Genomic DNA, 288,358 nt, shown 5'->3' with positions numbered 1-288,358 from the left:
CTAAGCGGACCAGGACTGAATGTTTTTTTTTTTTTTTTTTTTTTTGTCCGGACCAAATGAACCGAACTACAAGTGTGAACACACCCTGAGTGTTGCTGGGCCACTGAAACAGGTTCTCGTCAAGTTTTTGCCTGCATTTACCCAACCCATGTTGCTTTTGATGGTTGCTTTTTGATGCCTCCTGGTAAAAATCAAAGCCAGACCACTGGCAAAGAAGCCAAATGCCTTCCTTCTATCCAGATCGGGCTGCTATCTCACAGTGGCCAATTCTGTGAAGTGTTGAAAAGATTGTTGATGTCCCATTTAGACAGTCAAAGAGGTCTGTGAAGATCCATGAGCAGCTCCTTGGTCTTCATAACAGCTGATCTGATCTGCGGTTTGCATGTAAAATGTCACAGAGTCAGTAATATGACTTACTAGTGATATTGTGCAATCAAAAATTATATTGTATATTTTTAAATATGCATTCAAATGTATTTTACAACACAACTAGAATGAGAATCAATCAATGCAGAGTGATTAAATGAATTTTAGTTCACTAATGTTACAGAATATATTCAGATGCAGATGTAGGCCTATGTTAGATGCACAGAAAAATTATTTGAGAATACAGCATTTCAGTCTTTTTAATTTATATATACACACACAAAATAAAGATTTGAATTAAAGAAAGCATTCACGGAAAACATATTTCACTTCAGCTAAATCAAATTGAATTGCGATTAGCTTGTCACGTCCACCTGCAATCCTTTACGCACCGCTGGCCTTTAACATTCTCCATTTCACACACACAGTGACACCCAGGCACTGGCCCATATGTATCTCACACCAGGCGAAACAAGCCCTCACCAGGGTTTTGGGCGTGCGAGCTGGTCGTGAGTCTTCCGAGAAGCGCAATCCCCAGGAAGACTGGGACATTGCGACAGACGGTGGGCCGCGGTTTTTCCCACTATTTGTTCCAAGTGCGTGGAGCCATCTGTCAGTAAAAACAGGAAGGCCTACGTCCCCCTTCTCCCAGGAGCTCTCTTCAGCTTGCTTGGCTATTTTCAGGAACTTCACTGCTCCCTGTGTGGTTGGCGGGGCCGGGCGCGGGGCCCTAGCGGGAGCGTCTTGAAGTGGCAGTGAGGCCGAGGCTGTTGTGCCCATCTGCTGTGGGCCCAAGTGGCCGCTACATTATTAATGGGGCCACGAGCGCTGGTGACTTCTCAGATATGCAGGCCTGGCCTGAGGAAGTGCTCACCACCGACTCCTTCTGAGGAGTCAAAATAACAAAAAACACTCCTTTTGCACCCCCCCACCACCACACACACACACACACACATTTTCTTCTCGTCCGATTCTCTCAGTGAGTTATTTCCGCCTAACCTTTCCCTTGTTTCTTTATCTGTTCAATTCTTGTCTCCAATGAACCTGCTTTTTTAATTCGGTATCGTCTTCCTTCTGTCATCTTACTCATTGCACATCTCGTCTGCGTTCTACATCTGTGTGTGTGTGTTAAAGAGAAGCGGAGAGATGCAGAAAGAGTTGGGCTGCCGGGCTCACCCATGCATGCTCAGTAAATTAGTGTGAACACGGGCGCCAATCAGCTGGCGATGCCAAACACCCGCATCCTCCATGACCCCGGGCCATCTAATTTTCTGCTTAATTTTGCGGCAGTCAGTTTGCATTTTTGGATGATTATGTGGTAGGAAATTAACAATAAATAACAAATGTGGTCTGAAAGCCTGTTCGTTTCGAGGCTCCCCACCCCATCCTCGGCCTTGTAGTCCACCAAACATATTCTCTTAGTTCACCCCGTCTGTCAGAGCGGTAATGAAAATGTCTGTAGTTCTTTGTAATGTAATGTGGAAGACAGTGGTGTGTGCGGCTGGAACGGGGCTGTTCTTGCCAGGGTGATGGAGATACACAAAGAAAGGCCATTCTCCTTTAATCACCAACCACTTCTCTTATACAGGGTTATTTTTGAGGCAGCGAGCACTGATGATACACTTTCTCTCTTACTTTTGCTCCTGTTAGAATACCTGCACAGGATGGAGACTGAGGAGGCACAGGAAATGTCCCAGATAACAGGTAAGAGCCTCTCATATGTTCAAAGCCACAGTGAGGTCTGGACGATCAAAACAATCAAGCAAAGATAACCGTATTTTGACTGTTCAACAACAGGCCATGTGTGAAGGTCTGTCACATCAGATATGTGTTAAGGCCTCAGCTCACAAAAATGTCTGACTAACTCTTAAAAATATGTCATATGATCACTCTGAACTCTTACCAGTTTAAACAAACAAAATAAAAGTTTATAACTTATTAGGGTTAGTTCCCCTCAAAATTTAAATTCTGTCATCATACTCAGCCTTGTGTCATTCCAAACATATGACTTTGTCTTCTGTGGAACAAAAAAGAAGATGAAAAATGTCTCAGTGGTCTTTTTTTTTTCTTTTTTTTGTCCGTACAATGAAAGTCAATGGGGTCCAAAATTTGTATGGACAAAAATATCTTCATTCTGTTGAAGAAAAAAAAGTCGTACAGGTTTGGAATGATGTGAACGATAACCGTCACTCATCTGAAAGCTCTGTTTTCCAGTGAAATACCAAATCAAGTACATCCAAATGGCCCTATTACTGATATACATCTATACTGACAAACAGATTCAATTTTAAATTGTACATTCAGAAAGATTTAAACTTGTGAGCTCTCGCACTTGATGGTGCGAGCCTCTGGCACATAGTTAATGCAAACACTTTTCCAGGAAAACAGATAAATGGAAAAAGGGAACACACTCTGAATGCAGTAACCGGGTCAGAATTTGTGCTCTGTCGACATTTTCATATCTAAATAAAGTAATGAAACTTACACAAGACTCATTATAGTGAGCTCCAAACTTACTGCATTAGTGAGAACATATTTTCACGAGTTTGTTTGCCCATATAATTTTTAAGCTATTGAGGTTTGGCTTGCTATTTGGCTTGCTGTCTGCAGTGGAGGGGCTCGAGGAAGCAGCTTCAACTCGAGCTTAGATATACCCCCCTCCAGGACTACTAAATTATGTTGGTGGAGTTGGGGAGGTGGAGGGAAGCCGAAACAGCTGATGCCGGAGCAAGGTGAGCTGCTGCTTATATGCTCCAGCAATTGAAACATTAGATGGGTTCACTCCTCCCAAAATAACATTTAGGAACTTCACTAATGCTTCTGAGTGTCAACAATGGGGTACCATGCAACCTTGAGCAACCACAATACAAACCTTTTTCTTTAAGGGGAAGTGTTTAAATTCTATCTACACTATAGTGTCACCAAACGGATTTCCAAAAATAATAGTTGTGTTCAACTTCGGCTGGATTTAACGGATCGGAGAGATTTGCTGCTTGTTCCTGAAGTGACGATCGTAGTTTTTGCATATATTGGAAATGGATTATCTGCAATATTTGTCAATACACATGTTTTCGTGTAGCATCAAAAACACTCGGTGAACATTCGGTGAATCTGGCCAATCGTGAAACAGCTGTTTCATCATTAGAAGCTATGCAGAATGAGCCAGCCTGCTCTCAAATTGCTGTTGTACTTTTAAGCATACGTCAAAGTAACGTGGAATCAGCACCATCTCTAGTTGGACAAAATTTCCAACGAGCACTGTTTTAAGTCAGACACTGCTCGATCTGCTCAGCGCCTCATGAAGTCGAACACACCTAATGACTGTTTTTCAAACAGGTTTCCTGAACACTCAAACCACTTGTCATTGGTCAGACAAACAGATACCCCTTCCCCCAACACCAATGCCACTGGTTGAGCCACTGGTGGGGAATCAGCCTACAAATGGCTTACTTATCCCTTATTAACCTGAAAAATGACATGCATCAATTTTAAATGAATCTCCACTAAGATAAAGTAAGCAAAAGGGATGGGCCTGAGTCTATATTGGTAACTTCTCTACTCTCTGCTCAGGAAGGGACAGCCCGACTGCTATCGAGGGGGGAGAGGACCAAGATGAGGCCATGCCTGTTCCTGAGGACTTGTCAGCCAGCACTGGCCTCCAACACAACAACCGCACAGACAAACCACTGGGTGAGTCAGACCAGCCTAAGCTGGGACACAACCACAAAACTACCTCATTTACACATGCAATGCTCAGTCTGATATAGCTCCCACTGCAGCCCACTTTTAAGGTCAACCCAAGAGAGAAAACTTTAAAAGGCAACATGAAAACGCATGAAACTAATTGTTCACATAACGGCTCTCGTTCTTCCTGCAAGATCACAAAGCGAGTGCACCAGATTGTTCGAGGGTACGCAGGGTCCGAAGCTTTCAATTTAGCTCATGATGCGCATCTTCAGCTTTTGTAATGAGATCTCTTTCTTTTTTTTCTATTGCCACACATAGAAAAGAAAAAATAAACATCAAACTGAAAAGGAAAATCTGTGTGAACTTTAAGTAACAAATGGATTATTTTCCTCATGTCATAGTTACTGGTTCCTGAAACCGTGGGACATTTAAACAGCAGATTGCTAATTTAATACACTGAAACAGTTTACTCACTGAGCCTACACATGACATGCTCAGTTGTGCCATGAACTCTTAAACCCACACTTATTAGGAAATTTGTCTCTACTGTTTTTACACTTCTGTTCTTTCTTTTGTACTTCTCTGGTTTTATTCTTGAAATTCTGTATTACGTTTCTTGTTTTTTCCTCATTTTTAAGTCCTTTTGGATAAAAGCATCTGATAAAGTGATTGAATGATTAAATGTAAATTCAAATTTTATTGACAAAACTATTAAAACAATTAGTTTTCTAAGGACAAAAACTAAAAGGTAAGTTTGGCGTCAGTAAGATTTTTTATTTTTTACGAAAAAAGTTCGAAAGTTTTTTGTAAACAGTAATTTTATGAAATATTTATATATACAATATATACAATTTAAAATAGTTGTTCTCTATTTTATTATATTTTAAAATATACTTTATTCCTGTAATGGCAAAGTTATTTCAGTTTCACATGATCCTTCAAATATGTTGATCCATTCAAATATGCTGATTTGGTGCTGATTTTTATTTATTTTATTTTTTTATTGTTGAAAAAAGTTAGAAATCTTTTGTAATAATTCAAAAGTTTTTTGTCACTTTGATCAATTTATTCTGTCCATCTTTTGTAATAATTCAAAAGTTTTTTGTTACTTTGATCAATTTATTCTGTCCTTGCTGAATAAAAATATTAATTCCTTTTTAAAAAATGGTAGCATATAAATGAAATATAAATTAAATTGTCATGTTTGAAGGATAGGTGGTCACAGAAACTGTAAGTTAGTCATTATATCAATAAATATAGTGTTGGCGGTGTAAACAGAAAGTGGGTTAACTAGAAAGAGGCGAAAATGGGTGGGAATGAATTTGGCTAACCAGAAGTTAACAGATGGCCTGTTTAATATCTTAATGTATTTTAGTTTGGAATTTTCCCCTCCAAAAGTTCCAGATTAACTTGGACTTAATGTGTGACACGCTCACTTTGAAGCTACTGAAAGTGAAAAACAGAGTGAGAGAGAGAGAGAGAGAGAGAAAGAAAAAAAAAAGATGTGAGAGGAAACTGAAATAGGATGTGCAAGAGTTTCCTAAGAAGAACTTGCCAGAACTCAGTTTCAACACTCACTCAGGGAGATAAAATGTTCAGGAGCAACACCAGATATATAGGCGCAGTATCGCAACAAATGTGAGTGTACGCTCTCTTACACACAACTCTGCACCTGCACTTTTGCCATGCTTTCACTTCAACTGCCACGAAATTCACACACTTCCACACACCCACCCGCATTCAAATGCAAGTCCAAAAGCGATGTTTTACTCTCAGCAAAATAGCACTTTCATATCTCCCTCATGTGTTACATAAATAAAAAGCACAGTCAAAGTCATATCTATAAAGTAATAAGAGACAATAGATGATGACGGAGGCTGTAGCGTGTTCTTAAATGTTGAAGACACACAACCCCTTGTTAGTCATCTGTTTGAATAGTTAGGATGACATTATGACCACTAATAAGAGTATTAAATGACATTTAACTCAACAAGATCACAAAATCCCACTTGCTTTACCACACACTATTCTCAACTTTATATTATAGAAATGTTCTTATTGAGATGTGAGTGTATTTAAAGAATGCAAAGGAAGAATAAGGCATTTAGGACAAATAGCAAAAAAATTCATGGATTGTTTGAGAGAAACAGGGAACTAAACTTCAAACGCTCTGAACTCTTGCATCAGCAAAGGTTTGCGTGAATGTATGTGTGCATGTGCGTGCATCTGTCTCTCTGCATGTTGTCCCTGAAGATATAATCAGCCAGTGAGTGAGAGGATGTGAAGACAGTATCTTCACTGTGCATCATTGCTTTTCTGATTAAGTGAGTATATGTGCAGACTGTGCAGTATACGCTGCTCAATCAGATGAGTGACTACAAGCGTCATATCAGGAAATCAAAACATATAGAGATGAATCTCATGGAGCGCTGTGTCTTTGCTTTCTACCACACTGACAGACCTACAAACTCCTCTACAGTTATGAAAACATTTGCGTATTGAAATTTAAAATCTGCGAGCAGCAAATTGAGCCAAACAACATTTTCCTCTACTAACGGAAAGTTTAGTTCAGTAGGAATATGAGAGAAGTCTCCCTTGGAAAATAGGAGTAATTGTACTGAATGTGCACTTGTGTACTTCAAATCGTAAAAGTACTCGCAGATACAATTATTTGGTTTCATTTTATTTTGATGGTCCACTTTAGACATTCAACAAACTATAAGTAAATTTGCAACCACATGTCAACTAACATTAGAGTATGAGTATCCTGTTAGGTTAGGGTTAGGTGTTATGGTTCAGGTAAGTAGAATAAGTTGACATGTAATTACATATAGTTAGTAGAATGTTTAAAGTGGACCATCAAAATAAAGTGTTACCTTTACTTTTAATAAAATAAAAGATCACTTGAGTATACTTAAAGAGAGTACACTTTTATGATTATGTTTACACATTTAAGTACACTTTTAAAAAGTGCACTTTGTAATTTGTAAAAAGTTTACTTTAAAGTGCATTTTAAATTATTATGTTTAATGTATGTTAGTCAACACATCAAAATATTATTTAAACATAATGATTTTTAAACATAATGATTTAAAATGCACTTTAAAGTAAACTTTATATATTCAAAACATGGCAAACCATTTTCAATAGAAATTATATGAAAGTATATTTTTGTATACCATAATTGCTTGTGGGTACGTGCGGCAGTGCAACTTAACCATTATTTAAAATGCAATAAAAAGATTACGTATAAAGATGTACTTAAGTGTTAATTAAGGGGGTCAAAAAGCACTTTAAAGTTTAGCTAATTGCATTTGATATCAATTTAAATTATATTAAATTTTCATTTAATTGTAGTTAAGTTTCAGAAAACATTACATCCAGTTTGCCCTTAAGTATATAAGTTCTGTAATAAATTCTTTCTTTCTTTTTTTGCAAGGGGAATTGCTGTTCACAACCTATTTTACCCCTGTAATGTGACGTATTTCCAAGTGGAACGAGATATTCAATGAGACAAATGGGCAGGAATTTGGACTGTCAAGTGTAGTTTGCTAAAACAATGCATAGCTATTTAGCTTTTAGTTAACCTTCTCAAATAGCTAGATTTCAACAGAAAAGGAAGTCGTTTTAGACAATAAATTTTTGGGGGGGATTAAAGGTGCAGTAAGCGATTTCTGAGAAACACTGTTAATATTTGAAATCAACCCAAACAAACACACTCCTCCCTTCATTGCCCCGCCCCTAAATTGCACGAACACGCAATGCAAGAGTGGATGTCTCTTTATCATAGCTGCAGCGAAGAAAAATAACGCTTCGCAAAAAATAAAGTGAACATGACGAACGAACGACAAGGAAGAACCAAAAAGAACGGACAGTAGGCCTACGCAAGAGGTTCTAAAAGCAAGAATTGGTTGTTAGTCGCCAGCAGCAAAGCAGCTCCAGACAAACAATGACACTTAAAACTGTCCTGTTACTATAGCTAACAATACAACAACAGCATATCTTGGTTCTGTGAAACAGCAAAACCAATGTTAGATAAGTATGGAGCAGAAACAACGAAACCCCGGCGTCCATTTCATGCCTTCCCGCTGAGATCTCTGCAGCGCTGGAAAGCTTCTCAAATATTATCACGGATCCTAAAGCTCTTGCCTGATCATAACCCTTCTTTGTCCAGTGATATTCCTCTGACCTTTTCTCTTTTGTATTGTCTCTCAGCCATCTCTCTTTCTACAGTCTTTCCTCTTGCTCACTCTCTCTCCTCCCCCATCATGAGTGGACACGCCCACAACTGCTGATTGGCTACAAGTGAGTTGTGGTGCTCGGTCCGATTCACTTTCAACAGCGCTTCTCAGAAATCTGCACCTTTAAAAATTACAAACTATTTAATTCCATTAAATCATGTGCACCAATAAATCATTAACTAGACCCAGAACAATCATTAAGAAAAAAACAATCCATTTTGATTTCATGTTGACTTTAAGTTATGTCTTTTTGATAGCATATGTGCTGTTTGGCTTGACTATTTAGTATTTATTAGCACTGCATGGCAAATTCCAGTGAAGTGCAGTAAGGCCTTCATGGTGCAGGGCCGATTTTATCATGTAATTCCTCTTTTTAAATGTATGAAGGTGATGGCCTGGCCTTAAACCTGCTGCCATATCAGAGGCAAACATTTCACTAGCAAGTTCCTAAAAATGTAAACGAAAGCAGGTTTTTTTTGCATGCACAAACATACTCTCACCCACCCATATGTGGAGCCGTGGTTAACGTACATGTATAGCGCTGCTGCACCGCATAAGATACATGGTTATTTTCAGCGCCTCGACTGGAGCATAAACGGAAAATTAATTGTACTAACCCATGCAGCGCTACATTCATTTATAGTTCCCTAGATGAATACATCCCTTTGCTTAAGTGCAATGTTGTGATGATTTTGTAATCGATGCTGTAGAGGCTCACAAGTTCAAACCCCAAAAATGACACTCCCTTATCACTAACATGATCCTCAAGGCACTGAACCCCAGACCACTGCACCGAGACTGAGTTTCTCTGGAAATTTAATTTAATCCCATTTAAAATTAGCCATTGATGTTTGTGAGGTTGTTCTGTTCTATGTAGAGCTCTTTTGTTTGTCCTTGTCTGTGGCTTTTGACACTTGCTTCCCAAAATGGGTAAATTAGGATGTGTGACAAACGTTATACAAAGTAAAAGCTCCTCTTCCCATCCCCAGTTTAGTCACAACTTCCCCAAAAAGATCCATGAGAGACTGTATCATGACAACAGGCCTAGTTCCCTCTGCCAAACTCAGGTCACATCACACTGGTTAAATCATCATATCATATAAGCAGAAAAGCTGTCAGTGGATCTGCGTGTGTTAGAGGAAGAAATACATCCTTTTATGGGTGCTAATGGGAGATTGCTTTCCTGTATTGACTATGTTATTAACTGCTGTAATTCATTCACACATTGACACTGAAATACATATAAACCATCCTTAAAGTAAACATCAAATGCGGTTCACAACCTGTTTTTACTTAATAGGGCATACTTCATTAGAGTAAAACAGAATATTCAAAAGGAAAAAATGTAGGGAGGGAATTGATTGGATCGTGAAAATATGAATGCAGTCTTGACTAATTAAAAAGTATGAGGGATTCATAATGTAGTCTTAGAGTTTTGATCAAAGTTTACGAAGAAAAACATGTTTTATGTGAAGTATCGTCCACCAATGAATAGTGCATATTAAGAACAGGAATGTGCAATAAAAAGGAAAACTGTTTGCTTGACTGACATCATTATGTGAAGTTATTCATTCAGGACCTTCTCTGAAATTATAGATGCATTATGATGCAGTTCTTTTGGTTTCAATTAAAGTTATCTGTCCTATTTCCACCTACAATATATTGAACAGTTTGGTATTTTGAATTCTTGACGATTATACTGGAAACTGAATCGCTTGCTGTAAAACTCAAAGCAAGTTATTTTTTTAATTGTGTTTGTGTGAACCGACAGAGAGTAACCTAAACACAGTCGGTCGTTCTGTCCGTCGGTACTCTCCAGTTCAATCATGTGCTTCAGTTGCTGATCCCTGTAGTCTGAACACACAAAAAAAAGAAAAACTGTTTCACTTGTTGTGCTTAACAATTCCCTGTCTGTGCTTCCCTTTCTGTCACTTCTCCATAACTCTTGTCCTTTTTTTCGGTTGGGCCGGCTCGGGTGCTGAAGCTTCCCCTTTTCCTTCGGATTCCCATATTTCATTATTTCTGCTTGTTCCTCTTGAGTCTGTGCAAACAGAGGCTGAGGCATGGGGAAATCAGCCTGGCACCACAGCATGTTAACCACAGGGCATTTACTCTGAACTCAAACTGCCTGAAAACCCTTGAAATGTTTACTTCATTAGGCTGAACGGGCATCTGAACAATCGTCTAGTTTAGGACTGGACATTCCATGGATAGAATATTCTGAATATTTAACAAACAGTTTTATCCTTATTTGATTGTGTGCTCTTCTTTTGCATGCTTCTGTAAGCTTGTATGTGTGTATGTGTTTACCACGGTTTGCTGGTCTGGTTTACACCGCTGAGAGTCCTCAGTTTCACAGTGCTTCCTGTGTCTCTGTTTCCTGTTTATCAGTCATTTGTTTCAAAGAAGTGTGATGGTGAATGAGATGGTGAGATGGTTTTTGAGAAGGCAGCCTGATAGAAGAACCCTCGTTTATTCATAAAGAGAAATATTATTCTTCAAATACTCGTTTTTTTTTCTTCTTTCCTTTAGGACTCAAGGAAGTTGGGAGCTTTCACCCATTATGTAAACATATGTCTTATGAACATTATCAGTTTATTTGTGATATACTGTATCATCAATTTCGAATGTTATAGGGAAGCTACTTTGAAATTGCAAAAGCTTCAAGTTACTCATAATTTCAAGGACTAAAGCTATTGTTTAGTTACAAGCTACTAACAATACAGTTCGAAAGTTTGGGGTCAGTAAGAAAAAAAATTATATGACAGATTAAATTGATCTAAACTGAGAGTAAAAACATTTGTAATGTTACAAAATATTTCTATTTGAAATAAATGCTGTTCTTTTGAACTTTATGTTCATCAGAGATCAGGGTTTTCTCAAATATATTACTGTTTTCAACAATGATAATCAGAAATGTTTCTTGAGCAGCAAATCAGCATATTAGAATGATTTCTGAAGGATCATGTGACACTGGAGACTGGAGTAATGATCATCTTTATCATCACAGGAATATATTACATTTTCAATTGTATTCAAATAGAAAACAGCTATTTTAAATTGTAATGATATTTCACAATATAACTGATTATACTGTATTTTTGATCAAATAAATCAGCCGTGGTGAGCATATATATATATATATTTCTTAAATCTTACAGATCCCAAACTTTTAATAAAAAGTAGTGTACATTAAAGCTATTTAAAGAGGACAGTTCCTGTTAATTTATTTTTTTAAGTAATTATATGACTCATCATTAGAACAATCAGACTTCATAAAGCTTCACATGAAAGAAAAAAACACATTTGCAAAAGCATGTTGGATTGTTGTCTGTTTGCTCAACTGCAAAGCTGCGTGTGCTTTTCTTTTAAGCAGCAATGTAGCAGCTGAAGATGTAAAGTTAGTAACTAGATAAGATAGTCACTACTTTTAGTTAGTTACCTCCCAATTCTGGTAATATCTACAGAAGAAAATATTCAATAAATGCAGTTAATGTTCTCCAATGTCAAGTGGATATTTCAGAAAAGTGTTTAATGCAATAAAAGTTGATGTTTTTGCACGTACACACACAAAAGCTGATAATCAGAAAATAGATAAGAAACTAGTTGCTTTGCAGGTGCACTTTTTGTTGTAGAACTTGGTAAAAGATGGCGGTGTTAGTTACCGAGTCAGAGAAAATAACCACCCAGCCTGCCACTTTACTTAACAGGCCCACTACCCTCTTTTCCAGCCTGTAATATAAAAGTTGAGGCTCGGAGTGACGAGGAAAACGGGCTGACCTGTGAGATGAATGGAGAGGCGGAGGAATGTGCAGCCGAGGACTTGCGCGTGCTCGATGGCTCGGGGGCCAAACTGAACGGCTCCCACGCAGGCCCTGACAGCAAACCGGCCGCCTACCCCACGGCCGGGGGCATCCGCCTCCCCAACGGGAAGCTGAAGTGCGATATCTGTGGGATAGTTTGCATTGGGCCCAATGTGTTGATGGTGCACAAGCGAAGTCACACTGGTAAGCACAACTGCCATCTACTCTTCCCTCCTTATACTATCACTCACAGCTGACAGGGTGCAGGGCTGGGTAGGTTGAGAGCAGGATAGAGACAGACGCTGGATGTGTTTTAAATGCAACCATCCTTTTGTTTATCAGAAGCCAGAGCAAAGCAAACTAGCTGTGTTTTAGATTTGTACTGCTTGACTTGAATGGATGCAAGTTGATGTAAATGACTAATAAAGATGGAATACTTCAATATGCTGTTTGCGATGTGTTTTTAGAACATTAGGACAGCATTTTTTGGCTAATGTCTGCATTGAAGGGATAGTTTATGCAAAGAAGAAAATTCTGTCATCATTTACTCACCCTCATGTTGTTCCAAACCTGTATGACTTTCTTTCGGACGCACTTTATATCAATTGACTTTAACTATGTCTAATTAATCATTAGATACATTGGACTTATTTAGTGCTGTCAAATCGATTAATCTTGATTAATCGCATCTAACATAACAGTTTTTGTTTATATAATATATGTGTATATGAAGAGTTCAGATGCAAAAGCCTCTAAGTGCCATCTGAAATTTTCTTCTAGAATGATCATTTTTATCAAGCTCATATATTTAAGGTCAGTAATTTCACTTAAATGCCAATGAAAATGACCTATTAATTGTCATTTAAGTGAAATTACTGAACTTAAATATACGAGCTTGATAAAAATGATCATAGAAGAAAATTTCAGATGGCACTTAGAGGCTTTTGCATTTGAACTCTTATATATATCCATTACAAACTCATATATTATATAAACAAAAACCTTTATGTTAAAGTTATGTCGATTTGACAGCAATTGTACACACATGTTTTTTTTCCATTGGGTCTATACTTAATTACATCTGTGATTAATTTCTGCAGTTACATTTATAATTATACCATTAACCCATTATTAAACCTAACCATACCACTAAACCTGTCCCTAAATTTAACCAACCTCAACTGCAGAAAAAGTGTTTTGCAATACAACACAATTACATAGTCCACAAATGCATAGTAGACAACTGATATAAAGTGGTCCTTTCTTTCTTCTGCGGGACACCAGTTTTTGGTTGCCATTGACTTATGGAAAAAATAAAATGAGACATTTCTCAAAATATCTTCTTTTATGTTCTGCAGAAGAAAGAAAGTCAGATTTGGAACGACATAAGGGTGAGTAAATGATGACAGAATTTTCATTTTCCTTTTAAAGACTCACCTGTAACCTAATTAATATGATGATGATCAATGATGAGATGTGTGTGTATGTACTCATAACAAAAATGTGACATTTTGTTCAGTTTTCTTTATGACAATCCAAGAACTAACCAAGAAGAAGCCTCTCTCAAATGACAATTATTTCAGCATTAGTTCTTTTCTCCCTTTCTCAAATTGATATTCCACTGCAATGCAGCCAAACCAGTGGGTGAGAACATTTTTCAAAAAGGCACTTAACTTCCTCACTTGACAAACTAATGAAACTCAAAATGGAAGAAAGGAACAGTTGGCTAATGTAAATTCAGAAAAGAACGTATAATAAAAGATATAATGAAGTGCTTCCTATTTAAATCAAAATATTCGCAGGAGGCACCGGGCTCCTGAAATGCCTTTTTAATGAGTTTCTTTTTCCGTCTTTTTGCTGCTTCACTGGTGACTCTTATTTTATAGGGCTTTTGAAGAGAGCGCAGTATTAATAGCGTTCTCGGAGAATGCCACAACATTCGGAGGAGCTGGATATTGGTTTATTCCAGGGGCGCTGATCAGGAAGACTGGCTCTCAAACACAAAGTGTTTCCTTCACTTTATTCAAATGAGCTCTGCATTTGCATTGTGATGGGCCGCTCTTATTTTAGAGCTGAAGAAGAGGAAAAAATGAGATTTTCAGATCAAATTGACCCAGGCAGTGGAGCATTACGAAACTGGCAGGCAGCGTCTGAAAGCCTCTTGTTCGATCAGGGCGCGAGCCAGGCAGCGCGCGCGGAGCGGAGAGCGGCGCTCACGTGCGAGATTCCGCTGGCGTGTTTGATTGAGCTTTGGCGCGAGGCGTTGCGTTGTTGAAGATGTAACAGCGCGCTGGAGCCGTGTAGGACAGTGACCCCGCATTCACTGAGTAATAGCGCTACAGCAGCGGAGCTTTGCTTTCAGAGGGACGATATAGCATCTCAGACACTCACCATTTACATGGCCATTTGTCGCTGGCATTCTATGTTTAAATCAAATACAGTTTGATAGAACTATACACGCGTTTATGTAACTGCTATACACGTTAAAGCATGTCTAAAACACGTCTTATTTTCATTTACTTTATCACACAAATAAAGAGGCCACGAAACGTTTTGTTGTTGCGATAATGCCTACTTTTAAACAACGGATTATAATTTTTTGTGGATGTATGAAGTCAAGTCACATTTCAAGTCAATTCATCTATATATCTATATAATCTACTACTAAACTATATAGGCTAGGGTATACCGCTTTATACAATACAGATTCTGTCAAAGCAGCTTCACAGTAATAAACAGGAAAATAACAGTGTTAATGTTGCAGATTTCATTATGAAACAAATTTTATTTCAGCTAGGCCTAACAAGACAGTAGTGTCATTATTCAACTCAAGTCAGTTCAGTGTTGATTCAGTTCAGTTCAATAACAGTTCCGATGCTACAAAGTTAGTGCCATTATTATAGGTTTAATTGTCTTTTAAGAGTTTCAGAGAGGTGTCCCATTAATGTTTAAAAAACAAAAATAAATTAACGTTTTATCTTCATTTCCAAAAGTACATCTGTTTTATAATTTACTACCTTGCTTGAAAAGTGTCCTTCTAGTTTAATATATTGATACTCATCGCAATGACACATACAGGAGAATATGCTGAATAAAATGTCGTTCCTTTATAGGGTTAGTTCAACCAAAAATGAAAATTATGTCACCATTTCGTTTCAAACCCGTAAGTCTTTAGTTCATGTTCTGAACACAAATGAAGATAGTTTTGATGAAATTTTAGAGCTTTCTAGCCCTCCATCGGCAGCTACGCAACTGCAACTTTGACGCTTCAAAAAGTTCATAAAGAGTTCGTAAAACGAATCCATATGAATTGAGCAGTTTACACATTTTCTGAAGAGACACGATCACTTTATTAACAGATTGAATTTAGGCTTTTATCCTCATATAAACATTCATCAACTCACATCACTTGTGGTAAATAGAAGCTCAAGCATGTTCGCTTGACATGTGAGAACCAATGAGGTTCATTCTCATGTTACGCAGCACGTTTGAGCTTCAGCAAGAACCAATGAGGTTCATTCTCATGTTACGCAGCACGATTGAGCTTCAGCAAGAACCAATGAGGTTCATTCTCATGTTACGCAGCACGTTTGAGCTTCCTCAAGAACCAATGAGGTTTGTTCTCGTGCATCAAGCACGTTCAATTAAGCTTCTGTTTATGTTCGCTGATCAATGTTTATTTGTGAATAAAAGCCTAAATTCAATCTGTTCATCATATAAAGCGATCATGTCTCTTCAGAAAATGTTGGACTAAACCGCTAAATTCATATGGATTAGTTTTACAATCTCTTTATGAACTTTTTGAAGCGTCAAAGTGGTAGTTGTGTAGCCGTCAACGGAGGGACAGAAAACTCTAATTTCATCAAAAAGATCTTCATTTGTGTTTCCGAAGATGAACGAAAGTCTTACAGGTTTGGAACGACATGAGGGGTAATTTTTGGGTGAACTATTCCTTAAATCAGCATGCAGTAGGCCTTATGTAGTAATTTTACTTATTTAGTTTTACTTAATTCCAAGAGCACATGAGTTATGCATTATCTTTCTTTCTCCTAGGGGAGAGGCCATTCCAGTGCAACCAGTGTGGTGCTTCTTTCACTCAGAAGGGTAACCTGCTCCGACACATCAAACTGCACTCTGGCGAGAAACCTTTCAAATGTCACCTGTGCAACTATGCTTGCCGCCGCAGAGACGCCCTCACCGGACACCTGCGCACGCACTCGGGTAACTCATGCTTTAGTCTGACGTGATGTAAAGAGACAGACGTGTCTTCTTCATTAACCTACAACTTTAGGCAATTCAGATGTTATTGTGTGATCCTATATTTCAGTTAAAACCACAATGACTAAATTGTATAGTGAGATTGAGCAGATTTCATGGTTTTTTTTTTTTTTACTGACAGTTGGAAAACCTCATAAGTGTGCATACTGCGGGCGCAGTTACAAGCAGCGGAGCTCGCTGGAGGAACATAAGGAGAGATGTCACAACTACCTGCAGTGCATGGGCCTTCAGAATAGCATTTATACAGGTATGTGAATGGCAGCATTCCAGCTCTCTCTCTCTCTCTCTCTCTCTAAGTGTTTTCTATTCTTAAATAGATGGAAATGTGGCTGACCCATGACAATCGCTTAAATGTGGTTTATTGTCACCATAATGAAAAGTACAACCCATGATTGCTCTAAAAGTAGAGTTTTTGAGGACGTAAACCTCTGGTTGTTCTTTATGGTGACACTGGCCAAATACTGCCATTCAGATGTTTGGAGCCATAATTGAACAATTGTATGAAATGATTCGCAGATACATATATGCCCGTAAAGTCTCAAGGCGTAAGAAAAAGTGTCACAAGAAAAAACAAACAAACATAAAAAATCATGATGTGTGCCTCAGAGATACTGGTAAATGCTTGATTCTTTATTATAGTTAGCACCATGTCAGAGGATGAGCTCAGGTTAGATACGGGCATTTGAATCTTATGCGTGGTTTCTTTGTCTTGCTTCCCATAGTGAAGGAAGAGAACAGCCAGAATGAGCAGAGGGAGGACATGCCTGCATCTGAGAGAGCCTTGGTGCTAGACAGGATAGCTAACAATGTAGCTAAGCGTAAGAGCTCTATGCCCCAGAGGTTTGTGGGTAAGAGTTGAAGTTTGCTTTCATTGTACAGTATATATCGCAGAAGTTGTTAGATCATCGTAAAAAATGCATTTATGTCTCTGACTAAAAGAAATTGCAGAGACGTACAATGATGGGCAACTCCCTCATTTCATTCTCTTTGATGAGCTGACTTTTAAAAAGCAGGAAAAAAGAAACACTATAATAGTATGCAACATGAATTTGACTGTTGCTGGGGTTTTTTAAGCTTCGATTTCATTTGCTGTTATAGCAATAGCTCATGAAGCACTATTAGAATAATGCGGTTTGTTACTAATTATTTGTAAAAATAATAATAATAAAAATACAATTTTTTAAATATATATTTTTATATATATATATCTGAGGCAGAACACTGGAAGAACACTCTGGAGAACTTCTAGGTAACCTGATGAAGGTGCCTTAAAAAATAAATAACTTTACTGGCATCTATAGTTCCATAAACAGCCTTTAACATCCATGGCACTTAATAGTGGAAAAATGTTCTTTAGATACATTTTTTTAAAAATTGGGTAACACTTTAGTTTAGGGTCCAATTCTCACTATTAACTAGTTGCTTAGCATGCATATTACTAGGAGATTGGCTGTTTATTAGTACTTATAAAGCACATATTAAAGCCTAATTCTGAATGACCATATTCTGCATCCCTTAATCTTACCCAATACCTACATTTAACAACTACTTACTAACTATTAATAAGCAGTAATTAGAAGTTTATTGAGGCAAAAGTCATAGTTAATAGTTAGTTAATAGTGAGAACTGGACTCTAATCTGAAGTGTGACCATAAAAGGTTCTTCACACTAAGGCCCTGTTTACACCTGGGATTAAGATGCGTTTTGGTTGATGGGATCACAAGTGGACGACGCTAAATACAGGTGTAAACGGGGTCTAAAACGTTTTGAGCTTGTCCACTTTCAACCACTTCCAGAGGTAGTTCAAAACGCATTTGACCGGATTGCTTTCATAGTGTAAACGCTCATGTGGTCGAATGTGTTCAAACAGCCACAAAAGACTGTCCACTCTCCACCTTCTGACCTAATGTGTAGACATTATAGGAAGCGTGCTAGTCAGACGGGATTTAAAACGTTTAAAAATGGTTCTTTTAAGAACTATTCACTAAAAGGTTCTTTCAGGAACCCAAAATGGGTCTTCTAAGGCATTGTTGCAGAAACCCCCTTTCGGAAATTGTATTTTTTAAGAGAACACTGCTAAATATATTTTTAAGTACATGCACCCTTAAAAATAAAGGTTCATTATTGGCATCAATGATTTCATTAAAAACCTTTAACATCCATGAAATCTTTCCATTGCAGGTTCTTGTTGTGAAAAATGTTCTTCAGATTATTAAAATGTTGTTTGCACTTAGAAACTCAAAGTTATTTGAGGAACCTAAAATGGATCTTCAATGGCATTGTTGCGGAAATCTCTTTTTGGAGCCTTTAATTTTAAGACTGTGTCTCAAATAGTTTATGAACCATTATGATGGGGTTTTTTTTAGCTCCATTTGGTTCCTCTGAGCACTGTTCATTTTGAAAGGTACCTAGAAGTTCTCCAAAGTGTCTTTCATTTCCACAGTAATAATAGTTAATAGTGTAAAGACAAGTAAAATGTCAGAATTTGTGCCTACCAATAATGGTGCAAAAAGACCGGTCCGTTGATGCAAATAAATAAATCAGCTTTTATATTCCATTGCTCAGAACAGAGTTAAAACCTTTACTCGTTTGTCTTTCTCCAACAGGAGAGAATCGTTTGTCGGAGCTGTCGTTCGAGGGCGGCTCGGGTGAGCTCATGCAGCCTCATGTGATCGATCAAGCCATCAACAGTGCGATTAGTTATCTGGGAGCGGAGTCCTTGCGGCCTCTGGTTCAGACCTCCCCTGGCTCCTCTGACATGGTGGTCAGCCCTATTTACAACCTCCACAAGACACAATCAGCTGAAGGCAACGGCGTGTCTGCTAAAGACAGCGCCGCGGAGCACCTCCTTCTGCTGTCCAAGTCCAAATCAGCCTCGGTCGAGAAGGACGGCTCCCCCAGCCCCAGCGGCCAGGACTCCACTGACACCGAGAGCAACGAGGAGCGGGCGGCCGGGGGAGGCGGGGGAGCGGCCGCAGGGGGTCTCATCTACCTGACCAATCACATGGCTCCAAGTATGCGTAACGGAGGTCTGCCCGTGGTGAAAGAAGAGCAGCAGAGGCATTTCGAGGCCTTGCGGGCAGCAGGTATGGAGCTGAGTATGGCGACTTCGGAGGGGTTTAAGGTTCTGAGTGGAGAGGGAGAAGAATTGAGGGCATATCGCTGCATCCATTGCAGAGTTTTGTTCCTGGACCACGTCATGTACACCATCCACATGGGTTGCCATGGCTTCCGAGACCCCTTCGAGTGCAACCTGTGTGGTTACCGCAGTCAGGACCGCTACGAGTTCTCATCGCACATCACGCGCGGAGAGCACCGCTTCTGAGTTAACACACAAGAGACGTTCCACATACACTTGACTACACGTTCACATGAGCATACTACCTACACACACACCTACACACACACACACACCTACACACACACACACACACACACACACCTACACACAAAAAAAAAATTCTACATTTCAGAATTTTTTAGACACTGTCCAAACACTGGATTTTAAAAAAAAAGTTTCATGTAACATTGATTTGGACATATGTACATACAGTTAGCCTATATATTTCACTGTCTTGTCTATTTTTCTACAATGGTGTGATTTGTATGTAAACCTGTGAGTACAAAAAATAGAAAGAACTGTAACTGAAAATAGAAATTAAGTGTTAAAAAAAAGAGCATTTATAAATCATCCCAAATAAAATTTACGTTTTTAACTGCCCTAAAGTTACTTAGACAAAGAATAATACTACTAATAAAATAATGCATACAATTGTGATACATTTAAAATATTATTTGCAATAGAAGTGATGTACATTCACCTTCTGTATCTCTCACTTCCCTGTGTTCCAACTGTTATGAAAACACTGCATTTTTTTCATTTAATTTTAAATATATTCTATTTTTTATATTAAGCAGTCTGAACAAGTTCATATCATTTTATAATTTATTACAATGAAACTGTTTCACAATTTTTTCATTTTATGTAAGATGACCCCCCTATTGAAATGTTCCCCTGTATATTGAACCAAATGGCAGTATGTATTGAACTTGTTTTATTTCACAGCTGATTTCTGCTTGTTTTATATTCTATTTAAAACTTTGGCAGTATTTTACTCATACATATTTACATCGACATACTAGAATATATATGCTTGCAAAAAAATTAATAAAAATATTTTACATTTGTTTGTCCTCTGATAATGTGTCATGTTTTGTAAAGCAAATTTTGTTTAAAGGGATAGTTCACCCAAAAATGAAAATTCTGTCATCATTTACTTATCAACAACTCAAGTTGTTTGAAACCTGTTTCTTTCTTCTGCGGAACACAAAAGAAGATATTTTGAAGAATGTTGGTAATTGTTGGACCCCATTGACTTCCACAGTATGGGAAAAAAATACTATTGAAGTCCATGGGTCCATCAACTGTTTGGTTACCGACATTCTTCAAAATATCTTCTTTTGTGTTCAGCAGAAGAAAGAAATTCATGCAGGTTTGGGACAACTTGAGGGTGAGTAAATGATGACAGAATTTTCCTTTTTGGATGAACTGTCCCTTTATCATTATAATTAATTTGCTAATGCAGCTAATGCTATTTTTTTTTTATACTTCATAGAAATGTTAAAATAATTAGACAGAACTTAATTACAATGGATGTGGCATCCAAGCATCACACTTCTAGATAATCACTTTTTATCTAAATAATTAAGCTAAATGAACATCAAACCAAAGATGTCTGTCACCTTTCAGATAAATTGCTTGGAAGAAATTTACACTAGAATTTGAGTATAAAACCGAATACTTATATTGAATACTAACAAATAATATATTCTGAGAACAAAATGTAGGCTAACGGGTCTTTTCTAAATTGGGATTCTTTTCCTCTTTCTATACATTAAGTATAATAGATCATTTAATGTGTATTGCATTTTCAGAACTCTGGAATTAGAAAAGGAATCACTATTTCTCAGGTGTTAACAATTGAAATGATCTTTCTGAGCTAATTTGTACTCAGGCTATAATTTGTAAGAGTGCACAATGGCCAAAGGGAGATGGAGTAAACCGAACAAGAGCAGATCTGTCAAGAGAGCATGAGTGACCCCGACCCAAGAACTCACCAGCTCTTCGTAACGACATGCGTGTCCAGATGGCTGCTGTGTGATTGGGTAGAAACGAGAAGCAGCTGTGGCCAACACAGAGCCCCCCACGCTTCACTGGGACCTAACCGTGGAGAGAGTACATTTGCATGAGAGGGATAATCTGGCCAGCTCCCCCCTCACACACACACACCACCCCATCCCCAACAGCCTCTATCCCAAATCTCACTTCTCTTTTCCGCTTCAACTCAAGATAATACAGCACAAATAGACCCCACCCATTCAGAGAAACATGAAAGTTGTCCGTCAAATGAGAGACCAATATATCAGGCCGATTAACAGGAAAGTTATCTGCCCCCACCCCCCAAACCCCCCAATTTTTTTATTCAATATTTTTAGGGGATTTTATGGTACCAAATTATGTTTATGCAGTAATTATAATCCATTTATTCACTTTTTGAAAATGGAATGGAAATTGAACCTGAAAATGAAATTTCCAACTTAAACAGTCATAAATCTTTAATGCTTTGGAGCACCGACCTAGGTTAGGTCTGTTTTTAAAGATGACACTTGGCAGAAAATTGCTGAAGTGAAAAAAAGTATTTAAAAAAAGTGAACTTGAAAAATGTAATACAATTTTACATTTATTGAAAAATGCACAAAAATAAAATGTTACATTTTTATATGAAATGTATTTTTTCCAAAACACGTTTTCCTCTAAAACTGTGAGAAAATCAAAGCCATGAATCTAGACAAGCTGTGCTCCAAATTTGAAGCTGATATCTCAAAAAAAAATCTGCTTTCAGTAAGAATTTGTTAGTGCGCAGTTCCAAACGTTTCCAATAGATGCAATGCGTCTCCCATCCATTTCCAATTCGGTCATTTTTTTTTACGCAAACAAAACAAGTGTGACTATTTTTCTCAGGACCATTTAACCTTTTCGAATCATATCCATGATTTTTGGGGAGTGTTTACACAACAAGCAGCAAAAACCTTTACCAAGTTTAATACCATTCTGATGAAATAAAAATAAAAATCACAAATGACCAAACAGCACCAGAGGGTTAATAAAGTCAACTTTTAAAAAGTTAATAAAAAAAAATCCTATTTTCTCAAATGTTCCTGTGATAAAAACTCTTTCTGCTGACATCGCACTAAATACATTCCACCACTATGAAGTATTAAAACTGATTGTATAAATAAACTATGTAGTCAGCTTAAGACAAACTAGAAAAAAATAATAATACAAACGTTAATGTGTAGTAGATACTGTGCTGAGAAAGGTTGTGGAGGAATTCGGTGTGCCTGTCCTCCTATAGTCCAGCTGTGGGCTACCCCTGTGGTTCTGACAGCCTTCCACCGCTCCTCAGGGATGGACTCACTACTTGCACTGCTGGCTAATTTTACAAAGTTTCAACACTCCGGCCAAACACACAACCCTAAAATATTCATTAACCCGCTTGACAAAAAGATGAAAAATAAATGACACCCTTTTTTCATGGGCTTCCAGTTTTTCTAAGATTGTTTCATGAAAATTACATGACTGATTCATTTCATGTGAGCACAATCTATAATCGGATGCAGATGAAGACAAGCCAAGAGTAAGAGTTTAGAATTGAATTAGACTGTTAAATCCCACTCGTCTTCTGAGGTGTATTAACAGTTCAGCCTGACTTCCTGTGAGAATGGTTTTGCAGTTGCAAGAAAGACGCAACCAAATCAATCAGCCATCTATATTCAATTTTTCCAGACTGCAGTCATCAGGTTTCACGTAACACAGACCTCGTTTCACTTCAACACGAATCAGTTGTATCTTGCCAATGAGAACGTAATGCTAATGCAGAGGCATAAAAACACCAAACAAAAAGAACATTTCAGGGAAGCTAGTCTCAATCAAATAAAGTGACAGAATTCAAAAAGTACAACTAAAAATCCAAAAACAAATCAATTCAAAGCTGCATCCTTCTGAGCTTTGCAAAAAAAATGATTTATATTTTGTAACCTGACCCAAACCATTCATTCATTGCTTTGTAATTTGGCCTGGGTGAGTTTCCTCACCACTGCACCAGCAACTTTTATTCCTCATGCCATCTGTGGCCACTCAATTAGAGCTCCACAATGCTCCTCTCCATCCATCAACAGTAAATGCATCAAGCCACAGTTGTTATCTGCTTATTCTCTATAATGCATAATTTTTTGTGAGGTGCATGGCTGGTGACCGGGCTGGAACTGATTTATGAAATATTGACAGACAGATAGATAAACTGAAAACAGATCAGATGAACACCGTCCTCTACAGACATGATGTTTAACTAGGGGCGAAAAAAACAAACCCAACAAACTTTCCTCCAGGAGGAGGATGAAGAGTCCACCTTTAAAACCCCTTCCAAGGCACAAAGCCATTCCTCTGGTTTACCAGATGTGGTCCGAGACCGCACTGGCTTAGCAACAGGAAGAGCACTGCAAGAGTTGATCTGTGGGTACTTCTTATCATGAGACCAGAATGCCTGCAGTGTTGCCCAACTTCCCCTCCAAATCCATTCACCAAGACCGAACACAATGGGAGAGTTGGCCCTAAGGTGTCTAACACTCTGTCTCTACAGAAGCGAGAGCAGGTAAACACGGAGAGCCGTTGAATTCATTCTGTACACACTGAAGGAAGGGCTGGCTGAACATTGTACTAGCTGACAGTTCCCCTTTGGATAAGTGCATGCATTCAGAGGGAAACGCATTCAAGACCCCATGTTCCTTTTTAGTGCAAACTTGGCACATTTCCTCTATATTACAGGGAAAACAGCTCCACTAAATGATGAAACTATTTTCAGGAAGACACAACTGCGGTATGCTAATTTTGAGGCAATGAATACAGTAAAAAGTTCAGTTTTATCTAATCATGAGTGCTGTTTTGAGTCATATTCATTCTGAAACTGCAACAAAACTGACATTTCTGCAGTCACAATAACAGCGCTCTGAAAAGAGCATGTTCATGAAAAAGATGAAAAAGACCCAAGACAAATCAACCATTTATTTCAAATGAACCCAACACCATAGTCATACTAACATAAAACTCAGTTAGTATAATCACAACACATGCGCTCAGCGACCACAGCCAAAAGTCTTGTTCCAATCTTCATATAGCTCCAGATCTTTAGAAGAGACACTGGGCCGCACTGTTTTGAGAGCCTCCTGGAAGTCGCTGTAGATTATTGGCCGAACCTGTTCTGCCGTGATGGTAGCAATGTCACTAAGGCAAATGCCACGGATGGGGCCAAGGGCTGCTTCGCGACATAGCTGCGTCATATCCGCCCCCGAATACCCCTCTGTTCCCTGCACCACTTTCTCCAACTCATCTGCCATTAGCTGACTTTTCTCATGGGACATGAGGTTGGCCACTATCTGCCGTCGAGCCTCAGCCTCTGGGAGAGGGATGTAGAGTCGCTTAGCCAGGCGACGACGGGCTGCTTCGTCAATCTCTTGAGGCCGGTTGGTGGCACCAACCACAAGGATTCGATCTTCTGCTGAGGTGGCAGCTCCATCCAACTGGACGAGAAACTCCGTTTTAATTCGACGGGATGAGTCGTGCTCTCCGTCTGTGCGCTGAGAAAGAAGGGAATCAATCTCATCGATGAAAATGACTGCAGGTTGGTGGCACCGAGCGATGGCAAAGAGCACCCGTACCATCTTCTCGCCCTCCCCGACCCACTTTGAAGTGAGCGACGAGGCGCTGATGCTGAAGAAAGTGGCTCCGGATTGGCACGCTATACACTTCCCGATGAGTGTTTTACCGGTGCCTGGAGGACCAAAGAGAAGGATACCTTTAGGTGGACCTCTAAGACCGGTGAAGATATCAGGCCTCAACATTGGCCACACTACAATCTCTTTGATTGTGGCTTTAGCAAACGCCAAGCCGGCAATATCATCCCAAGCTACCGGGGGACCGTGGTCCATGATCTCACTCATGATAAGTTCAATGATCTTGGGCTCAAAGTTCTTTAAACGCTCATCAACAGGTTCCGTGTCTTGTGGTTTGTTGTCCTTCGAGTAAGTCTCTTCTTCTTGCCTTGGCATGGGAGAGATGAATTTGGAGGATGCCCCACGAGGCCGTTGTGCCCCAAGGCATTTCTTGGAGATTGAAGCAACGTTGGCCCCAGAGCCTCGCTGGCCCTGATGGGAATGTTTTTTTTGCTGGTCAACGATGAACTGCTCTCGTGCTGATCTAAAATTAGTGCTGACACCCTCTTCTCCTCTCCGTCCACTCCCTCCTTGTGACGGGAATGAACTTCTGTTGCTTTCACTTCCTGAGCTGTAGAAGTTCTTCCTCTTGGATGGGTTTGTGGAAGAAAAGAACACTGGCTGATTATGCACATTGGACCCACTTGTGCAACCCACACTAGATTGAGACACACTAGAATTGCCTGTGGAACTGAAATAGTTATGGCCAAACATAGGCGATCCCATTGGAGCTTTTGGAGCATTTGGTGCCAGGGTCAAATGCGGAAGGGATCCTTCAAGTCCTCTGGCACACTCCGCAGCACCGCTAAGTGGGTTAATGATCCCCCTTCCCATCTCAGCTCTGGGTGGAGGCGCAGAGGGCCAGTGAGCCAAAGGCTCTCGTCTAAATCCAAGAGGACCAGAGAGAGCACTGCCTTTCTCCCCACCCCCACCGACCTCACCACCAACAGTAATGTTAACATCTGCTGGATCTACAGAGAGAGCGCCTTCTTTTGACCCAGCCTGCATCATCCTTTGCACGCACGGCAGATTGAACACATTCTCGGACGTTAGGGATGACTCCCATTTGTCGCTATAGTTCTTTTGATTGCGGGCCAAGTGCAGGGCACTCTCTGCATAGTTGTTTAGCCCGGTGCGTGGGTCGTCTGAGTCCAGGGCTGAGGCGTACCGCTCTGAGTAGGTCCTGAGCAGACTGGCAGCTCCAGCCGGAGAGAGCTCAGCACTCGCCCATGCATACTGAATGGACAGGATGTGTGCCCGATAAGCATCCGCCGTCTGTTCAGGTGTACAAGAGCCAGACGAAATGTCAAAGGACCTCCTCTGCCACTCGTCCAGGTGTGCTCTGCTCATGCCTGGCCTGCTCCAGCCTGCGTAAGAAGTGGGCACAGGATCAATTAATAATGTATAAAAGTAGAGAAGTACCACACAACAATAGGGCTATTGAAGGGTGATGATGATAATGCAGGTGAAATAATGATTTTGCAGGCAATATAAAAAGTTAAGCAACATTGTGAATTTCAATATAACTTGAATCCACTTTTTTTTATGTGCCAATTAGGTTTCCTAAAGCTGGACTTTCCAGTATGAAAGATTTAAGACAAAAGCATTTTAATAGTCTCTAATTTAAACTCCAGTTACAAAAACAGTGTTACAATCAGTTTGCTTCCTTTAATTAACTTCTGAGATCCAATCAAATTGTGTGTTTCAGTGAATCGAGTCAAAACTCCCTGTCACAGTTTTTATGTATTAAAAAAACTACATAGTAAATGCCCATGTTTATGATTAGGTATAATTGCACTGGTGCATATAATTAAAAATAGCACTCTTCCCTGTGTTCATTTAAGAAATGAACAGTGTGGGAAACAAGCCTTGATCAATTTAAACAGTATTATATGTTTAATCCCTTTCAGATAAAATACATAAATATTGCAATCAGATATTGTCAAAAGGCAGAAAAGTATTGAGATTTTTTTTTTTGTGCTGTATTTCTCAGGCCTACTGTCTTGGTGAATGAGACGATCATTTATAAAATATAAATTACGAGAGTAACCAATAAATTGCACAAAATTGAATATAACGGCCCTGAATGAAAAAAAATTATATACATATATAGCCTCTTTTATTGCCTTAAATCCAAGATAAAGTTACATATTTAATTCCAGTGTAAGCTTTTTTGTTCCTCTCGTTTTCGTGCATTCAATTTGTAGAGAGAGACCGCATAAGAGAGAGTACAAAGTGCAGTAACGTTACTAGTCAAACATGTGAACATACTTGACTGAATGTTTCTGATGATCTGAGAAAATTTCCAATAAAAAAAAGTTTCTGTGTCTTAAATGTTTGAAAATAGTTTTGTAGACAACTGAAATACCCATGTATAAAAGTCTGCAAATGGTTGTAATTCTTTCCAAACAATTTTTTTTGGGATGAGTTAGACCAGATAATGAAGAAAGTCTTCAATTAGTCAAGAGTAGAGCATAGATGTGAACAACTTCATTTGTGTATAAAACCTCATGAAGTTGGTTAAGAGAATGAAGTGAGCAGAGCTCAAATATAAGCTAGATTTTATATGTTGATCTGTAACGTTACACAATCCCTATCGCCTACTTTTGAGTTATTTCATTGTTTTGACGACTTATTATTTTAAAACGTGAATTGTGTTAAGAACAAAGAATGAGATGTGTGACCAAACTTCTGAAAGTTACTTTTACTATTTCACTTTAAGCAAACCTATAACAATGTTACAGTATGTAACGTGTTACGTACAGTTACGTGATAGTCGAAATCCACATTATCCATATAATGATCGTAAATAACGATCTTACGAATAATGTCTCAAGGGGTATCAACACATATATGGAATATGTGTAGGACGTTCAGATAGAGAGGACAATGTAGCTTAATCTAAAAACAGAACGTGAGCTGACAAGCTGGAACACAAATCACAAATACAGCTTCAAACACTCACGTGTTGCATTTATTTTGGGTGAGGAAAGTTGTAACCTACCTCTGGGTTAAACGTTTTTCTTGTGTGAATGCTGTAAGGTTTAGCAACACCTGAAAGTCTAAACAACGATACGGAACAAAACAACAACCATAACTTTGACTACACCTCGCGCCTCCTATATTTTTCTGAGCTGATGTGCGGCGCGCGCTCCAGCAACTTCCGGCTGCTCAGTAATAAGATCGCGCGCGCCATCGCCTGGAGAAAGACACGCATTGCGTTTATTTAAGGGCCTGTACTAAAGGTTCGCGTTTTTCTTTGTATTATATTTTAGTCGTTATATTGAACACAGTGTTGAGCCCAACACTGAACAAAAGACAGGTAATGTAAAAAAATTATGTTTCTTGCTCACACAGACTTAATATAAAACTAAACATTTCAACTGAACCCATGCCATGGTCGTTGTAAAAGTATGCACAAACAAACCCTTAGAGAACCAAATCTTAATGAACAGTTTCATGATTGTGTCATTAGTGAGGGTTTAACCACAGCTGACCACGTGCAATACCTTTTTATTGGCAAATATATTTTTAAATGAAATTCAGATATAGCCATATGAGTATGTTGACATCAGATCTTCCCAGGAAAAGGATCCACAGGAAATTATAAATATATAGGCCTATTTACATTAACTGACGAGTATGGCAGAAGCAATTGAACATTTATCCATTTACTTCATTTTAATAGGCTAGTTACATTTAGGCCTATCAGTCAGTGCCTGAAGTGTGCATTCACTTTGAGAATTTGAAATATTGTTCTAGCCTTTATCAGGCAGTATTTTATATAATGTATTCTTATATTGCAGCATGTTTTTTTTTAAAAAAGGGAAAAAAAGTGCTGTAGTAACTGAGCCATTCCACAGAATGGGTGACATTTCTGTCCCCAGGACATTATATTGTATAAAAATGCATGAAAATTAACTCTAAAATCCATTTGATTATTAAGCAAAGTGTCCCGCACATTAAGCTAAATGCAAATTTTAAATGTTTAATTAAAAACATGAATAAAAACATGGCTTCTTGGCTGTGACAAACAAGCACATTCCTTCATAAATCTCTATCACACACACACACACAACCTATACACACACAAGCTATACACACACACAAGCTACACACACACAAGCACGCACACACACACACACACACACACACACACACACACACACACACACACACACACACACACACCGGAATGTCCGGATACATTCCTGTTACGTTCATTCCTGTTACGTTCATTCCTGTTATGCAATTTTCATTCCTGTTATTAAATAGTTTTTCTCTAAAAAATAAAATTAAACCACTGATTTTCTCAATTGTGTTATGTTTATCATTTATCCAACAGTTTAATTAATTACATGATAAAAACATTTATAAATTTAAGGTTTGGGTCTCCTTTAAAATGAAAAAATGGCTTTGCATTTTTTTTTTATACACCTTGTGTGCATATATTGTGATTTTTAGTGACAAATGTCAATTATTTAAACATGCAACCTACCATTTCTTAAAAATCAACACTTTTGTGAAAGTAAAACAAAGAAATTAGTTGCCTTTTTAAAAACATACTTTTTAAAAGACACCTGATTTTTGGTAACAGGACTGAGAAAAATGCTTCCATCTCCCACTTTGAAACCTTGTAAAAAATGAAATAAAGTTACCTGAGATTGACCAATATACATTTTGAATAGTGGAATGTGTGTGTTATTAGATTCAGTGTTGAAAAAAAGATAATAAATTAGTTTAATTTAAAAAAATTACAACAGGCAAATGTCACCCTTTCGGTGGAATGGCTCAACTGACATTTCAACATAACTGGTAACAAGTTTGCTTATTTTTTTATGGAAGGCCATTTCTGCCATAAAAAGAAAAAAAAAATCACGTTTTGGTCAATCATAATTCTAACATTAAAGTCATAATGGAAATCGAAATTATGTAATAGAAAATCAGAATCATGACAATGAATAAAAAATATATATCATTATTTCGACTTTTAAGCTTATAACTATGCCTTAGTAACTCATCATTTCGACTTTTGATGTCATAGTTGACTTTTTTTTTGTGATAAAACCTTTTTTTTTCCTTACGTGGTCGAAATGGCCTTCCATTTTTTATCTGAAAATCATGAAAATTGTTTGAACGAAAGCCAAAACAGGATAAATGTAGTATGTTGCTAATTATTTGTTGCTAACACAGACTATATGCTGTCTTTATCAGCCGTAATATCAATCGTGCAGTTGAAAATCAGCTCAGCTGTGACGTTATTCCCAAATGTAACATAAAACTACAATACCCACAAATCTGTGCGGCCGGCGTGCGTGCGTTCACTCCACTCCCAGCGGTACGTCACATCATGAATGTGTTGGGATAAAAGGCTTCAACTGGGGATTTAAACTGATGTCTACAGTCTAGACGAGTTCACAGAAAGCGAGGAATTAAAATGCATAGCTATAGTCGACCGCTATTCTTGGACTCTGTAATTGTAGCGTATTGCTGGATTTTGTTTTTTAATATTTTCTGTTCATAGACAATCATGAAGCTAGCGTAGACTGTTAGCTGCGAGAATTCAGAAGCCAAATCCTACAAGAGTCACACCCTAATATTCAATATCCTCGCGCCGGCCACGCGACTGCGGGTACAGATGCCCGACCCTGCTTTTCGTTCGGGAGTATAGCTAGATCATTTCTTATAAAGATATTGATTTTATTTGTGCCAAACAACTCAGAAGGGAGGTCATGTATGTCCGGTTTCAGGCTACTTTGTTGGGAGACAGATAACGTTAGTCGGCTAGCTAGTGTGTGTTCGTCAGCAGAAGACAGGAATATGAGTTCACCAATGTACACGTTTGTTTTGAGAGATGACAACAGTACTGTGTATGCTGAGGTCGCCAGGATCCTCAGCTCTACTGGAAAATGGAAACGACTGAAGAAGGACAATCCTCGGTTTAATTTAATGCTGGGAGAGAGAAATCGGCTGCCTTTTGGACGACTGGGTAAATGATTTAAAGAGCTGCGTATTTGACATGCGTTTCCAACTCAAAATGCAATAATTATATGATTGTTTTATAATCCCATGCTGTTTACATATTTCTAGTTAAGTCAAGAGTTTTAGCAAGTTAATTAATCTCATCTAACCCGTGCTAATTTTCAGCTTTTTGGAGACTATGGACAGCACAAGCTGTTACATTTATGATAATGCATGATAAAACAATGCACTGCTGTGTCCAGCAGCAATAACCACACAGATTCAGCTTTATAATGCATCCCAGTGGATCTGTATCACTGTAACTGTGTAGTAATAACATGTAATAACACTGACATTAACTTTTTTCAACATGTTTTAATATAAGTATTTGATAAATATGTCTAAATTAATTAATAAGTGTATATATATATATATATATATATAAGATCATTACTAATATTAGTATTAATAATTTTATTCTGCAAGTATGCATTTGATCAAAGGTAACAGTAAAGACATTTATAAAATTTCTGTTTCAAATGAATGTTGTTCTTTTGAACTTTCTATTTATTTCTACAAAAATATTAAGCTGCAAAAAATAAATAAATAATGTTTTCAACATTGATAATAATAAGATCCATTTATAATAATTAAGCACCAATAATAATTTAGCGCCAAATCAGCATATTAGAATGATTTCTGAAGGATCATGTGACACTGAAGACTGGAGTAATGATGCAGAAAATTCAGCTTTGTCATCACAGGAATAAATCACATTTTAAAACATATTAAAATAAAATAAAAACAGTTAACTGTAACTGTAACAGTTAGGCTAAGTAACATAATGGTTTTACTATTTTTGAGCAAATAAATGGTGAGCATAAGAGACATTTTTTCAAAAAAAAAAAAAAATCCAAACATTTAGGGGTAGTGTGTACATAACTGTTGGTGGTGAACTACAAAAATGTTGATTAAAGTATTTTTAGCTGCAGGACAGTGCCGTCACCGCTCAATATTTCGACATTTCAGTGTCCGATACCCTGCTGTGTCCTCTACAGGTCATGAACCAGGACTGATGCAGCTGGTGAATTATTTCAGAGGAGCCGATAAACTCTGTCGCAAAGCATCACTGGTCAAGTAGGCTGTTTATTTATTCATACCAGATGAATTAAGTTCCCTTCCTCCATTCAAATGTATAACAGTAATTGATGTTAATGAGAGCTTTGAAGTGATGTTAGGAATGATACTGTTAAGCTAATGCTTACTTAAGTAATGTCTTCAAAGCACACTTTCCTTTTTTCATCCATGCTATTGATTTATAAACTCTGCAGATCTTCAGTTGTGAATTTTATTTATAAAAGCATGTCTGTTGTTTAGGATTATCAAGACCAGTCCAGAGTTAAAGGACTCCTGTAACTGGTTCCCTGAGTCTTACATCATATACCCAACCAACCTCAACACCCCAGTGGCCCCGGCCACCAATGGCATCGGCCACATGAAGAGCAACCCAAAGACAGATGAGCGAGAGGTCTTTTTAGCTTCATATAACTCCAGAAAAGAAAGCGGAGAGGGAACGGTGTGGATCGCCAAATCATCGGCAGGTGCAAAAGGTACGAATTTCTATCGGTCCAAAATGGGAAGTTGAAAGAGAGATGCCAGAATGCAATCTTAGTACATGATTTGATAGTGTGATAATGTCCCTATCTTTGTTCAGGTGCAGGTATATTGATATCTCATGATGCAAACCAGTTGCTTGAGTTCATCGATAATCAAGGCCAAGTGCATGTCATTCAGAAGTATCTGGAAAAACCACTGCTGCTGGAGCCAGGACATCGCAAATTTGATATAAGGTAAGATGAGCTATTTAAACCTTTGTGCTGAATGTTTTGATGCGATTATGATCCATCCTAATTAAGTCAAAGTACTTTTAAAGTCGATGGATATTCTCTCGTCTGTAGGAGTTGGGTGCTTGTAGACCATCAGTACAATATCTACTTGTACCGTGAGGGTGTGTTGAGGACATCTTCTGAGCCCTATAACAGCTCAGATCTCCAGGATATGACCAGTCACCTGACGAATCACTGCATCCAGAAAGAGCATTCGCAGAACTACGGCCGCTATGAGGAGGGCAACGAGATGTTCTTTGATGAGTTCAGACAGTACCTGTTGACCACACACAATCTCGCCATGGAAACATCTATTTTACCTCAGATCAAGCATATTATCAGGTGCTCCTATACTGAAAATGTTCAGTCAAATTCACCTATAATGATTGCATGTTATCTGTGCCTGCAAATGAGTTGTATAAGAACTTATTTCTCAAAGATAATCAATTGATTCTTGTCAGAGATGTTCAGTGGGGGTCCAAAAGTTTGAGTCTACTAATACAAATATTTATATTCTGATACAATACAAATATTTCCCCATACAAATCAGTGTTATTTTAGTAGTATTCTATACTACAATAGTATTTACTATCATTTTGAGTTATATTTTCTGTTTTAATTCAAAAATTTTTTTTTAGGTTTTAGTAATTGTTTCGTCATTTTATTATAATTTTTTGTGTCAATTTTAGTTATAGTCATTTTAGTACTTCAACTTATCATTTAGTACTATCACTTATCAACTTATTATTTTCAGTTATTTGCTAAAGAAGTTTTCAATGTAAATTGATATAGTATTTCAGCTTTATTTCAATTAATAAGTTATTTTTAATCATTTTAGTTTTAGTTAACACTGTTGCAATTGTTGTATTACAACTTAACAAATAAGTGAAGTTTTGAAAAATAATAAAAAAAAACAATTAGATGCATTTTGGCAGCACTCAAGCTGATGTGGAATTCACAAGTTTGTCAAAAAATTTGATCTTTCATAGAAAAAGATAATGATCTACAATCTTAATTATTTCTTTCAAATTTTACGTAATATTTCTTTGTTTTAAACTTTTTAAAAGTAATGCTGTCAAATCGATTAATCGCATCTAAAGTTTTAAAATATATATAATATATATATATAAATGTTTGTGTATATATGTGTGTGTATATATATTTACAAACTTTTATGTTAGATGTGATTGATCGATTAAACAGCACTTTTAAAAACTCTTTCAATATTTTCAAATGATTTTTTAATGCAAAAAATAAAATAAAAATTAACTCGGATGTTTGCACCCCAATATATGTGCATTAGTGTATGTCTAACTAACTGTAGCTTTCCTCTGAAATCCTGTGGCTTGTCTCAACAGGAGCTGTCTCACATGCATCGAGCCAGCCATCAGCACAAAGCATCTGTCCTACCAGAGCTTCCAGCTCTTTGGCTTTGACTTCATGCTGGACGAGAGCTTTAAAGTCTGGCTAATTGAGATAAATGGGGCGCCTGCCTGTGCACAGTGAGTACACACTTCTCTTTTGTTATGTCCACAATGTTTTGTTTTAGTATCTTCCAACTGTCTGAAATATTTGAAAAGCAATCATGATTTTGTCTCTCATTTTCACATTTGTTGTGTTAATGCATAAAGTATCCCATGTATAGTATGTCACCACAAGGAGTTTTGGGAGAAAAAAAAACTTTAAGCATCCTAGCTAAATGTATAATGGTGAATTTTACACTGAGGTAAAAGTTGTTAGAAGAAGTGTGAGTTGCAACATGATGACATCTACCATCTATTAAACATTTAGGGTCAGACTGTTGGTCTAACAAATCATTTTAAACCATGTAATGTAGCGGTTCCCCATCTGGCAAGTAACTCAGTTTTATTTTATTTCCCAAGTAACATTTTTATTTGTTTCCGTCTGTGTGTCTGTACTGTTTGTTTGTGTGTTCGTATGAAAGCGAGAGCAAGAGAAAGAGAGCTGGCCATAGCTAATATAGTGTAATTTCATGGGGGAAAACATGGAAATAGTTTATTATTTTTATCCTGTTGTTTGTTATTTTTATTTGCTTGCTCCTTTGTAGTTTTTGCGCATGATTGCACACCTTAGAACGTTCCTCAACCAATCAAAATCAAGCATTTAACAAAATGTGTGTGCTTTGTGCATATTTTGCATGCTTGATGTTTTGTATATGCATTATATAAGTCACTCCATTAAATGGACCATGGTTGCACTCGCTAAAACTTTTTGTTGTTATGAAGTTGAAATGTTTAAAATTGATATTAAAGTTTCTCTCTCTTGTAGGAAACTCTATGCTGAGCTATGTCAAGGCATCGTGGATGTGGCCATCTCCACAGTGTTCTCTCTAAACGCAGATGCTCTCTCATCCTCGCCTCCGTTCTCCACTTCTCCATCTCTTTCCTCCAACTCCTGCTCCTCACCCAAGATCAGAGCGCCCCATCAGTTCGGCCCATTCATCAAACTATAAATTGCTGTTGCAGGATGCTGTCGTTGCCATGCAAACCCCGTCCCTATAGTCCTACCCGAAAACATCATCAACCAATCTGAGAGGCGTAAGGGTCTACACCTGATCTTAGGGTTGAACATACAAGGGTTTCTGAAGGATCTCTGTCTGAAGAGGACAGAAGGTACATGGGGTCACCTCTGTAACTCTTCCCGTTTCCATCCATCATTTCTAAAGCAAACACAGAAGAGTCCACAGAAATACAGAGAGCATGAGTTTCCAAAGTAAAGACTGGAAGGTGAGTAGAATCCTGCACATGCCAGTGTAGCATTACCCAGAAAAGAGTGATTTGTTTCTAAAGCCAAGCATGTACACTTATAATCAAGACTTTGTTTGTCCAGGAGTTTAACACTTGTACGTCACTTAAAGACTTGATTTTGCGAGCACACTTTTGAAGGAGGAGTGGCAACCAAAGAGAAGGGTTCAGCTCCTCTATGGCTGCATCCGAAATCACATACTTCCCTACTATATAGTGGGCAAAAAACAGTATGTGAAAAAAGAAGTATGTCCGAATTCACAGTATTCATAAAAGAGTAGACAAAAAGTACCCAGATGACCTACTACTTTACGGCGAGATTCTGAAGTGTGCATACGATGGACACTTTACTATCCCAATGAGGCCACGGGAGAGGATTTGTGAATGGCAGTGAAGCGACGTAACTGACGCTAGTAGGTCACATGAAAATAAAAAAACAACAACACATTCACACTATATAAAACATATTTTTTTAGCGGCCGTGAAGTAATTACTTATTCAAAATAAGTACCTACTCAAGAGAGTATGCGATTTCGGAAGCAGCCAATGCCCCAGATCTGTTGCGTCAACGAGACTCCTCAGGACTTTCCCAGGCACCTTGATGTAATGGAGGATGGATTTGAGACTTTAGTGCCTTACATATTCACATTCTCTCAACACCCACTTCCACAAGCTAATATGGCCTTTTCTACATCTGTATGTGTCCCATCAACTGTATTATCTATAAGACTCTTGTGTGCGTTTTGTGCTGTTCGCTTCAGTGTACTAAGTGGTTTTTAAACCACGAAAGAATCTTTTTCAGATTCAGATATTTATGATTTGCAGTGTAGTGTACATGGTTGTGATGTTATGACAGTATTTGGTAGAAGTAGCAGAAGATAATCTGTTTGCATACTTATTGTCATGTTACTGTTCTGTCTAGTGAGACCAGATTTAGTCTTCCCACTGATTCTGTTATTGTTTGTAGAGACACATGTTAGGTTCATAATTACTTCGTGACAGGCAATCAAGAACATCTGGGAATTGGGAAGCACTGCCTTCTGCTTGTTTTGTCATGAGCATTCACGACTCAGTAGATAAATGATAATAGTTATTCGCAATAGTTATTTCTTTCATTCCAAACTCTGTCAAGAGTTGCATTTTCTGAATGAAAAAAAAAAGATGTTGCATGTCAAAGCATGTTAAAAGCAAGGCTCTTTATACATACATAGAGAAAAATAGTTGAGTTTTTACTTTTTACATAAAAAACATGTCCTAGATATGGATATATGACTTCCTGTATGATGTATATGATTTGCTAAGCCGAAGAAAAATGAAAGCTTTGGAAGATTTTTCTCCATCTAATGCAAGTGAATGGTGCTCAGCTTAGACCATTTTTGACTGTCCAAAATCCATATTTAGGCCGCTTCAAAGGCCTCCACATGCGTTCGAAAGTATATATTTTTTTATTTTTCTCTGAGAATGACATCATTTTGCTAGAGAAGACCCTTATTCGTCGTCTGGGGTTGTGTGGAGGCCTTTGAACCTGCCTAAATATGATTTTTTGGAACGTCAAAAATGGTCTGCGTTGAGCACCGTTCACTTGCATTAGATGAAGAAAAATCCTGTAATGTTGTCTTCCAAAACTATAATTTCTCTTCAGCTGAGGAAAGAAAGTCATATACATCTTGGATGGCCTTGGGGTGAGTAAATAATAAGGAAATGTTCATTTTTGGTTGAACCATTCCTTTAAGATGAATGCATAATTTCTACTCTTGTTTTATATTTCTGTACACTGCTGAAATGGTTTATGCGTAGCAGAGCACAAAGTTTTCTTTGGATTTTTTTTTTTTATCACACAATACGGGCCGCTTGGCGATCGGGTTGTGTGCAGCGATAGTCATTTAATGTATTTTCTTAAACCTAATCTGCACAGGTTTATGACCTCTTTCATCTTACTGTGCATGCAGATATGACTGAGTGTTCCTGTGATCGGTGTGGTTCATTAACAGCAGGCTCTGAGGGATTGATCTGTACACTGTCGTGATGTAGATGACACAGGCAAGTTGATGAAGAAGAAAGCAGCAATTTAGGGTTTGAATGTGTGATATTCTGATATCAGTATTTATGTTGTTTGGCAGAAGAGGAAGGACTTGAAAAGGAGTTTAAACAGTATTGCATCTCTTTGAATTTAAAAGGAAAAGTATTGAAGGAAAGCCATTTTTTTTAAACATTGTAGTCATCAATCCTATTACTAAGAGCAGTTATCTAAGTTTTATTATGCATCTTTGCGTTGCTTGTCTTTTTTGTAGTGTCTAATTTTTACATAAAGACTTTGCTGTACCATCTTTTATTTTTTTAAGAAACCTGAAGGCAGTTGTATGTAGCCTGAATGAGGGAAAACATCATCTAGCCAAAGATCAGTGTGATGAAATATCTTCACAGCTGTTCAGAATATGAACATTACTGGTTTGATTTAAGTTGTGAAATGTGGGAATGCTGTTGTAATTGTTTTCCTCCTGTACCTGAGGAAAGATCAATGCAATGTATGTTATTAGTCTAGTTTGCTGTATTTGTTACTGTTGTTTAGACCGATTGAAAATAAGAAAATATACTTTTACTATGTTGGATTAGTAAAAGCCTGAAAAGTATTTAAGTTGTTCAAATAAAAGCATCCATCCTGTGCAATAAATTTGTTTCCTATATATTCTAAATTAGCATTTAGTCTTTAAAAGAAAGTACATATTGTGAACTTTACTAATGCTATATTTATCTATTATCCTCGTATTTTCATAAAGCCTGTTTATTCCTTACTATTATACTCTACAGCTCTAAAGTAGTTTCCCATCCAGGTACCTGTAGCTGTGTGTCACGTGCGATATGTTAATAGTACATTATTTAATAAAATTATTTTCTCTTCTCTGTTGTGTTCCAGGTAAGATGGTCCCACTTTATATTAAGTGTCTTTAACTACTATGTACTAACATTTGAATTGATATTTTGATACAAAGCACTTGTGTACATGCTTTTACATTGTACTTGCATTAAAAAATACCTGCAAGTAATTAAGTTTTGCAAAACAGTGAACACAGTAAGTACATTGTACCTACCATTTTTTTATGCAAGTACATAGTAGTTAAAGACACCTAAAAATGTGCCTTGTAAGATTATAAAGATGTATATGTATATCTATATCAATGTACAGTACAGGCCAAAAGTTTAATGTTTTTGAAAGAAGTTTCTTCTGCTCATCAAGCCTGCATTTATTTGATCAAAAATACAGATTTTTTTATTTTTTTATATTTTGATATATTATTACAATTTAAAATAATTGGTTTTCAATTTATTATACTTTAAATTATCATTTATTTCTGTGATGCAAAGCTGAATTTTCAGGATCATTACTCCAGTCTATCACATGATCCTTTAGAAATCATTTTAATATGATGATTCATTATCAAAGTTGGAAACAGTTCTGCTGCTTAATATTTTTTCATAACCTGTGATACTTTTTTAGGATACTTTGATGAATAAAAAGTAAAAAAAAAAAAAAAAAAAAAAAAAAAAGCAGCAAATGTTTTAAAAATAGAAATCTTTTGTAACAACAATATACACTACTGGTCAGTAATTTTTTTTCTTTCTTTTTTTGAAATAAATCAATACTTTTATTCAGCAAGGATGTGTTAAATTGATAAAGTGATAGTAAAAGATTTATTATATTATTATTTTTTTTAATAAATGCAGTTCTTTTTAACCTTTTATTCATCAAATATATTAGGCAGCAGAACTGTTTCCGACACTCATAATAAATCAGAATATTAGAATGATTTCTAAAGGATCATGTGATAGACTGGATGTCACATGTGACACTGAAGACTGGAGTAATGATCCTGAAAATTCAGCTTTGCATCACAGAAATAAATGATCATTTAAAGTATAATAAATTGAAAACCAATTATTTTAAATTGTAATAATATATCACAATATTTAAAACAAATTCTGTATTTTTGATCAAATAAATGCAGGCTTGATGAGCAGAAGAAACTTCTTTCAAAAACATTAAAAATAGTAATGTCCCCAAACTTTTGGCCTGTACTGTATATCTATTACAATGTATATCTATATCAGCCACACTAATCCCCATAAAGAAGGTAATACATAGACTGACAGGGAAAAGGCACCATTATAGAAACCACTCGACTCTCCAACAGGGGGAACTAAAACCCACACAATCTTCCAGTAGTAGAGTACATATGTTGTCTTTATTCAAGTATATGTACACCATACAATACGATATTATAAGTAACACCACAAACACGGCAGTAAATGCAGTTTAGCCAGCACAGCGGCAGCCTGAGAAAGTGGAAGATACACGAGTCCAGTGCGAAATTCAGGATACACACAGAAACATACACGTACAACAAAATACAAAACATGAATGAACACAAGTGGTAGAAGACAGAGACGGACAGTAGAAATGCAACAAAAATAACCACAAAAATAAATATGTCAGGGTTATACAGGTCACAGCAGTCCCTGCTACTACACACAGGGTTTGTCCTAAATTTGATAATATTTTTTATGCTATATTGCCTTTAGTTAAATTCAACTGGAACCTTTGAGTCCTATCGTATCATCAAATTGTAAAGACTATGCAATTGAATATGGATTTTAGCATAAAAACCTCGGACTTCAGGGAGTGAGAAACCCTCTCAAAAAATTGAACATAAACTGATCAACAGTCAAAAAACGCATATAAATCACACATAAACAGTCTGAAAATGAAATTCAAACATGTGAAGGGCACATTTAGTCCCACAAGTGTGTAGCAAAGCTCAAATTAGTGACATAACACAACTGGATACTCTATGTATAAAAATACAAATGATATATTTATTAATTTAGAGTAAAGACAACTAAAACACACAAGCCGAGTGGATATTCCAGCTTTTGTCAGTAAAACATTGGATGTGAGATCAAATCCACCCAACACACAGCAGCTACCCTATTGCACATTGTCACAATGCAGAGAATTAACATGCGTTTTACAGACAAAACACACTTATCCACACACACATGATGAATTAATTACCGCATCAGGCAGTAATATCATATATTACACCAATAGAAAGGTTATAATGAAAGAGTTACATGAATACAGAGAACAAAAAAAGTAGAAACAAAGTCAAGAAGGCCATTTGAGCAGTGCACTATATTAACACAAATCCTTGACATGATACACTGATATATATATATATATATTGGGCTTTTATTTGACCACAGTATTAAAAAGTATGTATTTAGTAAAATCTTGACTGACATTTGACCTTAAAGAGTTATGTTCTGTCGTCATACACAAAATCAATAACTTCCACATTCATTAGTACCTGCCCGAGGCACTCACAAGGCACGCACGCTTTCAAACAGGTACTGTAGTAAAACATCTGGGGACAGAATTCATATTCCAGTGCATTTTTATCTGGAGTAGCAGTACTTGTAACTCCATGCGAGATAACATACTGTTGATTTTACCTCACAAATAACAGAAAGACAAAGGCTTCCTGCTGTTATTGTTCATGAAAACCTTCAATATTCAGCTTACAGACCTCATTAGCAAATATTATGGTGGTGTAAGAACTGAAGTAAAACCAGTCGAAACATTTAAACCAACCGAAAGCATCTATAAACCAAATGCGATAGATAAAACAGAGGTAAACAACTCAATTTAGTTTCGTAACATTTAATGGCTTGATAAGTGTAACATTATCCTATGAGATCAGTCAAAGTGCAGTGTTACTTTGCATACTGAATCTGTTCTTTCAGTCCTGAGATTTAATCCACATTCTTATGTAACCATGGCAGCGTAAACCATCTAAAATCTTTTTCTTTTTACTATGAGGGAGGATTTTTCCTTTTCCTTGTGTTAAAAAACCCAATAGAAAAATAAGGCCTGTCCCTCCAACTTCTTAAAAGCAATAAAAAAATGTGCATCATTGAACCATCACTCATGTAAACATAGACCTTCATTAACACGGTGCAGTTCTCACTTTATCAAGGGAATAAGTTTGATTGTATCAGTTCTATACAGAAGCATCATGGTCCTCTGGTGTAACTCAAGGTATAAACAACATTAATCTCATCAATGGCAGAATATTAAGTTGCAAAGAGGGAAAATGGGACAATTTTGTCTATAAACAGTCAAATATGCACACCTATGTTACTCAAGTCACTATAATCATCAATAAAAACTGTGTATCAACGTGCATCTCGAAATAAAACAAAGAAAAATCCAATGAAAGCAGCAAAAAAAAAAAAAAGAAGTCATTAGAGTGTCTAGTCTCAACCCGAGTCCCAATAGCATTATCTATTTTTTCTTAGATTTTTTTTTTTCCCCACAAATTTTCATCTTTGCAGAACAATCTCAAATTTGTTGTGCACTTTGGTTCTGGTTGAGCTTTTTAACATAATTTCCACAGCTAACTTGCCAGAAATTAAATACATATACAAAGACTCGAGAGCAAATGTAACCTCCGGAGAAGGTAGTCCTGTCTAAACACAGCCCACGTCAGCCCGATGATGAGACCTCTTAGTACCTGGGACATCCAACTGCAGACCGTCAATGCGCCAGGTCAGTGTGGCTGGAACTCAGGTCCCGCGTCATCCTTAGACGATTATTTCGTTCCTGTAAGATACAATAAACTGAGCTCAGGAGATCCTGAAGGAAGTGATCGAAAGGCCGCTCAGGATGAGTCTATTTTACATTATATATGATTTAATCTCATTATCAATTCACACATTAAAATTTTATTAGTTGACATTTTGCCAGGACACATTAATGGGGGCAAAAAAGGCCCACAGTCATGTTAAAAAAGAAAAGAAAGAGCTGTTTTAACTGTTTAGCTAATACAAGTGTAACATCTTGCAGTCTGGGTGAAAGATGATTTATTGTCTATGTAAATTTAGTTATGTAAAACGGCCAGCTTGTAAAATGTTCAAACAAACAAAACAATTTTTATTATTAAAAATCACTGGACAAAAATAGCTGAATTCAGTGTAATTGTGAAGGAACGATTGTCTAAATGAACAAACATCATTATTGCATCTCCCCATGGGTCAGTTGAATGGCATGGTTCTCTCATGACAGTAAATGATGACATACTGTCACGAGAGAAACATGCCATTCTGAATGTAGAATGTCTGGATTCCATTCACAATATATACCAGCTATAAAGTTTATTCCTCATCAAATGTACTTACTTAGACAGTGTACAATATCTGACACACCTGAGGTTTAGTTGACAACTCTGTAAACAATGATTTGCTACTTGCTAATGCTAGCTGGTGACAGGTGGTATTAGGGGGAGGGTCATTCACATTCTAGAAAGCATTTGATTAGACAAAAAGCTGGACACGCCTATGAATACAAATTGAGACATTAGTTTACTGATGCATTTTAAAATATCTTACAAAATGTAATAAAACGTTTAAGAGTATGTTAGCATATAGATAGCTGAAAAGCTAACTTAGACTAAAAAAAATCAAAATAATTTTTTTTATTTCTCTTTCTTTACAGTCCTTAAAGACTGTATAGATTCAGACCAAAGAACTGGAAAAAAAAGATAATGTGAAATACTACCGTTAAGGCGTCTATATGAATCTCTTTAGATATTATAAATAACAATGCATTAGCCGAACGTCAGGATTGTTTCCTAACAAAAAAGTGTTTATTTATTTTATAACCCAAGACCATCAGTGGTTATTGGAGATTTTAGCAAACACAATCAGATGTGTTAGTCTGTGAACACCGAGATCTCACACATACAGTTAATTAATGTGTGTTAATATGGTAATGAAAAAGCTGTGGCTGTGTTGATAATAGATTCTCCCAAAAAAACAGTGTCCAAGAGTATGAGACTGAAAGACAGTAAAGTGCAAGACAGATGGGCCAGAAAATAAATAAATAAATAAATAAAGAGAGCAGAAGGAATTGAGAGAAACTGAGGACAAAGATGTCAGGAGAGAGAAAGAGCAGAAAAGAAAGATGTCATCTTACTTTGAGTTCTCCCACAGGAATATCCGGCTGGTTGAGAACTCCAAGAGAGCTGGCCCTCTTCATGCTGCATCCGAGAGAGCCACATGCAAGCACGTCAGTTAGGTCAAAGGGCAGGTGTGAGGGGTCACGGAGGGATGGGTATGTGTGGGTTAAAACATGTAAAAGCAATCACTCAATGATGTTACTTTATTACTATGTGGACTAAGATAAAAACACCACAGTGGAAAGACATGCAATGACATACTGGCCATGTACACGCTGCAGCTAAATTCAGTTTTCTGTTTTGTACACACGGTGTTCAGTAATTTACAGGAGTGACAACCGCATTCTATAACCTAATTAACGAATTAATAATGAATCTGGTCTATAGTACAGGTCAGAGCTCTTTAAGTTGTTTAAGTTAATTATTATTGTAATATTATTTGCTTTGAGACATGTAGTTTAACGTGTCTCGTCTCGTGACGCTTAATGTGTTTTGAAGGTGGCGTGGCTTTGGAAAGGCTCTAAAGGGAGGGTGGGATCTCATGCCTTTAAAGCTAACTTGCTATTGCTAGCTGCTCTGTAAATTGCCTACCCTACCTTTAATCAAAAATAGTGTATACCAAACACTCGAGACGCCAGAATGTTGCGGTGGTTATCACGTGTCAATCATCACAATTTCGGGAGCGAGTCTGTTCCATACACACACAAAATGATCATTTTGGGAATTCGCTCCAGTATTTAATTGTCACTCCTATAACTTTACAGTGTGTACATGGCCACTGTGTTACGTTAGTCATCTGTTTTTTGACACTTCTCTCATTACACACTGAAAAATATATTTTTTAAATGTAATATTAGGCTACTGCTTGAGTTATTTCAGTTGAGTTATTATTATAAGTCTGTATTTTCTCACCCTCATGTTTTTTTCAAGCCTGTACGCTTCTGTTTTTTATATTCAAATTTATAAATGGTGAATAAAAGCTTTACACAAAGTTTGACATTAATGCCGACACGCAATTGGTTTTCGCATATATTGTAACTGAATACGACATACCTGTTTGAATTTGAAGGACAGAAAATTATATTTTTGAGCGTTGCAAAAATGAGAAAGACTTGTAAAATTTCTGTACATTTTTCACACAAAACTGGTGTATGAATTTAAAATACTTGCAACGAGTCATTTGGACCACTTTTGGATTTAATCAGTCAGGTTTGGAAAGATATGAGGGTGAGTATATGATGACAAAATGTTCATTCCAGGGTAAATTCTTTTTTTAAGACCGAAAAGGGTGATTTCTATAACAAACATTGCACAAAATGATATACACTAAACAAACAGACACCAAAAAGGAGCTGCAATGGACCCTTTTCACACTTCTGGATTTCTCAGAAGCGGAAGTCGAACTTCTATAGTAATGAATGGAAATACAAGAAAATTATAGCATTCAAATTTGCGGTCACTCCCTCAGCCTCACACAGCACTATTTACTAGTTTTCTGTAATGTAATGCTAAAAGTATAGTGTTATAAATGTATATTACATTTTAAAAAATTTAAATATATATTTAAAAAAAACTTGATTTACAATGTTAACTGTGTAAACGCATCATCACAGTCTGTGAAAAGGGTCCATTGTACAACAGTAAAAAGAAGTAGTTTGCCAAGGAGTTGGTAGACAGAGAGGAGATGATGAAGAAAGGTTAAAAAAAATTGGATAACACAGCAAGTGGGACCAAAAGACAGAAAATGGAGGAAACAGGCATGCAGCAGACAGCAAATTTGCATGGAAATGTTTATTCAATTAAACAAATGTACAACACAGCACAGAGTAATAAAAGTCCTCAAATAAAAAAAATTAAAAAAAGATCCAAGCAGACACAAAAAGGCATCAAGAAAATCACCAGGCAAAAAGATGAACAAAGTAATCATAACACACGCAAGAAAATAGTTAAAATGCAAAGAATAAATAAAAACAAATGGCATTTTACAGGGTAAGGAGAGAAAGTTAGTCACATCTGGCAAATCAGATGCTACAGGAACCCCAGTGAGCCGTCCTGAACACACTGCATCAATGTCATCCGTCCGTCACGTTAGATGTCAATATGTCATTCAGGGTTAAGCAGGTTTATTCATGTGCAAAAAATACAGCCCAGTTAATAAAGCAAGCAAATCCCTTCATCCACTTAAAACTGGGCAGTGAAAGAGAAAGACTTGCATACCGGCAGAGGACTTGCCTTCATTATAACGTTATCACAGTGTGCAAAGTCACCTGCCTTCCTCACATTAAAGAGAATTCTATAAAACCAGTCCATAAACCCTCTTAAAGGGAAAAGCAATTTCCTTTTTGGTGTCATCCAGTGTTTAGAGTAATTCAGATTGGGACATTCACTTCATGCTCTCCATATTTACAGTCTATGACTCCCAATGACATTTAAATTATCTTTAGAATGTCTAGTGGCATCATTTCAGACAGAGATATAGAAAGTAAATCTGTCCCAGTGGGATCCTAAACTGCTCAATCCTGCTCCTCAAGATCTACTTCACTGCAGAGTTTAGTTGAAACTCTATTTGAATCATTTTAACAATGTCTTCCCAAAAGTGTGATTGAGCATTCTCCTGTCCCAGTTTTCAAACCATATAGCCATTCAAGTTGCTATTCCAGTGCATGGTCATGATGTCATGTTCGCCTACCCATTGCTGAGTCCGTAGTGGGAAGGTTTTGGATTTTGGAAAGGGGAGGTTTGGTCTGAAAATAGGGATGGAAGTGGTGATAGTTACCCAGGATTTTTGGGTTCGTTTTCTCGTAAGCCTCCTCCTTTGAGCTTGCGGACCAGTTTCTCACTGCTGCGTCGGATAGAGGCGCGTAGTTTACTAAAGGAACCGCTGCGCTTCAACGAGCCCGAGCCGTCCTGCCAACAGAGACGCTGCAGCGTTAAAACCACAGATGTATTTACATACTGCACATTAGTGAAAGAGGGCACTGACACAAGCTCATCCTCAAACACACTCAAGCACAATGATCACTTACCTGGATCTGGAAATATGGTCCTCAGTTATGTTGGTTTAAAAGGGATAGTTCAGCCGAAAAAGAAAAATTCGGTTATAAATTACTCACCCTCATGCCATTCCAAGTCATTTAGTTATATGACAAACAATATAAAGCAATCATGTCCATTCATATGGATTACCGTTATGTCTTCATGAACTTTTAAAGCTTTGAGCGTTCAATGGATGGACAAAAATTATGAGAATATTAAAAACATCCTCATTTATGTCCTAAAGACGAACAAATGTCTTTTTCAGTTTGGACTGACATAAGGGTGAGCAAATTTCATGACAATTCTCATTTTTGGGTGAACTAACCTTATAAAGTTACTTACAAAATTGAATTATATAACCTCATATTTGAATTATATAACCTTTCATTACAAATGAGATAATATTTGCTGGTCAGGACAAATTCCAAAGCCAACCACATTTAACATGTCGTTCCAAACCCATAAGACTTTAATTTGTCTTCAAAACAAATGTATATATATTAACAGATTTCTCTCCCTCCATTAACAGCAAAGCAACTACCACTTTGACGCTTCAAAAAGTTCATAAAAAGATCGTAAAACGAAACCATATAAATTGAGCGGTTTAGTCCTAATTTTCTGAAGAGACTCGATCGCTTTATAAAATGAACAGATTTGTTTTAGGCATTTATCCACATATAAACATTAATCAACTCACACATCAGTTGTGGTAAACAAGCTCAAGCATGTTCGCTTGACGTACAAGAACCAATGAGGTTCATTCTCGTTACGCAGCACGTTTGAGCTTCCTCAAGAACCAATGAGGTTCATTCTCGTTACGCAGCACATTTGAGCTTCCTCAAGAACCAATGAGGTTCATTCTCGTTACGCAGCACGTTTGAGCTTCCCGCAAGAACCAATGAGGTTCATTCTCGTTACGCAGCACGTTTGAGCTTCCCGCAAGAACCAATGAGGTTCATTCTCGTTACGCAGCACGTTTGAGCTTCCTCAAGAACCAATGAGGTTCATTCTTGTTACGCAGCACGTTTGAGCTTCCGCAAGAACCAATGAGGTTCATTCTTGTTACGCAGCACGTTTGAGCTTCCGCAAGAACCAATGAGGTTTGTTCTCGCGCATCAAGCAGGTTCAATTAAGCTTCTGTTTATGTTCACTGATCAATGTTTAAGTGTGGATAAAAGCCTAAATTCAATCTGTTCATCATGTAAAGCAATCGAGTCTCTTCAGAAAATTTGGACTAAACCGCTCAATACATATGGATTAGTTTTATGATCTCCTCCCGTCCTTCGGATGAGACGTAAAACCGAGGTCCTGACTCTCTGTGGTCATTAAAAATCCCAGGATGTCTTTCGAAAGAGTAGGGGTGTAACCCCGGCATCCTGGCCAAATTTGCCCAGTGGCCTCTGTCCATCATGGCCTCCTAATCATCCTCATATACCGATTGGCTTCATCACTGTCTCCTCTCCACCAGTAAGCTGGTGTGTGGTGGGCGTTCTGCCGCAATATGGCTGCCGTTGCATCATCCAAGTGGATGCTGCACATTGGTGGTTGAGGAGATTCCCCCCCTTCTATGTAAAGCGCTTTGAGTGCCGAGAAAAGCGCTATATAAATGTAATGAATTATTATTTATTATTATCTCTTTATGAACCTTTTGAAGCATTAAAGTGGTAGTTACGTATTAAAAAGATCTTCAATTGTGTTCTGAAAATGAAAGTCTTACGGGTTTGGAACAACGAGGTCATTTTGGGTGAACTAACCCTTTAAACTAAAACTTCCATTTCTAAATCTCTTAATAATGGCTTAAACATGACCACAGTTAATTTTTGTTATTTTCATCTTTAGAAAGAAAAGAGTATTGTATAAATAATTATCACGCTCCTACTCCCCAAAAATATTTACTATTTCTTAATGACTCTCCATTACTTTTTCCAGTTATTCATGAGTGGTAGATAAGAATGATTAAACATTATGAAATTATTATTTTCAAATAATTATATAACTGTATACAGACTGCACTCACAAAACAGCAATTTCTAGCTAATGAAACATTGCTGAGCATTACTAGTAAGATCACTATAGAAATTAAGTTCCCAGGTTTGAAATCTTCCCATGATTTTATAAACCCTGTAATATTCTGTAGGTCCTGATACAGTTCGTCCTCCGATCTTTACCACAGTCTGCTCTGCTGCAGTCTCTTCTGCTGCGACCCCTCACCTTTGACCCCCTGAACCTGCTATTCATCCAGGGGCTTGGAAAAGCGACGAGGGGGTGATGGAGGTGGAAGGGGGAGGAGGAGAGGTTTGAAGAAGATGCAACACTGAGCCAGAAAAATCATGACCATCATCTCCATTTAAAAGACAAGCAGTTACAGCAATCAGCCACGACACATCCAACTCACACGCACACCAACATCAGGTTTAAACATTTCACCGGAAACACACACAAATGCTTTCAAAAACAGATAAAGAGAAGGAGAACACAAGCAGAGGCTGTGGTCAGCAAAGTCAGTTTTATTTAGTTATGAAAGACACAAGATGCAGCAACACACCAGAGAACATGTTAGTAGAAGAAAGAAAACAAGAGCATCAGATTCTACAGACATGCTTCTATTCGTCCCATCTAATCCTTCTCATCTACCCATCTCCCTTTTCTAGTGTTCTACTATATACAATGGTCTTTGAATAATGAACAATATGAAATGGTTTGAAAAAGTGTGTGGAAAACAAGATTTGCTGGTCTATACAAATGCTGAACAACACAACCATGCCACATTAATGCACTGTACAGGAAGTGTGAGAGACAGAGAGAGATAGCATTACAGGGCTCACTTTCGGACAGAGCAGATCAAAGTTCAAATGGCTCCCAGCACTACAAGACATTGAGGGGAACCAATGAGAAACAAGAGAACTGAGTGTCACAGGCCTTGCAGCTTAAATCAATGTTAGCGTCAATATGAGAGAAGCTCCATTTACAGCATTTCTGGCATAATGGTGATTAGAACGTACAATTTTGACTCATCCCTCTGTTTATTCATTTATTTTAATATATTATTTTGTTATATCATTTTAAGGAAATAAGAGGGGTCTTTAAGATTTCATTTTGCTTTTTTAATTTCGCACTGCCCTGAATAAGCTATACCACATAAGAAATGTTTCCATATACTTCTCAAGACAAAATGATAGCTAAATAAAGTTATTTTTAAAAATAAATATTATAAATTATATATAAATATGGTTTCAAAAGTATGACCACATGTCCAAAGTTCTACACAATTATACTGAATCAAACTGAATTTATTTTAAACTTTCAGGAAGCTTGACAAATTACTGTTATTCTAAGTATAATTTTTACTTTTTTTTTTAATTAAAATTTGAGGAATGAGATTAAGTTTTTTAATATTAACATTATGCCAAAAATGCTTTTGAGTATAACTTATTAATGAACACAGAATATTGTTTTTATGGAGGATGTATGTCAAATGTACAGCATAGACATTAATTAGAGTTGGTTTTAATTAGTCAAATTGATTAATCTAACAAAAGTTTGTTTATATATGCACATATTATATAAACAAACTTGTATGTAATAGGCCAGCCCTATATTAAATATGATTTCTACTCTAAGGTCTCTTTACACAGCTCTTTTATATAAGAGTGCAAGTCATGGACTATTTTTGACAGATATGGTCACTATGAACAAAAATTCCCTTTGTGTTCAATGGAGAAAATAACAGCAAATAGATTCAGAGGGTGAGTAAATAATGACAGAATTTTCCTTCTCGAGTGAACTACTGCTTAAACACCAAAGCAGTTGTATTAAGACGAAAATTCCAATCAGTGTTAAAAAGGGAAAGAAAAATGGAGGAGAGTCCCTCTGAGTATTTGAGCAGGAAAACAGAGTCTTTACTAAAAGAGAGATTTATACAGCGGGAGACTCTGAGATGGAGTTTTAAAGGAAGTTAATTAGAGACACAGACATAATGGCAGCTTACATTCCAGATGAACAGACAAACAGTTAAAGAGACTGACGGACAAGAGGAGACCTCTCTACTGACATATTACAGACTGACAGATTATTATAGTGCTGCAAGATAGAAGAGAGACTTAGTTCAGCTTTGACAAGAAGGAAAGGCCAAGGAACTTGGCCAGGTCGGGTCTGCTTTAGCCCACTTATGCCCACAGGAGGAGGAGGAGGAGAAGGAAAGGTGCCGTTCGGAGAGAGGAGACGGAAAACATCAAAGCTGGAGAGGGGGGGTGAGGAGGGCATCCATCATGCAGAAGGTAAGTTCAACAACCACAACAAGGCACCTGGAGTTACACCTGCCAACCACACGAGAAAGAAAGAGAGAGAGAGAGCAATGCAAGAGGAGGAAGAATAAGTACACAAGGAGAAGAGAGAGGTTATAGAGAAAGAGGAACAGAGACAAAATGTTATATTATTAGGGAGACTGAAATTGAAAGTGCAGACAATGAAAAGAGACAGATGAAAAAGCAAGAGATATAGAAACACAAAATGTTAAATGGCAGTAAGGCCTGAAACATACTGTACACAAGCAAATGCTCAAATTGTGCCAGTGTAACCCCTCCGGTTCTACTCGTCCCAGTTCTACTCGCTGGCCTCAGTTACACTGACCCCCCCTAAACCACACTCCCATTCGGGTCACGGCACCAATGTAACCCCTCTGGTCCTACTTGCACCGCTCCGAGCAGGATTCGAAATGGCATTTCCTGCATGGTAGGCAGGAGCGCTAACAAGGACGCTAAAGACCGCAGCATCTAGCGTCAGTTGCTAGTGCGTCTCTTGAGGCCAGGGGAGTGAGGTTAACTCGCAGGCCTCCGTTACGCCAGTACACACTTCTCTTCTCTCTGCATTCTCAGAGATGCCACAAGGGGCGCTATAGCATTAGAGAAAACTTTTTCTTCTATAGTCAGTTCACTCGAAAAACGACAAGTAATGTCCAAAATTCAGCAGTTCGAACAGAGTTCTGCAGGAATTAGTCTTAAAGGTGTCCTGTTGTGATCATATACAGGTTCATAATTTGTTTATGGGGTCTTCTAGAAACACGTTTACATCATAGTCAAAAAACACCTTTGCAAGCACGACTTGAGCTGGAATGAAAAAAACAGCGTCTCTTGGACATGACGACAACACACTACTAATGCAACTCAACCAGGCCTCTGCCTTTTTTTATTTTTTATGCCTTGGGTGGGAATTATGTAAATGAGGAATATTGTGATATATATGTATATATATATATATATATATATATATATATATATATATATATATATATATATATATATATATATATATGTTCCCGTAGGAAAATTCAAGGCTACAATCAAGGGCATTTCAGGGAGTTCAGAAACAGTGCACACTGATAACTCCCTTTGGAGTGGACTTTGTGCTTTGTAAATTTGCATACATTTTTCATGATCAAACAGCAACATTACACACGAAAAAAATTTGAAAATGTAAAAAAATTACATTGGGACTCATTTAAATCCCAGAAACGAGTTAAGTTCAAAAGTCAATGGGTTTTTTTAATGGGTTTTTGGTTAAATGTCTGAAATAATGTTTAACACGAGATATGTTCGCGTTTTATTCTATGACATAAAATCTGCTTTTACAGCCTCGTTGTGTTTATGCATTTCGTTTTCAAAAATCATAAAAGTTTTGTTCATTTATGAAGATTGTCTTGATGGACAATGTGTAAGAATCATAAAACTTTGGTCTTTGCTTTGTCGAGGGAACAAGGGTGATGCTAATTTCTGATTCTAACAAAGTTTACAAGGTACCAGGTTGATGAATACGCTTTTGGTTTTTGGCATTGGCCTATATTCAAATGTCATTACTATCACAAAAACATGACCGTGCATTTGCAATTTTCAAGTCAAGAGGGAACATGTAAATGGATTGTGGTAATAATATACTCTTCAGAAGAACAACAGCAACTCACAGGGGCATAAACAAAAGCAACTGAAATCTGGAACAAAACAAAGAATACAAATATTGTGCCTCTGTGATCACACATGGGATCATGTGTTTGTTTCGTGTAAAATGGCTTACCGAATTAAATTCAGCATAGTAGTCTTGTTTAGAGGCCAAAGCCACAGGCACTTTTCCATGACTCTATTCCTACAACCATGAGCAAGGTCTAAAAATGGCACACTATCAACCCTGAGGTCCTATTGATTTGTGCAAGCTTATACATTATGGACCTCAGATTTGACTGGGAGAGGGATATGAATAGATGAGGACAATAACACAAAATGGACTGGCAAGAGGTAGAAAGCAAGAGGATACTTTAAGTGTGCAAACAAACACACATTCACAAATAGGATTAGAGCATGCATTCAATGAGACAAATCAGAAAAACACACCAGGAGTACAGAACACACAGCCCACGCCAACATGTACGTGAATGTAAGACCTTGCTGATTTTATGCTATGTGAGTGCCTGCATGTGTAAGAAAAACAAATGCATGTTTGAGGAAGATTAACAATATAACAGTACAGTATATAGTGAAGTACTGAGCCGTGTGCGCGAGAGAAAGAGACAAGGACATATAAGCAAGAAAGACAGGGAAGGGAAATTCAGGTGAATGAGATCACAGCCAAACCAGCTCGATGAATCTGATAGGAGCCTCCCACAATCTGAATTGGGGGGTGGGTTCTCGCCATGGGGGATGCTGATTGGTTGTCTTGGAGCTATGGTTACTGTTGCTACGGCAGCATTAAAGTTGTGACTCAGAATTGCAGAGAGACTACAGCAGAGGTGTGATGATCAAAACAGCAGCTACGAAACATCTGCCTTACAGAAGAGAAGCATTCATATTCATCTAATGCTAAGCTACAGAGAGGAAGTTAATGAATGAATGAGTTCTGTTTAGATTAATGATGATTTGGATCATTCATTAAACTTGTGGACAATTTTTAAACAATTCATTGTGTCTGGCACGTAAGAAATTCTGTTAATTTAAGGATTGAGTGTGTTTAAAAGACAAGATGTGCTTTAAACTGCAAATGCATGAGATTTATTTCAATAATGCAACCCACCTGCTTAGCAATTTATTTTAGAAACCGCAGGTATATCAATAATTAAAGTTTTTACTCTTGTTTAAAGACATATTTTTCTTTTAGATACATATATTTTATAAAATACAATAAAAGACGAAAATGATTAACTTACATAAATGAAACGGTATCAAACATTAATACTCTTGAATATATCAAATGTGTATGAATACAGTACCACTTAAATGTCTGGACAACTCTTATAAAAATAATAATTATATAATTATAATGGTTATTATTAATATTAATACTAGAATATATTACATTTAATACTATTATTAAAATAATTGTGTAAAATTGAATCATAATCATTATAATTGCTATTATATATATATATATATATATATATATATATATATATATATATATATATATATATATATATATATATATATATAAATAAGTAACATTATTATAAATTAACATCTAAATGCATCTACAACTTCAAGCATTTCAGTATAAGACTCCAAATCAAAAAATATTTATTTTTAATCATACAGAAATTCAGTCAAGTGAGTCCAAACATTTGACTGGTAGTGTATTATGTATAAAGAATGTGTACTAAATATAAACTATGTAAAAAAACAAACAATCTCTGCAGTCAATGAATATCATTTGAGTTAATTCATGGTTGAAAGGGTTAATAGGGTTTCAAGTCAGGCCACTATAAAGCACTACAGGCAAATAACTTTGACACTCAATCAGCATGAGGAATATGACTACAACGATGTATGGAGTCAGAAAGTATAAAGAGTAACTCCAATCCAACACTATTTGAGCCCCAGAACAGGCCTGCAAATTCCACACGCCGCTCTTTGAGAGCAGTAATGCTGAACTGACTGAGGTTACTTTCATACTTTTGATTCTAAACTCAATACAAGCCACTGTAATAATATAATTAGCTTTATCTGATTTCAGTGATTCATGTTCCTGTCTAAAATAGAGTTTGATCAATGCACTGGCACACATCCAAATGCATTTTTCTTCATGTGATTAATTCTGGATGTGAGGTGGGGTGGATGTATGCGGGAATTATTGTGTCTTGTCAGGTCAGAATTACATGCCGCCCTACATCACTATCCTCTCACTGAATATTTATGCCTGCCAGGACTCAGAGACCCGTGAGATATTGTAGTGTGTGTGTGTGGGCCTGGGCGGTGTGTACTGTACTTACCCCGTTCCACTCCACGCTCATACTCACTTCCTCTCCTCCGTCAGGGCCGCTTTCGTACTTCACCGTGTCAGAGGTCAGGCTCTCACGGCTCCGCTGCTTCTCTCGTACTTCAGGGTCTCCCAGCACCTCCGCCACACGCTGCTTATGTGCCGTGTCCAGACCCTGCAGGAAGACAGACAACACAAAATTAACAAATATGGTCTGATCAAAACAATCATATTTTTTATCAACTTTGACCTACAACTTATCAGCCCATTTATAGAAATTTATAGTGACTTTGTATTCTAGAAAAACTTATATGGTTGTTTTTGGAGGTTGTCATTGTCAATATAAATCAATGAAGTTTGAATATTCTTAATTATAATTATCTTATATATTTCACACATTTTGTTTTTATTTACTTATTTAGATATTTTATAATAAATAATGAAAAAATATAAATATATATTTAATATATTTATTTATATTTTTTCATAATTTATTTATTATGTATTATAATAAATTATAATAATTATATATAAAAAAAACACACATCATTTTTAAATATAACATTATATTTTAAAGGTGGGGTATGTGATTTGCAAAACAGCCAGCAGATTTTGAAAATACACAACTCAAATGGTCCTACCTTCTTTCCTTTGACTCCACCCATTCGAAGAACATGAGGGGGATGGGGGAGGGGGGTATGGTACGACCGTTTGATTGACGCACTTACTATCCAATGATTCTAGGTGGTCTTGGAAATGATTGGCTGGAGTTTTTCGAGTCCTGCCCGTTCCACAGATGATTAAATTGCTTCATTTTCATTTCAGTGCTTCTAATGGCGCTTTTCCACTGCATGGTACGGTACGGCTCGGTTCGGTTCGGCACGGCACGCTTTGACGCTTTTCCACTGCATGGTACGGTACGGCTCGCTTCGGCTCGCTTTAAATGGTACCACCTCTGTTGAGGTTCCAAGCGTACCGTACCGATACTAAAATGTGACGTGAAAACACTGCAGATCACTGATTGGTCAGACAGAATCATCAATACCAGCGTCATTGTATTTACGACACGAGACACTAAACCCGCTAGATTTAAATAGCAAGTAGACAACAGCCAACGCTGTAGCGCCTGTTTTAAAAGTATTTGCTTAAAAAAAAAAAAAAAAAAAAAAAAAAAAAAAAAAAAAAAAAAAAAAAAGAGTATAAACTTCAAAAAAAAAAGAAAGAAAAGCTGAATCGTGGTCAGTGGACGAGGTGCAGACGTTCCTCTCGTTGGTTGCCGAGGAGTGGATGGGGAAACACGGAATGGAAAATTCGCATTTAATATGATGATGTAATGGCAGTAGAGACGGTAACTATAACGATCAGTCCCACCCACTTTGAAGCTACTAACTGCAGTGGAAAAGCAACCGAGCTAAAGCGAACCATACCGTGCCGTACCGAGCCGAGTCGTACCACGCAGTGGAAAAGCGAAGCGAGCCGAACCGTTTCGCGCCGAGTCGAACCGTACCGATCCGTACCATGCAGTGGAAAAGCGCCATAACTCAGTGGCTGTAAGTGGGTTAGGAATAGGATTTCAAGTGATTTTGAAAAAAATTGCCAAAAAAGAGAATTACATACCCCACCTTTAAATAATATCAAACTAAATACTTCATATACCCACACACAATATATTATATATTAATATAACAAATTTTATACGCACTTGCACTGTGATTCATCTCAAATCTGATGACACATACACATTTATAATATGGTTTGTTGAAAATACGCGTAAAACAGACAGGCAGGGTTAGGTTCATGTATGTTTCAGTCGATGGATACGCATTCTGGCTTCTCACAAACTTTGTTCAATGCGAGTGCCGTATGCTCTAATATGAGCAAGCTAAACCTTTATAAGACCTTAATAAAAACCTATTGAACCCTAAGTGACAGCTGGCCCGTTTGTATTTCACCAAGAGACCACACACACACACCTGTTTTCTGGAGCGCAAAGCCGCCTCCTCCAGGGTCTCTGCAGCCTCAAACTTGCCCTGTCTCTTGTAGAGAGCGCCAAGATTCTTCAGTGTGGTCGTCACAGTGGGGCTGCAGGCGGCAGAAGTCAGACAGGAAAACATTTCATTGTGATGCTGCAGAAGTAAAATCTTGAGGCTAAGCAAATTGTGTATACTGTATCAATGCATGCAGCAGATGAGTGAATATCTGACCTGTCTACTTTACAGGCCTTGTACCAGCCACCATACTCTCCAAACGGAGAGCCATCCTTCTGCTTGCCCTGAAACACAGAGAGCGTTTAGAAACAAGCTCTCAAAAACACTGAAAGTACCATCTGGACAGTGCTAATTTTCAACATTAAAACATATTGTAGTATAAACATTACTCTCGTCCTGTGAACCTTGACCTGTTCTCACCTTGCTCTGTTCTTCTCTCTCCTCTGCATGCATCCAGATGGGTTTATTTTCATCTGCAGGGGGAAACAAAGGACATAAAAACAACATCACTTTAAGCCCAAACACACAGACACACACACATGCCTAGCTATTAAGTTCAATATGATGAGTGATGGTGTTTCTAGTGCCTGAGGTGACTAGTGTGCTCACTGACAGAAACAGTGGGAGCTTTTAGCTTACAAATGAGCTCTTGGTTAGAGCTTCACAATTAATCAACATGTCTTCCTGCCAGTGTGTGTGTGTGTGTGTGTGTGTGTGTGTGTGTGTGTGTGTGTGTGAGCATGTAAGAGAAGGAAAGAAGATGCATAAACCACCAAGACTAGTCTTACAAGTTAGTCGTCACATTTTTTTCTTTAAGACTGCTTATAACTTTTTTAAGTCAGTTATATAATGTAGATTGGCCTAATTTGATACCGAAAAGTAAGTAAGATACACTAACTGTCTTAATAACATAACGGCTATGTTTATGCAAGTGGCCCCAGAACTAGAGTAACAAAAAGGAGTTTGAAAGTGTGTGTGCGCATAAGTGACTCCAAACGTGTGCAACCATAAGGACTGGATGATATAAATATTATCTTGATATATTTAAGACACTGACATTAATCAATACATCTCACAGCAACATTTACCAAAATTTACATGAATTTCTAATTAAAATATTTTAATACATACTACTGTTCATAAGTTTGAGGTCAGTAAGAAAGGATGCATTAAATTTATCAAAAGTTACAGTAAAAACATTTATAATCTAACAAAATATGGCAAATAAATCTGCCAATTATTGCCATTTTCACAAAGAGGATTCATTTTATATCGCCAGCAAAATCATAACAAATATATAATGAATAAATAACATATCCTTCAGCCCTAAGGAGCATGTTAAGCTTCACTTTGAATTCTGCAAAACTCCAGTGTGGTAAGCTGTGTCGCTGCTGCTGACTGTATAAAGCATGCTTAGAAAGTTTGTGAGGTTTATTTTTAAGTAGAATAGTGTCGAGCACATTTTAATATTCCATAGAGAACAATGCAAAAAGATATTCAAAAAAAATGCTTGGGTCAGGGAAAAGCACACATACCATCTACAGAGCCAAATTCTCTCTCATGGGCTCTGGTCAGGATCTCCTTATATAGAGTCTCGGCCTGCTTAAACTTCCCCTGTTTCAGGTAGCATGAAGCCTGAGAAAGAGAGAGAAATGGGTCAGTAACAGGGATGTATTTATTTGTATCAATTTTCTAGATTACATTTGACCAAGTATATTTATTGACTGTATTATATGCATGAAAAAAGTTAGACCAATAATTGTCTAATAAATATCAATGGCTCATATACAGTACATCTTATCATAGCTGCCATAAACCCTAAACAACGTCTGCTGAATATGGAGCCCCTAAAGGGACATGGTGATGGAAAAAATATATTTCAATCCTTTTGCGCTAACTCGCTAAAGTTTTGCAATCCCCTGAGAAACTTTGCATTAATTCGCAAAACTTTCGCATTCCCAAGAGAAACTTTGTGTTCCCTCTCAAAACTAGGGCTACCCCCTAATAGTCAACTAAACGCTACGACCAACATTTATATTAATTGGTTAGTCGCAAGAAAAGAAAAAAACTCCACAGGAAGTGGCAAAGTAATGGCAAAGAAAACGCAAAAGCACTGACATAATTTTTCCTCCCATCTCATATTTTTTTCCTTCACCATGTCCCTTTGGGGGCTCCGTAGCTTAAAGATGTTTCAGTCCGAGCACGACTATTTACTGTAAAAGCTTCTTCCATTACACTGAAAGCAGAATGAGCCATATCTCATGTGTATAATTTGCTGAGGCGACAGAAATCCTGCAGTATAAACACTGCAGACACCACACCATATGGATACATTTCTTAATGGTAATTAAAAAGAATGACCAGACAGAAGATCATTTCAAAATGAATTAGTGTTATTCTAATGGGATATTCGATTGCAAAGTTAATCCATTATTTATTTATGACAAATGTATACTGAAGGTTTTACATGCTCAGAAATGCATAACTCCACAAATGGAGGTCTGTTTGCTAGTTCAATGAATGGGGAGTGTGAAGTGGGAGTGTAAATTGTGAGTGTGTTTGTACCAGGTTGTTTTTGGTCTTGGCCACGTTGGGGTCGTCAGGGCCCAGTTTGGTCTGGTAGATCTCCAGGGCTCTCTGGTAGTAGTACTCCACCTCTTCATACTTGCCTTGGTTCTGACACAGCAAGGCCAGATTATTCAGCTGCTTAGCAACATCAGGGTGGTCCTTCCCCAGCACCTGACACACAAACACAGCTCATGTTATTCAGCTGCCTTATCGGTGTTACTCTGATTGTAGTATACAACCACCTACAGAGAGGGGATGACCTGGTTATTCATCCTAATGCTTACTATGGTGGCTGTGGGAACGGTCCCAATTACCAGTTAAAATCTTAAGCCCCTCTTAAGAGCCGTTTACACAGAACACATTAGGGGCTTTCACACCGGGTAGTTCTAGGAACTTAAGTTCTAGGAACTAGCCACCAGGGTGGTTCCCCAAAAACGAATAGTTCCCTTATGAGCGTTTTCCTGGTTGCATTCGCACCGCCAGTAGGAACTCTGAAGTGACCTAAGCCTTGGTTGTTGTTGTGGCTTTTATTTTGACGGCGCTGAGAACACCAGCCAGAGCCTGAGCATATAGTGCTCGCATTCTCCGTGTTCATTAGTTTATGATCGGTCTAACAGTCCTGTCTAATACGTTATTAGATAGACAGTACATGAAAAGGTATTAGCGTATGCCATGTGGTTGATGTCTAGTGTTGCTAGCTGAACAGAAATACAATAATGTTTCTCTTGGTCACCTCAAAGTTGCGTTAGATTTTCTCCTTAGCGTAAAGGTTAAGAGGCCCATCTATCACTGTTTTCCATGTTCGTAGAGTTAGTTTCTGGAGTAAATATATAGGCTATAATCTGTGTGTTTACCTAGCTTTTTTAAAAATGGAGGGTGCTGGTGTTTCACGTGCGTTCAGCCAATCAGCGTAACTAACGTTACTGATAATTCCTATAGTACTGATTTAGACCCTACTCTGAAGTAGGAGCTAAATTAGTTCCTCCAAAAGGAGTTCCTAGAACTAAAATCGTTCTCAGTTCTGCAAACACGCCAAAATCTGGGTACTTCCGCCAATAGCTCTAGGAACTATGAAAAGGTTCCTCCGGTGCGAAAGCCCCTATTTTTGCAGTCCACTGCGCTGCTTCTCCATTAGTTTTCTATATAAACATGGAAGTGTTTGACACTTATTCACACTTTTTGCAATGTCTTGCACATGACATGGGGTTCTAAAAATGGTTCGGTCAAGTAAAAAGAGGTTCAACTTTTAAACGTATCTGGGGCCATCCACACAGAATGTGTTTTAGTGGTTAAAATAGGTCAGTGTAACAAAAAAATTGCAAGTTCTAGAAATGCATTTTTTAAAGTTTAACTTAAGACACGAGCGCAATGGTCAAACACATTTACAAAGAAAAACAATGGAAATGCAGGGCAGTGAAATGCAAAAACACATTCTGTGTGAACAGACCCTTTTTAAAGCTTGCAAATTTTTTCCACTTCCACTTTTTCCCCAATGCCCTGTGTCTCACGTTTTTGCATTCCACTGTGCTCCTTTTACATTGTTATTCTATGTGAGCATGATGGATGTGTTTGAACGTCGGCACGACAACAGATTTTCGACCGCAAACTAATGCCTCGCTCTATTTCTGATGTGCTTCAAGCACTCACGCAACTTTTGACACAAAGGACAAATGAGTTTGCAGCGTTTGCTTTGTCACCTCTAGACAGCCCTCAGATTCACCAGTACAATTGTGGGTAATTAAGAGAAACCACAGTGTGTCAAAATATTAACTTCAGACAGTATGGAGCTGAACAAGTTAAGACGCCACTAAGAGACTTCACATCATGAAGACAAAGAGAAGCCAGTTAGAGTTGAGAAGTTGTAGTACTGTGTTAATTATAATGTTTCAAATAAATACAAGCAAGGTCATGTCTGAGAGTGTCTTAATATGGGGGCTTGAAAATATTTTTCTCTACAAAAAAAGGGGGCCCAGCAGAAAAAGGTTAGGAATCAGAGATTTACATATTGCATTCAAATGACCTGAACCAGTCTGAAAAACAAAGATTTTTTTTGTGTGTGTGTGTGTGATTTGAGCAAAAGCAGCATTTATGATACTAATGTCATTAGATTTTACTGCTGATTTGGGGCTTATTGGGGCAGTTGTGACCTAAGAATCGGACTTGTTACCCAAAGGTCGCGGGCTCGATACTCAATACCATCAGGAAACGACTGAGGTGACATTGAGCAAGGTACCTAACCCCCAATTGCTCACCAGGCACCACAGCAAATAAGAAAGCCCACTGCTATGGGTGTGTGTGTCCACATTTTGCAGTGTGTGTGTGTGTTTTCACTACTCACTGCTCCTAATGTGTGTTCACTAACTTGGATGGGTTAAATGCAGAGGACAAATTCCAAATATGGGTTACCACCATACTTGGCCTTCACTTCACCTTCACCTGATTTGAAATATGTTTGAAATTATATTATTCCTGATTTAATTCTAAGCTGTCTCCATCTCGGTTTATAAAACACAGGCCTTAAGGAGGATTTTATAGATTAATTACAATGAGCATTTTTGCTTATCTCTCTACCTCTCTGTTGTTGTTCGGCTCGTGTTGAGAGATATTGACTGTTCACAGTGAAGGCCTCTGTGACCAATGTGATTCAATGTTTTTTGAAGTTGAAAGAAAACCTTTGCCAACTGGTTCACTGCATGTTCCCTCGAGATTTTCCTATGGGGTTTTATAATGGGGTTTTTCAATTTATGAGTAAAATAAAGACTGTGGTAAACATAACTCAACGATACTTTGAAGTTTTGTTCTACAACGTACACTGCACACACTCACATCACATCCCAATCTGTCTCATCTAGCTACTTATGTAAGTTTTCAAAAATGAACATAACTGATTCAAAATTCACGCTTTCGCTATGGGTTTGTGTAATTTTGGGTTTGTTGTAGACCAAAACGACAAAGTATTGTCAAGTTATGTTTACAACAGGCTTTATTTTACACATAAATCGAAACCCCCATAGGAAAATCTAAAAGAAACTAGCGGCGAATTAATCTTGCGAGTTCTGATGTATTCTATAGATACCATGAGCTTCAGTTATTCTACCATGGTGATGAAAACCCCCTAAAAGGCTTTTATAAAACAGCGGCAACAGCAATACTATAAAAGAAAAATTATCAATAACATCTAATAAAACAAACTGATCTAATATATGAACTTAAATGAATATATAAACAATAGATAAACTACATTGTGAAATACCATTATATGTACACTACCATTAAAAACTTTGCTGTCTGCAAAACATTTTTTATTTTATTTTTTTTAAACCCTCTGATGTTCACCAAGGCTGCATTAATTTGATCAAAAATACAGTAAAAACAGTAATATTGTGAAATGTTATAACAAATATTTTGCAAATGAATTTGCAGCATCATTACTCCAGTCTTCAGTGTCACATGATCCTTCAGGAATCATTCTAATATGCTGATTTGCTGCTCAAGAAACATTTCTTATTATCATCAGTGTTGAAAACAGTTGCACTGCTTTTTTTGTGGAAACCATGACACATTTTTTTCAGGATTCTTTGATGAATAGAAAGTTCAAAAGAAAAGCATTTATAAGGAATATAATTATTTTATAATACTATAAATGTTTACCATTACTTTTGATCAATTGAATGCATTCTTGCTGATTAAAAGCATTTATTTCTTTGAACGGCAGTGTAAGATTTTGGTCATGCCGCAATAGAAAGTTAAATATGAAATGTCTGCAGAAGTTAAGCGATGAGATTTTGAATTCAGCAGATTGTCTAAGCTATTTCTCTCAGCTCTGCATGTGTGAGACGCAGCACTCTGAGTAAGACTCTCAAGACTTGCAGTAAGAGCTTTATCACACAGGCTTAGAAGAACTCTCTCCATAAAGAGATCAAAATAAATCTGTGACGCAGCGGGAGGGAATGGGAATAGAGTGTCTAAGAAGCACAACATTTTCATCTGTACGGAAGGTGTGCGGCTGCTGCAGGTGTTATTTTTGGATAAGGGGAAAAGAAAAAAGTGTGCACAGAGAACTATGGAAAAACAACAACACAATAAAACTCGTAGAAAATATTAAGTCCTAAATGGTCAACTGAAATCACAAATTCTTTTTAATAGGCAAGAAAAAACGTATTAATGTCCTGATGTATTGTAAGATCTCTAAAAAAAGAGGCATGAGTGTGAAATTACTTGAAAAGTTTTAGCCTCTAAAAAAAAGGAGGAATGTTGAAGTAGCAGTAGAATAGAATTAAACCCCATGAAAAGAAATAGGGATTCAGAAGATGTCTCAAAATGTTTCAAGAGTCTTTTCACATCTCTCCCGAGAGCTTCCAAGAATGGATGCTTTATTTTTAAGTCTTTGAAACACACAGTGTCGGAGAGAGAGAGAGAGAGAGAGAAAGGTGAATGTGAGTTATGTTTTGAGATGCAAAACCGGTAGGGAAAGATTGAAGATTACATTCATTACGAAGTCATACACATGATTCATTCATTTGACCTCTGACCCACCTTCTCTCTGATCTCCAGTGCTCTTTTACACAGAGGTTCTGCTTCCTTGTACTTCCCTCGTTTTCCATAAAGAACGGCCAGGTTGTTGAGAGTGGCAGCCACCTGCATACACAGGAAAACATACACATATATTTACATACACAGATACATTTCGAAATCGTTCAACGATTCAACCAATCAATGATTCTGAATTGGTGCAGTCATTTATATACAATTAGTCATGTCATCTTACGAAAAATGATTACTTGCTTGAAATCCGATCAAGGTCAAATTTTCCAAGTGTGGGTAGACTAACACGCATACACCCTGTGCATTGTGACAGATGAGTTCTGATCAACCTTTGATTAAGATACTTCAGTGCATGTGAGACATATACGTGTGTGACAGACGGCAAGAGTGACAAGAAAAAGAAAAAGGGAAAGGGCAAATTTATATTTTTGGCCTTGTGACGATATTAGATATTTGTATTATATTCAAATCTCTAGATTTACATATTAATTGTGAAATTGTGTTTAAAAATTGTTGCTTTTTCTATCAGAGGAACCCTTACTTAATAAAATAGCCATTGTAACCAAATACTAGATTCAAACTGTTTAATAAAAGCACTAAAACAAAGTAAAAAATTTATTAAATATCCAGGGCATGTTTTTTCCACATTGTTTTCCACTAAATTAACACCATGAATAACAACATTTAATCAATGTTTACACAACTTATATTTTATATAATCAAAATATTGCATATGATATATATATATATATATGCAGACATTTTTGAGTGATGATGCAAACAAATAATAAATCCAGGTGTTTTATCTTTTATTTAATTTAATTTTTTTTATCTTTCTTAACTGAAATTAATTCACAGAAATGAATTCTAATAGCAAGTTTAAAATCATAGATGGCAAATATTTAAGTAATAAAATATCATTCTTAACACACTTGCAAGTTGTGAGACGAGGAAGGATTGTGAAACCAGTCGGAAAAGTGCATTAAAATCATTATGATATTCACAATGTTGTTTAATTTCATATCGCCCAGAAAATCATCACAAATATATTGCGAATATTCAGTATAGCATCCAGTTTTAGGAAACAGCCAGGTAGAAGATAAAGAATGAAACAGAAGACAGATCTATAAGAGGTGTTAAAGCATCTAACCTCTGCAGAGAATTGTGGGACGCTGGTCCTGATGAGAGGGCAAGACGTGAGCTTCACATGACAAACTCAAACTTCAGCAGTCTATGCCGCTTATTTCAATACACACACACACACACAATATAGTGGCACACAGCACAGACAGACTGTAATGTGGAGAGCAGACAGATGAGGGCAGGACCGGTTCTTACCGCAGGGTGGTCTTTGCCCAGGGTCTTCTCTCTGATGGCCAATGCATCGTTAAGGAGGTTTGCTGCCTCTTTGTATTTATTCTGGTCCCTGGAGAGCAGAAAACACTTTCACATCAACCTATTGCGACTCGTTGTGCAACAAAGGGCTGTTGCAAAGGTCTTTCTCACAAAAAGCTGTTTCCATGGCAACAGGGTGATGGCACAATGGCCTAATATCCCAACGGCTTGCGAGCCGGATATTACCATCGTTTACAACAAAAGCTATGGAGGAGGAGGTTCTCAGCCCGTTTGTTTAAAGCACTTGTTGATACCATACTGCAGTTTAAGATTAACATTAAAATTAGAGATTCACTAGGCAATTTTTCCACTTAAAGCACTGCTGCAAGTATTTTAACATGAAACAAAACATGAATCACTTCTGAATGACACTTAAAGTCGCATCTCTTCAGCCAGGCATTCATATAATCCTACAGTTCAAACTACAATCCGGCCTCTAGCTCATAAATGCCAGAGGAGAACTGGCCCCCGACTGAGCCTGGGTTCTCCCAAGGTTTTTTTTCTCCATTAGGTCACCTGATGGAGTTTTAGGACACCATTAGGTCACTTGATGGAGTTTTTCGGTTCCTTGCCACTGTTGCCTTTGGCTTGCTCAGTTGGGGATATTTTGGGGATATTTAATTTAATTTTATCAATCAATAAATTCCTCTTGAAACAAACTTTGTTGTATTATTTAAATTTAATACTGTGAAGCTGCTTTGATACAATCTGTATTGTGAAAAGCGCTATACAAATAAACTTGACTTGACTTACACTAATGTTCAAAGGTGGAGTTTTTTTACGTCTTATACTCACCAAAGCTGAATTTATTTGATTGAAAACACAGTAAAAACAGTAATATTGTGAAATGTTATTACAATTTAAAATATTTTCTATTTTAAAATGTAATTTATTCGTGTGATGCAAATAAACTGCTCAAGGAACATTTCTTATTATTAACAATGTTGAAAACAGTTGTGCTGCTTAATATTTTTGTGGAAACCATGATGTATTTTTTCATGATTCTTTGATTAATACAAAATTCAAAAACAGCAATTATTTGAAATAGATTAAATTAATTCATCCTTCCTGAATAAAAGTATGAATTTCTCAAAAAGAAAATACTGAGCCCAAACTTTGGAAAGGTAGTGTACACATAAATGAGCAGGACTTATGACCAACATGCTTAAAATTGTACATTAAAGTCTCTTGAGCAGACAGTAAACCAATACATATTTCAGAGCTAAAGTTCTTTGCTGACCTGTAAACGAGGGCGAGAATGTTCAGCATGGTGGCTACATCGGGATGATCGTGTCCAGATGTTTTCTCTAGATCCTCCAGAGCCTGTTTGCAGAGGGGAACGGCCACCTCGTACCTGCCCTGTGAGGCGTACTGGATCACCAGGTTGTGGAGGGTTCGGAGACGAGCGGGGATCTCGTAACCGCCCTGCTGCGCTGCTGCCACTGCACTGCTGTGAGGAGGCTGGACTGGGGAAAACAAAATCTTTATAAATATCTGCTGTCTATAGATATGTTTCAATACTTAGTGAGCTGCCTACCTAGAAAGCATTTGTAAGCATAACAGACCCAAAACTAATGGTGTGCCTCACAGTAGGTGGTAATATTAAAATGCTCACTGCCATTCACAAATCCTCTCCTGTGGCCTCATGGGATATTAAAGTGTCTATCAAATGCGCACTCGAGAATGTTGGCAGAAGAAGTAGGTCATCCAGGGACTTTTCGCCTACTGTTTTATTCGGACATACTACTCTTTTGCCGTACTGTTTTTCAAATACTATATAGTAGGGAAGTATTCGATTTCAGATGCAGTGATTGCATTATGGTATTTCCTTATGCACAAAGACCAAAACACAGTGACAAGCTCAGTGAAAATGTAATGCGGTAACACTATTTTACAGTGTCCTTGTTAAATATGTACTTACTGTATTAATAATGATAAATCATGCATAATTACATGCAACTAACCCTAAACCAAACCCAAATCCTAAAACGAACCCTATAGTAAGTACATATTGTTAATTGATTTTACTCTGTACTTAAATGTATGATAACACTGCAACAAGTACACCTTCAAATAAAGTGTAACCAAAATAGGTATGATTAAAATCTCACAAAAAAATAAAGGTCGCACTTAATATTAGGTGTCTTTAACTACAATGTACTTACATCAAAAACAAATAATTCTTAGGTACAATATACTTATTGTCTTCATGTTGTATTGCAAAACACTTCTGCTGCTATTGAGGTGAGATACGGGTAAGATTAGAGAGAGGTTCATGGGTATGGTTATATTGAATTTGAATATTTGAAAGGATCCGCCAGTATTTCTGCTGTAGTTATGACAAAGCAGCTTGTTTTCAAACTATTTTATTCACATAAACTGGGAGTGCTGATATTAAAATTAACCTTGATTCAGTTTCAAAAAACTGTTTATTGTACAATACAAGCAATAGTTACTGAGCGGGAAAAAAGAAATGTGAATTCAGTTTAAATCTTGATTTTGTATATTTTTTGCATTTTAGAGTTAGATCATTGTAATACGTTAATAAATAATACAATGAAATGAATCATTTATTTAAATACTTTTAAGTCATCTTGAGCCTCACCTTAAATTTGCTAGATTATTGGAATCAGCATTGGATCTCATGAGTGGTCATTAACCGATCAGTCACTTTTATGATTTAATTTCAGAAGCTGCCAATGTAAATGGAAGCAGACAGTTCACTAGGTTTTTCCTGGAACAAAGCCTATATGTTTGAGTTAAGATGGTCAATTATCAGAAGTCAACATGTAGCTTTCCCCTAAAAAGTAGAAAAACATGAACCGAGACCCCAGAAAGCACTTCTTCCTAAGACTGTCACATTTAGGCACAAGATCTAAGAGAGCATATTTTCTGATTAGAAACATGCCTCAGACTTAAAAGACCAAAACAAACTTTAAATTATCCAACTCAAATAAACTAAGAATTAATCAAAAACATGGCAGAGCAAAATGACAATGAAAGGATTACATCCCTACTACTTCAGGAATGAGGAGAAGAGATTAATGCGATCTTTCTTAGAGCAGATTAATGTCTGTCTCTTTGAAAAACCCTGCTGGAGATCACTTGCTGTAGGGATGCATCACTGACGGTCAAACAGCCGTTTGGCATTCATGTGTCAGAAGTAGGGCTAATCTGAGCACGGCAGTGTCAGCCTGCGACATATGAGGCTTTAAACTCCCGTGAGCTGTTGCGCTCTCTGACACATGTCCCGGGCTGCCCTTTGATCCTCTTCCACAGTCAATGAGGCAATTATCAGGCAGGACAACAGAGAAAGTGGAAGGGTGGAAAGAAAATGCAAGACTGGAAACCGTTCAGCAGAAAATACGGGAAGGAAGAACTGTGGTTCTCTTCTCTTCCCCCAATACACTGCTCCTTTTAAGTCTTTCAGAATTGACACTTTTTACATTTTTATTTAGCTAAAAAATACATCAGTGGTAAAATAGTTTGATTCAGAAAGAGTACGCAGAGCATGATTTTAATATTTTTGAGCTTGTAAGCAAATTATATGACATTTTTGTATCTTTATTTTCATATTCCGGTTGTACCGTGGTACAGTGATGGTATCAGATGGTAATACCACCCTACGGTAAAGTACATTGGGGTACAAAATACTGAGACCACAATGAAAATCTTGGAATTTAAACCTGGGAATAAATTGAAAATGTGTTTATACAAATATAAAAGATAAAGATATATTCAGTATATATTACCGTTCAAATGTTTGAGGTCAGTAAAAAAAAACTTTTTGAAGGTTCATGTGACATGAGACTAGAGTAATAAAAATTTAGCTTTGCCATCACAGGAACAAACTATATTTTAAAATAAATTAAAATAGCAAAGAGTTATTTAAAACTGTAATAATATTTCATAATATTATGTTGTTGTTTTTTACTGTAAAAAAAAAAAAAAAGTCTTACCAACCCCAAGCTTTTGAACGGTAGTGTAAATATTTATTTAAATGTATTTGAAATATATTGATTATATTTACTTATAAACATATTTATAATTATAATTTCTAGATCACAATAAAATGTTATCAAATCTGTGACATAAAAAAAATTGTCCAAATTAGAAGTATTTCTACTAATGGCTTCTGACTTTTAGACCACAACTGTACACAATAAGCCTGAATGGTTCACCCATTCCTATATCATGGTGTTTCTTCTCTGTGCCCTGTGTTTCTAAGAGGTCCTAAGCTGAGTGCTACTGGGGTACTTACTGCCAGGACCCGGTTCATCCTGCTCATCTGGGAAAAGATCATCCAGTGTCTCCCTACTGGAATCCGAGTCCTTATCATCCTGATGAGAGTGAGATGTAAAGAGGTGGAGAGAAGTACAGAATGAGACCAAAGAAAGAATGACACCGAGATAAAGGCTCTATGGTAAATAAGACCAAGTCTCACAGATGGGCTGAGGTCCTGGTCGTATTTCTTGAGTTGGTTCATGAACTCCAGATGTTTCTTCTCCTCCTCCAGCTGGGCCACGCTCTGCTCGCTCTTCTGCAGCCGCTGCTGGGTCCCTGCTAGCTCATCCCTCAGCCACTGGTTCTCCTGACACAGCCTCCGCACCTGGAGAACAGGGAAAAAATATGCTTTAGGGCATTTTCACACTACAGCTTTTAAACTAATTTGTTAGAGCGAATAGCACCATTGACAGCAGCCCAGTTTCAGGGAGTATTTTCTCCTTTATTTTCCCCATAGCCATTGAACATTTTATTTAGAACTTAGTAATTGTGTGTAATTTATTTATTAACCAATTCAACAATTAAACAATTGTTCAAAAATTTGATTAAAATCACATTGGCTTGTTGATGTTTGCTTCATGAAACTGACTCCACTGATTCATTCTTTAGATATACACAAGTGCCATTATGTGTGTGGGGCAAAACCATGAGTCAGAATGTAAAGTGAACCATGCTTCCGATTTTAAATCCTAAAATGAAGTGGTAAACTGTTGCTAGTTTTCACGCTGATGAAATAAACAAACTACAATTTGGAGCAAAATAATACAATGTAAAATATATCAAATGGGAGTAGGGGGATGGAATTAAATTTAAGATTGGACTTTGCAATCAAATCAAGTCTGTATACCTATCCGCCAATGAACCTGAGAGCAGAGTTAAATTTTTGATGTGGTGTATGTACCTGTGCTCGAAGCTTCTGTTTCTCAGCCTCCACTGCACTCAGGTGCCCTGACAGAGCCATCATCACCTGCGCCGATCGATAAAAGAAAGACAGAGAGTAGCCATGGTGTTACAATGATTACAAGCAAATTCATTTTCTCACCATTTTATCCCACTTTGGAAGCATTTCCACACTGCACCTGTGCCTCGCTAAGGCCCAGCTCCAGCATTTCCATGGAGCGTTGAATCATGGCTGTCTTCTCCTCAACAGCACGACCCTCCTGGCTCTGTTTGAGGCAGCGCAAGGTCCCCATCAGCCCCTCCAGGATGGCCTGATGTTCTGCACGGAGCGCCTCCAGCCCCTGCATGACCTCTCGTGTCCGACATAGCAGCTCGTCCTGGGAGAGCTTCTCGTCGGGGTCCCCCTGCCCCTCCGTCTCCTTCACACACACCACGCTCGACATGTCCTCACGCATCCTACACAGAGATACACAATACAATATGAGAACAGAAGCCTGGAAACATTTCCTGTTAAGGGCAGGGACGAGAGGCTGGGATATTTTACGTTGCTGTCAGGGCTGGACAATAAGGACTGCCTGATGGCCCGGGGTCACCGCAAACGTCGCTCGGGACAGTTGACGGTATTGTCACTTGCCAGATCGGGCCAGTGCTGCATCATGAAAGTTTATAATTTGCACGTGTTTTTAAGCCTTGCCAGTTTAAATATTCAAGCGCAAGAAGACTCGAAAGAGAACTCAATTCAACAGCGCACACAAAACTTCTCACACTATTGAACTGCGCTCTCTTTAACATCTTCTTGCGCTTGAATGGACATATTCACAAAAATAACGTTAAAAAAATGCCGGTCTCGGCGAGTATCCTACATAAACAGTTGAGAAATAAAACGCATTTGTGACAGTATATTGGATCCCTGCAGCTCTTCAAGTGACAGCAGCCAAATATTCCTTCTGCGGTCTTTGTTTTAATGCTAATCAAACAACAACAAACAATGGGAAAAAAAGAGAAAAAAAAAGAAGAAAAAATAAATCAATCACACCGCTCTTTTAACTTTAACTTTCTTTTGACTTTAACTTTAAAGGACAAGTTCGGTATTTTACACTTAAAGCCCTGTTTACAGATCGTTTCTGATGAAATAGAACGGTTAAGATAAAAATTTGGACACATGCTGCTGTCCCGAGAATTTTAGGTTTCTTTCGCTTCCCCCCACCCCCAGAATGGCTGCATATGGGCACTGGAACAATCCTTCCTAAAAACACATTAAACTTTCGTTTACAAAGACGTGAAACTCACCGAGTGGTGAGGGGTGTTCACTGATATGCTCACACAAAAATCGCTGCAAAAGATGCTTTCCAACAGGTGTTTTACCGTTCGTTGAGAGCTTGAATAATAGACACTCCAGCCCAGTTGGTGGCGTAGTAATAGCGTACCTCACAGCACATCCAATACAAGTCAATGGACATCCAATACAAGTCAATGGAGTTGGACAAAAACTACGATAAAACCTGTTGGAAAGCATCTTTTGCAGCGATTTTTGTGTGAGCATATCAGTGAACACCCCTGACCACTCGGTGAGTTTCACGTCTTTGTAAACGAAAGTTTAATGCGTTTTTAGGAAGGATTGTTCCAGTGCCCATATGCAGCCATTCTGGAGGTGGGGGGGAAAACGAAAGAAACCTAAAATTCTCGGGACAGCAACATGTGTCCAAATTTTAATCTTAACCGTTCTATTTCATCAGAAACGATCTGTAAACAGGGCTTTAAGTGTAAAATACCGAACTTGTCCTTTAATATGGATTAATTCTACATTTAATTTATACAGTGAAGACTATTCAGTGCTATTTTACATTTGATTACTCATTTTCTCTACCTGAAAATTATTGTTAAACTTACCTGAACACACAAAAGCAGTGTTTATTTTATTTGTATGTTTGTTCTATTGTATTCTATTGTAAGTCTTTCAGAATTGACACTTTTTACATTTTTATTTTTGTATTATCTGTTAAACTTACCTGAAAACACAAAAGCAGTGTTTATTTTATTTGTATGTTTGTTCTATTGTATTGGTGCTATTGCTTGTAATTTGATTATTTCTCACTTTATTACTGATATTAGTCTTTAACAATATTTGAAATTTATACAATTTAAGCTAGTAGTTTTTGGTGTCACAAGTTTTGGGGGTGGGGCCAGTGAAATTTTTGGCAGGGCAAGAAACATTTTTAACCACCGGCTCAGTCGGGCCACTAGAAAAAATCCTTAGCGTTGAGTCTGATTATGCTTATTTGCCACAGTCGGCCGCTGGTGGAGAAAATGCTGTATTAAGGCCTATTTATACTTCTGCGTCGGACCTACGCCGGAGCCTCTACGCTGTAGGCAACGCGTTGGTTTTAATTTATACTTCTGCGTCGTTGTCCGCGTTGACGCGCAATTACTCATGCAGAGGGACCATGTGAAACCCGAGGGAGGGGTTCTAGCAGACCAATCACAGCGCTTGCGTCCGCGCAGAATTGACGCGTTGTTACATTTTTGGAGAGGTGCGCGTCAGGGTACGCGCGCTAAACACAGCCTACGACGTAGCTACGGCGTAAGTTCGACGCAGAAGTATAAATAGGCCTTTACTGTTACTACATATAAAGCTCTTTATGATTATGTGATGTTAGCCACTTGACAAAATAGCATTGTCTCTGAGGCATGGTACAACCATGTTATTTGTGGTAAGAAAATTACAGATTCAAACAATAAGACTAACCGTGTTGAGCTATATAACAATGATTAGTTTTCTGTTGATAAAGGTATCCAAACAGATGTTTAATGAAACATAATATAAAGCGCCTTAGGTGTTTCCATGGTTACTATGGAAGTAAAAAGGATAATCAAGGGTAGGTTTTAATCTAAAAATATTACATATTGTGCTTTTAAGATGAGTGTGTAAAATTGTAATGAAAAGACACCGAAGGCAATTAAATGAGAGTCGTCTCTTTCTTGTTCTTGTGTCTTGAAACCCTAAACAAATAATTCAAGTCACTGTAAATTTGAAGTGGTGAAAATATTCCACAAATGTTACAACATCTCTAGGCAGAAGAATGAATTCCCTACAAACTCCCATAAAACACCATGGGAACTGGCTTTTAATCTAGATTCACTGAGGCAAACTTCCATGTTGTCTTCAACAACTTATGTAACAGGACTAGGAACCTATAGAATGGCTTGCGTGTAGTAAATCAGCTTAGACCATTGCAAAGCTTTAAACAATGACTGTTTCACTTAACAGTTTTCAAGTTGAGGCAATGGACATCAGCGAGAGCAAGATGTTAGCTCAGATTTAACCAAATTAGTTGAGATGGACTACATAGATAACTTGGCAAAACACGCTGCCACAATGTTATGGTGCTCTAGATGGTTAACAGGGCATTACTATGCAGTTTCTATGGTATTCTAAGACATTTTTAGCATATTGCTGAGTGGCGACTAAACTGTTTTACTGACCCAACCCATGTCTCTATGATATTCTCTAGATATGTCTCAGATCCTTTCTTCAACGTAATATTCTTTTATGGGATTTTTTTCTCATTTTAAAGCATACAGTATTCTTCCCTTAAACCCTTATCTGCATTAACCCCAAAGTATATAGGCTACTTCAGCTTTGATGTGAACGCTTAGCATATGTGTGCAGCCTTTAAAAGTGTCTTAGATTTGATGCTCAAACACAGGCTCAACACATGCGCAATAGAAAATTTGGACCTTGCTCAGTATCTGCGCTATTTCTTTCCAGAAGTTATGACCATAAAATGGCCATTGCAGACATGTGCAAGTGATTTGAGCATAAAAAAGAAAAAAAGCTCCACTAGTGTGCACATGGTCGAATGCATTCATGGTCAATAGAGTATACTTTGAAAGGCTTGCGCTGTGTGGAAAGTGGAAAATCAAGTTTACCCTGGACACATCAAGCCAATGGTCTGCCGTTGGCCCATGTCAGGCCATCATTGACCACACTTTTGGTGTCTGCCTAGTTTGTTGCGTTCGTGACCATTGGCACTAATCGGACAAAACGTTGGCAGCTTTTCAGCTGATTTCGCATTTTGAGACCGCCGATGAGAGATATCAGATTGGCTGCACAGCTTAGCGAAAAAGTGAACGAAAAGAAATACGGAAGTGACGAAAACAAATAAAATCAGTCAATAGGGCACACACAGTTGCTTTGTTTACGGTTTGTATATTCGCAGTCTTAACTCTTTCTGTTTCCCTTTTTGAATTACAAATACAGACTACTGCCACCTGTTGGTATGGAGAGTTCTTTGATGGGTTTGTTCAAAACACTAATCTTAAGTATGAGCCTTAGCAAACACTACTAACACGAAATTCTAGAATAAAATTCAAGACACAAAGTAAGTTCACTCAGAGGTGCAATGACAACGCAAAGCTTCTCCAAGAATTTGAGAGGCTCCTCACTCTTCCCAGCCTGCCACAGGGACACAAAGCAGCTGTCTTTGCTGTTGCCAAGACACAACTCACCTGGTAAGGCAGATCACAGTTGCTAAGAGAGTAGGTGAGGCACGATAGCGTAAGAGCACTTGGAGTTGTGAAAACCAAAAGAGCAAGAAGAGAGAACCTGAGATTGTTGCCCTTTTAAACGTAATACGTCCAGACTACAGTGAAGATGTTGGGAAAACCCATTCATTAAAAATAAACACGTCTCCGCAGATTTCTTTTCTCTCATGAAAACAACAGTACAGTCTCCTCCCTGAAATGCTGATGTAAAGAGGAGGAGGGTCTACGTGCTGATTCTGAGCTTCGGGCCTGTGCTGTGTTCCTGTGGGAGGGGAATTAGGAAGTGAGACAGCAGAGATTCATGTGACCCATAACGTAGCTCGTCGTCTGGCATATGACAACCATTGGGCAGGAAAAACCAGTGCATGGTGGGAATCAAGTACTGATGAATCTGATGCACAGACTCACAGTTCTTTTCCAATGGGGACCAACCACAAGACTCTCATCCAACCTAAAAGCAGCTGATATAACAATATTAGATATTAAATATTTCATTACTAATATTGACAAACATAATTACATTTGGGTATTACGAATATATCATCGAGTGCAAGGCATTTTATTTAGTAGCATAGGAATGCAGCGATATTCATATTCTGTCTGTTACCAATAAACCGGGTTTTGGATTATAATAAATTGCAGATATAAAAATGTTAAACTATTTTCTCTGAATAAATTAAGAATAAAACACTAAAAACTAAGATCTATTATTTTAAACTCTACAAGTGTACTGTATTTATATGTATGAACAAATGACATTTATATGGAGACTTTCTAAATTTCAGGATGTTAATTAAGTTATTAGTAAAAATTGCAATTGTTATTATGCAAATGTAATCTAAATATAAAAATTAGGGAAATGAGACTTTGCAGTATCAACAGATGCTGATAAAAAAAATAAAAAAAAGTATCCAATACTGGCAGATAACTGATATAGTACCAAATGGTATGCATCCCAACTTTAAAAACGTTCAACTAATTTTAACTAACTTTTGCCTATGTACAATATACGTTAGAGCAGTTTAATTTAAAGGGATAGTTCACCCAAAAAAAATGTTTGGGTCATTTACTCACCCTCAAGTCTATATGAGTTTCTTTCTTCTGTTGAACACAAAAGAAGATATTTTGAAGAATTTTGTTAACCAGACAGTTTTTCATTTTTGGGTGAACTATCCCTTTAACTTAACATGTAGACTGAATCCTTATATTACTGTTTAGGGTTTACATGCAAAGAAACCTAGACACTCCTTGTTTTCATCCTATTCTCCATGATCAGCATGATTTGTGTTTTCAGATGCATTAAAGAACCAAAGGTAGCAGAAAGACAGAGGAAAGGCAAAGGAAAAGTAATGAAATACACGACAGGGACGGAGATGCAAATTTCATGCTGCTGTTTGAAGTGCAAATGTGTGTTTCGGTGCTTTGTGCTGCATGGGGTTCTGCAATCCCTGTTCTGCAAAGCACACAAAATACACCAAATAGCCTACACATAAATCATAAGGTAACAGATAATCTAATCAGCTTTCAGTAATACTAACGGCACATAAAGGACACAAAGAAGATCGGGAAAGCTGATAAGAGAAGAAAGGATGCACAGATTCATAAAGTTCCTCTTTTATATCCAAAAACCCAAGGGAAGTACAAAAACATCTGCAGCTACTCTGACTATAGGGAAAGGGTTTTTATTTAAATTATTACAGCACCAGGACAAGATGTCATAATAGACACAAGCAGAGGGAGAATTTCCAGGTTTCCAAATACAAAAGTGCAGTGAGAACAAATCCTAACAGTATGAGGAGGACAGATAAATGAAAAATGCTGCAGGCCAGCACACCTCCTACTCAATTACAAAAGATAACGATCAGTCAGTCCCTTATTACTCAATGTGGAGATTGAGACAGAGAACGCTAAAGATGGCGTAATAAAAGAGGAAGCTGAGGTTTGAACGCAGAGAGCTGGAGAGATTGAGCAGGTTGGGCGAGAGGCTCATTACTCAGAGCTGTTAAGCCGATAGAAACGACTATAGAATGACTCACAACCCTGTCCATCGGGCCAAAACTCTCCTGTGACCTGGAGGAGGGGGAGGGGGGCTGAACCTAACGCCTGAAACTATAACAACATCCATGCTGTCGAGTCACAGGAAGAGATATTGCTGACATTACAGGAAGGCCACACACCGAGGGAGAAAAAAACAGGACAGAGATTAAAGGAATAGCTAGTTCACCCCAAAATTATTTACTCATTCAAAATCCCCTCTTTGCCGTTTCTTCTTTCGTAAAACACAAAACAGCAATTATACTGTATATAGAAAGTAGCAATCATAATTATTCTTAAAATTATAAGGAATATCCTAGTCATTACATCACTATAATTGACCCATAAAACGCATACCTCGGGTCTTTAGAGACTCGGGACATCATTCACTACACTCCTCCTCATTCATTTTTTAAAGTTAGACATCAACCTTTTTAGTATTCCTCAATTAATTCATTATGAACAATATATAAAAAAATATAAAAAAAATAATTATTTTAAAAAAATTCTGTTTTCCCATTATTTTTTTCGTCAAAATTGTATAGGGTCGCTAACAACCCAAGGTGTGTAACAGTGCAAGTATATTTTTCTGCACAACAATAATTTAATCTTTGATAACTGAATTAAGTGCAACTCGCCTTTATTCCACAAGGTGGCAATGTCTTATACGCAACGATGAAGTGACGTTCCACTCATAGTTACCGCAGGCAGAAAACAAAAGCAAAACTTGAAATGTCTCAGCGATTTACTGCAGAGAAAGTATTGAAAGCAATCAAATCTTAATGTCACTGTCACTTGATGGTGTATCTAGCGAAGAAGCTGTCAGAGATCAAAATATTGATTTTGAAGATGTTGAAAATGATAGTTTAGAGAATATGTTTGAGATTGCTAATATGAGCAAGATGCTGAATGTACTTGAAAATGAGCTCTGACGAGGACAATGATAAAACAGCTGCTCAAACTGAACCAAATTATGCTTTATTTTGTTCTTCTGTAATTGTTACTCTAAAATCAGGGGAGTTTTATATTATCACAACAGCTAGAGATACATCCATGTTAGATATAAATTTGTGTTGCTGAAGACCCAAATATGTAATAATGACTGCCAAAACATTTATGCATTTAAAATAAATGAGAACTGCATGGGGCTGTCAAAAAATTATAATAATAAATAAAATGGTAACACTTAACAATAAGGTCCCATTTGTTAACATTAGTTAACTATATTAGCTACCAATTAACTAACAATTCTAAAGCATTAATTTATCTTAATGTTAATGTTATGACCAAGTCTCAATCTACAGATGACATTGTTTGCGAGAGGTAACATCAACACTGAGGCTGGTGTGTGGTGTGTGTGTCCTTGCTCGCCTTGGGCTAGAGACTCAGACCACCATGAGAAACTGCAGTGTGGTGCTTCATTTTAATGAACTCTGCAAAAGAGTGTGATTGCCCTGACACTTCAGTCCAACCCACTCAGCTTCAGACGGCACTACCTCTGAATTCTCCAACGCTATATGTGAAGGTTAGAGCACCATCTTACACTAAAGCTTTGCCTTTTCTCTGTGATATTTTGGGGAATCATCCTGATGTCTGTTTCTTTCTGTTTTAAGTATCAGCTGTGCATGAATAAAGAAGAAGAGAAACAGAGTTAGTAGAGACAATGAATCAAGAAACCCTTGTTGTGACGTTAGTTTTATTAGAAAACCTACTATATCAGGTCTGATATGCGTCCAAAACCTATCCCTTATAGCAAACCACTGACACATTTCCATCACACAAGTCACATCCCAGTTCAATTCAGATGAACGCGCTCAGTATAATCAAACGGAGGCACTTTGCTGCAGCACAAGTGTATGAGTGGCCATAAATTGTGCTTGTGTTCCTGTGCGGAGCCAAATTTATAACTGTCCCATTGATTCCCCAGAGGAGAACCAGCCACCTTCTCATTGAGAAGCCACTGCAGTGGAGCCCGAGCTCACAGCTGGCCACACATTCAAACCGCTCAGAGACTGCATCTCCTTCACTAAAATACAAAAGCTTTCACTGAGCAAAGACGGACTGTATGTCAACCGAGCAGAGCAAGCCATCGGCATACCAACTAAAAAAGAGCCACGTCACGCAGCAAGATCAAGCACCTTGTGCTCAGTTGATTCCAAGCTAGTAATCGTCATGAAATTGGTTCTTTTTTGCAAATATTTGGGTTACACGTCAACATATCAAGTAGTGAGACAGGGATTGTGTGTTCAATTAAATTAAATGCAAATAAACAATTAAAACTAATTTCTTGCAACATACAAGTACTAGTCATCACTCAACTGGTCTTACAAGCTCCTATATAAAGTCTCCATCTGAGACCAGCAGAACCAGTTCAATAATACATTTATTAGAGAATTAGGCCGTTCTTAAATGGATAGTTATTGATAGATAATTATTTAATTCATTGCTCACCCTCATGTCGTTCCAAACCCATAAGACTTTCGTTCATCTTCGGAACACAAATGAAGATATTTCTGATGAAATCTGAGAGCTTCCTGTCTATTTGTTGACAGCTACGCAACTGCCACTTCGACGATTCAAAAAGTTCATAAAGAGATCGTAAAACTAATCCATATTAATTGAGCGCTTTAGTCCAAATTTTCTGAAGAGACTCGATCGATTTAGGCTATGAACAGATTGAATTTAGCCTTTATATGTGAATAGAGAAGAACTAGAGAGGCGAGTCATGATCAACAAAATAAATTCGAATGGTCACATCTATTGGAGAGCATATCATGCGTAGCTGATATATATAGTGTCACATGATCCTTCAGAAATCATTCTAATATGCTGGTTTTGAGCTAAATTATTATGAATTATTATTGGTGCTCAATTGTTAATAACGGTCGGTTATTATCAAGTTGATCTGTCAACAGTTGTGCTGCTTAATATTTTTGTGTAAACTATGATGCATTTTTTTAACGATTCTTTAAATAGAAAGTTAAAACAAAATGTATTTTCTGCCAATTTTGATCAATTTAATGCATTTTTGCTGAATAAAAATATTACTTCCTTTTAAAAAAAAAAACGTACCAACTCTAAACTGTTGAATACACCGAGTAGTGTATCACAGCAAAAACAACATTTTCAACAATGATAATAAAAATAAATGTTTCTTAAGTCGCAAATCAGCATATTAGAATGATTTCTGAAGGATCATTTGACACTGAAGACTGGAGTAATGATGCTGAAAATTCAGCACCATCACAGGAATAATTTACATTTTACAATAAATTAAAATAGAAAACAGTTCTTTTAAATTGCAATATTTCTCAATATAGTGTTTTTTTATGCAGCCTTGGTGAAGAACTTTGGAGAAACTTCTTTAAAAAACATTAAAAATCTATATATAACCTATTACTGTAGAAATGCGTTAGCACAGGCTGTGAAACAATCTATAGTCTTCTTAGTGGTGCAGTGATTATTAACTCATTTAACACAATCTTCTTTATGGATTAGGGCAGTGGTCCTCAATCCTGAAAGACACCCAGCACTGAAACTTATGATATTAATCAGCTTTATTCAATAAGGGAGATTTCCAAAATGTGGAGTGCAGGATTGAGTCCCACTGCCACGCAGAGATGTTACCCCTACTGAACAGATATCAGGGGCAGTTCTCTGGAGCAGTGACTAACATTGAATGAACACTGATCTATTGCTGGTTTGATACTGATCTAACACTGATCTTCTGGATGGTTTAGGGCTGTATCATAGACAGTTAACGTTATCTGGTGCAGTGACTAACACTCTCTGCTGCATATCATGGCCTGGCTGGGCTTACACACTCTGTGACTTAATATCACACATCTGACTTTAAATATCATACCTCTGAGCATCCATCCAGCCGATTTTCCAGGTCTAATAAAAGTGATAACGATCTCGAAGTCGTTTAAAGGCGATGTAAACACTCATTTGACAGGTAGACTGACACTCCCAGCCAGCCTCGGACGCGAGATGAGCGCGTGAGTTAACGTTAGCTCGTTAGCATAATAAACATCTTACCGTTCAGCGGAACATCCAGATCACACACAACTGTAACAGGGTTTGTTCCTCTGTGTCCCACCACAAAACTCAAGTCAATATAACACTCCGCAGACTGAATGAGAGGGTTTGGGGGTTGGAATAGGGCAGTCGGACCAGTTGTGTGTGTCCTCTCCAGTCTTCCGGAGCTCGATGGGGGAAGTTCCTGCCACTAGCAGTCCGATTCCTCCAGCACGAGCTCAAATCACAGAGTGGCGCAGAAACTATAGATTATTAATCACACAGTCATAATGTGTGACGCGGTGTTTGCGAAAACAGTCGGATCTCAGCTCAGACGCATCTGTCTGGAGCTGCACTGGCTGAAAATGGCGTTGTGTTTCTCCCGGCAGGTTTACTCCTCCTCGTTATGATGTCATCCGAAGATAAAAAGGAATTTGGGATTATCGAAAATGTTGATATCAGCTTTTAATTTTACTTTTAATTTCGTTTATTTTTATTAGTAGTCCTATTTGTCTACTACTATTATGTTTCCGTATATATTATACCAAAGTTCGTCTAGGTTATTTAAGCAATATTAGTAATAAGAATCGTCAGATAAACAATTTATTATTAGCTATGTGGCTAATGATATACATTTAGTTGCCTAGTGCGAAATTTAGTCGCAAATACGAGTGATTTATTACTCGCAATGTAGTGAGTTGAGAGAGAGTGATATCGCTAACTGCTACTACTACTACTACAAAAAATAAAAAAAAATAATAAAAAAAAAATAATAATTTCAGAATAAGCCAATTAAGCAAGCTTTGCGCGTAAATAAGCAAAGTACAGAAAGAAAACTGGTCTGGAATGCCACATATGAGTGGAGCGGAGTGAGATTAATTTCTTCGCCAATGCTCAAAGCATTTGATATCACTCTGCTTCTCCTTCCACTCCTGGTTTTACATTTCAATACACATGATCACCCCGAGAAATTATTTTCATTTATTATCTTCTGAATTATTAGCCTAAACCTTAAATTGCATTTTATGTAAGCCTACCTCGATATGACAATTCATGATTGGAATTTTATGGTTCGTGTCATATATTTATTATTTGACTGTGATTCATTCGAAATAATTTATTTTACAGGTACAAAGTGGCAAATTTAGCTTCAATTTAATGCAATATGTTAATGCAACATTTTCCAAAGCCACGTTTGATACCAAAGACAGGCCTTTAACCTATCAGTGTTTTAGCTTAAAAAAATAAATGTCTTTTAGGTGTAAAAGGTCAAATTTATAATTAAGGGATAGTTCACCCATAATTGAAAATTCACCCTCCAGTTGTTCCAAATTTGCATTTCACAGAATATCTTCTCTGATGTTCCACAGAAAGAAAGAAAGTCATACAGTTTTGGAATGACATAAGGGTGAGTAAGAATTTTCACATTAGATAAGGCTGCTGTAGATTTGCATTTCTCCTCTCAACATATAACTATTAGCATAATAATATTTAGGTTTTGAACTTGGCGAGAAGACTAATTATAAAAACAGTTCCAGGTTTTGGTGCAATGTTTGGTCTAAGCTTTCACTTCCACATAGAGACAACACCATAGAGAGCAGTGATTAATTTACAGTCTTTATTTATATTTCATGAAGTTTTTCCTTTCCCTTGTCCAGTCAGTGTCCTCCATGTGTTGTGTAGAGCCACTCTTGCCATCAGAAGTGTAATGGTGAAGTTCCGTCTGTACCATTCCCTGAAACACAAAAGATTTGGAATTAATCCTGTTGTAATAGTCAGAATAATTTTTTTTTAATGGAACAGTTTTAAACAAAACACCAAAAAGGGTCTTTTTAGTTGTTGTTGATTATCATATTTGATACATTAGGCTTTTATGGCTCATATAGTATAATATAGGAGAATATGGAGCTCACACTTGAGGAGAAAGAAAACAACACCTCCGTTTTATTCAGAGGCCCAAATAATTTGCAATTTGGTGCAGTTGCTGATATTTATATGGCCAAAAAATAAGATGAAATTCTGATAGCTTATAAATATAATTTGTCACTCTATTTCTCCCAATAATGTGTTAAGAAGTCGATATTTAAATGCAATGAAATAATGCTGAAGTATGCAGCTTCATTCCAAAAGACATTCCAAAGTCATTATGAAATTAAAATTTCACGACAAATAAAAGGTACATTTTATAACAGTTACTATTCTGAAATATGACATCCTTTATGACGTATGCGGCCGACAAATGTGAGTTTAGCGTCAACCCTAATTAAACACCTGATCCAGCCAATCAAGTCCTTCAGGCTTATTTGAATTCTCAGTACTCATACATTTTTAGAAAATGTAAGCCTTTTCCTTGCTTAAAAAGATGAGAGAATGCATGTAGAGGATTGTGTAGCGCAGTTTTTAAAATGTATAAAAGTATTTGAATCTCACCTGTTATAACTGGAATGCCTTGTAATGTTTTTGTCCAAGAAGTGTTTGTAGAATACTGCCATCTCCTCACTGCCTAAAGTCCTTTTCCTTCCTGGAACAGGGATAAAAGACACAGTATACACAAGCACATTTCAGTTAGCAAGGCATGTCTCCTACGTTCAGACTGTGAGTCCAAATCTGATCTCTGCATATCCGACTGGAATCCAATCAGATTTAGCAAGTGTGAATGGCAAAGAAAGAAAAGAAAGAAAAAAAAAAAAAATCACATGAAATGCGAAAATCTGTTTCAAGCTACAGCCATATGTGGTTTGAAATCCTATTCAAATCACATTTCTGGAAATCTGTTTCAGTCTGACTGCTCTGATCGGACTTTGTATGGTTTATGTGACTTTCTTATGCCATGTAAACCATAAATGTCAGATGTTGTTATAGGAAACATGCTGAAAGTCGCTGCAGAAATAAGGTTGTGTTGTTGCAAAGTGCCGGATGAGCAAAAAATGACAATATAATTGACGGAGACATGTTTCGGAACCAGCGGAGATGACAGCGTGGCACAAAGCCGCTCACACCAGTCTCCTACGTTTCTGCCACTGGCTCAGAAGATGTAGTAGTCCAGCGCGATGCTACACGTTGTCATGTTGTAAATAAGACATCATCTGTATTGCAAATTACTCCATGCTGTGGTTGCTGTTTTTGGCGTATGCCTACAAACACAATGTCATTGTCATAGAAACCAATGAAGATGTTTCAGAAAACTAATGGATCTGAACAGTTGTGATACACAAAGTGGACGTCAATAATTTTAGATCAGATTCCAATAGTATATACAAATAATCAGATTTGGACTGACAGTGTGAATTAAATTAAGTACATTGAATGTCAGGGGTGCAAACCTCAGTTCCTGGAGGGTCACAGCCCTGCAGAAGCTGTCTCATTTCGAAGGCTGTGTCCTCCAGAGGTCGCATTTGTGACGCTGCATACGTCATTGAGGCTGCTTCATTTCAGTAAACTGACCACTACATTCCAAAGTCATTATGAAATTAAAATTTCATGATAAATAAAAGGTACATTTTATAACAGTTACTATTCTGAAATGAGACATCCTTTACGACGTATGCGGCCGACAAATGTGAGTTTAGCTTCAACCCTAATTAAACACCTGATCCAGCCAATCAAGTCCTTCAGGCTTATTTGAATTCTCAGTACTCATAAAAGAGTAGGCAAAAAGCCTCCGGATGACCTACTACTTCCAGTGAGATTCTGAAGTGTGCATACGAGACCCTTTACTATCCCATGAGGCCACGGGAGTGGATTTGTGAATGGCAGTGAAGGTCACGTGATAATGACAACATGTCAAATGTAGTATGTCCGGATAACATTCATACTACACACACTCATACTATACAGAACATTCTCTTTTAGCGGTCGTAAAGTAGTAACTTATTCAAAATAAGTACCTACTCAAGAGAGTATGTGATTTTAGACGCAGCCTAGGGCAGCATACGAAATATCATACTTCCCAACTATAAAGTAGACCAAAAACAGTATGTGAAGTAAAAAGTGAAGGCCGAGTATGACAACTCATTCCCGGATTTTGTCCTTTTTAACCTGTCAGAGTTAGTGCACACACACTGGAAGCAGTGAGTAGTGAACACATACATACACTGCAAACTGTGGACACACACCGAAGCAGTGGTCAGCCATTCACTGTGGCGCCTGTGGAGCGATTGGGGGTTAGGTGCCTCGCTCAAGGGCACCTCAGTCATTTCCTGCCGGTATTGAGAATCGAACCCGCAACCATCAGATTACAAGACTCTCTAACCATTAGGCCACAACTGCCCACAACTAGACATACTACTACTACTACAAGAGTAGTATATCCAAATTCATAATACTCATAAAAGAGTAGACATGAAATTACCCAGATGACTTGCTACAGATTCTGAAGTGCATATATGATGGACACTTTACTATCCCATAAGGCCACAGGAGAGGGTTTGTGAACGGCAGTGAAGTGATGCAACCAGAGAAGTCTTATCATTGGGAGATATGAGGGTCAAAGGCTCTACCATTGGATTGGCGTAATGCCTAACTTGGATCACGTGTGCCTTGACTTCATTGAATTTCGACAGTCAACCACTGTTTGCGGATACCATAGAAATAAATGAGAAGTGCGTTAACTGAATCATAGCTGTCACACAATTGTCTGTGACTTCTCTTATAAAACAGCATTTTTTTGTGTGTAAACTAAAAATAGATCCATCTAAAAATTGGCAAACATGTTGAAGATTAGTCGATTCATTAAATGATAAGCTATTTGCTCACAAAAGCAGTTTATTCAGCGTTGTGAAGCCTCTCCTCCATTGACATCCATTCAAAAAGAAACAAATGGCCTCTTGTCTTCCCTGATCACTGCAGCATTAGCAGCAGGCGTTACGCCTTTTTCAGCTATAAGGTTGCAGGCTTGCCTTCAAGTGGCTTTGAAGGAACTGACGCTGGTAGGTCTCATGATAATGGCAGCATGGCGAATGCAGTATGTCCAGATTACATTCATACAATATAGAAACACACTTTTTTTTAGAGGTCATGTATGTGTGTTGGAGTAGGGTTGGAACTAAACTCTGCAAGGCTGTGGTCCTCCAGGAACTGAGTTTTGCACCCCTGCTGTAGGTAGTGTCTGTATTTAGACAGCTCACCATTATCATCTCTTTCTGACAACCCTTTTGCCGTCAATTGTAATTGAACGTATTCTTCTTTTTCCTGTTGTAAAAAATAAAAAATGGGTCAATATGAAGTAGTCAAAAAAGTCACCTCTAGTTTCTATGATATTCTATAACAATATAAATAGTAAAGATATACTGCAAGAATCTTTTGGAACACAAAACTGCCCCCTAATGGTAAAGGGAGAACTTCATGGAGGATCTCAATAGTTGCAGTAACTACTCCACAAACATATTACATGTGTTGCCTTCTGCAAACTGAGGGGTTTTAAAGCTTGAATCATACATCTGTGGTTCACACCTTGCTAAATGAGAAGTTCTGGTTGGTCCAGAACTCGTGGTTCCAGTCCTCGGTCTCCTGTCTCAGATGCCTCAACTTCCTTTCCAGTGGCGTCTCATTCTCTGGAATGTGATATATGATCGGCCTCAGGTTCGACAGTCTATCTGGTGGACCGATCCAGTCATATTTTGATGATGCTGTTGGACTGAATCCAGACCTCTACATAAAAAAAAAAAAACAGTCATCTAGATAAGAACAAGGCAGCATGATAGGAAACTTCCAAAAACAAAAAAAGAAACAAAAATTAATCTAATCAGTCTAATTAATCTGGGTAAAACTAGGCAACATCCGACAACTAAATCCACAGTTATAACTAAACTTTTTTTCACTTTCACATCAGGTAAAAAAGAAAAAGAAAAAAGAGAGTATTGAAATAACTTAAATGTTACAAAATGGTATGTACAAAAATTTGCATTTGAAAGTTATTTGAAAACTAAAAGCAAAAGTATAGACAATTATATGCAAGTCCAGTTGAAATTCAAAATTCTAATTTAATTGTATGAAATTATATTAATCTAATATAATTTGTAGATACGTGCAACGAGAGCATTTAAATGTTAGATGTGCAGATGAACTGTTGCATTGCTGTTAATTTGACATAAAGGTAGTAAACGACAAACCTCTGGTCGTTTGGCATGTTTTGGTGGTTGGCTTGTGCTTTGTCGATGACCTCGACAGGGACTCCTTAATGACACAGGAGCATGTGTGTAACACAGACGCAGAGACCTAGATATTATACAATTAAATGTTTTTACATTCATCTTTGATTAAATTAATGAATCGACCTTGACAAATAAAAATCATAATAAGTGCGATTTCTCCGCTGGCTTCCGTAACAGCACGCATCTATCAGTACATTTTAACATGGTGGATGATTTTAAAATAAAAGTCCTTTACATTACTCATGCTTCAGCGCTTCGTACAAGAGAAGATATATTCTGTTTTCCGAGGTAAAATGACAACCGGTGCATATCACATTCTGGAGAGAGTGCACTGTGTTTTATTTGAATTATATTTTCAACAAAAATCAAGTATTTTGGAAAGCTCTGGCGCACTCTACTTCCGCTAGTTCTGATTTTATCAAACTGGACGACCAAAACATCCCATGAGTTACGACACAACAACATATGGGCCTGGTTTCACAAACAGGGCTTTAGATTAACCCAGGATTAGGCTTTAGTTAAATTAGGACATTTAAGTAGCTTTTATAAATGTTCCTTGAAGAAAAAACAACCATTACTGGTGTGCATCTTGAGACAAAACAATGACATTGACAATGACAATGTTTTAAGATATGTCAGTGCAAGTTGCTTTCAGTTAAAACAGTGCAAACATGCATTTTAGTCTGGGAATAGGTTTACTGTAAGCCTAGTCTGTGAAACCGGGGATAATGTCAATGTTTGACTAAAAATTAAATAAAAACAAGTTAGCACTTTAAATTAGTTTAAGGTCTTAATTGTTATTCCTAAAGTGGGTCAGTATATGTTGTATACCGGTTAATTTGTACAATTAACTATTCAGTTAATTTTATAAATTAATACTGCAAATTTTGGGATTCAATTCATTGGGATTGTCATTTCAATTGTGTTGAATTGAAAAAAGTCATTTAAAATCATTGAAAGTGTTTAAAAATATAGACAACATGCGCTTTTTGTGATGTCGCTAATGAATCTGCATCACAAAGTTTTTGTGACAAAAAATAAATTAAATAATACTTCAAATTCAGCAAGGATGCATTAAACTAATCAACATTGACTTTCACAGTCACTATATGCTGTTCTTTTTCACTTTATCTATTCATCACAGAATCTTGAGAAAAATGTATCACTGTTTCCACAAAAATATTAACTTTATATATTAAATATTAACTAGGCACAACTTTTTTCTATATTGATAATACATATTAAAATACATTCAAATAGAAAACAATTCGTTTAAATTGTAATAATATTTCACAATATTACTATTTTAGCCATGGTGAGCATAAAATAGTTCTTTAATAAGCATTTAAAAACTTTTGGACGGTAGTGTATAATAATCGTATTATATAATATTCCCCATTAAAACAATTTTAACCCTTTCACGCATAGTGGTCACTACAGTGGACAGCTATTAAAAAAGCATTTTCTTGAATTTGCACGGGTTTTTATGGCAAAGTTGCACATCAGCCTCTTCATTGGACCCTGGTGCATCATCCTATAAATTGCAACCAAGTGGCAAGCCTTTGTGTTTCGATTTTTTCCCCCTCCAAGCCAAGATGGCCAAGGGTCAGTCAGACATGCCAAGTTGCTCCGGAATATCCACCCATTCCTTCTATCCTAGGAGACTCTTGTAGGTAAAAAAAAATATTGCAGCATCAAGCAATATCTAATGAGTCATATCACAGTAAAATTTTCCAAGTTTTGATTTTAGATTGAGAGAAAACTCTGATTAATCACATGTCCACTGTAGTGGACGTCATGCATCAATTGCTATATTTCAGCTACAATTCATAATTATGTTGTGAATATTGTTTTTGAAATTTAAAACTTAAAAACTTAATCTGCAGTGACTTTTTTTACTGTAAATAAATGTACTTGTATTATTAGAATGTAATTTTCATTGACATCGAAAAAAGTCATGTGATTACATAATGTATGACACTTGTAATGCATTACTTTACTTGTTAGATCAAAAAGTCATCTGATTTCGTAATGCATGTTATTGTAATGCGTTTTTTTACCCATAACATCAAAAAGTAATCTGATTACGTAATGCATGTTACTTGTAATGCGTTTCTTTACTCATAACATCAAAAAGTAATCTGATTACGTAATGCATGTTACTTGTAATGCGTTTCCTTACTCATAACATCAAAAAGTAATCTGATTATGTAATGTGCGTTATTGTAATGCATTTCTTTACTCATAACATCAAAAAGTAATCTGATAACGTAATGCATGTTACTTGTAATGCGTTTCTTTACTCGTTACATCAAAAAGTAATCTGATTAGGTAATGCACATTACTTGTAGTTAATTACTTGCTAGATCAAAAAGTAATCTGATTAGGTAATGCACATTACTTGTAGTTAATTACTTGCTAGATCAAAAAGTAATCTGATTAGGTAATGCATGTTACTTGTAACACATTACTTTACTTGTAACATCAAAAAAGTAATCTGAATGCGTTATGCATGTTACTTGTAATGCATTACCCCCAACACTGATCATTTCAGATGAGATTGAAAAAAAACGTATCGCTATGTTTTCTCAGAGGAGGGCTATGATAGAAATGTGCATGTCCATCTTGAACATAATCAGAATTATCAGCTAATAAGGGTAAATCTCCATACTCTGGTGCACTGGAGGGAGCATCTGAGTGGTTTCCACAGTTGTACCTTGACAGACTGTAGAAAATTCTGATGGAATCACATCCTCATGTTCTGATATCAAAGATACGCGAAGTGCAACTTGTATGAAGTTGCATGAAGCCTTTGCAATATTTTGCATTTATATTTTTTGTATATATTTTATAGTTTTCACATGATTTGATATAATTGTATTGATTAGTTTGTTAAATTCACATACTTTATCTGTTTGATTATTGTCTTATATTTAATATAGTATATCTTAAGTTTAAACCATAACCGCATGCTGTCCACTCAAGTGGACATCTGAAGATCTCTTTGAAAAATTTGTAAAAAAAATTAAATAAAAATCAATTCTTGTTTTTCATGCCCTAAGAGCAATAAAAACACATAGGAAAAAAATCCTGACTGAGGTTATCATAATTCATGCATGAAAGGGTTAAATGCACGTTAAGCACTTCACATTTCTCCCATATCAATCACACCCACTTCAGCTCTTGCGGTCTCTACTAATTAGCTGATGAGATGAATCAGGAGTTTTAGATGAGGGAGACATACAAAATGTGCAGTGCTGGGGTTGCTTCATGCCAGGTTCACGCCGGGCCAAAGATTCCAAACATTTATATTAGTTTTGGGCACGTTTAATGAATTTAAACTCCTCGTAACTCTCGCTTGGCCAGCTGGTTTGTGTCATTAGACATGTATGCCCGGTGGTTGTAAATGAAAAGTGCGTCGTTTTATCTGTAAACACAGGCACACCAATGGCTGTCAGATGGTTATGCAGGTAGGATGGACAGCCCGTTGAACATCATGTTTAATAAGACATGTATTCATATAACTGTCTTTTTATTTTTTACACATCTCACCTCCACTGCCGTGAGCTCTTAATGAGAGGTGAGCAGTGTCTTTGTGTGCTTTAAATGGACGTAATAGCAGCCAGCTAAACGGGCGGATTATTTCAAGTGGTTTATGCCGTTTTAAATAGTTTTACGCAGCACAGCTATTACGTTTACAGCAGATTCCTTGACGTTATTGTGCATGAAAGATGAAACCACTTTGTGTTTCGGAAGGGAGTTCACATTTGACTTCCAGGCTTAAATGGTTTTATCAAAAATACAAAGGGGGGTGAGTCCGTACATTCCGCGCTGTATTAATATGACATGCTTCAGTTATTGGCAAGATGGTTTTATTTACTGATCGGGGTAAAGTGGTTAATTTGAAGATATCGCAGTAGGGATCCCTCCTAATGCGAGAAATGGTCTCCCCAGTATGGTGTTCGTGAGTGAACGAATCTGAATTTTTTTGAACGAATCTTTTAAGTGAACGAATCATTCTCGTTACCAGCAGCTGCCACAGACGAAAGGGTATTTTTCTCCCTTTCGAAGCGCTTGGCTGCTGCTCTCCTGCCTTGAGATAGTGGCTGCATCCGAAATCACATACCCTACTCGCCTATAATAGAAAGTGATAAACATAGTATGTGACAAAAGTAGAGTGCAAATTCACAGTATATGGATGACCTACTATTTCTGTGAGATTCTGAAGTGCACATAAGATGAACACTTTACTATCCCATGAGGCCAGGCGAGAGGATTTGACAATCGATTGAAAGCATAATCACTCTCGCGTTACTTTGATGTCATTCACCAGTCAGTCGGTATGCGCAGCGCGGCTTCAAGTCGAACACGCCTATGCTGAGTCCGAAATATTTCCCTACTATATAGCATGCGAAAAACAGCACGCCAACAGACTCAGAGCAGTATGTCCGAATACGTATTATTCGAAAAACAGTAGGCGAAAAGTCCCCTAATTCTGAAGTGTGCATTTGATAGACACTTTAATATCCCATGAGGCCATGGGAGGGGATTTAGGAATGGAGGTGAAGTGATGCAACTGACGCTGGTAGGTCACATGATAATGACATGTCAGATGTAGTAGGCAACATCCGGATAACATTCATACTATTTAGAACATACTTTTTTTTTTTTTAATGGACATGAAGTAAGTGCAAATGTAGTACCTACTCATGCAGTATGCGATTTCGGATGCACCGCTAGGCTGCTTTTAACTCCTTTGTTAGACATAGGGCCTACACTTGCTAGTTAAAGGGATAGTTCACTTTTGAAATTAAATCACGTCCAAGTGATCTGAGAGTGCGGGCGGGTATAGATATATACACTAGAGGTCGCATTGGCTACGGTTTCGTTCCAATGAACTGCCGTAGCCAAGGCGACTTCTATTGTATATATCTATACCCGCCCGCGCTCTCAGATCACTTGGACATGGCTGTGTACAAGAGGTAAAAACGATATAAATACTGTTCGTTTTCTCACACAAACCGCTCGTTTCGTGTCTTAGGCCATCAATGTGTACTTACGATGGGGAATTGTTTAATTTGGACGACAGGGAATTGTTTTAATATGGACTCTGTGCATGCTGTTTGAGACAGTGACCATAGACCTGCATTATAGGACTGACAGACAAGAACGGTTTGACCTAAAAATATAAAAATTGAAACTACTGCGGAAAAAGACACCTACATCTTGGATGCCCTTGAGGTAAGCTAAAACATACCAAAATTAAATTTCAAAGTGAACTATCCCTTTAAGCACACCAAAGTGGATGAGGAAAGTTTATTTTGGACAGACCCTCGACCCCTCATTTTTATTTTTTATAGGTACCGAGTATTCTCAACATGTACACTTCAGGCTATTCATATTCACACTATATATATTCATAATTAATATAAAAAATTTTAACAGCCCAAGCATACATAAAGGCCTAGAATGGTGTGTAAAATTAATTAATAAGGAAAAAACTGTAAATAATAAATCCGGATTCCACGTGATCAATGGCTTAGGGTTTTCCATTAAAACACATTTCAAGAGTTCTGCCAGTAGTGGGCACTCGTGCAACGTAAGCAATGATGTACATCCGAGTGAATGAAACTGAGGGAAGTTAAAAATGGACTTATACTCCGCCCTAATGGCAGTGAAGCTACGCAACTGATGCTGCTACTCAATTCTTACTATTTGTCATATTTTTACATAATAGAAATGTCTTCCATATCTAGGCTATATTTACAACCATTCTGCTCTTATGACCTATTCACACTAAGGATGATAACTATAAAGTTATAAAGATCATTCTAATTCAACGAGAATGGGGAAATCCAGAGCATTATATCAATGATGACACAAGGGAATGAAATTGTTGGAATCACTTTCAGAACAATAAAAACATTGACAGCTAATAAAAACCGATATCCAACCATTATTAACTTTTACTTTAATTTACTAATTAAAGTAAAGTAATGTTTAACTTACTAATTATTAACATTAATTAACTTTGTTGGTGTGGATGGTACAATAGGTATCATTATAATTATCTTTCTAGTTATTGGGCCTCGACTATTACATATTTGCCTTTATGCGTAGCTATTCTGAATTAAGCCATTGTTTTAGTCTGAATGAGGTTTGGAGCGACTTTGAGCAAGGTAAGACCTGAATAAACAAACCAAACAAACGTTTGTTTACTAACTAAATTATAAACGTATAAAGAATGACTATTTACCTTACACAATTGAGATGCATGTAATTATTAAAATGAACTTATTTAGGCTAATACCTTTTTGTTTTTTTCTATAGCTTAATGAAAGTCATGCTGAGAAAGCAAGTTGAAAAAATGGAGGGGAAATTATACAGCTGCTTTGTTGTAATTTGTGGGGAAAACACTGTGATGGTTTCTTAATAGATTTGTAGACAAGCAAATTATAAAAATAAAAAAATCGGTCTAATTTCGGTCAAGATCGACTCAAAGTGAACGATTCAATGGCTCATACCACGCTAAATGACTCTCGTGTGTCGCCTCCTACCGGCGTAACGATGTAACTGCGTAAAGCTTAACTGAATGAGTCTTTTAGTGAACTGATCCAAAAGAGTCACTGAGAGGAATCAAAATCCCCACCACTAGCGCTCATATAGTGAGGGGAGGGGCAGGAATGCAGTCCATACCGACGTGATGGTGCTGCTCTAATGCTAGTCTCTGCCAGTGTCACTGCAACTCTACGAACCAGAAATTACTGGAGTGTTGCACCGCGCAAAACAGTTCCGTAGCGTAGCTGATGGAAACGGAGCCCGTTAGACATGTGCGCGAACGTTTTCGGCGCGTTGAAAAGGTGAGAAATATGCTGCGCATCTCAGGAGGTGGTGAGACATGCTCGGATTGTGTCGGAAAGGGTTGGCTTGTGCTCAGAAGCAATAAAAATGTCCTTCTGTGATGGTTTGAGTCATGTAAATTCAGGCACCGCGTTGTCAGATTACAGGAAGGATCGTTTTGGTGAGGCATCTACAGGCTTGTTATATTCTCATTCTGCCTTATTGTATAGTTCATGGATGTTGCCACATATTCAGTACTGGGGGAACAAATGTAGTAATTTAAGAATCAGCCATTGCAAAACCCATATTTGGGGGACGTGTTGGGTCCCTGTTTAATCTATTAATCTACAGCTATAAAACACTCTTCATGATGGCATATCATGATGATGAGACGTGTATTGCATTCAGTCTTCGTGAACAGAAGATAGTTTTAACGTTAGTTGATACTGCTGGTAAGATCATCATAGCTGCTGTGGACAGTTCCAGAATCTCGACTCCCTCCCTGTAGTGTTGATGCTGAAGTTTGAAGACACCCTGCTATTAGTCTCAGTGGCATAGCAGAAAACAAGACCGTCTTATTAATACACTGTTAAAAAAAAAAAACGTGTTGAAGTACTGGACTGGTACATTTTTGTCAGGACATTATTCGTTACGATTACAGACATTTCCTTTAACCCTAAAATGCAATACAATGAATAATTCAAAATACCTGTAAATCACCTGTGAAAAATCAATAGGCCTACCTAAGATTGCTTCATATTAACAAACTACATTGGTTGGGACCTATTATTATAGTATTTTCTTAGTTTAGTTTGTTTATTGTTTATGCTAATGTTTATTGCATCGTTTTAGTGTTGTGTGTTACCCTGATGGTTCTTTTTTTCTTTTTTCTTTTTTAGGTCAATTTCTAGCAACAGCTGCCAGTACAGTAACATTAACAGTATATTTTTTAAAGTGTACTTAAAGTGCCCATATTATGCTATTTTAAAGGTTCCTTATTTGTTTTGGAGATCTCCTGCAATGGGTTTGCATGAATCCAAGGTAAAAAGAATAAAATAACTTATTTTTTCCAAAATATACATTGCACATCTCATAATTTAACGAGAACGATTCTTTCGAAGATTCAGTCTCTCTAAATCCCTCCTTTCCGAGAGTTTACTCGGCTCTGATTGGTCAGACGGCCCACTCTGCTGTGATTGGTCTACAGAAACTATATGGCCATTAATATACCTGAATTTCAGCTCCGGAGCTTCCTCAGCGCTTGAATACACAGTGATGCGAACAGTAACATTGGCATCTGTTTTTTGTTTTTTTTTCTGTATCAATTCCAGTGCGAGTTCTCATCCTTTTGAAGTGCATGCAAAGTAGATTTGCTCTCGCAGTGCCGAAAATAGCATTGTCTTGACATGTCGACAACACAAACAAAACTCTTCCAGGCTTCAGCTATAACTACAATATTTTAGGGAAAGGGGGCAGTAAGTGAAGATCATAGGCTGGCATTATACAAATATTTGTTACATTGTTACTTAGATATGTAACAGGAAGTGAGACTAGAATTGCTGACGACAGCCATTCCAATTACTGCAGTTCAGAATCGACTCTATCTAATAGGCGACAATAACTTTATTTTATTGTGTAATTTGATCATTCAAACTTTGCAGACTTTTACATTCACAAACGGCTATGTTGCACACTGCATTAAAGGTAATATTTGAAAAAGCATAATTGGGGCGCTTTAAAGAAACACTTCATGATTATGGTGATGATGAGACATTGCATTAAGCCTGCATTGAACAGAGAACAGCTTTAGTTTAGTCTAGTTTAATCAATTTTAGAAGGGCCGAATTGTGAATAATCACAATTTTATTTATTTAATTAAATTTTTATGCATAATGACATTGGCAAAAGAATATGTCCTATTTGATCTGTATCAAGTCTTTATCTGTATTGTTGTTTAAAAGAGACTTTAGGTGTTAAAAGGTTTGTTTTGGCGTCAATTAAGTGTTTTTCGAGCCGTAGCGATTGGGCTGTGGACAAAAGTTGAGGAAAGGCTTTTGGCCATGTGAATTTGAGCAATAGAAAATAATTAATTGACTCTGATGTGGCAGAATTCCATGAGTAGGGAAGGAAGCAGTGATGTATTTAGCAGTACCCTACTACCCACTGATAAGCTCTGGCATGGATGGCATGTTGGCTCTTTCGCCCCACCCAAATTTCATAGTCCGTGGTGTTTGTTATATTTACATGAGAGAGGTTGCAACTTGCAACCCTATATTAAGAGGTCTTCTGAGGCTTAAATGATTGTATATCGGAGTATGAGAGAAGGGGGGAGACAGGATGCAGGTGGAGCATCTGGACAGATGAGGGTTCTGACTCATCCTTATCTGACCTGACCCTGTCCTCCTCCTACACTCCCAGCATGACGTCAAATGAACGCTGTACTGCTGCACAATTGGGGAATTAAAAATTCAACAAGCTTGGTGAACAATTTGTAAGTTCTCTTGAACTCCGATATTTCTTGGGAGTGTTCAAGGAGTATTTATTTTACATTTTTGAATACAATGCAGAAATATCAAGCTGCTTGTGTTAGATTGTAGCAAATGATGCGTTTTGGACAGAGACTTAAGTGTAGGGTTTATGTTTTGCCTTTAGGCTAGAAATATATAGGCAACTTGTGTATATATGGCCACTCACTGTAATACTTTTTCATTTGAGGTTTCTTCTTCGCAACAGTCTGTCTGTTCACCTGGTTATATAAAAGGACAAAGCACCCAAGGCATGCTTTTTTTTTCTTTTCTTTTCTTTTTTTTTTTTGGAGGAAAAAGCTATCAAGAAGTAGAATAAGATCTCTGATCCTGAGGTAAACAAGGACTGCATTGAGTCTCACTACACCGCTGTAAAGTAATATTCGGGATTAAATGCAGTATATCACCAGCATCTGTGGCACACTCTCAATTACCACAGAAAATCATTTTGATTCATGCCTCAGTTGTAATGTGTGTGTGTGTGCAGCAGTCCACTTTTCTTTCTTTCCCCCCATTTTTTTATAGTTCTATTTATTAGATTTTTTTTTTTTTTAGTATAGATCAATATCATATTTTAAATCCTTGTGCAATCTCATCCATGTTTGTCAAATGTATTTCATGAACACCATACGGTCTGGGTGCTAATGGACGCTGTCTCTTTAAGTCCTGTTATTATGACCTCTCCGTGACATCACAGACACTTCCCTAGGGAACAGCAGCACCAGTCGTCTGCCAATAAAATCTTTTCTTGGACTTTGAATCTGTAGAGGTAAGACAGCGCTGAATGGGCTGTGTGAAGGGCGTCTGCACTTAAGGACACTTCATTTCTCTAAACATCTTCTGCAGTTCGGTTGGTTGGTGCTGTTGGATTGATACACTTATATAACAGCTGCTAGACAGATTTTGCCATCTTTTTTGTGGTAATGAGTAGGACCACAACTTCTTTAACAGTTATGCTTCCTATCGCACATGTAAATATTTGCTCTCCACCCCACGTTAATATTTGCTCTCCAATATCAACAAATGTCACTACACCGGCAGGTAGGAAGTATGTTTTGTGAGACCTTTCCAGTAAGTTGGGTTGTTGCAAACGGACTGTTACTGTCAAAATCAGATGAATGGATTCATTGCCCAAATTCAGACTTGATTGAATTCAAGAATTCACACGGAGTGAATGCTCGAGTTTCATTTTTTTTCATTGGATGGACAGATTAAGCCAGGTACATGTTCTGAATTTCAGAAACTGAAATATTTTTCTATATGTTTGTTCACAAACGTTGTCCTTACAAATGGAGGTTTGTTTTTGTGATGTGTCATGCTTTTAGGCAGCTCCTGTTTCGTGTTGTGGCATGCCGTGTGCCTATTGGGACTGTTTGTTTATGATGGGTGTAGTTGGAAACATCTGGCTGAGTCAGCCTTAGTCATCACAGCTGTACAACACATACAACCTGTGCTCATTACAGACGCACAAAACCTCTCTCCTGCATTTTTCTTAGTTAAAGTTTACCTGAGTTAGGATTAACCTTTTGTTTTTCCCACAATCATACACGGTTCTGAATTTGGTAAAAGTGGCTCATATCTTGCTTTGATTTCTCATACAGGCAGAAAAATGACCTGCTTGGTAAAGTAATTTAGGGGGGGGAATTGTTGGTCACCATATGTTTTCCTGATGTAATTTGGGGATATTTTATATTGATTTAATGCAATGAAATTCATAATTTCAAATTCTTTTTGAGGCTACTGTAAAAGGGTTGTTGCGGCACAATATGTCTGTGATTTTATTTGTGTAATTATTTATGTAAATTTGTATGTACAATACCGTTCAAAAGTTTGGGGTAATAATATATATATATATATTTTTTTTTTCAAAGAAATTAATACTTCTGTTCAGCAAAGATGCACTACATTGAGTGGAAGTGACAGTAAAGATTTATAAAGTTACATTTTCTGTTTTGAATAAATGCTGTTCTTATGAAGTTTCCTTACAGCAAAGAGTGTATAATGCAAAATGTATCATGTATCACCAAAAAATTGAGCAGCAAATCAGCATGTTAAAATGATTTCTGAAGGATCATGTGACACTGAAGACTGGAGTAATGATTTTGAAAATTCAGCTTTGCATCACAGGAATAAAATTTCTAAATATATTTAAATAGAAAATGTATTTTAAATTGTAATAACATTTCACAATATTACTATTTTTCCTGTGTTACAATACGTATAATACATAATAAATGAGAGACTACTTCTTTCAAAAACATGGCCCAAACTTTTGAACATTATGTATGTTTTAGGAAGTGTGTATTTTAGGTGCTGTCACCATTTATTTAAAAAAAATAAGTTTTAATCATGTTATTGCTTTCAATAGTTCATTTAAATGGTCATGCAGTGTACACAATTTTTCACAATAGTTCACAGTCTGTTAATTATTATGAGTTCATAAAACATGCATGCATAATAAAATAATTAGTAAAAAAAAAAACACTATTTAAAGTATTTAATGTCAGCTACCTATAAAAATACTCTCTTTAACTTTTATTCCATTTTATCCACTGTATCATCCTCATTTCTCAACATCATACTTTGGTTATTTCCATATCTCACCACATCATTTGGTTATTTGACCAGCTCTCACCTATCTGTTTCTCTTTCAGCCTGTTTGGGAAACCCTTTGATGGTGGGAAGAGGACAATGGATCATGGCAGTCAGCAGCCACAGACTCAGCAGATGCCTGGACCCTTCCCAGGTTATTCCGGACCCCGGGGCCCGTACCCTGGGCAGCACCCAGCCCTGTTACGGCTGGATGAGTTGCAGAGGGAGATCGCCAACCTTGGCCCACAGGTGTGCTCTTACAGTGGCCTGCAGAGCGACAGAGAGTACAAACGACTGGAGCGAGAGCTGACCAGATTACTGCTGGAGGTGGATAAGGTCAGGACAGGGCATCACTGCATCAAAATTATCTGAAAAGTAAAGTATAATAATGATTAACCATGTTTTGTTTACCCACCCAGGTGGAGACAGAGGGCCGGCCGGAGCTTCAGCAGGCCCGGAAGCGTGCGGCGGGAGAGGTCGAGGGTTTGCTTCGATACCTAGAGGGTAATGCTACGCATCCATCTCGGCTGGCCATTGAGGAGCTGACCCAGGAGGCGCAGAACATGCTGAACGAAGGGGTTGTGGGGCCGTTCCGGCAGGGCCAGGCTCAAGATGCCTTTGAGATTAGTGAGGAGCTGGTGGAGGCTGTGCAGGACGTGGCCATGCGGATGGCTCAGGTCAAGACGGGTGGGAGCGTCCCGCTCAGGAAGGCCCGTTACAAGGCGCTGACAAGGGTCTGTGCCGTACAGGAAATACTGGAGGGTCGCATACGCACTCATACGCTGGCGCTGCCGCTGTCCGATGACACGCACGAGGCCGTGCAGCGCATTAATCAAGTTATGGCGCAGGTGAGTGGTATTGCAAAAGATTAATATCATGAGGAATCACAACTCTGCATATTAACTAGCAAACTGCTGTTATTCTTTTTACACATGAAGGGATGTTTCTTAAAGATACAGCTGAAAAAAACAATTTTCATTTTAAGGGTTAGAGAGAGGGTAGAAATGGTCATGAAAATCCCTAATTCTGTTTTTGACCTCAAGTAGAAAGTAAAATGAAATATGCACTACAGTTCATAAGTTTACAGTCGGTAAGATTTATTTATTTATTTAATTAATTTAATTTTAAAAAATTCAGCTAGGACACTAAATTGGTCGAAAAATCTCTACGTTTTACATTTATTTCTATTTTTTGACACTACTGTTCAACAGTTTAGGATCAGAATTATAATTTTTTTAAATCATACTTTTTTCAGTAAAATAAAAGATATATTAAATATACACTACAGTTCAAAAGTTTGGGGTCAGTAAAAAAAAAATTCAGCTAGGACATTGAATTGATAAAAAAATATATATATTTGAAAAAAGATTCTTTAAAAACATTTCTTTAAAGAAATGTATAGTTTTATTCAGCAAGGACGCATTAAATTAATCCAAAGTGACAGAGTTTAACAATGATACAAAAGATTTTTTTTATTTCAAATACAGTAAATGCTGTTCTTTTGAATTTTCTATTCATCAAAGAATCCTGGAAAAAATGTATATCAGATTCTACTGAAATATTAAGCAGCAGCTGTTTTCAACAATGATGATAAGAAGAAGAAATATTTCTTAAGCAGCAAATCATCATATTAGAAGGATTTCTGAAGGATCATGTGACACTGAAAACAGGAATAAATTACATTTTAAAATATATTAAAATAGAAAACAGTTATTTTAAATTGTAATTATATTTCACAATATTACTTTTGTTGCTATTTAAACTGTTGAACAGTAGTATATATGATCTCTTTAATACTTTTTGAAAGATTGTTCTGATTTTAGCCAAGAGACGATGTTAACAGTAAAGTAAAGAGAACCTGAAATGATTTGATCTCATGTAGGTGAGTGGTGCCCGGTGCCAGGAAGTGGCTCTGCTGATGGGTCTGAGTGGGCGTGATAGCTGTACCCACCTAGCAAGGATCCTCACAGAGCTGTTGGTTGAACTGGACGCCCTGGATGTTTCTAGTAACGCTGCTGTGAGGAACTACAGAAAACAAGTGGTGGAGGAGATCAATGGTCTGCTAAAACATCTTGACCTGGAGGGAGAAGGATACGACACGCGCAGGTAACACCAAATGGACACATCAACGACAATAGCTTGTGTCTCATTTTGAAGGCTGCGCCCTCCGGAGGTCGCATTTGTTGGCCGCATTTATATCATCAAGGATGTTTCATTTCAGAAAAGTAGTCATTATAAGTAATTATATTGTCAATTCTATCTTACTTTGGAATGTAATGGTTACTTCTCTAAAATAAGGCAGCCTTTATGATGTATGCAACCAACAAATGAGACCTCTGGAGGGCATAACCTGCGAAATTAGACACGACAAATATGTAGCACCAGTGAAATGCCATTTTCTGTTTACTTATGCAACCATTCAGTGAAGCTACTCATTTAAAGATGAAATTTTAATGGGATAGTTCTCTCCAAAAATCATTATTAACTCTACCTTGCATCATTACAAAATATATACATACATTACATACACTGCAGGCTGCTTTTATTTGATCGCAAATACAGTAAAAACAGTAATATTGTGAAATACTATTACAATTTCAATTTTTCCATTTTAATATATTTTGAAATGTGATGGCAAAGCTTAATTTTCAGCATCATTACTGCAGTCTTCAGTGTCACATGATCCTTCAGAAATCATTCTAAGATGCTAAAGAAAAAATTATCAATATATAAAACAGTTGCTGCATTGTGGAAACTGATGCAGTTTTTTCATGATTCTTTGATGAATAGAAAGTTAAAATGAACAGCATTTATTTGAAATAGATTTTTTGTCATTGTCATCACTTTTAATCGATTTGATGAATCTCAGCTAAATGTAAGTATTATATTGAGCTCTATAATGATATAATAATTTATTAATATAGTATATTGAGTTATGTTATAATTATATAATATTGTAGTATATATATAAAAATACTTATAAATATATGAGGGGTATATAAAACCTGACCCATGTCTAAAAATATAACAAGTAATTAATGACAGAAATAATTTTTTTTATGGATTATAAGTAACTTTTTCTATATTGAATCTATTAATAAACTTGAACCCATTGCACCTCCAGGTATGATCTAGCGCAGAATGACTCGATTCGTGAAATTGAGGCGATTAGGGGGCGTGTCTCAGTGCTGCGGGAGGAGGTGCTCCGTCATGGTGCCACAGGACAGGGGGCGGAGCTGCAAGGTCTCCTTACGCACCTGGATCAGGTGGACACGGGCCGAAATCCCTGCATTCGGGAGGCACGGCGAAGGGCTGTGCTGGAAGTTCAAGCACTCATCACCTTCCTAGACCTCTGGGAAGCCCTAGGACGTCGTAACCCTGGAGCAGATGAGCCTCCTGCTCATGCGGCCGTGTGGCGTGTCTTAGCCAGCCTGGGCCAACTCCAGGCTCAGGTGTTGGGCTTTGACGGCAAGAGGGCTGACAAGAGCTACATGGTATTGGAAGAGCTACTGACCAAACAACTTCTGGCTCTTGATGCTGTGGACCCTCAAGGGGACGAGGGGACCAAAACTGCCCGTAAGCAAGCTGTTAAACATGCCCAGAATATCCTTAGTTACTTGGATATGAAGACAGATGAGTGGGAGTACTGAGAGGCCGATAAAAGAGACTGCAGTATTGCCGAGATTTCCCTGAATAAGGAGCCGCAAGAAAAAGGCAAACGCTTTTTTGCCTCGTGTGCGACATCAGGACAAGACACGGCCATGCCGAGGATACAGGCCATGGGCGGAATTTTTAATTTGTATATAAAAGACTTTGTGTTTCGCCGTGGGCAGCGAGACTGTTACCCATGATGCTCTGCACCTGCTGCTTTTGTTGGTCCATTACTGGTCCCTGAAAACAGCCTTTTTTCTGGCAGAAGGAATCCCGGTTTCTACTGCCTTGAAGCATTTTTTTTTCATGACAATAATCCACGATCTCTTTAGTTGAATCTGTGCTGTTGATTGGTGTGGTGTGGTGCTAAACCCTGTTCTGCTGCCAAAATCTGCTTCCCGCTTTACCACATGCCTGTGTGGAACAAATTTCAGTCTTTATCACGGTGTGAACACATCAGCTCTCCATTCCTATCCAGTTAGAGCTGTGTAGGAGCACATGATCCCCTGCTACGACCACAACCGGTTGTGCAGTGGGCCATTTTCCCATTAATCACACATAATGTAAAGGCAGCCCAAGCTTAGCCTTCATAGGTTTGATGATCTCTTCTCTAAATTGCACTTTCAGAGCCTAAGCTCATCTCGCTACAATTATTAGCTGCAAATAAACAAGAACTGACCATATGTGGGAACAATTGTTTTTACATTTAGTCTTTTACATGCATATATCCCACTGAGAAAACTGTATCTTAAAATATATAGTAAACAGTGGTTTGTGATTAGTTTAAAGATAAAGTGTGGAATTTTATTTTAACATGAAATTACACACTTCACCTTTTAAAGAAGACTTTTTGACATCAAAGAAGAATGTGAGTGAACGAGTGAGAGAAACGGCAACAAAAAAAAATCAGATTTCTATCCCTTCCTGCAGTTTTGCCATATTTCAGTGGTCGGAGGCCAAAATTGCAACGAGGTATTGTCCTACGTCTCTTTTTGGTATTGATATGGAGGATAAAAATAGAAACTATTTCACAAGTTTCTTGTCTTCATTGGGGATTTTTTTTTTTTTTTTTTGCTTTTAGGCAACAAGTGCCTGTGCAAGCCACCAGGGAATAGCGCAGAGACTGAAAGAGTGTGTCTGTGATTGTTTAAAAAAAAGGAAGTGGTGCATGCTATTTTGGTAGTGAGACTGATCAAAGTGGACAGGGGCGTTCTAGGACATTTTCATTGGAGCGGCATAGAAAGACAGCAAGCTATCAAACAAGCACTGAAAAACTGTGGCTACATTTACAGTTAAATGTGACCCAAATCTGATTTTTCTTTTCCTGTCATGTATGACACATCTGGGTTTTTTGGGGGGGATGACAGTATGAACAGCAAAAATCACATTTAATATTACATTTGAACCATTTAAATATATGGTTCACTTTCATATGTGGGAATAAATTAGTTTAAGTGATTCCCCCATGTGACTTGTGAATTCATAAAAAAAAACTATTTTTTTGATTTACCCTTGGTTTATAATTCAAACACATTTAAGAATTCATAAAAAAAAAACAATTTTTTTGATTTACCCTTGGTTTATAATTCAAACACATTTAAGAATTACACTATATAAAGTATTACACAGAAAGGTGCAAAAGAATAAAACTTAATTTTGAATTAATTTTGAACTCTAACCAATTATTGGTCAGCACTGTGGGTTTTTCATTGGCCAGTATGAATATAGTTATCTAGAGAGCAGAGTAGCCAATGGTTGATATAGGAGAGTGCAACAGTTGGGTTCCGGAAAAATCCCATTATTTTTCTCCATGGGGGAATTGATTTTGAATAACTTCTTTGAGCTACTTGGTTGTTGGTATATGCTTTTGTTTTGAAATGGCGTTTAATAGCAGAATTCATGGTGTAAAAAAAAAAAACTACATTACCCATGATTCTGGCGAGACATCTCCATTCTCTACCAATCAGAGAATTGCAACTATAGTGAATCACGACTAAAGAACTCTTTAGCACTCTACCACTACCATGAAGCACTGGCGAATTACATAATAGTATATTTCCCTACACTCTCAAACTACTTAAATATTTGTATACATAATATGCATATTTTGCAGCAAACCTAACTTTAACTGAATAATTTTAATGATTTCTTCAAAATAAAAATAATTGTATCATTCACAATGGTTTTTTTTATTTATTTTTAATTAAGCCTTTTTTCTTTTTCTTTTTCTTTTTTTCTCTCATTGGAAAAATAATTGGGAAAGAAAAAGTTCCGGAACCAAGGCCACTGAAAACTGTTGCAGTCAATTGCGACGACACTGAAATTAAACAAGCATTTTTTTTACACATTATTTATTTGATTCAATTCTAAAATATTTGAAAACGGAAATGATATGTTGACAAGGCTGTTTGTAGACTCGTGGAAGTAACATAAGGGATGGCAAGCACGGCATTATAATCAGTACAAATACAGTACATCGATCCATCACTAGTATTGATAGAAAGTGACCAAGTTAAATGTTAGAATATCATTTAACAACAAAAATATATCATAATATATTTTATGATGGAAGTTGTGGTTGTTGAAGAACAGGGTCAGCATGCGCACACAGTAGTGGTGTTTTGAAACAAATCGGTTTAGTGAGCAATTTAATGATTCATTCCTAAAGATCATGTTCATTCTTGAAAAGTCACTTTTTAATTTTTGAATGATTTGTGTTTTTGAACTAATCGTTTGAGCATTGCGTGTTTAGAGCAGTGTTTGATATGGACCACATTTAAAAGGTCATGTAAACAACTTCACACAAAAAAAAAACTGATGAAAAATTAATTGGGCACTTTAGCTTGTAGTGTGAAGCAGTCTGTTTAAATCCCTCTGAGTCTGTTGAATGTAGGAGTAGCTTGTCTGTGGGAAAAACCGCAGAAGTATCCAGTTTTGCTGTTTAAAATCGGACCACACAGAGGCCAGGTTATGGCCTAAAACAAATACGAATACTATATGTCATCTGTATCATGTTGGGCACTTGAGCCTCTCTCTGTTCATTTAAGCTGTCTGTGCTGTTTGCAGGTTACAATGGCTTGTTTTGACCTTGAACTGTGACAGTCCTTTGGTGTTTATTTCGGTCGTGTCCCACTTGCTGTATGGTCACTACCCTCTGTCCTGCTCCACATAAGGGAACGTCCAATTAAAAGGACCATCAGCAGTCATGAAGCAACACCACAGTTATCAACAAAGAAATCAGGTTATCAACTCAGACACTCTTATTTAAGGGCATTCTTCTTGAAAAAATGACAATAAAGACGCAGGGGCCAGAAGTGAGTGTTGCTGGAAAGGATAGGTCGTGGTCAGAAGAGATTAATCCAGACTCTGTCATCAGACAGCCGTTGTCTGGCAGAGTCCCCTGTGGTGGGCAGCACTGCCAGTTCAGCTGAGGAGGATCCTATATCCGTCAAGGTGAAATACACGCTCCAACAGCACTTTAAAGCAACCTTGCACTAGGCGTTGGCGTTGTTTTGTTCACCTCTTCTAAACCCACATAGAGATGGCAAAGATGTGAGCTAATATTGGTAATGTCAGTTCTGCGGAACCAGACTTTTTTTGTTAGTTTGTTGTTTTACCAGCACAACATGCATTGGCCCACATACACACTGCAGGTAAATATGGTTGACGCTCCTCATTAAATCCATGTGATATAACTAGTTGTTAATGCAGTAGTGTTGCCTAATATACAGGCAGGTTGACTGAAGTGCAGTGCTAGAAAATCACAGTTATGCAAATCTTGATACCTTGTCTGTCTACCGTAGTTACATCAGAGGTTCTCTGCCTTGAGATCTCCAGAGATTTCTATGAGCTTTTAGCTGTAAGGGGCTGTTCATCCTTGTTTTCAAAAGAGTTCAATGGAGAACAAGATGGGACATAATGAAAGGGTCTTGGAGATTTATTTATTTTAAAGCTGAACTACTGAAGTCATTATGCAACGGAAGTAGCGAGGGATCTTTTCTTTCGTTGTGACGCACATCCGACTGAAACGGATTGTTTCGAAAAAGAAAAAATATTAGATTTGGTTTTATCCGTTGGTTGTTATTTGGATGGAGGCAGATCTGAATGCGAGCTTGAAATTGAAGAAAGGGATGAAATGCTGTGTTCACGACATGTCGTAATTTCAGGATGACAACATGTGACTTTCTATTTTGAGCTGTTTACTTCCTCGGACTGGGAATTATGCATTTCTATGGCAATACAATTGTCAACACCTAAATGAATCTGCCCGTAATTTTGGGATGACAACATGTGACTATCTATTCTGAGCTATTCACTTCTTCAGACTTGGAATTAAGTGTTTCTATTAGCGCTGCACAATATTGAAGAAAAATGCGATAACTCATTAAATAATGCGATACGATAATGCTTAAAGTGTGTAAAATAAACTAAAATAATCTTTAAAATATATTTAAAATGATGTTTTCACTTTATTTTGATGGTCCCTTTAACACATTCTGTTGTCTAGAAGTAACATAGCACCTACATGTCTACTAACTCTCATTAGAGTATTAGTACAGTATTAGTAGACTGGTAGGGTTAGGATTAGAATAAGTTGACATGTAGTTGCAAAGTTACTTATAGTCAACAGAATGTTCAAAAGGGACCATCAAAATAAAGTGTTACCAAAATGATATAACCTACATGTGTTTCACATTCTTTTTGTGACAAGAAAACATCCCTACAACTTCTGAAAGTGAACAGCAGTGTTTTACTGTAGCATAAGAAGTGTAATTTTATCATCAGTGTAAACCACAGGGTTTAGGGTTTCAGGTTCTCCTACATTAGGTTTATTTAACAACAGAAACTGAATAATCAAATGTAAAAATAAAACACGGCTTAGTTTTCACTGTATGAATTAAATATACACTGATTCTTATTAAAGCTACAAAAGTTATTCAGCCAAGAGCAGTGAGTGATTTTCTCTTTGTCTTTTATTCATGATCCCAGTTATTGCAAGCTGTTGCGATATGCAAATCGCGATATATACATTTGCGATATTTCGATAATTTCGATATATTGTGCAGCCCTAGGCAATCTGAATCTGCAGCAGTCAGGTGGTACAAGTAGGAGCTCTCCGGAAATTCCCAGTTTACAATTATTAACTGCTCTAAGAGGACGGAAGTTGAAATCACCTAATTACAGTAATTACGACATGGCGTGAATGTGTAAGAAAAGTCCATTAAAAAAAAAATCACAGGTATTTTACCCGTATTTTGAATTGCACATTGCATTGTCTTGTGTTTTAGGGTTAAAAGAAATCAATTTACCCGATAATAATGCGACAGAAAATTACCAGTACTGTTTCTAACTAAAGTATATAGTGCCCAAATCTGGAGCTTTAGGTCCATTCATAGAGTTTGATGGGGAGTTTGATTGAGTTTGAGGGGTATCAATCCAATGTTGTTAGGATTTTCATCCTTGACATGCATTGTAAATCTAATCTACATCATTGTGGTCTGCGTTCCACATTCCATCAGCTGCCAGAGCTTCATCTCAACACAGGCGATTGGTCTGTCAGATCTGAGTCATACTAAACTATCTCCATGGTTATGGTCACAAATCAAATCCATTCCGATTGTTGAATGCCACTCATCAGCCGTTTATGGCAGTCATCTAGAACTATTACAGTTCTCTTGTATGTGGTGAATTAATATTACCTTGATTGTATTACAGGATGAGCTTTAAAACAGATATTTGACATGAAGACCAAGTTCATTTGTTACAGGGCTCTCTATTCCTGCTTTAATGTAATGAGCGACTTGCACCTGTCTTTGAATATTTAGTTTACAGCTGTTAGAGTCTTTATTAGTAGTGACATGGCTGATGTGAGATGACAGGCGTCAAAATTGCTGTTAGGTGTAAAACACCATGCAGTGTGATTCGCTAAGTCTTTTTGGATGCCATACTCGACTTCATCACACAAGCTTTGAACAACACCCATTACATTGAAAACCCATTACAGTATCTGAAAAAACTAAAAAAGAGAATGTAATGAAGAATGTCCATCTTTTTTTATACCAAAGTTGATTCTTTCCTGTTTTTAACTTCCTTTATCTTTATAATCACTGACACTATACAAACCAGAAAAGGTAAAACTTCTCATTCTCGCTTTTGGTTTTCCTTATCTGACTATATGTCTGGAAGAATGTGTTTTTGTGGTGAACTGTGAGATTGTTTAAATGTGTCATGCTATTTATCTAATGTTCGACGCATTGTGTATATTGTCTGGTTTATGCTTGTTAAAAAAAAAACATGGAAGTTCAAATCAAGTTCAAACTGCTGTGTGAATGCTTTGGTCAGCGGGGTTGTTTGGTTTTTACATGTCTACAATGCTAAATAAAAGATGGTGATCTGGAAATAACCTATGTTTGTGGCAAGGTATTAATTATGGCCTGGGATCTTTCAAGCTGTTTCCATGGCAACCTCTCTCTGCGCTCACAAAATAGGTGTTCAGAAACAGAATCGTGTTTTCCTGAAACACAGAGCATTGAAAATATCCCTGCACATTTAGTTGGCTAAATAAATCTGCCTAAACTGATAATAGTTATTAACATTCCTGGCTGTGTTGCTCATGTGTAAGATGATATGAATCAACAATCTGTCAAAAGACTTCAGCAGCTGGAAAGTGCTTTATGCATATCTGAGAAGATATATTGAGCAATACAATTCAGATATAAGCAGAAGATGTGATGCTTATTTTAAAATGTATTGCAAATTAAATTAGCAAATAAATGTAATTGGTAACCTAATATAAATATTGCAACATGATGTTAATGCATAGCACTACTGACACTAATGCAAATAAAGAGAAAAGCAATACAAGTTATATTAAAAAGTGCGTTTGTATGAAATGTAGACATATGTACACATACAGAGCATGAATTTGATGTAAATAGGTCTACATATTCACATATACAGTACATAGGGGACAATGTATTATGCAGTTACAGCATGAAATGATGATTAAACCTATAACATTTTACATTGATAACATTTAAACAGTTTATCTCACAAATTCTGACTTTATGATAAGAATTGTGGGATATAAACTTAATATTCTGAGGAAAAAAGACAGAATAATGAGTTTTTATCTAACAAATCAGATTTTTCATCTGAGAATTGATATCTAAAGAGAGAGTTTTGAGATATAAACAGAGATATTAATAGTTTTTTTTTGTTTTTTTGTGGCTTATAGACTGCTTCTGCCACCAGTTAGGCTCCGCCCACACACACACACAAAAGTCAGTGCTGTTTGCAAACACCCAAATGGTCTATTAAAATTCTTTACTGTCACTTTTAATTTAGCAACTTCTTTTTTCTTTTTTTTTTACTTACTGACCCCTACTGTATAGTTTGTATGTAACTTTAAAGGGATAAACTAACCTTTTTTATTCTGACTACATAACATTGTTCCATATATTCACTTAGCCTCAAATTAATAGTTTTTTTTGCCAGGGAATTGAAAATGCATCTGTCTGATTCTGATTCCACCAACATCACTGCGGCATATGAGGGACAGTCAACACACGCTCGTGACCCCATGACTGCAAGGACATCAAGGCCCTTGAGAGAAGAAAATACAGTACAGAAACACAGCCACTGGTCCAAATAACTTAGACTGCATTGAAAATCAACGTTTATTTTCAATTAAACAAGAAAAGTTCATTTTTTTTAAAGAAAAGCTAAGCAACATAAGATGCTTGAATGCTGCAATCATTAAAGCAAAAGAGAGACAAACTACATTCTAAGACATTCTGATTTCATTTTTTTAGGGCTTTGAAAAGATTAATCGCGATTACATAATATATGTGTGTGTACTGTGCATAATTATTTTGTATATATAAATATACACACATGCATATATTTAAGAAATAGTTGATTATATATACTGTATATATATATCATTTGTATTATAAATAAATATAAATATTTTATATATAATTAATCATTTTTCTTAAATATATACATGCATGTGTGTGTATAATATTTATATCTACAAAATAATTATGCACAGTACACACACATATATTATGTAAACACAAACTTTTATTTTGGATGCGATTAATCACGATTAATCGTTTCACAGCCCTAATTTTTTTTTTATGTACATATGTTGTGTCTCATGCTCACCAAGACTGCATTTGTTATCAAAAATAAAATCTAATATTGTAAAAAAATATATATATTTATACAACTTAAAATAATAATTTTCTATTGTAATATATTTTGTGATGGCAAAGCTGAATTTTCAGCATCATTACTCCAGTCTTGTGTCACATGATCCTTCAGAAATCATTCTAATATGCTGATTTGCTGCTAAAGAAACATTTCTTATTATCCAAGAAGAAAACAATTGTGCTGCTTAATATTTTGATGGAACGTGTGATTTTTTTATTTTTTTTTACATTCTTTGATGGATAAAAAGTTTTTAAACATTATAAATATCTTTATTGTCACTTTTGATAAATATAAAGCATCCTGATTAATACATAGCTTATATATATTAATGTGTTTGAGCATTATAAAATGATAAAAGCAAAGAAAGCATTTTTAATAGAGGCCTGTAATAATGCATTAGGCACATACTTCATTTCACTGTCTCCGTTTTATTTTACCTATATCAATGGCATGATTACAGTAGGCCTATAAAAAAAAAAAATGCTGAGGAAATGAATTATTGAGTTATGAGTTATTACAGTGACCACCAGATGGCATCATGTAACTAAGAATATTAATTCAGTCTCGACACTGTCCACACGTCAGCTTCTGGCAGTAGCACCTCAATGCAGTCCACAAGATCCAGGGGGCGGGGTTGGATCACATCTAAGGGGTGGAGATTGGTAGGTTTAGGGGTGGGTTTAGGGATCAGGGGGTGGAGATGGGTAGGTTTAGGTATATGTAAGGTGGGAGGAGTTGGATCTGGATCCAACTCCACCCCCTGGATTTCGTGTTCTGCAGGAGGACCATCTCGTTTCTGGGGTCAGATGCTAAATGGTTAAGTTTAGTTCACTGCTTGCAATGACAGGTTATAATTTAAAGTACACCAACGACACACGGCTTTAAATCCACCGACCAACTGGCTCAGAAGACATCGAAAAATAAGATTATTAGACAGACACTAGTACAGAAATTTAGTGTATTATCGGTACTGTATGTAGCAGTGCTCCTCTTCCCTATCATCTGTCTCTGTGGATCTGTTCTCACATATTCATTTTAAAAGTTGAGTAGTTAAGAATTTCATTGATCTAACATACATGACTTAAAACCTTCAGCTGTTCATCACGTGTGTTGGCCCAGTTTAACCGTCCCAGGTAATGTATGCTTGTGCCCAACCCCCACTCAGTAAGCTGTTACATCTGATCTTTCCTGCATTTTCCCTGTAATCTGTGTGACGGTCACATGTGAGGGGCCATTAGGTTATGTAACTCTATTCCCATTTGATTCAGATCACACTTACGCATACATGCATGTTTGCCCTGATTAGTTTTTACGCCTGGCTTCTCACTTTCCTCTCTTATAAAGCTCATCCTAATAACAACTTATGTGCACTGTAAAAAATGATCGTGATTTTAACGGTTAAAGACTGTAAAAATGCTACAGTGAAAAACTGTTAATTGGTTAACAGAAAGTTTCCTTACTGTATACGGTAAACAACTGTGATAGATCTAACGGTACATTTAATGTAATTTTACTGTAAAGTACTGTTAAATTTACAGTTTTTGGAAGTGAAAAAGAACAAGTCATGGTATAATTTACAGTGAAAAAATGTAAATTGACATTCCCACAATTCCCTGCGTCACACTTCACATTTGATGTATTTTTGTTGAAATAACTATGTTTCTTCATAGTTTTTTCTAATCAGTTATGTACATTAGGGTTTTATCTTACATTTAATGTTGTTAAATTAATGCTTATTGCATTTCTAAAATTTTACGTGTGTTACCATGATGGTGTTTAGTGTTTGTATGAATGACACTGCAGCTTCTATATATTTGTATTACAAATTTTGTGGAAGAGCTGCTTGTGATGGTCTGTAATTCATCATCTGACACATCTCCACTGTGATTGGTGGTTGTCAGTGTAATACTATGGTAGAAAACAGATATAAATACTTCAGTAGGTCAGTAAATTAACATTATATCAGATAATTAAATACGGTTTATTACTGTAAATTTAATGTAAAGTCTGTAAAATGTAAAATGTTGCTACCATATTTTTTACGGTACATTTCTGGCAACCACAGCTGCCGGTATTTTACCTGTAACATTCAACTGAACAAAATCACTTTTTTCAGTTACATAACTCAAACTCAAATCTAGTTCATGATTCTACAGTCTCTATCTAGACTAGAGCTATTATTCTACAGATTCCATCCACCACCCATCTGTCTTTCGATCAATCGTTCTCTGTATCAATTGTTCTATTTATATCCATCCATCCATCCATCTATCTATCTATCAGTCTATCACTGACTGAAATGGTTTCTGCTGAGGTCTAATGCGATCTGAAGCTGTCTGATGTGGGTTCTTGGGTTCTATTGAGGTCTAATGGGGTCTGAAGTTGTCAAATATATATATAAAATAACTGTCAGACTGATGGTAAAACCTTCAGACTTTAAACCCTACAAACAGCCATTATTGGTCAAGGTGGCAACACACAATAATATGGGCAATAATCACTATACCTAATTAATTTGTTTAGTTTAGTAAAAAATTAAAAATTAATAAAATGCAAAACATGTCACAGACTCTGCAGGGTGTATGCAAATTTAGAAGCATAGATGAAAGTTCGGTTGTCTCTACCCACATCAAATCACGTTCTTAGCTGTTTGTGGGACTGGGATTTGTCAAGGGTTTACCAAAAATAAAGGTTTTCAAAAGATTCCTTACAAGTAAAATGATGCCTCTGGAATGCAGTGGCAAATATAGGTTATGAAAAGCTAAACAACTGACAATCACAGTGTTTGGAACAGACCGCTTCAAATGCTGCAAAAGCTTTCTGCGAGAAACCCCTGCGAACCCAAGGTCAGCGTACGACCTCAAGATAAGTCTGTCTCGAAATTTAGCAGTTTTTCAATGACTAATGATTTTGTATCACAATTATAAAAAAAAATACATTAAAAGGAAGTGTTGCAGTCCAATAAAACATTTATTTGCATGTATTTAAGACACATCTGTTTTATGTGATCTCAGTCAGCCATTGAATGGAACATTGGATGAAATCAGCAGCCAAACAACAGCTGGATATTACCCACAGGTCCTTGAGAGCATTCACACATTCAGCACATGGCCTGTAGCACTCAAAAGACAAAATGCAAGATAAAACTATTCATGGTGAGCCATGGGGCGTATTAATGCTCATTAAAAATTCAAAACTCAATGTTTTTTTTAAAGGAAATTATGTTATGTAATTATGAATTATGTATTACACAAGTTTGGTCAGCAATCAATTTATATTGATTGCATTTTATGTTGCAAAGCAGGTGTGGTCACATTTGCAAAATTTCAGTGATGTAACAGTGACAAAAAGGTCAATTTTCCAGTGTCAACTGCGTAACGAATCTGTATGAAGCATCGCTCACATAGAAGTTTTCTGTTGATCAATGCGGCGATTCTGAATGACCAACATTGACCCATACTGACAGTTTTTGACCTCACATGAAATTCCTGATCGTGTCGATTCCCATTTAAATAACTGGAATTCACCTGTGAAAATTTGCTGATTATATGGAAAAATGTTTTCCGCTTGTTTATGATGTAAATACTTCTGTTTCCAGGTCTAAGCCTCCACTCGTTTCTAGTGAGAATATTTAACAACCGTTTATGAGCACTGTTCACTAACGATTCATAAAAGCTGAATAATAACTGAGTTTTCTGTATAGCGATAAAGGTTAGGATTATGATTTTTCAGCAGTATTACAGCACACCGTGAGTGTATTGTTAATGCCAATTGTTGTTGATTTATTACATCGAACACATTGTGTTTCCATGCATTTTGTTGAGATGTCTTAATGGTTGATTATTCATGTTGCTTATGTATTGCGCAGCTATTTGTTTTTCTGTATTCATTGTTTTTAAGCCTATTAGCTAAGTGCATGCGAGTGTATGTATTAAAATGTATCTATAATATGCAAACAAAACTTATTTTGTATTTGGTTCAGTTTTTCAGTTTGTTTATTATAATAGAAGTTAATGGTAAGTACCAAAAAATAAAAACCTAAAAAAATATTAAAAAGGTCACATTTCAGTTCAGATTCTCATAATTCTTTTTTTTTTTTTTTTGCCTCAATAAACTCTTAATTACTGCTTATTAATAGTTAGTAAGGTAGTTAAGTTTAGGTATTGGGTAGGATTACGGGATAGAGGTCATGCAGAATAAGGCATTAATATGTGCTTTACAAGTACTAATAAACAGTCAATATTCTAGTAATATGCATGCTAATAAACAACTTTAATAGAATAGAATTGGACCCTAAACTAAAATGTTACCAATAAAATTATATAAAACTTCAAATTCAGTTCCTGGAGGCAAAGTGAAGTTCCAAAGTGAAGAACCCCAAAAGGTTCCTCCAGGATCTTTAAATTTTTACAGTGTATATTTCTATTGGCTTACTTTCCTCATTTGTCCATTAGGGAGCAGCCTCTTCTAAGACATCACAGTTAGCACAAGCACATCTTGAAACCATGAGGGCTTTTTTCCAGTGTGTAATGAACGTTGGGCAGGGGGAGTACACGCAAAACTGAATACAGAGTGGAATGTGGCACACCCTATAATGTTCAATTCAGCTCAGCATAGAAAATATGATTAAAGTAAACACTAGCAAACAGGCACAGGCCAAAGTGTGATCCAGGGAAAACCTGTTCAACAAACGGAAGTCTGTTCCACACAGTTAGTCATCAGCAAGAGAGATGCAAACAACAAACCACAAGACCATAAAACATATTCAGATCAACAGTTTGTAGTGTTTACTGCCAATGTACTATTTGTAAGGAGAATTGAAACAAAATGTCCTTCATTATGTTGTGAAATGGCACAGCAGAGTGACTCACTGTCAAATTACCCATGATTCAAAGCACAGAACTACAGCCACATGTCAGTGGACACTGTGACATTCATCCCAATATTCCAGACCAAAAAAAAGAAAGAAAAGTATTTCTTCCTTATTGTGACATATCTTAGTGAAACAACTTCTGAAACAAGAAATACATGTAGGGAGGGACTCAAATCATTGGGAATTGATTGGATGGTTGGATTGTTGTGATAAAAAAAAAAAAAGAAAAAAAAAAAAGTGTATCAAGTTACACTAACCGGCCACATTTAATAGGAATCCACATGTTTGGGTGTTTTGGGTCAAGTTGGTAATGAATGGAAGCCCATTTCCATCACATAAGAAAAAAGAAAAAAACATGCGTAAAACACACACTCACGCCCCAAATGTTCTCAGTTACTTATTAGAAGTAGCGCAAATTAGTCTTCCGGGTTCTGAAGTTATTCCTGCACCACTCTATTGACAATGGATTTTTTTTATATGATTATAACACTGTCACAGTAAAACAGGAACAGCAGGTTTTTCTGCGCTCATGTACTTTGGCCAGCAACAAGTATACGTGCACCTCTGCACACGTCTCACATCATCCTTCATTCTGACCCATAAAAGCAAGTTTATTGCATCTTTCCTTGTGCTTTTTACAATGCACCAGGCTTTTTTTATGGCTGTCGGTTTGGACATTGTCTGTGTTTGTGGTTGTGCTTTTCGTCACCTCAAAATGAAGAACTCAGACTTTTGACTTTTCACCTGAGATCATATCATCAAAAGTTTGCTCAAATACACTTTCGATAACCTAGCTGTGCTAAGCTCTACTTTTTGACAGAATAGCCTTTTACTAGATAGCAAAACAGAGAAGCATCTAGTCACCATCTGAAGTGTTACTGGTCATCAGCATATGTTGAGGAGTTTGATAAATGTGCCACTTATTTTAAGTCCATATGGTTCATATACACATGAGCATGTCTCAGTTCAGACTAAACTGGGAACTAAAACTGTCCCAATGTGGAAATCTCACAATCAGGAAGAGGTTCACAGAAAGAGACCTTCTGACTCATATGTAAAACAACCACAAAAACATGCCAATAGTGATTTTATCTCAAATAGATGATATTCCACGATACTACATGCATCAGTAAGAAAAAAAATGTAATAATGGTGTACCAGTGGATATAAAAAGACACATTTGCATAAGTGTTCACACCCCTGAACTAATACTTTGATTTTATTACAACATTCAGTCTTGTTTGGATAGGAGTTGGCACACCTTGACTTGGGAATATTTTCCTACTCTTCTTTGCAAAACATTCATCCATCTTTGCAGAAGCCATTATTTTGTTGATTTAGATGTGTGTTTAGGATCACTGTCATGCTGAACAACTTTCAAAGATGAAAGTTCTCTTTACAGTTAGTCCAAAATGCCGCCGCTAGAGTTCTTACGAGATCAAGAAAATATGATCATATAACACCGATTTTATCATCACTGCATTGGTTACCTAAAGCTCCGTATTAATTACAAGGTATTGCTACTGACTTATAAAGCCCTAAACGGCTTAGCTCCAGTCTATTTAACGGATCTTCTATCGCCCTATAATCCATCGCGCTCTTTAAGATCACTAAATTCAAGGCTTTTGGTCATACCTAGGATATTCAGAACCACCAAAGGAGGGAGAGCATTTTCACATTTGGCTCCAAAACTCTGGAATAGTCTTCCTGATACTGTTCGTTGCTCAGACTCGCTCTCCCAGTTTAAAACTAGATTAAAGTCGCATCTCTTCAGCCAGGCATTCATATAATCCTACAGTTCAAACTACAATCCGGCCTCTATCCAATGCCAGAGGAGAACTGGCCCCCGACTGAGCCTGGGTTCTCCCAAGGTTTTTTTTCTCCATTAGGTCACCTGATGGAGTTTTAGGACACCATTAGGTCACTTGATGGAGTTTTTCGGTTCCTTGCCACTGTTGCCTTTGGCTTGCTCAGTTGGGGATATTTTGGGGATATTTAATTTTATTTTATCAATCAATAAATTCCTCTTGAAACAAACTTTGTTGTATTATTTAAATGTAATACTGTGAAGCTCCTTTGATACAATCTGTATTGTGAAAAGCGCTATACAAATAAACTTGACTTGACTTGACTTTAGTTTCAGCTTTCTAGCAGACGCCGGAAGGTCTTTGCCAAAATCATATACTTGGAGCTATTCATGACTCCCTCCACCTTCACTAAAGCCCCAGTTGAAAAGCTGACACAGCATGCTTCGCCATGGGTTTGGTGTTACTGGTGTGCTGGGTTGTTTTTGCGCCAAACATACTTTGCACAATACAAAGAGTTCAATCTTGGTCTCAGATCAAAATTTCAATCTTGGTCTCAGATCATAATACATTTTTCCACATGGTTTTGGGAGACTAGATATAGATTTTTGTAACGTTTAGCCAGGCTTGGGGGTGTTCTGGGATTTTTGTTTTTATATCCCTCACCTGAGCGATACCCTTCAACAATAGCTGTTTTCATCCACCAATTTGTATGCGCATTTTGGTATATCACATAAAAATGCTGGATGGAAAAGCAAAGATGCATATAAAAATGCATAAAAAAAGATGTGCTCATTTAAGGCACATAAATTGTTTATCTGATAAGAAGACATGCGCATACGCTATGATGGAAACACATTCACAGAATAAATCCCTCAATGCGCAAACAAAAACCTCACAAAACTTTTGGCATCAGAATGATTTGGTTTAATTCCCTCCAGAAGCGTCTCACACGATTGCATTCCCACACCAGGCATCCAAATGTAAGAATGAAAATGAAACATGAAACATGCCATTTATGATATAGGATAAAAGAGCCACAGTGGCTTCTCCAAATGCAGCAGCTTCCCTTTTTATTACAGATATTTTGCGCCAATTTCCCAGGAAGTGACAATTTTCGTTCTCTTGAACACATGGGATAGAAACACTGCTTTATTCACAAATGTTTTATGCGATATTCCAATTTGTGCACAAGTTAAAATCGCAACTTTGGATGGAAACATTTGGTAACACTTTATTTTAAGGGTTCAGAATGATGCATTAGTTAAGCATAAATACACTTGTAACTAATGATTAACTTAAAATATAGTTTGGACATATTAGCCATTTAAGGATCCACATTCATGCGATAAATAAGCAATTAATAATCAACTGAATGTACAGTAAACGCCTTTTAGCCATTATTTACATCTTAGCAAACTATATATTATTTTTGTGTAATAATGTACTTAGTTATATTTCAGTGATCCACCATCTATTAAGTTAACTGAACAATTTTAAGCAACTATGTTTAATTAATGCTAGTTTTACAGTTATAAATAGCTAAAATAGTGTAATAAAGACAATTTGACCCCCTTTTCTAAAGTGAAATTTATAAACTTAAATTATTTCAGTAAGTTACCAAGGCAATATTTAGTTTTTCCATCTATAATTATAACTTCAGCTCTATTTTAATTAAACAGTTTTTAATAGTTTGTTTACATTTAGTTTAGTTACAATGATAATCCTTCATCAAACAAATGCTTTTTGTATCAACAGAAAATCCAAGAACTGCATCAAACCAAGTGCGATTTCAGCTCTTGCCATTTCTGCATGGAATATGATCAGACAATCCGTGGACAAACTGTGGGTTTGTGGGAGTGCTGAGAACAGCTGACTGACCTTTTATTGACATAAATGATTGTTCATCCTCCCTCTCTGAGCAGTAAATGAAATACAATTGGAATTTCTCAATGATATCTGAGTCAGAAACAGGGAGGAATTTAACTGAATTGTGATTTGTTATCAAACTCCCAGCATCCATCTCAATGTTCAATTACTAGCTGAAAGGAGCTCTTGAGCGAGGCAGCACTCCAGATCTGGACTGAATCTGAAACTGTCAGGGCATTAAGGGGAAGATAACAAATCTGAATGCAACTTCCTATTTCTGTACATATCTTTGCAAAAATTCACATTGAACAATGTAAATAAAAAATGGCACTGAGCTGAAGCTTCGAACCAATAAATAATACAACAGAACATCAAAGACTTCAGAAAGACAGTAAACTGGAGAAAAATGACAGCATTAGTTCACCCAAAAATATCTCAAACCCTCATTTTTTCCATGGAAAACAAAAAATAGTTGGCAGAATATACACATTTTCTAATGTCATAAGGGGCAGTGAATGATGACCGACTTCATTTTTGAGTGAACTATTCCTTTCAATTTGAAAGAGACATGGGGCAAAAAGTGTACTATTGTACTATTGTACACTTAATAGCACTAGTAAATATTAGGGTGAAACACCAGCATAAAAAAAAATGTTAGAAATGACTTGAACCAGCCACTTAAAGATGTGATAGCCTAACATTCGGGCCGCATTTACATTATGGTTCAAGCGACCCAATCCCAATTTTTTCCTCCCATGTGGCACAGATCAGATATGACCTATGAATCAGGAAAAAAACTCATGGATTCTGATAGTCTAAGATCGGTTTCAGGCCTCATTCATATGTGGGAATAAATGTAATATGAATCGGATTTGCGTCTGACATATAAGCAGACAGATTGGATGTTCCCATCAATGCGAGTCATACGTCATTGAAAAAGCGATGGTGGCGAATGAACGTCAATTCAGGTGGACACCAACCGCGATCACATGACTCTTTTCAGTGGCGCAATGGAGGACGAAGGCTCAACCCAATGTTTTGCTGACCTTTAAAGCAAAATCTTTTATAGTTTCGTCTGCATCCATTGCAAATCGTGCTGTTTTTACTTCCTTTCCGGCCTAAGCTTTTCCGGGTACAAATGGAAATCATTCTGTTCACTCATTTTAGCTCTGCGGTCTCCATGGAAAACCTGTGAATCAGACAAAGCATGCACATTTTTTTCTTGAAAATCTGATATCTGAAGTGGCTTGAGGCCTTTTAAAGCAAACAAACCAAAAGCAAGCTGAACAATGAGCTTCTCACGGATATAAGATCATAATTTCTAACCTGGAGACACAGTTTTTCATAATTGTGCCAAACAGAATGCCATCACCGAAACAAGGTTTATCCTCATCTCATTAAGTTGTTATTTTTTTAACAAAAGTTACAAGCTGCAGAAATGTTATAGCACTTCACAATAAAATCATACAATGCACACTGTAGCTCACTTTAACCTGATGTTGACATTTACACACCAGTGCCTTTACTATTAATAACTTCAGTCATGGAAAAGCATCATCCGGCTTCCCTTTTAAAGAACAATATGTTCCCTGTGAGCTCATGATATCCACCAAAGACACATGGATCACACACGCCTTTGTTTTCCTGTCAAGGTGGAGACCTTCCATTGACTGCTATCGTTTTACTGAGCTAATGATCGATTCTAAAATGTTCACATTATTCAGAATGTGAATAATGTATTGAGTTCAAAAACTTCAAGCAGAAATTTGTCTCTCTAATAATGTTAGAATTGTGCTTGGTTTCGTATCTGTATAAGGCGAGCAATGTTGGGGAAAGTTACTAAAAGTAATTGCGTTACTCCCATAAAAAGTAACTAATTAAGTTACTTAGTTACTTTTTATGGAAGGTAATGTTACATTACTTTTACGTTACTCCTGTTACATTTTTGGTAATTGCAAAGGCCCTTTCATGACAAAAGTGCAATGAATAAGCCTCAGGCTGAAGGTAATGCAACTGCACGCATGTAGAAGGTGCAGCTCAAACAAACCTTTCAGCCCTGCTGCCATTCTGGATTGCAGAGGAACAGGATGCAAGAGTGTGTTTAACTAAAATGTGATGTTTAACTAAAATCATTATACTTATTCCTATGGTTGAATTGGATCAAAGATCAGCAGCAAAGACATTGATTAATAAAGTGAGATTAAATACATAAAGTATATGGGTGTTATTTAATGTTTAATTTTTGCAACTTTGCGTAATGTTATGGGTTTGCATTTCACTCTTATTATTCATTTTGAGGAATACTAAATCTGTCTTTGTGCAAGTGAGATGAGTAACTGCATGCTCACATTTAGTCGAGAACGACAATAACCATCATGTTTACACAGTGCACACAACACCTCAGCACTTACTCTAGATTTCTCTCAACATGGGGACAGAAAAGGTGTTAGTCAATAAATGGGAAAAGAAGTATCTTGCGTTACTTATTTAAAAAAGTAACTCAGAAATTTTGTTGTAATTTTAAAAGTAATGTGTTACTTTTCTAGTTACTTGGGGAAAAGTAATCCGATTACGTAACTTGTGTAAACACACTGACGGGTAAGGCGTTCCTAACGGCTAATCTGAGCTTGTGTAAGTGTTTTAACAGCCTAAAGTATCACCAGCACAAGCCTTCTTTGCGCTCAAGTTGCTGTGCTTTAGCTCATGACTGCTGCTTTTTCTCCTCCCTGCTCCTGGATTAATGGGGCTGAACGCTAGGATCTGAGAGTGAAGAGTGGACCGAGAGAGATGCTTATAGAGAGTGTGTGAGAGAGAGAGAGAGAGATGCTTATAGAGAGAGAGAGAGAGAGGAGAGAGAGAGAGAGAGAGAGAGAGAGAGAGAGAGAGAGAGAGAGAGAGAGAGAGAGAGAGAGAGAGAGAGAGAGACAGAGATGCTTAGAGAGAGAGAGATGCTTAGAGAGAGAGAGAGAGAGAGAGAGAGAGAGAGAGAGAGAGAGAGAGAGAGAGAGAGAGAGAGAGAGAGAGAGAGAGAGAGAGAGAGAGAGAGAGAGAGAGAGAGAGAGAGAGAGAGAGAGAGAGAGATGCTTATAGAGAATGTGCTAGAAAGGGTGGCTGGGTATTTATAGCTCACAAGCACCTTTGTGTGTCAAGAATAGATGCCAGTCACTGTGCTTAAAAGTATAAAGCTGTTAACAGTAAGATGGTGGTGGGTCAATACTCATCTGCTTTAGTTCTTTTTTGATAATGTACACTACTCTGGCTTGGTTTAGAGTTACTTGCATGTAATTAGACATAATAGCCTATTTACTGTTATTACTACAGTAAGTATTTGAAGAGTTCAGATGCAAAAGCCTCTAAGTGCCATCTTAAATTTTCTTCTAGAATGATCATTTTTATCAAGCTTGTATATTTAAATTCAGTAATTTCACTTAAATGGCAATGAAAATGACCTATTAATTGTCATTTAAGTGAAATTACTGAACTTAAATCTACGAGCTTGATAAAAATGATCATTCTAGAAGAAAATTCCAGATGGCACTTAGAGGCTTTTGCATCTGAACTCTTCATTTATTCAACAATGACATTAAATTGGTGACAGTGAAGACATTTTTAATATTACAAACAATTTCTCATGAAAGAAATTAAGCAGCACAAATTTCAGCATAGATAATAATAAATGTTTCTCGAGCAGCAAATCAGCATATTAGAATGATTGCTGAAGGATCATATGACGCTGAAGACTGGAGTAATGACCATCACAGAAATAAATTACATTTATATTAAAATAAAAATTTTTTTTGGAATGTTAGTGTATTTAAACTCGAAGGATAAATCCCTACTCAAAAGGGGAAAAGCAATCGGTTTCACTTTATTTTGATGGTCCCTTTAACACATTCTGTAGACTTTAAGTAACGTTGCAACTACATGTCTATTAACTCTCATTATAGTGTTAGTAGAGTATGAATAGACTGGTAGGGTTAGGGTTAGAATAAGTTGACATGTAGTTGCAAAGTTACTTGTAGTCAGTAGAAAGTCTGTTGGGGAGCATCAAAATAAAGAGTTAGCAGATATTAGGTAGACAGTCCACTAATACTCCAATGAGAGTTAGTTGACATGTTGTTGCAAAGTTACTTATAGTCAACGGAATGTTCAAGAGGGACCATCAAAATAAAGTGTAACCAAGCAATCTGCAGATATCCAACTTGATAAGGAAATAAAAAATAAAAAAATTGAATTTTTGGAATAAAATAGGAATTTTTGTCGATCCAATAGGATTTTATTTGATGCATAATGTTTTCTTATGTGATACTTTTTGGATTGGCTCCAATTGATTCTATTATTGATTCCATCCATTCCTTTATTATTCGTCTTGCTTCTCACTTTATCAGAGAACTAACACACACTTTGCGCCCACCACATCATTATCATTATCACCCGGAGTCTGTTTCAGGAACCTACAATCGAGGCCTTGCTGACAAGCTGATTAAAGTGAGTATTTGTAGGCACTAAGAGCTGCTATTCTAGAGTCCTGTACAAAGGTTTAGATCATCAGATGTGAGGGGAGACCACTCTCCGTTCTCATTCCTCACTGTATAATGTGTTAACAGAAAGCAGATGGCTTAAATGTATCACACACCCATTCTTCTGTTACATCATCAAGTCTCCATCCCCCACATATGGATGCAATATATAAAAAGAAATGGGAAGAGGAGCCTTTTACAATTGAGTTCCAACATTACATAACCCACAATCCCACATACATTAAGAGAATCATATGGATCTGAACATGTTAACACAGAGCCCTGAGAGGATAAGCATATTGTTCTTACCAAATGTTTGCAGTCACAACATTTCTGTATTCATAGCATAGGCGTAATTCTATGGGGGGACAGGGGGACACGTCCCCCCCAATATTCAAAGAAGGACAATTTGTCCCCCCCAATATTTGATCGTAGGCCTACTGTATGATTATGCGGGCAATATCGATGTGATTGCAAATACGTCTTTCTTTCCAGCTCCGAAAATATAAAATCCCGGCCGGTCCATTTCCCAAATCCATTCGACTGACCTTACAATATACATTAACAAAACCTATTTCTCCTGAAATCCATGTCATGTTTTCCCTATACCTTTTAGTAGCTCGTGCACCGTCAGTGAGTTAGGAAAAAACAAACAGAAGAAGAGTTAGGAGCGCGAAATCTGACAGACATTTGGCACATATCTATGAATGGTAAAAAGCTCCAGTTCAGGCGCCGGCTTGATTATATAGGCTATATTTAGCCTACTTTTTATTTAGGCTATTAAATCCAGGAAATTGGTTAACGGAAAATGTATTAAAATTAAGATACAATTAATACAAAACGAAAGTCGATTTAAAGAAAGGCTTTGTGCCTTCTGTTTGAGGTCTCTGTGAAAGTTTTAAAGTCTTTTAGTACCGCTTCTGTAATGGAGAACTGTCACGTAGCCTAACATTGTTTTGTTTTTTTTTCTCATAAATGCGAAAACGAAAAATAAAAGACAAAATACTTTTTTTAAAGACAAACGCTTTTTTCCCAAATCGCTACAAATCCATATTTTTTTTCCAAAAATGTATGGATTTGTAGCGTTTTGGGAAAAAATTGATGGATTTATAACGTTTTAGGGAAACAAATGGATGGATTTATAGCGTTTATAAAAAATTAAAATATATTGGCAACTCGTAGCCCCGGGGCCCAGTGAGGTCTTAATGCGGCCCTGGCCACTATATGTTTATAGAAGAATATAAGAGAGAGATCACTGGCCGCTTTGTCGTCAATTCAGGCTTGAAATTGATGCCGATGCTGTAATCATTACAGGGTGAGTAGGCCTATACGTTGGTTTGACGATCAGATGTAATAAAATTCCTTGTCGTGTTATACAATTACAAACATTCGGACTCTGACTTTTATTTTATTTTGATTAAAAAAATGTGTGCATGCACCAACACAAAAAGTCCCACAGCTGTCCCCCCCAATGTGTGATTGACAATTTCGCCCTTGATTCATAGTACACTGATCTACACTTGTTTAGTAAATAGAGCACACTGCCAGTGTGATGAATAAACCGATTTTACAAAAGATCCAATCAATTCCTTATGGACAAAATATAGTCCCATCCTAAATTTGTTCTTATTCGAGAAGCCATTTGACCCAGATATACGTCACAAAGGAAACACTAATAGCAACTTCCATTTCAAGCTTTTTTAAAGATAGTTTTACATTTAGATTTGCTGTCATATAATGCACACTTAAAAGTTGTTTTTTTAATAGTTCATTAATACCAGTTACATATAAAAATTAACATTCATTTTTCATACATTGTGATGGCAAAATTCACTTGAAGAATATATATATTTTTTAATATTGTCCATTTATCTGTTGGTAGTCATAATGAAAAATATAGTATTAGGCTATGTTCACACTTAGCGTCTTTTTTCAAACTGCCAGCGTCTGTTCTACATTATAACCCTATGGAGTAAACCGTTTTTTCAAAAAAGTCCTGAGCGCTTTTTTAGACGCCACCGCCGGCGTCTTTTTCTGCAGCTCAGCGCGGGTTTTTAAGTAGAAAAAAGTTCAACTTTTCTGAAAAGAACGCCCTACGTCAAGCGCCTTTTTGACAGCTGACCAATGACAAGCGAGTAGCGAGACCTGTCGTTTCCATAACAACAAGAACAACTGTCTGTCGTGCACCCACAAACGTCTTTGTGAACCGACATTCTCCTCCCCGGTAACTTTAAAAGCCAACGCAAGAGCCAACTTTCTCTTTCTCGAAATTGTTTGCATCACACAGCACTAGGCTACTGTTGCAGCTGTTGTTATAGCAACAAAAGGCGCGCTCGGCTGCTATTTGTAACCGAACGCTGCCAGCGTTTTTTTTTTGCAAAAAAAAAGCCGTTGTCAACTTTTTCTTGTCAAAAAAGACGCTAAGTGTGAACATAGCCTTATATGGTATGAGCCAGAAATGTAATATCGTTGAATAAAAAAAAAATAAAAAAAAATTACACAAAAAGTACAAATTTGGTTTCCATGATGGTAGCTGACACTGAACTACATTGTGCATGTTATGATCATGCAACAAAGTCACCTATGACTGTTTAAAAGCATTATCTATTGCCTAATGGCAGTGTGAAGTATATCATGTACAGTACACTAGTATCTTGTTCCAAACTCAGATTATGACTGTCTCCAACTATAATCAATCCTCTGTGTTTCCAAAAATAAAGCACAAAAGGTTTATAACACAATGAGCAAGAGAGAGAATAATAAAATAATTTCACCGTTATAAAGCATCTATGAAGGCATCAGATTGCAGAGGGACGGCCTTTTTTGGACTCGTGGATAGAGGAGCTCTCAGCGGTTTGTTTCAGATATAACATTTACCAGATGTTAGCGCATCTAGTTCTTCTTCTGTATCTTGTATTCCACATGCAAGAAAGTAACACACAAATACAGAACAGACCGTAACAACCTTGAATTTAGAGAGCTAGTGATGGTGAGAAACTGCTGATATCACATTAATAAGCACAAATAAAAACCTCACACTTAAACAAAGCTTTATATGATGTTGTCTGGTCTAAATTTTATCATGACACATAGACGTCATGGACAGCATACATTTCCAAGCCACTCTACCTTGTTTTCCCTGAGAGGTCAAATACGTGTGCAGTATTTGCACACAGCACAGCTGACAGTCATACGAACCTGCCACAGCACGAGAAAGAAATACAAAACCTACAATGTTTTTTCCATCTCAATATATTTTATTGAAATAAAAGATCTACTAGTTTTTAAAAAAAAAGCACAAAAATAAAAACATGAACATCAATCTGTACTCCACTGAATGGTTACATTGATACAAAACCAATCTTTTATATCTAAATGAAGCTAAACAAGACCGCAGGGGTGCCCAGTCCTGTTCCTGGAGATCCACCCACAGGCAGAGTTCAAATCCAACCCTGATCAAACACACTTGTCTGTATTATCAAGTGCTCCTGAAGATCTTAATTAGCTGGTTCAGTTGTGTTTGATCAGGGTTGGAGCTGAACTTCGCAGGAAGGAAGATCCCCAGGAACAAGATTGGGCATCCCGAATATTGAGGGTGTGTACAGGTGACGTCATAGCATGGCATTTAGCGAGTCTGTGTTACTCACACCCTACAACAGTCTCCTCTGTGGTCAGCTTCAGCAATTTGCTTCTAGTCGCGTGGTTTGGTAGCAAAGGTGAGGTATCCAGTGTGTCCTGCCATTTCTCTTGGTGGTGTGGCAGTCCTGCAGATTACAGAGGTGTTGCCAGTGTATGGGACTTCCTCTTGATTAGGATCTGAAGCCATCTGTGTGCTGTTAGTACAGCACTCCTCTGGTCCAAAGTCTGGTAAGGGCAGAGTGACAGAACGAACGTCATGCACCCGCAGCAGAACCTCCAGTGTGCAGGTCTCCTCAAAGCCATGGTTCAATAAAGCCTCACAAGTCCTCTGGACCTGCTCTATACACGGTGAGAAGGAGCAGAGACGACCTCCTGAAGACAGTGAAAAAGAAAATATTTGTAGTATTATTAGCATATTAGCTAATTATCATACTAAAACCTCAAGTGCACTATTAAAAATAAAGGTTCTTTATTGGCATCTATGGTTCCATGAAGAAATTTGAACATCCATGGAACCTTTTCAATGCACAAAAGGTTCTTTATACTGAAAAAATAAGGTTCTTTATACTGGAAAAAGGTTCTTTATAATGGAAAAAGTGTCCTTTAGATTATAAATTTTCGGGACACACAAAGTCAAAGAAACTAGCCAAAAAGCTGCACTTGAACACACCAAAAGGACTAAAGGCGACGTCAAATAGCATGTGCGTTCTGCGCCTGCATGTAAGAAATATCCATCTATATCAGCAGGTTTCTATAGGCTATTTTCATCAAAAAGGAAAACTGAAACTAAGACTGCAGATATACAAACTGTAAAACAAAGCAGCGCTTTATAATCATGTAGATCACTTTCTTTATTCCAGTCGGCTCATGTAATTATGAAAATATTTGTGCATTCGAATGCTCAGGTCAGCCTTCTGTCCGTGCCGTCTTGACTTCTTTGATCGCCTTCATCACTTTCGCTTTTATTCTCGTGCACTGACTCGTTCGCTAGGCTAAAACCCAGACGGCGTCCTACACCGACCGACGCTCAAAAATTTATTTTATAATGGCAGTGGATTGCAACCAACAGATTAAAGCTCAAAAACATGCATCCATCCATTGTAAACGGAGGGTCCATCCAGGGGGTTAATAAAGGCCTTTTGAAGCAAAACGATGAGTTTGTGTAAGAAAAATATTCATATTTAAAACTTTATAAAGTAAAATAACTAGCTTCCGGCCAGACAAACATACGGATTCCACTTAAGTGTAAAGCGCAACTTATGTGAGTAATGTGACGTACTGCTGATATTTACGCTATGCCATGACGCACTACGCTACTTCTGATGTCATTACATTTTATAAGTTGCGCATTAGGGGCAAGTAGACTGCCGTTTGTATGTAGTATGACCGTTTGGCCGGAAGCTAGACATTTATTTTGTAACGTGTTAATTATGAATATTTTTCTTACACAAACTTGCTTCAGAAGGCCTTTATTAACCCACAGGAGCCGTTTGGAGTTTACGATGGATGACCGTTTTTGAGCTTCAAATCTGTTGGTTGCAATCCACTGCCATTATAAAACTTGGAAGAGCCAGGATATTTTTTTATATAACTCCGATTGTATTCGTCTGAGAGAAGAAAGTCATTTACACTTAGGATGGGCTTGAGGGTGAGTAAATCATGGGCTAATTTTCATTTGAAAGTGAACTAATCCTTTAAGAGTGTATACTTTCATTTAAGTATATACTTAATTTGTATATACATTGTGTATATACATTTTTGACACGAACACTAGCATATGCGCACAGTCAAACACATTGCCTTTCAAAGTATACTTCATTTGATATCGCAAACACAGCCACTCACACTAGAAAGTTTCATCTTTGTCCAGCGTGTCTGCGGTTTTTTGCATTCCGTATAAACTAGAGTGGCATGTCTCTCTTAACTAACTCAAATTGTTCGTCACAACACAGTGTAAAACAACAGACTGGGCCAGTGTCGCCAACTTGCAGACAAACTAATGCAAAAAAATTCAATGCATTTTTCAATGATTCAACTTTTGTGGCAGAGACAGCCACTCTCGAATTGGACTGTTGAGTCACAACTGATGCTGCACTGGTGTTCCTCATCCGGCGTGATCCATGGTCTCCTGAGACTGGAGAATGCCTCTCATTCTATGATTTAGAAAATTCCCAAAAACTTAATCTGGATCTCTGTGACTCACCTTGTCTGTCTACAAGTTTGCATCTGTTCTTTATCAAACCACTGAGCAGATACACAAGTCTCCAGCACTTGTGCTACACTCTGTGCAAACCTGAATAGCTGTTTACTAGTAGTTTAAATGAACCTCCCTGTTTGACAGCAACAAGAATTACTATTTGTAAAACCTTATCAAATACCAGACAAGACCACACTTGTGGCTGACGTCAAATCAAACCTGAAACTACTTCAAAAGCAATGAGGAACAGGAATATTTTTTTGCTCAGTTCTCTTTTAAAAGAAATGCCCATTTGACCGCGACAGTGTTCCTCAGTAGATCCAAAAATGTCATGCAGTAGCCTAATTATTGCTGTAAACTGAGGGGCAGACTCAAAAAAAAGAAGACAAAAATATATATATATTACACGATTTCTGCACTTATTTCAGGTGCAAGTCTACAGAATCTTGTATAGTGGATGTAAAGCGGAAGTGTCACTAGGGCCATCAAACGGAACAGCAGAACAGATGACCATTTTAAAACAAGTCTAAGGGTGTACTCACACTGGGCAATCTGAAATGTGCCCGAGCACAGTTGACCCCTAAAGTCTGGTTCGTTTGACTAGTGTGATCTCTCTGTACTGTGCACAGGCACGGTTTGTTTAACCATCCCTGGCCCGCTTGGAAGAGGTGGGCCAGAGCATGTAGTGTGATCGCTAACCGCACCGGAGCATGGAACAGCTGCTACTTTTGTGTGCGCTACTGTCATTACGACAGCAAACATCTTCTATAACTACACTTTTCAATTAATTCAAGTATATTTAGGTTTATAACGTGTCTGGTTCTCACCTTATTGATGAACCTGAATTGTAAGTTTGCAAGTAAAGCTGCAAATTCCTCCATTAAAGTCAGCTACCTCTGTAATAATCTTTTGATACGTGCAGCACAATCAAGTGAAAATAGGGGACAATCACGCCAGGGCACGGTACAAGGCAACCGTGCCTAGTGTGAGTACACCCCCACCCATCCACCATTGTAGGTAGCCCCGCCCCCAAATCACATAATTGGCCGAGGAGATAGTCACACCACACCCAGTAGGCTGTTCAACAAATAAAGTTCTGTGGGTGCAGATTTCATGCAGGCCTGCTGAGAATAATCAGGAAGGGATGTCGTGAAGAATATGGTTCCTCAACAGGCTTACTGGAAGCAACCAATAACTCACTAAGCTGTTAAGGGTTAGAGAGCAGTCGACATGCACATGTTTGCATATTGTTGCCTTACTGTTAAACGGTTTCATAATAACATGATAAATAGAGGAGTAAAACTGAAACAGCAATCTCTTCCACTCCTTTGCCATCTTGCTCCACTAACACGATTGGAGGGAATTTGGGCTTAAGGTGGTATTACTAACATGCACAAAAATAGCCACTGCTGATCAGAGTAAGAAGATAGACAGGGTTATGTGAGGAGAGAAGTATGAGAAAGAGACCTTAATGGGTATAGTTTACTCTTTGAATCTGTCTTTAGACTCAGTCCAATCACATTCACTTAATCCAGCATGACCCCATCCTTCACTCTCAACATTCGCTATAGAAATATAATGAATGGGAACCACTGTAGGAAAGCAATGCAGAACTGTCTCACTCTCTTCTCTTGAGCCTGACAATTTTCACAGGGATGCATCAGGGATCCAAAGTCACTTGGTGCCTAAAAATATACTTTTATAAAACAAATAGTTCAGGCCCTCAATGCTGATTGGTAAATACAGCGTTTCGACCATCCTAAAATCTGTAATACAGTAAAGGTGATGATATACGGGGCAACTTTGTTGCTGGCCAATGTTGCCGTCAATGGGCAACCAGGTGTGAGACAGGGCCACGTTACATGTACTTACCATAGTAATAACAGTAAAGTATGCATAATTACATGAAACTAACCCTCAACCAAACCCTAATCCTATAGTAAGTGCATATTGTTAAATTATATTACTCAGTACTTACAATTATTTTATAATTATTTATAATTTATACTTTATAATTACACCTTAAAAATAAAGTGTAACCCAACTCTGTTGCTACCCTGCTGTCTAATTGTGATTCTACCTGTGGGTAGATCAGATGGCAAGCAAACAATCAGTTCTCGTTATCAGTGTGTTGGATGCAGGAGAAATAGTTAGGAATAAAGGTCTGATCGACTTTGACAAGGTCCAAATTGTTATGGCAAGGCGACTGAGTCAGAGTTTCTCTGAAACAGGAAGGCTTGTGGGTTGCTCCCGGTCAGCAGTGATGAAAATTTACCAACAGTGGTCCGAGGAGGGACAAACCACAAACTGGCAGCAGGGTGTTTGCCACCCAAGGCTCACCGATGCACGAGGGCAAAAGAGGCTATTCTGTCTGGTCCAAGCCAACAGAAGTCTACTGTGGCTCAAGCACACAACATTTTAATGATGGTTATGGGAGGAATGTCACAACACACAGTGCATCGCACTCTGCTGCATATGGGGCGGTGCGTATTTGACCCCTGTCCACTGTCGAAAAGCGCCTACAATGGGCTCGCGAGCATGGGAATTGGACCTTAGAGCAGTGGAATAATGTTTCCTGGTCCGATGAGTCCCGTCTTCTTTTACATCATGTGGCCGGCTGTGTACGTGTGCTCTGTTTATCTGGGGAAATGATGGCACCAGGATGTGCTGTGGGACAATGATAAGCCAGTGGAGGGAGTTTGATGCTCTGGGTAATATTATGCTTGGAAACCCTTAGTCCGTAAAATGTGGATGTAAATTTGACACTTGCGACCTACCTAAACACTGTTGCAGACCAAGTACACCCTTCATGACAATGGTGTTCCCTGGTGGAAGTGACCTCTTTCAGTAGAATAATGCACCCTCCCACACTGTTCAGGAATGGTTTGAGGAACATAATGCAGAGTTCAAGGTGTTGATGGATGAACAATGATTTGAAACGTTCAACATAGGCAACTCAAATAGTACTCCTCACACAAAGCACATCTATCTTAAGGCTGGAATACACTACGCAACTTTTAAAACCTGAAGAGTATCATACACTTTACTTGTAAATGGTTACAGAGAAAATCCAGACATCATCCTAAAAAACTGAGGATCACACACTACACAAGACATTCAAGTGGTTCCGACATACTCATGCCAAAACATGCGCCTCGTAGGAGACGTATGACTAATGGAAACAATAGGTGTTCTAAAATCGTCTCAAAACATAAAACATGTTTGTTGTCCTTAAACACACTCTCAAAGGAATTTTTAACTATTTTTCGTTTTGCTGAATTGGTGGCAAATTTGTACAATGTGCTTACGCCCCACTACAAAAGTTTAGGTTTAGGGAGGACCTAATTTCCCCCCCCTAAAATTTTTCATTTTTCACACAAATCAAATCGTAGTCTGTGCCCATCATACACTACGTGATTTCTGTAAAATCTGTCAACTCTAAATGCCCAAAATCTGTAGAAGAGCTTTGATTTTAGGCAACTAGCATTGACTCCAGACTGCAAATCGGGGGGAAATTATTTGGATTTTAGATGGATTACATTTATATGGATTACATTTATCGGAAGGCACTGATTGGAAAATATCAAAAATGTTTGATAGTTTGAGTGATGTTTCTGTATAAATTTGTTTTGTTAGGGAGGGAACGACATGAAAGTGTGGTAGTATGTGATCCTCAGTTGGTTTGTGCATGACAGAGAGAGAGAGAGAGAGAGAGAGAGAGAGAGAGAGAGAGAGAGAGAGAGAGAGAGAGAGAGAGAGAGAGAGAGAGAGAGAGAGAGAGAGAGAGAGAGAGAGACAGAGACAGAGACAGACAGAGAGAGATAGAGAGATTGTGGAGTTGATTGTGCAATTCCATTGACAAATAAGGCCTTTGCATGAAAACGCAGTCATAAACAAAGACATCAGGTCTCCTGGCAACAGGGGTCTGAGTAAGAAATGAGTTACGCCAACAGCTCGGATTCTCTGAGCACTTAAACTGAGTAACAAGACTGAAAGGCCAAAAATGAGAAGGAATAAAGAAACAGGCAGGATAAAGAATCACCTCAAATCACTACACACTCTGATTGTTGCATAATAGCAATAAAATGTACATGTTGTGAGAAACATGTTAGTAGTCAAGGACAACTGGCTTGGAGTTAACCAAAGTTTAATAGTCAGAGCCATGCTAAAGTTTTTTGCACTGAACTCCTGATAAGTATTGCACAAGATAGTCAATTTGTCAAAAGAATCCGAAAGAGACCAGCTAATGTTGAGAATTCCAGAGCCTTGCCCATGCTCACTAAAGTCTCACCACATGCCCCTTTATGGTCATTATTACCCAGCCAGCAAAACATTCTGCATGTGTGTATATAAATCAGATTCTCTAAAAGGGGGTGTAACGTAGAGCGCTGCAGAAATTCCACTATAATGAGACAGAGAGACTCGATTTCCTCCAGGAGATCCTCTCTAATCTTATACTCAGCCAAGGCAGATCTTTACACGCATGTAGACAAATTCAAAGTATTTGGGTAGTTATGAAATTTCAGCAGTGTCTTGTCACCGTATGACGTTACTTCAACCGAAATGGTTTTAAATTAATTATTTGACATTTATCTTGTAAAATTATTGTACGTGTTTTTAATTAATTTGAAATTTTACCCAAATAACAATTAGATTAAAAATATATATATATAAAAAACATTCAACTACATCTCAGCTTCAACCTTTACAAACGCAGGAGAGTGATGGGTTAAAAGCCAAGGGCTATGTATTTTTATGAAAATTCCTCTTTAAGTATCCTACTGACACAGGGGAATAATTCATACACAAGGACTGCTGACCCCTTACTGGGACACTGACTAGTCTAGGCCTGCCCAGTAGGGCAAAGTGAGTTGTAGTTCCCATGGAAACAGCCTCTTGCCAAGTGGTCTGGTCACTTCTGAAGAAACCATTTCTGACATGCCCACTCGATAAAAAAACAAATAGTTGTTCCAACAGAATGATCAGAGAAACCACAGACAAAACAACTATGAAATCTGTTCGAGCTGGGCAAACTCAAGCCAAAGTCTTCATGATTAATTAAAGTTACTGGTGTGACATCATTTTGGTACAAAACTAAGATGTAATTATGCAGAACAAGAGGCCTCTTGTCTATGATTCACAGAAGCTGCCTCAATAACTGAGATGAAAACCTAAACTAATTTAAACAAGAAATTCACAATTTAAGAATTAGGAATCTCACCCCAAACCTCCCATTCCATGGAGGTTATTTGGGCATTGATTTTACTATGGTATTCTTAAAACTACCTTGGTTAACCAGGAAAATACCATGGTATATACTGTATATCAAAATACCATATATTTAAAGTACTTCTTGTAAGTGTGTGCATATTGATAACTTTAAAACGGCACCATTTATATGCCTGTAAAGTTGTGTGTTCATAAAGGTCACTGTAGTCTTCAGTAGCATTTATATCTTGTGATCTGAAGACTCACTTTAGTGTCTTCATACATTAGTCATGGCGACAGAGAACCACATGCCATTTAGCATTAATATGGTAATAATTTCTCTTTAGTTATTTCAGTTGTGTACTCTCACCCTTGCGTTTCATGGCCCTCTTGGCATGTGTGACTGCCTCCCATGGAGAAGGGATGTCTAAAAAGACCGCATCAGCTACACCTGTGATGCCGAAGCCCTCCGCGCACACGTCCTGGTTTCTAACAGTAACCAGGTGAGACACCTTGTGCTCCTTGAACTCCTGGGTGGCCTTCTCGGCTCGCTGAGCGTGGAACTCGACTGTGTGCAGGTGACCGGTGGGAGCAATGGTCCGCAAAATAGAGTGAGACAGAGAGCCGCTGCCTGTACCTGGAAAACAGACACACAATCTGCTGTTAGAACAAGCCCACCACTGGGAATAAGTGGTCTGAGTTTGAGATTATTAAAATTAATATCAAATTACACTTTTTCGGAATGCAACAGTTTCAGACACTAAATAAAATAAATGTAAACACATTCACCTCATTGCTATAACCACATTAACGGGATAGTTCACCCTAAAATTAAAATGATAATTTACTGACCCTGCTGTTGTTCTAACGCTGTATGCAATTCTTTCTTTTTTCAAACCACAAAAGGGGAATTTTTTTTAAATGTCCTACTCGGGCTCGTCCATATAATGGCAGTGAAAAGCGACCAGCATCACGCTTTTTAAAAAAAGATGCAAAAGTATCACATAATGGTGCCATGCCACACAGGCCATATAAACAAGTGTTTTGGGGGTATACGATAGGGTTTGGTGAAAAACAAAACAAAATGTATTATTTAACAAAAATCCTGACCTCGATGTGACCACTTCTCAACGTGCGCATTCATGAGCCGCAGTTCACTCCGACTCGCCCAGAAAAAGCACACAAGTTGTGAGAAATCAAGATTAATAAATATGCGTCATAAAATACAATGCCTAGAAATCCCAAAACGCTATTCTTGTACTTTCTTCACCGAGTTGAATATCTCCAGAACTCTTGTTTGTTCGATGACAGTCAGAATGATAGTTGACAGATGTGATAACTTTTTGTTGCGACAAACACAACAGATATTAACCTCAGAGAAGAAAGTACATGGATTGTATTTCATGTTGCGTTTTTGTTAATCTTGATTGCTCACAACTTGTGTGTTTTTCTGGGCGAGTCAGAGTGAACTGTGGTGCTAATAGACTCACGAACACACACGTTGCATAGATGTGCACAGAAGACCAATGGCCAAGATCAGGATTTTCGTAAAATAATACATTAAATTTCGCTTTTTCACCAAGCCGTATCGTACACACCCAGAACACGGATCATTCTGTAATACTTTTGCGTTTTTAAAAAAAAGCTTGATGCTGGTCGCTATTGCTAGCTTGATGCTGGTCGGACGAGCCAAAAAAGAAAGAATGGCATATTGCATTAGAACAACACCAGTGTTAGTAAATTATGATTTAATTTTAGGGATAGTTCACCCCAAAAGGAACATTTTCAAAACACAAATTTACTGTCCCACCACTAAAAGTCTACTCCACCAGATCTTTCAAGCTTCAAAAAGTTCATAAAGAGGTTATAAAAGTAATCCATATGAATCGAGCCATTTAATCCAAGTGTTTGAAGAAACAGGATTGCTTTATATGATGAACAGATTTAATAAGGCTTTTATTCACATATAAACATTGATCAACACACATACAGAACGTCAAATATTGTAAACAGAAGCTCAAAAGCACTTGTTTGGCACACAAGAACAAACCTCATTGGTTCGCTTGAGTACACTTGAGCTTCTGTTTACCATGTTTGATGAAGCCTATCAGAATATGCACCATAACGTTATGCTCCATATTTGGGTCAGAATATGCACCATAATGAACAGTCTTTAAATATGTGCAAATTGTAATTCTGGGTGATTACATGTTTCATTTCAATTGTAATATTCCTGTAATGTATGTCTCTTTCATGTACCAGGATTCAGATTAAGAGGAGAATCTGCTCAATGTGATCAAGCCAATACTAGGGAGAAATAAGTCATTGAATAAGAAATAAGAGGGACTGACAACTCCATAGTGTCTTGCACATTCTCATGCTCTACATTTTACAATTCACTGCACTGTTGTGTGCTTTTGTCTATGACATGAATGAGAATTAATGAGTTGATTAAGTTGCAGTGCAGAAAATCACGCACCACAATAAATGGCAAAAGCAAGCCTCTCCAGTATTTCCACAAGAGAATAGCAGGAAAAGTACATGCATGTTTTAATTTAGTATTTGGGCCACTAACATGTGGAATATTACAAAAACAAAAAACATCTTATTTGAGGAATATTGACCTTAATCAGAAAATAGTGCACATTCAATACATGGTCACAGAGTTAAACACAGTAATAACGTGTGCATGACCATGTACATTGTGATACACGTGCATGTGAGCAAGCTCTGGTGTTAATGGCCCATCTTCCTCTTCAAGAACCCATTAGTATGCTTTTGTTCTCATGGCAACAATAGGGTCAATGTTTAGTCCACAGCGTTGCATTCAGAGAGAACAGTGAATGACGTAAGAACGAGAGGCTCAGCAGGGGAGAAAGAACACACTGAATTATTCCAAAAGAAATATCTAATAGTATCCTTGAATGATGAAAAACAAACTTCAGCCTGCACACGTGGCAATTTTGTGGGACAGTCACACACACCTGAACACTGCACTGATATCTAAGTGTTAAATGCTTGTCCAGCTCAATGCGTTTGGAGGGCACCGAGGACAGAGCAGAGTGTGTGTTGTGTGTGTGTGCACGCTCAACAGCCTTTAATGGATTCATTCAGAATACAAGAGGACCAACAAGTTGAATGAGCCAAATTGAAAAGAGTCTCGTCTCCAACTCATCTCTGCCGAGCCTACTCTGCCCACTCCAACTAGACAAGTCAATTTTATTTGTATTGCACTTTTCACAATACACCTTGTTTCAAGATGAACAACAACAAATATCTGCCAGTGAGCTCAGAAAAATCAATCAATCTATCTATCTATCTATCTATCTATCTATCTATCTATCTATCTATCTATCTATCTATCTTAAATTACTGTCATATTAATGTTACATTTTAAAATAAATATATTATTTTGAAAAGTGTCTATCTGGAGCAGAAAACAAAAATCACCCGAGTTCAGAGAAATGTCCACTTGGATGATGAGCAAGGTGAGGGAGTATTTTGACAGCCAAAACTTTTCTAGCATCTTTTCTGTCATGTTAAACCAGCATATAATTAAGCTTGCTTATAGGATTGTTATACTACCGGTTATGTATGGACAATACGGTATGAAATTTTATACCGGATTAAAGGAGAAACAGGAAGAATGAAACTTAACTGAAACTTGAACAGTTGCTATATCAACATCCTAACAAAGACAGCACGCTTACATTATGTATTGTTGTCAGTACACATCAAGCTTTCTTGCGATTTTGGCACCCGTCATGTGTTCAGATACTTTTCATACACGAGATGTGCGTTCAAACCCGGACACGCAAGTGGTTACCGTTGTAACGAACAACAATACCTTAACCTTATGTGGACTAACTTTTATATGCAACCCTCTATGGACCCACTGAAGCTCGAGTCGCCATTGGCTAGTACATTTTTTCATTTTACTCACCAGACTTTTTACATGGAATGCAAGAACAATGCAAATAAAAAAAAATTCTACATAAATAGCCTATAGTATAAATTTCAAACACTATTAAAGTCAAATTAACAGTCTGTAATAAAATAAGAAGAAATAATCAAACTACAACCAATAGCACAAATAAACACAATAGAACAAACGATGCAAATTAATTAAAAAGTGCTTTTCATTTTTTTCAGGTAAATCTAACAGTAGTTAGATACAGATTAGGTAGATTAGGCACAGAAATTGAATAATCAAATGTAAAAACACTGCATAGTCTTCACTGTATTTAAAGGGGTACTTCACCTCTGGAAAGATGAATGTGTATTTAAAATGGGCCATTTATGTAGAAGAAATGTGAAATTATTTTTGAATTTGGAGCTTTCTAGACTGAGAAAAGCCAGAAAATGCATTTTTGACTTATGTGGATGAAAGACAACAACTCCCAGAATGCACTTGCTTCGCTGCCCTAGGAGGCCACTCCCAAGCCACGCCTACCGGTAAGAGAGCGCAGTTGAAAACAACAAGGCTAGGCTACTAGTGAGTCTCCGTGACGAGACCCGGGATTTCGAGATCGCCCAAAATGTCCAGGATTCGGCTTTTGCGTTCTACAGTCGCCATTCATTATGTTTACTGTGGCGAGCAGGACGGGGCTGAGGGGCAAGGCTAGGCTTGCTAGAGAACGGCGCGAGGCCGGTGGCGTGATTGCTGAGACGCACCGATCTCGTATCTCTCACGGAGGAGCGGGAATTTTCTTAGCAATGTTAAAACGCACATCAACCGATCACTTGTTTAGCGTTCATGTAAACACTACATTCAGATTCACCAATCGGAATGAATTCAGTTAGATTGAAACAAAAGGTGTGCAGGTAAACAATGAATGGCGACTGCAGAAAGCAAAAGCCGAATCCCGGACATTTTGGACGATCTCGACGGCCGGACATGTCCGGGAAAAAGAGTATGGTAACCCCTACTACTCAGCTTTCTCCACAGAACAAGAGCCTTTTAGCTTAGCTTCCAAAGAAAGATAGCTGACACTATGTGTACATTCTGTGAGTGAGATCCCACCTCCTATGGGCGGGCTGAACACATGCGGGACAGCCCCTACTACTGGCTGTAGTCTTTAGCCTCTGGCCAAAAATCCTCAGATGACGCAAAATGACGACTTGTGGCAAGTGCAGCACCAGAGAGTAATCTTGACCACACTTGCAAGAAAATGGATAAGTAGGCTACATAATAAAATTCACAAATATTATTAAAAATACATAGTCTGAGTTACTAAAACAATCTTTGTCAAAGAATACACTTGTTTATTCATAGTTTGAATGTTCGTTTCCATTTGTTTCATTTCAAGAATTATCCATTGTTGCTTTTACAGCTACAAAGCTGGGAGCACTAAATGATATTCAAAGTCACATTGCATGCTTTTAATATTAAAGGGGAACTATGCAGTTTTTTTTAAGCTTCATTTACCTTAACTGAACAGCTTCGGAGTCATTGGAATGGTTATATTACTTTTTTAAGGTTGAATGGTGGCCGTCTCGCTTCCCCCTAGCGCCTGTGAGCAGCGCCTTGCAACTTTGGGCCGGCGGGCATATCGCGTGATATAAGGTCTCGCGATGTAACGAATTGCTTTACGGCACTGCACACATACATTTTATTTGCTAGCCTTCTGTGTATCATACATGCCTCAGTGGACATGGCTCCGTGCGTTCGCCGGCTTCTTTGAAAACAAATGCACATGACCAGAGGGAGAAGATGGGAGGGGGGAGAATCGCCAACAAGTTTTTAGAACAGTGTTGTCAAATATCTATTCCGAAGCTGTAGGGGGAGCTCTATAGAGAAACCAGCGAGCAAAAAGCAATTGCTTTTGCTCAAAAATTGCCAAAACTGCATAGCGCAGCTTTAAATAAAGCACATAAACAGTACCTGAGATTATCATTGCCACACTTTGTGTTTATTGTTCCAGCCGCGATGTCGCAGAAAAATAGAAACCGTTTCTAAAATAGTATCGTCGCGTGTCGTGGCTGGTTGATGGCATGATACTGCACACATGCGTTTTCTTTCTCGACTGTTTATGTTCAATTAAGACATAACTGACTATGTTTACTAGGATACTCGCCAACACAGGCATGTTGACAATTTTGTGTTAAGACGTGAAATAGAGCTCAATTCAGTATTTGCGTGCTGTCAGACAGCTTTGGCTATTGAGTTATTTTCACGTCTTCTTGCACTTCAATGTTAAAATTAATTAGGCTTAAAAACATATGCAAATGCTAAACATAACGATGATGCAGTACTTGCCAGATCGAGACAGCGTCAATTCTCTTTTCGTGGCATGTGTAAAAGCCTCTCTCTTTCTCTCAAGGTGAGTGCGATAGTGCAGAGTGTGAGAGAAAACGACAGAGGGCGCTCTCAGCCAAGCGACAGTGCGTAAAGCTCAGTAGGCAATTCAATTATATATCTGCGCTAAACTTATTTTTTTCCTCCACCTCAATCAGGCGAAAGAAATCGTACAATTTACTAGCCATTGGCTAGTTAAAAAATTTTTTTAGTCGGCTAGTGTGAAATTCTTTCGCACATGCGAGTGATTTACTCGCATTGTTGAGGGTTAATTTGAGGAAATCTGTTTATAATAGGCTATTACGTTTGAACTTAATGATTTTATTAAGTCCTATTGATTCAGTTGATTTGAATAAATATGTACAGTGGGTACAGAAAGTATTCAGACCCCCTTAAATTTTTCACTCTTTGTTATATTGCAGCCATTTGCTAAAATCATTTAAGTTCATTTTTTTCCCTTATTATTGTACACACAGCACCGCATATTGACAGAAAAACACAGAATTGTTGACATTTTTGCACATTTATTAAAAAAGAAAAACTCAAATATCACATGGTCCTAAGTATTCAGACTCAGTATTTAGTAGAAGCACCCTTTTGATCTAATACAGCCATGAGTCTTTTTGGGAAAGATGCAACAAGTTTTTCACACCTGGATTTGAGTATCCTCTGCCATTCCTCCTTGCAGATCCTCTCCAGTTCTGTCAGGTTGGATGGTAAACGTTGGTGGACAGCCATTTTCAGGTCTCTCCAGAGATGCTCAATTGGGTTTAAGTCAGGGCTCTGGCTGGGCCATTCAAGAACAGTCACGGAGTTGTTGTGAAGCCACTCCTTCGTTATTTTAGCTGTGTGCTTAGGGTCATTGTCTTGTTGGAAGGTGAACCTTCGGCCCAGTCTGAGGTCCAGAGCACTCTGGAGAAGGTTTTCGTCCAGGATATCCCTGTACTTGGCCCATTCATCTTTCCCTCGATTGCAACCAGTCGTCCTGTCCCTGCAGCTGAAAAACACCCCCACAGCATGATGCTGCCACCACCATGCTTCACTGTTGAGACTGTATTGCGGACAGGTGTCTGGTTTTCTCCACACATACCGCTTAGAATTAAGGCCAAAAAGTTCTATCTTGGTTTCATCAGACCAGAGAATCTTATTTATCACCATCTTGGAGTCCTTCAGGTGTTTTTTAGCCAACTCCATGCGGGCTTTCATGTGTCTTGCACTGAGGAGAGGCTTCCGTCGGGCCACTCTGCCATAAAGCCCCGACTGGTGGATGGCTGCAGTGATGGTTGACTTACTACAACTTTCTCCCATCTCCCGACTGCATCTCTGGAGCTCAGCCACAGTGATCTTTGGGTTCTTCTTTACCTCTCTCACCAAGGCTCTTCTCCCCCGATAGCTCAGTTTGGCCAGACGGCCAGCTCTAGGAAGGGTTCTGGTCATCCCAAACGTCTTCCATTTAAGGATTATGGAGGCCACTGTGCTCTTAGGAACCTTAAGTGCAGCAGAATTTTTTTTGTAACCTTGGCCAGATCTGTGCCTTGCCAAAATTCTGTCTCTGAGCTCTTTAGTCAGTTCCTTTGACCTCATGATTCTCATTTGCTCTGACATGCACTGTGAGCTGTAAGGTCTAATATAGACAGTGTGTGTGGCTTTCCTAATCAAGTCCAATCAGTATAATCAAACACAGCTGGACTCAAATGAAGGTGTAGAACCATCTCAAGGATGATCAGAAGAAATGCACAGCACCTGAGTTAAATATATGAGTGTCACAGCAAAGGGTCTGAATACTTAGGACCATGTGATATTTCAGTTTTTCTTTAATAAATGTGCAAAAATGTCAACAATTCTGTGTTTTTCTGTCAATATGGGGTGCTGTGTGTACAATAATGAGGACAAAAAAAGAACTTAAATGATTTTAGCAAATGGCTGCAATATAACAAAGAGTGAAAAATTTAAGGGGGTCTGAATACTTTCCGTACCCACTGTATGGCTAACGTTGCTTAAGTTTAACATACGATGATCAAAATGCAAGCCAAGCAAATCGCATGTATCTGACCTATTTTTGGCAGCATTCAGTATGGGATTTTACTGTTCATAGATTAAGTAGTCTATTTCAAATGGATTGCATATACAGTATGTATATATATGTATAACAAAACCCACAGAACCGCTGTGTTTGTACTTTGAAATGTGTGTGCTCATTAATTGTGCTATAAATTAAATCATAGCCTTTTGAAGTTTAATTTTCACATTAAACCGTGTCGCAATTCCTGTTTTTCCGTACCCAAATGTAAGGCATCTTGAAATGATCAATAAGACTTTCATATACTGTGTGAAACATTAAAGATAATTGATGGCCTTCAATTTTATAAAACTGAATTTAAAACTTTAAGACTTTTTAAGGACCTGCAGGGACAATATACTTTCGTTATTGTGTTGAACAGAAATTATTCAATATTTTAAATAAAGCATCTGAACAAATCTTCATTCAGACTTGCTTTACTCCCATTTTTAGAATATGCTTTGCAGTAGGGTGGATTTCAGAAGTACACTGGAGAAAAGTGGGCAGCATTTAATCTGACAGGCTGAGCTGTTTTTGAGCCTCGTAAGAGTAGGGTTACATTGCATTAGGGTTATATTGCCTGTCCGGCAATATGGAGCACTTTCATTGATCAAACCTCCATCAGCAAAATATGAATATGAAGTGTTCTTCTGTGTATATATGACTTGAGTTCACCTGCTTGACACTTAAAAGTCAAGTATCTCCTTGCTACAGCAAGGATAAGACTGTATAGAAGATCTCTAAAAATTCAGATGCCCAAAATTTTTTGATGGTTCTCATTCTTACCTGACTCGCAGACGACGGAGCCCGGTTTGAGGTCCAGCATCAGTGTGATGTTGGCAATGTCTGTCGTGTAGAGGATCTGTGTTCGGTGGGGAAGGTTAACAGTCCACAGTTCTGGTGTGGGGTGCAGCACATAAACCCAACCACCCTTACTGCAAGTCACTTTGGTACCAAAGCGCTGTCCAATCAGGTCGCTAGAGTGGCGGATTACCCCATAGCGGGTCTGCGTCTGAGCTCCGGACTGAACTTTGATAGGCATCATGGAATCATGACCCAGGAAGATAATGACAACATCCCCTTCTTGGATGAGCTCGGAGTATTCCACAAAACTCATGAGGCAAAGCTGGGTTTCAATTTCAGTGAAAAGTGTGGCCTGGGATGATTAAATTACACTGTTCTGTTATAAATGAAAACACACAAACTCATTATTATCATAAGTTAATGGACAAAACATTTACATTAATATTTGTATTCCATCATATTACTTCATAGACTAAATTGAATATTTAGGATATTCCCATCTTTTAAAAAAAATATTTGTGTTGATAAAACAGACACTTTATTAATTTTAAATTGATTATAAACAGCATGGCAATAAAGAGCTATGCTGTCATCCTTTTAAAATCCTGTCAAACTAATCTCTGTACTTTTAGAGAGATGGACCAAAAATTCCACTGTTGACACTTCTTGGAGGATTATGTCTAATTGTCTATTATGGCTTTTGTTTAAAGCAATTAAAGCAATAATGCCAAGAAAGCAGTTTAAAAAAAATATTAAATAGAAACGTAAAAATAAAGACACAAAGTTAAAAGTAATAATAAATTAAAATTAAGTTAAAATAAAATAAAAACAAATCTAATATTGTACTGAGTAAACGGTTTACAAATGTAAACGTTTAATATTTTATTCAATATATTAAGATACACATAGCCTATAATCTCAAATAAAAACACGCACGTCAACTAACTTAACGGTAACGTTATTCAAAATCCAGTCAGACAGTGCGTAGCTGCTATTTTGATTTAAATAACGTTAGTTGTAAACCGTTAGTCACCGTTGGTAACGTTACCAACCTGTCAAACTGAACATTACCAGCACCTTCTGTGTAACCGCAATCAGGAGACAGTTCAGAACAGAAAAACAAAATGGGCAACAATTGTGTAAGTTAATCTGATAATAACGCACTTGTTGATATCTGTGACATTTTTATTTTATTTTAGGTAACGTTATTTGATTCAGCAAGGTGAACCGGAGGAACAGGAGGAACGGACTCGCTAAACAGCGACCACCGGTTTCATTACAAACCATCGACTACTAAGATATAACGTTATACATATTTTTAAATGATCGTTTTTACAGGAGGGCTAAACTGAATGTGAACTAACACTTTTTAAAAACACCATTCATTAGGCTACATCGAGCACAAACTGAAGTGTTTTTCAAAGCGTAAACAGAGTAACCGTTCACGCATTGCTGGAAAAGAAGCGTCTGACTGACATGTCTTAACGAACGTACATCGTTCGACATAAAGATATGTTTAACATAACGAAAGACTCAAAAACTCACCGTTTCTATAAATTTATATTAGGGAGAGAGCAGAAAGAAAGTACAACACGTGTGTGCGGCTAGTCTGCTTGATAAACCGCATGCGATGCAGACGTGGTCCGTCCTACAGAGCGGCTCTTTAACTCATCTGGATAGACTCAAACGCATGTGAACGCGTTGCTCGCCGTATACAAATCTACAACTTGTCGCAAAACGTCTACTTCTCACGACACAACCAGTCTCAGGAAAATGATGTAAGAGTATTTTAAAGGAACAGTATCTGTTTTGCATAAACGTCAAGATAAACCAAATAGAAATTTGCGTGGTGGTTTAGATTAACCAGGACGTTGTTTCCTAGCCCCACAACTCTAGTCAGACTGAAGTAACGTTAGCTATCCCTTCAAACCAGAAATGCACTCCTGTTAAAGGGATAACGTTAGTTCATATGTCATTATTTACTCACCCTCTAGTTATTCTAAACCTGTATGGACTATGGACAAAAGAAGAGATTTCGAAGAATGTTAGTAAGCAAACAGTTGCTGGTGACCAATTTATTTGTAATTTATTTTTTACGTTTAACCGTGCAAAATCAAACACTTTCCATGTCCTGGGAATCAACCGACTAGGATATAACTTAACATTACATTACATTTTTGCACATCTTATATATTACATATTTGTTGAGAGCAGTTAAACTATTACAGTGTCAGATTCTTCCAATGAGATGAATGGACTGCAAATAGCAGCCAATAGGAGCGGCTTTCATGTACTATAAAACAAACGCTCCATCATTATCTGGTGCTGGAGAACAGACGGACGCCACAGAGTTCATACTCCAACCGTAAAAATAGGGATCTTTGTCTCAGCTCAGTCTTCCCCTAGCTCTAGTAGTCCACAACCCACGGTAAGAGTGTTCATTAAGAAGTTTTCGTCTCTTTTTTAATGTAGGAACTTAAGCAAGATCGCAATTTAAATTGTATTTGGAAAAAGTATTGCAACTACGCTATAAACGGCGATTTAAAAGGTTCTGGATACACCTTTTGATCAGAAAGACTTGCTTTTTAATGCATCGTCTTCTATCATGCATATTCTGAACATTTCTAGGCTTCTTGTGAATGAAAGCGTCCACAATGACAGCTCAACCTTTCTCGGAAGTGCCGTCCAGTGGACGCCCAGTTTTAAGTCATCGACCGCGTCCGCATCGATCGTACTTCTGCATTTTAGTTTGTGCATTTTAGTTTGACACGCAACGATGATTAGATGTAGACCTGAATCATCTGATCTGACGAGCTTCGTTAATGTTTTTAAAAGATACAAAATGTAACAAATCAGAAATTCATTATGTACAATTATTTAAATTGCCATTTTACAGGTACATAGACGTTTAATAATTTGTATTAACATTAGTCCAGTCGGACATGACAAAATTAACTTTCGGTTTATTTATGTCAGATTAAATCTGTAACCGGTCCGAGCGCTTCGTCCTTTTTTCATTAAAAAGAATCGGCACATATGAGTTATTCATTCCGGCATCGTACTTCACTGGCCGCGTTTGATTCACTAATATCACCGTCCGCGTTTGATTCACTAAAAAAAGAATCGGTTCATACGAGTCATTCGTCACGCTATGGATTCAGTTGAGGCATTGAGTATTGCAATTTGCAACATTTTACAGTATTTTTAAATTGTTACAAATTTGTATAGTATTTTTTGTAAATATATGTACAAATTATTCATTATTTTAGTACAACGTCTCTACCCTATATGAGTATTTCTGTGTTGAACCATAGCATATGTTGGTCAGACTTCTCATTTGCCACTTTTACTTGTGTAGAAATGTAACGCTAATCACATGCATAAAAGTAGTTAAGTCTCAAAAACAGTTTCCATCTTGTATAGATACTACTTCAACTGTATGCATGAAAAGCCAAGGATGCCTCTTGGCTTTTTCACATTCAGTGTAACCACAGTTATTTTCCATCCCAATCCCACCGCGCTCAGCGAACAGCAGCCATGCCTTTCGGGAACAGTCACAACCAGTTGAAGATGAAGAACACCTGTGAGCAGGAATACCCCGACCTCAGCAAGCACAACAACCATATGGCCAAGGTCCTCACACCGGCGCTATATGAGAAGTTGCGCTCCAAACAGACACCCAGCGGGTTTACACTGGATGATGTCATCCAGACCGGGATAGACAACCCAGGTAAAGTCCCGAAGCAACTCAAAGTCCTCTAAAGACCACCTCTCGTGCACTTTTAGAACATATTATATTTTTAGAACAACATTACACTACAATCAGAAAGAAGTGTTATATAGTTGTGTGTTAGACAGTGACCTTGCTGTCACGTGTTTCAGTGCAGAGGGCATCGAATACAATGTTTTCCTGTATAGATAAGACCAACCTGCCTGGCATGGATAATAAAATACAATTGGCCTAAAACGGGTCGTGAACACTTTTCCGAAAGGAAAGAATGCTCAGAGTATTTGTTGAGACAAATGGTGCTAAACCTATTCAGAACCCAACAGGTGACTTCATCCTTTGGCAGCAGTGTAGTATTTTCTTTCTTTTTCCCCCATGTTGTCATGTGTTGCTGGTCATCAAGCAACAGCCAGCTGAGGATGTAGATCATGCAGACACTTTTAAGATGGTCTTAAGAGAAAGCACTTGATGTTAAGAATGGATGTTTTTAGTTAGAAGTGTCGGCCTCTGAGGTGCATGGCTCCTAATTTGTGTACATGGACCTTTTTCCCCATCTCAGGTCACCCCTTCATTATGACTGTGGGTTGTGTGGCTGGGGATGAGGAGACCTATGAGGTGTTCAAGGACCTACTGGACCCTATTATTCAGGACAGACATGGAGGATACAAGCCTACAGACAAACACAAGACTGACCTCAACTCCAGTAACCTCAAGGTATGAAGATGAAGTGATAGATCACCCAGAAATGATTCCGTCATTTACTCACCCTCATGCATTTCAAACACACACACAACAAAAGGTGTTTTAAGAATGTTTTTGTCCAAAACAACATTAGACTCTACTCCCTTTCATTGTACAGACAAAACCGCTGAAACATTTTCAAAATACAACCTTCTGATGAGTTTGTTGTTGTACTTAATCACTGATACAGTGATGTTGCTTATTAAAACGACTAAAACTTTTTGTTCCTGCAGGGTGGTGATGACCTGGACTCCAATTACGTGCTGAGCTCTCGCGTCAGAACAGGCAGGAGCATCCGCGGGTTCTGTCTGCCGCCCCACTGCAGTCGTGGAGAGAGAAGAGCCGTTGAGAAGCTCTCTGTGGAAGGTACATCACTGCAGCAGCACATCGGTTTATTTCAAACATGACAAAAAAGATCTGCTGCATCCCAATTTGGATGGTCTACTATTTGTAGAAATTACAAGTCCATGCACACTTTAACAGCTAATATTGCCTACGACCCATTGTGCTTTGGAGGAGGATTCGGTTTGGTTCAACTACATACCAGGGTTATTTTAGTTAAAAACATTAAAAAAAACATGAACTCAAACTACTATGACGCACAAAAAAAATTACTAAAACTCACTTAAAATATGAATTAAAACTATAATGGAATCTAAATGGTATACTAAAATATCACTGCAACATTAACCTAAAGAGTTAAACTGAAAAACATGGTGAAAGTGCAAGACAGATAATCAAGTTGAGGCTTATATAAAGGGGTTTGAGTGATTTTAACAATCATTATCTAACCTGATGAAAAACAGTGTGAACTTATTTTTTTTTTTAGATTTGCCAATTGCATCATTATGCAAAAACATGAGAGCTTTGTGCATGAAAGACCCATAACTGGCAGATCAATGTAATGCCTCTTTTTCTCTCCAGTCTGGTAGGAAGAATTGAGTAGCATAAATCAAATTAATTATGAATTATTATTATCAAATGTATATGAGAATGGTAACTGTGACAAGATGATTGACAGGCGAGTTTACTGTGACAGGATGCATGTAACTGCTACAACCTGGTCTGATAAAGATGCAGTTATGTGGTAGTATGTCCCAAAACTTCTGTTTTCTCCTGCTACGCACTCAAATTGTTTACTTTTTCTCCACAGACAAAGTACATTCTTTTAGGGCACAGCATTGCGAATTAACATTCAGCACTTACTGAAACTTGGTCATGTGACTCCCTCTAGTGGTGATTAGTATCATCATGTGTGATTGGACCAGCATAAAAGGCTTGTTCGACTTGAACCGGCGCTGCACAGACCGATCAGTTTATGACAAAGTACTGCGAGGGCGATTAGAGAGCAGACGGCTCCTTATGCTTTTGAATCGCTCTTGCTGTACTTTGATGTCATAAACCGATCGGTCTGTCCAGCGCCGGTTCAAGTCGAACGAGCCTAAACACTCCTTACATAGACATTTTTATCTGTTGTCTAGGATGTTTCTTTAAGAAGTCATTTATTAAAAAAAAGATAAAGGAATTAATAACCGATTTGTTGATCTGGCTGCTGTAGCTCTGGCTGTCCTGTCTGGGGATCTCAAAGGGAAATACTACGCTCTGAAGAACATGACAGATGCCGAGCAGCAGCAGCTCATCGATGACCATTTCCTGTTCGACAAGCCTGTGTCTCCCCTGCTGCTGGCCTCAGGGATGGCTCGTGATTGGCCCGACGCCAGGGGCATCTGGTCAGTGTTCTAGATTTGTCCTATTTCAGTTTTATAAAAATGATTATTTTTATCGGATACAATTTGTATCCAGTTTTTATTTATTTGTTCCTTTATATTTATAGAAATCTGTGTTTATATATCAGACACCATACTCTGGCAATCATTCTTTACTGGGAAAGCATTTCATTCTGGCTAAACCATTCCATTTCTGTGCTGGACTTGGAAGACATTCCCTCACTCATTTTCTCCTTGTTTCCAGGCACAATGATACCAAGACATTCCTTGTGTGGGTGAATGAGGAGGATCACCTACGTGTCATCTCCATGCAGAAAGGTGGCAACATGAAAGAGGTCTTCACCCGTTTCTGCACAGGTCTCACTAAGGTATTACATCCCTTTAATCCTATAGGCCCGTTCACACCAAGAATGATCACTATATCAGTGCCCACAATAACGTTTATTATAAGCGTGCTGCATGAGCTCCTTAAAGCTGGGTCGATTCTGATTGGCTGTCAATGTTTTTATCATTCATCAGCTGGAAAAACCAGCTGTTTGAGTTTCAGAATAGGTTTAGAGTTGACAAAGCCAAACAAATTCAACCCGGTGTAGATCAGGTTCAGCGTGTTCACAACAAAACACACAAAAACTCGACGACTAATTCACTCTGGAGCACATTCACATGAATGTGACATCTGCAGTGAACAGCCAATCACAAAACATAAATTTGATACACTTACTGAAAATTGAGAGATTGTTATATTAAATAGAATAAACTGAAACATTTACCAGGCAGGAAAAACAGCTGTTGCCACTAAAGTTTAAGGAAAGTATCTGACTGCTCATAGCTGATTGATGCAGTTTTAGTTTGCAATCTCTAGAGGCTCATTCACACTATGAATCCACATCAGCGGACCGCAACATTGTTTGTTTTAAGCGTGTGCTGCAGTTTAGTCCTATGCCGTTTTAAATTCTTGAGCTCTTTAAAGCAGGATGGATTCTGATTGGCTGTCAAAGTTTTTATCGTTCATCAACTTGAATTTTATTTATTTTTTTATCTGAAAGTGATTCCAACGATATCTTTCCTCTGTGCCGTTAAAGTTATAGTTGTGATGTGGACTCAGCTATTCTTTTACATTCAGAACTATATCTTTATCATTTATAGTTATTGTTCTTGGTGTGAACAAGCCTTTACTCAGAGTGAAACCTGCTCTGGAGCAGATTAACCACGTAGCGCAAGTTACCAATCCCTTATCTTCAACTCCAAAAACCAACATATTGAACATGGCATATTCAACATCACATAGTTACAGGCTAACTTCAGTGCGCATGAGACAGTAATAACTTAGCATTGAGCCCAGGCTATGCTTGAGCAAACAGTTTGTGAATGGGCTACTACAAATGATGGCTGTGAAAGACTGTTGAACACATTGAATAGGATATGTTTATTTGGTGAATAGCATAGGCTACTATTACACAGTAGCGATAACGTTAAGCGCACCAGAATAAAATGTATAATATTCAGAAGTAAACAGTGTAGCTGACTTACAGATTCAGTTAACATCCACAACTGAATAAGCGCGATGATTCAGTGAGCAGGCTACACAGTGAACTCTGAGAAAACGCTACTTAAGCTCCACTGCTTTCTTCGACCCTCTCTGTCTCTGTGCTCACTCGGTGTGCAGTGTGAGAGGGGGAGTGGCCAGCGGCTAGAGCGGCAAAAGCCAATGTGTGCTATATATTTAACGATATCTTTTGCACTTCTAAAGCCAAACAACGTCAAACTTGGCACAGCACTTACTCGTGCCCGTAGCAAGACACCTGTCAACTGTCAAGTTTGAAATCCATCGGAATAACGGTTCGGGAGATATGCAAATCACAGACACAGACAGACGTTCCTGTTATTTATAGATAGATTATTAAAACTTTATCCTTGTTTGTATTTTCCAAATATTTTTATTGCCAAAACATTCTTTTGAAACCGCTTTAAGCACCCTTGTATTGAATCTTGCATCTTGTATTGAAACACACTAATTACAGATATTTTGAATATCATGAAACTTCTTCCTCATAAATGTGCTTTATCTTGTAAATTATTTCTGGTGTACGCAAGACACTTTAGATAAATAATGGCTTGAACAGAGCTGCAAAAAACTCTGATTGTTCTTTCAGATTGAGGATTTGTTCAAAAACAAGGGTCACTCGTTCATGTGGAATGAACACCTTGGCTACGTCCTCACCTGCCCATCCAACCTCGGCACAGGCCTGCGTGCAGGAGTGCATGTCAAACTGCCTAATCTCAGCAAGTACCGCCAGTTTGAAGAGATCCTTAAGAGACTGAGGCTGCAGAAACGTGGAACGGGTAAGAACTGATTTCAGCTGGAGAACATTTAACTGACCATTACTATTACTACTGGGCATCGAGAACAGAGATGCATCATGTAAACTGATGGCAATAATAAAGTGGTGCCTCTGTTCATTAGGTGGTGTGGACACTGCAGCTGTGGGTGGTATTTTTGACATCTCCAACGCTGACCGCCTGGGCTTCTCTGAGGTGGAGCTGGTGCAGATGGTGGTGGATGGAGTCAAGCTGATGATCGAGATGGAGAAACGGCTGGAGAAAGGCCAGTCCATTGATGACCTTATGCCTGCCCAAAAGTAGACTGCATTTCAACCTCACTTCACACATTCTTCTCTCTCCACCTCCCCTCACCTTTGTTAACTGATTGATTAAATGTTTGTTGACTTGTTCTTGGAAGACATGTTTTATTTAAGGGTCCTTTGTATCTGCTCTGGTCAGCTCTTGTTACACATAGATGTCACAGGGCAAAACATGGATGAAAATATCTGAAAATAAAATTTGGCCCGTGATAACTTGCTTTTTGTCTTCATTCCCTGTTCTAAACTGTTTACAAATCCAGGGTTCCCACATTAATCTAACTTTTACCTGTTAAGTTATTCATGATTTGAGAATTATTCAAGGAATTTTAGAAATTGCTTTATAGAAATCACAATCTGCAATTTCTACCTAATGCAAAGGTTCAGAACTGAATATGATTAAATATACATCACATACACAATGTGTGTTTGCTGATTTGTTGTTTAAGCAACATTTCTTTTTAATGTTGAAGACATTTATTTATAGATACAGGTCTTCAACACGTGATCCAGAGTCAGAAAAAAAGACGAGTTAACAAAGATAAAAAAGAGGCAATACAAATGTTTTGCTCATTTTGTAGCTGTATTAGATCTCTGCTATGAACACCGTGACGAGTTACAGAGAGTTTAATGGAATCTGTGGTGAGTCTTCTAAGTGAAAGATTACAAGTGATGTTCATTTTAAACACGGTATTGTCCGTATTTTTTGCAACAAAACAATAGCTCCAACGAAAGCCACAGCAGTGTTTGTGAACGAATCTGCGGCTTTGAACAAAATTGAGAGTCAATGATTCATTCATCTGTTCATAATGGTGCGTTCAAGTCATCTCGTATAGATCGTATTTACGAGTTGAATGCACATGAACGCCACCACAATGTCGTAAATACCAGTGGGGAGCTCGGGATTTTCTTTAAGCCCCGATCTGTACGAGTTGGGGGCGTGTCAGTGAGAAGCATGGCGGAATCAATGAATGCAACGTCTGTAGTTGAGCAAAGTGATAGTAAAATATAGCCTATCACTTACAGGTTTAGCAGTGACATTGTAAGGCTTTTTCATTTATAACAAAGTAAGCTCTCTGCACAAAATATGATATAGCCTACTTGTAATATAACAATTAACTAATTATATAATGATACAGTTAATTTACATTGGCCTCATAAGTTAATTAAAAACATAAAAAGAAAAACACACCCGATGCGCATTCTTTGTTCTTCATTTTCTAAGCAGAGTTAACAAAACTTGCTATATTTTCGTGTTATTCATTAAAAGAAGGTACACCACCATCTTGCTCCGACGAAACTGACTTGAACGCACCTCACGTCGTCAACACGACTTCCCACCTCGTACGTACGAAATTCCCAGGAGGACTTGAACGCACCATAATTACAGCCATTTACTTCGTTACTGAATGAATGAAATCGATTACTCACTCATAAAGACGGTGACTTACTGCCACCTACTGGCGGATTTAATTTAATATCACTTAGTTTTTACAATCATTGCATATTTCTCTATTTAACATTTCTTTATTTAAAGCATATTTATTTTATTAAAGGTATTTGTAAAGGTAAAAAATGCACTGTAAATATCGATTTACAATATTGTGTTGTCCTTTACTGAAAAAGGTGTGACTGTAGAGGGCTGAAAGGTCACAAAGTTAGGTTAAACATTCAAACAAAGGGATTCAAACAAACAACATATAAGGTAGAATTTACAGACTGTGAGCTGAGGAGTAATATTCAGAGAGAGAGAGAAAAAAGTGATTTTAAATGTTTGTTTGTTTTTTTTAATGAGAAGGGTGGATGCAAGACGGATGTCTTAAGGAAGAGCATTCCACAACCTGGGAGCCACAACGTTAAAAGACCCTGGCTGGCTGCTGGCTCCCATGATTACCAAACTATTGAAACTGACTGAATATGGCACAGCCCCACCTAAGATATTTTTCACCAGCCGCCACTGGTCATTATTAAATCTTAAGCATTAGTTTTTTGATGGTTTGCTTTGGTGAATGTTTGTTGCCCGAGTTTATGCAGCAGTTTAAAATACCGGCACGGATCTCTCTGGTCCATTATCTGTTCACCGATGCCGAAAGTCACGCATTTCAGCCGGAATCGGCCCAACTGTGCTTGATATCTGGGTGGATGGGTGCGAACTAGGGTGACCAGACGTCCCGAAAAATTCGGGACAGTCCCGAAATCTAAACTGTTGTCCCGAATCCCGAATCTGGCCCTAATTGTCCCGAAAATTATACTAAAGCAAAATCTTGAGTAGTTATTGTCTGATAAACATTAAAAACTGTCTGCGGAGGTTGAGGCCGGCGACACACTGGCTGCGTGGCGTGTCCGTGTTTATTTCGGCTCCCCTGTTTACAGGTTAACTCGTCCGTTAGAGCTTGCACACTGACTGCGTGACACGCGCGCCTCGAGCCGCGCGGAAAACGCGTGCATGCCAGAAATAGAACCGACGCCTATTTTTCACGCGACACGCAAGGCAAAATAGAATAGGAAAAGATGTTTGTATGTCATTTTGACATGAAAACATATTAATAAATGACATTTTGATGTTTGAAAGTTTAAGTTTTTACATAAATGCAGATATAAATGTAATAATAAAAAAAATATGATCGATTTTCAAATGTTGCACCTGTCAATACAGAACGAAATATTCTGTAGCCTATTTTGCCTATTATTAGAGCGCAAGTTGCTGCAGCCGCGAGGACAGTGCTGCACGCGTAAAGGAGTGATTGATTGTGATTGATTGTTCGCGGCACTGCAAAAAAATACTTCACTACACAATTATCTCGTTATTTTCGTTTAAGCTTATTAGCGTTAGGCTATACTGAAAGGTCTGATTTAGGCACTGTTACTTACAACAGTCATTGTTTTTTTTCTTTTCACAATGACATTTGAGTTCATGATTTTAATGTGTTTTTTTTTTTTTTGTGGCATACTAAAGAATATGACAGACTGTTGATCTTTGAATAAAAATCTGTTTGGTTCAGGTTTGAAATTCATTATCTTTTATTATAGGCTACGCAGTCTAATATCATAGAAGCCCCCCATCCCGTCCCCCCAGACCCATAGACCCCCCCAACCCCCCCCCCCCCCCCGTCCCGAATTTCAGCCAATCTCATCTGGTCACCCTAGTGCGAACACTGCAGGTGCAGGGGAATCATGTTACCTGAGATATATTAAAAAAATTCCCACCAATAAAAAGATGTCTCCGGGAAAGATGATTCTAACGGTAATGAGATCTTGAGGCGGAGCAAAAAAGAAAAAGATAGCTGATTGGCTACCTAATGATAAGAAAAGGTATATGACCTGAAGTTCGACTACTGCAAGCATGATGAACAGCTGTATCTCACTTTGTTGCTTGTTAATTCTTCTGAGACCTTGAACTTCGACTTGAGAGATTTCTTTGAGACCCGATCTGAGGACTTTGAATTTGCCACGACATGCTCCTAATTTAAAAAAGCTTAGATAATGTACTATGCACTAACATGAATGATAAAGGTACATACAGTAAAAACGTATATTGCATAATGCATATAGTTCATGAAAGCTAGTTAATACATCCTTGTTGACAAATGGGACTTGCAAAGTGTTACCTATCGACATTTACTTATGTTTCTAGGTTATATCTAAAGAAACACACATTTGACCTGTAATATTTTAATGTTTAAATTATTTTCTGTAGAACTTTTCATTTTAATATATTCATATTTATATATTCATTTCATTTAGCACATTTCAGTTCAGCACTGTTTTACTTGGGAGTGTTGTTTGTTTTTAATCCAGTATCCACTTAAAAAAATACTATACATATATCTGATTTAGCATTGTATTAGCAACCTCAGACAGTTGACGGAACTATCCCTTTAACGGCATACATATATCAGCTTCATACATATATATAACCCCTGGATATATGTACTCTTCCCAGTAAACATCAGTATGTCCATCTCAGAACAGCTTTCATTATGGCTACAAAATGTGAAAGCATTATGCGAGTAGTGGCCTTATTGAGTGAGTTAAGCATCAGCTACGCTGTTATGTGCAATTTCCGCCTATGTTTTGTACAAAAACTGTCGGAATCATTTAATTGCTTTAATCTGAGTCTAAATTCCACAGCCCACCAGCTTTATGCTGAATCAACTTCTCCTCTATATTATCATTAGTTAACTTGTTTCTCTATTACTATTGCCTATACTAAGGGTTTGGGATTTGCTTGTTAACTAACTAACCCTAGTATTAAACATGACGCTTCGGATCACAAATAAGGACAACAGCGTTTCTTTATTTTCTCTTTACAAGAACCCTTTAAATAAGCTCACATGTAAAAGACAACATAATGAGAGAGAGCCCAGAAAACCCTCACACCCAACCATAGCTTTAAATAGCAGGAATCAGACTGCAACACAATGGCTGGTTAAATATGGGCCGGAAAAAAAAGACTGCATGCACCATCACAACCTTTCTCCTCTTCAAATAAAATATCATTGCATTTCTGCATCTATGCATTTTGCCTTCCGACTGAGACAGACTTCTTTAACAAGTCTTGACGAAGACTTCCTTCTCAACTGTGAAATTATGCAACAAGATTTAAAAACACAAGTGTTGTGTGATGTCATTAGCTGTCTCAGTAACTGAGATGGTTTGTGAGGACTCTCAAACAGCGCAAACATCCAGCTGGGTTTTACAAAACATTTTGAAGAATAATTTCAGTTATTAGTATCAGCATCCTTAAGGAATCCACACACGTCGTAATAAACCAAAACCATTCTAACATTAGCAGGTCATAGGTACTGTAACTTTTAGCAACAAAAATGGTTAAGACAAGCATACAGTGAATGGGATAGTGTGTCAAAATTATTGTCTCATATTAATGAGCCAAAAAAGTGAAGCCATTTTGACCTAAAAGCATCCTTTTAGGTCTGTTTGACAGCGTCAGGAACAATATACGAGATACAAACTGAGCTCAGTGGAGACTGCCTCATGATTTTGTTTTGCTCTGACCCTATATATGTACACCAGTCTCACTGGCCTGTCAGACCAACCCAGAAGCCCAATATGATCACTGTGACTGTACAATTGCAGCTATTGAATTGATGGTTGCATTTACAATAGCATTTGCAACAACAGGAACATCTCTGGCCACTCTCTGGATGGGTGGAATATTGGGTCCTTCCAAAGTATCCAGAATACCTGCAAACAGGAAAACACAACAATGACAAAACGGCAATGTAAGGCCTATAAAGAGCGTTACATTGACAAACTAAGTCAACGTCAAAGAACTAGCGCTGACTGTGTTGTCGCCTCACGTCGGCTGAGCAAAAAAACCTGCGCTTGAACAGGCCACAAAGACTACAAAACACCTCCCAAAATGCTTGCTATGGATGCGAAAAACGCAGAAAATCGAACCCCATCCCGATTTTGTTTATGATGGACGAAAGTTTCAGAGGCAGTAGGGGCTTTCGCACTGGGTAGTTCCTGGAACTAGCCACCAGGGTGGTTCCCCGAGAACTAATGGTTCCCTTAGGAACATTTTCCTGGTTGCATTCGCACCGGCAGTAGGGAACTCTGAAGTGATGTAAGCCGCGGCGCGGCAAACCTTTATTTTGTCAGCGCTGAGAACGCCAGCCAGAGCCTGAGCACACAGTGCTCGCATTCTCCGTGTCCATTATTTTATGATCCGTCTAACAGTCCCGTCTAATACGTTATTAGATAGAACTGTTATGCATAGAAAGTAGACAGTAATGAAAGGTTATTATAGCGTATGCCATGTGGTTGATGTCCAGTGTTGCTAGCTGAGCAGAAATACATGATCATGTTTCTCTTGGTCACCTCAAAGTTGTGTTGGATTTTCTCCTTAGCGTAAAAGTTAAGAGGTCCATCTATCACTGTTTTCCATGCTCGTAGAGTTAGTTTCTGGAGTAAATAAATAGGCTGTAATCTGTGTATTTACACTGCTTTTTTAAAAATGGCGGGTGCTGGTGTTTCACATGCATTCGGCCAATCAGCGTACACTTACATCACGGATAGTTCCTATAGAGCTGGTTTAGACCCTAATCTGAAGTAGGAGCTAAATTAGTTCCTCCAAAAGAAGTTCCTAGAATTTAAATTGTTCCTAGTTCCTGCGGTGCGAACATGGCAAACAACGGGTACTTCCGCCAATAGATCTAGGAACTATGAAAAGGTTCCTCCGGTGCGAAAGCCCCTAGTGTCTAAAGTAGATTGAAAAAACGTGAGGTCGTATTTATTTTTTAATGTGCAAAAATTTCGGAGGAGAATTTCAGACTCTGAGTGCAAGGACCTTAAATCAGCAGGTACCAATAGTCTATATTCGTCATTCAAAAAGAGAAACGAAACTAGGACTGCGGATTAACAAAACGAACAGGACGAGGACCTTCTAGCTCCACTTATTACGCCCAAATTACAACCAGAGAGAGGGAGCTGGACTACACGCTTCCCCATGACATTAGTTTGTTCTTAAATTTCACTTGAAGTATATCAGGTACTTAACCTGTCAAAATGAAGGTCTTCAAATTTTCCTGTCACTTACTAATGACGGAAGATATTCGGTTAACACGACCTCTGGCCTGTGCCGCCTTGACCTCTTTTCTCGCTTTCATCACTTCCGCTTTTATTCTCATGCAAGGACAGAGCTAATCTGGGGTGTGTTTCCCAAAAGCATCGTTAGCCAAGTATGGTCGCAAGTTCCGTCAGTATTAGCATAATTCAGCGAGTCGGTGTTTCCCAAAAACATAGTTCTAACAAAACTTTCGCAAACAGCACTGCAAATTTCTGTGGTCTCAACGACTGTGGTTACAAGCAGATTTTCTTGTTTGCATGAGATGGACTCAATTAATCCTTATCTTGAGCAAAATAAGCAAGCTGACATTCAGTGCAAACTGTATCTTTTATTTAGAATACATACAGATGTAATTTACGTCTTTTAGTTTGTCAAGAGATTTAAAGCGTAGTTTTAGTCCGCATGTCGTAAGAACGAGCCCATAAATGAATCTGGCAATAAAGCAAAATAACTGAGAACAATGAGAAACAGTCCTCAGATGTCATGTCCGTAATTTATAGCATAACATCTAGCATTAATTCGATCTCAAACAGATTTATTAAAAGAAGTTATTACTCCACCATGTGCGAGACATCATTAACCAACGTGGTTGAACGACCTATTTGCGACAATACGGATTCGGGAAACAGTCGTGACTAGCTAGTTGATATCTTCAAAGATGCATTGTGCTATGGTAGTGAAGCAGCGAGTTACGTCGTCGTACGGGAAACGCACCATAGACCGCTCTCTCACCAACGGCCCCAACTGTGATTCAACATGCTGAAACACATGTCGCCACCGATGTGTGGAACAGTGTGGAAAATGTGCCTTTTTACTTTTATTTCGTATTATTTAAACTTTTTTTTTTTTACTGTTAACAGTTTTTCAGGGTATTAAATATATAGATATATTCAACAAAATACATTAATTTTTAGCTTAATCGCCCAGCTCTACTTGCTCTCGGACTCATGTCTTACCTTCAACCATCTTATGGTAAGCAAAGTGCAGGTAGAGCAGAAAGAGCATGTGAAGAGCAGCCAGTGTGCCACACAGTATGAGGCGAGGAGTCTGACCAACAGCTCGAGAGATGAGCACAGCCACCTGAGAGGAGGACACGAACGCAAGGAATGTGAATACACATCTTACAGTGATACGTGCATGATTTTGGCCCTTGTTCATTTTGCTTTACCATGCGTAGAGTAGAGAGTCCTCCGATCACCAGCCAGAGAATGTAGAAGAGCGAGTGGAAGTGGACATTGTACGTGATGAAAAGGACCACACAGTGGCCAAAGAGACCATAACCCTGAAAACAAAGATAGTAAGACACACTTTATCGCAGTGTGAATTGGGCACATCATACACTCTCTCCAGGGGTAATGTGAGCTACTTACTAGCAAAGACAACATCTGCAGCATGGTAATCTGAGCGTTGCACAGATAAGCAAGGAAATAGATGAAGGAAGACACTCCTAGCCAGTATCCAAAACAGGTTCCAATGGCAGTGCCCATCAGCGTTCCCTCTCTCTGTTTCAACAAACAAACACCAGTCAAGAACGACACACTTCTGATGAAGAAAGCATGAGTTTCATTTTGGATTAAATTTCTCACTGACAAATGTATGGAACATTGCTTACGATGACGGTTCCTGATGTCTTCATGCCATGGAGCAGAATAGCCACCAGTGTGAACACCAGCATCATTGGCCCATACAGTTCTCCTGCAACTTTCTGGGTTTAGAAGAAAAAATAAGTAGCTAATGAAGCAAAAAGAGCTCAAAACATCTGCCTTTATAAGTCTGCGCTGCTGTGTCAGTGAAATGAGTAACACGGTTTCGTCCCACTTTCGGCTTTCCACAATGCTCAAAACTAAATTAAATGTGCTGTGTGACAGCGAGGAAAAGAAATGCAGATATGCAAAATAAAAAAAAGTAAATACATTAAAATGAATTAACCCTGTAGAGTCTGACAAGAAATAACAGTCAGAAAAAACTATTTTAATTTAAATTGGAATGGTTTACTGAGCCTTTAAACAAACAAACAAGATTTTTTTTTTTTTTTTTTTTGAGTGTCATATTTCATACTTCAGGCTTTTATGCTGCATATACTATGATGGTGAATATAAAGCGTATATTCAAAGAGGAAAAAAAACACCTACATTTTATTCAGAGGCCCAAACTGAGCAAAAGCGTGTAATTTGGTGCATTTACTGATATTTATAATGTCAAAAAGTAAGATGAAATTCTGAGATCTTTATAACAGTCTAGCAGATGCTTACATAAAATGCATATAAATATCAGATGTCACTCTATATCTCCCAAAAATGTGTCTTAGCAAGATGATATTTAAATGCTTTTATGATCAAAGCTCGGTAGTTTTTATTGTAGAGGGCAAAACATATAATACAATGCAATACAATAATGAAATAAACTCAAAAGCCGGATGGATCATATTTGATACTCACATTTTAATGTGACTTTTGATGTATGGATAATCAAACTATCAAATCTGATGTCAAAAGGCAATGTAGTAGATAGTGTGCAACAGGTATTGATCATGTTGATAATTTAGAGGGCTTAGAAATTTGCATATCAAACATGACACATTAGACTTTATAGGGTTAATAATATTAATCTCTCGCTCTGGGTTGCCAAACCCCGGCTCTTATCATTACAATTAAACTTGCTTTCTATTGTTTATGGCGCAAGGCTAAAATGATCGAATGCCTTACCTGTGGAAAGTTGATCATTCGGACCGGGATCAGGGATTCCACCAACCTGTGTATTAAGCAGTTGGTCATTGAGTCTGAAGCAGTGGTGAAGCTGCAGTAGATATTGTGAAAGCGCTGCTAGAATGCTCGACGTGGATCTTACCTGTTTCTGACTTGAATGGGTTCCACATCAAAGTACGGCCGGAGAATGTCAATATTGGCGTAGAGATTAAAAGCTTTTGAGGCCTGTCGCTTTCCTGCTTGCCATACCTGTGTAGATACACGATATATTAGTAACAACACACAGCTCAACAGAAATCTATAAAGATACAGCTTTTTTTCAGTATAAATGATTTACACCTGTTGAATGGAAAAGAGCAGCTCAGACATTCTACCTCATTTCATGCACATGTGACTTAGGCCCCGTTTACACCTGGTATTAAGATGTAAGATTAAGTGTTTTGGTCGATCGGATCACAAGTAGACGAGGGAGACACGTTCCCGTTTACACATGGTGTTTTAAATCTGTCTCTTTCGTCCACTTCTGTCCTGATTTCTTTGAGGGGAGGGTCTATGGGCGGGTAAATCTATAGGCTTTTTCAGATCTTTCAATCTAATGGACAAAATAAGCTCACACAATTTACATATGAACGTGATCAGATATGACGGAAAAACACACGAAGAGCAGGAGCTTTAGTTTCAGCTCTGACAGCCACAAGACCAACCGAACGCTGTGAGTGTGTGTTAGAAATCAGGAAATGGTGAGAGAACATTGTGCTTGATATTTTTTTCATCTTCAAACCAAACTTGGATCTTCAGCCGATAAAGTTTGACTCCCGTCTGGCTAGTGTGCTTTCCATAATGTTAACTCATTAGGCGGAGAGTAGATATTTTGTGGCTGTTTGAACACAGTTGATCACATGAGCGTTTACATAAAAACAATCTGGTCGAATGTGTTTTCTACCTCTGGAAGTGGTTGAAATTGGACAAGCTCCAAACATTTTAGACCCCATTACACCTGTATTTAGCGTCGTCCACTTGTGATCTGATCGACGAAAACGCATCTTAACACAAGGTGTAAACAGGCCTCACATGTCAATCAGGTTCCTAGCCCTCCCTCTGGCTCACCTCATCAGCAACCTGTCTGCCCAACTGTCCCTTCAAGCCCTTCATCCCGAGGAACTCTCCATATTCTCCGTTGTCCTCGTCCGTAGCGGCTGCCTCTTCCGTCACCTCCTCCTCCTCCTTCATGCGCTGATGCATCTCCCCCATATCCTCGAAGCTGGAGCCCGAGGTGTCGTCCATATTCTCCATGTCCACCACAGCCGAGCCGCTGCCCTGGGGTCGGTCACGAGAAAGAGAGAAAGTTCTGTCACAAATACAGCCAATTTTCACACTCCAAATAAGTTAGAGAATGTGATGGAGGTGGAATATTTTCCCTTTATTTTTATATAATTTGCTCAAGTTTTCTGAATACTGCAAATATATAGAAAGTATTAAAGGGTTAGTTCACCCAAAAATGAAAATAATCCCATAATTTACTCACGTTTAAGCCATCCTATGTGTTTATGACTTTCTTCTTTCAGCCAAACACAATCAGAGTTATAATCGGAGTGAATGGAACTAGATTTTAACATTAACTATTAATAAATTGCACTTCTACAGCATTTAATCTTTGTTAATGTTAATTTCACCATTTACTAGTAGACTACATTATTGAAATCAAAAGTTGTATTTGTTAACATTAGTTAATGCACTGTGAAGTAACATGAACAAACAATGAACAGTTGTATTTTTTTTTATTAACTAAGATTAACAAAGATGAATAAATACAGTAACACATGTATTGCTCATGGTTAGTTCATATTAGTTAGCCTAATACACGTTAATAAATCAAACCATATTGTAAAGTGTTACAAACAAATAATTTACTCAGAACACCTCATAAAATGAGAATGTAAGTGTGCTTTAGTAAGAGTGGTAAGCAAGATTTTCACCTTAATAAACTATAGTATTTTCAGGTTATTAATATGACAATGTGTACTAAATAATAATTTAGTTATTAAGGTTATATCGGAGTGAGGTAAAACCAGAAAAAAAGTGCAAAGCAAGTTGTTATCTAGCTACTAATTTTATTCGTTGTATATGGTAGAAATTTTGACTATTAGTTAGCCTAAAATTTACTTTTTAATGCTACTTTTTAATATTGATATGATTATATACCAAAACAATTATCAGGTCTAGCAAAGAAGGATTTTATCTTACAAAGCTGGGTAGGCAAATGATTGTGGATGCTAAAGTGCAATAATAATGTTTTTGGACATGGTACAATGGTAAAACCATGGTTATTTGTACATATGACAAGCTAGCATGTTTATGAACATGTTTGGTAATAACAATAAAATGGCGATCATTTATCTCCTCCACTTATACTAACCTATATGTACATAATTGTTTACATCACAGTTTCGCTTACTGTATCTCAAGCAGCTTTGAATAGTACACAAATGGTGCATGAATATGGTAATTAGTGAGCAAGATCCAATAGAAGAATAAAGATAGTACCACCACAACGGTGAGGTCAGACTAAGCAAACGGCTTGTTTAACAGAAAAATCGAGTGTTTTCATACGTTATGTGAATGTATAATGCTGAGTTGAGTTGAGTTGAGGTAAATTACCTGGATAATGTTGTCATCAAAACCACCCCATGGTTCCGTATTCGTGTTTTTGCTTCCTTGTGATGCAGACATTGTTTTGGATATCACGAATATAAGCAGAAACTTTAGCTGCTAGACCGTTTAAACGCAACAATCTATAGTTTGGTTCTGGTGCTCATTTTAGTTTGATATTAAAAATGTTTTGTGTGAATTGTTTTGCCAGCTGTACAGCGCTGGGACAAAAATGTGACGTGATGACGACGCAATTTGTGACGCTACTTCCTCTAATCGCAGATCTAACTTCCGGATTTTACCAGACAGACCAGTCTTTTACGGTCTATGGACAGACCAGTCTTGGAAGATTTTCATATAAACTTGTATTTAATTTAACCACATAAAAAAATAAATAATAATTACATACGCTCAAAAGCAGAAAACTTCGCCGTTTAATGCCAACATCGGGCAAGCATATCAGTACGTCATGTCAAAATAAAAGTCGTGTGACCTACTGTTTTATTTTTAGTTGAAAATAGTTTTTGTTGAACTTCATTTCTAGGTTTGTTAAAAACAAATTAAACCATATATTATTATCATCATTATTATTATACAAGACACCATTGATTCCAAAAGTAATTTTTATTTTAATATCATTCATGTGAATAAATGGGATTAAGCTAAACAAAATTGTAAACAATTTACAATTTATAAAAGAAATATGGCACTAACATAAATAATACGACTTATGAGACACTGTGTTACTTTAAATTTTGATTCGTTTTTTTACTTAAACGTCCATTCATGCATGTAGTGGATCGTACTAGATTAGCATATGTTTCAGTTTATTAAAAATAAATATATTTAGGTAACATATTGGATGATGTATCGTCCTTTACATGCTAAACTCGTATATAAAGAAGTTAAAAATGATTAGTAAATGTAACATTTTCTGAAGGGGGCACTGTATCCCGTGTACTCAAAGTGTAGGCTATTAAAATCTCTGAAATTTAGTTTCATCGATTTTATCTAAATGGCTTTCAATGGTCACTAGATGGCAGCATCACATTTGAGAACGCAATCGTAATATCGCGAGGTCATCCTGGTCTCTCGCGTCATTATCTATTGTCTATGGTCATTATCCGATTCTTGCACTGTCAATTTGTGCACTCCCACCCTGGGGAAATAGTGAATCATTTCTGGAAAGATGATTTGTTGATTTCAGACAGAAAGTTCTGCAATATGCGTTCGAGGGATATTTTCAGGCTGTGAACGTGATTCGAAATAAAAAAATAAAATTGATCCGGGATTTGGAAATCCCCATGTTTTGCTTTCCAGGATCACCTGATCCGTCTTACTTTTATGTCAGTTTTTTAAAGGAACATTGGATTGGATCACTGTGATCCAAATTTCAGGATTACCAAAGCCTTAAATGGAACCAACAGTGTAGCCTACTGGCTTTGCAAAGAACAACAGCTAGGCAAAATACCAGTGGCCACAAATAGCCATTGCTTGTTTTAATTTTAAGAAACTTTTTTTTTTTTTAAAGAAAATTTTACGATACAAAATGCACATTCATTCAGTAACACTTTACAATAAGGTCCATTAGTTAACATTAACTAAGAATGAACAATACTTCTACAGCATTTATTAATCTTAGTTAAATGTTGATTTCAACATTTACTAATACATTATTAAAATCAAGATTTGTATTTAACGCAGTGTGAACTAACATGAACAAACAATGAATAGCTGCATTTTTATTAACTAACATTAACAAAAGATTAACTAATACATTAACAAATGTACTGCTTATTGTTAGTTCATGTTAGTTAATACATTATACATTTGATTCATTCTAATAACTTGTGTGACAGGCAGACATGAGTTAACTGCAGCACTTCGCTGTCCCTATGTGGTTTCTTCAGCAGCCGTTGCCTGAATAATGTGCTGCTGGAAATTAGACAACATACACACCACAAACCATATCTGGTTAATATTTCCTAACATGGTATTAGGGATCCTACAAGATACAATCTTAAATTTGTTGACTTTGGCTATTGCTCTTTCTACATGCACTCTGTGTTTGGCTATTTTCTTTGTCATCTCAACATCTGGGACTGGCATTTGAAGATTTGACTTTGCAAACGGAGGAATGTTTAGATTAAGGCCAAGCTCCGTCACATCTTTCTCAATGAGAAACCCCTTATCCACCATGAGCCCATCACCTTTCTTAAGGTAGCCACACTGAAGAAGACCTTTCAGTAAATCTTTGATTTTGCACTGTCTGAATAAGTCTTGGTCAGAAATGGATCCTGGGTAAAGTGCAGATGCAAACATAATGGAGCCACGAGGATCACAGGCTATCAGAGACTTAAGTGTGTTAGTAGAGTTGTATTTAGAGCAAGTCTGACTTTGCACTAACAGTGAGCTGGGTTTCTCTATCTTTATCTCTGTGCAATCCAGAATTGCAAAAGTTGTTGGAAACTCTGATTTGTAGTTGCCTGGCATGTTTTCTGTGATGATGTCCCTGTGTGGCCAAACAGACACATCACCTAGCCTATCATGCATGAAGTCAATCCATGAACTAAATAAAGTGCTAACACTTTGCATATCAATTTGAAATTTGAAAGCTAGCTCTTTGAGGTCAAAGTTTTGTCTTAGTCTCATAAGTACAAGTAGAAATTGTTGACGTAAAGGCATATGCTGGATATGCCTGTTTAATTTCTCATATGTCAAGGGGATGTGTGTTTGTGGTAGTGTATCGTTATCTGGTAGTCTGAAAAATCTACACAGTTTGTTAAACTCATCGTAAGTGAACCCAGTGCAGTATCGGAAGTAGTTAGGGACACTGCTGTTATTTATCAACTTGGCTGTTAGTGGGTAAGGAGTCTGACAAGTTCGTATTTTCTCCCTTAGCAAGTCATTTTCTTTTTCTTTTTGAGCAAGAAGAGTCTTCAGTCGTTCCAGTTCCTCCTGTTTTTCTTTCATCTGGGGTTTGTAATCTGTGCACTCTGTAAAAATAAGAATGAAATGATTAGAACTAGTGTTTTATTAACACAGGACATAAACAAAATGTAAATAACTCAAAAACATTGCAATATTTTTTGTTCTTCTTTCTTGTGTGTGTAGCTCCCATTATTGGACAACACTTTGCCAAGATCCTCCCTATCAAACCCTACTGATGATTTTCCAGTATTCCCTCACAGCCAAGCACTTTCTGCACGGTCCTAACAAAAGATCAGATGAAATGCTATAATGCCATGATGGTCTCAAGGTCTCAATCTGAGGCACTGGAGAAACAAACCAGACAACAGAGCATCAACAACAACTGGCATTGTGTACGCTCTCCTCGTCTTACTTCATCCTCTTTCAAGAGAGTATCCTCCAGGAAAGCAGACTATAAGCAGCTTGCCACCAGCATGCCAAGGAAGAAGACACTGCAAACCTCAGCAATGAAGAGAGGCCTGGCGCTTGAGCCAGTTGCTGCAGCCCAATACACAGGGGTCACAAGAAAATGAAGTGTACATGTGTGGCTTTGTCGTCAATCCCAACACCCGCCATTTAGGTACATCTCCTGACAGGAAAGTCCTTCAGCTTGGCTGCGACAAAAGCTATGGACTTTTAGAAATGAAGTGCCCAGACCAGTACAGCTACAGTTTGTAAATACCTCCAAAAGCACAGTGGTGACGCATACAGTCTCAAACTTAATCATGAATACAATTACCAAGTTATAGGACAGATGGGAATAACTGGGATGCCATGGTGTGACTTTTTTGTGAAATGTGACAATGACTACCATCTGGAACACATTCAATTTGATGCAGAAATGTGGGGGGAAATTAAATCTAAACTAGACTGGTTCTTTTTTTTTTTTAGCATTTCCTACCAGCCCTGTGCAGTTAGACATCACTAACAAAAAATAAAACACATACCAATTTCAGTGACCAGAGTGCTCTCCTCTGTAGTGGTATCCTCCATTAATGATTCTGTTGCCATCTCTCCTGTAGTACCCATGTCTTGTAGATCACCCCCGACACTGTTAATGTAATTTATACACATTTGATATTTTTCTAAATAATATACTTAGCAGGCTATATAACATCTCATGTGAATGTAATTTGTAATGTCATATGTATAAAATAAAATAAATATTGTTATTGTTTGCTTTTTCTTAATATGAACGACCAAAAGAAAGAAAGAAAAAAAGACCCGTCACGTCATTGGCCCAAGAGAATCACCTGATGTTTTCAGTATTATCCAGCATCCTGTCAACTCGTAGTCTTTTCCTTGGTGGCGGTGGCACTGGTCGCAACTTTGGCGGACGTCTCGCAGGTGTAACGTCATATGTCAAAGCTGGCAGAGGATCAGGGTGAGCGGGTGTCGGCCGGCCATCAACAAAGTGCTGGAGTTTGATGACAGAGGAATGGACTTAATCATCCTAAATTACGTCTTAAATGGATAGTTCACCCAAAAATGAAAATTCTGTCATCATTTACTCACCCTCAAGTTGTTTCAAACCTGTATGAATTTATTTTTTCTGCTAAACACAAAAGAAGATGTTTTGAAAAATGTCTGTAACCAAACAGTTGATGGACCCCAATGACTTCCATAGTAGGAAGAAAAAAAATACTATTGAAGTCAATGGGGTCCATCAACTGTTTGGTTTCAGACATTTTTCAAAATATCTTCTTTTGTGTTCAGCAGAAAAAAGAAATTCATACAGGTTTGAAACAACTTGATGGTAAGTAAATGATGACAGAATTTTAATTTTTGGGTGAACTATCAAGTTCACTTTTGAAAAAACTTTTGCTGATAATTTACTCACCCCCATGTCATCCAAGATGTCCATGTCTTTCTTTCTTCAGTCGAAAAGAAATTAAGGTTTTTGATGAAAACATTCCAGGATTTTTCCACATATTATGGATTCCATTGGGACCCAAACGGTTCAAGGTCCAAATGACAGTTTCATTGCCGCTTCAAAGGGCTTTAAACGATACCAGACGATGAATAAGGGTCTTATCTAGCGAAACGATCGGTCATTTCAAAAATAAAATAAAAAGTTGACGTTTTATAAGCACAAATGTTCGCCTTGCTCTGTTCTGTGATGCGCGTTCGTGACGTCACGTAATACGCAATTACGTTGAAAAGGTCAAGTTTGATGTGTTTACAAATGTGCGGAAGGAGGACCATATAAACATTTTCAAATGTATTTGTGTCAGTTTATCGTTTAAAATGCCCATTTCGTGTGCGCATCCTGAGTGTTTTAATATTAAAAAGCCAAAAAGAACATTTTCTTCAATTTTTCAAGCGTGACCTTTTCAACGTAATTGCGTATTACGTGACGTCACGAACGCGCATCACAGAACAGAGCAAGCCGAACATTTGTGCTTATAAAACGTCAACTTTTTATTTTATTTTTGAAATGACCGATCGTTTCGCTAGATAAGACCCTTATTCATCGTCTGGTATCGTTTAAAGCCCTTTGAAGCGGCAATGAAACTGTCATTTGGACCTTGAACCGTTTGGGTCCCAATGGAATCCATAATATGTGAAAAAATCCTGGAATGTTTTCATCAAAAACCTTAATTTCTTTTCGACTGAAGAAAGAAAGACATGGACATCTTGGATGACATGGGGGTGAGTAAATTATCAGCAAAAGTTTTTTTAAAAGTGAACTTCTCCTTTAAGTATCTTAAAGGAACACTCCGACTTTTTGGGACTTCAGCTTATTCACAGTATCCCCCAGAGTTAGATAAGTCCATACATACCTTTTTCATTTATGTGCGTTCTGTAAGTGTTATTTGACGCACCCACCGCTAGCCTAGCACAAAGACTGGATGTAAATGGATAAGGTAGCATACTAATCCCAATAAGTGACAAAATAATGCAAACATTTTCCTATTTACATGTTGTGATCTGTATAGTCACAGCGTGTACAAATAACAAGGCTATATGAGACAGAGACCATTTTTAATCGTATAAATACTGGGAACTATATTCTCACTAGGCGTAGGAGCACAGCTAGTTGGGCGGAGTGATTAGCGCAGCACACGAGACGCCCTGTTGATGGTTCCGTAAACAAAACAAACGTGACTAACTAGCTAGTAGCGAACGTGACTCGTGATCATGGCTGACTTTGAGGAATTGTCAGAGGAATTTTACTGGGTATCAAACAAAGATCCAGAACCATATAGTTTTGAGCCAGAATACACAGACGAGGAGTTACAAACTTTGGAAGCTGTAAGACAAGATGCCGAACAGATTGATGTCGAGGGGAGAATCAGAACGAACACGGACTGGTGGTGTAAATGTGGAACATTCTATGCCGACAGAAACCGAGTGCCTTTGTTGTAATGAATGGGACCGGGTATTGCCATCAATGTGACCGGGTATTGTCATCAATGTCAAGGCTTGATGACAATCAAAGTATTTGCGTCACTACCACGGAAGATTTCTCTGCCAATACACCCGGCAGTTGTCGTTTTTTTTCTTCCCATTGTGACAAGATCAACTGGAAGAAACGCCACATGCCGAGTGAACCTAATGGTCAACTGTCCACCAAGTAAGTGATTTTGTTATAATGATCATTCATAGTTCAATGAAATTGTAGTATTGCCATTGCATACAGTGTGTCAATACACCAAATATGCACACGTCAACTGACATAACACATTTGAAATAGCCTTTGATGATCACCTGTTTACTTGTAGCTTAGCTATTCATACAAAGTTACGTAATACGTAATAGTGTCACTACTAAGGTTACATTACATTAGCATGGCACTGTTAGTCATCTCAAAACATAACGGAACACTTACCGCAGCAACAGGTGATCCAATTTGTCCGGTCTTTATTATCGATGGGATGGCTGTATCCTTTAGCACACGTTTCATGGTCCGTGTGGCAACTTGCATTTTTTCAAAATAGTCGTCTACAGTAAAATGTTCAGAGCAAACGAAACACTTCTTGATGCTGTTTACAGGTGTGTTTGGATCTATACCCAGAACAAGTAGCCATCGATTCATCAGGTCAGCGTTTTTGGTTGGAATTCTATGAAACATCATAGTATTACCTGGTCTCCCCTGTTTATTGTCGCAGCTCTTTACAATACAGCGAACACCCATGATTTTAAACTATAAATTTACTATCTAGTAATTGCTGACTCTATTACTCCAACTCTGAGCGAACTCTCTGCTCCTCACCACAGGGCGTCTCGTGTGCTGCGCTAATCACTCCGCCCAAGTAGCTGTGCTCCTACGCCTAGTGAGAATATAGTTCCCAGTATTTATACGATTAAAAATGGTCTCTGTCTCATATAGCCTTGTTATTTGTACACGCTGTGACTATAAAGATCACAACATGTAAATAGGAAAATGTTTGCATTATTTTGTCACTTATTGGGATTAGTATGCTACCTTATCCATTTACTGATCCAGTCTTTGTGCTAAGCTAGGCTAGCGGTGGGTGCGTCAAATAACACTTACAGAACGCACAGAAATGAAAAAGGTATGTATGGACTTATCTAACTCTGGGGAATACTGTGAATAAGCTAAAGTCCCAAAAAGTCGGAGTGTTCCTTTAAAAGGAAATTCATACAGTACAGACAAATGTCAGGCAAAACTTCATTAGGCTCGCTAATGTTTAGCTAACTGTTAGCTACCGTAGTTACGTTAAGCTTTTAACAATATATTCCTCTGGTGACGACAAATTGTAAAACATGTCCAAAATAAAACAAAGACTGCGCTACACAGTTAAAAAGGTGCAGTTAGTATAACTGAGTTAACGTTACCTTTGAACACACATAGATGTGTTTGGCTGTGGAATGATTTTTCAGCTTGTCCATACTCAGTTGATGGTGAGGCCGTCCACACAAACGTATCCATTTTATACACTTCTCCAGATTTCTGACAGGTTTAGGGAACGGATGAAATTGTACATTGCCTAGCCTTTCTGGGTACCTGCTGTCTGCGTTGCAAGTGCCATACGAGCACCGTTTCACCATTTTCTAAGTAAATCGCCGATGCTGCTAGTCTACTACTCCTGGTTTGTCGGACTGGTTTGTTTGTCGGACTAAATGGCGGATAGGCACGGGGGCACATAATAACGGCGCTAGGATTGGTCAGATCGCATGTCAATCAACCTGTATAGCGGCGGGATAAGTTATCACTTCTTTGAAAACCCCCCGAGTAAACTAAAATAACCCTGGTATGTGATTGAACCTTCTTGAAAATCTTTTTTTTACAGTCTATGGATTGAACCAAACCGAATCCCCATCCAAAGCACAATGGGTTGTAGGCAACAGTGTTGCCAACTAATTTTCAGGGGAAGTTGCTAAAGGCAGATCGATTTGTTGCTAAAAGTTGCTAAATGACGTTGTGACGTCATTGCGTTATGACGTCATTACGTAATCGCAACGCAAAACTACGCCATTATGTAATACGTAGATATTATTGTTTGTTAAATAAATTATATATATATAATATATATAAAAATATATATATATATATATAAAAAATTTTAACTAAAAAAAGTTGGTTTAGTTACCCAGTAACTAAACCCTAAACCAACTTTTTTTAGTTAAAGGTGGGGTATGTAATTCTCTTTTTTGGCCATTTTTTCAAAATCACTTGAAATCCTATCCCTAACCCACTTACAGCCACTGAGTTAGAAGCACTGACATGAAAATTAAGCAATTTACTCATCTGTGGAACGGGCAAGACTCGAAAAACTCCAGCCAATCATTTCCAAGACCACCTAGAATCATTGGACAGTAAGTGCGTCAATCAAACGGTCGTACCATACCCCCCTCCCCCATCCATGTCCATGCTCTTCGAATGGGTGGAGTCAAAGGAAAGAAGGTAGGACCATTTGAGTTGTGTATTTTCAAAATCTGCCAGCCGTTTTGCAAATCACATACCCCACCTTTAAAAAAAAGAAGACCTAAAACAACTTTTTTTAGTTAATGATCTGTAAGACTGGGGCTTTATTAATGCTGTTCATTTATTCAAGTAATTTATTTGACATTTGGGTATAAAGTGTTTTAATTCTACAATATATGCTGTAAAAAGGCTGTTCAACCTCTTCAGGTAGAACGGTGACTACTGCAGTTCAAATTTCCTATTGGAAGTTGTGGTGCCCTTACCAGCTCACCACGCCCTTGCGAGTGTTGTTTGGATTAGAGTCACTTTCCAAAAGTTGCTAAAAGTTGCCAAATAAACTAAAAAAATTGCTAAATTTGTTGCTAGGTGCTTTTTGAAAAAAAAGTTGCTAGGGTAGTCTGAAAAGTTGCTAAATCTAGCAACAAAATTGCTAAGTTGGTAACACTGGTAGGCAACGCTCTGGCGCACCCCACACCCTTGAGTTAACTAAAAAAAAAAAAAAAAAAACTTTAACTCAAACTACTATGACGCACAACAAAATTACTAAAACTTTAAAATAAAAATGAAAACTAATTTAAAATATGAATAAAAACTACAATAGTATCCCATTGATACTAAAATATCACTGCAACATTAACCTAAAGTGTTAAACTAAAAAACATGGTGAAAGTGTGAGACAGATAATCAAGTTGAGGCTTATATAAAGGGGTTTGAGTGATTTTAATAATCATTATCTAACCTGATGAAAAACAGTGTGAACTTTTATTTTTTAAAGATTTGCCAATTGCATAATTATGCAAAAACATGAGAGCTTTGTGCATGAAAGACCCATAACTGGCAGATCAATGTAATGCCTCTTTTCTCTCCAATCTGGTAGGAAGAATTGAGTAGCATAAATCAAATGAATTGAAATGTAGAGTGTGTATATGAGAATGGTAACCGTGACTGTTTTGGTCGAGATGCTCCTTTATCAATACACACAAATTCCAGATCGGTTGAAGAGTAACATTTACATTTATTAGTATCTTTCACAGTGGCTTGCTGCCACCACGCACACTATGCCAAACTCTTTAGGCCCACACCCACTCTCTGCACATGTGCAAACATATACTAGACAGGGTTTCCACTACTCTATAAAACCAGCCACTATCATTACAGTGACAAGATGATTGACAGTCGAGTTTACTGTGACAGGATGCATGTAACTGCTACAACCTGGTCTGATAAAGATGCAGTTATGTGGTAGTATGTCCCAAAACTTCTGTTTTCTCCTACACACTCAAAGTGTTTACTTTTTCTTCACAGACAAAGTACATTATTTTAGGGCATAGCATTGCACAATTAGCATTCAGAACTTATGTTCCTGAAACTTGACCATGTTACTCCCTCTAGTGGTGATGAGTATCATCATGTATGATTGGACCAACATAAATATTCCTTACATAGAAATTTGTATCTGTAGTCTAGAATGTTTCTTTAAGAAATTATTTATTATTATTTATTATTATTTATCAGATCAAAGCCCTTAGCCAGCGCCAGCAAGGACGCTGGACGACCTGGGAAGGAGTAATAAGCAGGACCGTAGGTTGGGCCGACATGTGGAAGATCTCCCAAGCCAGGCTGAGTTTCCTCATAAGGTCCACCTACGACACCCTCCCAAGCCCCAGCAACCGCTGTCTGTGGTATGGCTCAGAGGAGAGTTGCCAACTTTACAATGTCCCAAATTCGAGCCTACAGCACATCCTGTCAAGCTGCAAAAAAGCACTGACCCAGGGTCGGTACAGGTGGCGCCATGACCGAGACCTGCGGAAGCTGGCAGAGATCCTTGAGGTACGCAGGGCGGAATCAGCCTGTGAGCGCCTACCACCGACTTCAAGGCGGCCGATCCACTTCGTCCGAGAGGGAGGAGGGGCCCCCAACATCACGCAGCCACAGAGATCAGCCCTGGCTGGCAGTTGTGAGTGGAACCTTGGAGTGGACCTCGATCGGCAGCTCAGGTTTCCAACGGAGATCACCACAACCAACCTTCGACCAGACATTATTGTCTGGTCTCCCACAGCCCGGGCAGTAATTTTAGCAGAGCTCACAGTCCCATGGGAGGGAGGAAAGGAGGCAGCCTTTGAGAGGAAAAAAGATTGGTACCTTGACCTCACAGCCGAATGCAGAGAGGCTGGGTTGTCAGCTGTCAGCTACCCAGTGGAAGTCGGCTGTAGGGGGTTCGTGGGAGCATCCACCCAGCGCTTCCTGAAGAGCATGGGAGTCACCGGGCCCAACATCAGAAAGGCTTTGAAAGAAAGCAGGGAAGCTTTTGGCTTTGGATAAGTAGGAAGGACCAGGCAAGGGTCCTAGGGTCAGCTGCAGGGGGCGGCAGAGATGAGATGTTCCGGGATTAATGGAGCGAAACATCAGTGAAGGGTGGCTCCCGGCTGACGACCATGCAGTGGCACCGTTGGAGGTGCGGCAAGCAGAAATGCTCAGCAGGCAGTCACTTGCCTGTGCTACCTCCTTTAAAAAAAGATAAAGGATAAAGCTCTTGGGTGTCCTGTCTGGGGATCCCAAAGGGAAATACTACGCTCTGAAGAACATGACAGATGCCGAGCAGCAGCAGCTCATCAATGAACATTTCCTGTTCGACAAGCCTGTGTCTCCCCTGCTGCTGGCCTCAGGGATGGCCCGACACCAGGAGCATCTGGTCAGTGTTCTAGATTGTCCTTAATGCACTGCTTGTGCTACTTTTGTTGGGAAGAACCTACTTCCTGTCAATTTGTTCCAGATCCTACAAATACATGCAGCAACAGCAATTTGATCTGCATATTTTTAGCAGTCTTACACTAAAACCATGCAGCATCACATGCCGCTGCTGTGACGCTGTACACACGCTTCCAGTGTGAATACTCGCACGAGTCTACTGCTGTAGTGACGATGTAGTTGCGCGCCGCTCACGCTTGCGGTGTGAAAGAGAGGTTAGGGTTTGATGACTGATGATTTGTTAACTCACTGACTAATTCACTCTGGACACATCCACATGAAAGTGTGACATCTGCAGTGAACAGTCAATCACAAAACATGAATTTGATTTGATCCACTTTCTGAAGATTGAGAGATCTTTATATGAATTATAATAAATTGAAACATTTACAAGGCAGGAAAAAAAGCTGCCACCACTGAAGTTTAAGAAGGCAGTTAAAAGAAAGTATCTGACTGCTCATAGCCGATTGATGCAGTTTTAGTTTGCAATCTTTTAAGGCCCATTCACACTATGAATAAAAACAGTAACTATATTAGCGTTCATATATCCTCTAAAACCGGCTTTGTGAAATAGGCCACATATCATTGCTCGTTATTGTTATGCTATGGACTTCCCTATTCTCACAGAATTGGTATGATTATTAAAACTTTATAGTTATACTTTTTGTTTTTTGCTCATCGCATTGCAAATAATTTTTTATTGCCAGTACATTCTTTTGAAACCGCTTTGAGAAGAACCTTTGTGGAGACCATCTTGTCAAAGTTTAAATAACAACTGGATTTAGCATCTTGTATTGAAATACACTAATTACAGATATTTTAATTATCCTCAGACTTCTTCCTCATAAATGTGCTTTATCTTGTAAATTAAATTTATTTCTGGTGTACGCAAGACACTTTAGATAAATAATGGCTTGAAGAGAGCTGCAAAAAACTCTGATTGTTCTTTCAGATTGAGGATTTGTTCAAAAACAAGGGTCACTCGTTCATGTGGAATGAACACCTTGGCTACGTCCTCACCTGCCCATCCAACCTCGGCACAGGCCTGCGTGCAGGAGTGCATGTCAAACTGCCTAATCTCAGCAAGTACCGCCAGTTTGAAGAGATCCTTAAGAGACTGAGGCTGCAGAAACGTGGAACAGGTAAGAACTGATTTCAGCTGGAGAACATTTAACAGCACATTATTATTACTACCGAGCATTGAGAACGGGCATCTCCAATGCTGACCGCCTGGGCTTCTCTGAGGTGGAGCTGGTGCAGATGGTGGTGGATGGAGTCAAGCTGATGATCGAGATGGAGAAACGGCTGGAGAAAGGCCAGTCCATTGATGACCTTATGCCTGCCCAAAAGTAGACTGCATTTCAACCTCACTTCACACATTCTTCTCTCTCCACCTCCCCTCACCTTTGTTAACTGATTGATTTGAATGTTTGTTGACTTGTTCTTGGAAGAAATGTTTTATTTAAGGGTCCTTTGTATCTGCTCTGGTCAGCTCTTGTTACACATAGATGTCACAGGGCAAAACATGGATGAGAATATCCGAAAATAAAATTTGGCCCGTGATAACTTGCTTTTTGTCTTTATTCCCTGTTCTAAACTGTTTACAATTCCAGGGTTCCCACATTAATTTAACTTTTACCTGTTAAGTTTTACAGTTATTCATGATTTAAGAATTATTCAAGGACTAATTGTTTTATAGAATCATAATCAAAGTTTTATAGAAATCATTCACAAACTGCAATTTCTACCAAATGTAAAGGTTCAGAACTGAATACGGTTAAAGATATATACATTACACACAAAGTGTGTGTTGTTTAAGCAACATCTCTTATTATTAATGTTATAGACATTTATTTATACATACAAGTAGTACCAGATCAGCATATTAGAATGATTTCTGTAGGATCATGTGACACTGAAGACTGGGGTAATGATGCTGAAAATTCAGCTTTACCATTACAGGAATACATTGCATTTTAAATTAACTTTTTTATTGTAATAAAATTAGTTTTACTGTATTTTTGGTCAAATAAATGCGGCTTTGGTGAGCATAAAACTTATTTACAAAAAAAACAATAAATCATACCAACACCAAACTCTTGAAACTCCTACCATTTTCTTTGATCTCCAAGTTGTGGACCTAAAGCTCATGTGATCCAGAGTCAGAAAAAAAATACGAGTTAAAGATAAAAAAAGAGGCAATACAAATATTGAGATCATTTTGTAGCTGTATTAGATCTCTGCTATGAACACCGTGACGAGTTACAGAGAGTTTAATGGAATCTGTGGTGAGTCTTTTAAGTGAAAGATTACAAGATGCCCTCTTGGTTTCAAAGAAATCCAACAAAACAGTATGAAAATGTGTAATTACCGCATAAAGTACAATATTTACACAAAAAATACACTTGAGTGGGCAATAACGTGAAATAAATTATAAAACATCTAAATGTTGCTCTTAATAACATTCAAACAGTGAAACTGAGCTCAAATCAGGTTTACTGCAGCCGTTTTCACAGACGAGCACCCTCAATACACAGAGGTGCAGAGCAAATTTTCAAAAAGTCCAGATTCGGGTGCACCCTTTACACAAGAGCCGCCCAAAACACGCAATACTTAAAACCACCACAGAATAGTGCCCGTTTAAAAGCTAAAATAAAACAAAACCCCACAAATCTCCATCTAGTGTCCATTTCCTGAATGATCAGTCTCAACTCATCAGTCTGAAGTGGCGGTGATGGTAATGAGTTGGTTCATCGCTGAACATTCTCAGATGTGCATACAAGCGTAACACTGAAAGGTTCAAACCTGTTCTTTTTACAGCATTTAACAACTTGCGCAATAATACGATAATTGTGACCAATGTTAAAGAAATTATTGCTTTAAGCAATGTTACAGTATATACATTTTTTCAAATACATGTTAAGTGGTTTATTTAAAAAAAAAAAAAAAATTGGGAACTGCTACTTAACGATTGTACAGCTTAATTTATTTGTCTATATTGAACTGAACAATTTCATAAATTCCTCTATGTAGTAAGATTAAAGATATTCATAGCTTGAGTTCGCCTGCAACTTTGGAAGCAATGTTTTTAAAAGCGATGGAGTTGCCAGATATCCTCTTAAAACGGACACCATTAAGTGAGAGCCGGGGCAGTTTGCAAACCTCCATCTCCCATTGGACGAGGCTGTCGGAGCGGCTGTCCCCATGGGTACAGAGAAGCAGAAAGCATTCTTGCTGCTGGTAACTGCAGCTGTTGGCGTCCAGAACTTTGCGGATCTCATTTATGATGTCGGCTGGCTCCAAGGTGCTGGTGGTGTTCATACTCCAGGTGAAACGGAGAGAGCGGGGTTTCCCGTCTTTTCCATCTTTCCCTTCATCTTTCTGCTGATCCCCAGATACATGGCGACTGCGAGACGGAGCGGAACGGGAATGGAAAGAGAGAAAGGGTAGGTTAAGGCAATGGATAAAGATTATTTTATATACTGAGGTTACTTGTACACGAAGACTTGAATCACAATGGTAGAGATGAATCACTGCAGCGGATGCATGCATGGGTTATCAGCACACATGGGAATTAATGGCAATCAAATGCACAGCAAACTAAGTCATGCATAGAAGCAGCTCCTTTTTAATGCTATATAACATGAATTAAGGCTGGGCAAGTCAGTATTTTTCTACATGTTAATATTTAAAAATACACCACCAAAGTCACACTTCAGTGAAAACTGAATAATTGTTGAATTAGTCAAATGTATCAAATAAACAGGTTGAACTGATTTGCAGAAATGAACTGAACTCAAACTCAACAAGACGCCATATTTGCTATGGATATTATAATCAGACTATGATGTAACATTCGAAACTAGAGAATTATTACACTCAGCAAAACTAGTCTAATGACGCTCTCTGGCCAAATAAAGTGCATTAAAATCATTGTGATACTCAGTAGCTATGTTTCCATCCAGTGTTGTGAATTTAACTTTTGACGACAGACTTTGCTCAGGCATTTTAACAACCAAAACAGCATGTCAGATGCAAAAAGATCAGTCCGCTGGCTATTCCAGTTATGCCGTCCCATCTCGCAAAGTCACATGATTTTTTTTGATGCGCATTGAGGAAATTATTCAGCAAATGTGTTTCCATAGTAGTTTATGTGCATGTTTTCTTATCGGCTAAAAAATGTATCCGACTCGAACGAGCACATTCGTTTTTTAAGCGCGTTTTTAGAATTTATGCGCATCTGGCGTATTCATCCAGCTGTTTTTTTATGCGATATCCCAAAATGCACATAAAAATAGGTGGTTGGAAACATAGCTAGTGTTAATTAATTTCAAATAACCAGCTGAATCAATGTGAAAGTACAGAGAATATTCAATATTAAATATCGCCCAGCCCTAATGTAAATGGAAAAAAAACAACAACAAAAAAACACATCACTCGAGCATTCATTATTAAAGCAGACTAATGGCCCTCGTGCTGTACACACTACACTAAAATACACTCGGATATCTCATACAGTGGGAGACAGAAAGTACACATCCACAACACACTAAAATAATGAGCCAGGAGAGGAAATAAGGGTTTCCAAAGTCACGACACCTCACCTTGAGCCCTCAAATCTCCCGCTTCTCTCAAACTCGGTTGAGACTCTTTTATTGTTAATTTGTCGAAAAGTTAGAGATCACAATGCAGCAAAAAAGGAATGGATAGAGAGAAAAAGGAAAAGGAAATAATTTTTAGTCATTTTAGAGCAAATCACTACACACACAATGAGATAGATAGATAGAAAGAGAGAGTGAAAGAGATAGCAAAAAAAAAAAGAAGAGGTAAGCAGAAAAAGTGAACCTCCCATAGACTCAATGTCACCAGTACGCTGGATCAGACAAACACAAAAACAACTTGAACAAGACTCTTACAATCAACAGTTTTTCACCATGCACTCAATTGAACTGCCATGCTGCTTCCTTCAAAGAACAATATACATCTAGAAGTTCACTGAGAGAGTGCATGATGGGTAAAAGCCTATTCTGAGCGCTGGATGTGAGACATTGGCTGAGACCTGACATCAGACGCATATACAGATATAGAGGACGTGTCTGTACATATACTGTGCTCTTCGCATGCCAGAGGGTGCGTCGTCCTTATGGATACACCATCGTGTCGGACTAAAATCGACAGACAAAACAATCGTTCGCTTTCTCACTCTCACACACACAGCCTTTCGCTCTCCATTAAACACAATGTGAGGTTGTAGCTGTGGTTTGTGTGTTTAAACGAGCCCTTACTCTAGACACTCTTCATCTGCGAATTCTTACAACTGCCTATAGCCAGAGCTGCTGAATCTGGAAGAAAAGAGCAGTTCAAAGCCCACAAAAAGAAAAAAAATTAAACTGGTGGACGGAGCTAAAACAAAAAGCCAATACAGAGCCACATGTTTAGAGACAGGGTTCCCACTCATTCAAATTCACTAATGAAAACTGATTCGCTAATGAATCATTTAAACCCAATTTGTGAATTGGTTTGACTGATATATTGGCAAGATTCGTTTCAAATGTGTTAATATCCTTGACGTCAGTATGGTGTGAAATATTTGAGCAAAGCATACCCTACTGCAAAAAAATTATGAAAAACTAAAACAGAAAAACTTAAATTTAGGAAAAAAAAATAATTGCCATTATTTATTTATTTACATCTATCTATCTATCCATCCATCTATCTATCAAAAATGCTAATATTTTTTAATTATAATGTTAATTTCTATTAGACGAAGATCATGTGACACTGAAGACGAGTAATAACGCTAACAATGCTTTGCCATCACAGGAATAAATTTAATTTTAAAATATATTACAACACAAACTAGTTCATTTAAATTGTAATAATATTTCACAGTATCACTGTTTTACTGTATTATTGATCAAATAAATGCAGCCATGGTGAGATTAAGAGACTATTTTCAGAAACATTAACGTTTCCAAACTTTTGACAGGAATTTTTTTATTTTTTATTATAATGGTAATTTTTATCATACATTTTGTTATTTACATTTTTATTAAATATAATTTGTGTATGAATGTATACATGCATGTATGTATGTATGCATGTATGTATGTATGTATGCATGCATGCATGTATGCATGTACAGTATCTCACAAAAGTGAGTACACCCCTCACATTTCAGCAAACATTTGAGTATATCTTCTCAAGGGACAATACTATAGAAATGAAACTTGGATAGATTTTAGAATAGTCAATGTGCTGCTTGTATAGCAGTATATATTTACTGTCCTCTGAAAATTGAGTATACCCTAAGTGAACATGTCAAAACTGTGTCCAAAGTGTCAATATTTTGTGTGAGCACCATTGTTATCTAGCACTGCCTTAATCCTCCTGGGCATGGAGTTCACCAGAGCTGCACAGGTTGTTGCTGGGATCCTCTTCCACTCCATTATGACATCACGGAGCTGCTGGATGTTAGACACATGGCGCTTCTCCACCTTCTGTTTGAGGATCACCACAGGTGCTCAATAGGGTTCAGGTCTGGAGACATACTTGGCCACTCCATCACCTTCAGCTTCCTCAGCAAGGCAGTTGTCATCTTGGCGGTGTGTTTGGGGTCGTCATCATGCGGTTCGGCCCAGTTTCTGAAGCAAGGGCATCATGTTCTGCTTCATAATGTCACAGTAAATGTTGGAATCCATGTTTCCCTCAATGAAGCTCAGCTCCCCAGTACCAGCAGCACTCATGCAGCCCCACACCATGATGCTACCACCACCATGCTCGACTGTAGGCAAGACACAATTTTCTTGGTACTCCTCACCAGGGCATTGCCACACATGCTGGACACCATCTGAGCCAAACAAGTTTATCTTGGTCTCATCAGACCATGGGACATGGTTCCAGTAATTCATGCTCTTCGACAGGTTGCTTTCAGCAAACTGTTTGCAGGCTTTCTTGAGAGCCAGCTTCAGAAGAGGCTTCCTTCTGAGACGACGGCCAAGCAAACCGACTTCTTGTAGTGTGCGGCGTATGGTCTGAGCACTGACAAGCTGACCTTCTGCTTCTGCAACCTTTAAGGCAATGCTGGCAGCACTCATGTGTCTGCTTTTTGAAGCCAGCTTCTGCACCTGACGCACAGCACGAGGACTCGACTTCTTTGATTGATCCTGGCCTGTACTGTAACTCAGTTTCAGGGTGTTGCCAATCTTCTTATAGCCAAGGCCATCTTTGTGGAGAGCAACAATTCTAATTCTCAAATCCTTAGAGAGTTCTTTGCCATGAGGTGCCATGTTGAACATCCAGTGGTCAGAACGAGAGAATTGTACTCAAAGCACAAATTTTAACTGGTGTAATTCAAGATATACAAATTTGTATGGTCCTGTCAAGCAGACAAAAACATGATGATGATGAATATGACGTGCTTTGCATGGTTAAACGACGTACAGCTATTATCACTTAGGGTGTACTCACTTTTGTTGCCAGCTATTTTGACAATAATGGCTGTTATGTTGAGTTATTTTCAGAGGACAGTAAATATATACTGCTATACAAGCAGCACATTGACTACTCTACAATATATCCAAGTTTCATTTCTATAGTATTGTCCCTTGAGAAGATATACTAAAAGGTTTGCTGAAATGTGAGGTGTGTGTGTGTGTGTGTGTGTGTGTGTGTGTGTGTGTGTGCGCGCGCGCGCATGTTCATATTATTATACACACTTGTGTTTTATATACACTAAGTGTTTCCATAATAAAAATTACTCCTGGAAAACACAATTTTAAAATTTCCTGATATTTCCAGGTTTTCCATGCTGTGGGAACCCTGCGGTGTGGTGGAAAGGGCAGAGGCTGGAGGAGAGGGGGATGATAAAGAAAGAGGAAGAATGTAAACGAGTGGAGCGCAGACTTACTAAGAGTCTTTGCCGCAGGGTTGGAGGGGACTGTGAGGGTGGGGGGCACAGAGGGGGCAGCCGGCCCTGATTTGACGGCAGACTGCCGTTTGCTCGGGTCAAGAGTGACCCTGGGGGAGGAAGGCAGACAGAGAAAGAGAGAAAGGGAGGAAGGGAAGGAAGGAAGGGAGGGAGGAAACACAGGGAAGAGAGGGATAGATAGAGACAGTTTCAACATTAGAGCATTTCGTATTGTTAGAAGTTTATTAGAGAAAGTGTGTGATCTGTTCAGTTATATTCTGAAGGTGACTCCTCAAGGTCTTTCAACATGGAGTCGGCTGCAGCTTACAGTGCAGTTTACTTACAATCCTCTCTATGAGCCAGAACAGGCTCCTCCCACCTGATCCCTGCTTTAGGATGTGAACATATGCTCTTATAGACTTCTGTTTGGAGGGACACAGGCCTCCGGTGCGCATTTATTACTGTTCAAAAGTTTGGGGTTTTGTAAGGATGCATTAAATTGAACAAACCAAACAAACAAAAAAAAACATTAATAATGCTTTTAAAATATATATATATATTTAAATTAAATGGTGTATCATCATTTCCAGAAAAATATTAAGCAGTACTTTACTAAATTAGCATATTAGCATAATTTCTGTAGGATCATGTGACACTGAAGACTGGAGTAATGATGCTGAAAATTCAGCTTTACAGCTTTAAAATATATGTTCAAATTGAGAAGTGTCATTTTAAATTGTCAAGTTTTCACTGTAATTCTGATCAAATAAATGTGTCTTGGTAAGCATAAGAGACTTTTCAAAAACAAAACAAATCTTACAGACCCCAAACTTTTGATGTATATGTATTAATGTATCTGGTGAAGAACAGCAGTACCCATAAATCTGAAGAGATCCAACAATCGGAGATGAACCAAATCGCTATTGCCAGAGAAACTAATTTAGCTCAGCCTCCCATATTTCTGTCTCCTTACACTCTCAACCTACTTGAACAAATATTTTGCAACACCCTTCAAATATATTGTATTTTATACTCAGCATTATTGACTTACAAACTGCATTAGATCAATACTTCAAAAATCTGTGTACTTAATTATTAAGATTTCTGGAAAAAGATAAAGGTACAAGACTAAGTTTTTATATTGTGACTGGTGGTTGATTTTAGAACTCTTTATTAAATAATTTATTGAAATGCCTATAAAAGGGAAAACGCATCCAAATCCAAGGCCACTTGGGTGATCACTGGTCATCACTAACTTCTATAACCAGCACTGGCTTCTAACACCAGAAAACCTCCTTATGGACATTACCAATTTTTTTTGTGTTTGCAGGGACAAACTGTTCCTGTCTCTGGCCCTAAAAGTGGACTTAGAACTCAGGTCACACTACTCAAGCTCTTTTCACCTAATAATAATAATAATTATAATAATAATAAACATTACATTTAATTAAATACATTTAATTGATAGTACAACCAGCTCTGTTGTAATTTCTTCACTTTGCCACACCATCAAAAGGCCTTCCAATTCAACCATCAAATTCATTTCACAAGATTTTAAAACTACACTATGTAACTTTTAGCTCAAAATGAACAAAATTTAAATGAGTCAATACATTAATCTTTCTTCCGAAACGTGTTTTTGTCTTCCCCTGATTCATTATGGTAAGCCTATTATGAGTGTTTATATTTTAGACCTGTCGGGATGCTTTTCGGGAGGGATTTGTGTACATGCGTCCCTCACCCGTGCGTGTCTCGTCATATCCGTAAATATAGAAAAGTTGCTCTGGCCACTTTGTGTATGGTGTGGGAGTGACATAGGTTAGTTGTTACAAAGAGCGAGAAAGGTTGACATGGAGCAGCTAAATCTCAAATCTCCGGGAATCACCTGTTTTTAAATAAAACGACAAACAGTGGAGAATCTGTTGGCAAAAAGAGAACGAAACAAAGCTTGTAATAAAACAAGAATCAACATTAGCTTGGCTTTTCGGAGATGGCGAGAATTGTGGGATTTGAAATGTTGTTAAACCTACGAGGAGATGCTGTTTTTATTGCTCAACGGGTGAGTAAGGAATTTTATTGAACAGATAAATTGCCATATGTAGCTCTACCACAGTTCATTTTAAAACATTATCTATTGTGAAGGGTCATTATGGTTGTTGTAGCGCTGTGTTGGGATTTATTTTCAAGGAAGTACCATCTGTTAATGGATAAAGCTACAGTAACGTCTTCAGCTAGTGAGCTTGAGATCCTTTCCATCTATAGTTATATATCTTAAGGCCAGTAGTGAATGTTTTATGAGCAGTAGGATCATCTCTCTCTCTCTTTTTTTAGTTTTCACATAAAGGCATTTTTAACTATTCCTAACTACTAAATAATCTATTAATTCCACAACAGGAATAAATTACATTTTAAAACATTTATATAAATTTGGTTTAAAATGTAATTTTCCTATTGTGGCACAGCTGAATTTTTCAGCATCATTACACCATAAAAATACCCAAATAAATCTCACTGATCCCAACTTTTCGAACATTAGTGCAAATCAATCCCTGTTCTGAAAAAAAAAAAAAAAAAAAAAAAGCTGTCTTTTTTGTCTAGGAATCATACAGAGCTACTGAATCTGATCTCTCAACACACCGTCCAGCTGAGAATGTACCAAAGCCTTTGTGGAATCAGTTGAATAATTTAAATGAAGTGTTTTTTATAATGTCAGATTAAGTTATTCACATTGTTTTGCACAATCAGCTTGTGTCATGCAAACATTTTGATTAGTAGCAATCAGTTAAAGAGCGGTAGATTGATTTGATTCGGCCACACTAGGATGCAGGCAGTGTTTTAAAGCATGCTGTAATCAACCACTGAGAGAGCATTAAACTCCAAATCACTGCAATCAAATCTCTATGGGTTAGTGCGTCAGCCCCTGGACTCTTCTCATTACGTTAAAGACAGATTTACACCCCATGAACTCAATGGCCTACCTTTTGGAAAACCTGAATGACATATTTCTACAACACAAGAATGAAAAAAAAAAAAAAAAAAGGATAGACATTACATAGATGGACAAAATTAAACCATTTCTAATGACCCCTTAGAAAAAAAATACAAATAAAAGCAGAGAGAGGTCAGGAAACAGGAAGGAAAAGTCAAGCCTAAATTGAACGAATGGCATTGGCACTGTAAGAAATGATGCGTTTGTGAACGATCGTTTACCTGCGAGTGAGTTTGGAGGTCAGCTTGGTGAGCAGGTTGTTGGCGTTTCCGCGGCTGCGAGGCTGCGTAGGCGAGGCGGGTGGGCCGTTGTAGGTGGCCGTGCGACGATCTCTCAGCTGTCCGTGGAAGGTGCTGCGGCTTGCGGAGCCTCGTGGGAATCGGGTTTTATCGGGTGTGGCAGCAGTGCTGATGCTGTGAGTGGAGGCACCAGGGTCGCGTGAGCCAGGAGACAAAGACTCACTACAGACAGAGACAATATCAGTCTTGGTTTCTTGAATTCAATCGTGCAAAGCACCAGCAACAGTTTGGACAACAATGATAAAATACACCTTGAATGCACTTTAAGGTGCAGTAAGCGATTTCTGAGAAATATTTTTGAAAGTGGATTGGACTGAGCACCACAACACACTTGTAGCCAATCAGCAGTAGGGGGTGTGTACACTCATGTGGGGGGAGGAGAGAAAGTGAGCAAGAGGGAGATTTGAAGAAAGACTGTAGAAAGAGAGATGGCTGAGAGACATTGCAAAAGGTCACAGGAATATCACTGGAAAAGCAGGGTTACGATCATGCAGGAGCTTTAGCAGGCCTAAGCAGGAAGGCCTGGAAACGGAAGCCAGGGCAGTGTTGTTTCTGCTCCATAACGTGAGTAACATTGGTTTTGTAGTTTCACAGAACCAAGATATGCTGTTGTTGTAATGTTAGCAACAGTAACAGGACAGGTTTGAGTGTCATTGTTCGTCTGGAGATGGTGACTGACAACCAACTCTTGCTTGAATATGCGTACTATACGTACTCTTGTTTACTGTATTTTTTGCAAAGCATTTGCAATAAATGCTTTGCTTCAGCTGTGATAAAGAGACATCTATTCTTGCATAGTGTGTTCGTGCATTTTGTTATTGGGCTGTGTAATACCTACAAGCTTTAACTGAATGTGTAATATTTACCAACTCAGACCTATATGCAATATTTTTTAGGCTTGGTGGAATATTCATGTTTTAAATGGTTAATTAACTTAAGGTACTGATGTATTCGATGTAGTTCTGTGCAAAAGTTACAATTAAGTTAGGTTAAACCTGCCAATGTATGCATTTTATTAGGTTTGCTGGTGATTTACACTGTATGTATGTATGTTTATTTCTTCAAAGGTTTTTCACCTACATAGCTTAATGCTATAATAAATAAATGAATGGAAATAATTCACAAGGCCTAATCGTTGAGTGGAATCCAGTTTACATCTTCAAATAGTGAGAACCTGCCTTTTTCAAGTGTGGGAAAGCACAGAGTTAAGACGAGACACTTGACAGTGTGTTTGTTTGGGTTGATTTCAAATATCAACAGTGTTTCTCAGAAATCGCTTTCTGCACCTTTAATCGGCTGTGGATAAAAGTAGCAAATTGCATAAAAGTGTGTTAAATATTAGGTACTGTACATCACTCAGGACACAGTAGGGGCAGCCTGTACCTGTTCTCTTTCCCGTTAGGAATGACAGCAAGGCGGTCTGTGTTGTTTCTCTCACTGCACACGTATGTGTTTCTCCTTGACATGCCTCCCGATCCGGAGTTATTCTGTGTGACATCAAAAAAACGGAAGAGTAATGCTCTATTACATCATGAGAAATGTATGTACAATACTGCTCAAAAGTTTGGGATAAGATTTTTTGGTAACACTTTATTTAACAGTGTCCTTGTTACACATGATACATGTAATTTCTATAAAAATGACTATAAACTATTCATAATTACATGCAAATAACCCTAAACCAAATCTAATTATAACCCTATAGTAGGTACATGACGTGGTTAATTACTATTATAACTTAAATGTATAATTAAACTGTAACATGGACACCTTAAAATAAAGTATAACCGATTTTTTTTTTTTTTTTGAGACATTGCAAGGATGCATTTATTTGATTTGAAACTACAGTAAAAACAGTAATATTGTGAAATTCATAATGACAGAAAAAGCTAGGGTGAACTTACATTAGGTGTGATGGAGTTGCCTCTCTTCCGGTCAGGTACGTCTGTTTTGTTTGGGTTGTTGGCGTTACCCTGGAGTGGGCTGGGGGGGCTGTGAGTGGGGGCCTTGCGTGCTGTGACTCCACCTTCCTGTTTGACATCACTGTCGGCTGTGACAGGAACAGTCCTCTTGGAGTTACTCAACGCCGAGTTAGCGACCACACCAACTGTGAAGGAGAAAGACAGTAAATGAGAGAGAGAAACATTTGAGGGCTTTTCTCTGCAAATCCTCAAGCATATGGATTAAAGCACCTCTATTATGCTATTTTAAAGGTTCCTGATTTTGTTTTGGAGGTCTCCTGCAATAGATTTACATGCATCCAAGGTCAAAAAACACTTAATTTTTTCATAATATACATTGCAGCATCACCTCCTTTCTCACGGTGTCTGATTAAAGGATTCAGTCTCTCTAAACCCCTCCTTTCCGAGAACTCTGACCAATCAGAGTCTACTCTGCTCTTTTTGGTCAGATGGCCCAGTCTGTTGCGATTGGCTTACAGCGTGTCGGAAACTAAATGCCCATTACCATATCTGTTATTCAGCCCTAGAGACTTCCTCAGCACTTGAAACAAAGTGATATGAACAGTAACGATGGTGTCGGTTTTACCATATAAATTCGAGCCTGAGTCCTCATTCCTTAGAAACTCATGCAAAATGGATTTGCTTTCACAGCACAGAAAACAGCGTATGCTGAGAGTATGCAAAGAGAAAGTCACCTTGGTCACTATGGCGTCTGGATTTTCTGGATTCACTGGAGGAGACGCTTCTCTGGACCTTCAGGTGAGATGGTGATTGGCCGTTCATCTCACTGGTTGGCCTGGTCTTGGCCACGGAGAGATTACTATTGGAGCTGGAGTCACTGACCTCCTACACACAAAAACAGCAAGTCACACTTGTACTATGGTCCATAAACTCCGTTATAAGGAACTTCTCTTCATTAGCAGCTCACCTCATTGGTCTTCCTGCCCAGCAGTAAGTATATGGCTGTGACCTCGTCATAGTTCATTTTGGACAAAGACTCCTGGATCTTCTCTCTGGAGAAGCCCATGCCCACTATCACATCTGGAGAATGACACACACAAAAAATACAGACCAGTTTAATGCCAAATTTACACAGCAAAGGTGGCACAGAAGTGTTTCTGAAATGTAATATAGCCATCTTTACAAAGACTGTTTAATGCTGCTCAGAGGTGGCATGAATGCATTTACACAGCAAATATAACTGTACTAGGGGCTGAAGTGGGTCAGAGCAGACATAATTTAAACAAAATTGAGCATGCACAGAGCAACCCCAACCCAGCTGTGTAAAGATGCCTTTAGAGTCTACTTTTAGTTTTAGAACTTTACACAATACATTTTTTAGTGTTTGCTAAGGCAAGCTTTAGATATTAATAAATGATTCCTAAGTATGAGCAATAATTATAGAAATGTAATAATACTTAACGTAAACCCCCTAAGCATGTTTAAACCTGAGCACACAAGTGATCCCACACCATTTGTGCTAAAACATGAAAGAGGGGTGATATCTACCAAAGGAGACTCTAATTGAAGACTACCATATTCAACTCTTTTAGAGATTGAGGATAATTAAATATTTAAAATTTTAGCATAATCATATCACACATCACCCCCTCAGTTGTTATACACACTATAAACCAGTAGGTTGATATACAGAGATAAATCCAGTTTATTTGTAAGAATGTATGAGTCATCCGTTCCACCTACATGTGCTAACAATACACAGATCTGTCCAATAGCCAACCATTCACTGTTACTTAATAAAGAACAAGCTGTACCTCCTGTTTTAACTGAAAAATATATTTATTAGGTAATGATAGGGGGAAATTCGTTTTTATTTAAATTTAAGAAATTCATACTTTTATTCAGCAATGACACACTGAATTTGACCTAAAGTAACAGACATTTATAAATGTTACACAAAATTGACATTTGGAGGGGATTATCACAGTTTCCACACAACTATTAAGCAGCACAACCATTTTTAACATTGCTAATATTTATAAATGTTTCTTGAGCAGCAAAACAGCATATTAAAATGATTCCTGAAGGATCATGTGACACTGAAGAATAAATGACATTAAAAATGTATTAATGAAAAGTTATTTTAAACTGTAATACTACTTCATATATTACTAATATATATTAAGGTTTTCTTTTATTTGATCAAATAAATGATTTGGTGGGCATAAGCATAAATATAAATCTTACTGGCGCCAAACTTTTGAACGGTAGGTATCTGCAGGGTTTAAAAAAAATAAAAATGTAAGGCTTTTTAAGACTTCCCCAAATAAAATTAAGACCATATGGGAGGTGTAGGGCAATGTTTTTGGAAACATCCTAAACTGTAAAAAAAACAAAACAATTTTTTTATAAATGATTATAGTTATATTCCAATGGTTAACATCACTGCGTGTATGTTGCATAAACATATGGGTCCATTTTTGCTGTGGGGTGAATCAAAATGCAAATTCACTCTCTGACAGTAGGTGGCACTTATGGAACAGCAAAAGCATAACAGATACCCTGTTAAACCCTGTAATACAAAGCAGCTGCACTTACAAGAATGGAGAATTTCTCTGAAATGACGAGTTTGCCAGTGATATATACACAAGGATATACATATTAAGACATATCACGAATATATGAATCTTCTGTCTCCAAATTTAAGATCTCTTAAGATGATAATTAAGACTTAATGACCCACAGGCACTCCACTGGCACTCTGGGTAGTGTTTACTATTTTTTTTTAACATTTGAAGTAAAAAAACCAAAAAAACATTAACTAATGCAAAATAAACAATTGGACAGTAGTATATTTATGAATGAACATTTAACCTAGATTCATAAATGCTGCAAAATTAATAATAAAAAAGTGCTGCTCATTGTCATGATACGTAATGCATTAACTAATGCTAATTTTACACTCCTGTTCTGCGTGTACATATGACAGCATCACTATATTAATTATAATAACTGAGGTATAACAAGAACTACCCTGAACCTTACCCTAGAACTAACCTTAACCCATATTGTCCATTTCATTACCATATATTACTCGGTGCTTTCTTGGGTAACATACTGTAAAAGTAAGTGCAACCACTAATATTAATAAACTGAATCTTATTGTTAGGTGTCAATTATTTAAGCAAAAAGGAAATCTAAAATGCTATGGCAGCTCAACGATAATGTATAAAAGACATTGAACAAGTTATAAATTGAAGAGACAAATAATTAAACACTATTTTAACTTAAACAGAACACAACAAGAACTAAAGGAAATGGTCAGGATGCTCAGGACTGAGTTTCCAAAAGGGCATCCATATGTTGAGGCACTGGGTATAGTGAATGAAGGGCCAGTCGGATGTTGTGTGATGGAGAGCTCTCTCTATTAATGCATGTTCCAGATTGAAACAAGATGGAAATATATATTTCATGAGCCTGAATTAAGCCTCTTCCTCTCTCAGATTTGACTTTTAATGGGCTCATGGGAATCCATACGCTGGTTGACTTAAGGGCTTTCTTTCAAAGAACCAAAGCTTCCCGTTTCACCTCCTCTCCACACACACACACACAAAAGGACCGCTGAGGGCTGCCAAGCTCCAGCATGCTCCTCTCAACGTGAGGCTTCACTCAAAATGGGGGCGGAAGGCTAGAAAAGACCAGTCACCATCTAATTCTGGCTTCCACATTCAAGTGTTCTTGTTCCGGCAGTTTCCTCAGTAAGCAACCAGGTGTGTGCTCATGTGTGTGGTTAGGCTGACAGGCGTATGTGCGGAACAGCAGATCGATTGCAGATAAGCGTGCAAGGGCTCTGGTGCACCGCACTGCCTCGTGCTCCTGCAAGCTAAACTCTAGTACTTGGAGTCATGTGATCATATCACATTGCTACATGAGGAGATCCTCGCTGTGATAGAGCGGGAGAGGGAGGAGTAGACATCAGAGACGTCGATAGATGAGGGAGCCAGCTGCTGGGTATTACGCAATAGCCCTCATATCACTGTCTCTGGATGTTTTCTCTCAAGTGTTGTGATAAGAGAGTGGATGTAAATATAAATCTCCCTCAACCTGCTCTAAGGGCAGCTCAAAAGTTGACTACGCAAAAATGCTTTCCGCTGTCTTTCTTGCATGCAAATGAACACTGAAATGGTAGTTTCAGCCTCAGACGTCACTAGGGTTGGGCATCGTTTTGATTTGAACGATTCTGATTCCGATTCCGATTCTTCATTTCGATTTCGGTTCTTTTCGATTCTCGATTCCGATTCTTTGAGGGGTGGAGTCAAAACCTGTCACAGGCTCATTTCACACTTCACAGAGGAAAATTTTATTTTGATTTAGTTTTAGTTTTGGGAGCTGCAGCCCACGTGGGAGAAAATTAGGAATGCCTCTGCACCAGACCAAAAAACAGATTTATGCAGAACTTGCACCCTGGTCTGGACTCTCTGGACATAACTAACTCAATGTATAAAAGCTCACTTTAAAACACCATTGATTTGTATCATATTCCGGTCGTGGTTTAAAAAAGTAAAAAAAAAAAGATGTTGAAATATGTTATATTTAGCATTTTATATGCAGCTAATAGCTACCTTGCTTAGCACGTATACTATAAACATTCTCTATTCATTTAAAAAAAATACCTCATATCACGTTGGTCCACGAGATGATTGACAGCTGTACAGCGTATGAGAGAGCGCTGATATCATAAACTGACGCGAATCATTTTACAAACATGTGATGATAAATCATTATTTCTCCAAATATGCGCACCATTGGATTAAGAGCCCTGGCGGATGCTGTTTATTGTATGTATGTAAACACAAATAAACCGGAGGAGACGTGAATGACGCTTTATGAGTGATGATTTCAATTCAAAATAACAAACATTACAGATTAATTATTTTGCACTCGATCCTGGCAACGTTACTAACGTTGGTCGCGCAGGGTTGCCAGTGGACCAGCGCTCAGAGACAGTGGACATATGTCGAACACGCTACACTCCTTGTAAATTTTGTACACCATGCAGGCGTAACGTTAGGTGTTTAGTCATATTTGTAGTGCATCCGCCCGTGCAAGAAATAAGTTTGTCACATGTGTTGCACTCTGCCGACCCGGGCTTTTTTAAGGTGAAATAAAGCCACACTTTTGAGCGCCGCTTACCGTGCTCCATGCCTGCAACAGAACAAGCGGTTTCAAATCCAGTGGCCACTATGGAAACCACAACTTGCGCGTTTGGAACCGATGATCGGAATCGAAAACAAATTTTCTAAACGATTCCAATGGCATCGTTATTTTTTAAACGGTTCCCAGTTGGAACCGGTTCTCGATGCCCAACCCTAGACGTCACGCCCACGGACCGTTGGCTGAACATCTCATGCATAAGGCACACAAAAGTGGAAACACCTCAGGATGTTCAAAGTCGTCATCTGATTGGTTGAATTCTACAGGATTTCCAGGAGATGTGTCTGCTGTGTTCTTTAACTGTCTGCCTTGAAACAAAGCAGCTGTGATGCCAAACCCCCTCATTGATGAAGAAAGACGTTGTGTTTACAACTATGTCAATGAGCGCTTCTCAGGATCAACCAAACGCTGAATTTTTTTAAAAGTATGTGAAATTCGTGGCACCATTGTTGCAGTAAACTTGCACAACATTCTTGAATGAATAATTTATTAGTAGCATGCCGGTCTGTTGTCATACTCATAGGGACATCAACTTCGCATTTTCACGACCCTAAATGTGACGTGGAACAAAACAAACTGTGATTGGTCGCTTTGCATGTCAGTCAGACATTGGGCGGTCCTTCATCAAAGAAAGCTACAATGGAGTCCACACCTTGCTACTGGCTACACGAGACTATTGAAATGGTGGCAAAAGAACTAATTACACAGAGGTTTCCTCTTACCTATTCTCTTCTGGTCGGAAATGTCGGCTTCTGGCTCAAGGAAGGGTTTGAGCTCATCATCCTCAAAGCCAGCATTGATCCAGCGTTCCTTCATGATTTGCTGAAGGAGAAAGTTCAGAAACAATCATCTCCAGACTCACTGCAGTGACTGACAGTCACCATTTCTTGGGCGGGCCGATAAAAATGTATAACATGCTATTTTTCAAACCTTGGTATTCAGTATATCTAGATATGGGAAACACTTTACAATAAGGTTTCATTTGTTAACACAAGTTAACTACATTAATTAACATGGACTATGAATGAACAATACTTCTACAGCATTTATTTATCTTAGTTAAAGTTAATTTCAACATTTACTAATACATTATTAAAATCAAAAGTTGTATTTGTTACCATTAATGCACTGTGAAATAACATAAACAATGAACAGTTGTATTTAACTAATGTTAACAAAGATGTATAAATACTGTACCAAATGTATTTGTCATTGTTATTTAATGTTAGTTAATACATTATCCTTATTGAGCCTTTTTTGTAAAGTGTTACCTAGATATGAATACATTTGCTCTGAAATGCATTAAAAGGGTGATTTTTTACAGAGGAATGATCCTTGCGACCAAACCAGTTACATTACAAATGTTTAAAATCATCAGAATAATATTTATTTAAATTTACACTACTGTTCTAAAGTTTAGGGTTGGTAAGTTTTGTTTTTAAAGAATTTCAAAAAAGTCTCTAATTTTATTTATAAATTATTTATAATATCATTATAAATGTCTTCACTGTCACCTTTGATGAATTTAAATGCATCCTCGTTGAATTTTTTTATTTATTTTTTAAATTACTGATCTAAGATTTTTGAACAGTAATGTAAATATTAAAAAGAGTATTTTTTTTATTCAGAGGAACCATAAGTTCGACCAAAACACAAAGGACATTGCAGCCAATTAGATTTCAAATGTTTAAAGTAAAATACAGTAAAAATGTATTTAATTATTATTATCTTTTTTTAAGAATATTTCAGCATTTTATTTATATGCACCACTATAACAATACATGTTATTAACAGATAAATTCACTAAGACATATTTTTTGAGCAATTATACAAATTATTTAAAGTTATTAATGCATGATGTTGCTTAATAATATATATATATATATATATATATATATATAATAAATAGTAATACATAGTGAACAGTCAATATATTGCTCAGCCCTTTCTTCAGTACAAATCAGGCATTAATTATGAAAAATCTCTGACATGCTATTAAGGATAAAAAAGGAGGTACGGCCAACCAAAAAAAAGGTGGAAAGGAAACAGACTAACCTCTAACGTTCCTCTCTTCGATGGGTTTAGAACCAAGAACCTCTTGAGAAGATTCTCACAATCAGTGGACATGTAAAAAGGGATCCTATATTTACCACGTAACACACGTTCACGCAGTTCCTGTGTAATAAACAGCAGTAAGTATACAGTGATGTACACACACACACACACATATATAGACATTGATAAAGGGAGGTTAAAACCTTGAGATTCTGTCCATCGAAGGGCAGGGAGCCGCTGACCAGCGTGTAGAGTATGACCCCCAAACTCCACACATCTACCTCCGGCCCGTCATACTTCTTACCCTGAAAGAGCTCGGGGGCAGCGTAAGGGGGGCTGCCACAGAACGTGTCTAGTTTATTCCCCACCATGAACTCGTTACTGAAGCCGAAATCAGCTATCTTAATGTTCATATCAGCATCTAGCAGCAGGTTTTCAGCCTGGGGAAAAAAACACAGGGGTAAGCTAGAAGAAGGGGGGGAAAAGAGAGACTCCAAAAGGCATAAGAAAAGTGAAATTAGTTTTGAGAATAATTTTCTGAAGATGCTACTTGGTTTGATAATTGATAATTCATCTTCCAATGAAATGTCATTTCTAATTATTGTTTAGGTGTCCGAATACATTTCGGAGCCACTGAAGAATCCTTTTCGTCTTTTGTTTGTAAGTTCTTACTCCTATACACTTTAATACAATCACGTCACATCTCGTCATATGCACAAAAACATGAGAAGAAACAACAACTGCTTACCTTCAAGTCTCGGTGCACAATGTGTTTTTGGTGACAATACTGCACAGCTGACACAATCTGTACAAAACAATAAATAAATCAGATCATCTGTCTGGAGTTTGGAGAAAAAAAATCAGCATTGGAAAAAAATGATCAGGATTAGGGTCATCAAATAGTCTATTCAATCAATTGCATTGCCTTTAAATGGTATTTTATAACTTTATTAAAACATTATTTTTATTATGATTTTCACGGTGTGCTTATTAAAGCAATAAGCCCCGCGAAGCCGTGATTTACAGTGAATTTAGAGCATCTAAGGGGCGTTGCTAAAAAAAAACATAGCTATTCTAAATTCACTGTAAAACACATCTTCAAGGGGCTTATTGCTTTTATAAAACGGTTACTCCATAAAAATATTCATTTTAATATTTATTTTATTCATAAAATAAACACCAGCAACAAAAAAATATAACGTTATAACACAGTTATTCCTCCGCCAAGCAATGTAGTTCCAAAGAGGTTGCCAAGCAACACATTAATAATAATAAATAATTCACAAACGGCAGTTGCGCAGTAATACTAATTTAATCACAGGTGTATGTTTGTTGAGTAATTTACAACGGCTTTGAACGCGGCTCAACCAATCAGAATCAAGGACCGGAACTATCCATTTTATAAAACATGGCGATTTACAGTTTTTGTCCATTTTGTTATGTTTTTAAGTTTTTGTCCATCCAATTGCACTATATGGACTCACAGAGAAAATTTCTGTTTATGTTCCACAGCAGAAAGTTAGTCATAAACATCTGAGACGGCATGAGGGTGAATTTCTTTTTCTTTTTTTATCCCTTTAAAGTAAGTGATTCGTCAGTATGATTTTCTGTCATGTGGGTCAATGAATGAGTGAATGACGAATGATTCAACTATTACATGCATTTTATTTTATTATAAACTACAGTTCAAAAGTTTGGGGTGAGTAAGATTTTTTTTAAATAAATTACTTTTATTCAGAAAGGGCATGTTAAATTAATCAAATGTGACACTGAAAAAGATACACTACAAAAGATTTCCATTTCAAATTAAAGCAGTTTTTTTATATTCAACAAAAAAGCAGAGTTTCCACAAAAATATTAAGCAGCACAACTGTCCTGAACATTGATGATAATAAATGTTTCTTGAGTAGAAAACCAGCATCTTAGAACGATTTCTAAAGGATCATGTGACACTGCAGAAATTTCAGCTTTTAAATCAAAGGAATACATTAAATTTCAAAATGTATTTAAACAGAAGAGTCGTTTTTAATTGTAGCAATATTTCACAGTATTACTGTTTCTTATTCAAATAATGAATGAGCATAAGAATGCCAAACAAAATATTTATTATATATAATTTTTATTGAAAAATAAAACCATTTTAATTAACTTTCTCTGTGCGCTAATAAACTTTGATTTGTGCTAATGAGCTTTTTTAGGCCACTAGCGCCAATGATAACACCCCCGGAAAACTAAGTGCACAGCCTGCACCCTGACCTAACTTTTGCACTGGTAAAACCGTAACTACTTTAGCCATTGATCACTTAATATAAAAAAAAATATTGTGGAAACTTTGACGTTCGCATCCAATCAGACCGTCGTCATGCATAGATATTTCTAAACAAATGTCAGGAAAAGAACATTGGTCCAGACCAGGCTTGTCATGGGTTGTCTACTCGGATTAATAGCTTTTTCCAAAATTCAATGGTTTGCATTGATTGACTCTTTATTTTTCACAGAATTGGCCATGCTCAACCATGCTGATAATGACTAACCATTCTGTCCCCAGTTAAAGTATTACACAACACACTGAAAAGCAACAAATACACTCCAAGTGCAGATAATATGACACAGTTGAGCGTAATATTACTTCAACTATGATGTCAGTGTCTTCAGTCCTTCCACATTTCAGTGCAGTGACATAGAGTAACCTCACATTCTTCAACATACTTGTGTCAAAGGGCACTTGTAAGATTTAATGTAATAACAGTCAACGATATGCATGTGCCTAGTGGGCTGATGAGACTCATTTAAACTCACACCGAGTAGCAAACCAATCAGATGTGTTTGCCTAACATGTTGAAAGAAAACAGTAAGAGAACTGCACCTGTCTAAATTTAGCTCTGGCCTCTTTCTCTTTCATCCTCCCATGAGCCACCAGGTAGTCAAACACCTCACCTGCACGACACAGAGCAGAGAGGTCAAAGATAAGACCAAGAGTGGACAAGAACACAAAATTAAACTCTCTGTCTCTCACACACACACACACAAATACACTTACCTCCGCTGGCATACTCCATCACAAGAAACAGTGTCTTCTCAGTCTCTATCACCTCAAACAGTTTGACTATAAAGAAAGTTACAGAGAAGAGAGAAAGTTACAGAGAAAGTTTCTTTCAGGTCAAATCAGGCACAAATCTTGATATCTCCAAGACTTGTTAAGAAGAACGACAGGTTCATCTGATCCCGAGTAGACATTTATTAGGGGGGTGTTCCCATATGTGTTTAAAAACAACTTGGCTATGTAGGCTATGTCCACACTAGTGCGTTTTCGCATTATGGTGCTTTAAAATGCAGTTCTGTCTCCATTTTATCATTTACACGGTCGTGGAGGCTGGTCTGTTATTGTCGTCTTCAGGTAGTGTGTTCAGGAAGAATACGCAATGATCCAGAAGACCCAATCAGGGAATGAATGTGGGCAGCCACACCTTCGGTTTCAAAAGTCTCTGTTTTGGTCCGTCTACACCGAAACTCAACCCGGGTGTTTTCAAACTAAAATGAGGTCTGCAGCGTTTCCAAAAGGGTGGAAAACTCCGGAGTAGTGTGGACACCAGGCGTAACCGTAGCAAAAGTTATGCGTTTGAATAAAATGAAAATGCACTAGTGCAACCTATTTAACCTCAGTCTTACAAAATCCCATTCTCAAAAAAAAGTTGTCTCTGTGTATTTGGCTGAAATATATATTATATACATTTTTATACGCACACGCACACACACAGTTCATTTTTTCATGCAAGTCAACATCATCCCTGGTTTGGAGTGAAATTCTGTGTTATTAAACTGTAGAAGGGAGTGTTTAGGAAACCTTAATGCAAAATGACAAATATTTAATAACTACTGTTATTTTATATAAAGTCAAAAAGAAAAAATTACCATGAAATTGACATATACCATGCTAAGTTTTAGTACCATCTAAACAATGTTGTTACTTTTAACTAAAACTATTAAATCTCTTTCATTAATGACTATAAATATTAAATGAATATTCTTTTCAAATGTTGCCTTGGCAAAAGTTTTAAAACGAAAATTACTAAAACGAAAACTGAAATTAAAAAAAGCTAAAAATATGACAACCACATAACAAAATTACTGAAACTTAAACACTGAAAATATAAACAAAATAATACAAAATATATTATATAAATAATACTAAACTACTGTGATGTAAAGAAAGGAATATGAATATGGCAATCACTTGGTATACATCAAACTACTGTGATATTATCAACTGTTCTTGTCGCTGTTCCATAATAACACCACAATCGTTTTTGTAAGAGCGGTTTTACTGCCTCGCTCTCATGAGCTTTATTTTCCTATCTCTTTGGAAGTCATTTCTTATTTATAAATACTCCTCTGCACATTTAAAAGAAGGTTCCGCTTCATCCCATTTTGTTTAACGTCTGTCGGTCGTGAAGCACCACGAAGCTCTCTCATGCTGTACCACCGACAGTGTGTCTAAATATAGGCTAGTGAAACATAAAGCCCCTCTCTGTGTGAAGACATGACGACGTGTCTGGCTCTGCTAAACATTATGCTGTTTGCAAACAGGAACTAACAACAAATGTGGAAGAATCAATTAAACTAAATGAGAGGAACAGTATCTAAGCCTCTACTTATGGAGGTGGTGGGGGTGTGTGTGTGTGTGTGTGTGTGTGTGTGTGTGTGTGTGTGTGTGTGTGTGTGTGTGTGTGTGTGTGTGTGCAAATAAACACACTTACCAATATTTGGGTGGTTTAAATTCTTCATGATTGTGACTTCTCTGGAAAGCTGTTGAAGAGAAGAATAATTAAAATGTAAACAACATGTCACATTGTATTGTTAAACAAAAGCTTTGTGCCATCTTTCAGCATTAACATGGAACAGGAAGCTAAATACAGCTGGACTGTGTCATTGTCATAGTGAACAGAGTGCTTGCTTTTCAGTGGAAACTAGCGTTAAGTGCTATTCATTATTGATCCCTAAAAAAAAAGGCTGAATCCTCCCCTCTCAATGGAATAGAAGTGTCATGCATCTTTAATAGCGCTATAGTAGGCAGACTGTGTTCCTGAGCTGTTAGCATGTTCTGCTTTCCACGTCCTGCTCTCACAAGTGCAGCTGTAGCTTCTGAGAGGGTGCGAGAGACGCAGTGCGATTTCTGGACCACAGGGAAACACTTTCGGTACAGCATAAACCCAATCCAATTCTCACTACACTACAATCTGAGTTATACCACTCATGGGCCACTGCAGAACTCATATACAATAAAAACATGTTCATTTCGATACAAACTCAGCAAGAGATTTCCTCCCTCAGATACTGGCTAGCCTGGGATTTCTTTTAAGGCAAGAATCCACTTGTGAATACAGTAAATATTAACGAATAGATATCACCATAATTCCCCAGTTGAGTACATTAAAGGGGACCTATAATGCAAAATTCACTTTTACTTAGTTTGAACATAAATGTGTGTCGGCAGTGTACACAACCACCTTTAATAGTAAAAATCCACCCTTTACTCTTTTTACATTGCCCTTAAATTATAAACAGTGTCTCAAAATAAGCCATTCACTTTTCCTATTCATTGTGTTTTTTGTCACAATGTAACAAGCCCCACCCATGACTGGTGATGGAATCTGTCCTGTTAGCTTAGATCCTCCCCTGAGTGAGCTATACCCACACTAGACCATGGCTGCATTCGTAGTCACATATCCTAATTCACAGTACTCGTAAAAGAGTAGGCAAAAAGTACCCGGATGACCTACTACTTCTGCCGAGATTCTGAAGTGCGCATACGATGGACACTTTACTATCCCATGAGGCCACGGGAGAGGATTTGTGAATGGCAGGGAAGTGACGTAACTGACATTGGTAGGTCACATGATAATGGCAGCATGGCGAATGAAATACACACTAACAATTTTTTAGCGGCCGTGAAGTAATTACTTGTTCAAAATAAGTACCAACTCAAGACAAGAGTATGCGCTTTTGGACGCAGCCCATGTTTATCTCCTAGCTAAAGCCTACCAGTGTCAGTTACGTCACTTCACTTGCGCTAGTTTTCCATTGCTTTACTTTTTAAATGTGCTAGACGGACTTGTTTGACCATTGCGCTCGCATCCTTTAAGGCGGCCGCACACCGGACGCGCAGCTCAGCGCCGCGCCGCGCCACGTCTAGGACAACTCTCACCTGAAAATCCGATCAGCAATTTTCTGATTTCTGAAAATAAATATAAAACTAAATGTATATTGCAGCACAGGGTGAAGTCCGTATTTACATTAACTACGATTTGAGACACATAAATGTAAATTTAATATAAAACTATGTAAATGGCGCTCTGTGGCGCAGCAGGATTTTGAACACGGTCCTGAGCCGCCGCGGACAGACGCCGAAAGGTGTGTGTACTCTCATAGAGAATAATGTGTTCGAATTTAAAAGACGTGGCGCTGCGCGGCGCGCCGCCGAGCTGCGCATCCGGTGTGCGACCCCCTTTACTGTGTCTCGCACAGGAAACGGTATTATAAAAACGAAGCACACAAGGTAAAAGAAGAACATCTTGTGTTTTACACAGCCCGTGTCTTGCATTTTTAGACGCAAAGACGTGTAGTGTGCGAATGGGAGAAACTCTTCCCCGTCTAATGCGTTTAGAAAATAATGGAAAGGCAGCACAGTGGAATGCAAAAACGTATTCTGTGGATACATTTGCATTCTTGTTTCTCCTGTTTTGTTGTTGCCAGAGTATCGGTGGCACATGCTGTAGGCTCCGCCCTCTTCTGGAAAGGTGGGCGGGGAGCAGCTGCATCTCATTTGCATTTAAAGACACACACAAAGGAACTGCGTGTTTTTGCTTGCACCCAAAGAGGGGCATTTTGGGCAGGGTATAATAAATTATCTGAAACTCAGTTCACAGACACATTCTGGGACACCCAAGACTTTTTCTTAAGGACACCTATTCCTATTCCACCTATTCCATTTGAAATATACGAATGAGGCATTAAATAGGCACAAGTTTGTATACATTTGCAGAACAGAATTCAGGATCAAATTCTGGTTTGGTTTAGTTGGCATATTACAGTTGAAGGACTAGTTCATCCTCGAAAGACAAGTACGTTTTTTTTATGGTATCTGAGAGATTTCTGTCCCTCCATTGAAAGCCTATTCACCCAAAACTATGCTTCACAACGTATATAATGATCGTAAAATAAATCCATATGATAGAAACAGAAGTTTGAAAGTCTTCTGAAGAGACACAATTACTTAATATAATTAAGTGATTTAATTTAAGCTTTTATTGTCACAAATGTGAACTCACCTGTACAGAGACATTTGAAATGGGAATCATTTCCAGTTCCTTAATCAAAAATAATAATAATAATAATAATAAATTAGTTCATTCATTTTGAGTTTGACATGATGAAAGTAATGACTTGATTCAGAAAGTAAGACAAGAGCCTGATTTAAACATCTCTCATGAGACTGATTCACTAGTCCTTCTGGTTTGTTAAAAATCATTAGTTTATGAATCAGACTACAATGGTCGTGCTGTATGATTGTTGTTGCATCCAATCCAAAATGTATTTATTTATAGTTTTTGTTGGTGTCCAATTTTTTACAACTTACATTAAAAAATACACTATAGATTTAGCAATACTGAATTAATATATAACAGTGTCATAGAGCATTTTAAGATTGTGTCTGGGCCAAATAAGTGGAAGAATACAGACATTAGGACTAGTTCACACAAAAAAAAGTGTCATATTTACTCACACACAAGAACCAATGAAGTTTGAAGTTCGCCAATCAAGTATGTTTGTGCATGCGCTTACCATATCTGATGTGCTCCGTATGTGCATTGATCAATGTTTTTATGTGAATAAAAGTCTAAATTAAATCTGTTCATCATATCATCCATATGAATGGAGTGGTTAAGTCCAAATTTTCTGAAGAGACTCGATCGCTTTATATGATGAACAGACTGAATTTAGGCTTTTATTCACATAAACATTCACATCAGCTTTTATTCACATTAAACATTGATCAGCAAATGTACAGATGACAAAAATTTGGTAAACAGAAGTTTTCAAGCTTGCGTGATTGATGTGCAAGAACCAATGAGGTTCATTCTCATGTGTTATACAGCATGTTTGAGAATCCTCAAGAATCAAATGAGGTTTGTTCTCGCACGTCAAGCAAAGATGGTTGAGCTCCATGCATGTTCGCTGATCAATGCTTATATGTATATAAAGGCCTAAATTAAATCTGTTCATCATATAAAGCAAAATGTGTCTCTTCAGAAGACTTGGATTAAACCGCTTGATTCATTTGGATTTCTTTTGTGAGCTCTTTATGAATGTTATGAACCAAAGTTTTGAGTGAATAGACTTTTAATGGAGGGACAGAAATCCCTTAGAATTCATTAAAAATTACTTAATTTGTCTTTCGAAGATGAACAAAAGTCTTATGGGTTTGGATTTTGAACAACAGGAGAGCGATGGAGGAAATGATAACAGATTTTTCATTTTTGGGTGAACTAACCTTTCAAAGGTTTTTACAGTGATGATTTTTTATCTCTCTTTTTTATCACATAAATAAGAAACTAATCAACGGTCAAAAAAAAAAGTTTAGGAATAAATTGTTATAAATCAGGTGAATTATATCTGAACAAGCCCCTCTCAAAAAATCTTCAGAATACAGATAGGAACAATAAAGATTAATCATAAAGAATTGTCTCAGTACTATCAGTTGGGTGAAACACAGAGGCCAGAGAAAAGACTGTGTTTCTATTGATTTATAACACATGACTCAAATGATGCCATCCTGCCCTCTCGTTTGTCATTAGACAGTGGCACTTTCAAAATGTCTGAATCAATCAACTCCTTGATGAAAAGACATTCAGATCTGTGGCTTGTGATAAGAACAATGCTTTCTTAAATTTCAGATAAAATAATTATGGTAACACTTTACAATGAGGTTTCATTAGTTAACTACTTTAGTTAACATGAACTAAGAATGAACAGTACTTCTGTTTTACAGCATCCATTAATCTTAGTTGTTAATTTCAATATTTACTAATTCATTATTAAAATCGAACGTTATTTTTGTTAACATTAGTTAATGCACTGTGAACTAACATGACAACAATGAACGCCAGTATTTTTATGTTGGTTAATACGTTTACTAATGAACCTTATTGTAAAATGCTACCAGAATTATGAAAAGGGGGATAAAAAGGACAATATCTAATCAGTTACACAATTCATTTTTTCATAACTTTGCGTTCACATCATTGTTTACATCATTTATTCCAGGTTTAATTGATTTAATATCAGATTTATATTTTCCACATGATTGTCTCTCTTTTTCTTAAGATTTTCTTTGGTCTCTCTCAGCTCTCACACTCTCCCTCCCTTTGGTGCACCATCTTAACGCCTCTGTGATGACTAAAAAACACCAGTCCACAGCAGAACATCTCACTTCAGTCGAGGAACCAGACCGAGTGTGGAGCTCAGACGCCCACGGGCAATTACACAACCTCCGACTCACAACAACACACATGCACAATCATGAGGACACGTGTCAGAGTAACGAAACTAATTTATAAAAACATCACCGCATGCATCACTGCTTCAACGGCAAAAGAAATGAAGACAAACAGACTACAACAGAAATAAAGGACACATACTTTCACGCTATTCAGAAAAGTGTTGTTATTGTTAACTAATGGTGCATTCAAGTCCTCCTGGGAAGTTCGTATTTGCGTATTTCGAGATTCTCTTAATTTACTACACAAAAATACAGCAAGGTTTTTAAACTACGTCTAGAAAATGAAAAACAAAGAATATGTATCAACTTTGCATACACACAAAATAAATTTAAATAGAAGAGAAATATTGGACTTTCTTCAACAACCATTTGCCTGTATGGTTCAGAGTTGTAATGCCATATTTTAAAAAGTATAAAAGTTTTTACTTTTACAGAAGCTACACTACCAGAATCGCTATGATTACATTATTTGATTAAAAAATAAAGAACTGTATTATTGTGAAATATTACTACAATTTAAAATACATTTTCTAATTTAATATATTTTAAAATGTAATTTATTCCTGTGATGCAAAGTTGAATAGTCAGCATCATTACTCCAGTCTTCAGTATCACATGATTCCTTCAGAAATCATTCATTAATCATTAACATTATCATGTTGAAAACAGCTGTAAATTTGTGAAAACCCTGATGCTTTTTTTCAGGATTCTTTGATGAAAAGAATGCTTTGAAATTTTAAATAGAAATCGTTTATAGCATTTTAAAAGTCCATTTTGATCAGTTTAACGCATCCTTGCTGAATAAAAGTATTAATTTTAAAAGAGAAAAATCTTACTGACACCAAACTTTTGATCTGTAGCGTACATTACCTCAAATTTCATATATATATATATAAAAAAAAAATATAAAAAAAACACACATCATTGTTACAACACGCACCATAGAGGATTAGAGCAAAAACATAAAAAGAGCCAAAGCGACGGCCTGGTTGTGTCGGTCTGTCATTATTGCGGTGCGTGAGTCACAGTCGTGTGTTGGCTGAGGACCAGCAGGCCACAGAGAGAGGATATACTCTGAATCCCAATCAATGGTCGCTGTGGAAAAACTAATGGTGGCTGCGACGAGCAGATTCCAGCTAAAATTAGAGACGCGGCTCGGCTTGTGTATCTCTGAGCGAGCACTGATTAGCATTATCATTTGAATTCTTCTGATCATCCCATTCCCACATCTCCCTCCAGCCTTTCATTTCACATTTATCACTCGTACTGTATGTACATCTTCTACTCCTCTCATTCAGACTGTCATCAGGCTGTTTGTGTCTGTGCCTGTTGTCCAGTCTTTATCTTCCATCTCATACCATTTTGAGGTCCCTCCAGTCTGTCACTTCACTGTCAGCCCACCAAAATGTCCATCTGTCCTTCCCCCTCATATCCTCTTCCTCCTCCCTTCATCTTGGCTGTTGTGAAGACTGATTATGAACTCCAAACTGTTCACCACCATAACACTGCCCTAACCAGGCGCAACAGCATAAAGCAACAAGCAATATAAGTTGATTGTTTTTTATTTCTGTGCCATTGCACTGGGTAATTCCATTTAAACTACTATCCCAGAGTACCTACTAAAGGAGCATCATTTAGGCACAGTCACATTTACCATTGCTCTGCAAATTTTCACACACAAAATCCAGTAATTTCAATATGAATCCACATGGTTGGGAATTTCCAGAGAGGATGAAAAGATCCACGCAGATTTGGCAACGGGTTCAGTTGACCATGCCAATTTGCTGCATTGACCAACAGACCACAGTGACTTTTGTGTGAGCACTGAGCAGCAGTGCCTCATACAATTGAGCTTTTTCAAAATTTCGCAAATGTGAACACATCATTAAAGAGACATTTGAAATGGGAACATTTTCAGTTCCTTAATTAAACATAATATTAATAATAATTCAGTTAATTCATTTTGAGTTTGACATGATGAAAGTGATGACTTGCGACTCAGAAAGAAGACAAGAGGCACTACAAACTATTCCGTGAGTCAAACTGATTCACTAGTCCTTCTGGTTTGTTAAAAATCATAAGAATCTTCAGTTTATGAATCAGACTACAATGGTCGTGCTGTATGATTATTGTTGCATGCAATCCACCAGAGCAATCCAAAATGTATTAATTTATGTTTTTGTTGGGGTCCAAAAACTTACTTTAAAGGTGCATTGTGCAAGTCTCTGAGTTTTTGCAGAACTATGCCCCCTCTGGCGGCAAGCGAAACTGCAGCCAGAAGTGTGCACGCTCACGGACAAAAGTTTTCTTTTTTTTATCTTACGTGGAGTTTGCGTTGGTGTTTGAAATGAACTACAAGCCGGTCTCTTAGAATCCATCTTCTACGGAGAATGGCGGCGAATACACAAACCTGCCAGACAGCCAGGTGAGCGTGCCGTGAACGCGCATGACGTCACGCCCAGTCTAAAATTCCGGCCCGAATCCCTCTTATTTATTTTACTTTACAGGATTATAGAGACAATCTCAGTGATCAGAGAAGGGCTCATTCAGCCCATCAGGCAATTGTTTAAGCATGTATGGGTTAGAAAACGGGTATTTTTAACATGAAAAAGTTGCTTAATGCACCTTTAAAAACTGTGGCACTTTAGATTTAGCAATACTGAATGAATCTATAACAGTGTCACAAAGCATTTTAAGATTGTGTCTAAGCCAAATAAGTGGAAGAATACAGATATTACAGAAATAGTTCACCACAAAATAAATATTCTGTCATCATTTACTCACACACTCCAATCAAGTATGTTTGTGCTTGCGTTTACCATATTTTATGTGCTCCATGTACTCTGTATGTGCATTGATAAATGTTTATATGTGAATAAAGTCCAAATTAAATCTGTTCATCATCTCATCCATATGAATGGATTGATTGAAAAGAGACTCGATTGCTTTATATGATGAACAGACTGAATTTAGGCTTTTATTCACATTGAAACATTCACATCAGTTGTGGTAAATGGAAACTCAAGCATGTTCGCTTGACGTGTGAGAACCAATGAGGTTCGTTCTCGTGAGTCAAGCAAGTACGGTTGAGCTTCTGTTTACGTTCGCTGATCAATGTTTAAATGTGAATAAAGCCCTAAATTAAATCTGTTCATCATATAAAGCGATCGAGTCTTCAGAAATATTGGACTAAACCGCTCAGTTCATATGGATTAGTCTTACGATCTCTTTATGAACTTTGTGAACCGTCAAAGTTGCAGTTGCGTAGCCGTCAATGGAGAGACAGAAAGCTCTCAGATTTCATCAAAAAAGATCTTCATTTGTGTTCCGAATACGAGTTTGGAACGACATGAAGGTGAGTAAATGATTTTTGGATGAACTAACGCTTTAATGGAACAAAATGTCTTAACATACAGAACACAAGTTGCCCATGCTATATTAATTGCAAATCACAGCATTTGCTCGCTCCACATTCCCACACAGCTTTGTACATATTTAGAAATAAACCTTTCCAAACACAAGGTTGCAAATGCACAAGTGTGGAAGTGTGTTTTCAGTCGAGAGCGGCTTGAGTGGCGGCGCAGCCTGCAGTAGGTGGGCAGAGTATTGCAGCACAGCTGGTGTACTTCAGTACTTGTGCTCAAGAGTGCGAAGGTTACTGCTAGAGGAGCTTCTGTTTGAATAGACTCCTCATGATGATGGGTGACTGAGAACACCAGCTGAAAGGATGTTCCATTTCCTCTACACAAGCCTCTGATAAACGCTCTGGATAGAAGATCAGCACTGCAATCTGCATTCAGTTTAAAAATTTTGAAAGTTTAAAGCCAACATTACCTATAAATCCATGTGGAACTGCGCCACTACCAAACACAAAACTAACCAAGTAGCCAGTACACAGTATAACACAGACAAAAACAATGTCCCAGAGTCATGAACAAACAGAGAACGCGAATTTCCTGAAGGTAAATTACACAACACTAGCAGCATTGAGGAAGAATAAACCTGAATCATGATGACAGTTTTACATTCAATACATACAGTATAACACATGCATATTTTAATATCAAATGTGAACCTCACCTTTTGAAGGCTTGTTGGATTCAGTTGGGTTTTATCAATCATTTTTATAGCCACCTAAGGAGGAAAAGAGGAAAATGAGAACCTAAACTATATACACTACCATTAAAAAGGATTAGAGTCTGTACAAAAAAAAAAAAAATGTTTCTGAAATTCTCTTATGTTCACCAAGGCTGCATTTATTTGATCAAAAAATGTTTTGCTGCTTAATATTTTTGTGAAACTTCTTTTTTTTTTGGGGGGGGGATTCTTTGATGAATAGAAAGTACAACATCACAGCATTTATTTGAAACAGAAATCTTTTGTAACATTATTATAAATGTCTGTATACGTGTTGTAATTCAAAAAATTTAAAAAAGGAAACATGTCCATGAACAAAGCTAATATGTCCGTCTCTGGAAAACTCCCATAACCCACAGATCAGGAAACACACTCATGACTTCTGATTCCTCACCTCGCTTCCTGTGAGGATATGGCGAGCCAGTTTGACCTTGGCGAAGTTGCCCTTTCCAATGGTTTTTAGCAGCCGGTAATTTCCAACAAGAGGGTGCACATCATCCAATCCTGAGCCAGAATTCCGGTTTCGACCACTTGACCTCACAGATCGAGAGGTCACCTCCCCTCGGCCATGGCCATTCGTTGTATGCTGTTAAAATTAAAAACATGTAAATTACAAACAATAACAACAACAAATTTAAAACTAAATCCCTCCCAAAATGTCTAAATTAAAATTTCAGTCTTGCTCATTTTATCCCAGCATTTGCCCTCCAGGAATTCACACAATTTCCGACAGTCATACAAAGACCAGGTATTTGGCAACAGACACAAAGGTCCCAGTCAGAGCAGAAATCACTAATATTGACTGCACCCATCCAGCGTCAGAGAGCTCTATGAGAACAGTCGCATCCATCATCACCCCAAATGATCGTCACGGTCACAAAATTATATCATGAGTCATCTGCATTTACCTTTACTACTTTCTCAAAGACGTCAAACATGTTTAACAACAGTTAATCGAAGTCTGAAATAAAATAAAATAAAAACACAATTTAGCCTAAGTTAATTCCATTACTCTAACATTTCTCAAGGTCTCTCGTAACCTTGTGACAGGACCTTTGTGCAACATACACCAGGCTTACAAATAAACTAATTGTTCCGTTCAGAGGTCACGAGTGCAACAGGATGATGTTTATTAAGTCAGTGATTCTCATGTGGTACTAACACCTCTGTAAGGGTACGCTGACACTGCGCTATACAATGTTCACACTAAATCCTGCATATTGTCCCTGACGCCCGACTTGACTGTTATCCACAAAGCTCTGCCTAATAGATTATAAATCCACCAACACTCTAACACTTGATAATAAACGTTAAATAACATAACCAGAGAAATGATACGACCCCCTCTGCAATAAAACGCTCAGAACGATCTTGAATAAAGGTCACTTACGCTTAAGCTTGCACGATGCCTCATATTAGACTGTGATCCTCTCATTTTTGTGTTTGCAAGTTAAATGGCATTGAACCAAACAGCCCTGTCTTTTCTATTAGAAGAACTCATCAATACTCTCCCATCCAGCAACACTGATACTGACGAGCTGCATCACTGCTGGAGTCTTTTTGACACCCTGCTTGTGTGTGTGTGTGTGTGTGTGTGTGTGTGTGTGTGTGTGTGTGTGTGTGTGTGTGTGTGTGCGTGTTAGAGATTTTGGGGCAGGTGGGGCTGAGTGGATGGGTGATTGAAACCTCATTTGACTTAATTTTCAAAAGTAAGCAAGAGTTGTGTATTAAAATATGTACATTCTGGCAAGACATTATAAATATTAATAAATGTCAATACATAAAGAATGACATTCACTCAGATATTGAACACACTGAAGCATCTACAGAATCCTTTAACTTAATATATGAACAGTGTGCACACAATATTCTCAATTCATACATATTTAGGTAGCTAGAACAACAGACAGACAGATAAAACACCACATCGATAAGAGCGATAGACAGACACCGACAGACAGACTGAGAGATGGAGACAGAACAACAAACTGAACGACAGACATATAGAAAAACATATTGAATGGCAGACAGACAGACAGACAGCATATATGCAGTGAAAAAGTCAAAAACCGTAACTTAATGCTCATTATTCACTGGCATCTTTAAGGGGGACCTGCATAAGCGCGCGTGCTCATGTCACCTTCCCTCACTGCTGACGTATGAGCAGTAACCTATAGGACAGACTGACGCCAATGCGCAATATCTGCATCCTATTGGCGCATTAAACATGCAAACCCACGCAAGATCACTCACTAGTGTGCAGGACTTTAACTAATCAAGCATATGTTGCACTCATTATGCAGAAAAGCAGCCAAAGTACCGATGCCCCAGACCCCATGCGTCACTTCAGCCTGGTGCCCCATCTGTCCAAAGACTGGCACGATACTGCTAATCCACTTAAAGCACACAAAACACGGTATGGAATGCGACACTGCCCTTAATTCTGGAGGAAATGAGCTGAATGGTTTTAAACGGCAGCATCGGTTTGACTAAAATCGCTGTCTAGGTAACTTCTCACTAGATGTTGAGACACAGCCATACATTGCGACGCGACAAGATCAAATAATACACTAATAAGTGAATAATCAACACAGAATTGGGTCAGTTCACGACAGTTATCATTTGCTATTAACCACAACATAAACAGGCTACTTACGTTTTCAGCCTTCCGTTCGTTGACGGTTGGCAGGGGGGCTCTTGTTGTTGACATAGTGTTGTAGAAAGCTGCTTTCCCAGAATTACAATTTAAGCAGCGGGTTTTGCAGTGCAACGAATAGGAAATATATTTGACCGATTACACGCTTGGTCAATATCATTGAATTGCTTCTATAGCTGGTAACAAAGTTGTTAAAAGTTTGGGAGAAATATCCCGGACGCTCACGGACGTTACTGCGTTTTATTACCGAGTGCACGCCATCTAAAAGATCCCTGAAAAGCGAACGAGACCGGTTAACTTGTGCACTGCTAAAAACATAATACTTTCAGGCCTGGCGTCGCTGTCTGCTTCATATTTCGGATGTCCGGTTCAGGTAAGAATAGAGAAAATTGCACTTCACGGGGCCTCCTCTGCGATCTCCCCCCAAAGACAATCTGCTCATCGAACGGTCCTTCAAACGGACTGTCCGGTATATTCAGTGGTAACCGCAGCAGCGGGGTAAAGCGGGTGATCACAGGCGTCGGGTCCGCGGGGAAGTCACGCTCGTTGACGGTTCCATACCACCCGAACAGCCGCGTCTGTCGCCTCTGGTTCAAAGCGAGATCCAAGATGGCTGCTCAACAGCGCAGGAGTTTCGAGCCGAGCCCTGAGCGAGACAGAGGAAGTGAGGAAACAGACGGATCCCTGTGCTCATTGGAGAGCGCCGCATCCCTCAGGGAGCTGTAGGTGTTCATATGGAAAAAGGGGAAAACTTCGTCATACCATAACAACTGTGACACACCCTGTACAATTGAATTGAATTGTAATTTCATCATATATGGTTTGACCGGTTTGGCAAATGAAGACAAAGGTTTTCAATTAATTGGTCAGTGTGCTTTACTCAAAGATGCACGTTTGAGAAATGTCATTAAAAGTATTGTGTACCGACGTGAGATGGAAAGTAGATTTATTAGTTTTGGGGAAACAGCTGTTTTGTTCTACATGGAACGGGTCGCCCCCTTGTGGCCAGGTATCTAAAAAAAATTATAATAAAAAAAACAGCAAACCAAACAATGTAACAATAAAAAAAAATATTGAAAAAAATATTTGTCTTAAATTGTTTGTCTCAAGGAATAGATTCCTTATGATATAACCTTAAGGTTATAACGTTATTAAATTGGATATAGGCTATCTTAGGAAACACTAGAGGATGCTGTGTGAAAGTTTAACCCTGCTTTCCAAATAACTCAACAGGGGCCTTGCAAAGTATTTCCTTACAAATCTTTTCTCTCTCTCTCTCTCTCGCACGAACACAAAACATTGAAATGAAATTGATCAACATGACTAAAATTAATGAATTTAATGTGTTTTGAATATGTTCTTCCACCTGAGTCATGAGTTTACAGCAGGTTCTCAACCAGGGGGCCCATGCAGCTTCCAAGAGGGCTTCAAGATCATAAAAAAAAATAAAAAAACTTTAAATGATAATTTTTTAAAAGTTACGTCAGAATAAATAATAAATAAAATATGTAGGCTATAAAATTAAGTAAACAGAATTTATAAATGCCTAAAGGAATCAGTTACATCTCCATGTCTGTGACCAGCATCATGACACCAGTTTACCGAACTTTGATGACTGATGATCCCGAAAATAAGTGGACTATTGAAAAGAACAGCTGAACATCAATTTACAAATAAAATATAGCATTTAATACCACCTTCTTATTGTTATTCTGGATAGATGTAAAAAAAAAGAAAAAGAGAGAAAGCTTGATGAGAAATATACTTCGTTTTAATAAATAGAACAATCATTTCATGTTAATGTAAAAAATGCAACAACAACAAAAATGTTTTGGTTGGTTGTTATTTTTTTTATATTGTAAGTAATGCTTATCTATTTAGCCTAAAAATGTCAACATGTAACTGGAACATGAATTTACATTGAAAAACAAGCAAACAAACAAAAACAAAAAAGAATTTCAAAACACCACTGCATTGTGTCAATATGCCTTTTATGAATCGAATTTGCCTATTGCAAATGAGATGTAACATTTTCCTGGCTGCATTTGACATTTTAATTAAAGGCAAAATGTAAACATCAAAGAAAGAGGGGCTCCTACAATGGTGGACCTTGGAGGAAAAGGGGAGTGCCAAGACCCCTAAAAAATGGTGAACCTTGGAGTAAAAAAGAAAGGGTGAGAACCACCCATTTACAGCCTAATGTCAGTTTAGAGGTGAATCATCAGTTATCCCCTGCTGTATTCTGCCATCTAGTGGCTATTTTAGACTTGACATTCAACCATATTACTTCCCACAATAGACAATGGCAGCAGTTACTACTACACAACAATAGATGTCCTAAGAACAGCCGTAGATTGAGTCTGGGGAGCAGCCGTAGACTGAGTCTGGGGAGCAGCCTGTGTTCTCTTCAGCCAATCAGAAATACTCTTTGACTAGGAGTTATGCATATTCTGGATATTCTTTTTTTTGGAAGGTAGGGTTTTGGTGAGAAGGCATTTGGTCGAAGGGAGTGATGAATCAAGTGATGCTATTTACTTAAGAAATCAAAATAGTCCATTTAAAGTACAGCAAAAACCTTTATTTTATGATTTCAAAAAAAAGAAAAAAAGAATCAGATGTACAGTATAAGCAAACCCATGAATCAAAGTCAAGCTCACAATACAACAAAATTGCTCAATAGACAATAAAGCTCAAAAGTTCTTATTACTTTAGCAGCAAGTCAATGAAAGAGCTATATTAAAACCATTCTTGCAAATCAAATATAACCAAGGAGAAAGTGAGACAAAACAAGACTGGGGCTAAACAGGAGGCAACTGTGATCCATTTGATCATTACAACAGGAAGCAGCAAGGTTCCAGGATGGCAGCTGCTGTTTCACTTATTTCTTTAAATGGCATCTATATCAAGGTCATCATCCTCTTCTGCTTTCTTTGGCTGAACGGTCTCCACCTTCAGCTCTCGTGCAGAGTGAGAGTACTCAACCTGAAGACCAAAGAGAGTTCAAATGAGAAAGTTGAAGAATCAGAATATTACACAAGCCTTTCTCTAATTCTAGCCCAGAGAAGACTAATGTAATTAATTACAGTCCCAAGGCTCCTGCAGACACTTAAAATATAACGCCGTTTCTCTAATTTACTACAAAGTAAGTTTGTGTTTGCGATTTAAATGCCACGTGTACGTGATATATATATCAGAACAGGATAGATTTTTTTTTCTGCCCATGGTGGAAACTACACTACAATCTTGAGAAATGGCTGAAGCCTGAGAAACAACTAATTCTTCCAAGGACTGAGATAAAATTAAGCAGCTATAGCTGGATAAAGGGACTTTTGTCCAATCTGCTCATAAATAAATTGAGCTAAATCCAAGAGTTTCAAACTAGTAAAAAAAATATATTGGGGATGAAATTACCTCAACATTTTCATCATCATCTTCCTCCTCTGCTTCACTCCCCTCACTCTCCTCCTCTGCCTCCTTCAGCCATTTGACAAAGGGAGCCGCCTTGGCATGGATCTCCTTGGCCAGCTCCTTGGAAACATACTTCTTTGATACCTTAAAACAAAGGCATATTAATCACGATTCATAGTTCAAAGAACTTGATCTTATAAAATGCTCTATCAAATCAAAGTTGTATGTAAAATTGGGCAATGCACACCTTCTCTGCCCATGCGAGAATGACATCCTCCTCCAGTAGGTCGGCATCATAGAGATCTTTGAGAATGACGGCCACTCGTGGCAGCAGCTGACTTTGATAAAGCTTCACCAGACACTCAAAACCTCCCAGCAGATACTTCTGAGCTTTCTTATCGTTGAAGCAGAACTGCAAGAAAGGAGAATCACTTTCAGCACTGTGATTGTGGTAAAACTATGTACATTTATCAAACATAAGCACTTCGTTCGTAGTCTTTCGCAAACACATATGTTGAGCTAAGATAAACTGTTTTGCACCAGTAGATTTTAAACAGCTTCATCTTCATTTATCTCAGAAGCCAGTGAAAACTGGTAGATATCAAAGCTGCTGATTCAAATGTTAAATTGTTAGTCAAGACTTATTTTTAGCATGGCATTACACCATCATCTCAGCTTGTAGGCAGGTCTCAGTGTCCTGCTATAAATATTCATCTATCACTAGGCCAAGATGGAAATTTATTAGTATTTTAAGGGCTAATTTTGGGGCAATATCGGTCAAATTCTGGGTGTAAAATGTATTAAAATGGAGGCAAAACTTTAATAAGTTACAGGGGTGTTCCAATTAGTCTTGTACATGCAGATCCTGTGCATCCCATCTGTCAAGATTTAAAATTAGAACTGGTGTTGATCTGAAAAAGTACCCGCAGGAAGTGACGTTTGTATTTCTTGATTTGGTCTCTAATGTTCTCGTCAAAGAGCAGTTCACTCAAGATGAGCGGTCCCATGGCTCTCACATCCAGCCTTTCTGCTTCAGCCAGAATCTCCTTATCGGCAGAGCCAATTGCTCCACTCTCTTTCTTTTGCTGAGTAGAAAAAGAGAGAGATGTTTGAGTCCTAGTAGCATTAATATATCTTTGGTTATTTAAACCGTCATGTTAACTTAAATCTGATTTACAGATCTAAGGTAAACTACCATTGAAAAGTTTGGAGTCAGTAAAATGTTCTGTGCAAGAAATTACAAAAATACAAACACTTATTCAACAAGGACTCAATACACTGATCTAAAGTGACAGTAAAGAGATTTATAATGCTACAAAAGATTTCTTTCAAATAAATGCTGTTCGTTTGTACTTTCTATTCATCAAAGAAAGCTGAATGCACTTTCCATAAAAATATTAAACAGCAGAACTGTTTTCAGCATTAATTAGAAATGTCTCTTGAGCAGTAAATCTGAACAGTAGTGTAACTTCACCAGGTGCAAGGGCATCATAAGAAAATGTTTTTACACTGGAAACCAAGAGTGGCATTTTTTACTTTGACAAAGTTGTAGAACATGTTGACCCTCTCCTCCAGGGGTTTTTCCAGGTCCTCGCTGAGGGTCAGGTTCTTAGCATGGTCACTGATCTCCTCCATACGCCGACGCTGGGCCTCCTCTGTGGTTTCCTCTGCCCAGTCATCGTCATCTTCCTCACCATCCTACACAATCCCAACAAACACACACTTCAATGTACTGGTTACAAATCATAGTAAAAAAAATAAAATAATTTGTTTATGGTTATCTCTTACCACAGCATCTGGTGCATCTATGTCATTATGGTTCCCAGCCTCACCACTCCCCGAGCCATTCTCCTTATCCTTCTTTCGGTTTTTCTTCTCTTTCTCCTTCTTCTCTTTCACACAACTGCTATCACTCTCTGCATTTTGAAACAGATTAGCTCTTAAAAATTGTGTTTATAAAGCTTAAATGAAAAGCTAAAATTTAAAAAGCAAACATAAAGCATACATTTCTGATACTAAATATAGTAAATAAGAGAAGTAGATGCATTTTAACAGTCCACAACTCACCAGGAGGGTTTTTGAGGATGAACGTGCACAGTTTGTGCCGAGTGTCCAGCATTCCCTGATTACCGCAAGCCTTGCAAGAGCTTCCGATGGTCTGCTTCTTTGGGTTAACATGCTGCAAATTAAACATTAGATACTATGAGGACCATTTCTGAAAATAAAAGGAATTGACAAAGGTTTCGATTTTCAAAAACCATGTGAGGATTGGATTGCAGTGTTTTTAAATAACAGCTGAAAATGTGGAAGTATGGAAGAAACTTGCTATTACAAGGAATTGCAATGGTTTATTCGAAATGACGTTAAAGTGTTCACTGACATTAGATAAATCAGTAGTTTCTCTTAGGCTTCTAAAAAAAATACATATACACTTTTAACACCAATAATTGTGTAAATTAAAATGTGATTAGAGCCAAGTTAGCTAAAACGGTCATAATCAATATAAGAACAATTTATACCACTCCCATATACAGCAGATTTTCGCAGACTTTGAGCTTATTGAAATAATGTTGCAATAAAATACAAATATCAGATGAAAAACTTAAAACAAACAACAACAAAAAACTAAGAAATATTAGGTTTAAGTAAAAATAAATAAAACGTTAAAGTACTAAAATGACTAAAACTGAAATAAGAAAAATAAATTGGAGCTTTAAATTATGAATATGAACACAGCAAATAACTAATGATTTCACAACCATGGATATCTTTTCAACACTTGTGTAGGCGTTATGAAAGTCAAAGGACAAAGTTAAGTGTACAGAACACCACAAACCAACTGCCCTTGCCCAAAAAGGCAAAAACAAGTTTAAGTACACCTCAAAATGTTCTCCAAACACTATCTGACCGACAGCAAAATGAAAAAGTAAACAGAATCTTTAATTTTTAACCATGAGTGGACAAACCTTTCCAGCAAGCAAAAACCCTGATCGTCAACTTACCAGGTCAGTCTCAGGATTGTCACACTCGGAGCACAGCACAAACTTGCGGATAAATCCATCCAGCATGTCCTGCAGTTTGTTGGCTTCATGGGATCCGTTTACGATGTAGCGGTCATTCTTAGCATCAAACTGAGTCTGCGCCCCCAACTCACAGCCAAAAAACTTAGTTGGATCTGATGAAATAAGAGAGAAAAAATTAAACAATCATAATTGTTTCATAATAAAACACTACTGAAAGAATAATGCCTAGGTTATAACTAATTGTAAAAACAAACTTACAGGTTGGAGGTCTGTTCAGTGCCTTTGCAACATCAACCATGTTGACAATGACCGTCTTGATTCCATTCCCTTTGCCTTCCACCTATTAAATAAAAAAAATGGGAAAAACATTTTTTTAATCTTTTCCAACTGAATATCAGATTGCCACTGTATACACCATTAATAAATTATTATTACTCTACGCAAAAATAATTAGTGAAACTATCAAATTTATATAGCATTCAGACCAAAACAAGTCTCTTTTGTACCTTGGCAATCAAACGGGGCATCTTGTAGCGGTAGAACTGGTCCGACACATTGCGGTTGACGTTGACAGACATTTTGAGTGATCTGAGACACTATCAGCAAGATAAGAAGATCTTGAATGGGATTTTTTGGGTATCTTCTGTCTGGAGAAGAGGGGATGACATAAACAACTGCAAGTGTGCTCGGTCTCTGACATGAAAAAGATCTTGCCACAGTGGCTGCAAACTCCTTGCTCGTGGACTAGGTTTCCTCCGCTCGCTTTCCAACAGCTGCGCAACAGCTCTGAAAAGCAAAGTGAAATACACTATTATACAACAGTTAGGCTATTTCCACTCCTTTCATTAATTAGATAAGTTACTTGGCATTCCACTTGATGCATTGGATTGTTCTGAAAGTCATTTTGTAGGCAGAAGAGATATACAAACCAGCTGGCCAATTTTTGTAAAGAAAAAATAAAAATCGCAGCTGTGCAGATATTTAGTACAACAGCACCATTTCTCTTCTGTGCAACATTTGAATATTATAACCAATTCAGGACTTGAATCAAGACTGTGATCATATTCATTTTTGACCATTTAGTGACTCATTTTTAGGAATTTAGGAAATAGTTTCAGAAATATATAATTTATTGTGTAGCAATCTATTTGAACTTATCACAAACAATACTAATTTTAAAAAACACATTAACTAATGATCTTACGCCTAATAATATGAAGAAAAAAGGTTGTTAATGTTTATTGTCTTGTCACATTCAATAATTAATTTCATGTGTCAAAGAGCGTAAAATTAAGTCATAAAACATCTGATTATTGGAAAAAGACGTGTCAAGGTCTAAGGTGGTTCGGCCACATATAATTAACTTTAAAATGAATATAATAAAATTACTTCTAATGTTCTCTCTGCCATCCATTATTACAGGAAAAACTAAATTAAATATTTTTTGTAAATAATTAAATAGAGTCCTTGATCAAGACCCCAGCTACTCACGTCATCGACTGCGTCAGCAGGTTTAAGAATGACTCAAGCCAAATGAACACGTGGTGAGGAAAATTTTACAGCTGTAAGTTACGTGACAGAACAGGGTTTCCAAAACCAAAAAATAAGTAAAATTACGTTCACCTAGTATTCTGCGCGTGTCCATCGGTTAGTCTCATTTAAAGTACATTAACGTTAAGAGAATACGAAATATTCAGAGCTCACGCCAGTGTATAAGGATCTTTTAACATGCGTTTATAAATGATATGTAAGCTACCGAGTCACACGTATTGCACCCAAGGTCGATATACACATGGTTACCCGCTCGAGCTAAACCTATTACGCTATTTTTACATCGAAATAAACACGTCGAATATCGACGACTGCCATTATATCACCCCAAATTATTTAAACACAGCAAAGACTCGTTTGCTTTAACAAACCTCAGAAAGAGTCTTAAAGTTGTGTGATCGTCGCGGTGGTGCAGAGTGCGTCACGGTTAGCGCGCAGCGGAGTGCGCAAAAGCACCATGACGCCATTTTGTTCCCCTCCGTCAAGCTAGTTCACACCCATTAGCTAGTTATAAAAACCACCAAAACACTCGTTTCCAAGTCATATGTACCCAAAACGCATTTACAAATGTGTAATAGATACTGTCAAAGCAGTTTATGCAAATGACCGGCCGTATACTCACCGTTTCCGTAAAATAAAGACATAAACACAACGCTAGTCGTCCACCGACGGAGTGAAGGGTTGACAGTGGAAAGCCTGGATATGTTGGGTCGTGATCCAAAGAATGTAACACGACACAACGGTACAGAGAGATAAAAGCTGGGAAGTGCTGAGCGATGCAGCCGATCAGTCGAGGGGTATCGGATTTCCGGAGAGAAGCTGGATTAGAAAAAAAAGCTAGATTTGTCAAATGTAATTTGGCAACACACTTGCTGTGTGATACTTATAAAGCTAAGCAGCTCCCCGCTTCGTCATAACAAGAAAACAAATGTTTTTTCAAACGACTTATTTGGCATTTATTAGAAACAGTACGGATATATGTCTGAGACATGTTAAATTACCAGCATGTAGTTATAAAATTGGTTCTTTTCACGTCTTACCTTTCCAGAACCTTCTTTGCTCCACGCAAAGGCTGAATGAGTTGTGAGTGCTGGTAATGGGCGTGTACCTCGCGTGCAATCCACATAGCCCCGCCTACCGTGGCCATTCATTGGCTAAAATCCTTTCCGGTATTAAATTTCCTAACGCTGACTTGCTCCTTTTGACGTCAATCATCACTGAATCACATATTATCAGCATTTATTTCGGTTTATGTTATTCTCATGCAACTCATACCCCGCGATGGAGAATTATATAGGTTATGTAAGTTATGTAAGTTGAGGCTTTTTACATCAAAGAAAATGCAACATCCTTTTTAAAGAGAATTTTGAATAAAGAAATAGTAAGGGGAGTTCATTCTATAGCAGTTAGGCTACTGTACCCAAATAGTCATTGCAAAACTTAAATGGCTATGATATGGAATTAGGCTTTATGTGGTCACCACATCCAAATCAGATTCACAAAAGATGCAAAAGCACCATCAAGTATTACATGTATTTTGTGTATCATATGCCATTAGAAAACTGGCATAATATGATTCTCAACCTTTTTGACTACAGTACTGTTTTTTTTTTGTTTTTTTTTAGCATTTTAATTAAGATTACGGAATTATAACACAATTTAAATAATCTTAAGACTTATTGGGGCCCCCAGAAGTTTGCTGAGGCCCCCTAGTGGGCCCCAACCTCCTGGTTGCATGCAAACCATTAACTTAGCATACAAAGAGGAAGTTGTAAGACTATTGACTTTAATGATACTTGTGGCATGTCAGATTTACATTATGTTCTGTGGACTGTTTATTTGCTTTTTGGTTTCCATTTGGTTCCTGTGCTTCCTTTCTGTTTTCTAGGTTACTGATTATGCCCTGGTTTGTTGTCATTGTTACTTATTGCTTTGTGCACCTATTTCTTGTTCAGTTTGTTAACTCGCTTTCAGAGTATAGCCCTCTTCGGACGAGACCAGTTTTCCAAGAGGACGTTGGAGAAATTTGTGTTTCACAGACATACTTTGTCATTTTAATCCTGTCAGAATCTACCAAGTCTGTGTTTTTTCTCACAAAACCTCTGTAAAAATTCCAGCAATTGAAGATGTTACATTGGTTTTTTTAAACATGTTTGATTTAATTTTTTGTTCATTATGTAGCAAATTAGCCAAAAAAAACGAAATAAATAATAATACTATTAATAATAATATTATGTATGTATGCATGTATGCATGCATGTATGCATGTATATATATATATATAATTTTAACAGATAATAATTAATTATAAATATTTGAATTATTTTTAGAATTGACTGTAGCAGAATTAATAGTACAATTATTTAATCAGTTCATCCAATGAACAGAAAGCATAATCAATTATTAATTCTAGGAAATATATTATCTTCCTGGCCTAGAAAGAATAACCTTTTCCAACTGAAGTAAATAAAGTACTTGCAAGGTAATAGCATAGGTATCGCTAGATAGATCAGTATGTTTAAGTGACTTCGATATGTGGCAAACACAGAGACAATAAAGCGCTGATATAATGGTTTAATAAATGAAACTAGGGTAGGCTACACACACAACTAAATTAAGCAAAGATTGTATACAGAATCAAGAAAGTAAAGAAAAGTGAAGAAAGAGAAAGAGAAGAAAAGAGAATTGCAAGATTACAATCAGTTAACCACAACCTACGAGAAACATCAGAGAATCGGGGCACAATAACTTAGAAACACACCTAAGGCTGCGAACTTGCATTGACTTAGTTTGCTGAAAAAGTCCAGATGCAGGAGATTCTTGATGATTTTGCCAGGAGTGCACTGAAGCATTCATTTGGGTTCTTGGGGTGGTCCACGTTGAATCCAAAGAAATAACTTGGTCCACGTTGAATCCAAAGAAGTTAACTTGAAGATGAAGTTGCTGGAAGGAGACAGGAAAAATGTTGTCTCAAAGAGATTGAGCTCAGTTCTGAACTAATCAGACACTCTTAAAGGTCATATCAGTTCACACCCATTTGGTGAGGTGACCAATCAAAGATGACCGGGTGAAAGTCCTTGTTCTATCTCATCCCCATTTGCATGTTCATGGTGGCATGGATAATTTGTGCAGTCTTTACACAAAAGTATGGTACCAATATTTGTGATGCAATTTATCATGTTGTACACCACTGATTATAAAATCAAAAGAGGATTCTTTTGATACCAAGAAAGGGGATTTGAAGACATTAAAGCAGTGATAAATCATCTTTGGATATCAACTTTTGAAGTTACTCTAACATAACTAAAGAATCATAACTAGTCATAACTAATAAAACATAGGGACATGCATAAAACACAGGAGAAATACTATAAACATTTGTGGGAAAGTTTGTGGGTAAATGGAGTAAATGTCAATTAATAGAGCTAAATCCACCTCACCTCTTCCTTGCCTTTGTCTCGCTTAGACGTGACAAAATACTGGACCTAGAAGAGATAAATAACTGATACCAGCCATTCACTTCCTACTTACCCAGGAGAATCGCTCCCTTGATGACCACACCAGTGAGTTCTTGGGTCTTGTCCACTTTGCACATACCCTGGTAATCCAGAGTTCTCGCGAGAGCACAAGTTGAATTTGCTCAGCGAGTTACTCTGGTGTCGAGTAATGATGCTCATTAAATATGCCCCTCGATCTGAGCTGCACCAATCACAAAGGCGACCTAAACAGATGACGACAGAGCTGTGACGTCAAAGTTATTAGTAAACATTGCAAGATGGCTATGGATGAATACCAGTTGTTTGAAACGGCTTTGGCCGCTACAATGAACGAGTTAGACTTGACTTTTTATCTAAAAGAGGAACAGAAGACGCCGCTCAAATCGTTCCTTTGCAAGAAGGACGTTTTTGCTGTTTTGCCGACCGGATACGGTAAGAGTCTAATCTACCAGTTAGCTCCGCTGGTAGCTAAGCGTATGGAGCTTGTTGTGATTGGTCATAGTGTTATCCAATTGTGTGCAGTGAGATTTTCAAATTCATGCTGGGTGCCGCCCCTCGAGCTGGCCGATTTTCATTAGTCGACGCCGGACCATTAATCTTTCAGATTTAGGTCTGGATTTCCAGGCTACTTTGCACACTACCCTCATTTCATATTTTGGACTGGTTTAAATCTAAAACCAAAACCAAAACCAAACTTGTTCCCCTGCCCGTTTATGGTCCTCAAAGGATATTTACGGATTTTGTAGAACTGGTGCTCGTTAAGAGTGGATCCTCATTTACCATGGGTGAGATGGAGGAGGAATTGGCCAGCCACTCAATTGTCACACTCACTTTGGACCCAGAGCCCAGCCAGCTTTCTGCCACGCCAGCCACGAACAATGAGCCCCAGCCTAACAGTTTATCTTTTTGTCATGAAAAACAGAGCAGTGCCGCTGCAGCTGTTACGAACTGCTCCGAGACAAGGTTGAGGATCCAAATGCAGTTTATTTAAAGGGTTATCCAGAATCGTAATCAAACACAAGCAGAGGGTCAAGCACAGGAAGGCAGGCCAAACAAACAAACAGGGGTCTGAGGCAAAAATCCAAGAGACAATGATATCAGGGAGAATGCTCAGAGATGCAGCACAACAACACACAAAATTTCACAGTGAGTGATGGGGTGAACCAGGCTTATATGGGGTGAACTAAACAAGATAATGAGACACAGGTGAATGTGATAATGAGTGCTGGTGAGTCCAGAGAATTATGGGAGACGTAGTTTGTGAGTGAAACATGATAGTCTGATGTCTGATAGTCTGATTATTCCTGTAGTTCAGTGGTAAGAGCATTGTGTTAACAACGCAAGGTTGTGGGTTCGATCCCAGGGGATTGCACATACCTATGTATAAATGTATAGGATAACGCTATGTAAGTCGCTTTGAATAAAAGCGTCTGCCAAATGCGTAAATGTAAATGTGGAGTGCCCTCAGGTGGCTCTCAAGGGCACTCCAGTTGATGACAGTTACAGCAGCATAAAATATTAAAATAAATATTATACAAATAAATATTGAATATTGGGGGAGACAATTGGCCATTTCTGATTATTGGAAAAAGACATAGTTAGGCCACAATATTAACTTTACAATAAATATAATAAATTTACTTTTAACGTTCTCTCTGCCATCCGTTATTACAGGAAAACAATCTAAATTTAATTATTTAATTGAGTCCTTGACCAAGACCCCAGCTACACACATCATCGACTGCATCAGCAGGTTTAAGAATGACTCAAGCCAAATGAACACAACATTTTACAGCTGTAAGTTATGTGACAGAACAAGGTTTCCAAAACCCTCCAAAAAAGTTAAATTACGATCACATAGTACTATGCGCGTGTCCATCAGTTAGTGTAATTAAAAGAACAATCGATTCCAATACAGAAACCGTTTAGAGAAGAAGAAATGTTCAGAGATCACCTCAGTGTAGACCTGTTATAAGGATCTTTTAATATGTGTTTATAAATGATATATAGGCTTATATCGCACCTAACATAATTTTTTACAAATATATTTTGATACATAATTTCGTAGGGGAGACCGGGGACAGTTGCAACAGGGGATGGTTGCAACATGTCATTTTTCTCCAATCAGAAACAAGCTAGAGTGATGCACATGCACAGTTAGACCGTCCACCCACCAAGAAGACAGTAGACATATTCAACATCTGCTGCTGCATTTATTGAACAAAACTTGTTTTGGAGGTATGAAAGTAAATTTTTTCATGAGATATATTTTTGTCATACTGTCCTGAAATTTTGTATGAATTAATCAAAACTTACTTCGTTTGAATTATTGTTTTGTTGACTTCTAAGTGACATGGTTACTGGTATCAAAGTCAGTGTGTCTAGCAGGCACATGATGTTCTGTCATGGCTGATAGGGTTGGGGACGGTTGCAACATGTTATAATTTGCATGTTTAATAAAAGTTTGTTGCATTGCAAATTGTTAAATTCTTCCTGTCTGACACTGAAATATGGAGAGATTGAATAGCATCTGTAACACCTGCACACTGAATCTATGTAGGCCTAGGTTCTACACATGAACAAACAAAACTCAATAACTGTTATTTGATAAATATTACTAAATAAATAAATAATAGGCTACAATAATATTATTGAAATAAATAATACTATAATATTATAGTAGGCCTAAAACAGTTAATATTTTCAGAATTCTTTGCTCATTGAGACAAAAAGCTTAAGTTAATTAATGAAATTTAAGGTATTTTTAACTTGTTGCAACCGTCCCTGGGTCGGGGTCAGTTGCAACATCTGACTTCTTCCATTCAAATAAATATTGTGAATGATATGTCATATATAATTATCTTTAAATGGTATGGGTAATTAGCAGACAGATGCAAGTTTAATATATACAAATTTGGTTGGTCTAGTCCAAATAGTCTCTGAGTAATTGAGAGAAATGCAAAAAGTGTTGCAACTGACCCCGGTCTCCCCTAATAATAATAACAGGCTCCAGTCTTCCCGTGACCTTACAGATGTTGAGCGGTATAGAGAATGGATGGATGAGAAATAATTGATCACAATAGAGAATAATTTATATCCAGCTTCTGACTGGTACCATACATGGCATAATATTATTTAATATGAAACACTGTGGAAACTTTCTGCTCAAACCTGCTGCAAGATACCTCTGATACTTCAAAGAAATTAACCACAATCATATCCTGTGCGTAAGAGCAGAAACAGCAACAACATACAGTAGTTGAATTTCACCATTTACTATTGAGCACCTGTACTACAGCTGACTTTTTCACAGATCTAAATCAGACAGATCGCAGAATCTAAAAGCCCTTAATGTACAGAAACATTACACCTACAAAAATGTTTAAAAAGTTTTTTTGGGGGAAAAAAACAGCCAGGAAAAAAGAGGATCAGTTGCCTCTTGTGATGCCAACGCAGCACGCAGAAACCTCTGATGGTAAGATAATGCTTTTTCATTTTTAAATAATTGAGTAAATTCAGACATTTTTGGAGGGTAAAATAAAATGGTCAGCATATTTGAGAAAAAAATGCATTCACACTGTTAAAAAAAACATTTACTCACCCTCAAGTTGTTTCAAGTATGAATTTCTTTCGTCTGCTGAACACAGAGGAAAATATTTGGAAGAATGTCAGTAACCAAACAGTTGATGGACCCATTTGGCTTCAATAGTAGGAAAAAGAATACTATGAAGTCAATGGGGTTTGATTACTGACTTTCTTCCAAATATCTTCCTTTGTGTTCAGCAGACAAAATAAATTCATACCGGTTTGAAACAGTTTGAGGGTGAGTAAATGATGACAATTTTTTTTTTTTTTGCCTTTAATTAATTACATAATTGTGTCGGTTTGTTAAGCAAACTGATAAAAGGATTTCCTTTATGCACCAAAACAAGTTATAGCCTACTTATTTAAATGGTAGAAACTTCGGCAAACACTTATCACTCTAATGGTGACTTGAAACATCATACAACTTTTAGAGCAAAATATAATCAAAAACACCACATAAATCTAAAACATCAATTATTTCTGAATAAAAAACATTTATGTCATCATAAGTCCACATGATTTGACCAAAAACAAATTATTTGAGTGCATTATCATTATCTTGTTCACCCTCACCACCAAACTTGACATTCAAGTTTTTGCTTTTTAATATTTTAAGTTGCTCATACAAAACCTTTTTTTACATTTGATAGTTCATCCAGCTTTTAAAATAGAGTTTGTCTAAAAATTAAAGATTTTTACAGTGCAGAATGCAATAGGCTATTCTCCTTTTGCATGCTGTTTCACATACAAGTTTGAAATTTCAAAAGCAATTAATGCACAGAAATTCACAGCAGGAGAACAGGAAAGCACAGTTGACTTAAGGATGGCATCTGGTTCAGGGGTTGAAGTGAGTGGCAAGAAAGAGCTTGAAATTCTCAGAACGATTCTGAGTGAACAATCAAACCCCGAGGACCTTGACAAAGCAGCTGAGGTGTTGAAAAGTTGGAGCAAACTGAACGGTGTTACCAAAGACAAGAAAGAAGGCAGCTTCTCTCAAAACTGGCTCTGTGAGTCTCTTCAAGAAATAGATCAGTTTGTGGAAAACCACATTCCCACGCTGCCAGTAGAGGGACCACAAGGATCTCAGTTAGAGCAGTTACAGGACTTTCTAAAGAGCACACAGAGCATGATATGCCATGAGGTGCTTCGATTAACACCTGTACTGGAAGATACTGGGCTGCTAGATCATCTGACTGACAGTTACAGCCGTCACCTCTTTCCCAAGTTGGACCTGCTCCTAAACAGAGATCTGTCTGTGAAAGAGACCTTCTGCCTTTTACTGTGGGGAAAAGAAGTTTTCTTCAGGTATGAAAGAGTACAAAATTTGTAGAACAAACAAAGAAGTTAATTTTGAACTGTTGAAATGCACACTATCATTCAAACGTGTGGAGACACTTTTTTTTATTTATTTTTTTATTGATACTTTTATTCAGCAAGGATGCATTCAATTGATCAAAAATTACACTAAAGACACTTATTGTATTTCAAATATATGCTTTTCCATCACAGGATGAAATTACATTTAAAATATATTAAAATAAACAGTTCTTTTAAATTGTAATATTATTTCACAATATTCCTGTTTTTACTGTGTTTCTGAACAAATAAACACAGCCTTGAAGAGCATAAGAGACTTCTTTGAAAAACCTTTTAAAATCTTAACCTTTTGAACATTGATGTGTACTATATTATGTACCCATGTATGTTTCAGTTCAGACTCAAAACTGAGAGTGTACGACCCGCTGCTGTTGACAGGATGGTTTGAGAGAGCAAAGCAGAAACTGCTTCCAGAACTTCAAGTACGACTTCACAGTTTATGACTGTTTGTGTGTTATTTTAATTACTGTATTTCACTCTCATTATAATGACTAATATCTCAGTAATGCATGAATGGACCCAAGACAAGAGAGATGTAACACACGTCTCTGTCCAACTTTAATTGCAACAGAATGACATCTCTAGGACTTTACAGAACATCCTGCACTATGATGCACAACATGGACATAATGAGGACTCAATGGATGAGGAAACGTTCATAAGACTTTACATAGATGTCACTCAGGTAAGTCTTTGAGAGAGAAAGTAAAGCAAGACTTATTTTTATTTTCTCATGTAAAAAGGTACAGGGGATTGTATATGATATATTGCTCACATATTTTATGTTTTGCTTTCACAGTGTCTGAATTGTGCTATTTTAGATGCAAAAAAGGTTGGTCTAACCTTGATGCATGCAGTACAAATACTCTGTAGTGAAGAGCTGCATGGTTTTGCTCAGAAGTAGGTTTCTCCTCATCTTATATTACCCTGTGCCCAAGGTTTACAGATTAAAACTCTCATTTAATGAGTATCCAGTGATTATCTATTTTGTGCAGGAGAGGGGAGGTTTGTGATCCTGTACTTAACATAAATATGTGTTTTCTTAGGTATGTGGATACTGAGAATAAACGTCTAAAAAAACTAAAGTTCACTGAGAAGAACTCTGTGTATCTTTTTCGGATTATCAACACTTGTATGCAACTCAGGTATTTACTAATGATCATTAAGTATACATGGCTGAGAAACTAACATTGTATAATTAATTCTGCATTATGAAAATGTCAAGACATATTTGTCACCCTTGACGGATTTATTCAAAGTGTTTAATTATAATTGTGGGAATATTTATAACGATTTGGTCCAGAGGATAATGATGAAAAGTTTAGAAGTTTCGATAAAACTAAGATACAGTATATGAAATCAAACAAATTAAAGTAATCCACAAAGCTACGTGACAGTGTGTAGAAGTCAATAACAGCGAACACACAAACAATACCAGACAACTGAAAGGAGCACAAAGAGGAACTTAAATACACATTGATAATATTAACATAATGAACAGGTGTGATGATTAAATGAGTCTCCATGACGACTGGTGGGAAACTAGGAACAAAGGAAACAATGGAGACACGTAATTGATGAATGCAAACTTAAAGTCCATGTAAACTAAACTTAACACACAGATCGTGAAGGGTGGATGGTGGTAGGATCCAGGGAGGAATGGACATCCGACGAGATTTCATAGCGATCCAGGAGATGGCCATGATGGAGGCGCTCCACTGAAACACTGATGGAGGGAGGAGCCAAAGTAGTAATTCGAGCATGACCGACTGAGGTGACATAGGGAGATAAGGTGTGAAGTCCATTGGATCGAGAAACCCAACACCATCGCTGGACCTGGAGATAAAGGCGGAGTCCCGGCTACGAGCAGCTGAGGTGGAGCCAGTGGACCTGAGGACTGAGACGGTGTGAGTGAGGACCCTGGTGGAGCCTGAGAGATGGTGCGCAGCCGACAGCCTGGAAGTCCCAGGCGATGGTGGAGCAACGACTGACCAGGACAGAGCCGGTGGACGAGGGAGCGAGCCCGGTGAAATTGAAGGGACGAAGGTGCCCGTTGGAGCCGAGGGGACGAGGAGCCAGGACAGAGCCGACTGGTCGACGGTCCGAGGTGGAGCCAGGGAATCCCCATGCCTCTGCGGAGCTGGTGACTGAGAGTCCCAAGGCGGATCTGGGTTGCATGGTGGAGCCAAAGGGCTGAAAGAATCCAGTGGAGGCGGGGCCAAGGGAATGGCTGGCTTCGGTGGAGTGAACAGGAGAGGAAAGTTGATGACAGAGACAGACTTGGTGATAGACAAGGATGATGGTGACGAAGACAATACTGTGTTGGATAGAACCATCGTGACGAAGACAAATCTGTGCTGGTCGGGACCAGCGGCGATGAAGACAACACTGTGCTGGACGGAACTTGCAGCAATGATGAAGACAACTCTGTGTTGGATGGGACCAGTGGTGATGAAGAGACATTAGTGCAGGAGGGGACCAGTGACAGAGAAGGTTTGTGGGTGGACAGGGTGGGAAGCACTACCTCCGGATTCCAGTCTATTAGCTGTTCTTCCTCTTCCAGCTCCACTAAAACTCCCACAGGCATGGATCTAATGGCCGGTTCACACACCTGATCAGACGGGACCTCAGGCATCTCTTCTGGCAGACTCTTCCGAACAGACTTTGTAGGTTGGCCTAGAATGCCTGCAGTATACCCATTGTGTGCAGGCATGCACCGGCCTGACCTGCTGCTATATAAGCCTAAAAGTCCATGAAAACTAAACAAGCACACAGATCGTGATTCGTGACTAATATTTGTGTAACTATTAGGGACAGCCCTTGTGTAAAATAAAATGGTTAGATTATGACTAGAGTCATTATATCCTGTGAGTGTATCATTTTAAAAGATATTAGTGCAAATATTATTTTCTTTGTATCAAAAACTTTTTAAGTTAACTTTTTAGTGCACTTTTAATAGGCTTTTCCCCTATCTAAAATGTATTGATTCACATGCTTACAGTAAGAGTTACCCCTATAATCTTTAATTCAGAGAATTTTCTGCAGTTTTTTCATAAAATCTGTGTTCTTTTACTACAGATGTTGCGCTACACAAATTAGTCCAGATAAAAACAACAGAGATGATGTCTCAAGCACTATAAACATGCTACAGAAACTGGAAGATAAGGCTTCATCCATTGTTCAAAAGATCATGACATGCTTAGCACAGGTACGTCTCAATTTTTTCAACATACAGTATGTTAATGATCATCAGAAGAAAAGATTGCTATCATGCACTTGAAATGAACTCTATCCATCTCATTGGGATTATTTCAGCTGCATAAATTCATATCAGATTTATCCAAGGATACTGATACCTTTCCTAACACATTTTATATCAATCTTGCACTCCTGTTTGTCTTTAAATGTTCATTTGTAGGCCAATTTAAAAAGTTATTTCAAGAAAAAGAAGGTGCATATTGATATTCTGATGGAAGCAATCCACGGGCAGTGTGCATCTCTGCCTCCGACCGCCTTGGAGATCAAAATGGTATGCACTGTGTATATGACCCTAAAACCATTCAAAAAGATTCAAGCTCCATACCTCACCCTCATTCTCTCCAAATACTTCCTTTATTTCTGACAGATCATTGTGAAAATAGCTTACGACTGTGTTTCCAAAGTGTACCTGGAATGCCTGATGAAGACAAAGTTCAGAAAGCTAGAGAAGCTTTGGGGAAATGCTGAGAACAAGATAAAAGAGGATGTTCAACGTTTTCAAGAAACATTCTCTAAACTGGTGAAAAAAATGACACTTTAATTTTTTTATTTTATGGGCTGATTTCCTGATGGAAATCAGGGTCAAACAATATTTAAAGGGGATCTATTATGCCCTTTTTCTTGATTTTGGTTTTGGAGTCTAGAATAGCCTTTCATGCTTGGATGTTCACAAAACATTATTTTTCACATATTTTACATTATTGCAGCACCTCTCCTCCCATTCTATCTGTAACGTTCTATAAAGCCCCTCCTTCCGAAACGTGCAATGTGCTCTGATTGGTCAGCTGGATCAGAGTGTTTTGATTTGGTGCATTGAAGTCATGCCAGAAAGATTTACGAGCTGAACGCACATTAACAGTCAGTGTCATAAAATAAGAGTGGGAAGCTCAGGATTTTTTTAAATAAGCTAATTGCCTGCACAAAATATAATAGCACTGTAAAGCCCCTTTCACACAGAGATTCCGGAAAATACACGGATAAAGTGACCCGGGATTTGACCCGGGTTCGTTTGATTTTGGTTCATTCACACTGCCAGTGATTTTCCGGAATCAGAGAGTGCGTTCACACACAACCCGTAAAAATGCCGTAAAGACACGTGACATCGAGGTGACTTGTAATCTCAGCAGCGTCTTAAGTTTGCTTATGAGCTGCGATCTCTCTCTCGAGAAACCACGCTTGTGCATTTTTTCTCTGATTCGATCATAAACTTGCGCATTACGTACCGTTTCACAGCTGGCGAACGATCCCGGCTTCAGCGTCATCACTACGACACGGCATTATTACGGCTTTTGTTCACACAGCGCGCGTTCCGGGACTGAACACGGCAATGTTACTAGGTCCCGACCCGGCATCGATCCCGGCATAAATCCCGGGTCGAGTTTGCGTTCACACAGAAGGCGCTCTGGCAATTTGCCGGGTTCAAAGCGCTGTGTGAAAGGGGCTTAATATAACAATATAATATGTCAAGTTTACAGTGGCTTCATAAATGAATAACATAACAAAACATAAAAAAGCAAAATACACCTGATGCAAATTCTTAGTTCTCCATTTTCCAGAATTAGAGTTTAAAAACCTTGCTGAATTTTTGTGTTGTTAATTAAGAGAAGGTACACCACCATTGTAACCCCTCAGGTCCTACTCACCCCGCTCTCTACGGGCCTCAAACCCGGGTCACCGTCATGGGAGGCAGGTGTGCTAGTAACAACAACGCTAAAGACCTCGGTCTCTATAGCATCAGCTGCTTGTGTGCCTCTTGAGATCAGAGGAGGGAGGTTTACCTGCACAGCTCTTACTAGCTGGCCTCCGTTACATCATCTTGCTTCAATGAAAGCGACTTGAATGCACCTGACATCTCGTACTTCCCAGGAGGACTTGAATGCACCAATTGGTCAGCCGCTTTGAGCTTGTTTAGGAGATGTCACGCCCCTTACCATAACTGTGAGTTTAAACACACTATTAACGCAACCAGGCCTCGCTCCTTTTTCTTTTTGTGTATGCCTTGGGCGGGAATTATTTAAATGAGGAATTTTGCGATGTGTTCGTTACCAGAATAAAACTCAAGACTTCAATGGAGGTAATTCTGGGAGTTCAGACACAGTGCGCACTAATATAGAGAATAACTCCCTTTGGAGTGACTTTGTGCTTTGTAACTTTGCAGACCTTTTTCATGCTCAAACAGCAACATTACATGCTAAAGAAAGTTGGACATGTAAAAAGCATAATAGGACCCCTTTAACATAATTGTTCCACATATCCTTGACTGTTGACATGAGAACAGTTTGTTTTTACATTCATTATATAAATAAAAAGCTCATGGTTTGAGTTTTCTACTTGCAGAATGGCAGTGTTGCCCAGCAAAACCTGCTCCTTCAGAGAATGAGTGAAGTTTTGCTTTGCAGTGATGTAGATGCACTGAAGATTACCTGTGGTGTTTTGTTCAGAGATTTTCCACATGAGAGGTAAACCCAGACCAGTCATCAACTACAGCTTCAAACATGTATTTGCAGGTCTTTAAATGTCTCTCTTTTCATTGTGTGAGAGTTTTCAAACAGTGAAGTCTTCTGAATGTTTTGCAGTGAGCAGTATGTACCTGGTCTGCTGCGCTGGAAAGGGGTGTTATCAGAGCGACAGGTGAGGGAAATACTGGATGTGATCCGGGACCTGTATCCAAATCATAGAAGTCACAGTGTCACATGCTCTTTTGGCTTTTCTTTATTTTCTGGGAAATAGCTATCTTCAAAATAGGTGCCTCTGAACCTATCAACATCAAAATTCCCCCAAGCCAACTTGCAGATCTAAAACGTTATTGCTGCTCAAGGATGCTGTAAACAAAGTTTATATTTTCAAGCAAAGACATTTGGTAACACTTTATTTTGATGGTCCCCCAAAAGACATTCGATTGACTTCAAGTAACTTTGCAAATACATGTCAACTTATTCAGTAAACCTTATACAGTTGGTAAAAGTGAGATATGGAGAATGTTCCCCAAACATTGTGTTATTTCTGCCTTCTAGCATTCAAATCTGATCTGATGTTAATTTTTTAATAAGGTCCTGGTTCTTTTCTTTCACACCTACACATAATGCAGGCATCAGAGCTACTCCAGTGACTTTATCTCCCATTCTCTCTGAAATAATAAAAATGTTTAAATTTGTTTTATAGCCAACTATTAATTGATATAGCCTAGGCCTACTTATTATGCGCAGGATGTCCACACACTGGCAATGTTTCCTTCTGGTTTCAAGATGCGTTTTTGATAATCCGATCCGAAGTGTTCAAAGCTTAAAACAGGTGGAAATGAGGTTAATTAACCCTATAAAGCCTAAAAATAATAAAATAAAAATAATAAAAAATATACATTTCTTAAATGTAAAAGTTTATTGAGGATCATATTTGAAACATCAGGCTTTTATTACTTTTATTATATAAGATAATATAGAGCTCATACTCAATGAGGTAAAACATTTATTTGGGTTTTTTCAGAGGCCCGAACTGAGGAAAATATACGCAATTTAGAGCAGTTGCTGATATTTATATGGTCAAAAAGTAAGATAAAATTCTGATAGCTTGTATTGTAAATCTGCCTGAAGAATTTGTAAATGGGATGACGTGGTGTCTGCTGCTTATACAGTACGCTCATAATGATGATTGACAGGACTGAATGTTCCTCCAGAACCTCCATTTTGAACTTCATTACTTGTATTTTAACTGTAACGATGATGCTCAATGTTGGTTTTGTTTTCTATGCGTTCTGTTCCCGATTACATGTGTTCCCTTTGCTAGTTTGTCTCCATGGTTTTTGATTGAGTTCTCAAGTGTTAAAGCCCTGAGTTTCCTTCATTCTAATGTATGGTATTGTCTATGTTAATGTGGTTGTATTTGATTTTTTCTCCTGAAATCTTCTGAGTGTTCCTTGTTTATTTTATTAAAGACTGTTTTGTTATCTAACTCATCCATCATGTGTTCTGTACGTTCATTACAGCCATTCCCTGACATTAACACGATTTTTCAACAACAACAACAAAACAAAACAAAAATTATGTTTGGGTAATCAATAAAACTAATTTGCTTCAGTCAAGTGTTCATCTTGATACTCAATATTACTGAACATATAAAAGTAATTCTAATGTTTAATTTTTATTTATTTATTTATTTTTGCAAATTAGCTCAAAGAAAATATGAATAATTAGTTACAACTCGTTATAATTTGTTAAAAAAATTTGGATCAATTAATAGAATTAACTTGATGTAGCAGAATTGATACCAAAATTAACTAACCTGTTCATCCAGCAAAACGGATTATTAATTATTTTATTAATAAAAGAAAATAATTCTGGGGTAAGGGATATAACTTTCCTTACTGTACAGTACTACTCCAGTATATGAGCATGAACCACAAATAACTTTACGTGTGACAAGAACAAGACTTTATTAATAACTAGACTAAACACTAGACTAATCTAACATACACACACATACATGCATGCAGATTAGCAATGGAAAGAGAGCTGTAGTAGAATACAGGGAAGCGATAAGTTAAAGCATTGTTTGAAATTCAGCAGATCAACAGCCTTGAGCAAACAGTTTCTTACTTCTAACACACCCTTTACTGGACAGGGTAGTGAAAGACTCGATTTTCCAGCTAAGACAAAAGCAGAGATCAAAACACCCTGCAAAAAAAACAATAAAACACACCCCTGGAGAGAAGACCTCAAAGAGAGACCAGATACCGCCTTGCCCAAACTTGTCACCTCATTTATATATATGCATTTATAAATGTTTGGGTGTTAAATGTTTATAGTTCTTTTGTTCTGGTCTGGAGTGGCAGAGCAGTCTTTGGGAATCTGTAACCAGAAAACCCCCATGCTGTGCTGTGTCAGTGTCTTCCCAACAAGTCTTGCACTCGGAACACCACTTTGTGTTTCTGTCTGGTATGCATCTCTTAGTCTTAGAGTCATCTTTGAGAAAATGATATTATTATTTCTGAATTGGCTTCTAATTGTTTAATTATGTAATTAGCATGATACATTTTTACCTGACAAATAACATTTTATATTTGATTTATTCTGGAATCACTCCTGAAATCATAATGACCAGTAGATTGTGAGGAGGCTGGTGCCACCGCAGATCTGTGTCCAGGATCGGTCAAACACTAAAGCCGCATGTATGAATTGAGCAGTAGGCACGTCATCTGAAGACCTTTTGATTTCTGTCTATCACTGACTTGGCAAGTTGTATGGAGGCTAAATAAACTATACTTTTTTTGTACGAGTGAGCAGTAGGCAACCGACTAAAGAGCTATTATCTAATTCTACACCCTCTGACCAAGATCAGACTGGCATGATTGTGTCTGTGAGATCCACATAACCCGAAGCATGTGACATTGGGTCCCGAATGAACAGATCATTGACAGTATGGGATACTCAGAATAATAAAATATCTAAATTAATCAATAACCAATGTTTATGATTAGTTTCTATTTAGAAACACAATCTAAATTTGATAATCATTTGAAACTTTACGATCCTTTGTCTTTTTAGCAGGGTATTTGCATTGGATTGGGAGTTTAAGAGAAGAACCTTCAATATTCTTACTAATGTGTCACAGAGTTAGCAAAATGTAATGTAAATGAACAAATGGGAAAATGGAGTTCATAGATACCAAACATGCTACACATGTGATCTTAGTCAACCACAGTATGCAATTCTGAAACAATAATCCAAAGAGTTTGAATTTATAATACATATTAATGGGATGCGTGCCACAAACATTCACAGACAACAAGGGTCTTGTGCGGCAGGCCCAAGTGGAAATCAACATGAACACTCTTTTACGGCCTGTTGCTAAGCTTTGTTTACTTTTATAGGCAGACTTATAGTCTCTACACGTAATAATTGAAGGATCTGTTTGGGGTTAATCGCCTACATTCAGGTCAACATCTTATCAATAAATTTTTTTAAGAGATTCAGTCTAGACTATTTATTATTTTTAATTAAGTAATTTGTTTGGCTCTTTTATATAAATAGGTTGGTAATGCACAAAGACAATTATCAAAATAATATTTCAATAATCTGTATTGTTTGCTTAGAGTGTTGATTTTGCATTTAGTAACTGAAAGGTTTTTTTTTTTTTTACTTTCTTTGAGAGGCAATGTTCTGATATTTATAATATTTCCTGTGTTTATATATTTCAGTATTATTTCCTGTTTTCTGATGTATAATTTCTGTTCTATTTCTTTAATGGCTACGCCCACTTGTTGTTAGGCATGATTAAACAGGGCAGGGAAAAAAAGGAAGAACCAGTTTATTACAGTTTCGGGGAGGAGTTTTCTTATACCGTTTTTTCATTTATGTATACAACTTGTGTTTAAACATTTAAGGTCACACAAGATAGAGGTTTAACAAGTGTAATATCATAGGATACAGGAGCCAAAAGGATTTTTGTATTTTTGTTTTTGATTAAACTCACACTTGTTTACGGATTTCTGACTTCTGTGACGAGTAGGAACCCATTTTTCTGCCACTACAGTACCAGTGAAGTTAACCTAGGACTTTGCATCTATAGGTGGTAAGATAATGCTTTTTTATTTTTAAAATGAGTAAAGTCAGACATTTTTGGAGGGTTAAATAAAATTAAATTATCAGCATCCTTGGAAAAAAAATAATGAATTCACACTTAAAAATATATATATTGTTGAGAAAACTCGAGGTAACCAGCTGCAGGACTTTTTTGATTATGGAAAAATTTAAATATCAACATAATTAAAGTTGGTCATAATATGATACATTTTGTACACTCAAAAATAAAAAAGTTTTTACTTATGGATCCAAGTTCAATAAGCTTACATTTCACATTAAGCTGAGCATTAATATTACATAATAGTGTCAGTTTGTTGAGCAACCTGATCAAATTATTTCCTTTATACACCAAAAGAAGTTGTATATTATTGAAATGGAAGAAACTTTGCCAAACACTTATCACTCTTGGTGACTTCTTCATACAACTTTTACGGCAAAATATAATCAAAAACACTATAATGCCATTTTTCAACCATTTTTTTCATCATAAACAACATTTATGTCATCATAAGTCCACATGCTTTGACCAAAAACACATTATTTAAAGGAATAGTTCACTTTAAAATGAAAATTCTATCATCATATACTCACCCTCATGTTGTTTCAAACCTGTATGAATTTCTTTCTTCTGCTGAACAGAAAGGAAGATATTTAGAAGAATGTCAGTAACCAGGCAGTTTCTGGGTCCCATTGACTTCCATAGTAGGAAAAAAATATACTATGGAAGTCAATGGGACCCAGAAACTGTCTGGTTACTGATATTCTTCTAAATATCTTCCTTTGTGTTCAGCAGAAGAAAGAAATTCATACAGGTTTGAAACAACATGAGGGTGAGTATATGATGACAGAATTTTCATTTTAAAGTGAACTATTCCTTTAAGTGCTTCATCAGTGATCAAACTAAGCATGATCAGCAGCTTGTTAGTTCACCCTCTCCACCAAACTTGACATTCAAAGTTTTTGCTTTTTAAAATTTGAAGTTGCTCATACAAAACTTTTTCTATATTAGATAGTTAATTCAGCTTTTAAAGAGTTTGTCTAAAAATGTGCAGTGCAGAATTTATGTATTCACCTTTGAATGTTGCAACGTGGACACTGGTGCTGTCTTTTTGAATGTTGTCTAAAAGTCTAAACAAGTCTAAAATTTCAAAAGCAATTAATGCACAGAAATTCACAGCAGGAGAACAGGAATGCATGACTTAAGGATGGCATCTGGTTCAGGGGTTGAAGTGAGTGGCAAGAAAGAGCTTGATATTCTCAGAACGATTCTGAGTGAAGAATCAAACCCTGAGGACCTTGACAAAGCGGTTGAGGTGTTGAAAAGTTGGAGCAAACTGAACGGTGTTACCAAAGACAAGAAAGAAGGCAGCTTCCCTCAAAACTGGCTCTGTGAGTCTCTTCAAGAAATAGATCAGTTTGTGGAAAACCACATTCCCACGCTGCCAGTAGAGGGACCACAAGGATCTCAGTTAAAGCGGTTACAGGACTTTCTACAGAGCATGATATGCCATGAGGTGCTTCGATTAACACCTGTACTGGAAGATACTGGGCTGCTAGATCATCTGACTGACAGTTACAGCCGTCACCTCTTTCCCAAGTTGGACCTGCTCCTAAACAGAGATCTGTCTGTGAAAGAGACCTTCTGCCTTTTACAGTGGGGAAAAGATGTTTTCTTCAGGTATGAACTTCAAATTTACATGTAAATGTAAAATTTGTATAACAAACAAGTTAATCTGAACTGTTGAAACTACCATTCAAACGTTTGGAGTCACTGTGATTTAAAAAAAGGATACATTTATTCAGCAAGGATTTCACAAATTTACAGTTTTTGCTGTATTTTTGAACAAATAAATGCAGACCTGAAGAGTGTAAGAGACTTATATGCACTTATTTATGTTTCAGTTCAGACTCAAAACTGAGAGTGTACGACCCGCTGCTGTTGACAGGATGGTTTGAGAGAGCAAAGCAGAAACTGCTTCTAGAACTTCAGGTATGACTTCACAGTTTATGACTGTTTGTGTGTTATTTTAATTTAACTCTCATGCATTACTGACTAATATCTCAGTAATGCATGAAAGGGCCCCAAAAAGAGAGATGTAACACACGTCTCTGTCCCACTTTAATCGCAACAGAATGACATCTCTAGGACTTTACAGAACATCCTGCACTATCATGCGCAACATGGACATAATGAGGACTCAATGGATGAGGAAACGTTCATAAGACTTTACATAGATGTCACTCAGGTAAGTCTTGGAGAGAGAAAGTAAAGCAAGATTTATTTTTGTTTTCTCATGTAAAAAGGTATCATATGGATTTATATGATATATTGCTCACATATTTCATGCTTTGCCTTCACAGTGCCTGAATTGTGCTATTTTAGATGCTAAAAGTTTTGGTCAGACCTTTATGCATGCAGTAAAAATACTCTGTAGTGAAGAGCTGCATGGTTTTGCTCAGAAGTAGGTTTCTCCTCATCTTATATTACCCCTTGCCTAAAACGATTCTCATTTAATGATTATCTTACTAGTGCATGGTTGTGGGTGAGGGGAGGTTTGAGATAATGTAACACATAAATATGTGTTTTCTTAGGTATGTGGATACTGAGAATAAACGTCTAAAAAAACTAAAGTTCACTGAGAAGAACTCTGTGTATCTCTTTCGGATTATCAACACTTGTATGGAACTCAGGTATTTACTAATGAGCCATGTATACTTACACTCAGAAACTGTAATATTGTATAATTCATTCAGCATTATGAAAATGTCAAGACATTTGTCACCCTTGATTGATTTATTCAGTTAATTGCATATTAAGATAAAGTGACTAATATTTGACTGCCATATTTGGCTAAAATCAACCATTGGGGACAGCACTTGTTTATAATAAAATAGCTAGGTTATGACTAGAGTCATTATATCCTGAGTGTGTCATTTAAAAAAAATATCAATGCAAATATTCATTTCTTTTGCATCAAAAACGTTTTTATGTGAACTTTTTAGTGCAGTTTTAATGAGCTTTTCCATATCTAAAATGTATTGATTCACATGATCACAATAAAAGTTAACCCTACAATCTTTACCATTCAATTCCTGTTTTATCATAAAAATCTGTGTTAATTTACTACAGATGTTGTGCTACACAAATCAGTCCAGATAAAAACAACAGCGATAACATCTCAAGCATAAGCATGCTACAGAAACTGGAAGATAATGCTTTATCCATTGTACAAAAGATCATGACATGCTTAGCACAGGTATGTCTTGATTATTTCAACATATGTGTTTATGATCATCTGTTCAGAAGAAAAGATTGCTATCATGCACTTGAAATGAAATAATCTTATTGTGATTATTTAATCTGCATAAATTCATATTATATTTCTCCATGCTACTGATATAAATACTAAGAATACTGATACCTTTCCTCACACATTTTATATCAATTTTACAGCCCTGTTTGTCTTTAAATGTTCATTTTTAGGCCAATTTAGGAAGTTATTTCAAGAAAAATAATGTGAATATTGATATTCTGATAGAGGCAATCCATGGGCCTCTCTCCTCATCTCTGCCTCCGACCGCCTTAGAGATCAAAATGGTATGCACTGTATATGACCTTAAAACCAATCAGATTCAAGCTCCATACCTCACCCTCATTCTCTCCAACACTTCCTTTATTTCTGACAGATCATTGTGAAAATAGCTTACGACTGTGTTTCCAAAGTGTACCTGGAATGCCTGATGAAGACAAAGTTCAGAAAGCTAGAGAAGCTTTGGGGAAATGCTGAGAACAAGATAAAAGAAGATGTTCAACGTTTTCACAAAAAATTCTCCGAACTGGTGAATAAATTAACGCTTTCATTTCCATTTGTATTTAAGGGCTGATTTCCTAATGCACTTGACCCCTGGAAATTAGGGTCAAACTATATTTAAAGGGGACCTATTATGACCTTTTTCAAAGTCTTGATTTTGTTTTGTTTTTTGCAGTCTACTAGATTAGCTTTTCATGCTTGGAGGTTCACATTTTACTTTTTTACTATTTTTTTTTTTTACATTGTCTCAAGTTTACATTGTTGCAGCACCTCTGATCCCAGTCTGTCAGTAATGTTCTGTTTAGTTTCTATCTCTTTGAAGCCCCTCCTTCCATAAAGTGTAATGTGCTCTGAGCATGCACGGGTAGCGCTCAAGGGTTCTGCCTGTGCGAATTGTGAGCTGCTGCCGCTCAGAACGATCCGCTTATTCCTGGCCCTGTTTGATGACATCTGCTCGTTCACGGAGCCATCAGGAAATCGATGTTTGCTTCCGCCGCCTTGTGTGCTTTGGGACGCATCGGTTTCCTGCGAACACAAATCGCAGTGTCTGCCCAAAGTCGTTTCGGCCCTGTCTAGATCACTCCCTCAAATAAGGCCTATAGAAAATCTTGTTCAGTCGTTACCTACCGGCCAGCCCCTACTGGGCACCGAAATTATTTTACACACAACACCCGAGATCAGTCTCGAAAGACTGATCCCCCTAGTAGAATATGTAGAGGCTTGGAGTAGTCTTCACAATATACGGTATCTCAGTGGGTCCGGCGTACGGTAGAAAGAGGTTACAGAATTAAACTTCTTTTTTTTGGAGGGCCGCTTTACCAGAGGTCTATGAAGAGGGCATCATCTTTTGTGGCACATCAATTACCTGGAGATGATGGCTGTGTTTCTAGCCCTGAGACACTTCCTCAGAGGACCTCAGGGGCTATCATGTTCTAGTTCATATAAACAATACGTCAGTGGTCTCCTACATACAGTACATCGGCAGGGGGGCCTGAGGTCACGCCCTCTGTGCAGACTGGTGCATCAGGTTCTCCTGTGGTCCCAGGGCAAGTTGCTCTCACTCAGAGCAATGTACATTCCCGGGTAAACAAAAATTTGGGAGAAGACATCCTGTCGAGGACACTTTAAAGTGGAATGTGTTAATGGTGCAGAGAACGCCAGTAAGACTCAGTTAACTGCAGTGGCTTCAGTGCTGGAGTTCCTTCAAAGCCATTTCTCTGATGGTCTTTCCCCATCCACACTTAAGGTCTATGTGACGGCCATAGCTGCCTTCCTGCTAGCTATTACGTCCCTCAAAAGAGTTGGGGACCTGCATGCTCTATCTGTTGCTCCTTCAAGTGACCTGTGATGCTGCTGGCTGGGCCTCCCCGCACACCTTCACTAGATATTATAGCTTGGATTTGCCCTCCATGCCGGGTTCTCAAGTCCTCGTGTCCTGAGCTGTGCCTGACAAGCTTCACACTGGGATAGGCACTAGTCATTGTGGCGCATTGGGTATTTCGTTCTCCGAAGTGTCGTCTTCGACACACTGTGAATTCCCTCGAAAGGGAATGCCTCTGGTTACGACTGTAATCCTTGTTCCCTGAGAAGAGAATGAGATGCTGCGTCCCTTTGCCACACCTCCTCAGTGCCTGAGAACGACTTGCTTCGACCTATCAGAATTTTCAGTCAGGATTTAGACCGCACCATATTACTGACACAGCTCTCATTAGAGTCACAGATGATTTGCTCTTATTATCTGATTGTGGTTGTATCTCTCTATTAGTGTTACTCAATCTTAGGGCTGCATTTGATACTATCGACCACAACATTCTTTTAAATAGACTCAAAAATGATGTTGGCATTAGTGGAATTGCATTAGCATGTTTAAATCATACTTACCTGACCGTTATCAGTTTGTAGCAGTAAATGAGATGTCTTATCAATCAAAAGTTCAGTATGGCGTACAACAAGGCTCAGTGCTAGGACCGTTGCTGTTCACTCTGTACATGTATACCCTTAAAAGATATCATTAGGAAGCATGGCATTAGTTTTCACTGTTATGCTGATGATACTCAGCTCTAAATTTCTTCACGTCCTGACGAAACTTACCAATTCTCAAAATTAACAGAATGCATAGCTGATATAAAAAACTGGATGCCTAGTAACTTCCTACTACTTAATACTGAAAAAACAGAGATTCTAATTATTGGACAAAAAACGTCCTCACGTAATAACCTTGAATACTGTCTAACACTTGATGGCTGCTCTGTCAAGTCTTCATCGTCGGTTAGGAACCTGGGTGTGCTCTTTGATACCAATCTTTTATTTGAAAGTCACGTGTCTAGTATCTGTAAAACCACAGTTTTACATCTTAAAAATATATCTAAATTGCGTCATATGCCTTCTATGACAAATGCGGAATAATTAGTTCATGCTCATGACATCAAGGCTAGATTATTCTAATGCTATTATGGGTGGTTGCCCTGCACGCTTAATAAATAAACTACAGCTGGTTAGCACCAAAACTTTGGAACAGTCTTCCTAACATTGTCCGGGATGCAGACACACTCTGTCAGTTCAAATCTAGACTAAAAACACATATCTTTGGCCTAGTATACACATATAGGGCCCTATCTTGCACCCAGCGCAAGTGACTTTGTACACCGACGCATGTATCATTCCTATTTTGCACCCGCGCAAAGCGGACTTTTCCCTCCACAGAAGCACGTCGGTAAGTTAGGAAATACACTTGCGCTCGCGGAGGCGGTTCAGCGAAAAGAGGAGGCGTGTTCCGGCGCAAACGTTCCTTCATGCTATTTTGCAGGTTTAGAAAACAATTGCGCCACTAACCAGGAAAAAATAGTTTAAAGTCAGTGGCGCGTTGCGCATGTTATTCATATGCTATTTTAAGGGCGCATGCTTGGCCATAATCAATGTAGCCTGTGCACAACGCGCACTTTGATTCTCTAATCTACACAGAAGCAGCAGTTTTCATTTTTGCAAATCATACATTATTACGATAGATAGATAGATAGATAGATAGATAGATAGATAGATAGATAGATAGATAGATAGATAGATAGATAGATAGATAGATAATTTATTATAAAAGCATACATCTAGCTTACACATTTACCCAAATTATCATACGCGTGTTTAACCGAAGTTAATTTGGGTGGGTTTCTCCATTTCAATGTAACTTCTCTCTTTTACGGCCGTGACGAGAGCGTTGCTCTCCTTGGCTGTGAACCAAATCCGCCGTTACAATAGCAATGCGCTATGGAAAAAGCGCCTCTGCTCTTAAAGGGAATGTGAGATGACGCTCTGATTGGTTTATTTCACGTTACGCCCAAACCACACCTATGAATAATGAAGCTACTTCAGACCAACCCATTTTAGATTTGCGCCTGGCGCAAGAGTCATTTATCCCGCCGGGAAAATAGCAACAGCGCCGAGACCCGCCCACAAAGTTACTTGCGCTTTGCGCTTTGACACTTGCGTTTCAGATCGTTAAAATAGGGCCCATAGACTTCTATAATTCAATGTTAGGCTGCATAGTTTAGGTCAGCCGGAACCGGGAACACTTCTCATAAATCGTGATGTACTTGTTACATCATAAGAAGGATGGTGTCTACGCTAATATTAGTCTCTCTGTTTATACCAAGGTTTACCGCAGTCCGCCAGATCCAGACTGTTTCCAGATCTGATGAAGGACCTGTGCCTGGACGCGCCGACAGCGCAGTCTTGAAGTGTCAACTAGGCTCTCCCCTGTGAAGGCCTCCTTCCTTTCCTTTTACCTCTGTACAGATAAAACGTTGTCATTTAATCTGTCCAGAGTCACCACATGGCTACGCGGACGCAATAAATAATTCTGTATTGTAAATACAGGCCAGACAAGTAGTTTGTTGAGGGTTGATTTGTGAAGAAGGACTACACGCCTGCGAACATATATATTCAAACGCGCACGTCAGTGTTTGCACAGAGGTTTGCGCAAAGGTTGCGTAGGTTTGCACAGAGATAACTGATAATCATTTGCACCTTGGAACCTATTTCCGGGAGTGCGTTCTCGAGCCATCAGGCATTGTTGTTGTGCGGATGGGAAGCCGTAGTGCGTTGAGGGTTTTCTGTTAGAACGGTGTCGTGTTAGCGGCCCCTAAGTTAATAACTAATGATCTTCGCAACGGAAGTGAATCAATCAATCAAAACAAAATTGAATTTAGTATGCTCATTCTCTCTGCAGAATGGCAGTGTTGCCCAGCAAAACCAGCTCCTTCAGAGAATGAGTGAAGTTTTGCTTTGCAGTGATGTAGAGGCACTGAAGATTACCTGTGGTGTTTTGTTCAGAGATTTTCCACATGAGAGGTAAACCCAGACCAGTCATCAACTACAGCTTCAAACATGTATTTGCAGGTCTTTAAATGTATCTCTTTTCATTGTGTGAGAGTTTTCAAACAGTGAAGTCTTCTGAATGTTTTGCAGTGAGCAGTATGTACCTGGTCTGCTGCGCTGGAAAGGGGTGTTATCAGAGCGACAGGTGAGGGAAATACTGGATGTGATCCGGGACCTGTATCCAAATCATAGAAGTCACAGTGTCACATGCTCTTTTGGCTTTTCTTTATTTTCTGGGAAATAGCTATCTTCAAAATAGGTGCCTCTGAACCTATCAACATCAAAATTCCCCCAAGCCAACTTGCAGATCTAAAACGTTATTGCTGCTCAAGGATGCTGAAAACAAAGGTTAATATTTTCAAGCAAAGATATTTGGTTACACTTTACATTGATGGTCCCCTAAAATACATTCAATTGACTTTAAAGAGGTGGTATAATGCCCTTTTCACAAGATGTAAAATAAGACTTTGATATCCCCAGAGTGTGTATGGTAAGTTTTAGCTCTAAATACCCCACAGATATTTTTATACAGCATGTTAAAATGGTCATTTTTGAGGGTGAGCAAAAACACAGCGTTTTGTGTCTGTTCCTTTAAATGCAAATGAGCCACTGCTCCCAGCACAGAGGGCGGAGCTTCAACAGCTTGCACTCACACAGACATGCACTGAAAATGTCTAAAACTTTTAGCCTTTTATGTTCAAACCGGATTCAGACAATGATGGAGAGACTCAAGAAGAAGTGACAACATGTAGAATGCAACAGGACGTTTCTGAATGGTTTGTTGATGAATTTATGTAGCTTATGTGTAGTTATCTTCTAGTCATTGATTAGCATATTCTGTCTTGATAATCTATAAACCGTGTTCCGGGGGCGGGGTTTATGTACATTTTAGGGTTGGTGATGTCACTAACCCAGGAGGAATGTCGTGTAGTCCCAACCAGCCGTTTGTTGTAGTCCTTAAAAAGCGATTTCTTTAAAAGCAAATATCTCCTTTTGCTTTGAACTTTGAGCATTGTAACTTTGCAGATGTTGTTTATGCTCAAACAGAAACATTACACAATAACTAAAGTTAAAAAAGTGCAATCATAATCAACCACCCCTTTAAGTAACTTTGCAAATGCATGTCAACCTATTCAGTAAACCTTTTACAGTAGGAGGTAAAAGTAAGATATGGAGAATGTTGTATTGTATTTTGTATTTTATACATCAGTCTTTTATTATAGTATGATACATATAGGAGAATAATACGATATACAGTATAAGAGAATATAGAGCTCATACTCAATTAGGTAAACAAATTATTTGTTTTTATTCAGAGGCCCAAACTGAGTGAAATGTATGCAATTTGGTGCAGTTGCTGATATTTCAACGCATTCTCATCCTTGGGCGTCATAATACTGACGCTTTTGACATTTCGTCTACATCGAACGCACATGGCACCCTTTAGCGTCAATATGAGACGCACAGAGCTTTGTTCGGTTATGGGTAGGTTTAGGTGTAGTGTAGGGATAGGGTTAGACCGCTAGGAGGCGCCTTCTGGCCCATTTCTATCTGCGTCTCATATTGACGCTAAAGGGTGCCATGTGCGTTCGATGTAGACGAAATGTCAAAAGCGTCAATATATGACGCCTTGGGATGAGAAACATGGCCAAAAAGTAAGATCAAATTCTGATAAGTTGTAATGTAAATCTATGAAATATCGAATATAGCAATATATAACAATACATAGCAGACTACATAAAATGCATATAAATTTCACTCAAAACATATAACATGCAATGCAATATAATGACATTAAATTTAACATTTAATTTAATATTCAACGGATCTGCCTGCATTGACACCATTATATGAGAACTGAACTGAGCTGGACGAGGACATCACGGTTTTCTCCAGAGCGGCTATATATAAATGAACTAAATTAATAACTTTTTTACAGCAAAAATGAAACATCACTGAACTTACTTAAGCTGGGCTGTGATGCTATTTTCTTCTGGAAACAAACGTTGTTGCATTATTTTTCTGTTATCTCTGTAAAGCTGCTTTGAAACAATCTGTAGCCTATTGTAAAAAGCGCTATATAAATGTGACTTGACTTGACTTGACTTGACAATTGAGAGAGAACTGTTCCTCAAAAGCCTGATGCATCATATTTGATACTTGCATTTTAACTGTAATGATCATGCTCAGTTTTAGTTTTATTTTCTCTGTGTTGTGTTTCTGTTTGCCTGTGTTCCCTTCGCTAGTTTGTCGCCATGGTTTTTTTTTATTGAGTTGTCACGTGTTCCTAGTTACGTTAATTATCCCAGTATATATTTAGGCCTTTGTTTCCTTAATGTGGTTGTATTTGATTTATTCTCCTGCGATCTCCTGAGCGTTCCTTCTTTATTTGATTAAAGACTGCTTTGTTCTATTTATTACAGCCATCCCCTGACATTAACACAATTTTTCTATAAAAAAAAGGATGAATGGATAATCAATAAACCTAAGTTGCATCAGTCATGTTCATTTTGAAATATTACTGAAAATATAAAAGTTATTCTTATGTTTACTTTATAAAAATCTGTAAATATTTCACAGTAAAAAGACACATGTAAAACAACCTGAAGGTGGATGAATTTAGAATAATAATAAAAGGCCTTTTACTTGTTAAAAAAGTATAAACTACCAATCACATGACAGAAGGCATATAGAAGATTGTGTATAACAGGTTTTTCGGAAAAGTTTTGATCATTTTGATATTTAGAGGCCTTAGAATCAAATAGGATACAGTAGGTTTGAGGCAGATTTCAAAGCTAATCAAATTTAAGACTCTAATGTCTGTTGGTTTGTCACCATGACATAATAACCCCATTTAATGGGAAAGGCTTACCATTAGCCATCAGGCTTACATCATTTCCACATTATCTTCCATGTTTGTGTGTTGGCTCAATACTGCCACGGCACTTCTAAGGACTGCATGTTTTTCACTTTCATTTTCACTTTCCCTGTTATAAGATATGACTTCTTGCCACTATAGATTTAAAATGGTAATTGTACGCTATAGCAATATTACTATAGTTTGTATCACAGTGTAGTAAAATGTGCTGTGTTTGTGTCCTGGTTTAAATTAGGATGGCACAACCAAAGAGCTGTGTTCACTTTATTTACTCTTAGTGTCAGAGCCTCCAGTTGACCCAAGGCTGAGGAATCTGTAATGTGTGAGGACAGTATGAGACTGGGTTTCACTTTCATTTCCTCTTACATAGTGTCAGAATGTGCTGGTAGTCCAAGGACGAGGAATCTGTGAGGTGTGAGGAAAGTACCAAACAACCAATGCCTAAGCTGTAAATCCATTGGCTGGAATTTTTTATGAGGGAATCTCCCATAAGTGCACCTGTTTTGAGCACTGAAATCTCACCATTTACTCTGATGCACTGTATACTGCAGGACTAGCAAGCTCTGTATTTGTCTCAGTCAAGTATGGCATTGAAGCAAACAAAAATAGGGCAACTTTATAATAAGTTTAAGGGGAAAAAACAGGATGGGAATGAAGAGAAACCTTTAATGAAAAACATAAAGCAGACGGATGGTAAGACACTCTATTGTTCATTTCTAGCCATTGATTTGAAATCTTTGCATCTTTGCACTTGTCAGAAAAGCCAACATTTGCATGGGAATACTATACAAGCATATATTTTCATGTTTTGTATATTTGCATGGTTTGATGAATTACATTTAAGTTTAGGGTTAAACAATATTTCAAAGGGAATACATTTCCACTTGCTTTTGGATCAGATGACACAAATTTTTTGTGTATTTAATTTATTCACAAAAAAATCATTAAAATGCGATTCCCTTGTACAATGACTTGAGTATGTTCTATGCTGAGATTATTTTTTAATTAATTGGAAAAATGTAAATTAATTAAGTTTTTTTTAGGGGTTATAACATTAAAATTTCAAAGTGATTCAGCTTTCATAAAGGCCTCTCATAACATACATTTATTAAAATAAAGTAATGTGGTGCAACCAATATGCAGGATAACAAACAGGAAATGAGAGAGGGACCCTGCAGACCCTCATGAGTCAGGCAGGGTCAACAAGTCTCTTAAAATATCAGACCCAAAATATCTCTTAAAATATATAACCTTTTATGATAAGATTTTATGACAAAGTTAGTTTTTAGCTTGTAAAAACTAAATGATAATTATAACTTAATTATTCATTATCTTTGAAATAACACTCAAAAAATGATTTTTGCCTCTTGTTAAATTTAATTAATTAAAATAAGCAAAAGTAACACAATTGTTGTGTAAAGTAAAACTGAAGTTTACTTACTTGATTTGTGTGAAAACTACATGAGTCATTTTTGTTGACAACTAACTGGGCAGTGGATCTGTAGTTCCCAGCATGCTTTGCAAGAGATTGCATTAGGAGGGTAAATTTAGGGATTAAAGTGTTATTTTATGTGTTTTTCTGTAAATGGAAAGATGTTGTTAGTTAATGTTAGCGTTTAATATTCAGTTATGTTAGAAACTTAGAGGACTTTGTGTAATGTTCTTGAATTTTGTGGTTACCATTATGCAGAAGAGTGGCGACTGTGTTTAGTTTAGGGCTGTGGGGCGGGCACTCAGTATACTATATATACACTATATGCATTAAACCTCATTCACAAACTTGCATAAGTAATATTCAATATTTCTCTGTAATAAGTGATTTCAATTAAATTGAACACTATTAGCTTCTATCATTGGAAATTACTGTAGAGTCAAATTAGGTAAAATTATAATATTGGAGATTTTAGGCAGGGTAAAAATTAAATGTAGTTAACCTGACAAAACTTTATGTAGTAGGAATAACTACATTAATTTAAGTTCATACAACAAGATTACAACAAATCATTTCAAACAAATTAGATTTTGTTGGAAAAATGTAATTCATTTTTGTGGAAAAGTTTTCCTTAACTTATTTTTTTGAGTGAATGTTCAAGCTGTGTAGGTTCACAAGTGTAAGGAAGACTTTTTATTTGATGGTTGCATCACATGAGATCAATTTACACTTTTCTTGCAAATAGCATTTAAATGTTTTCAAAACATATGAAACCAAAATGAAAATTATATTTCTAAGATCTTGTAACATCTTTATATCTTACACAGCTTTATACATTTTTCTTTATCGTGCACACTCTTATTTGTCACTGCTTTTAACAGGGGAACAGACGCTTGAATACATGGAAAGTTCAGATCAGCCTGGACGAGTGGATCTTGATCTAATAGGTCCAGATGTTGAAGCGAGTGGCAAGAAACTGCTCGATATTCTCCGAAAGATTCTGAGCGGACAATCAAACCCTGACGACCTTGACAAGGCGGCTGAGGTGTTGAAAAGATGGAGCAAACTGAACGGTGTTACCAAAGACAAGAAAGAAGGCAGCTTCCCTCAAAACTGGCTCCGTGAGTCTCTTCAAGAAATAGATCAGTTTGTGGAAAACCACATTCCCACGCTGCCAGTAGAGGGACCACAAGGATCTCAGTTAGAGCAGTTACAGGACTTTCTAAAGAGCACACAGAGCATGATATGCCATGAGGTGCTTCGATTAACACCTGTACTGGAAGATACTGGGCTGCTAGATCATCTGACTGACAGTTACAGCCGTCACCTCTTTCCAAAGTTGGACCTGCTCCTAAACCGAGATCTGTCTGTGAATGAGACCTTCTGCCTTTTACAGTGGGGAAAAGAAGTTTTCTTCAGGTATGAAGTTGATTGTTGTTTACTTTTCCATACATCTGCTTGTAATAAAAAAAATAAGCATGAGCTGTTGATGAATATATGAACTAATTGATGTTACAGTCCGGATTCGCAGCATGTCTTCAGAGTGTATGACCCTCTGCTGTTGACGGGATGGTTTGAGAAAGCAATAAAGAAACTACTGCCACTATTAAAGGTCATAATATGCTCTACCTTTAATTGTTAAAAGCATTATCAATGTATTAGGCTAACAAGAAGGAAGCAAAATATTTAGGAAGGACATAAAACATGTGTCTCTGTCCCATTTTAAATGCTACAGAATGACATCACTAAGACTCTACAGAAGATCCTGCAGTATGATGAGCAACATGGACATAATGAGGAATCGATGGATGAAGAAAGTTTCATCAGAGTGCACATAGATGTCACTCAGGTAGAGAAAACAATGCACAACCCTTCAAAAAGGGATTTTTAATGGTTTCTAAATATGCATTGCACACTTATTCTACGTTATGTCTTTTCAGTATCTAAATGCCGTTCTTACAAATTCTGAAGCATTTAGTAAGACCCTTATGTGTACGGCACAAAATCTCTGTCTCAAAGAGCTTCATCGTTTTGTTCAGAAGTAAGTGTCTAAAATGTGTTTGTCTTCGTATTATTAAAGTATTTAAAGTTTGTTTATTGATTTCTTCATACCAACATACCGAAATAATATGAACATTAATATGAACTTTTACTTGTTCATATGTTTTCTAGGTATGTGGATGCAGAGAAAAAACACCTAAAAAATTGGCAACCCTTGAACACAAACTCTGTGTACCTGTTTCGGGTCATCAGCACCTGTAGGCAACTCAGGTGAGTTTTATTTTTAATGATAAATACAATAATAACTTTATATATGACTCAAAACCTGTCCAGTAATTAATTGGCTTTATAATGTTCTGATTCATCCTGTATACCTGCATTATGTTCATACACCGGCAACCACAGAACTGTAGTTCTGTCATAAAACCAGTTTTATGCTTATTTTGCTCAATAGATTTTTTGCTCCCCAACTCAACAATCCAGATATAAACAACAGCGAGGATCTCTTAAACATCTGCAGCATATTAACGGATCTGGAAGATCACGTTTTGTCTATTGCACAAAAGATGATGAAACACTTAGCACAGGTATGTCATTATTTCATCATCAAAAGTTTATGGAAGGAAAGTTGGGGGATTTCCCAGATGAACAGAATTCCTAAAATGGAATGTCCCAGAAATTCTGAATTTTTTTTTTGTTTGCTTACATTTTTTCAACAATGAAGCAGTAACACTTTATAATAAGGTTTAATGTGTTTACTAAGTATGCATTAGACATCAGGAACTAACAATGAACAATGCTTTTCAAGCATTTCAATCATGATTTTACATTAAACAATAGTGTAAATTTATAAATTGACATTAACCTAGAGTATAATTATGGAAATAATTTGGAAATTACTATAGTTTCTCTGTAAATATACATTTCCAGGACAGTTTAAGACGTTATTTCAAAAAGGATTGTGAGCAAATTCATACCCTGACAGAGGCAATCCAAAAGCAGTGTGCATCTCTGCCTCAGGATGACGTGGGAAAGGAGATTCGAGAGGTTGGTTCTGTACTCATAAACTCACTCAAACTTAATTCTTCAACAACAGAACTTTAACTTTACATAACTCTTTCACACTTATTTTCTGCTCCTCTGCCCCACTTTCTTTCTGATAGATCTTTGTGATTGCCGCCTACGACTGTGTTTCACGCGTGTATCTGAATTGCCTGATGAAGAGCAAGATCAAGCGGCTTGAAAAGAGATGGGGAAATGTCGGAGAAAGGATGAGAGAGGACGCTCTAAATTTTCACAACACATTCACTGAACTGGTAAAAAAAAAAAAAAAAAAAAAAAAAAAAAAATTTTTAAAAGTTCTTATCTCATCAGAAATGTAATTATACTCATAGTGGTGGTCCAAAGGCCCAGTTATTGTATGTTCAAGTTACAATTGATACATGAATAAAAACAACACAGTTTGAGGGTCCTGATATCAACCACTGCTTATTGAAGCAAATGATGCAAATCAAAATAAATTATCCAGTACTTCACGAGTTCCTTTGCCCATATAATCTTTATCGTTAAGCGTATTTGGCTTGCTGTCCGCAGTGGAGGGGCTCGAGGAAGCAGTTTCAACTCGAGCTTAGATATATCCCCCAGTAGGACTAATGCTTGGATGATGAGTATGGTAGCAAGATGCCTAAATTATATTGGCTACTGCTGTATCAGTAGTCAATAAGCTCGCTTCTCAACCTTCAAAGACTTGGTCAGCATTTGCAGTAGCAGTTGTTGCGTGCTTTAAGAAACCCTCCACCTTCCCCAGCTCCACCTGTATCTGCTATGGGTATTTCATACATGCTATAGTGCAGCGTGTCATGTATTTATTGGCAGTAGCAAGTCCTGTACTTGCTCTGTAGCAGCAGCATCAGCAATAACCAGCATAGCAGATCTATTCTGCCAAGACCAAACATATTAACAGTGTCATATCCATTACATGCGAAACACTTCGAGAGTCGTCATGACAGAAATATCTCCACGCGTGTATCATGAGGCTATGCGGAGATTTCAGATCTAAAACAACGAGCTTATGCTGCGCTCACGCCATGTCGTAATTAATTAAGAGATGAAAACCCGTGTGACGTTCTACTTTGAGCTATTCACTCCGAAATTGTCTACCCTAGTTTTAATGTCTTTAAGAAACTGAATTAAAAAGAACTTTGACAGTGACGATCAGATAATCCCCAAGAGTATGACTCATGTGCACATTAGCCACAGCATCAACACAATGCAGTATTTTCATAGACAATGCATCTATTTCCTGCAGAGGGACAGTGATGACCACGGGAACCAGCTCCTTCAGAGACTGAGTGAAGTTGTGCTTTGCAATGATGTAGATGCACTGAAGGTTACCTGTGTTGAATTTCCCCAAATATTCCAAAAGGACAGGTAAACTCAGCCAATAACACTCGACTGTCTTTGAATAACATTTGTAATATTCAAACATGTAATTACAGGTCCGGAAATGTAGGTTTTATTGATATTTGTAAGAGTATTTGAGTACTTTTGTTTTCATCGGAAAGTGCAGTGAAGTCTTCTGAATGTTTTGCAGTGAGCATTATGTACCTGGTCTGCTGCGCTGGAAGGGGGTATCAGAACGACAGGTGAGGGAAGTACTGGATGTGATCCGGCAATTTCCCCGGGATTCAAATCCTAAATGTGTCAACCGTCATTTCCTGAAGGGCCTTTGCTGTTGTCTTTGATATGAATAACACCATGAGCCAGACTCATAAAACCTTTGTTTACAAGTGTTTACATGGCATGACTTTCTTTCTTGACATTCAGTTTGACACATTTATTTAAATATTAAATTTAAGTATTATTTATATATTATATTTAAATGTAAATATTATTTGTAAAAAAAAATATTGTTCTTCAAAAATGCAATCTTTTGGTGTCAAATGACCTTTTGTTTTTACTTGAAATAATGTATTTAAAGAGCATTTGGGTGTTTATATCTTACAATTCTGAGAAGAAAATTCAGAATTGTGAGATATTCATCATTCTGTCTTTTTTCCTCAGAATTGTGATATAAACTCACAAATGTGAGTTATAAAGTCATGTTTAAAGTCAAATTTGGAGATAAAAATTATTATAAGTTTGAATGTTATCTATGTAAACTGCATATATATGTAGAGCTATTGTTTACATCAAATTCGTGCTTTAGTAGTAGACTAATCATTGCAGGTTTCATCAGTCCAGTTTGTGGCTTGTAACCATAAAAGACTTCGTTTAGCATCAATTGCATCTTTTGACAATTATGTTTTTTGCATTCCGGTTCATCCAAAATCCAAAAGCACAAGACATTTTTCTGTGGATTTTGCCCGTTTCCCTCCACTTGTTACCACTGTTATTCTGTCATCACAATGTGCACGCAACTGCAGGTGACGTAACTAATGCCTGCGACCAAGTGGTCTTTTGGAACACTGGGGATAATAAATGCTTTTTTTGATACTCAGTGTCTTTTATATGATACATTTTTGTTAATTAAAGAAATATATATTTAAAAATGTTATTGTAAAACTATTTAATATTTATATTGGTTACATGTTGGTATTTATTCTAATATAAATTACATTTCAAAATAGGATGCAATGCATTTTTTTTTTAATTCATTTGGGAGATGTTTTTATCCAAAGTGACTTATAAATGTGGTACATCATAAGAAATTGATCATACAGGAGTCAGCAGTACTGTATAACAAGTATACAATGAATGCCTTTGGTACCTCAATAAAGACATAAATGACCCTTTTTTGATTCTTTAATGTCTTTTTTTCTGACAAAATTTTCACAGAGTATTGATGTTTGGTTGTCTCATAACTTCATGGTTTAATGCATTTGCATTGTGTGTGTATGGCTGATTGACAGTTCATTTCCAAGTATAGGAAGCAGGAGGTAAAAATAAGTACACTAAAACCACATCCTGTGTTCCTGTAGAGGAAACGGCATGTCGGGAAATCTTTCAGGAACTACACATCCATTGTGACAGCAGATGTGTTTCCTAACTGCACCGGTAACTTGGAATAGTTTACTACTTGACACTTTCACACCATATCCTGTTTGTAGACGTCTGTTACGGACATTCTCATAATCCGTAATTATCACACATAGCGGCAAAGAAACAATTAGGATGTGTGTACTGGAATTATTTGATGCTGATAGAGACAATTACCATAAATTCTCTTAGGTTTATTTTTCACAAACCACATTACAATGAGAAACTGGAAAGGGAGGGTATTGTTAAGAACAAAGATGAATATTAAAGTTTAGAATTAGATCCAACTAATTTTGACAATTTTCAATCTGGATTCCATCCATTTCATAGCACAGAAACCGTACTTGTCAAAGTTACTAACTATCTGCAGCTGACTTTACTTGTTTTGCTCGATCTGAGTGCGACCTGGTGTCCCCCAAGGCTCAGTCTTGGGCCCTCTTTTATTTATTTTTTATTTACTGCCCCTTGGACATATTTTTAGGAAGTGCGGTATTAATTTCCACTGCTATGCTGACAACACCCAGCATTGCATGTCTTCCATGCCTACTTCTGTTTTTTCTCCACTTTCTCTGTCTAGCTGCTTAGCTGAAATTAAAATCTGTTTTTCATCAAATTTCTTTAAACTTAAAAGAGGTAAAACTGAAATTCTGGTATATCCTGGTAGGTACAAAATCTACTCTGCCAGTCTACTTGCTATTGACCAGCCCATAGTTTTTCTATCCACGCAGGTTAAAGTAGCCTATAAATAAAATGTATTATTATTATTAAAGGAATAACACAAAATATATAAATGGTGATGAAAACAAAAAAATTGTTTGTTTTTTTTTGTTTGTTTTTTTTTCTTTATTCATTTTCATAACAATTTCATAATGTATTTTGTGAAGTCAGAGTGTGTTGTACATGTGTGCTTATGAGAGATCTGGGATGAGCTATATTTTGCTTAGAGGTATGTGTACACTGTCAGTGTTCCACTGATGATGATACTTCAGTTGGCATGTTCATTACAAGGAAAGGAATGTTTCAACTGATGCAAATGTACCACTAATGTATACACAGAGGGATAGTGGATTGTACCATGTGTAAGCATGAGGTATACATTCCATTTTTAAACATAAGCAACATGTTTTTCTACCTTACAAGGAAGTTGTAAAGTCTCTCTGTGATGTATATAAGCTCAATCTTATACTGTACCACACCAGAGAAACATAAAGGCGTGATGGGGTGAGAGGAAGGAGAAATAGATGCATGAGGGGGTAAAGGAGGAGAAACCCAGAGAAACCATTTACAGCTGGCATGATGAGGGAATAGAGAAATGGGGAACAGAGAAATCTGGAATGAAGACCTCATCACCTATAGCCTTATTCTGCTATGCCTATTTCTCTCTGTCTGATGTGTATACAAATAATAAATAGATTTTTCTTGGCAAGATATCTGGTATCCGGTCCCATGAATCAAATAATAACGGGGAAAAGGCTTAATTCCAAGTCTACAGGTAATTTGCCACTTTATTTCACAAAGAATTTCAGTATGTACAAAATGTTTGCACGATGCCTGAGCACAAGCAATTCTACAAAAGCAAGCAAATCTACATAAGCAATGTTCAAATGTTATGAAGCAAAATTCATTTAGTCCTCACTATGGAAAAGAAGCTCCTGCTAAACTGGAGCGAGCCGCTCTTTTCTGTGATCTGATCTTGGCTGCAAGTGACGCTCTCCCGGATCGTCCTGCGGTCTAATGTAGAAAGATTTCCTTTGAGTTTCAGCCAAGCAGAAATATGACGGTCACTGTAAAAACAAAGAGACATGAGGAAAGTGCAACAGTCATTCTTGCCAGAATAACTCCACAGTAGAATCAATCCACTATACCTGAGATCAGGGTAAACGCGCATCAGATTTGCCAGCTCTAACTTTATACTGTCTGGATCCTGTAATTTCAGCAGTTCCGCTAATCTGGGAAGAATGTCTTTCAACCAATCCATGTTTGATCCCTGGAAATAATGAATTAATGAGGACGAGGAAAATTAGACAATGCCATGTTACAAAAGGGATTATTACATTTGTTTATTAGGAAATAGGTTCTGTGGTTTCATCATATTAAACTTGTATTTTAACAAAAAAATACAAACTTAACCTTTATTTAGGATGTGTTTTTTTCTGTATGTGTACTTACAGCTGCAGTCAGGCATGTATGTATGCGTTCACTGTTTAAGCACAGTTCTGATGCTGCCATCTGTTGCTGATCTTTATTTGAAAATGTGATCTTGTGCTTCATCATTTTCCGTACATATTCAGCAAGAAACTCCTTATGCATCCCACCCAGTAGCTCCTAGTCATCAAATCAATAAATCAATCAATCAACCAATCATGGACCAATTAAATATAAAGCAAATAAAGAAGTCAATCTTTCGGTTGGTCTGTATGTTTATACCTGGCAACACATTTTGTCCAAGTTGTTGAATTTCTGAATATGTCTGTCCAGCTTTGCAAGCAGCTCTTCACATACACCGTGACTATCCTTGAGCCACTCGTAGGAACCCACCTTCCTGTACAAATCCTGCAGGAACAGATATATTGACACGTATTTATTTTAATGCATATAGAAACAAACATGCAGAATCTGGTCATGATGTGGGCTTGCTTGATAAATGATTATGTATTCCTCTCATATGAACTAGACAAGCAGTTAATAAAAGGAAATCGTCTGGCTTGTTATACAACTGAAGAATGAGGACCCGACAGCCAACTGCTGACATTAAAGTATTCACTGCCAAGATAAACCACCTCAATGGGTTTTTGAAAACAATGAAAGTTTACTGTGTTGGTCTAGTAGTCTAAGGTCTGGTTAATTTAAAAGCCATTATTCAATTTACTATTTTAAAACATGTACATACTTAGAGCCAGAGGTGTGAAAAGTTCAGCAGTTAAATTTTTTTGTTAAAATGTTTGGAGTCAGTATTTTAGTTAGACAGAGCATTGGCAAAACCAGGGCTCTTTTTTCATTACATAAAAGTGAAAGAAACAAAATTGTGCTTTTACCTTAAGTTCCTTATGCATATTAGAAGAAAAGTAATGTTGGCTTCTTTCTGTCATGGTAGTCAATAAAGACAGACAATCTGTTTTGACTTCTTCTGGAAACAAATGAGCATTCTTTGTAATATAGTTCCTGCAGGGGAAAAAAAACTCTCAATACACATTCAAAAAAGTAAATATGATATTTCAACTGAATATAAGCGAAACCCACCTGCACTGTATGAGAAATGATAGGTTGACCATCAAAACAGCCTCAGTGTTGTTCTGCCTGCTTTTGATGACCTTTGCATGAAATACTTCATAACTGTAGGAATGGAAATTGAGTTAATGAATCATCAGTGTAAAATATATAGAAGTACACAAATACAAGAGGCAGGAAGGCTCAAAAAGAATGTTGTTGGTATTTTCAGAAATAAATATAAAACAATGATTCAGCTTATAATTACTCACTCTTTCAGAAAATCGCTCATCTGGCATGTGATATTCCTCGCTTTTGTTTCATCGCCTAGCATCTTTTGAGTATTCTCAACATGTCCATGAAAGCACTAGGAAAAAGAGAAGGGCAATTGAAAAAAAATATATGTTCCTCCAAAAATCCATTATTTGATGAAGGGAAAGAATAGCTAGTTACTTTTCCTCTTTTTCATTACCTGGATCACATCAATGGCCTGAAGACAGCAATACACCTGGTCCCTCAGTTGTGGAAGTGCTCCCTCCTTCCAGGCTGTTTCTTCTCTGTCCAGAATTTTGCAGAGGTGTGTGCTCATATCCCTCTAGTGAACAATAATGGATCAAATTAAAACTTAATCTTTGTGCATTATTATATATTTGAATGAGGGGTTTGTTCATATGACATACGCCTGATTAATATAAAATCTTATTCCGGAAAATTTGGTGATTTTTCTAATTTATGGACTGATAAAAAGATTTGACTGTGAAACAAGAACGAGTATTTTGAATCTGGCTTTATCCAATGGAATTGTATGCAAACGTGTGCATTTTTAATTAGAGAATGCCTTGTTTGAGGATAACATTATAGAAAACTTAATACAAAATTGGGGAAGTAAGACAATATCTATTAGTTAAAAATTGTGCCTTGTTCACTTGTGGTGTCTTGCCTAGAAAACAGATGTGTTTAAAAACATTAAATGTATCATAAAACATCAAACCTTCTCGTTGGTCAAAAACTGCTGTTCCAGTGGTGTAATCATGTCTTCAGGAAGCAGTGGATCAAGCTTTGTGTGATCGATCACCTCATTTATCTTTATCACATTTAAAATACTGCGAACAAAGAAAGACCAAAAATAAGTTTGCCTCAAAACCCAGAAAAAAAAGAAAAAAAACATTTAAAGGGATAGTTCACGCCAAAAATGAACATTCTGTCATCATTTACTCTACCTGTCGTTCCAAACCTGTATGACTTTCTTTCAACTGTTTTTGGCCCAACAATGAAAGTCAATGGAGTCACAAAAAAAACAAAAACACTGGACCCCATTGACTTTCATTATGGCGAAAAAAGAAGGCGGCATTTTTTCAAAATATCTTCTCAGATTTGAAATAATCGACATGATAGTGAGTAAATGATGACGAATATAAATGTGTGGGTGAACTATCCCTTTAAATCTCTTTAATATCAAATGATCTGTATTTTAATAATGGTCTAATTTGTCTCCATTTCTAATTCTAACTAAGTTATATCTTAGTACCTGATATAAAGTAAATACATAAATTAACTGAGATCTAAAAAAAAAGTCTCCTGAGCTTTAAAAGAGCAACTTCTGAGCAAGGAATTTTTTTCTCAGGGAGTCCAATAGAATAGAATAAAATGAAATGAGATAGATAGATAGATAGATAGATAGATAGATAGATAGATAGATAGATAGATAGATAGATAGATAGATAGATGAGAAAATGTTCATATTATGAGAAAAAAACAGTCTAGTGTAATTTGCTTGACTTACTTGGGGTACTCCAGGTTCACCCACTGCAATAACAGAACACAGTCCTCATCACACAGTGTGTACTCCGCGACTTCTCTCAGCTTGGCACTGAAGATGTTATGGTACAGTGTGGCATAAAACTGGCACACATTCTCGTGTTCTGGGTAGCAGCTACGCACCCAAGTCACAACTTTCAGCAAGTCTTCTTTCAGTTGTTTTGCTTTGCTAATGATCGATTGCTGCATGGAGGAATGTATCTCAACGCTGGAGTCTAACTCTGCTTCTTCCATCCGCCTGCGAACAAGTCGCTCAATCAGAGCCTCGTGGTTCTGTTTACACCGCCTCGGCCTCCATGGTGGGCGTTCATTTTTTTGAAACCCTTCCCAGCGTGTGTCTTGCTCCTCCTCCTGCAGAACCGCTTGGACTGCATCTTTCAGTACCTCCTGCTCCTCAGCACTCTGGAGGTCGAGGGAGTTTTCCACTTTCCGCATCACCAACTCAAGCAGGTCCTCATAGTCTTTTGCTAGTCTAGCCTCTGAATCTTCCTCTTCCTCCACCAGCTTCCTCTTGGATCCGATCCCTTCCTGCTTCAATGCAAACAGACGGTCTTCTCGGATGATCAGTTGTTTCCCTGCGTCCACAAAGCGACATGCTTGTAGATTCTGCTTAAAAGTGGGGACCTCTGTAGAGCACAGAAAAAAGGATGCTTAAAAAGGACTGTTCTTTCAAGCAAGGTTGCGTTTTCTCCTTTTAAAAAGCATTCTGTAGCCTATCTGTAAATATCTAAGCAGAACACCATGTATAGCCTATAGTTTTGAGATATGATCTTATTTGTGATGCACTTTAATACTGTAAAAAACTTAATTGTTATATATAATCTTTGTTTCCATATTTTGAACTTCACAAAATAATTTCATCACAATAAATGATATTACAAGTGTAATTTTCTTAACTAGTAATTTAGATACTTTATTTTACATTGTCCTTGTTACATGTTAGGTACTACAGTAATTACAATAAATTGTGCTTTTCATGCAACTAGCCTAAACCACACCCTAACCCTATAGTAAATATATTATTATTACTCATTATTACTCATTATCATTATTATTAAATGTATAATTACACTGTAACACGGACACCTTAAAATAAAGTGTAAACATAATTTAATTAAACTAGTAACCTAACTAATAACAGCACAAGTTTTCCCTTTTAGTGGTTTTAAATGATTCCCTACTGCTGAATCCATAATAAAATATCGGACAAAAATTTATAACAAAATCTTTAATGTTTTTTTTTTTTTTCTGTAAAATGTCAATGCAGATCTTTATAAACAAAATGACTCTGCGAATAGCTATATCCAATTACAAAATGCTAAAATATGATATTTAACTGAAACATAGCTTAGAGGAGACCTAATGAGCATCTATAACTCTTCCTACCTGTATAGTTCTTTTTGTTATTCCGTTTAAAAAATGGTAGATTTACGAGATTTTTTGCCATCTCTTCTGATGAAGAAAAAACAAATATCGTGATATCAGGTGCGCAAGAAAAAAACAACTGTATTCTATCTTTTTTCATTCATCTAGAACTGTTTGTGGATATAACGGACCCAGTTTTTATATCTTCATCCGCGGGTGGGCGGAGCACCTTACAACATCACAGTTACCCCGAATGGAGCGGTTCACTGATCTGTAGCGGGCAAGACAAGTGTTAGTAGCTTACAGTAAGAAAAATAAACAGATACAATCAGCAAGATAGAACTAAACAAAGACATTAAGGAGCTCGGTGAAAAAAATCCCAATATTTGTATAGTCTACCTTGAGTGAATGTCCGTTTTTCTTCTTGATTTAGATTAAATCGTGATTTCAAATAGTTTATAAATATTTTATTTATAACTATAAATAAAGTAACATGGACATTCTGCTACCTTAGGACTAGCCTATACACGATATCATGCTGTAAAAATATACTGTTATATTTATGTCAAAAATCCAGCAGTTTTTTTGTGTTTAAAAAAAATAAAATACTGTGACATTGTTTCAATTGGCAACGGAATGTTATATTGGTACCTGATTATTATACAACTTATAACTGTATATTTTAATTTAAATGAAGTTAGGCTAGGCTATCCCAGGCTACTCTAACTAAAATGTACTGATAATCACCATAATAATGATAAATCAGAGTTATAAACGGTGAACGGGTCATCAACAGGGACAAAACATCATCATGTGAGATTTTAACCATAGAATGTTTCATTTTTCACCAATTAGACTGTGTCAAAGTTTAAAGTTTCTTTACTGATATTTACCGAGATGAATGAATGAAAATAATAAGTCTGTACGTTTTTTACAGTCTATGCCTCAACCACATTTCCATAGCTAAATTCAAATACTTCTTATACTTTTCTCTTCTAATTTTAGTTTATGATATTGCAGTACTAAAAGTATTGTTGCTTCATTTGTAAGGATAAAAGTGCCTGCTAATGTAAATGTGAAACCCTTCTTCTTTTAACAGTGTTTTGATGGTGGGCAGGTTTCCTGTCATCTGTCTTATAGCCCAAAACATTATGATAGTATATTCTCGCAAGACCTTTTAGGATCAGCGAGCCTTATTACTGAACACATCAACACATTTCCCTTTCTATGACTAACCCTGCCCTTTCCTTTTGGTAATCGGGAATATCTGGAATTGGTACTGGAAGTCTGGAGCACTGCTTTATAGGAAAATCCCAGTGAAGGGAAAGTACACTCCACTTCTGACACTGTTCGCTTACCTAAGCCAAAACAATGAGTAATTTTGGACTGGAAAAAGTATTAATTAAATTCTTGAGCCAGTGTTCTCTCTTATGGCATGACTTTGACCTGGCTCGGACAGCTAAAAACAACAATCTATCAACCAGAATTGTGAAATGGTGTTAGGGAGGACATACTGTAGTGGGCTGATATTAAGTAAAGAGATTTGCCATTATATTTCAAAACTCCCCAAATTATGTTCATTATTGATGTTTTTGTGCTAGGCTACTAGAGATGAGATTTTCATTCTCACATGCATCAGACAATATATGTGTGTCGCAAAACCTTTAAGTATGTTTTAGGAATGACTTTTATGCATTGCATGAAACATATCTTTTCTGTAACTATTAGTGAAAGCTACAGTGGCCGAGAGAGCTCAAATGCGCTGCAACTGAAGAAAACACATGCAAACAGAAAAAACACCTGCAAATTTAGAAAACATCTTCATCAGTTTTACAACACATGTGTGTGTCCAAATACAGAAAGGCGCTGCAAAGCACAGACCTGCCCTGGCAGCATATAAACACACTTCTGTAAACTACTAAACCCACTAGCATTTACTTGAGCTTAGGGTTGTCTTCAGAAGTGGGAAAGTCCTAGTTCCTATCAGTAGGAAATTTTAACTGGAATACCCCCTCAAGTCAGAGTTGTGCAACACCCTACGACTTCAGAATCCAATATGGCTGCTCAGCGCATTCCCCATAGTGAAACAGTAGTACTGGTAATATAATGTTTATTATTACTTCTGTTTGTCTCTCAATAAACTCAGTGCTGCACTCAGAAGGTTACTATCCAACCTCTATTTGTGGACATGATACTTAGGCATTATCTGTGCAAAATACTGCTTTTAAATGTGTTTGTATTGTGAAAGAGAGAGCAAAACAAAGGTTTGCCTGGACGTGGTCATGTTAGTTTTCCAATAGTTTTCTAAATGTGTACTGGAATGTGGTCCCTAACCACAACTGACCAATTGACAATATTGATGAACACACAAAAAAAGCACTCATGATGATGTATGATTATGAATCATAAATGTAATCATAATAAAAACATAAACACTAGGGAATATACTTGATATATGTGTATATGTATGCCTTTTTTATGAAATATGAAAAATGTTGTTATTAATAGTGTATATACATTTTACAAATAACTGGGCTGGCATGCATTCAGTATTGCACATCTGCAGATGATGTAGAAAAAAGGGAAGTGAAATAAGGAACATAATATCTCAAAATGTAGTAAAGCCATAACCTTTTAAGATAGACATGTGAAACATGTCTTGTGAAAGCTGTCATTTGACATTAGTGTTACTTTAGCTGTTACTATAAACACAAACCTGACCAGAAACAATGACTTTCATTTAAATTAATTCAATATTTGACCATTTACTCTCCTTTGTGTTGTTCCAAACCGATATGACATCCTTTCTTCTGTGGAGACATTTGGGGATTCACAAAGCTGTTTTTCTGTACAATGAAAGTGGATGGGGATCAGGTACAGATTTGGTCTTCATTCAATTTCACTGTATGAAAAAAATTATCTTGGATATACTTCTGTATGATTTATGGCAGCTTGAAGCATATTTCAAAACAAGTCAAGTCATCTTAATTTATATAGCGCTATTTTGGATTGTTCCAAAGCGGCTTTACAGTGATAATAAGAAATTAAAGAAACAGAGATTGTTTTGGCTTTATAGCAGCTCTAGAAAAAAGTTATTGTCCAGCTAAAGTTAGTTTTGATTGATTCACTTCCGTCGCAACGATCATTAGCTATTAACTTAGGGGCCGCTAACACGACACCGTTTTAACAGAAAACTCTTTAAGTTCTTTCTGCGCAAACTTTAAACACGCGAACCTGTGAGAACGCTGATGGTGTGCACATGCGTATTACGAGTTCAGTCATTAGGTATGCGCGTTTGAATATATGTGCGCAGGTGTGTAGTCCTTCCCTACAAACCAACCCTCAACAAACTACTTGTTTGGCCTTAAAATATATAATACATTTTTTGTATTGCTTCCGCGTAGCCACGCGAACCGGAATTATCCCGACAACGCTTTATCTGTAGAGAGGTAAAGGGAGGGGAGGAAGGCCTTCACAGGGGAGAGCCTAGTTGACACTTCAAGACTGCGTTGTTGTCATGTCCAGGCGCAGGTCCTTCATCAGATCTGGAAACGGCCTGGATCCAGCGGACTGCGGTAAACAGTCAAAGAGATGTGTTTTTAGTCTAGCTTTTAACTGTCATGAATGCATGAACTAATTGTTCAGCATTTGTCAATGAGAGCATATGACGTAATTTAGATGTATTTTTAAGATGGAAAAATGCAGTTTTACAGATACTAGACACGTGACTGTCAAATGAAAGATTGGTATCAAAGAGCACACCCAGGTTCCTAACCGACGACGAAGACTTGACAGAGCAGCCATCAAGTGTTAGACAGTATTCTAGGTTATTACGTGAGGACATTTTTTGTCCAATAATTAGAATCTCTGTTTTTTCAGTATTGAGTAGTAGGAAATTACTAGTCATCCAATTTTTTATATCAGCTATGCATTCCGTTAATTTTGTGAATTGGTAAGTTTCGTCAGGGCGTGAAGAAATATAGAGCTGAGTATCATCAGCATAACAGTGAAAACTAATTCCATGCTTCCTAATGATATCTCCTAAATGATATGGCCTGTATTAAAACACCCTCTCTCTTTGTCTTTGGGGGTGGAAAAAATACAATGTCATGGTCTATTAAAATCAGATGGTTATGAAACTGCCTGGAAAAGATTTAAATGTACAAGTTTCACAAGACTAGTCAAGCATAAGCATTCAACGTCTGTGTCTGTATTTGACTATGAGTCAAGCTTCAGTATAATATTCAAATGTTTATTGGCTACAATATAAAGTAGTTGTCATGGATTCACCATGCTGTTCCTCACCATCTTCTTTCTACTCGCTCTTCCTGGATTCAAATCACCAGCACCTGCTCCCAATTACATGCCAATCTGGACTGTATAAAAACCCACCACACTCACTCACTTGAGGCCTGATATGTTGCTTACGAGCGGCAACCTCCGTCTCTCTCTTGAGACCAACACGGAAGTGACTTAAACTGCAATTCATTGACTGGCCGCTTGAGGCTGGATGCAAAAAGGAGTCAAATCTGTATCTCCCCTATGTTAAAATGTCCAACTTTACAGCAGAAAAAAAATTGTTTACAGCCTGGTGCAAAAAGTGGTTTTGGTCTATATAGCTAATTTTGCCCTTCATGACAACTGTGAGGGGGATGGATTTTTATAACTCATCCACTTAAATTATATTAAGCATTAAAGTTCTGCATAATTAAGGGCGTGGCCACTTGAGTGACATGTGGATTGCCGCTGCTGTCACTACTAGCCGTTTGTCTGCTGTCTGTTAGCCGTCAGTCACCTCAGCTAATTCCAGCTGCTGAACTTGCCATCTCTGCCATGTTTGTGCTTTTTTGGGGATTATTTTATACAATTTAATACAAGCATCGGCATTATACCTTCACCCACACCATTGGATTCAGTCGGTGTCGAAAAGAACAACCAGCGCTGTTTTTCAGTTGTTTTCCTCTGTGAACATGCACTCATGGATGCCTGACAATTTCGTTACTTTTCGGAGGCCTACTTATAAAACCGTGTATAGTTATAGAGGCTACACTCGTTCTGCGGTACCGTTGCTCTCATGGAACAGATAGACTATATATGTTTATTAAACTTTTTAGTGTTAAATAAAAAGTACCATCAGATGAAATCCAGCAGGTGTCAATGCTTTCTCTCCGTCCATGCAATAAATGCACATCCTTGAATGAGCGTGGATTTCTAGCGTATTTACTTGAACTCCTGAGGTAATATCTTTGGTTTGACCCATTAGAGAGGCGGCCAAAATCAGGGGCGCACCACTAACTGACATGTATGCACATGAATCACTATCACAAGCACACGCTCAGAGCAATATTACAGCATAATACATTTTTAACTAGCAGAATAGTACAGCATCACGATACACACAGTCTCACTTTTAGCTATTTCTTTTAACTTATTATAGTATTTCGAAGGGCAAAAACATGAATTTCACCTATTGGCTTTACATCATCAAGTCAGCTGTCACTTTAGCGCAAGGCCCTGTGCGGTTGCACACTTGGCACAGCCCTTGAGACGGTACTGAGTAGTATATAGCATTAGCTCCTTAGCCTAAGCTAACTCGATCACGTCGAGCTAGGCGGGCATGTTTCAGCAACCAGCACCTCAGCTCCACCCAGCTCCCGCCTCTTTGCCCATTTTCTGTTATCCGGGAGTGATGCACGGTGACGCGCTGCCAAGATGGCAACGGCCGGCTCCGTCCACTTTTAGCTTAAAAAATGCTCTTCAGAAACCTACGGGTGACTTCACCGATACTATGTCCAATATTTTTTTTACAGTCTATGGTTGCTAATTCAGACTTTATGAATCTACACTGTTAGACTTTTCAAGGGTTTTTTACAGTAACTTACTGGCAACACTGTTGCCAGTAAGTTACTGTAATTAAGAGTTACAGTACCAAACCGTATTTCAGTTTTGTGTAATACAGTGCATTACTGTAAAAACGAAGCTAATCAGTACAGTGCATTACTGTAAAAACTAAGCTAATCAGTACACTACTGTAATTATTTTTATTTGTACTAAATATAAATTAGATTTGATAATTTTGATATATGATTAATTTTATTTTTATCCTACATAAGTACTACTTTCATACAAACCAATTAGACAAAGTTATCACAAAATACCATTTTTTTATTTAAAACATTTCATATATATCACAAAATAAACATGCCAATGCTGGAAATGATGTGTGAAATTTTTACACATTAATGGGTAAGTTTAGAGACAACATTTTTTGTGTTAATTTTAACTCATTCATTGTGTTAATGATTTTAACAAAGTAAATATGTCAGAGAGGTTAGCACAAAGATGTGTAAACGTGTTAAATTAACACATTATGTGCTGTCCTTCACTGCAAACATTTTTGAAAACATACATAAAATCATAAACAAAACATTAGCATTTGACTAAATGAATGTAGAGTCATTGGTTGTTTAGCTTATACAAGTATTATAATGAAATATCAACCATTACATTCATAAAAACTGCAGAATATAAATACATTTTTAAGCATTCAAAAAGGAAATGTCCAAAACAGGACAAAACACAGTTCTTTTCACAATACAAGACACATAACCCCACCTTAAAAATAATTTCACTTATTTCCAAAAATGTGTTGGATTCATGTACACTGGTGGCCAAAAGAAGTATTTAAGTGGCGTAATGTTTTTGAAAGAAGTCTCTTTGATGCTCAAGAAACATTTATTATTATTATCAATGTCTGACTGTCTACTCCATCTTTTCTACAGCATAGGAGTAAAAGTCATCATCAAAATAATCTTTAAAAAGCCAACACAATGTTTTTGTCCACCTTTGTGAATAAATTAACTTCTCCAAAGATTGGTTCCTGTTCAGAACTTGATTGACAACATCAGAGTGTTCCCTGGTCTGCATGCGTGCCCACAAACACAAATGTACTCAGTCCTTCAGAGGAGATCCCGGTTCCAAAACTATATGAGAGAGAGAGAGAGAGAGAGAATATTAGTGTCACATTATTTTTAACCTCCTTTTTTGTTAATTTTTATTATTATTTTCACAAAAACTTAATATATATTTGTAAACAGCTTTTGTCAATAAATAGCATACAAAAGAACTAAATTAAATTATGCCAGATTAAATTTTAATACTTACAAATCCTAAATTCTGTCCAAAAATGCTGAGATGCATAGAAAGAAGTTGAACGACTGAAATAGATGATTTTAGCCCATTTCAGCTTGTCTGCAGTGAAGGAGTACCTGTTTGAGACAAATACACAATAAGATACATGCAAGAAATCACTGTGTGATGATCGTTCTCCTTCCTACAGTAGTTAACCCACCTGTGCGCTGATATTAGGACCTTCCTGGTCAGGTGGGACTGCAATGGTAGAGTCGCTGGCTAATAAAATATAAAAATAATGCAAAAATATAAACTTAAGTTGTTTAGAATGCTAGATTTGGTCTGAATGAATTAGTGAGAGTTTTACTGCAGTGCTTACCTGGATACATTTAATCTGGTGAGACTGAACAAAGACAATGGTCCATCTTCTGATTGGTTCATTTGCTGTGTAATAAAGTTAGACATAATGCAAAGGTCACTTATTTGATATAAAGTTAGCCAATTTTATAGAGATTTTATAAGATATTGTAAGCTACCTAGTCTGCACCAGTGGCTCAAAAGCAATTTTCACATAGTGTATGCTAATCATTTCAGCAAACTTATCTCAAAATATATCACAAATGGGCTGGCCTACCTCTGGAATCTTGCTAAGTCACTGGCGCGAATTGGCGCTTTGTTGCAGTTGCCTTTAAACACAAAAATGGAAGTAAATATTAAATTCCATAAAAAAAAAAAAAAAAACTGTAATATGGTATAGTTTGCAAACTAATGCTAAAACTATAAAGGTTCTCATCAGTAGGCCAACATTAGGATATAAACAGAATTTCACATTAGTTTATTCACATTTATTGTTAATGTAAACGCGTTGCTCGTTGGCATATTTTAACTCGACAATTCAATAATCTAACAAAGTGTGTAAAATGAAACGTTAGCTCAGTTTACCATGGTAAAGTTCGTTACCGCCATGTTGACGACGAGTAACGTTAGGCTAACGTTAACGTTATAACATACGTTAAACTGGGCACAATCCTGTCAACATACACAGAATGTTTTTTTTTGTTTTTGTTTTTTTTACCTTGCTTGCTGATCTCTCTCTCTCGGTGAAGTGAATTCCGTCTCTTCCCCGGGCCAGACACGAACGTCGCGATCCAACAAAAGACAGACCCCATTACCTACACTGGATGTCTGTCTGACGAGACACGACAAATCCCAGACAGTGTAGTGATGCGCCGCGGCCGTTATATTTCAGACGTAGTCCGATACGAGTCCAAGCGCTCGCACTAGTTCTTACAAGGGATAAACAGGTTTGCATTTAAAGGTCCGGTCGCTTCAATGTGTCCAATATAGACAGCCTCTGGCTATTATAGCGTTGTAGACACGTGGTGTAAGGCAAACATTAGGAAATAAAAAGCACGGTGGAATGGTGCCAGCCAGAGAGGCAGTTACGTCAAATACAGTAGTATACAACCAATTTAAAAAATACAGTAAGTCTCTGTATGTGGTGTTAGACGTCACAGAAAATTCCCATGATGCAATTGGAATCACAGTTATTTACTGTAAAGAGAAATAGCAGTATAATACTGGGGGATTTAAAGTAAATAACTGTAGAAATTACAGAAAAGTCTAACAGTGTACTTACCTGTTTACTGTCACCTTTTGCTTGCTTAGTTGGGTTTTAAAGGACACTTAATCTGCTGTAATATTATTAATTTGACTGGACTGACACCACTGAATGAGAACAAAACTTGAACTGAATTGAGCTAGATCAGGAATGTGTAACTTTGGTCCTGTAGGGCCACTGTCCTGCAAAGTTTAGCTCCATCCCTAATTTAACACATCTGAACAAGCTAAATTAGGTCTTCAGGATCACTTGAAAGCTACAGGGCAGGTGAGTTTTTATCAGGGTTGGAGCTAAACTCTCCAGGACAGTGGCTTTCCAGGACCGAAGTTGCCTGTCACTGAGCTAGATGACAGACCCATCACTAATTCAGACTATAATTGAAGATACTTAAAAGTTCTTTTGAACTTTTCAAAAGAACATGCAACTGTTGGGTCTGTCAACAGATTCTCTGTTTTCAGATTCTCTGTTTTCTGCAGAGCTGTTTTATAGTATCATTTAATAATTGATTAATTTTGCAACATCGACAATGTTATTGAACTGAATTGAATCAACATTGAATTTACTTATTTGAAAACTACAGGTATGTGTGTTGGAGCAGGGTTGAAACTTAACTCTGCAGGGTTTTTGCACCCCTGCCATCAGGTGTCCCAGACTAGACACGTTTAGTGAATGATTCTCTGTACCTTTTCCTAGCTCCAAAAAGGGACAGCACCACGTTAGCCCAATACATCAACAATATTCTCTGGCTGGGTGGTTCCATTTTCTTTCTGGAGATGGAAGGGAACCACTCCACAGCTCCAAGATGGGCTCCACCATGGCTTGTTGTTCTCTATGCTCCACCGTGGGTTTGTCATCCCTCGAGCTCCACTTTGGTCTGTCGTCATCTTGGGTCCACCACAGACTTCTAGGCCTTTGGCAGCGCCTGGTCTCTCCACCCCATCAGCTCTCTATAGGCTTCCACATCCCTCAGGCTCCACCGCTGTCCTCGCTCTTACTGGCTCCGGATCAGTCTTCGGAGTCCCCAGCTCCACCTCGGATCATTCGGATCAACCTTGGTCCTTTGGTCCAGTGTTGCACCGTTTCTTCATTCCTCCAACTTTGCCTTGGTCTCCACCTTTCCAAGCTCCACCTAGGTCTCCAGCGATCCTCCAGCTTCACCATGATCCACCATCTGGGACTGTATAAAAACCCAGCATACTCACTCACTCACTCACTCACTCAAGATCTGATCTCGTCGATGTTGCCTTGTTGTTTTCCTCAGTGTTCTCCATGGCTCTCCTTAATCTCCTTGTTATACTCCTTGATGTATATTCCTGGTTACCTCCTTTGTACTTCTGAAAGAACAAAGAACTTTTAAGTATCTTCAATTATCGTCTGAATTAGTGATGGGTCTGTCATGAATGATTTGTTCATTTTGAACAAATCTTATATTTGACTCGGGAATACCGAGTTGTCTCAGAGAGTGATTCGTTCATTTTGTGTTCACCGCACATGTGCAACATCCCATAGATTATGTACAGGAAACAGAAATGATTAGTTAATCTCTCGCGTCTTCGGGCTCGGGTCCAAGTCGTTCGTTCATCCCGAGGCTATGCTGTCTGTACCGGAAAGATAAATGATTAGTTCACCTCTCGAGTCTTCGGGCTCGGGTCCGAGTCGTTCGTTCATCCCGAGGCTATGCTGTCTGTACTGGAAAGAGAAATGATTAGTTTACCTCTCGAGTCTTCGGGCTCGGGTCCAAGTCTTCGGGTCTGACTCTTCTGAGTCTGTCGTTCTTTTGTCACGTTACATTACAGCGTATTGGACACAGAAATTAGTCAATAATTCCCAAACTTCCTTACAAACAAGCACATAGTCCGTTTTTTTAAACTCTTACACATGCTGTGTTTCTGGTTTTAATTTGCAGCTTTTTTTATTTCTTACAACTTTTTTATTTTTTATGATGGTTCTTTTCCATAACATTGAATGTGGTAATAAAGAGTTGGTAATGCTTTAAACTTTATATCACTTTGATAAAGCAAAGATACCTACATATAACAATAACAACATACAGTTACATGACAAAAGACCAAACAGCTCGAACCCGAAAACTCGAGAGGTGAACTAATCAATTCTGTATCCGGTACAAACTGCATAGCCTTATTCGGTTGTTAAGTCGTAACGTAACCACTCTCCGATAATACTCTTTCCGGGTCCAAAGTCCAGGTCCTCTCTACCTACCTACCGCTTTCGCTAGTGTTTTGGTTATTATTGAGTGTTTTTACAATGCCGCAGTGCTGTGTCCCGTGTCCTGAGCTAACTCACTTCAACCTCGTAAATCTTCTTTTTCATTGATGCCTGGACTCTACCCTTAATTATGCCACCTGAGTGATGAGCTACACTAACCACTCTGTTGGTGTTAAAGGAATTTAAACCCTTTTTGACCGCCAAGGGTGCCTCACTAAGAAGGACGTGATCGTAAATAAATTTACAGGTTCCACCATTGTTATTTCTGGACGAGAGGAGCGCTTGGACCCGGAAAAGGCTAAACGTCACGCGTGACGTCAGACTTAACAATCGGATAGCCTATGGGGCTGTCGCGTGAAGAACGAACGACTTGAACCCGAAGACTCGAGAGATGAACTAATCAATTCTGTATCCGATACCGACTGCATACAGTAGCTTCAGCTTATGTGGCTGTCACGTGATGAATGAACGACTCCAACCCCAAGACTCGAGACGTGAACTAATCAAAACTAAACTTCTGTTTCCGGTACTACAGACGGCAAAGCTCAGTTTATGAGAATGTCACAGGATGAACTAACAGCTTAGATCGGGAGATGAGGTAAACTAACAAAGTGTATAGCCTGAAGATAAGCAACATGTGACGAAGGACGACCTTTTTCAGGCAGATAAAACTGGCTGCTTGAGAATCAGCCAATCAGGAGCGTCACTGCGCTCTGCGGCTCGCGGGAGCAGAGTGACAGTTTAAGTTTCAGTTTCGGAACGTTTGGAAGAGAGCGCTGGCGTTGAAAGACTGTGTAGTTTATATTTATATTTATATAGATAATATAAGCTAGTGTTGCTGTACTTATTTACTCAAGTTCCTAGTATTGTGTGCGTGCAACTACCAGTAGCTGCTAAGTATACTGAAGTTTGTTGTTGTTTTTACCTCACAATAATGTCGTGACATGTTGCTGCTCGTTGTTGTATAATGGCGGAGCTTCGCACTGCTCGTGTGTTTAATTGAGAACGCTGTTAATTAATGGAGATGTTGCTCTGCAAGCCTTATGTGTCTCAATTGAAATAATGTTTGTTGTTATTGCACAATGTGTAATGTTGTTTATTTAAGGAGTAATTCTGCAGCTCATAATTATTATATGTTCAGCTGAATTTAGTATGTTGTAGGCCTACGTATATTGTTGCAGTTAATGTGCAGCAAATTAATCTTTGAACAGAGATATAGTGTACTACTAAATTTGTAAGTATGTATGTGCTTAGTAATAAGCATTTATTATAACACAGCATTTAAGTCATACATAACAAAACTATAATTTAATCTCTTAATTGTGTTTGTTTTATTATATACCTGCTAGGCCTGTAATAACTATTTGACATTTATATAGAGTGTCTACATTTACTGATTTATGCCTGTATCTCTGTTTCAGAACCACACACATTTAAACTTTTATTTCAATAAAACACCTCAACGGAACATCTTGTCTGCATTCTAATCGATGCCCCTTGGTGGTCACAACCTTTTAAAGACCAGTCAAATTATACAGTCCTTTCCCATCAACAAAACACAACAACTTAATCGTTTCTGTATCTCATAACTTGGCCTTGTCCTTGCAGTGCAATTTTTTTCTTAATCTAAATGTGATCAACATTTGATGTGTTAATTTGGCTATTAACATGTAACATTTTAATTACATTCTGCTGAAATGAACGAAATGACTTGAAAAAGATTAGTTTATTTTGATGAACGAGAATTCAAAGATCCGAGTCAGTAAAATGATCCGAACTTCCCATTACTAGTCTGTCTCTCTCACATTGTTGTTCACTTACCTGCATTATCTGAGATTCACCCATTACCTCAACTCTGGAGATGATTTCATCCCTATCTGCATCTGCTTTCTCCATCGAACTTGAACTTTCTCCATCGAAATCGGACTTATCTCTAAATGGTGTAAATTAATAGAAAGTACACAGAGTGTACATTTGATGCAATTATGGAAGTAAATAAAATAATGTATGTGGATTTTGCATATGAAATTATAAGATGTTAATGAAACCAATTTTGTTTTGTGACATGCTTTTACATGATTTTTCATGATACATGCAAACATTTAATCCTGCATTATTTGTACAGTTAGAGCAGTGGCTCAGTTCATGCTCTTACAAACCAAAGCTTTTAATACTGAGGAAAACCACATGTGGTTTATTTCTTCATTTGTTGGTATACTGCCAAAAGAAGTGCATGCCAAGCTCTCTGGATCTGTGTTGTTCAAGAGAGGCTCCATCAGATCACAGTTCCATTTAGATTCCTCTCATGTGACCTAGATTCAGGGGCTTTCCATGTCATACATGGTAGTCCTTATGGTATTCCTTTAAATCATATGATTTTTCTGTTGAAGTGTTCATAGAGAGAAAGCTAAATAACCTTAAAATCCATCAAATAATTTAGTCCATGTAACCATCATAAGATCTTATCACTGTAAGTATTTGCATCTGGGAGCTGCTGGGTTTAATTTGCACATCAATGGGCACCACTGTAAATTATTGTACTCACTCCAAACTCACATAAAACAGCACTAAGGAGAGCATGGTGTTACACAATAATGGTGTTTTATGTTAATGTGTGTTGATAAATCGGAGAGCACTTCTCTACTGGAAAAAACTGAGGAAGAGAAAGTAAAAAATTAATAATTCCTCAAATATGACTTCTGTTGGTTAGGTTTTGGTATATATGTATATATAAAAAAGCATAAGCGTTGATGCATCAACATTTCGAAATTTCAGTGAAATTAAAATAAAACTCGGTCATTGAATTGAAAGGCCTCTTGATTCATTAACCATGCTGCATGACTTTGCCAAGGGCAATTCAAGTTTCTAACCAGATTTTTGTTGTGGTTGTTTTTTAAAATGTCTGTGAAACTTATCTACAGATTAGACAATAAACAGAAAGCAAAGAAACCAATTTGCTGAAAATAGAACTTCTCTGAAGTGCCTCATTATCTTCTGTCCCTTATATGGACTCCGTTGGCAGACAGAAGCCTTTAGAGACCGAAGCCACAAGAGAAAGGGACTTCCCTTTTCAAATAAAAGGGTTTACCATATTACTTACTGATCTCTCCGTCCAGTGGTCTATCTGGTATGTGAACTCTAGATTCTGGTTATTCCTTTCTATTAACATTTCCTAATTTTTTCAAATCAGTGTTTTTAAAAAGATAATTTTTAAGATATTTAAAAAGTATATCAGGGCCTTTTATCATTTTGCACCACCGAGCAGACATAATTTTTTTATTTTTTTTAATCCATTAACCAACGTTGTAGATTACTGGTTTAAAGCCATAGTCCATCTGGATAGCTTACACTCTAAGATTGTCTTTTTGCAGGACACACATCTCGTATCACATAAAATTTCAGAACGGGCTGTCCATAATGGTAGATAGGCCTACCTCATAGTATCTAGGTTATTGTTTAACACCCCAGTGGCATTGGTCAATATCTATGCATCAAAGAATTTTGATGACGATAAAGTTTCTCTGCTTTACCAAACCTCCATTCTAGCTATTGAATTATCGGAGGGGATTTCAACCTCTGAAGGGGCCTCGCACTACACTTTTTGTTCCAATGATTTCCATTCATACGCATGCGAATATACATCAGACTGGAAACGCAAGCTCATGCGAAGAGTTCCGTATTTCGCGGTGTTCCAAAGTTCAAGTTTGGGGATCTCTGACCTGCGAATTCGCATCACGTGAAGACGTGTGACCTGTACAAGATCGATACGTGCACGGCATGACCTCGTGGCTGAATTAACATTTACATTTTCAATGTTTAACTATTTGTTATATGTTGAATTCATGTTTATAAAAGTAAACCCCGTAGAGTGTGACATCATATCATGATCAAATTAAATTCATCATATCGAAGTTTTGTGAGCTCAAAGTCTAGTGTGACTCCCCTTCCTCTTGCAGCTGATGACATGTTTACTGGCACGAGGGCGGGGCAACCTGTCACTCACATGACATCACAGCAATATCAAACCACAACCATCCAATCAATTCCGCACTACATTTTTTCTTGTTTGAGAAGCTGTATTGGTCTTTGATTCAATGCTGAAATAAAAGTGATGCAATTAAAAAAACTACTGTAAAAATCACATAGCCTATCTTTTTTTAAAAAACGTATCTTTTTAATCCTTCAGAAGAACGATTAGGTCCAAGTAATTTACAAATAATCTCTTCAAACACTAGATACAATCAATTTCAAAACACTTGAAATCTATCCAGGATTTGACGTGTGACCTGTACAAGATCGATACGTGCACGGCATGACCTCTTTCACTTTCATCATGCTTTCACTTTAAATCTATCCAGGCCAGATTCTCTGTATAGATCCAGCCCTAGAATATCAGGAACATTCCAGGAAAATATCTATGGATTACAGGAAAACCTTGCCTCAGTCCAGTCACCAAATCATGAGTCAGCTATCCAGGAAAAAAGGCAGTATGCCAAAGACAGGAAGGAAGAACAAGCCCATGCGGTGTTTCAGTGAATGTGTTTAGACTGTATGGATATTTTTTGCCCCAAAAAACTTGTATTGGTCACTTGCTTCTGGGTAAACTCTGATCTCTGTTCTTCTGCCTGTAAGTGACTCCAGGATGTGCTCTGATTGTTATCTAATGTAGGAAATCTCCCTCAGGAGGAATAGATCTCTGATATACTATCTTAATCTCTAGGAGAGGTTTCCTGCTATCTTCCTATCTTTTAAATAAAAATGTCTCAAGAGTTATCATAACCCTAATTTCAACTATGGTCATACAAAACATTTCAACAATATATATATCACAACAATCTTTTTTTTAAAAAGGATTCATTTCATTTTTCAAGCTTTCATTTTTTACATTTTCTGAGTAAGCAAAAACCACAGCAAACCTCTGCAGCTCCCATTACATAGGACTTACGGGAAACTGAAATAATGTTAATAACTCCAGAGAGCCACAACAATGAAACAGTATTTCTAATGTACAGTAATTATAAGGCATTTATAATGTTCTAATATACCAGGTGCCTCAGGCTCTTGATTAATGTGCAATTTTTCAATTTTGAAACCACAAACAGTAAAAAAATAAAAATAAAATTGTTTTAATCAATTAATCAATTAATTTAAATGAACAGCTCAATAAGAGAGCTATGTATGTTACCTGAAGTTTTTGGAAAATGCAACCAGAATCTTTCTGACACGTAGTTTTGAAAGCAGAAGTATAAATATACAGTATATATATATATATATATATATATATATATATATATATATATATATATATATATATATCATAAGCACATTTTACAATAAACAATGTTAAAAACAATTTTTTTTAAATCAACTAACAAATTCAGCTTAAGTTGATTGTACCTTGTTAAATTTCTTGTTCCATTACACTTTATTCTGGATTTCCCCAAAAACTAAATAAATACTGTACACTCTATTCAAAACAAGGGTTTGTAAAAAGTTCTATAGAGTATCACAAAATTATAACTTGTAACTGCTGAAATCAATGTCATGATCCATTAATAACCTAATTTAGGATTTCCTAAGCAAAGCTCTCAAAAATGAATTCATTTAAAGAAAATAAAGCAGAAAAGTAGTGAAGGTATAGTGAAGCTCTTACCTGAAATATATTCTGAGTGTCTTCAAAGCCTTGATTAATCATCCTGCTTCTTTCACCTGAGCCAGGTCAAATACTTTCACTTTATTTTGCTTTGTAGTGTAGGCTATTTCAATTTTCTACCATAAACCACCTACACTTTCAGCAAAAAGTAAATATTAAAAAACACAAAACCCTTCAATAAAAATATGAAATTACTGATTAGGTCAAAGGAAATAGTCAAAAATAAACTGTATACATTTACATATTAAATGGAAGTGACAACTTGCCCCAGTATACAGTAAATGTGGCATATCAACCTGACATATGTTCTGAGAACACACATCCAGCTTCATTATATAGTTGACCCTTGTCTTGATGTATACAGTGTTGCTTATTTAAATTATAATACATTCAAGGAAATGTCTGAGAAAGTGAATTATGGAAATTAAAAACGGTAGTCCGTGATATAACCACACAGGTTTCTTTTTCTCAAGGTCATGCTTGTGAGACAAACGTCTCAAGTTACGACTGTAACCATAGTTCCCTGAGATCAATGAGATAGCACAAGTGGTCTCTTTAGTGGCCTGGAGAGACAAATCTGTTGCCCGACACAGTTCTCGAACCGCATCAGGCCCCACCTCCTCACTATCATCCAGGTGCCTCAGCAGGTCGGCTTGGTATGCCTGTAATATAAACATGGCTGACCTGCTGCCATTCCCACTAACACAGATGATGCCTTTAGGGGTAACGTCGGGGCCTTCAGGGACGATGCCAAGCTAGGGGACGGATAACTCGCAAGCGATGGTTCCACCTTCGCCATCGCCCCATACCCATACACTTTTAAATCAGAGTAGACATGAACTTGAGAAGTAAACACACGTGACGAGTATGGTTTATTCCACGACCTAGATAATACTTTGTGGAGGCCCCGTGGTGGAGGTACTGTATTTGGTGTCAGAAAGCACGTATCCAGTTTGCTTTTAGGAGGAGCACCTTGTTTCTTGGCTGGCCACTTGATGTTCAACTTTGACACAGCGCGAGAAACTACCTCCACCAGTTCCTCATATGCAGAGGAAAGAGATGACGAATGCTCAGCACATCCACTTCCTCAGAACTATAGCTGAAGCACCGGGCTCTTCTCCAGGGCGGAAGAAGCTGCAACGCGGGTTTCCGATCCTGGAGAGAGAGCGCTGGATCTCCTGGGTAAAGGCTGAGAAAGGGCGGGAAACTCACTCATCAGTTGTGGTAAACAGAAGCTTGAGCATGTTCGCTTGACGTACAAGGACCAATGAGGTTAATTCTCACTCATCAAGCAGGTTCGGTTGAGCTTCTGTTTATGTTCGCTGATCGATGTTTAAGTGTGAATAAAAGCCTAAACTCAATCTGTTCATCATAATAAAGAAATCATGTCTCTTCAGAAAAATTGACTAAACCGCTCAATTTTTTTAAGCATCAAAGTGGTAGCTGCGTAGCTGTCAATGGAGGGACAGAAATCTCTCAGATTTCATCAAAAAGATCTTCATTTTCTGAAGATGAATAAAAGTCCTATGGGTTTTGTACCACATGAGGGTGAGTAATTAATGAATTTTCTTTTTTGGGTGAACTATCCCTTTAAGAAAGAACTGTGTAATATAAGGTAACTACATTTAGGTTTAGGTTTAGGTTCAGGATTAGAACCAAATTGGGCTAGTTTTGATTGGCCATTGGGCTAGAATTGCTGCACAGACCTGGTAATGACAGTCAAACTGGCATAGACTGTAGGTGGATAAAGACAAAAGCCCTGCTGCTGCACATTAAAAAAGGAGACATAACCAGACATCATTTGAAGCACTAGAGGTTATGGCTTTTCCAGCAAATAAGATACAGTATTAGATTGCAGTCAGGGTGTTGGATGTCAAGTACCCTACCAGAGATTCCTTCAGTGCTTTTGTTGTGTTAGAGAGGATAAGCCACTCAACCTAAATGCCATGTGGAAAATCCCTTCATTCAAGGTGACAGACGGGGAACAACATTTCCTTTTCATTGTAAGCCTTCAAAAACAATTAGGCATGAGTAAAAAAGTTACCTATAATATAATGCAATAATAACAATACACACATATAACGTGTACAATACATAAGTGTACAATATGTACAATACATGTAACTTTTCTTTTGATAGGCTGTCAATGGAGAAAGATGTTTTGTAGATCCAGATTGTGTAGATACCAGCAGGGTACGGTGGCCCAGTAGTACAAAACACAACGAGTTTTAAAAAGTAAACATAAGTTCACAACACAACGAAATTAATCCACAACACAACGAAATTAATCCACAACACAACGAAATTAATCCACAACACAACGGAAATGAGTACGGTGGCCGAGAGTCCTCAACGCGCTGCAACTGAAGAAAACACATGAAAATAGAAACAAACACCTGCAAATTATGAAAACATTTTCATCAGTTTTACAACACATGTGTGCTCCAAATACTCACAACACAACCAAATACAGAAACGCTCTGCAAAAGTTCACAATATAACCAAATACAGAGAAACGCGCTGCATATAGAACAGAACTCAACGGAAATGTTTCCAGGGGACCCCAATAAGTGATGAGCCCGGCTGAGACATGCTTATAGCTTAAAGTTTACTCTTTTTATTTTTTTATTTTTTTAACTTTTTTTGTGTGCAAAACGTACAGAGATGGCATGTTTATGACATATAACTTCGTATACAATATACAAAATGTATCAACAATATGTTCAATGTCGTCAGAACGTGCTGCTTTGTCATGGGAACATCCCAGGTGAAAATAATGAGGAAATTACGTTTTCTTTTTCCCTTCAGCAAGTGCATTCCAAACGGCTACATAATGCTCACTCGTGTACCCTGCTCACTCGTGTACCATTATGTAGCCGTTTGGAATGCACTTGCTGAAGGGAGAAAGAAAACGTTCTCCCTTCCGATTAGCTTCAAGGGCTCTGCTGTCTGCCCTTCGAAGGGAGTAGGGCATAGGGATGCTCACAAGCAATAAGCATGTCCCAGCCGGGTTCGTAACTTATTGGAGTCCCCTGGAAACATTTCCGTTGTGGTCTGTGTTATTTGCAGCGCGTTTCTGTATTTGGTTGTGCTGTGAACGTTTGCAGCGCGTTTCTGTATTTGGTTGTGCTGTGCACGTTTGCAGCGCGTTTCTGTATTTGGTTGTGCTGTGCATGTTTGCAGCGCGTTTCTGTATTTGGTTGTGCTGTGCACGTTTGCAGCGCGTTTCTGTATTTGGTTGTGCTGTGAACGTTTGCAGCGCGTTTCTGTATTTGGTTGTGCTGTGCACGTTTGCAGCACGTGTCTGTATTTGGTTGTGTTGTGAGTATTTGGAGGGCACATGTGTTGTGAAACTGATGAAGATGTTTTCTTACTTTGCTGGTGTTTTTCTATTTGCATGTGTTTTCTTCAGTTGCTACACGTTGAGCTCTCTCGGCCACTGTAAATGAGCCACAACACAACGGAAAATGTTCAACAACGAAATAAAGCCGCAGCACAACGGAAATGCTCCTGATCACTAGAGGGCTCTCGGAGCGCAATAAAGTTAGTTTTCCATGCCACTGTTCTATAGAGTCAGCAGTCTAAAAAATATAGCAACACCACGATTAGTTTTAACAGTATGTAGCTAACCATTGCATATCGACATTTATTAATTCAAAATCAAAATCGCATCCCGGACGATCACTAAGGGAATTAAATCACTAAGTTATTAAAACGTATAATTTGTATGAATTAAAATTACTTTTAACATTCAAAAACAGATATGTTCAAAATCCAAAGCTTGATTGTATTGGTAGTAGACTGACTTACTACAGGTGGCTTTTTTCCAAAAACTCCCCTCATGCATTTACAGTAAACAATTATTTTTTATAATAAAATTTTTTTTTTTTTTTATCATGTTTCAAAGGTTGTAATTCCTATTAACCAGACTGACTAACAACAGGTGAAATTTTGCCAATAGCTCCCTGTATGCACAGTACACAATTTATTTTTTTATGAGAACATTAGGCCTACTGTAATTCACCTAAAGGTTTTTTTTTTTCATGTCCCAAAGCTTGTGGTAGTTTCCTAGTGACCAGACTGACTTATTACGGGTGAAATTGTGCCAATACCTTCCTATAATTCTGCATTTCGCCAAATGGTTTTTATTTTTATTTATCAAATTATATTATAATAAATTATCCGTTTTAACCACTTGGTGGAATTGCCAGACGTTCCCTTAGGGATCATGCACTGCGGTAGCCATAGGTGGTAGCGCGTCAAAGCATTCTAGAGTTTAAATACACAGCTATAATTCATGTAGGTGATTTTGAAGTCATATTTTATGTCGATATACAATGGTTACATTCTGTTAAAACTAATCGTGGTATTGATATTTATTGTCGTGATATTGATATGAATATTGTCGTGATATTGATATTAAGACTGCCGACTGTCAAACTCAGTTCCTGGAGGGCCACAGCCCTGCAGAGTTTAGCTTCAACCCTAATTAAACACACTTGATCAGCTAATCAAGTCCTTCAGGCTTATTTGAAAACTGCAGGTGTGTGTGTGTTGAAGCAGGGTTGGAACTAAACTATGTAGGGCTGTGGCCCTCCAGGAACTGAGTTTGACATCTATGCTATAGAACAATGGCAAGGAAAACTAACTTTACCGCGCTCCAAGAGCCCTCTAGTGGTCGGGAGCATTTCCGTTGTGTTGTGGCTTTATTTCGTTGTGTTGTACATTGTCTGTTGTGTTGTGAACTTATGTTTGCTTTTTAAATTCCGTTGTGCACTAGTAGTACGGGGAACCATGTTACCACAAAGCCACATCCTGACCTCCTGGTGTTTTTATATGTTTCATAATTTGGTTATTTCTGTTATTTCAGCATAGCAGAATAGTTACACATATCATTTTTTGCTGTATAGGCTGTTCTTGGGGTCATTTCTCTCTTGAGTTTAAAAAGTTGATCACGTTATTTTTGTTTGTATAGATCAGCATTAGCATGTAGGTTATTGTCTTTGAGTTGACATGATATCCGACTTTGGTCTTTATTCTAAGAGTGCAGAGAGACTGTGGGTGAGCAGTTGGGTAACACTTTAGAATAATGGTCCGTAGTTAACAAGTAAGCTACGCAGGAAGTAATAGGTAGTACTGCATTAACACCGAACTTAATACTATTAACTAATAAGGAAGCAATATTAACTAAGCAGTAAGTAATATCTAATTTAGTACAAAGGTAGTTCCTTGGTAGGTATTTGATTATTACTAAAGAAATATATCCGAGAACTACTTGTGAACTAAGAAAGAATAACCAATTAATTACTAATCACGAAAGTAACATGTCTAAAAAGTGAACAATTGTTTTTTAGTTTTTTTTTACTCTTAACATGGTCATAACATTTCAGAAGCTTGTGCCTCAAATGGGTTCTTTGTGGAAACCAGTTTATAAATATTTTATTCCCCCAAATACATTAGCTACAGGTTGAGATTGTGACTACTACTCTTGCCAAAGGATGGACGTATGTTCTCTGTTTATTTCAAACTTAAACATAGAATAATACTAATAATGATAATTTGTTTAAAATTTTAAATAATTAGGAAGTGATGCTGACACTCATGATGGGATTAGTTCACTATTATGAGCTCTTTTGAGTGTCAGTTCAATATGTCTCAGACTCCAAAGACCTACCTTTATGTTACAGTAGCTGCCTGAGGAGGACTTCTCTTTAGGATATGAATATAAACATTGATGTTCTCTTGTCAAAAAAATGTGCATCCTTAATGAAGAAATTGGCTGCATTTATGTTGCGATAATCGCAAAACCACATCTTCCAGATTACAATGTTTGTTAGAATATTACTAGTGCCTCACAGAAATGTATGCCTGTACAGTATGTGTCAAATATAAAATTAAATTACTTGTATTACTTGTGAAAAACATGCTAACTCCTCACTAATTACTCAAGCGTTACCTTGTCATCCCGCAGGAACTACTAGTGATTCACTAGTAGTATAATAGTGAAGTGTTTAAAAACACTAAGTGTTATAAAGTGTTTTTCACTTTAAAATAATGGGTCACATCACTAGTAGTTCCTGCGGGATGACAAGGTAACGCTTGAGTAATTAGTGAGGAGTTAGCATGTTTTTCACAAGTAATACAGGTTATTTTATTTTATATTTGACAGTGGAGATGAGTGGTACCCGGTGGGGTCTTCTGCTGTTGTAGCCCATCCGCCTCAAGGTTGTGCGTGTTGTGGCTTCACAAATGCTTTGCTGCATACCTCGGTTGTAACGAGTGGTTATTTCAGTCAAAGTTGCTCTTCTATCAGCTTGAATCAGTCGGCCCATTCTCCTCTGACCTCTAGCATCAACAAGGCATTTTCGCCCACAGGACTGCCGCATACTGGATGTTTTTCCCTTTTCACACCATTCTTTGTAAACCCTAGAAATGGTTGTGCGTGAAAATCCCAGTAACTGAGCAGATTGTGAAATACTCAGACCGGCCCGTCTGGCACCAACAACCATGCCACGCTCAAAATTGCTTAAATCACCTTTCTTTCCCATTCTGACATTCAGTTTGGAGTTCAGGAGATTGTCTTGACCAGGACCACACCCCTAAATGCATTGAAGCAACTGCCATGTGATTGGTTGATTAGATAATTGCATTAATGAGAAATTGAACAGGTGTTCCTAATAATCCTTTAGGTGAGTGTATGTATATATATATATATATATATATATATATATATATATATATATATATATATATATATATATATA

At 37.6% G+C, this 288,358-nt stretch overlaps 17 protein-coding genes across 45 annotated transcripts in view; 8 read left to right on the top strand and 9 right to left on the bottom strand.

The window, feature by feature from the left end:
* Positions 1–20,562, top strand: part of ikzf1 (IKAROS family zinc finger 1 (Ikaros)) — a 26,116-nt gene extending 5,554 nt beyond the window's left edge. Inside the window, exons 1-9 of one of the 9 annotated variants that reach the window (XM_082154000.1) lie at positions 2,056–2,070; positions 2,977–3,098; positions 3,937–4,056; positions 12,005–12,301; positions 13,456–13,488; positions 16,151–16,318; positions 16,497–16,622; positions 17,098–17,223; positions 18,982–20,562. In XM_082154000.1, the coding sequence (XP_082010126.1) occupies positions 3,086–3,098; positions 3,937–4,056; positions 12,005–12,301; positions 13,456–13,488; positions 16,151–16,318; positions 16,497–16,622; positions 17,098–17,223; positions 18,982–19,700 (1,602 nt within the window). In that variant the 5' untranslated portion in view covers positions 2,056–2,070; positions 2,977–3,085 and the 3' untranslated portion in view covers positions 19,701–20,562. Of the gene's footprint in view, positions 1–2,016; positions 2,071–2,976; positions 3,099–3,936; positions 4,057–12,004; positions 12,302–13,455; positions 13,489–16,150; positions 16,319–16,496; positions 16,623–17,097; positions 17,224–18,981 lie in introns of those variants that run through there. The other 8 variants (XM_082153993.1, XM_082153994.1, XM_082154001.1 and 5 more) reach the window with 8 other exon arrangements.
* The window catches only part of klc1a (kinesin light chain 1a), a 137,303-nt gene extending 55,524 nt beyond the window's left edge, over positions 1–81,779 (bottom strand). The window contains exons 1-17 of one of the 5 annotated variants that reach the window (XM_082154002.1): positions 81,403–81,779; positions 70,962–71,238; positions 70,784–70,849; positions 70,043–70,207; positions 69,860–69,938; positions 66,839–67,064; positions 65,542–65,629; positions 64,195–64,296; positions 59,656–59,829; positions 58,626–58,725; positions 57,511–57,563; positions 57,307–57,374; positions 57,076–57,184; positions 55,116–55,277; positions 46,608–46,738; positions 43,849–43,912; positions 40,039–42,477 (exon numbers count right to left, since the gene is read on the bottom strand). In XM_082154002.1, the coding sequence (XP_082010128.1) occupies positions 42,412–42,477; positions 43,849–43,912; positions 46,608–46,738; positions 55,116–55,277; positions 57,076–57,184; positions 57,307–57,374; positions 57,511–57,563; positions 58,626–58,725; positions 59,656–59,829; positions 64,195–64,296; positions 65,542–65,629; positions 66,839–67,064; positions 69,860–69,938; positions 70,043–70,207; positions 70,784–70,849; positions 70,962–71,237 (1,929 nt within the window). In that variant the 5' untranslated portion in view covers position 71,238; positions 81,403–81,779 and the 3' untranslated portion in view covers positions 40,039–42,411. Of the gene's footprint in view, positions 1–40,038; positions 42,478–43,848; positions 43,913–46,607; positions 51,184–55,115; positions 55,278–57,054; positions 57,185–57,306; positions 57,375–57,510; positions 57,564–58,625; positions 58,726–59,655; positions 59,830–64,194; positions 64,297–65,541; positions 65,630–66,838; positions 67,065–69,859; positions 69,939–70,042; positions 70,208–70,783; positions 70,850–70,961; positions 71,239–81,402 lie in introns of those variants that run through there. The other 4 variants (XM_082154003.1, XM_082154004.1, XM_082154005.1 and 1 more) reach the window with 4 other exon arrangements.
* On the bottom strand, positions 24,484–28,351 carry fignl1 (fidgetin-like 1). The gene is made up of 2 exons (XM_082153992.1): positions 28,209–28,351; positions 24,484–26,571 (listed from the first exon to the last, which is right to left on the bottom strand). The coding sequence occupies exon 2, from the start codon at positions 26,552–26,554 to the stop codon at positions 24,569–24,571; it is 1,986 nt and encodes a 661-aa protein (XP_082010118.1). The 5' UTR covers positions 26,555–26,571; positions 28,209–28,351; the 3' UTR covers positions 24,484–24,568.
* ttl (tubulin tyrosine ligase) lies at positions 30,535–42,115 on the top strand. 2 transcript variants are annotated; one of them, XR_014201625.1, is made up of 8 exons: positions 30,535–31,193; positions 32,224–32,302; positions 32,543–32,775; positions 32,880–33,015; positions 33,124–33,393; positions 34,410–34,553; positions 35,341–35,798; positions 37,766–42,115. XR_014201625.1 is itself a non-coding variant. In XM_082154011.1 (7 exons), exons 1-7 carry the CDS (start codon positions 30,941–30,943, stop codon positions 35,522–35,524), a joined length of 1,299 nt encoding a protein of 432 aa, XP_082010137.1. In that variant the 5' UTR covers positions 30,535–30,940; the 3' UTR covers positions 35,525–42,115. The 2 variants fall into 2 exon arrangements, 1 of the variants encoding a protein (XP_082010137.1); XM_082154011.1 differs by having other exon boundaries at positions 35,341–42,115.
* A 1,206-nt stretch (positions 81,780–82,985) lies between the features above and the next one.
* Positions 82,986–87,885, bottom strand: coa8 (cytochrome c oxidase assembly factor 8). The gene is made up of 5 exons (XM_082154026.1): positions 87,492–87,885; positions 86,833–87,030; positions 86,508–86,571; positions 83,812–83,902; positions 82,986–83,116 (listed from the first exon to the last, which is right to left on the bottom strand). Exons 1-5 carry the CDS (start codon positions 87,630–87,632, stop codon positions 83,011–83,013), a joined length of 600 nt encoding a protein of 199 aa, XP_082010152.1. The 5' UTR covers positions 87,633–87,885; the 3' UTR covers positions 82,986–83,010.
* Positions 87,886–90,903: 3,018 nt separating this feature from the next.
* On the top strand, positions 90,904–109,436 carry bag5 (BCL2 associated athanogene 5). Of its 4 annotated transcripts, none has more exons than XM_082153194.1 (5): positions 90,904–91,003; positions 99,553–99,826; positions 99,910–100,338; positions 101,373–101,596; positions 102,615–109,436. In XM_082153194.1, exons 1-5 carry the CDS (start codon positions 90,981–90,983, stop codon positions 103,138–103,140), a joined length of 1,476 nt encoding a protein of 491 aa, XP_082009320.1. In that variant the 5' UTR covers positions 90,904–90,980; the 3' UTR covers positions 103,141–109,436. The 4 variants fall into 4 exon arrangements, with proteins under 4 accessions (XP_082009320.1, XP_082009322.1, XP_082009319.1 ...); XM_082153196.1 differs by lacking the exon at positions 90,904–91,003 and adding an exon at positions 91,092–91,113; XM_082153193.1 differs by lacking the exon at positions 90,904–91,003 and adding an exon at positions 93,944–94,393.
* Positions 109,437–127,718: 18,282 nt separating this feature from the next.
* On the bottom strand, positions 127,719–146,355 carry trmt61a (tRNA methyltransferase 61A). The gene is made up of 4 exons (XM_082153968.1): positions 146,179–146,355; positions 144,616–145,009; positions 135,843–136,109; positions 127,719–128,439 (listed from the first exon to the last, which is right to left on the bottom strand). The coding sequence occupies exons 2-4, from the start codon at positions 144,944–144,946 to the stop codon at positions 128,120–128,122; spliced, it is 918 nt and encodes a 305-aa protein (XP_082010094.1). The 5' UTR covers positions 144,947–145,009; positions 146,179–146,355; the 3' UTR covers positions 127,719–128,119.
* A 557-nt stretch (positions 146,356–146,912) lies between these two features.
* LOC309486616 (creatine kinase B-type-like) lies at positions 146,913–153,683 on the top strand. The gene is made up of 8 exons (XM_082153967.1): positions 146,913–147,061; positions 148,159–148,363; positions 148,920–149,074; positions 149,335–149,467; positions 150,660–150,831; positions 151,073–151,196; positions 152,982–153,171; positions 153,293–153,683. The coding sequence occupies exons 2-8, from the start codon at positions 148,171–148,173 to the stop codon at positions 153,469–153,471; spliced, it is 1,146 nt and encodes a 381-aa protein (XP_082010093.1). The 5' UTR covers positions 146,913–147,061; positions 148,159–148,170; the 3' UTR covers positions 153,472–153,683.
* Positions 153,684–157,744: 4,061 nt separating this feature from the next.
* On the bottom strand, positions 157,745–165,672 carry yipf3 (Yip1 domain family, member 3). Its single transcript, XM_082153570.1, has 9 exons — positions 165,423–165,672; positions 163,872–164,081; positions 162,907–163,013; positions 162,765–162,810; positions 161,672–161,764; positions 161,430–161,561; positions 161,228–161,341; positions 161,016–161,139; positions 157,745–158,672 (listed from the first exon to the last, which is right to left on the bottom strand). The coding sequence occupies exons 1-9, from the start codon at positions 165,492–165,494 to the stop codon at positions 158,542–158,544; spliced, it is 1,029 nt and encodes a 342-aa protein (XP_082009696.1). The 5' UTR covers positions 165,495–165,672; the 3' UTR covers positions 157,745–158,541.
* A 484-nt stretch (positions 165,673–166,156) lies between these two features.
* LOC309486318 (uncharacterized protein) lies at positions 166,157–173,613 on the bottom strand (the record flags this gene model as incomplete). Of its 3 annotated transcripts, XM_082153569.1 has the most annotated exons (5): positions 166,157–168,409; positions 169,331–169,434; positions 169,637–169,800; positions 171,167–171,219; positions 172,216–172,334. In XM_082153569.1, the coding sequence occupies 4 exons, from the start codon at positions 171,173–171,175 to the stop codon at positions 167,307–167,309; spliced, it is 1,380 nt and encodes a 459-aa protein (XP_082009695.1). In that variant the 3' UTR covers positions 166,157–167,306. The 3 variants fall into 3 exon arrangements, with proteins under 3 accessions (XP_082009695.1, XP_082009694.1, XP_082009693.1); XM_082153568.1 differs by lacking the exons at positions 171,167–171,219; positions 172,216–172,334 and adding an exon at positions 173,187–173,613; XM_082153567.1 differs by lacking the exon at positions 171,167–171,219 and having other exon boundaries at positions 172,216–172,521.
* Positions 171,227–178,590, top strand: LOC309486321 (creatine kinase, testis isozyme-like). Of its 3 annotated transcripts, none has more exons than XR_014201472.1 (3): positions 171,227–171,960; positions 175,792–176,968; positions 177,977–178,590. XR_014201472.1 is itself a non-coding variant. In XM_082153571.1 (2 exons), the coding sequence occupies exons 1-2, from the start codon at positions 176,861–176,863 to the stop codon at positions 178,175–178,177; spliced, it is 309 nt and encodes a 102-aa protein (XP_082009697.1). In that variant the 5' UTR covers positions 174,789–176,860; the 3' UTR covers positions 178,178–178,590. The 3 variants fall into 3 exon arrangements, 1 of the variants encoding a protein (XP_082009697.1); XR_014201473.1 differs by lacking the exon at positions 171,227–171,960 and adding an exon at positions 172,766–172,903; XM_082153571.1 differs by lacking the exon at positions 171,227–171,960 and having other exon boundaries at positions 174,789–176,968.
* Positions 178,591–179,234: 644 nt separating this feature from the next.
* mark3a (MAP/microtubule affinity-regulating kinase 3a) lies at positions 179,235–214,468 on the bottom strand. 6 transcript variants are annotated; one of them, XM_082153563.1, is made up of 19 exons: positions 213,765–214,468; positions 211,503–211,694; positions 211,052–211,105; positions 202,170–202,218; positions 200,453–200,518; positions 200,279–200,349; positions 198,161–198,217; positions 197,616–197,852; positions 197,413–197,532; positions 196,080–196,179; positions 191,111–191,223; positions 190,878–191,028; positions 190,126–190,328; positions 189,605–189,708; positions 188,144–188,383; positions 187,912–187,938; positions 184,934–185,043; positions 181,629–181,673; positions 180,208–180,430 (listed from the first exon to the last, which is right to left on the bottom strand). In XM_082153563.1, exons 1-19 carry the CDS (start codon positions 213,816–213,818, stop codon positions 180,342–180,344), a joined length of 2,082 nt encoding a protein of 693 aa, XP_082009689.1. In that variant the 5' UTR covers positions 213,819–214,468; the 3' UTR covers positions 180,208–180,341. The 6 variants fall into 6 exon arrangements, with proteins under 6 accessions (XP_082009687.1, XP_082009688.1, XP_082009689.1 ...); XM_082153565.1 differs by lacking the exon at positions 181,629–181,673 and having other exon boundaries at positions 213,765–214,467; XM_082153564.1 differs by lacking the exon at positions 187,912–187,938 and having other exon boundaries at positions 213,765–214,467.
* A 1,852-nt stretch (positions 214,469–216,320) lies between these two features.
* Positions 216,321–222,876, bottom strand: LOC309486001 (eukaryotic translation initiation factor 5-like). 2 transcript variants are annotated; one of them, XM_082153051.1, is made up of 12 exons: positions 222,787–222,876; positions 222,369–222,565; positions 220,702–220,981; positions 220,454–220,535; positions 220,175–220,347; positions 219,240–219,351; positions 218,961–219,088; positions 218,709–218,870; positions 218,096–218,257; positions 217,420–217,584; positions 217,176–217,316; positions 216,321–216,746 (listed from the first exon to the last, which is right to left on the bottom strand). In XM_082153051.1, the coding sequence occupies exons 3-12, from the start codon at positions 220,771–220,773 to the stop codon at positions 216,651–216,653; spliced, it is 1,293 nt and encodes a 430-aa protein (XP_082009177.1). In that variant the 5' UTR covers positions 220,774–220,981; positions 222,369–222,565; positions 222,787–222,876; the 3' UTR covers positions 216,321–216,650. The 2 variants fall into 2 exon arrangements, with proteins under 2 accessions (XP_082009177.1, XP_082009178.1); XM_082153052.1 differs by lacking the exons at positions 222,369–222,565; positions 222,787–222,876 and adding an exon at positions 222,118–222,341.
* A 5,007-nt stretch (positions 222,877–227,883) lies between these two features.
* On the top strand, positions 227,884–237,415 carry LOC309487285 (uncharacterized protein). The gene is made up of 11 exons (XM_082154895.1): positions 227,884–228,718; positions 229,620–230,133; positions 230,540–230,627; positions 230,777–230,890; positions 231,005–231,105; positions 231,252–231,350; positions 233,284–233,413; positions 233,624–233,734; positions 233,831–233,983; positions 235,801–235,922; positions 236,040–237,415. The coding sequence occupies exons 1-11, from the start codon at positions 228,595–228,597 to the stop codon at positions 236,191–236,193; spliced, it is 1,710 nt and encodes a 569-aa protein (XP_082011021.1). The 5' UTR covers positions 227,884–228,594; the 3' UTR covers positions 236,194–237,415.
* A 2,338-nt stretch (positions 237,416–239,753) lies between these two features.
* On the top strand, positions 239,754–249,584 carry LOC309487286 (uncharacterized protein). 3 transcript variants are annotated; one of them, XM_082154896.1, is made up of 11 exons: positions 239,759–240,030; positions 241,219–241,719; positions 241,944–242,031; positions 242,174–242,287; positions 242,403–242,503; positions 242,634–242,732; positions 243,172–243,298; positions 243,526–243,639; positions 243,729–243,881; positions 248,076–248,197; positions 248,315–249,584. In XM_082154896.1, exons 2-11 carry the CDS (start codon positions 241,232–241,234, stop codon positions 248,466–248,468), a joined length of 1,560 nt encoding a protein of 519 aa, XP_082011022.1. In that variant the 5' UTR covers positions 239,759–240,030; positions 241,219–241,231; the 3' UTR covers positions 248,469–249,584. The 3 variants fall into 3 exon arrangements, with proteins under 3 accessions (XP_082011024.1, XP_082011022.1, XP_082011023.1); XM_082154897.1 differs by having other exon boundaries at positions 241,195–241,719; XM_082154898.1 differs by lacking the exons at positions 248,076–248,197; positions 248,315–249,584 and adding an exon at positions 247,501–248,067 and having other exon boundaries at positions 239,754–240,030.
* Positions 249,585–249,872: 288 nt separating this feature from the next.
* On the top strand, positions 249,873–258,321 carry LOC309487284 (uncharacterized protein). Its single transcript, XM_082154894.1, has 11 exons — positions 249,873–251,795; positions 253,416–253,953; positions 254,053–254,146; positions 254,270–254,383; positions 254,475–254,575; positions 254,707–254,805; positions 254,990–255,122; positions 255,466–255,582; positions 255,699–255,851; positions 256,844–256,965; positions 257,129–258,321. Exons 1-11 carry the CDS (start codon positions 251,687–251,689, stop codon positions 257,277–257,279), a joined length of 1,731 nt encoding a protein of 576 aa, XP_082011020.1. The 5' UTR covers positions 249,873–251,686; the 3' UTR covers positions 257,280–258,321.
* A 1,730-nt stretch (positions 258,322–260,051) lies between these two features.
* On the bottom strand, positions 260,052–264,406 carry tnfaip2b (tumor necrosis factor, alpha-induced protein 2b). The gene is made up of 10 exons (XM_082153966.1): positions 263,564–264,406; positions 262,772–262,883; positions 262,253–262,375; positions 262,053–262,147; positions 261,814–261,906; positions 261,609–261,735; positions 261,001–261,126; positions 260,743–260,898; positions 260,439–260,560; positions 260,052–260,357 (listed from the first exon to the last, which is right to left on the bottom strand). The coding sequence occupies exons 1-10, from the start codon at positions 264,031–264,033 to the stop codon at positions 260,195–260,197; spliced, it is 1,587 nt and encodes a 528-aa protein (XP_082010092.1). The 5' UTR covers positions 264,034–264,406; the 3' UTR covers positions 260,052–260,194.
* Positions 264,407–288,358: the final 23,952 nt, after the last annotated feature.

Source organism: Leuciscus leuciscus (assembly GCF_965113295.1).
Source record: "Leuciscus leuciscus genome assembly, chromosome: 22".
Classification (NCBI taxonomy): domain Eukaryota; kingdom Metazoa; phylum Chordata; class Actinopteri; order Cypriniformes; family Leuciscidae; genus Leuciscus; species Leuciscus leuciscus.
The sequence above is the reverse complement of the archived record's forward strand: the minus strand, read 5'-3'. Positions and strand labels throughout refer to the sequence as shown.

Bases quoted from the DNA above. Each gene is read 5' to 3' on its own strand.
- fignl1 (XM_082153992.1), bottom strand. From the start codon at position 26,554: ATGAGCAGAGCACACCTGGACGAGTGGCAGAGGAGGTCCTTTGACATT.
- ttl (XM_082154011.1), top strand. From the start codon at position 30,941: ATGTCCGGTTTCAGGCTACTTTGTTGGGAGACAGATAACGTTAGTCGG. The intron at 32,776-32,879 runs GTACGAATTTCT...ATCTTTGTTCAG, and splicing joins ATCATCGGCAGGTGCAAAAG to GTGCAGGTATATTGATATCT. The intron at 34,554-35,340 runs GTGAGTACACAC...TCTCTCTTGTAG, and splicing joins GGGGCGCCTGCCTGTGCACA to GAAACTCTATGCTGAGCTAT.
- coa8 (XM_082154026.1), bottom strand. From the start codon at position 87,632: ATGAATGTAAAAACATTTAATTGTATAATATCTAGGTCTCTGCGTCTG. The intron at 86,572-86,832 runs GTGTGAACCACA...TTTTTACAACAG, and splicing joins AGAACTTCTCATTTAGCAAG to GAAAAAGAAGAATACGTTCA. The intron at 83,903-86,507 runs GTGAGCTGTCTA...TCCCTGTTCCAG, and splicing joins GTCAGAAAGAGATGATAATG to GAAGGAAAAGGACTTTAGGC.
- bag5 (XM_082153193.1), top strand. From the start codon at position 94,362: ATGTGCGCGAACGTTTTCGGCGCGTTGAAAAG. The intron at 94,394-99,552 runs GTGAGAAATATG...TTTCTCTTTCAG, and splicing joins GTTTTCGGCGCGTTGAAAAG to CCTGTTTGGGAAACCCTTTG. The intron at 100,339-101,372 runs GTGAGTGGTATT...GATCTCATGTAG, and splicing joins TTAATCAAGTTATGGCGCAG to GTGAGTGGTGCCCGGTGCCA.
- trmt61a (XM_082153968.1), bottom strand. From the start codon at position 144,946: ATGAGTTTTGTGGAATACTCCGAGCTCATCCAAGAAGGGGATGTTGTC. The intron at 136,110-144,615 runs GTAAGAATGAGA...TCTGTTTTCCAG, and splicing joins CTCCGTCGTCTGCGAGTCAG to GTACAGGCAGCGGCTCTCTG. The intron at 128,440-135,842 runs GTGAGAGTACAC...CACTGTCTTCAG, and splicing joins GAGGGCCATGAAACGCAAGG to GAGGTCGTCTCTGCTCCTTC.
- LOC309486616 (XM_082153967.1), top strand. From the start codon at position 148,171: ATGCCTTTCGGGAACAGTCACAACCAGTTGAAGATGAAGAACACCTGT. The intron at 151,197-152,981 runs GTATTACATCCC...TTGTTCTTTCAG, and splicing joins TCTGCACAGGTCTCACTAAG to ATTGAGGATTTGTTCAAAAA. The intron at 153,172-153,292 runs GTAAGAACTGAT...TCTGTTCATTAG, and splicing joins GCTGCAGAAACGTGGAACGG to GTGGTGTGGACACTGCAGCT.
- yipf3 (XM_082153570.1), bottom strand. From the start codon at position 165,494: ATGTCTGCATCACAAGGAAGCAAAAACACGAATACGGAACCATGGGGT. The intron at 162,811-162,906 runs GTAAGATCCACG...CTTAATACACAG, and splicing joins CCCATTCAAGTCAGAAACAG to GTTGGTGGAATCCCTGATCC. The intron at 161,342-161,429 runs GTAAGTAGCTCA...CTTTGTTTTCAG, and splicing joins TGCAGATGTTGTCTTTGCTA to GGTTATGGTCTCTTTGGCCA.
- LOC309486321 (XM_082153571.1), top strand. From the start codon at position 176,861: ATGACAGATGCCGAGCAGCAGCAGCTCATCAATGAACATTTCCTGTTC. The intron at 176,969-177,976 runs GTCAGTGTTCTA...TTGTTCTTTCAG, and splicing joins CCCGACACCAGGAGCATCTG to ATTGAGGATTTGTTCAAAAA.
- mark3a (XM_082153561.1), bottom strand. From the start codon at position 213,818: ATGTCAACAACAAGAGCCCCCCTGCCAACCGTCAACGAACGGAAGGCT. The intron at 202,219-211,051 runs GTGAGGTTCACA...TCTCTTCAACAG, and splicing joins ATCCAACAAGCCTTCAAAAG to CTTTCCAGAGAAGTCACAAT. The intron at 200,519-202,169 runs GTAAGTGTGTTT...CTTTCTTTATAG, and splicing joins TTTAAACCACCCAAATATTG to TCAAACTGTTTGAGGTGATA.
- LOC309486001 (XM_082153051.1), bottom strand. From the start codon at position 220,773: ATGTCTGTCAACGTCAACCGCAATGTGTCGGACCAGTTCTACCGCTAC. The intron at 220,348-220,453 runs GTAAGTTTGTTT...TTATTTCATCAG, and splicing joins ACTGAACAGACCTCCAACCT to ATCCAACTAAGTTTTTTGGC. The intron at 219,352-220,174 runs GTAAGTTGACGA...TTTAATTTGCAG, and splicing joins ACAATCCTGAGACTGACCTG to CATGTTAACCCAAAGAAGCA.
- LOC309487285 (XM_082154895.1), top strand. From the start codon at position 228,595: ATGTACAGAAACATTACACCTACAAAAATGTTTAAAAAGTTTTTTTGG. The intron at 230,134-230,539 runs GTATGAAAGAGT...TGTATGTTTCAG, and splicing joins GGAAAAGAAGTTTTCTTCAG to TTCAGACTCAAAACTGAGAG. The intron at 230,891-231,004 runs GTAAGTCTTTGA...TTGCTTTCACAG, and splicing joins TTTACATAGATGTCACTCAG to TGTCTGAATTGTGCTATTTT.
- LOC309487286 (XM_082154896.1), top strand. From the start codon at position 241,232: ATGCATGACTTAAGGATGGCATCTGGTTCAGGGGTTGAAGTGAGTGGC. The intron at 243,640-243,728 runs GTATGCACTGTA...TATTTCTGACAG, and splicing joins CCGCCTTAGAGATCAAAATG to ATCATTGTGAAAATAGCTTA. The intron at 243,882-248,075 runs GTGAATAAATTA...TTCTCTCTGCAG, and splicing joins ACAAAAAATTCTCCGAACTG to AATGGCAGTGTTGCCCAGCA.
- LOC309487284 (XM_082154894.1), top strand. From the start codon at position 251,687: ATGGCATTGAAGCAAACAAAAATAGGGCAACTTTATAATAAGTTTAAG. The intron at 253,954-254,052 runs GTATGAAGTTGA...TTGATGTTACAG, and splicing joins GGAAAAGAAGTTTTCTTCAG to TCCGGATTCGCAGCATGTCT. The intron at 255,852-256,843 runs GTAAAAAAAAAA...TATTTCCTGCAG, and splicing joins ACAACACATTCACTGAACTG to AGGGACAGTGATGACCACGG.
- tnfaip2b (XM_082153966.1), bottom strand. From the start codon at position 264,033: ATGCGGAAAGTGGAAAACTCCCTCGACCTCCAGAGTGCTGAGGAGCAG. The intron at 261,127-261,608 runs GTAAAAGCACAA...CTGTTCCTGCAG, and splicing joins ATATGCATAAGGAACTTAAG to GATTTGTACAGGAAGGTGGG. The intron at 260,358-260,438 runs GTATAGTGGATT...TTGTTTTTACAG, and splicing joins CGCGTTTACCCTGATCTCAG to TGACCGTCATATTTCTGCTT.